This window comes from Pogona vitticeps, chromosome 3 (genome assembly GCF_051106095.1).
Source record: "Pogona vitticeps strain Pit_001003342236 chromosome 3, PviZW2.1, whole genome shotgun sequence".
Classification (NCBI taxonomy): Eukaryota; Metazoa; Chordata; class Lepidosauria; order Squamata; family Agamidae; genus Pogona; species Pogona vitticeps.
In genome coordinates, this window is record NC_135785.1 from 116,229,605 (window position 1) to 116,517,962 (window position 288,358).

The following is a 288,358-nucleotide window of genomic DNA, read 5'->3' on the forward strand; positions in this document are numbered from 1 at the left end:
CTTAATACAGAATAGAGGTGCTGTGAAAGTTATGATAAGGTAAAGGTAAAGGTTCCCCTTGACAATTTTTGTCCAGTCGTGTCCGACTCTAGGGGGCGGTGCTCATCCCTGTTTCCAAGCCATAGAGCCAGCGTTTTGTCCGAAGACAATCTTCCATGGTCACATGGCCAGTGCGACTTAGACACAGAACGCAGTTACCTTCCCACCGAGGTGGTCCCTATTTATCTACTTGCATTTGCATGCTTTCGAACCGCTAGGTTGGCGGGAGCTGGGACAAGCGACGGGAGCTCACTCCGTCATGTGGATTCGATCTTACGACTGCTTGGTCTTCTGACCCTGCAGCACAGGCTTCTGCGGTTTAGCCCACAGCGCCACCACATCCCTTGAAAGTTATGATAGTGGTTGCAAATATTAAACTTAGAATCATTGCCATAGATAAAAAGATAATATGTGGTTCTCTTGAACACTCTGAGTATGGCATAAGAGACAAATGACATTGAAGTTATGAATTTTCAAAGGTTTTGGAAAAAGGAAAGCCAAGATTGTAAATAATGTAAGACCCTGAATGATATCAATTTCTTTGGGAATAAACCTAAACCAGTTGACGAATCCCTCACAATGGATGTTCTTCTCTCCAGTAGTATCCAACATAAAACAGGCTCTTCATAGTCTGGTCCAGACACTGCCAGAGCTGGTGTCAACACCCCCCACACACTGCTGAGTACCTGCTTTTCAAATTATGTCCAGATCCAACTTGTGAGAATAAGCATAAAGTTATATCTTTGTCAGAAGAAAGATACTTGCGCCGACTAGGCAATTCATTCTGATCTTTTTGCAATTTCATCTTTATTTAGTCAATTGTGCTTTTTGATACGTGCAAGTTGGTAGAAAAGGAACATGCATCTATCAAAGTATGTGCACGAAGGTACTATAATACACATTAACCTACCCTGAGCTTCAAACAAGTATTGACTTCCAATCAAACCTGTGTTATACTATGGAAGAAGAGCCATCTTGTAGCTTAAAGGGTCCCATATCTCACCTTGACTCATAATAATGGATGGCCTGATGCATCTTCAATGGTTTATTAGAAATAAATTGCTTTATATCCTGCCTTTCCCACTGAACTTAAGATGATATTTATGGCTTCACTTCAACACTTCCAAGAGCCATGATGGGAGCTCCAGTCCAACATCATCTGACATTTCCCACTCCTAGTGTACAGGCTGAAAAGTGTCTGTCAAATGTTGAGACACGAAGCAAGTGCTGTGGATACAGCAGTATTAGAAGCAGCTTGAGAGCTGTGGGAATTGAAGCAGTTGCTTTATGTGGGTAAGTTTCACTCTCATTTGTGAATCTAGAGTTTTCAAAATGTTCAGTGTGGGAAACCTGTGTCCTCAGATGTTGGACTGCAAATCACATCCGCCTTTAATGCCTGCTAGGGATTCCCAGTGTGGTGTAATAGATAAAGTGATGGACTAATACTATGGAGAACAGAGCTTGAATCTTCACTTGGGCCGTGGAAACTCACTGGAGTGGGACTGGTAAAACCACTTCTTAATTATACCACTTGTCTTGAAAGCCCCATTAGGGTTGCTATAAGTTACTTCCGACTTGAAAGCACAGAACAGACATAAACATGCCTACTAGAGCCAAAGGGACTTCTCAAGTCCAACAACATCTAGAAGGACAGATGTTGGCCACCCTTGCCTCAAAGATACACCACATATTCTACTAGATATTATTATCTTCCTGAACATGCTACCTTTTGTAATCTCCAGCAATGTGAGCTGGGGGCTGATAGGAGTTGCAGAATTTGTTTAGAATTGCTTAGGTTTGTATGTAAACAGGTTTGAATGTCTTTAATGTGGATAGTTCTGGGTGGAGTGCTGGCCGTTGAGTAGCTGAATGATGGCAGGGTAGCGTGATTAGAATATGGCGGGAAGTGGTCTGATGACAGGTTGAGAGATGACAGTGTAGAGGGGGAGAGACATCAGAAAAAGTTGGGAGTAGAGGACTGAAAGGGGTTAAAGTCTTTTTCAGAGAGAGTGCTAGTCTGTAGTAGAGTTCGCGGAGAGAAATCTGTCTATAGTGGTTAGAGTGTGCCTAAGAAAGACAGTGAGTCTGTAACTTAATTATTTTGAACTTTAAATACCGAAGAAACATATTTAGATGTTATTTATTTTATTATTTTATTTTAAACCTTACCATCTATATACAAGGACCTACTTTCACCTTCCTATCTATTACCTAGGCTTCCTTATTAAAAATCCTATTTGATTGTTTGAATCAGTCTCTCATTATTTGGTTTAAATGCAACTAAGAATACAGAAGGAAGAGAGGCGACAGTGGGAGGAGCTGCAGCAGGCAAGCTCCAAGCTCCCTTCTATATTTTTACTCTTTTATCTTTTAAGCTTTTAGAAATAAGTTTTTACTGCTTGTAGCTTTTATTATAGAAGGGTCAGCCGCTACCAGGAGTAGCCTCCCCCACTTGTTTATTACTGCTTAGCATTGTTTCATTATGATTTTAAACTTCCTACTCCGAAAAACTAATCACTCAGCATTTCTTTGAATGAGATTTGCTTGCCGTCAACTAAGAATACAGAACCTGGATTGCTGATGAAAATACACCCATGTCACGTGAAACTATACCAATAGGAACACAGAGTTTTATTCAGATTTTGAAAACCTTTCACAGAACATCTGAATAATTTTACATACCAGCTTGGGATGAAGGAGGCTCCGGCTGGGACAGTATAAAAGCAACAACCCCCACATACTTGGAATGGGGCTTTGGGGGTGGTTCTTGCAGTGTAATGTCTTCCCTAGTGGCACTAAGAAGTGGTATCTGAGTTTCAGTGTTAAAAGGTTTAAAAGATGCCTCAGTGTGGGACCCAGCTAGTGTGGAGATAAGTGGAAAGGTCAGTGCCTCCATCAGATTTTGAATAATATTTTTCAGATAGTAAAAGATAAAGATAAATGTGCAAGCCAAATGCTTTCACCTATAGGACTACAAATAGCAAAAGTGATAATGCAACAGGTAGTTCCTGTTAGGGAATTTTGATTAATCCTTTTAGTTAGCACAGTATGAAGTAGAAAAAACAACAACAGAAAAATGCGGGGAGATAAACTCTCTCTCATTAATGCTTCCCCCGACCATTTTCTTTTCCACAGGCATGGGGAAAAACTTTACCAATCAAATTAGTGGTGAAAGACAATCACATTAAGCTGTGCAGTACTCCCTCCCACTGATGCCTAATGCACGCAAGAGTGTGAGATTGCTATTTCCCCAATGGTTCAAAAAAACAGAGATTAGGCTCTGATTACCCAAATGGCACCAACTGGTTTTTTTCCTCTTTATTTAGCCCTTGATGCCACATTGGTTCAGAGAGAAATGACTGAAGAAAAATTTAAATTTTAAATATCAAGAGGATGGGAGCTGGTGTGGTGTAGCACAGTGGTTCCCAACCTTGGGTGACCCAGGTGTGCTTGGACTGCAACTCCAAGAAGCCTACAATACTAGCTGTGCTGCCCATGATTTTTGGGAGCTGAAGTCCAAATACCTGGATTACCCAAGGTTGGGAACTACTGGTGTAGCAGATAGAGTAAGACACAAGGATTCAAAAGACCTAGGCTCAATTCCCTGCTTAGATATGGAAATTCATGGGTAGAGAGGGTTGGAACTGGTAAAACACACACACCCCGGCGAGCTGGCTACTCATTTTACCAACCTCAGAAGGATAGAAGGCTGAGTCAACCTTGAGCCGGCTACCTGGGATTGAACCCGAGGTCATGAGCACAGTTTTGGCTGCAGTACAGCAGTTTAACCACTGCGCCACGAGGCTCATATTTCAAATACAGTGGTGCCCCGCATAACGAGCACTTCGTTTAATGATGAATCTGCATAGCGATGTGTTTTTTGCGATTGCAAAAGCGATCGCATAACGATGTTTTAAATGGGAAAACATCGCTTTGCGATGATCGGTAAGCGTTTCGCTTACCAATTATCACATCACGATGTTTTAAGAACAGCTGGTCGGCAGTTCCAAAATGGCCACCGGGTAAATAAAATGGCCACCTGCAGTGTTTTCGCGCCCTTTCCTCGCTTACCGGGCAGCGAAAATGGCGGCCGCATGGAGGATTTTCGCAGAACGGTGAGTTTTTTGCCCATAGGAACACATTAAATGTGTTTTAATGCGTTTCTATGGGCTTTTTTGCCCCGCATAGCGACGAATCCGTATAGCGATGATTTTTTCGGAATGCATTATCGTCGCTATGCGGGGCACCACTGTACCTTGAAAAACCTTTGGATGCAACTTTATGGCACATATAACAATTACATCCACATGATGTTAATGAAGGATTACTGCTATAGCTACGTGGGAGTGCCACGTTCTTCATTTTCATCATCTGTGAACTCACACAAAAAGGGCTTCTGCACTTGTGCGGAGGACAGCTCAAAACATTCCAGAGCTGAGTGCTTTAGGCATAGAGGGTGAATTTGCATCTGGATGCCCAGTGCTGTGGACAAATGACAAAAGAGAGAAAGCGAACATTTTCATGTTTAGTGATTCCCCTTGAGCCACTATAAAATGAGTTCCTAACAGAGAGTTACTTAGTTGGGATGATACCTGATCTTCAACATGCTGATGGAAGCACCTGTTGTATTACAATAATTAATTAATAAGCTATAAATCAGGAAGTTCTAGTTATCAATGGTCAACTGAGAGAAGGAGAATTCAGTTAAATAAAAGTAATTTGGCACTTGAATTTTAAATGAGGAGTTAATTTACAGGTGTCAAATATTATAGAGTTATTTCAGTAGAATATTGTCGGAATCCGGCTCTGACAACCTGTGTTGAAGGGAGAAATCTCTGAAAGGGTCCGGACGGAGAGATCTCTGAAATAAAGGAGACTGCAGTCAAGTTATCTGGTTCAAAGCGTGCTCAGGGTCATTGGTTGAAGTATAGGAACACACAACTGAACTGAACTGCCTCAGCGACGCCGAACACCTCCTTTTATTGAGTACAGAAGTTACATAATTCGGGGCTTGAACCAATAGGGCGTCGAGTGTAATCTGCCTGGCAACAAACCACACAAGGACATTGACGTGGTACAATGCATGCGCACATGATAACAAGCATGTAAGTTATGGCACATATTCCCACAGAATATGAAGAGTCCCAAAGAGCCATGACAGGGTGAAGGGCATGATTAATACAAAGGATGAGCTTACCTGCTTACCTTACAATTTCCCCTAAACTCTGCTCTTCAAGCAACACATGATACTCCTTCACTTTCTTTTAAAAAGGAGTCTCTATTTTTATCACAAACTAAATTGAGGGTCTTGTCCACAAGTCTTGCATTGATGGGGTAAAAGGAAGGTTCCACCCTTCCAGGAAAAAGAGAGAGAGAAAAAATAAATGTACAGGTTCACTATCACACTTCATACCTAGAGTAATCAGGTTGTCAGTATCTTGTTCGAAACCCAGCTAATTGAGGAATATGGCATCCTAGTATCAGGGACTACTTTCCCTTTTTGGGCAGCCAGGCAGGCAGCAAACAACACTCAGGAGTCAGAGCAGTCACTGCCATTCCTGCTAGGGTTTGCATCCCTTAGGTTTAAGGTCAGCTCACAAACACAAATGAAACTTCTTTTTCCTCCGAGGCGTCTTATCCTGAGTTTGTCTCCTAACCTCCAAATCTCTGAGATTTTGTCCTGATGGTTTCCACTGCATAGGAAAAACCTCAGGGTTTTGTTTGTTTGTACTTAAATATTTTGAATTGTCACTGTTGCTTTTTTCTTTCTTTTCATTTGTAAAGTTGTATGATGTTAGTTTTATTTTAAGATACCTTGTAGTTCAGTGATTATGGAATAGAGAACTATACATTTTAATTGTGTACCATAATTGCCATCTCTTTCTTTAAAGTTAGGTAATATTTCGTACACTATTAACAGTGCTCTAGATCCTGGGAGTTGTATTCCAGGGAAGTCACAGCCAAGTTCCCAATTAGAACATTCCCTTCATGAGAATATTAACAACATTCTAGCTTAAACAGTTGATGGTTAACTTCTTGAGCATCTTTCCTTGAGTGCTGGGTGAACTTCGAGTAAAGGGCAAGCAAAGTGACAAAAATCACAAACAGAACATTTGCCCCCGACACCATGTGTGGCACCAAGCTTTCTTTTTTAGCCCCTGACCAGAAAACAGAGGGATGATTTAGGAAAGAAATGACTGGAAGAGGGAAATTTAAACCTCTCTTATTCACATACATCTGTGTCCTGGCTGAGAATTAACATTTTGTGCCTTCTGAATCTTAGATTGGAGATGGGATCAGACGAACTCATGGGAGGGGTGGAGTTTCAGTGTACGGCTATTACTATAGCTAATTGTATATCATGAGACAGTACATGTGGTGGTAAAGAAATCCTGTGTATCACCCTTGCAGTGCACGTGAAGGTAGAAGGGTTAAGAACCTCTCATTTCTGTACCCCTTTGAAGTCCTCAAATACCTCAAAGTATAACGTAACCTCCATCTCCCTGCTCCACCACAGCCCAGTATACCATCTAAATTTAACCTGCAGCTTAGCGAACAGAGAAATTGTGATGTTTTGTTGTGTCTTTGTTTTCAGGCATGTCAGAACTGTTCATATTACTCTCAAATGTACTTTTCTCCCCTGAAAGTATTTTCTGAGACTGTTCAACAGGTCGCAATGCTAAATCTTGGAGTGAAAGTAATATTTGTTTTGAAACACCCTTTCCAGTCATGCCTTGTTCTTCACTCCACAGCAAAGTTATATTCCCCTCAGAGAATTAACTGGGCTAATATTTAAGAACCGGGGATTAAATGGCTGCTTAGTGGAAGTAGGTGGAGAATCAAGTTATTTTTCTCCTCTGCCTTTGCTAAGCAGCCACTTCCATTTCAGAGAGCAATGGCCAAGAAGAAAGAAGAGCCGGTTAGCTAGCCTCTTCTCTCTCTGCAGGGGCACAGATGTCCCCACTCCCATGTCCTTTTAAAAGGGGTGGTGGGTCATCAGAAGACCCTTCCTTAGGAAAGTTTTCCCTTCAGGCTCTCCCAGCTCCACTGACTTGGGACTAGGCAGATGGCACTCTACAGCCTTCTTTCTTCCACTCAGCAGACAAGACCCCAACCCTTTCTGCCATTCCTCTTGGGGAAGGGGCTGCTATCTCTGGATCATTTCTGCTGTCTTTTGCCTGGGATGACAGTACCAAGCTGAGTGGGTTTGTGCCTCCCTCTCCTTGTCTTCCAATCTGAGATGTCAGCCAGGGTGGTGTTGTCATCCGGAGAATCCTATGAAATACTGTGATTTGCTTAAATGAGAACCAGGACTCAAACTGGAGAACATTTGGGGCTCCTAATTTCAGGAGCCTTTATGGTCTGGATCTACAAGGGCAGGCCCTGTAAAAGAAGGGATGTCTCTTAAGATAAGGGAACAGTGTTATGTCCTTCCTCCACCGCTGGCTTTCACACAGAGTGGGCAGCCCTTCCATCCCCAAGGCAAAGAAGAGTTCTCCACATTCTATTCAATGCCGTCTCCTAGTGGCGGCTCTTCCAAGAAACAAGTCAAAATAAGAAGAACCCGATGTCAATGTGTGAAACCAGGAGGAAAGCCCTGCTCTGCTAAGCTGCGGATTCATCAGGCCCCAGATCCCAGCACTGGGCAGCCAGATCCCTCTGGGACACATACAACAGTTTCATAATGGCAAAAGCAGAGGTGGGATTCAGCAGGTTCGCACCTATTCTATAGAACCGCTTCCTAAATATACTATTAGTTCTTAGAACCGTTTGCTGGCCTGAGATGAATGAAGGAGGAGGGGCCAGGTGACCAGCGACAAGCGGGGGCAGGGGGGTGCAATTAGCTGCCTCCCTTCCTGCACCACACTGAGCCGTCTGAGGTGGGGTGTGGGTGAGAGAGATAAAGCCCTGGAAAGAGCAGAGGCGTCACTGGGGGAAAGAGGGGGGAGGATGAGTCCTTGACGTCACTGGAGGAAAGCCCATGGCCTTGAGGTGGGGGGTGATTGACAAGGCATGAGGGCAGGACACAGAGGGAAAAAGTTTTGGGGTGAGACCACTTCAGTCAAACACCCAACTGTCCTGGTTTTACTATGATTTTTTTCAAGTTAAAGGTACCACATAAGACTGTTGCTCTGACTAGAAACCACCAGCTTCCCATCCCTCGGCCGCCTTTTGTTTCTGAGACACTGTCACCGGACTGGTGTCTCCATGTCCGTCTGTCTCACTCATGGGAAAAGTAATTTCCCCGCGCCCTCTTTCTCTCCCTCTGGGCACGGTACCACCTAATTCAACCAGTTCCTCTGGCTGGGCACCTAAGGCTGCTCTCCTCCCCTCTTTGCCACTTCCTGAGGTGTTTCAGGAGGGGGGGAGCTTCATCCTTGAATTACCCCTTTTATGGCATGCCGGGGGGGGGGAGAGAGATTGGCTTGGAAGCAGGGAATAGTGGGGTGCAGGGGGGGGACAGGCATCCGAAACAGGAAGGGCAGCAGGGGGAGGAGCAGGGCGCGTGTGTGAGAGAAGGCTCGGCAGCCCCTTCCATGCTCAGGCACAGCTGCAAGTGCCCGCTGCACAGCCTGCACTCTGGGCATTGTGTGTGTGTATGTGGGGGGGGGGGGAGAGGGAGTTCTGACCTGCCCCCTCTGGACAGCCGGAGCTCAGTGACACCGAAGGTCACTGTAGGTGCCACAGTCAAAAGCACCTACCCGCCATGGTGGGTACTGTATGGGATGTACCATGGTTGGATGGGATGTACCATGAGTCTGGTGTGCTGTGAGGACAACTCGCCAGCCATGCCACCTGTGCCACGGTGGCATGAAGGGAAAGAGGGAACTGAAAGGAAAAAGCGGCCGCCTAGGGTGAGTGGGGGAGGTGGAGCCTGCCAGGGCTCTGAGGGAAGCCATCATCACAACCAGTGCCGCCACCAACACCAGCGCCCCTCAAAGCAACTGGCGAGGAGAAGCGGTGGGCACAGGATGGAGGGGAAAGACGGAGGAGGAGGAGACCTCAGAGGAGTCAGTAACTGAAGGACCAATTGAGGTGGTGGGGTTGAGGTGGAGTGGCGACAGATTGAAAAGAGACCATACATTCCAAGCGAGAAGGAAGTGGGGGGGGGAGAAGAACTCCACAACAGGTGCGCAAAGGCGGCTGGCCTCCAGGTAATAACAAGCAGGGCTATCAGTCATTTCAGGAGCAGGAAAGGGGATGGAAGCAATTTTTACTGGTGAGCTATAGGGTGAAATAGGAGGTAAAGGGAAGGAGATGTGTCAGTTCTCTGTCAAACTTGGTCATAAGCACCCACTGTGAGGTATGTGTTTGTTTGTGTGTGTTTGGCACATGCCCACGGTGAGGGTAACAACAGCAGTATGCCCAAACAGATACACTTATCTAGATGTCTTAATCATGTGAGATGATAGGCAGTAGGGAGACCACTGTGGAAGAAACCCTCATCGGATCCCACTGTCCTGGGCATTTATTTATTTATTTATTTATTTATTTATTTATTTATTTATTTATTTATTTATTTATTTGTCAGTAGGACATAGAACCTGTTGTTAATTTATTTGAATCCCACCACTGGGCAAAAGCCACATTTTCTTCTGTTTTTAAAGAGCCTGCTTCTGAGTGATCTGACCTCCAGTTCAATTGCTGTAAGAGAGGAGACACACTGGTTGGATTCACATTACACGATGAGACAAGGATCCCCGGGAACTATCCTGGCCTGTCACGTTGAGCAGCATGCAAGCATCCTCTATCCAGTCACTTCCCTGGCGGCAGGCAGCTTTATTTCAGCGGTTGGTTCCCCCTCCTCCCAAGAAGCAAGATCAAGAATTCAGGGTTTCTTCTTAACTCTTTTGTCTAAACCCACCACACAGCTAAAACAAGGGAGTAAACAACACACTAAGCCAATGTAGGAGCTCTGTTTAACTGCTTCTGCTGAAAACAGGAGGGATCAGCTGTGAGCACCAACACCCTCTTGTAAACAGCAAGCTACAACTCCTGGCTTCTTGTGGCCTGTAAGTTTGCTTATAGAACCTTCCTGCCATTCAGAGGTGAGGTCCACCCTCTGGCCTTCTTTCCTCTGAACTTAACCAACCTGGGCCATTTGGACCCTTCCTCTTTGGGTGCAATCCCTCGATTTCCCACTTGTCCTTCAGCTGGGAACAGCTTACCTGGGTGATAGTTCCTATGCTTCAGCATGGAGGCTGCAAACCTTGGCATTATTTCCGGCAAGGTTCATGATAAAGTCCATATGGAAACCACATGGAATCCAAATCAGGCATTCATTCATTCATTTCAAAGCAAAGCTGTCTCCACCCAAGAACCATCCCTGTGTCAACTCTATACTCTTTATACAATGTGGGTTGTGATTGTTATGGGATTTTAAGCTGAGTAAGGATGATGATGATGATGATGATGATGATGATGATGATGATGATGATGATGATGATGATGATGATTGAGATGGTTCCTGTTATGGAAATGGGATCTGGCAATCCACTTGACTCAGTCTTCTCTGGTGAACACAATCCTGGCAGGGGCAACAGGAGAAATGCATGGGCAAGGAGGAAAAGGCAGAGAGAGGCCTGCTAAAGGTCTTCTACATTAGTATATATGACTGGCTTACTTGGGTGAAAGCTCCCACACTTCTGACCCTCCTGTACAGCAGGAGGGGAAATGGTGCTGGGCTAAGAGTATCCGGAAGAAAAGCACTTGGCAATGGGTGGGTGAAATCCTTCTTCCTCTTTGGTACTTACCAGAATCCATTGGCCTTTTCCATGTCCTGCTTTGACATGGAGAAAGGGCTGTAGCCCAGATACCATTTCTTACAGGCCTGAATGACTGTATCTTTTCTTATAGGAGAAAGACATGCCTAATTTACACAAAGGCTTGAATCTTCTTCTGTCTTCATGTCGGTGTGATTAGGAGGTGCCACCAGGAGAAATAACTAACACAACAGATTAGAACAGTGATCCCCAACCTTGGGCCTCCAGATGTTCTTGGAGTACAACTCCCAGAAGTCTTCACCACCACCTCTGCTGGCCAGGATTTCTGGGAGTTGAAGTCCAAGAACATCTGGAGGCCCCAAGGTTGGGGACCCCTGGCTTTGAACATGAAATCTTAAGATAACTTCTGCTAGACTGGATCATCCCACCAGGCCAGCTTGGCCCCTTTGGGAAGGTTCCAAATGAGATTTTTCCCTATCCTCATTCCAAAGGTAGACTATCTCTGAATACAGGAGCTCCCTTTCCTTATTATATCCATGAACTGGGTGTGACACCTGCCATGCTAGCAATGATGAGCTTGGCCAAGTGTCAGCTATCTTTCCAGTAATGGACCCTTGAAAGCTGGTCAGAAATAATCAGGCACTTGCCAGAGAATCCCAGCCATTGCCCTAGCTCTGATGTGGAGAGGAAGTCTGGGGCTGTATATGGACCAAACCAGGGAACCCCCTTCCTATCCCTCAGCTGATTTGCCTTTCTGAAGCAGATGGCAGGTCTGAAATCAAGTCCTCAGGGCTGCTCCATCTACTGTCTGGGGCTTCCACATCCATCAAATCCTGTAAATTGGAGAGAACACTCACCCTGAAGCCCATCTGCTTCTTTAGTCCAGAAGGTGTCCCTTGCTATGATTTTTCTCTGGATAAAGTTGGCTCTCCCATTAAAACAAGGGAGGCCTCTTCAGACAAGAGACATTCAGAAAATTCACTGGGAAGATCCTGTACATCGTATACATTACTGCTTGGAGTGAATGTAAAGATGATGAGGGCAAATGGAAGGAGAAACAAGGGAAAGATGCTGTCATCTTCCCCTGAGAGCCCTGTTTCCCAGTGCAAGGCCGCCCATCATTAAGTTTATCTCCCCTCCCCCATGCATGTTTTGTACTTGAAACAAGCTTTAGAATCCTGCAGTTTGATGGACGCAATGTTTAGAGGGAGAAGCCATGGGTAGCTAGCATCTATCTGCAGTAACATCCCAGTTCCCAATGCTTCCTTGCAGTCTAGGAGCAGGAATTCTTGCCTGTTTGCATATACAATGCGTAATTGAACCCTGAAAGTAAGCCCATCTCACTAACTACAATGTTGGCTATCCCGCAGCAAGCTGTGGAATGAGAGGCAGAGGGTAGAGAAAACATCCTTTCATCCTTACCCAAGATGCTGCAGACTAGTCTCACAGGACTGGCTCCTCCTTTTTGCGTTCCTGTTGTTGCTTCTCAGCGACACTGAGATCAGAAGACACATCAGAAACTGAAAGCATAAGAGCCCCATGGGATGAAAAGAGGGCTCCAGCAACAAGTCCTGTTTGCTCCATGAATGCTTCAAGCAGACCATGCAGATAACCATTACTTCCCATCCTTTGCTCTCCAGCAACTCATAAGCACTGGGCTCCAGGAATCAACTGTTAGAAACGATCACTACATATCTACAGCTCGTAAAAATAACTTTTTCGGATAATGATTCCTAGTATTCCTGAGCCAAATTGGGAGTTTGGGTTGGAGAAATTGTCACCCAAAAAGTAGCTTTCACAATCTCTGTATGTAGGACAAGATCACATTTAGGAATAGAGGAGGGATTTCCTGAATCTTCCATAGATATGCCTTTGAGGATATTTGGACAGCTCCCCAATATGAGCTGTACACAAATTCTGTACTTTACACAAGGCCATAGCTGTGCAGGATTTTTCTCTGCTGCTTAGAGGAAGGGCACTTGCTTGGTAATGAATTCCTAGGATCTGTGAGAGATCTGGATATGAAAGGATAGGGGTCTAATCCTTGGGATCTTCAGTTCTGGAAGACTCTGGAGGGGACATTCGGGAGAGCTGCTGCCAATCTGTAGGAGGCAATCCAACTAAAGTCTCCCCGTCGATGATTCAGTGAAAAACAAATGTTCACAGGCCCTCTTAAGTTCCTCATGTCAGCTGGCAATCTGAGAGCATCTCAAGAAAGCACTGGGGATCCTGGATAAATTATCTGCCCTAAACCTCTTGTTTCCTGAGAGGCAGGGACTGGGGTTTTGTTTGGCTACGGGAAATGTCTGTGATAACAATGCATCGGCTGTTTGGGGTCCTAATTGTCAGGTAAAGGAGCAGGGTCTTCCTCTGTTAGAGTGCCTGCACAGCAGGAACACAGGCACCAGCCCGTGTCTCTGCAGAGCTGACGAGAGGAAACCCCCACAACCGAATCAGCCCAGGAGCACAGACACCACCTCCTCACACACTGGAAGAGAGAAAGAAGAGCAAAAAACTAACATTGTGAGAGGTAGAGCTGTTTGGGTAGGTTAAGCACCCATCTGGTCCACTGCCAACAAGTAATCTCTTTCCAAACTCCCATGTCTGTCCATGGCTGAGTGAAGAAGTGGTTTGGTCCTGGAGTGTAGGGGGTGGTGGTTGTAAGTTGAACTTTATCCTTCTCCTCTCTCTCCCTTGGATGCTTGTATAGGGCATGGGGAACATGACACTTCATTTTCCCTGCCATCTTATTTGGCTGCCCTAGAGGTCTCAAAGAGGTTCCACTGTGTTGCCCTGGAATATCTCAAAACACTCCCCACTCAGTCAGGCACAAACAGTGGGAGAAGAGGGTCAACTCCCCCCCAAATGTTATTGGCATTATTTGGGTCTCCTACACCTGTCTAAACTCAGACTCTTTTTAAGGAAGTGGATGAGTACAGCCAATTCCCACTGAAAGCGGTGGTTTTTGATGAAGGCATCCCTGCCCATTGACAGACGTGGGAAAGTGGTGGCCATTTTGTTCCTCCTGCTTGAGGAGGACATTTTGTAAGAAGTAAGGAGACACCCAACAATTCACACCCTCCTCCGTCCTGCCCTAACAAGCAGAAGTATAATTATTTTTTTCCAGGTAAACCATGAGTGGACTGGTTGTTGCGGGGTTTTTTGGGCTGTTCGGCCGTGTTTTGGAGGTTTTTCTTCCTAATGTTTCTCCAGTCTCTGTGGCAGGCATCTTCAGAGGACAGGAGCTAGAATTCCACCTGTGATTAAAGCAAACAAACAAAAAATCTTAATGCAATCAGCCCTGTGGCCAGTAGTCCCGCAGCAACATCCTGGCAGGGGTGCTTTGAGCAGTTAAACTGAGCTGTCCAGACCTCATCGCTGTTTTTATTCAGAGTGCTCTCTCTCTCTCTCTCTCTCTCTCTCTCTCTCTCTGTGTGTGTGTGTGTGTGCGCGCGTGTGCGTGCATGGGTAGGTGGGTGGCCTTTCTACTTTGTTTTACTGAATTCTCTAGAGGCTTGGTCTGTCTTTGCCCCCTTTAAAGTGCATATATAAATTGACAATGTACATACAGTGTACACACAGAAACACACACTTTAAAATGCATCAGTGTCTTCATTTGGGTTTTGGGGGGGCTTTCTATGGAGGGGGATTCCCTCCTTTTCCTCATTGCTTTTTTTTTCTTTCATTTTTATTTTTATCTGAAATCTGTAGGGGGTACTGTCTTTCCCCCCTTTATGGGGCAGTGGAGGGCGGAGAAACCCTGCCTCATGGAGAGGCACTATCCTCCCTCCAACCTTTAAGAAAAAGAGACACATGCCTGCTTGGCCTTTTTTTAAAAAAACTTTGAAAATGCTTGGTTATCTTCTTAAGTTTTTTTTTTTTTAATTGTGGCTACATTTGTTTTGTAAGTAGTAGGAATTTCCTCCCAAAACTTTTAGAAAAAGGATGGATGCCTGCTTGACCCAGCTGTACATTTTTTTTAAATTTTAAAAAAATTTGGGTGTCTTTTACATTTTTTTTAAAAAAATTAAGTCTATGGCTCTATTTGCTGTCCAGAGATTCCCCTCCTTAAAAACTTGTGTTATCCTGGTCACTTGGAAAATGACTGACTTATTTTCCAGCCCTCTGTTAAAAAAATTAATAAAAATTAAATAAAAATTGAATTGACATCGCTATTCTTCCCACATTTATAAAAATGGGTTTCCCCCTCTAAGTAATTATTAACAAAAACTTAATGTAATCAGTTTGGCTTGTAGTCAAATTTTCCATTTTTATTTATATTTTTAAAAGAAAACTGCTTATGTATGTTGCGTATTATTTCCTATCCCCCCATCCTCAACAAAATCCTTCCTTGTAATTCTTTGCATTGGTATTGGTACCCTCCCTCCCTTTTTCCTGGGAAATCCCTCCTTTTGTTCTTTCTTGGACTGGCATGTGGATTTTCACCTCTTTGATTGAGGTTGACTCTGGATGGTGGCTGGGAAACTCAGAATGAATTTCGGATGGTCAAAAAAAGAATTAATTACAAATTTAGCAGTTATAGCAAGACTTAATTAGAGCAAAAAAAGAGTTGAATATAACTTTCAATTAAGTGAATGGTAAAAAGAATTATGAAATTTAGCCATTAACAATAAATTGACATGCGAGATTAACAACACAAGAAACATAACAATTTTAGGAGGGAGAAGGGGCTTTGTAATGAGGAATAGGGAATGATGATGATGATGATGATGATGATGATGATGATGATGATGATGATGATGATGAAACTACTACTACTACTACTACTAATAATAAAAAACAGATACTTAGGCTTTTGGTTAAAACTTGTATCTGTTATATAATCGGTTATGGAATAATCTGCCTCCAGAGATTCGTATGGCCCCTTCACTGGGTATTTTTAAAAGCCAATAAAAAACTTGGCTATTCAGGCAGGCCTTCCCTCCGGGCACTTTTTGATCTATCTTCTTTATTTTTTTTCCATCTTGAATTACTTCTCAATCTTGATAATGATGCTATTTTAATTGCTTATTTTGTACAGAATAGTCAAACGACTAGATGGGCGGGATATCAATATAATAAATAAATAAATAAATAATACCAGTCAATATTTTTATAATTTTGAATGTGTCTGGAGTTTTTAATGATGATGATGATGATGATGATGATGATGATGATGATGATAATAATAATAATAATAATAATAATAATAATAATAATAATAATAATAATAATAATAATAATAATAATAATAATAATAATAATAATAATAATAATAATAATAGAGGTATCTCAAAAGGTCCTGGTGGTGTGGAATCACTAAATGTTATTAATAAGGATAATTGTGGATTAAGGGGTATTACCGTGCTTTGTATTCATGATCATATTTTTCTTAATTTTCTTTTTTTGTGGATTATGTTTGTATCATAGGTTTATTTTCCAATTACTGTATAAATAAATTTACAAAAAAAAATTTAAATGAATTTTGGTCTTGCATTGTCAGCTGAATTTATTAACTGAAGACCCATCACTGGGACGGTCGTGTTATGAGAGGTTTATTTGGACACTGATAAGTAACTTTTCTTTTTGCAAAATGCTTCTGATTCATCTTGAGATTTTGGTTTCTTTCCATTTTTTAATTATATACAGAATTCTGTCCAAGGTTTACCAATCCAGAGGTCCTTCTTCCTCTTTCCCTGCCTTAACCCTTGCTCTCAGAATTTCCCCTCACTCTCTGCACAACCTTAGAGCTTTGTTGGGCTTGTTTTAAAATCCCTGTTTAATTTTATTTTAAACCCTCTGCATTTCATTCAGAAGCCCCAAGACTGGATATTTATTTAAAATATATTTACACCACCTTTCTCTTTAAAAAGAATCTAGGTTGGCTTATATCATTAAAAGACAAAGCTAACAACAGTAAGTATACAAATAGTTAAAAGGATCAAATAAACGGCACACTAAAAAAATGGTAAACAAGAGCAACACCATAAAAAAAAAGATTCAAAGCAGTAAGGCACGCCCATCCATTGAAAAACCCCACTCTGGCAGCCAGTAACTCAGGGAAAGCTTGCTGAAGTTAAGTAACCAAGTTGTTGCTTTGGTACCTAGCAAAGGATGACCCCCCCCCCCCAATTCCGGTCACCTCTTTCCTAGATCAGAAAAAGTGCCCTTAAACCAGATGGGCAAAATGCACCCCAGGACATTGATCAACTTTTTTGGGTGGGGAGGGAGGTTTGAAAAAGTGGGTTTTCCACTTCTAAAGGACTCCAGTAGCAATGGTTTTTTATGTTATGTAGGTTGGGGACCAGATCCCCCAAGGTTCCGAAAATGTAACAAATCAACACTGCTACTCGTAGGAATTTCCCCTCTCCTCCTATTTTAAGTGTACTCTCTGCTGGCTGGGTGCTGGGAGCTAAAAGACGCCCTCCACTCTGCCCTACAGCCCCTCCTGGTCACTCACTCTGAAAGCTCCGGATATCCTTCTCGGTTCCCCACTATGCGCTGATGCCGGAGAGCCTGGTTGAAGGGAACCTCTTGCCCAACCAAGAGCCACCAGCAGGAGAGCCCTGAAGCTCCTTCTGTCGGCGACCTGGTCCAGAGCACGAATGACCAGTAGCCCTGGGCTGGCTTGGAACAGCGTTGCTGCGGCAACCACGTAAACAGACCCAGGCTCTGGAACCCAGCAGAGCAACCACCAACTTTTGAATGAAAACTAGTCTCAGCTTTGACAGGGCTCAGTGGTGGTTAGGTAGGCTGGGCTGCCAACTGCTTTCCTGGCCTGGCTCCTGCGCCTAGAACTCGTCTTTTTCACTTTCACTACTAGGCCATCAGGAAAGTTAATCCCCAACATTTCTCAGAATGAAAGTTCCTGAAACAGCAGGGATTGGCCCTGGATATCTGGGCCGGGCTGAGAAGGACTCCCCTTCTTTTTCCCACCAAGGGAAAAAGTGTGCCAAGGACCAGAGATGGTCTCTTGGGTAGCCAGCCTCCAGGAACCCACAGGTCTCTTGTCTCTGTTTGAAGGGTGGAGATTTCACCCCTCCTTCTACATCCCAGATCTGGATCTATCCCACATCACATTGCATGCATTAGGGGATACGATTATTGGAGGGAATGTAACATGGTTTTTAAAAGAATCGTCCTAATTTCTGTGACCAATGTTGAACAGCCTTGATTAGGCCTGTCCCTTAGCGATACTGTATACTGCAGTCTTGAAAAAAAGAAGCAGCTGCCTTTCCAATCAGCCTTTGGACATGGGGTGGGAGGGAACACCATCTTGTTCATTGTAACACTCTTTAGATGAGCCCGAGATGTGCAGCAGAAAAGAATTGTCATAAAGCAGATGATGAGGTGTTTCATGGCAATACCCAGTGTCAGTGCAAAGGGGCAGGATCATGTTTGGGGCAGATCTCACATCAGAATGTTAATCTATGAGGATCCATGGTTGGATCCAAAGCTGTGCACTAGACCCATAAAGCTTTGTTTTATGGTCTGTAGGTGCAAATGGGACCTATGACTGGAGAGTGGTTTGCGGATGACCTTACATAGAAAATCATGTGGATCTATGCCTGGATCCATGTTTTGGACCGCTGTAAATACATGTGCCAAAGGATCTGTAATTTTTTTTGTGGTGTAGTTTTGGGGTATAAATAAGATCTATGATTTCACAGTGATTTGGCAAGGATCCCACATAAAACCGTATGAAATAATGACTATCCCTTCTTGATGTCATGGATGCGCCCTTCACTTTCTTCCTCAGCTCAGACATCTCCGAACTTTTTACATCTTGCCAGCCGTCGCAAAGCCTCCCGCGGGTCTCCCTCTCGCGTCTTCGCCTGGGAACCCCGGCAGCGCCAAGGGGAGGAAGGCGTCCGGGCCTCCGGAGCCGCGTCTCGCTTCTGGCCGCCGTGGCAGGTGAGCGCCGCCGCGGCCGGCCTGGCCGAAGACGCGCCGCTCCCGCCTTCCGCCGCCGCCGGCCCTTCCCCGAGCAGGGGCGGGCAGAAGGTCGGGGCCAGCCCCAGGGCGGGGTCACGTCGTCCCAAGCCGGCCAGCTCCTCCCTTCGGGGGGCAGGCGGGAGCGAGCGGGCGTTTTTGGCCGCGGCGGGCGGGCTCCCTTTCGGAGCCGAGTGGAGTTGCTCGGCATCTTGTGGCGCCACATCGCGCTCCCGTCCGCTGAGGCGGTGGAAGAAGCGGAAGGCGCCGGAGGGGCTCCGTGGGGCGGGGGCGAGACGCCCCCAGCTAAGCCCCCACCCCCTCCCCGTGGCGCCCTCGGATGGTGCCTGGGCGGGCCAGTCCCCCCCCCCCATCGCGGGCGCGCCCCGGGGCCCAAGATGCCAGCCTGGGTGATCCTACCCATCGCCTTGCCCGCCTTCAGCATCACCGGCATGTGGATCGTGTGAGTAGCGCGCCTCCTTCTCCCCGGCCGGCTGCGGCGCTCTTCCTCACCAGGCGACCCAAACTTTCCTCCCCCGCTGCCTTCCTTCCCCGCCCCCCCCCCCCGCCCCCGTGGCTCTGGCGAAGCCGGAGACGGTCCCGGCCCGCTCCTCGTCCTCTCTGCCGCCGCTTTTTCTCCACGCCCTGCCCGGCCTCCCTCCCCGCGGCTCTGCGCCAGCGAGTCGCTCCCCCGGAGGCTCAGCCCCGCCGGGCTGCGCTCGCTCGCCCTTCTCCTCCCGGCTGGCTCCCTTCCCTCCCCTTCCGCGCGCCGCCCTTGCAGCCGCCGAGCCGGAGAGCCCCTGGGCCGGCGGTGAGTCAGGGGGAAAAGTTTCCGTCGGGGCTGCTCTCGGGCGGCGAGGCGGCTTCCCTCCCGCGCGGATCTGTTCCTCGGCCAAAGAAGGCCGCCTCGCTACCTGCCTGCCAGGGGCCGCCACGCAGGCGCCTCGGGCCGTTTTGCCCCGGGAACCCGTCCTTGGGCGTCGGAGAAGGGCGCGGGCACCGGCTTGCCGAGCTGCGAAGCTTACTTGGAAGCAAGTCCGCTTGAAGGAGTGGGAACGTCCTGCCAAGTCAAGCCTGCCGTGCCCTCGGGCTCCGCTTGGCTTTCCCGTTTGCGCGGGAGGAAGCGAGGCGCCCGGGCTGACTCCGGCCGGGATCAGGGGGCGCCTGCTTGGCGAGCGTGTGCTTCCGAGGGGATGCCCGGCGAACGTTTTTGCAAGCGCTTCAGCCTTTTCGGGCGAGGCACGAGAGGCAGGGCCGGTCCGGAACATGTTGCCTTGGGCAGGCGATCCGGAATGCAAGGCTCAAGTAACGTAATGATGGGCTGTTAACTGGCTTTTCCTGCTATTATGCCATCATGTGCGCTGCTGAAGGCAGCCTGTTCCACCCACCCTGCTGGAGGGGGTGCCCTGTGGCATACGTGGAGAGATTGTGAGGTGCCTTTGAACTGTAAGGCAAGGGGGTTGTCAGGTGAAGGGGGAACAAGATCTGTTAATCAAGCAGATGTTTGGATGGCCTTAGGAGGATGCTGATGATCTGGTTGCAAAGCTGGCCTTCCCCTTTGGAGAAAGTGGTGGTGTCCACAGTTTCAGGTCAGGGCTTGGATATTAGTTCCATAATACTCTGGTGAAAGGAGGACTCCCTCAATTGAAATCCAAACAGGGGAAGAATTACTAGTTTACCAATCCTTAGGTCCCCCCCCCTACAAGGTAGGCTACAAGAAGAACTAGAGACCAAATTGCTAATATGCGCTGGGTTACGGAGAAAGCCAGAGAGTTCCAGAAAAAACATCTTCTGCTTCATTGACTACGCAAAAGCCTTTGACTGTGTGGACCACAGCAAACTATGACAAGTCCTTAAAGAGATGGGAGTCCCTGACCACCTTATGTATCTCCTGAGAAGTCTGTATGTGGGACAGGAAGCAACGGTTAGAACTGGATATGGAACAACTGATTGGTTCAAAATTTGGAAAGGAGTATGACAAGGCTGTATATTGTCTCCCTGCTTATTTAACTTGTATGCAGAATACATCATGCAAAAGGCAGGACTGGATGAATCCTAAACCGGAGTTAAGATTGCCGGAAGAAATATCAACAACCTCAGATATGCAGATGTTACCACTCTGATGGCAGAAAGTGAGGCGGACTTAAAAAACCTCTTACTGAAGGTGAAAGAGGAGAGCGCAAAAAAATGGTCTGAAGCTCAACATCAAAAAAACTAAGATCATGGCCACTGGCCCCATCACCTCCTGGCAAATAGAAGGGGAAAATATGGAGGCAGTGACAGAAATCTCCCTGGAAAAGACCCTGATGTTGGGAAAGTGTGAAGGCGAGAGGAGAAGGGGATAGTAGAGGACGAGATGGTTGGACAGTGTCATCGAAGCTACCAACATGAATTTGACCCAACTCCGTGAGGCAGTGGAAGACAGGAGGGCCTGGTGTGCTCTGGTCCATGGGGTCACGAAGAGTCGGACACGACTAAACGACTAAACAACAAGACTCCCCCTTCCTCACTCCCCCACCTGTGGTGCTGTTGCCATTCTGAATGGGCAGGTAAGGATGAAAGGAAAGGAAAGAGAGAGTGGCTCCCCTGGGCAAAGGGATTCAGCTTTGGCAAGCAAATAACACAAAGCACATCCTAATTTTTGTGAGATGTAGCTTGGTTTAGTTTTGAGGCAAAGCTGAGGCAAGCCATGGGAGACTTGTCCCTCACTAGACCTCGCATGTTGCATTCTTGCACATGTTTAGAGTACCATTGTGCTTTCCTTTGGACTGGACTAGCTGATAAAGGGGATCTGCAGAGATGGCTCGTGCCTTTTGAATTGGATCAGATGACACACTGCATCTTTGCTAGCTGTCACTCTTCCTGAGGACTCTGCTTCAAGTGTCCCCGTTTTTTTTTTTTAAAAAGCAAGCTTAAACAAAGGTGACACTTTGTTGACAGATCCTTGTGGGTGCAAGCTCCGTTTACAGAGGTAGTCTGCATTGCCCCTTCTCCCCCTTGCATGTTTCCTTAAGACAAGGCTCCTGCTCACCCACCCCAGAGTTCACTTCTGTTGATCATTAGCTGTTGTTTATTGTCTGCTAGTCCATGTGACAGCACTTGTATCTAAGCCAGCATGCATTAATTTGGAAGACTGTGTTTCACAAGCTGCTGCCTCCACACTCATAGGCGATCAAGAGGAGTTAAAACACTACTAGAATCCCACTTGCCGGCAGTAGAATTTGCCTGGATTCACTTAGCCATGTCTCTTTTGTTTCTTGGCTAAGGTTCCATTCCCACCTTAACCTTCTAGTCTTCAAAATGAGAATAGTAGGAGGCTCCCAAGGAGGCTGTTAAGAACACATGAGAAATGGAAGTTCATGGTGGTCTCATTTAAGCAGCTGTCATCCAGAGCAGTCTCCCAGGAATGGCGTACGGTTGAAATGCTGTTCTGACCTACTCTGTAACTTATGGGCTTCAGTGTAGTTCAGATGCCTCTAACGAAGGCAGATCGGCTCCTGAATTAGAATGTGAGATTTCCCATCATGTCTATTATCAGGTTGGTCTACTGCTGCTGTGCTGTCTTAACTGTCCAGAAATATAACCTTTTCCTGAAGTAAATGGATAAATAGTATGTCGATAGATCAATTAATAAAGAAAATATATATGACGGAAACAGAGAAATATTCTGGCATTTCGTGCTTACCCTCTCATTATTCTCTGGCTCACCATTTGTCTTACACCTTTTCCCAAGGTTTTGGGAGAAGTGAAGCTGCAAAGGTCATTCCCTATCCTGAGACAAAGCCAGATGCCAGGTGATGCTGCAACAGACTTAGAAGGCGCAGATTAGAGTATTAACTGGTTTTGGTTCCAGAATTCGCAGCTGCAGTATCTGTATGTCTCACAAATCTTCTGTCTAAATGTTAGATAGAGTGACTGGTTTTAACCTTCTTCAGAAATTTTTGTCAGGGCTGATCTCAGTGATTTCTAAGATTTGTTTCTACCTCATGATAGGTTGGATGGGGGTGGAGGATAAGCCTATGCGGGTGTAAGGACAGAAGTTGAAATAGGGTGATCTTGTTGGTATGTCTTTACAAGCTGACTTCCCTTAAAAGGTAAAAGAGAAAAAGGAGATCTGTTTATCCTTGAATAAGTTTTCCTCAGATCTGCATTAGGGATCGGACTTTGATGTTTAAATGAAAGTAGAAAAACATGAAAGAGGTTCTTTTATGTTTTTGTGTGCTTTTAGTGATTCTTGAAAGAAATCCTTTAAAACATATCATTCATATTAATGAAAGAGGGGAAGACAAAAGTTCTGTGTTCTTTTGCGATGCCCTTTTTCATTTAACCTTTCTGTCACCCTTTGTCAAATGACCCAGGAAATGTTTTATCCCACAACGTCTTAAGAGCTGCAGCCAGCAGCCAACCAGAATGTCCAGGGGAATGGGAAATTTGAAGTAATAAAAGGGTCAGGATTGGTTCGACTGCAGTGGGAGTGCTCTTCTTTTGTTTTGCTCATTCCTTGTAGATGTACAGGGTCCTAGTGCCCCCATCTTGTGCTGCCTGTGTCCCTCTGTCTTGCTCCTTCATTTTCCCTTGATTTTTATAGAGGGTTCCTGCCATTTCTTAGGATTTTTAAATTTTTTATTTTCTTTTATTTTTTACTGCTGCCATTAGCATCCTATGTGTGCAATTATATCTCCACAGGGTTGTGTGTTTTTAAACCACCCCCCACCCCACCCCGTTTCTTTGAGGCGTCCCTCTTCTTTGGTCCTTTCATTTCCTAGATTATTTTTGCTGCATTTCTGTTGCTACACTGGAAGAGAAGAGATTCAAGAGGAGATATGGTATGGTGAAAGGAGAGAAATCTCCCTATATTCTAGCCATTTTGGCATGGGGGTTTAATTGTATTTTTTGCCTTTATTTGCTTTCATGCTTTTTTGGATGAAGTAGCTGTGTCCACTTTATTTTGCTATTTGCATACTTTTGGAGCAGATTGATTCTCTGTTGCCTCTGCTTTTTGGGGGTGGTTTTTATAGGTTCTCTATGGGTTTTTTGGACTAGCACCAGAAAACACAAATGATGAATGAAACAAAATGATCTGAGAGAAGGGGTCCCTTTTTTTTAAAAAAAATGAAAGGACTAGTATACAACCCCCCCCCCCCAAAAAAAAAACAAAAGAGGCACCCCTGAAGAAAACTGGAATTAAAAAAAATAAATGTTTTCTTTGTGGACATTGTCTGCATTTTTCAAATTAGCTTGCTTTTGTTTTATGATTAGTCACTGGGAGGTAAATAGAGGCTTCATTTGCAAGTCTGATTGCACAGGCAGTGAATACTTAAGCTGCTGCATGTCTGGGGGGAAATGTAATAGCAGGAAGTATGCATTTCCCTTAATGTGTGATTTGATCCAGAGATAAATATAGTGAGTGATGAAATGTATGATATGTAGTGGTTAAAATATTGGGCTAGAGCTAGTATTTATTTTACTATGAAACATGTTGGATGACTTTGGTCCCGTTAGTATCTGTCAGCCTAAACACACTGTGCAGGGTTTTTGTGAAATTAAAAGGGGGAGAGGAAAAATAATGTATTTTATGCTACTTTTAGTGTGTTGTAAGAAAGACAAGGTATAAATGAAAATCAGAAATGTAGTAATGTTTATATCAATCCATGACAATGTTGGGATTTAAACTTAAATTCTCAGCTAGCACTATTTTGACTCCAGTGTGTTAGACTGCAGTCCAGTTTTTATTTCCTGGTAAGTGCTGATATAAATGTGGAATGAAGGAGGACTCCTGGCCTGAAGGTTGGTGCTGTTCCAGCATAACCTAATTAGGAAGGGAAATCCAAGGAAGTACTGTATTGGGAGGAGATAGATCTCACAGCTCTTTCTCTTTTATTAAAAGGGAATTCATACCAATTAATTTATTGGTTAGAGATTGCCTCCAAGTGCAAAGGGGAAAAGCGCCAGTAGCTATATAAGCTACTGGACTGTCAGGAAACAGGCTGCATGTGCCATTTTTACCTAGTGAGGTAAATTTTGACAGGGTAAAATCTCAAGAAGCTAGATCTTAAAGATTTCCACCACCCCCTCCATTCCTTCACCCAGATTATAAAAGTTTGTTGTTGCAGTGGCACTCCCTCAATAAACAGCCGCAACAGGGGTCACTCCATCCAAATACCTCTTCTCCTTTAACCTCTTGTGTGTTAATCAACTCTGGAGCAGCTCAGGATATCTTCCCCACTTGACTGGCTGTGGGAGTCTGTTTGGTCTCAGCAGTTACAACAAAGGTGGCTTTTATTCCTTTTCTCTTTCCTTTTTATTATAGTACAGCAAATAGACGTGGATGGGGAACAGAAACAGAAATAAAACCACACAAGCTGGTTATTTTGCTAAAAAAAGAAATTGTGCATTACTTCACATGTTTCTGTTAAAACTAAACAGAAAGCAAGTAGAAAGCCTTATGAATAAGCGCAAGTGTTAGTTTGCAACTAAATAAAGTCTTTATATTATCTGGGAGTATAATATAAATGTGTTGGTCACACCTTTTGGAATGCAGAATTTGCATGTACTTTGGAAGGGAGGATAATTTATGTTGTTGATAGATTTCTGTTTATTCCTTTTAGTACGTGTTGAAAAACATAGAACAAGGTTGTTGTCTTAAAGACTAAGGGCTAAATCTAGTTGACAGTCCCCAACTATAGCTGGATAAAACCAAAGCAAAATAAACAACACAGGAACATCATGGCAAATGAAAGACTGAGTTTTATATATTCCAGTGTAAGCTTTCATGGATTATTCCACTTCATCCAGTATATCAGAGTGGAGTGAAACAACGGTACATGTGTATTTAGGAAGGCACAGGGAGGTGACAATGGCATTACTGACACAAATAATGGATTGGAAGAATGTTGGTTGCATGCCCTGGATAGTTTCACACTTGCTATGAAGTGTGAAGGCTGCAGAAGGTTCCATCTGTGGTCAACTCTTCTGCCAGCGGTTGATTATTTTAATGGTCTAATAAAGATAATCACTTACCCTCGCCTTCAGGTGGCCTGGTGAAGAGGCTGGTCCATGCAAAATATTGGAGGGAAAACTGTATATTAATGTACGCATGATGACACAAGAACCCTCATTGATATCTAATCCCTTTAAGACACTTTGTATTGCTTTTGTATATAAGTCTTATTGGTTCATTAGATTTACTCCTGTTACAGCTATGGTGCTGGTTAGGCTTTTTCAGAATACTCTTCTTCCATCTACCCATCTGGCGAAGTGCTTTTGAAACTGAGGGGAATTTTCAAAGCAGTTTGTTGAGTGAAAAAGGCCAAAATATTCTGCTTCAAACTCTTAGTTTCACTCTTTGGAATACAAACAGAAGGAAACTTTAGTTGTTATTGAGTGGCGTTGCACTTTCCCGTTAAATGGAAAAACATGGTGTTTGTTGACAGACATAAACATAATTTGTCATAAAAATAAATACATATGAACTATTATGGCATTTATAATACTTCAAAATGAATACACTTGACTAAAAAAAAACAGTTCATAATTAGTTGAGTTAGCAACAGGATAATGGATTCAGTTTTAAGAGATTATGTGTTGGCTTTAAAATGGCCATATTTAAACTAAAATTCCATTACTATGGAAGGAGTTAGACAGAGCAAACCTGTGGCTCCACGGCACTAGAGAGTTCCTGCACCAGATTTTATGTACATGGTTAGAAATGAATGGGCTCTCAGCCATGAGTGAAGAGGCTAATGTGGAAGTAGGAGATGCTCATTGTGACATTTCCCATAGCTCACCTGCCACCCCACAAGAGAGTCCAAAATGCAAGCAGCTGAATCAGGCCATATCAACAAACAAGGACAAATCACCCATTTTATGCAGCCCACTTCCAAGTACTTTGTATTACAGCTGGGATGTTTGCAACAATATGTTGTTTCTGGGAAATTTTCTGTTCCATTTCTCTCAGCTGCTATGAGGACTGCAGCTCAAGGAAAATGGGAAGCCTGGATAGTGGTGGCAGATGATGTCACATTCACGATCAGAAAACCTGGGGGCTTCAGCCCTTCAGGCCGTGGATTCACTACATTGCAGGTCCTAGCTGCAAAATAGGCAGCAAAATGCTATCATTTTAGAGAAAGGATTAACACAATAACTGCCTTGGCATCACTGCTCCAACCATTACACACTCTCACTCATACACTGCTTTACAACTGGTGCTTTAGAAAGCCTGGTTGCAGCAGAGAGGAGGGAAACCAAGGGACAAAGTTGAGGAAGAGGCTGAATGCTGGTGTACTAAAGAAAACTGTAACTTGTGTGACTCCCCTGCTCCCTTTGATACACAGAGTAGCTGAAATTGTACAGTGCATACTGAATAGCCCCACTGATTGTGTGAGTGTTGAAAGCAGTAAGGCATTCTGTGTTATTGCTTTACCATGGTGGATACAGCTTCCCCAGTTATATATTTGTCTCCCAAGCAGCTTCCAAAGATAGAGGAGAGTCCTGCTAGAATAAAAAGGTGGCAATCCCAAGGGGAATAGCTGTTGGGACATTTCTACTACTGGTTGGGTTGCAGATCTCTGTTCGAACTCTGTTCGTATTCATGCGCTGAATTGTAGAACTGAGATGCAACCTGTCACCTTCTCAGTTAGCCGCGATTAGTTATGGCAAGTTACTTGAACCATACATGAATTCTCACAGGATTCTGGCCTTTGTGAAGCATCACCGTTATCTGTACCACATTAGTGTACCCAAATAAAAGTGTACCTTAAGTTTATAAGGTTGCACGTGGCTGAGTATAATGCATACTCGTTTGTGACGCTGATGAGCTGAAACTGCCCCCTTAGAAAAGCTGCCATTTGCTTAAAAACATCAGTAGCAATATTGAGCTTTCCTTTGTCTAGAATGCCAGCTATCAGAGCTACAGCACAATTATGATGTCTGCTTGCCTTTGCCAGAGGGTGATGGATGTGACAGTAGACATTTTAGTTATGGGATGAACCACTGGTTTTAGGACTAGAAGCAACTTAGAATTAAAGGTGGCCTAGCTGTTGATTCTTAAGACCTTTCGTCGCTTGCAAAGCATATGGAAGCTATTGTCAGAACCATGAGACAGATAGGGATCACAGTTTTTAATTTATTTGCATGTTAAATAAAATATTTTTGTCCCACCCTTCAGTCAAGGCCCCTGGTGGCTTTTAGAAACCAAGACTGTGATATGCATGATATACTGTGAAAACATGCATACTACTCTGGGTCTGTTAGGCCAAACCGTATTGCTTTATTTTTCATGGAGCTGGAAGGTGGTCCAATTCAAGGATTCCCTTTAGCAGCAGTTCATTTCTTTTGTCCAGCTCAATTCCATGTGCCACAGGAAGTGGGGCAGAGATTATCGGTGGATTGCAGCTCCCATTAGTGGCAGCAGAAGCTCTGAGAAGCTTCTGTCTAACGAATGGGTACTTCCCGTTGTGTGTGTGTGTGAGTGTGTGCCCTCCTTGATCTTCTATTCTAATTGCATTACCTCAGGTGTAGTTCATAGCATGGGGCAGGGTATATTTGATTTAAATCCAAAACAATTTTTTAAAATTAAAATTATGTTTTAAATTGTGATTTAAATCAATTTGATTTTTTTTTTAAAAACCACACATTGATTTTTATCTACCCTGCTACAAGTCGTGTTGTAAAACAGAAATAGGATGAATACTATTGCTTTGGAATCTAGCACACTAAATCTAATGTACTAAATTTTGTTCTCGTTCCATATAGAGTTGATTCTTTGAAATGAATGAAAAATTGTTATTCAACACTTTACATAGGTCCCATTGATTTCGATGGGTCTACTGTATTTGGGACTAAAATTGGATCAGTTCAAGGACTCTGCCAGCCTCTTGTTTTCCCAGAGGATTAAAATCTACATTCTTAGAATCATGGAACTGAAAGAGACCCCAGCAATCATAAGAGTCCAACCCCAGGATGAAGCCAGAAAACCACAGCTAAAGCATTCCTGACAGGTGGTAATCCAATCACTGTTTAAAAACTCCCAGTGAAGGAGTCCAGCAGCTTCTGAAGTATTCAATTTTTGAACCGCTCTTACTGTCAAAAAGTTCTTCCTAGTGTTTAGTTGAAATGTCCTTGTAAGTTGAATCCATTGCTTTGGGTCCTACTCTGTGGAGTTGCAGAAAACAGATTTCTTCCATCTTCAGATATTTAAAGATGCCGGTCATATCTCCTTTGTGCTTTCTCAAAGCTAAACATGTCCCACTCTTTCAACTGTTCTTTATAAGACTTGATTACCAGATCTTTTGCCTCTTTAATCATTTTCCTTTGGACATGTTCCAGCATGGTTGATATCCTCTTCTTCTCAACCCGTGATGCTCAAAACAGATCTCACCTCAAAACAATATTTGAGGTGAGATCTGACCAAAGCAGATTAGAATGGTACTACTATTTTCTTTGATCTGGACACTACCGTTGATGCAGCCTACTATTTTTCTGCATCCTATTGTTGATAACATGTTTAGCTTGTGGTCTACTAAAACCTGTAGATCCTTTCCTCAAGCCATATGTTAACCTATATTTGTGTCTGATTTTTCCTCCCTTCAGTATCTCACCTTTAAGAAAGTCTAACCCTTCTTGTACTTCCTATCCTTTATTATTATATCTGGCTGTGTGATCTCATTTCTTTTAAGTATGATTAAAATCACTTTTTAAAAAGTCCAGAGTATGTGCTTTACTATACCCAGCTTTCCTTTTCTTCAGTACTATAACAAATCTCAAGATGGTATGGTGACTTTTCCGTGAAGTTCCCACTGTTTCCATTTGTTGGCCAGTTACTTTCTGTTGGTAAAGACCAGATACAGGACAGCTTCTCCTCTTGTTGCTTCTTTCATCTTCTGAAAGATGAAGTTTTCAGCTAGGCAAGTGTAGAATTTGTTGGACTTTGCAACCTTGGTAGAACAGATGTCAGGGTGGTTGATGTCTCCCATTACTGCTGTGTCTTTCCACTTTGAATGTTTGGTAATCTGATCTAGGAGGGCATCATCTAGATCTTCAGGCTGGCTAGGACATCTATAGCAGACCTCCCCCCCCCCTCTTGTTTCTCTCCCTCTGATATTTTCCAAGGGCTTTCCAACAGCACTCCTTGACCCAGCTCCAGCACATCCTTTACATACAATGCTACTCCTCCACCCTTCCTGTTTAGGATATTTTTTAAAAATAATTCCTGCCATTCGTGGATCTCATCCTATTAGGTTTCATTAATGCTATTATACATTTGTCTTCCTGTGTCAAGAGTTCAAACTCATCTTGTGTGTTTCCCATGTTCTGTACATTGGTATAGGGAGATTTGAAGCTGTAGGTCATTCCTTCCAACTGTTTCCTTTTTCTCTTTCCCCATCTATTAATGGATTCTTGTTCCACTGTCCAGGTTTCTGGTACATTCCTGCCCCCAGTATTTTTGTCTCCCTGTCCTCTGAATATGATTCAGTTTAAATCCTTTCGGTTCAGTTTGCAGGACTCCCAGCAAAGACACTCATCCCAACCCATGTGTGGATGCGCCTGAAGCCACTACGATATCTTCTCTTTTAGCAAGACAACAGACTTTTACTTACAGCAGGTAGAGGTTTCTGCATCCTCAGGCAGAAAAAATAAAAATAAACAAGCTACAGATGTTACAGGTCACTGAAAAAACTCCTCTGACTTCCAAAGCTTCTGTTTTGTGCAGATGCTGGGAGAACATTCCTTGGCTCCCTTCAGATACTCATGCAGAATGCCCTGTCCCTGTTTATTCACCCTCCTCGTGAACTGTTGTTCACAGAGACTCTAAGGATAGTTATAGACTTGGCAGCTGCCAGCTCTGTCCTCTTTTGTAGATTAGATTTTTGATTAAAACAAGAAATGTATACTAAAAATCTGGTGTTTGCCCATGTACAGGTAGTTTGACATGTGTTGCATTTCTCCCCAGAATTCAAACCTGGGTTTGCTCCACTTCTGCCAGATATTCTTTCCGGCACACTGAGTAAGCAGTCAGGAGGAAGTTTTGACCTTCTCTTTATTGTGAATGACCGAAAAAGCTGTTTGCTTTTTAAAGATACTAATTTAAACAGTCTGGGTGCAACCACCCACCCATCCACAACACCTGTTCAATTTGCCCTCATTCTTTAAACCAGAAACCAGAAGAATCCATTTTTAATATTCTGGGAAGAACTGCTTTGGGGAGGAAGTGGCTTAGTGATGTCACCTAGCCAAGGGGACACCTGTACCATCTGGATTGCTCTCCATTCGATCTAAATAAAACTTAGGGAGTGTGTTTCTGTGGCAGGCTCATGGCTCAAATTATGTAAGCCAAAATATGTCCCTAAGCAGTGCTGGTAAATGGTGTATACATTAACAAATACTTATTGTATGCAATGGGTTTGGGTTTAAATGAGCATTGAAGACTTGGCTCTTTCTTCCTGGAGCATTAGGATCTCGGCCTCCCTTTTACCATCCTTTTTGTCATCCTCTCCATCACCCTTTTTGCCACTTTTATTGCCATCTGTTTTAATTTACCCTATTTGGCTTGTATTAATTAATTTATTTTTATCGTGGGTTAATATTGTTGTTTATACTGTTGTTAGCCGCCCAGAATGGCCTGGTTGCCAGATCGTGCGGGATACAAATTCAGTGAATGAATGAATGAATGAATGAATGAATAAATAAATAAATAAATAAATAAATGAACAAACAAACAAATAAATAAATGTGATTGCTAATAAGGTTGGAATTTTTCAGGCCTGTGAGCAGATGGGTGTACATTTCTTCATTGCTGTGAGGTTTGTCATGGCAATTTGTGTTACTCAGTTGGGTGGAAATTGTTGCAATTTGCTTGGCTTTGCAGTGGTGATCGATCCGTGGATTATCTTTCTATCCTTGATCCTAGTTATGCAAATGAGTTCTGTGTAGCAAAGAAACAAAAATAATTCACCATTATTGAGGAAGGGGATGTGTGTGGGACTTCAACACTAGATAAATATTGTCAAATGGAGCATAATTTGCTCTTGGGGTTGAGGATGGGAGCTGATTTCGGATGCCATTAGATTGGCCTGGATTTGTTGCTTTGCCTTTGTGAAAATATGTTTAAGTATTGTACCTCTGACTTCTAAGTCCCAATCTAAACAGTAAAATTAGCACATCATTAAAGGCTGGAGCTCCCTGAAATGATATGACATCTGATTTAGCCGAACCTGCCTTGCCCTACATTTTGCAGATTAGCTTGGTGGTGTTTTGAGAGTGGTCACTGGGAAGTAAACAAATGGATTTTATTTGTAAGTCTGATTGTGCTTTGAAGGAATTGCATGGTTGGGAGGGAGCATGATAGGAACACAGTAAGGACATATTTCTCTCAGCTAGTAGTTTGACCATGACTTAGCTTAGCTCTGCTTTGTGTATGTGAAGAGCTGTGTGCTTGTTGCTTGAAGCACAAACACGTGGAGGCAACTTTGTGCAGTACTGTAGACTGTTTACATGAAACTGTTGTCTAAAATGGTGGAGTCACTGAAAGTCCCATGGGAAAACTGGGAGATGTGGAGTACATTAGTAAAGTGGAACCACCCAGCCCTCCACAGGGAATCCTTTAAAGTGGCTTTATCTTTACCACAGTGTCAAGCATGTGGTGGTATCATTCTGCTCTCTCTCTCTCTCTCTCTCTCTCTGGTCTACTTACTGTACCTGCTTGCTTTGTTTCTCTTTCCAGTAATTTTGTGTGGCTAATTGTTAGCATTCATACCATCAAAAGGAATTTTAAATAACCTTTAGTTCCAGCATCCTGTGTCACTGGAGACAGGGACACGTGTGTGTGTGTGTTCTATGATGCATGGAACTGGAATACAAGTCTTGGTTTTTTGAGGAGACCAAATGTAACCACTTTTATCTTTTCATTCCTTGCAGGTATGCCATGGCACTCTCTAACAATCACATCTGTCCGGTCCACAACTGGTAAGAGTTTTTCCATGTGTAGTAAGTAGCCTTTGCAGGTCACGGTGAATGGGTGTGTTACCTTTTCTGGTCTGTGAATATACTGTTTTCTGCAGTTCGTCTTCGCTCCATTGCCTGTATTCCCCTTTTAGCCAGTAAATGAGGAGACGGCCTGGATCTGGTCTTAAAACACAGAACAGGGATGTTTCTGCTGTGACACTAGTCCTGTGTCATCTTTTTCAACCCAACATTGACTGCCCAGGAGAGACATGTTGCAGCTGAGCCAGAAAAGCTCTGACTTTGAAAGTCGGAAACAGTTTGCAGTCATCTCTGCTGCAGCCTAATTCCTGTAACTCTATAGTGCATCATTAAAAATGTGTTATTTTAGAATGACAGTTTGCCCATATTTTCGTCAGGGCTTGGAAAAATAATCTTTTGAATGAGAGCTCCTAGAATGCTGAGTTTCTGGGAACGGTCATCCAAAAAAGCAACGTTGCAAAGTTTCTTTTGTTGTTGTTATTCTGGTCTTTTTGCTTGTGGAGAAAAATGGTAGAGTGTATGGACCGTTTACCTTAATTGAGGAGTGGACAAAATGTGCCTTGAATGCCATGTGTGCCCCCTGCCTATCCCCACCCAAGCCTCCCTCTTGCTGTTACAAGTGCCAGAAATCTGTATATTCAGCTTCCTTCATTGGATCCTCCACAGCTAGTGGTTTTGCCCTTAACCTGCCATTCCCCCAAGTCGGCATCTAATGACTTCCTCTTTCATAATGCTTCCTCTACATGTGTTTTGTTGCTATTGGTTTTTTTTTTGGGGGGGGGATTGGTACATTTTTGAGGTTATGTGGTCTTTGGTGGGTTTCAGGGGCAATAAATTGGTTCTTGGATTGCAAAGGGAAGGGGGTTCTTAACTTAGTGAATAAATAATAAAGATTCAGGGGTTACTTCCAGACAAAGCCTTGTTGTGGAATAGGCATGGCTTGTTCATTTATACTTTATAGGACTTCCACAAGATGTTTCTATCCCATTGTAATCCTCCTGCATTTTTCCCAGTGCTGGTTTCCAGCTTTTTTTTTTTAACCAGGAAAAATCCCCAATTTTTTGAAAGAGCAAAAACATTTCCACAGGTATTGATGTTCTGAGGACTGTTTTCCATCTCTAAGAAAAGTTTTCTAGCCACCTGAAAACCACACCCCTTTAAAAAAAAGTGTTTCTCATATAACTAGAGCATTTTCAGGCAGATTAACCAGTCATACTTAAGCACTCAGTCACAATAAATGTTGCAGTAGGCACAGTATTTTCATTCATTTTTAGTAATTATTTTAACTAGCACCTATAAACTTTTTGAAAAATATTAGAACTGAAGGGGAAAATGTTTACATGGGGGACTTCTGTAAAGCTATTAATAAATTAATGTTCTCTTGTTTCAGACATGAATGTGGGTGTGCATTGATGGAAGGTTGCGTGTGGGGAGGGGGCCAGCACAGACATGATTAACACATAGTCACCTGTGAATTTGTGTGTCAGTCATCTGTGAGGAATGTTTTCCCCAAGGTTATTTTTTAACCAAAGCAGCAGGAGAAATCTGCAGTCTAAATCAGAAGTTCATGTGGAGGAGAAGGTGCAGCTATCGCTCTCCCTCTGGCTGTTTTTTTAGAGCGCTCACTACTTCTGGGCTGCTTTTTGCCCACAGAAAACGTTGCTGTATATCTGTCCTCCAAGTAAAATTCTCTCCAGCCTAAAGGGTCTCTATGTGCAGAATCCAGCTGCAATAGGCAGTCACCTTTGTGGAGTTCCCTGGGCAGAATCCCATGTTCTGTGAACACGGATGGTTTTGTTTATCCGGGAGGTCCTTGACATGATACACAGTGACTTTGTAGCAGGGGAAACTACCTAGCCATGAGGAGAGCTGGGTCTGGAAAGCAGAGCAGGCAAATGTGTAATGGATACAGAGATCACACAGAAAGGAGGAGGTGCTGAGGGAGAAGAAGGACATGTGCCAATTGGCATCAAGTAGGAATGATTTCAATTGATACAGCCCCACCTTTCAGCCGATAACGCCTCACTCCTTTTTTTTCCCTTTGGCAAATGGTCATATCTTCCATGTTCCGTCTGTCTTCCCACATCCTGTGTAACATATGCTGTATGCCAACAGGGGAACTGTGTGGGTGGCCTTTTCAGCTTTCTGTCATCATAAAGAGTGCAAGTTCTGTTTTATCGTCTTATCAGTAGAGAAATTGGCAAGGGAAATCTGCTTCATTAGGAATGTAATCTGACCAAAAGTTGCAAAATTATCACACAGATGATTAAGTTGTACCCACTTCAAAACACTGAATGGGAAGGCAGGCATCCTTCCTGAGTCTGCAACCAGTTTTGTGTCCAACCAAGCTGTAATGTCTTCTTTCAGCACTTTAAACTGTATTTTGAAAAATTAGAGATACTACAGGATTCTGCCTTCACATTGGCTGGCAAAAATCTGTTATGTATTTATTCCTGAGAGTAAAAGTGAGAGGGGATATGGAAAGGGGTAATTTCTCCTTACCTGAAGTCCATGGATTGACTGATTTCCTTCAGAAATCAGTCTACTTCTCTTTTAATAACTCGCCTGTATTTGTTTGACTTGCAACTTGTGACAACACTGAAAGATGTTGTAAGGCACCATCTTAGCGTTTGCTCCTCTCTCCCCAGCCCCAACTAAACAAAGTATGCATATTACTTTTGGGGAAAACTGGAAAGAAAATCAAAACAGTATAACGATAAATTTGTTCACACTTTTAATTAAAGCCTCCCTGAATTAAAGATTAGTGTGGTAATACGGATGAAGACCTTTTAGTGGTTGGTATCTTTTGCATAGCTCTGCCTGCATAATGGGAGATTACGTTAATTAAAGAGGCCTTTCTATATTTTGGTTGTGTGAAACTTGTGCACAGTGATACAAACTGAAAGAAATCTTTAATTATCGTTAATCTGGCAGGACTGGACATATTATTCCTATTGCACAGGTGGAAGGAGATGTGTAATGTGATACTAGCTAGTATTTTGGAGTATTGTATACATAAAATGTTTTGTGTAAGTACAGTGAGGTTAAATTCCTCTCTTTCTTAAGGGCTCATGTAATTTTTAGAATATTTTCTTCATAAATACTAAGAAAATTCTAGGATACTGAAAACAAAACAACAACAACAAAACACAACCCTCTTTGACTCAAGAAATTAAATGAAACATTTACTAATGGTCTTCCACAATAGAAAGCATGGATATTTTACATTGTCTTGCCTTAGTTTCCACCCCATCCAAGCAGTAAACATTTGTTATAATATCATATAATCCAGTTTTAATTGTGAAGTATTTTTGATCTCTGAATGTACAGATGCACAAAATGCACACAAAAAAGGAGCATGTAATGGTTGTACCCCCACAACTCTGCATTATAGTTGCGTTTGTACAAGGATTTTACCCCAACATTATGGGCTGGAAGTTTATGGCTTGAAGTGTTTTCCTTCTTTGCTGTTTGGCTGCTGTGGTTTTTGAGATGTCAAAAGCCTTAGTAGGGAATACTAGCAAAACAACTTCTGCTCCGGTTTATAACTCTATTTATATGCTAATTTTAGGTATAGGCTGTATTCCATATGATTTTTAATGATTCAATGGCATTTCAGAGAGATTATTGTGCATCCCAGAAAGATGCCATTAATCATTTAAAACATGTATTTATTAGAGTAATTAACAAAACAGAAATATTACAGTGATAGAGCATGGCATTTTGGCATCCAGTCGGGTCTGATATGCATTAAGGCATGCTGTAACGAAAATGGCAGCTGTAGAACGGATAGAATGCTGCAAATGGTGGTCTTTGCCATGGATGAATTATGCCATCTTCCAGATGAATGTCACGTGACCGGTGTTATCTTCTAGGCTGAGATCATGTGTTGTCAGATGTTGATTTGTCAGTTATAGGAACAGGCAGTATTCATTTGTTAGATCTAGGAACATTTGATCCAGAATGTTGGAAATGAGAGAGGACTTCTAGAGATACACAGTCAGCAGCTTAAAATCACAGTGTCTCACCCTTGATGATGACCCTTCGAATCACTCATGCACTGCAAATGCCAGTGTAGGGAATACGCAATCCCTTCTATTCTGTAACTGCCACCTTGACTATAGGATACTTTAATTAATGCCAGAGCAACAGAAGTGGAAGCCAACATTTCTCTCTCTCTCATTTTTTCTTGCATTGTCTCTCTCTTCTCAAATAAAGAGCTCTCTGCGATCTGGCTCTCCCTTGGCAGTAATAAGATTATTGTTGACCATCCTTTTGCATCTGTTACATTTGGACATCAGGTGCTGCTCTCTTTTAAAAGGCTTGTAGGTCAGATGTGACAGGCACTGGCTTTTTTCTAATCATGTAGAAAAGCCTTTAAATGTGAATTTATGAGACAGCAAGGATTTCTCTAGTAAAGGTTTAGATTGGCTTCCCTTGAGCTGAATTTCTGAGGGCGATCTGGCCCCAGTTTTCACAAAGCTCAGCACAAGTCTCCTTCCAGTTTTTTAAGGGTAGTCCAGGACAACATTATTCCAGATGAACTATAGGGCATGCAAGGAGACGAGGTTGAGAATTGGCAGCATTTAATTCTTGGAAGCTGCTCTTAGGAACATTTCAGCCAAGAAAAGCAATTATTTCATTTGGCTTCTGCTCGTCCATCTGGGAAATATTGGATTCAAAGTGGGAATTGAGATAAAAATACATGCCTTTTTCTTTCTTAATGCCTAATTCTTTCTGAAGAAGAAAGAACTCACCAAGTTTCCTTGTAGCATAAACAGAAAAATGATAGGACTGAATTGGGCCAAGAACTCTGTGGGGAGGAGAGAGAGGGAAGGAAGTTGCCTGTGTTTGTTTTTTTTCCCTTTAAATAATTCCAGTGTGTAAACAAAATTGAGCTTAGGGAGGAATTGGAAAGATGTTAACTGTCTCGCATTTGTGGTTTTTTTTTTTTTTTTTTGAAAGATTGGAGGGAGAAGTTGGGTACTTGCCATTTTTAAACCTTGCATTTCTGAGCTGGTGCAAATGAATATATTTCCAGATTGCTATGGGCCCTTTTCTCTTCTTTTAGTTCTTCTGCTTTTAATTTACTATTAGCCAAGCATTTTAAAACCCCAGTTCATTAAAGGTCTTACTTACCTAAACACTCTCATTGCCTACTTCCAGTACTGGTTTGCGGTATTGCCAGTACTGCAAACTATTCTGCTGCAGTTGTTGAAGTGTACAAGTATGAGCACACATAAAGGGGTGAACATCCAGATTTTGTCAAAGAATCCTAAATTCTATGACTGCAATAGATCATAGTAGGAGCAAATATATTATGAACAATTTACCTGACATAGTTTTGGCTTACAGAAACATTGGACTGTTTGCCCGTCTTACCACCACAGGGATATCAGAAGGGACAGTGAGAAGGCCATAGATTTAAAGCTTTCAGGATGCCAGATCCAACTGATTTTGTAGTAAGCCCATGTGGCCAGTGTGATGTAGGGGGAGGATTTCTGTGACATATCAATTTTTTTTTCTGCAACTTGTGTTTGAGTTTATGTTAATGAGTAATCTGGTGAGAAGGGGCAGATTATTCACAAACATGTTTGAACTTGCTTATGAGTTCAAATGTATATTGCAGAGAAAATGAGAAATGTCATAGAAATTCTCCCCCTAGTGATTACTGTCAAACTGAGGTTTTTGGAAATGTATCCTTAGGCCCTCACTGAGCGATGAATTGGTGACCTTTGGCTGGCCGTATTCTCTCAACCTCCCAAGAGAACTACATAAAGTTGCCTTTGGTCAGTGGAGGAAAGGCAAGCTATAAATGTAACTAATAAAGAAAGATACAAAAATGTGGATTTATAGAATAGATTGTTTTGGTTGTAACATTTCCATGTGAAAACCAGGAGCATCCAAACTAGGGCTGGAGACTAGGAAGGTGAGGTTCAGAACAGGTAGGTACTAGGAGAGAATGTGAACGCATTTCTAGAAACTTCCTTCCTACTTGAATTTGGTAGGCGTCCAGGAAGAGGGCACCAACAGGCTTCTTGCTTGCATTAGGCAAGGGGAGGCTCCAGGGTAGAGGTGCTTTGGTGGATAATGCTCCACTCTGGGCAGGACATGTCCCCAAGATTACTGAGAGATACCACTGTCAGCCCATCAAGTGTGTGCTGTCATGGTGCCCCTTTCCATTCTTGTGTGATCTGGCCATGCCTGCCCTTTCCAGACGGCTACACTATCTCCACCAACATCCAAGTCCTGGAGGGGAGTTCAGAAATAGCCAGTTTTCAGGGGTAAGACTTCCTTAAGAAAACCCTTCCTGAAAGGCCAGCAATTCAAGGTCCTGCCAGGATGAGTTGCTCAGGGATCCCAGTCCATGTCGCATAGTCCTCCTTCAGTGAATGAAGGGAACCATCTCCCAGAAAGTGAGGGGGTAATTGCTAAGCTTTGTGAAGGAGGAACAATCCATCTGCTCTGATTCTTGGCCTGGGATCCAGTAGTAACAATAAGAAAAACAGAGGAGAAGCCTCCCCCCCCCCTTTCGCTCTGGGAAAACTTCACGTGAAAAGATTAAATGGGGGCACAAATAACCAACCCATCTAGCTTCTCTTCACTCAGTTACTCCAGGAGTTCCTTGTTCTCATGGGACAGTCGGAAGTGCATCTGCTAGGCCCAGTCTTCTGGAGCCAGTCTTCCAATCATAGATAGGTCAAGGGGTACCTGTCAAATTCCTGAGAGGAGAAGAGCTATCAGAGGAGGAACTGAAACACTTTTCCAGTGATCGGGAATGGCATTCTCCTCAGAAGTATTGGTTCCCACCCCCCCCCCAAGCTTTCTGAGATACAGGAAGTGTTTCTCTATGTACCCACATTCTGAATAAGGATCGTGTCTGTCTGTCTGTATCTGGCCTGTATATCTCTGCTTTTGTCTCTCTTCAGGAGTTGTTTTTATTCTTCTACTGCTTTGCCTTTGTTTTAAAATGCACATGTGCTCATTGAATATGTTGCACTGTCTTGAGAACATTTAGACAAGGCATAGGTATGTACTGCCTTTGGTGTTCATGTGCTATTACAGTCTGTTACAAGTCATCTTTACATATGCCATAAAAGCAGCATGTAACTTTATGTTTAAAATCTGTAGACAACATGAAAGGCTTTTTATTTAACTAGGTTTTCTTATGTTCTGTGGAAGCTTCCATAGATTTTGGCTTGCAATTAATGTTACTGATCTGCTTCTATATTCACTTATTATAGCCACTGCAGATTTGCAATTAACCTTGGTTCACAGCCATTCGGCTGTTATTCATTGCTCTAGGAATGTGTTTGTTCATTTTCAAACTAAGAGTTGAGATCCACAGAAGAAGCCCATACTTTCACAAGAGTTGTGTGGTATTGTACAATGCTCTTAGTATATTACGTAGCCAGTTGGTGGGTCTTTATGGTCTGTTTACAGTTGAAGATCTAAGCGATTCTCTATTTATGTAGGTTACCATTCATGTCTCTTATGCTATCTATGTTCCTCCTCCCTTGATCCTGAGAATGCCAAATGTAGCCTCAAGTCTCCATAAATTTGGGTGACATTCTTTTACCTCCACATGTTGTCAGCTTTCTGAATTGACCCTTGCTTACTAATCTGTTAGTCCTCCTCTGAGGAACAGCTTTTAAAATGTTTTGCTTTGTTTAGAGGTCAGAGGCTTCATGTAACACAATCCTTTTTCCTTCACTACAGGATTTATAATCTGTCTTGTGAGCTAGATGGCCCTCTTTCCTGCTGCACACTTGATCACATTCCTCTTGTCAGGTGAGGAAATATCAGTTTTTTTGCATCCTAGGGGAAGAGGGTAGATGGTGGGTGGAATTTAGAAGGATCCTGGAGGCCTTCATTGCTGCCTGGCTCCCCTCATGTATCTGTTGGCATTTCTACAGTACTATGTTTTCCTTGTTGATACTGACTTCTTCTAATGATGTAAGCTGCCTTAGGTCTTCTTTGAGGAGAATGGTGAGGTAAAAAATATAACAAAGAAACAAACAAATACCATATGTTAAAGGTAAATACTAAACCAACCAACCAACCAATGAACCAAACAACCAAACAACAATATTTCCATGTGTTAAGAATAGAGACAGCACTGATCTCAGGAAACAAAAATCAAAATACCAAGGGGTATCCAGGAATCAACCCTGAGTGCTCATTGGAAGGACAGATCCTGAAGCTGAGGCTCCAATACTTTGGCCATCTCATGAGAAGAGAAGACTCCCTGGAAAAGCCCCTGATGTTGGGAAAGTGTGAAGGCAAGAGAAGAAGGGGATGACAGAGGACGAGATGGCCGGACAGTGTCATTGAAGCTACCAACATGAATTTGACCCAACTCTGGGAGGCAGTGGAAGAGAAGAGGGCCTGGCGTGCTTTGGTCCATGGGGTCATGAAGAGTCGGATACAACTTTAACGACTAACCAACAACAAATTGACAGATATAAACTTATGTGAAGCATACGTGGGCATAATTCAGAATGCTGCTTATGGCGTACAGAGTCCTATACAACCTGAGTCCAGGCTATCTGAAGGGCCATGTTTCCCCATATGAATCTGCAGCTTTAAAGATCTCCAGGATAGGCTCTTTTGCTCCTACTGTAGGCATGGTAGGCCCATTTGCTGAGGATATGAAAAAGACCATTCTTGGTAAGTGCTCCAAGGTGGTTGAACTCCCTTCCAGGGGAGGTTAGGTGGTTCTGTGCCTCCCTGTTCTTCAACTAACAAGCAAAGAGTGGTGCCCCCCCCCGTAAGTTTTTGGCAACACAATGGTTGCTGAACAAGCAGTTCTTAATGACTGTTGCATTTCCCCCCTTTTCCCTCTGAAGTGTTTTACAATTGTTTTTGATGTTGTTTTAATGTTGTTGTAATACAGTGATCTGTTTAATTGTTTTTTAATATTATAACTTGCTGTGTTTTTCATTTTCTCTTTTTAAAAAATGATGCTAATCGTGTTACTGTTTAATAATGTTTTGAGCTTCCTTGGGTTCCAGTGGTTGGAGAAAAGGATGTAATAAATAATGTTAATCAAAGAAGAAAGTGGGTTTAGGATAAAAAGAACAGTATCAGTGGGATGTTGTGAGTGATGAAAAATGTGTGCAAGGTTTTCATTTTGCTAGACTGACAGGCAAAGCCAGTATCCAGACCATAGAAAGAGAGCACAGACTCCTGGTTGGTTCAGTATAGAGGTTTGCCTAAGCTGTTTTTGCAGACAAAAGCCTGATCGTGACTGTTTTCTATTGCCCAGAAGTGGGAAGTTAGTAGCAAAAGAATGTCTTAACAAAACCCCTTTAAAGGTTGGAGCACCATTGTACTTATCCCTTAAAATCACTGCAGCCCCTTAAACCTGTGTCTTCCTAACTCCCAAACCCCCAAATGTGGGTGGATTGTAGCTCCTGTGATCCTTGGCTGTTTGTTTTGAGGCTTATGGGAATTGTAATCCAGCAGCATTTGGAAAACTCCCAAGCTTCCAGTCTCTCCCTTACATTAAAGCCCTTTCTCTCTTCATACCCTTCATCATCACTGCCAATTTGCCACACGTCTTTTTGGTAACTGGAATGGAGGGTGGCTCTGCAGCTACCCAAACTGCCACAAGTTAACGTCCAATCGCTTTCTTGAGTTGTGTGACTGTGAGAACAGCTGCTCAAGGTACAAGCAAGCTCCTCTCAGGTCTTTGACTGGCTTCTAACTCTTTCCTCCTTAGGAAATGGTAGAGGTTCTTATCCCAATAGGAGATTGGTTCAGAGTACATACAGTATATTAGAATAGAATGCATCAGCAGAGTTTATTCTGGAAATTCAAAGAAGATAAAAAAAAGAAAGAAAGAAAGAAAAGAAAAGAAAAGAAAAGAAAAGAAAAGAAAAGAAAAAAGCCCCAAACCAATTCCAGGGGCTCTCAACAGAGGGAGAGGGAAGACAATGCTGCACATTCTTCAAAACCAGCTGCTCTTTGTCTCCTGTTCTGTCAGAGCTATTTCCCTTATGGTCTTTACCTGAAAGATTTGTGTTCCCTCTCCCTACAATTTTCTTTTAACTGCCACCACCACCACCACTATGAACAGCCCTCTGTAGCTTTTGGAATTGTAGCCCTGTTAGTCTTTGCAGTCATTTCAGCAAGAAACATAAAACAAAGCAAAAAGCAGAATAAGACATTGTGGCACTTTAAAGACTAGCTCCTATACTGTATTTTAATGTAATCTTTTGTGGAACATTGTCTACTTTTTAAAACATATGAGTTAGAACATTTTGTCACGTAGTCCAGTTAGTCTCTTAGGGTGCCCCAACATCTTTTTTTCCCTTTGCTTTTGCCTTATTAGCTTGTCTGGTTGTTGACAAGGTCTGTAGTATTTTCTAATATCTGTACGACAATAAAAAAAAATTGTAGACTCTTTCTAAATAATAAATAGCAATGCTTCTAGAGAGGAGTGTTACACCTCTCACTATACCACTTTTTGAAAAGGTGAGGTCTCTCTCTGTTATGCCTTTAGCATATACTTGTCAAGATGGAGAGACTAAAACTTAGTGTAAACATTTTTTTTAATTGGCGGGAAGTCCCACAACTCTTCACTCCCTCAAAAGGTTAATGCAAAAAATATTTATTTACATTCCAAGTTGTGAACACCCGCTAGCAGGCTGATCTGGGCAATTGTTTAATTCCTTCTTTCTATAGTTGATGCCAGCAGAACAGAAATGACATAATGCACAGCAGATAATTGCCACTAATAACTGGGATGGCATATTTCACACATAGAGCAAGACAACCCCACACATCACTTTTAACGATCTGAAGAATCCATAATTGCCACTAGATAATGACTTCCTGTTTGTATTCTTGTTCATGTGCCAAGCTTGCCATGCAGTGAGGAAGCCGTGGGGACATGTTAATTAGTGGTAATTAGCAGCTGCAAGTGACACAGTTTCCTTTCTGCCTCCATAACTATGGAACAGGATTTAGCCTATTGCCTGATTTCTTCCATAACTTGATTAACTGAAGAAAGGTGCCTAGTGTTGGGAAGACAAGTTTTACTTATCTATTCGACCTTGCGGAGAGTTCCTGGGAGTCATGGGAAGGGATAGGGTGTCCTACCATCTCCTGAGCAATTGATGCAGGCAGGCTAAATTGTGTTTGAATACCCCTAAAGACCTTCAGCAATTCAGACCTTTAATGAACTACCATATGTTGCAAGCACATACAGTAGCTTTTTCCAGTAAGAGAGGATTAACAACATCATTAAAAAAAAAAACACAACTACTGGGACTGCTGGTTTCTCCTATAGTAATGAATGATGTATGACTCATTGCCCCTAAACCGTTGCCCTTTGAGATCATTTTGGGGAACTGTTGTTCATTTCTGGATTTCCAAGGGTATTTTCCAAAAAATAATCGAAAGCTAACACATTTAGTAATTTTGTTATCATGTTGATCTTCCAGTTAGAATAAACAGTAGTGGAAATAGGCCACTGTGTACAAATAATGAAATGCGCTTTAAAAAAACAATTTGAAGGTCTTCCTTTCCCCTTCTCTCTCTCATTTCTATCTTTTGCGTTTTTGAAATGTACTGATTCACCAGTCACTGAAGGTTAGAGGAATCTAATTCATATGTATGTGTTTTTTTGTGGATTTTGAGTTATTTGTGCTAAGAACTAACCATCTCTGATTCAGAGGAAATCTAATAATCAGCCAAGCCAGACATTTCTTGCAGAAACTATTACATTTAGGACCTAAGCTTTTAAAGATAGGCAAATTCTCTAATTGCATATATCTGTTATAACCTGAGCGTCTTTTGAAACTTGTTAATAGTTTTTATTACAGATTTTGTGGAAATTCAGAATAGCTTAAAATAACAAAGTTTATTACATGAAGACCCATAGCTATTCTCAAGGTAGCTTGTGAGGGGAATGGGATGACATGGTGAGGGCTCATCAGGGCGAATTTGATTTAAATCAAACTGATTTTTTTAAAAAATCATTAAATTTTATCCACCCTAGGTCCCACCAAAAAGGATTTTTATACTAACCACCTTGGCTTGTACTGTAGCATGTATAGCCATTTTTTTTAAATCACAGAGCTTAATTGTTCTTTGACATTCTCCTGAGATAATTTACTCCTCCAATTGAGTATAAATGTTTCTTAATCTTGTACAAAGGCTTGAAAGACTGTTAAATTTCCTATGTAGAATGATAAGTGGTTGTATTGGATCTAGGGCTTGCAGGGTTGAAGATCCAAGACTTTCTCAGTAGTAGGGTCTGTGACATCATCCCCGGATTGGCTTCCCTGTTCCCAATGAGCAATCCCCTCAGTGGTTGAAAGAGAAATGGAATCAGAAGAACAGTGTATTGTTGCAAGCTTTCTCTGCTGTAATGCAAAACACTGTTAAGTTTGCTCAGTCCTGAATAGGCAATTTAGAGCCATTACAGTCACTAAAGACCTTCTCTTCAGCTATTCATAGGTTCCAATGCAGCTGCCTGATGTTTGGACTCCCCTTATAAAGGAAAATGTTTATAGTGATAGTGAGTATCTGCACTTTCAGATTTATCACTATACCACTGCAAATGATAATAATGCAGTGGGCTGAATCTAACATCAGTCCTACCTAGGGCAGATTTACTGAAATAAAGGGGACTTGCTAATCATAACTTAGGCCCATTTGTTTCAGTGGATTTCAAGTAACAATTTTATATACAAAAATCAAGTCCTCTAAAGTCATTCTTTTATAAGTGACAGGATTGAGAATTTTTTGTTTTTAGCTTGGAATATTTTATCTATAATTACCAAGTTAATTACTGAGATCTAAGTCCTGTTGTTTGTTCCAATTAAAGCAGATCTACTGAGTGGCTAGTATTTTGCTAAACGAACATACTGTATATGTAAATCCTGTTGATTCAGTAGGATCTGTAAATGAGACTAACAACTTGATTTAGCCCTAAGTTTGCATTTTAAATGTGTCTGCATTTTCTCTGTCATAAAATTCTTACAGAAAATAAAACAAGGTTTCTTCAGTATTTCTTGAGTGGCACTTTCTACAGAGGCCCCCCATCTCCAAACTCAGTTCTATAACATGAGATAAAATGAGAGTACAATGCTATCCTTCTCTACTTTTTAAATCTATACATATCTATGTGGTATAAAATGAATTATTTTAAACAGCTTTATAGCTTCATTGATTGATTGATCTGTGGTAACAAGGATAATCAGAGGAATGGGAGCTGAAAAGGGGTAACAGAATCTTCAGCTGTATCTCTGTGGTACAAGAGAACAGGATCTTGAGAGTTTCCCTGACCCCACATAGGCCCATTAAGAAGGGACACCTGATTGCCAGTTTTTATTTCTGCTTTGTGGATAGATAACACTTCCATAAATGTGAAGTAAATGGCATGTTCATGAGGACTTTTGTATACCCTGCTCCAGTAATACATCATGTTGGAGCAGATGCCTATCATTAGATTTTTAGGTATCCTTCAGTCTTGAGAGACTATGGTAACGTGCAATGTATGAAGGACTTGGAACAGCATCTAGTGTAGCTGTGAAGGCCAATTCAAGAGTGATAATTCCTTCCACATTGAAGGCAAATACAATCTGTCCCCTGTCCACCTCCCTGATTTTGCTGGTTTTGGGACTGCCTCTTTACTTCGGCCTGCTGGACAAGTGTCTCTTCAAAATGGGAGAGGCCATGATGCACCGCCTGCCTCCAGGCTGAACGCTCAGATGTCAAGGGTTTTCCATCTGTTGAGATCCATTCCTAAGGCCTTCAGATCCCGCTTGCAGATATCCTTGTATTGCAGCTGTGGTCTCCCTCTGGGGTGATTTCCCTGCACTAATTCTCCATACAGGAGATCTTTTGGAATCCGACCATCAGCCATTCTCATGACATGCCCAAGCCAACATAGACGTCGCTGCTTCAGAAATGTATACATGTTAAAAATTCCAGCTCATTCTAGTACTACTCTATTTGGAACTTTGTCCTGCCAAGCGATACTAAAAATGCGTTGGAGACAACGCATGTGGAACGTGTTCAGCTTCCTCCTGCCGTGCACAAAAGGTCCAGGACTCACTGCAATACAGGAGTGTACTCAGGACACAGGCTATATAGACCTGGATCTTGGTATATGCCATAAGCTTCTTATTCAGCCATAATCTCTTTGTGAGTCTAGTGAACATGGTACAGTAGCTGCTTTGCCAATGCATTTATCCAGTTCGACATCTATGGAGAGGGTGTCGGAGATCATTGAGCCAAGGTACACAAAGTAATGAACAACCTCCAATTCTTAGAGGAGATGGTAATAGAGGGAGGCAGATTGTTAATCCAAAGTCTTGGCAGGCCTTTCTAAAACGATCCATGAGTTTTTGGAGGTCTTCAGCAGAGTGGTCAACAATGGCTGCATCATCGGCAAAGAGGAAGTCCCGCATGCATTTCAGCTGGACTTTGGTCTTCGCTCTAAATCTAGAGAGATTAAAGAGCTTTCCATCTGATCTAGTCCAGAGATAGACACTTTCTGTTGCCAGTTCCAAAGGTGTGCTTCAGCATGACAGCAAAAAAGATCCCAAACAGGGTCGGCGCGAGGACACAGCCCTGTTTCACTCCGCTTCAGATGTCAAAGGGATCTGATGTTGAGCCATCAAAAACGTTTGTGCCCTTAATTTCCTCATGAAAGGAGCTGATGTGTGAAGGAGTTAAGGTGGACATCCAATCTTGGGAAGGATTTTAGAAAGGCCATCCCTGCTAACCAAATCAAAGGGCTTTGTGAGATCTATGAAGGCCACAAGGAGTGGCTGTAGTTGTTCCATACATTTCTCCTGCAGCTGTTGGAGGGAGAATACCATGTCAGTGGTGGATCTATTAGCTCAAAATCCACACTGTGATTCTGAACAGACTCTGTCTGCAAGCACCTGGAGTCTCTTCAGCACAATATGGGCAAGCAGCTTCCCTACAAAGCTGAGAAGACAGATGCCACGGTAGTTATTGCAGTTGCCACTGTCTCCTTTGTTCTTATGCAATGTGACAGTGTTTGCATCTTTCATGTACTGTGGCGCTCCACCTTCCCTCCAGCAAAGACAAAAGATTTCATACAGCTCAGTAGTGATGATCTCCTTACAACAGCAGGGATATTATCCTTTCCAGGTGCCTTGCCAGAGGCAAGGGAATCCAAGGCTGCCTTTATTTCTGCTCAAGTTGGTTCGCTGTCCAACTCTTCCAAGATAGGCAGGCACTCGATGTTGTTTAGTGCCTCTTCGGTTACTATATTCTCTCTGGAAGTAGAGTAGCTCAGAGTAGTGCTACACCCGGCGTTCCATCTGCTGTGCTCAGTCCTGGATGATCACGCCTCTAGCAGACTTCAAGGGACCAGATATCTTCTGTATTGGACCTAAAGCCTGCTTGATACCACCATACATTCACTTGATGTTACCTGTGTCCGCTGCTATCTGTATCTGAGAGCAGAGCTGAAGTCAATAATGGTTGGAACATCTCCTGGCAGCCTGTTGGCCTTGGCTACGAGCAAGTCGAAGAGCCTGCAAGTTTTACTCACTAGGACAAGCTTTGTATGCTGCTAGAGCTCTCTTATCCTTGATGGCTGGCATCAACTCCTCCGAATGGGTTTCGAACCAGTCTGCCGTCTTTTTGGTCTTCTTGCCAAATGTGGACAGGATGGTTTGTTTCCAATTTTGCTCTACTACACACAGGGAGTGATCAGTATCACAATCAGCACTCTGGTAACTGCGTGTGATCATAATACTAGGAAGGCTAGAATGCCTAGTGAGGATCAAATCTAGCTGATGCCACTGCTTCTATCTTGGATGTCTCCAGGAAACTCTGTGTTAAAGCTTTGTATTAAAAACGTGTTGCTGACACAGAGACCATAATAATAGTAAAACCCCAGCAAGCACTGGGCATTTCATACTATACTTGAATAACCTCCACCACTCACCTGTGGAGACTGTCCATTGTAGGAGATGTGTTACCAACTACTTACTAAGTGCTCTGAAACCCATTTTGGGAGGAAATACTCTCAGATGACCATTGTTCTGACATTTCATCTTTATCCTTCTCTACAGCAAATGTGGTACCTTACCACCAGAGAGCTGCTTCTTCAGTCTGATCTGCAGCCTGGGTTCATTCATGGGTAAGTCACTGCTTCTGAGAAAAAGGTTGGGTTTCTTTTTGTTTTGTTCATTAAAATGAGAAGTCTCAGAGGACTAACAAGGGTGGTGGTGGAGGTGGTCAGTGTGTTTGGGTAAAAAAAATAAGACAGGAGCTTTTGAAGGAGGAACACCTGGTATTATTCTGTTCTCTGAAGGATGGAGCTCTTAGTGGCTGTTTGCATTTTTTAAAATTTTAATATTGAAGAGCTGGGTATTTCTTTCAGGTTTTGAAACAGGAAGTTGGAAGTGTGAAAACGGCTGCTATTGCTTTTGTGCAGTTTTACCAACCGCAGCCCTGGTAGTTATCTCCTCCAAGGCCTTTGTGGTTTCTCACTTGGCATGAGAACCAGCACCCATACAGGGATCTCTCCTTGTTTCTTGGAGGGGACGGGGGTGGGGGGAAAGACAGGTAGTGTTTACAAGGCAGGTGAAGACCAGGGTCTGAGGTTGACTGTTGTTTCTTCTTCCTAGTGATGCTGGTTGGCCTGCTGAGATATGCTCATGTCATTGAGCACTATGGCTCTTCCCTTCTCAACACTTTGGGGCTGGGTGCAGGCTGGATCTGTGCAGCTGGCCTCATTATGGTTGGCAACTTCCAGGTAAAAAAACATTCTTCCATGCACTTAAGTGGCAATTCCAATCAAATTGAAAGAAAGAAGCCATCTTATTTCCTTAGAGTGTTCTGGAGATTAAAACTTATCAGGTGTTATTTGGTATGGGCTTTCGTGAACTTTTACTTCCCTGGAGGAAAAGATCCCTACGAGTCTCTTCTTTTCAGTTCCATGTAACAACAGGGCTTGATTATTCAGGTGATTTATGCTCACATGTTGTTTTTATTGTTACATGTCATCAACTTGCTTCTGGTGGCCCCAATATGGTTTCTGAGGTATGTGAGATGTTCAAGGAATGGCTTGCCATTGTCACCACCTGCTGAGTTTCCATAGCCAAAGTAGGATTTCAACCCAATCTCCTAAGTACTCGCCTGATACTCTATCCACTAGACCACACTGTATCTCATACAGTGGGGTCTTGACTTGAGAACTTAATCCGTATTGGAAGGCGGTTCTCAAGTCAAAAAGTTCTCAGGTCAAATCTGCATTTCCCATAGGAATGCATTGAAAACCATTTGATCCGTATCTGCTCTTTTCTGTCCATAGAAACTAATGGGAAGCTGCTATTCTGCCTTCGACCACTAGAGGGGGATATTTTGTTTCTTTTTTTCTTAGGTCAAGAAAGGTTCAGGGAAGGCAGGGAAAATACAGTCCAGGCAGTACAGTACCAGGCAGTCCGAAGACTGTCTCCCAATCCACTCTCTAAACGTTGGGAGGAGTCAGGAAGCAGACAGGCACCCTTTTCACTGGCCAACAGTTAACTGAAAGTTCAAATTTTGCACTTTCCCTGCCTCCCACGTGGTTTTTTTCAGTTCTTAACTCAAATCTAAGTATGTAAGTCAAGTCAATATTTTCCTATGAGAGTGGTTCTTAAGTCAAAATGTTCTTAACTCAAGCCGTTCTTAAGTCAAGACCCCACTGTATTTAAACGGGGAGCATCTTATTTATTCACTTTATTAGTTATGTGTATATGCCTGTTTTTCCCCAATCTCTCAAAGACTTTCTTCTCCACATTATCCTCCAAATAGTCCTGTACGGCTGAGGGAGGCTGATTGGCCCATGATCAGTGAAAGAACATAAGGAATTGGTCAGTGGGGACTAGAATCTGGATCCCCTAAATCCCAGTCCAATATTCCAACTGCTTATTACATGACAGTACATAGTACACGAGAGAGAGAGAGCGCTAGTGTGTGGTGTAATGGGTAGGGTGTCAGGTTATGACTCAGAAGATCTGAGTTCAAATCCCCATGTGTCCATAGAAGCTTACTTGGAGATGGCTATGTTAAACCACTCCTTGAATGTCTCACATACTTCAAAATCCCTATTAGGTTCACCGTAAGTCATAAATTATTTGATTGCTCTGTGAGTGTATGGGGGGGGCAGGTGCTGTGCTTTATTGACAGAAAGTGGGCAGGAATGGAAGGTTTGAGTGCTGAGGACTATGGAGTAGGGAGCCAAGGCAGAGCAGGGATACTGGGTCGGGGCTCAGATGGTGGCAGGGTTGCTCTGTCTTTAACTTTTGTGCAGAAGAGAGATTTCCTCATTGCAGCACTGTGACCTGGCCCTCCTAAGGGTGCAGCAGGTGTCATGGAGTCTTGAGGAAAGCTGAGGTTCATCTTTATTTGAACTAACCCATCAATTATTTGGCTTCAGGCATCATTTAAATTTATTTAGAGGCAAGGCTGTGTTTGCTACTGTATTTTAAGCTCCTTTTCTATTAATTCCTAACACTGCTTTTGTTATTCACTGAGCCTTCCTGCCAAGCTCTTCTTCATAGCTGACCACAGCCGGATCCTAGCCCATCAGGCTGGGGCCACACAATCTAAATAAAATTACTGTGAGTCAAAGCAAATAAGAAGGAGCTCCATGTTTAGATCTCCCAGCATCTTCTTCTTTCTGAAAAAGCTACTCCCTCAACTCTCTCTCTCTCTCATTCTCTCTCTGTTAGAGAGACACCCAGAGTTTTGAAAAAGTTACTTTTTTGGACTACTGCACCCAGATCTCTCCAGCCAGGATGGGCGTAGCCATGTTGTTTAGGTGATTTTGGGAGCCATCGTCTAAAAATAACAAGATTTCCAAATACTGGATATACCCTTTGGCCCTGCGCTGTTGCTCTCTGAAGTGGAGAAGGGTACGTGTGGGCTTTCAGGATGTATGCCTCGACATTTTCTGCTCTACATCTAAGGGCAGATTTATAGGTGGGTTCAGATCTTTTCCAGGAAGAAAAAGATGTCGAGTCTAGGAGCTCCCGCTCCATGTCTAGTTTGATCTTGTGACTGATACCACTGATGATCTTTTAAATGCTTGGTTACTTCGTGTTATTGATAGGTCTCTATCAGGGGCTTGTAAATTGGTAGGGTGGGAACTTGAAGCACATATTCACACCTGGAAAGATTTTATTCAGAACAAGAACCTGTGTGGTTGCTGTGCCAGTCAAAGCCTATGTATGTATTTCGTTGATGTTGCCCTCTCCGTGTTGTGTTTGGGAACTCACTGGGAAACTGATTCAAAGGTTAGTAATGTCAAAATCCTTTTTGGCTCATTTGTTTAACTGACTGTGAAGCTTAAATATTACCTTCCATATTTCAAGTTCCCTAAAGATGCTTCAATAAAAATACTAAAAAACAAAAAAAAAATTTTATCATAATAATACAAATGAAAAATCTTAGGAAATAAAACTGAGCAGTTAAGAGTTTAACATTGTCAAGAGTTGGTACAGTGGACCCTTGACTTACAGACGGCTTGACTTACAGACTTTTTGAGTTACAGACTTCTCTGGCTGCAAAATTTAGGTTTGATTTGCAGACTGAGATTTGACTTACAGACCAGAAAAAAACCAAAATGGAACAAAAACGGCCTGTTACGGGATTAATCGGTTTTCAATGCACTGTAGGTCAATGGAGACTTGACTTACAGACTTTTTGACTTGAGAACCGCCTTCCAATACGGATTAAGTTCTCAAGTCAAGACCCCACTGTATACTGAAAACCACCCCCCGCCCCCGGTAAGAACCAGGAGCACAACACCTTAAATTAAGTTTTGTGATACTGTGGTTCATTTATTGATAAAAGGAAGAGCGTTCTCAGTTAAGCAGTACCTGTACTACTTCAGTAAAAAGTTACACATAAGGCAAGCTTTTGAACTCTTTATCAGGCAGAGATGGTATTAAACTTCGGGTTTAAGGGGAAAGCAAAATTTTGATACTTTTGGTGCAGTGGGGTCTCGACTTACGAATGGCTCCACTTACGTACTTTTCAACGTATGTACTTCTCTGGTCACAAAGTTTCACTTTAACTTGCGGCCAGAGAATCGCCCTATAGACCAGAAGGGGGAGGCGGGGAAAGCGCCCAATTCAAATCGCGGTGGGGAAGGCCTCCGGAGGTCCCCCCCGCTGACGCAGGCTTTCCCAGGGTGGACCGGGCCTACCAGGGGAGGGCTTTCCCCAGTAGGCCTGGTCTACTGCCCGGGAAAGCCTGGGGAGTAGACTGGGCCTATTGGGGGAAGCCCTCCCCTGGTAGGCCCGGTCCACCCTGGGAAAGCCTGCATCGGCGGGGGGGGAACCTCCAAGAGGCCTCCGGTAGCAGCACCGAAGCGCTCAGAGGCCTCGGGCAGCGGCGATGACGGTGAACATTTGTCTGCTGTCAGTACCATAATAGTTGTTGTATTTGTGCATTAAAAAACAACAACAGAGGTGAACACCCCAAATTTAGTTTGGGGCAACTTCAGTTCATACATTTATAGTTCCATTGCTGTGAGAAACCTCTGATAAACCTTTGCTGCTGCCTAGATTGGCCATGAAATGGAGGATAATCTGGATATATGTAGGCAGGTGATTGAGTTTCATTTAGAACAAAGTTCTGTAATGTTTTGAAAACGGTGTCTGGGGGTGGGCTGTGGGTCTTCTGGTGATTGTGCTAATCCTTGCCCATGATTTGGCCTCCATCGGAAGCTGTGCCAGGCGGCTTCCCGGAGACAGTTGCTAAGAGCCTGGTCACTGATGGGAGGGGGACACGGTTTCTGCTACAGAGCTGAACGCTGCTGGGCAAGTAGACTAGGAGACGGCTGCTATCGGAGGGGCCATGCTAGTGAATGATGGCCGTGTTTGCTTTGCATTTATTGGCAGCCATGCTTTGGATGTTTGCTGTGTCTGAAGGAAGAGATGCCAGAGGAGAAATGCTTTGTAAAAAAAATATGTTTGGGCAGCTGCTATGCTTTCTCATAGTGTCTGGTTTTCTCTTTCTGCCTCTGGCTAGTCTTAATGGAGATGAAGAGATATTTGTTTAATTGAGGAATTGGATCAGCCCCTATAAACTCCTCTTGGCAACAAGCTGTCCTTAGCCTTGTGACTCCCTGTGAGCTATGCCAGACCTTGGCTACTAATCACCAGGCCCTCGGCAGAAGCCAACAGGCAGCTGCTGCGTCACCCCTCTCTTGGGCTTCCAGATTCCCAGTAGGACAGAGAGGGTTCTGCATGCCGTATGGGGAGGATACTTCCCCTTCAATCAAGATATTTCTCAAATGTTCTCAAGTGCCTCTACAGCCTCTAAACTGACTGGGAAAATCAAGACTAGTCTGCATGAATCATGGAAACAATACAAGTGCAGGAACAAGTAATACCTTTAATCGACCATTAAGAATATAAATCACTGCCCCCCCCAAATAACAGTGAGCTTTGATGATAAATTGTCTTCAAGGCTGTGCATCAAGGTCCTGTGCACAATTCCAAACTTGCGGGCTGTTTTTAATGTCCCAAATTCACATGGCTGATGGTGTAGAGGTTTCAAGCTTTTCTTCAGCTAGCAGTTTGGAATTTATGGCCCATCTCTTAAAACAGAGGGACAGTTGGCCATCTGCCCCCCTCCCTCTCCCCCCTTTCTGCCTTTTGAAAACTCAAAGGATTTATCTTTGGCTAGAAGAGGGAAGAGTGCTCAGGAGCATGGGCTGCCTGTAACAGATCACTGGGTTAAAGTGACAGGGTTAACATTGAGGGACATGTCTGTTCCGCATGTTTAATCTGTTTTCCTCCTACAGCAGGATTTTCACAGAGATGCCCGCCTCAGCAATAAGATATGCAACGTAGGAATGCCATGGTTTTCTTCCAGTGACCAATCACAAAACAAAGCACCTAAATACAAGATACTGGGTAGAGAAAAATCATACGCTATGATCCATATATATCTTTCACTACCTGAAAGATTACTTCTTCAGACCAACAAATAGCTTCAACTTGATTAAGTTAGACTCTCAGACACACAGGACACTCTATAAACTAACTCCACTTTTCAAGCTCCAGGTACTTCCTCTACAATGGAAAACACGACAGTATTCCATGAGTAGTTAATATTGAACAAGTTCATATTTTATTTTCAGTGTTAACGTAAGATATATTTAGGCAATACATACTTGAACAGACTTTAGATTACAGTGTCTAAATGGATAGAGAAACAGACACAGACCCACAGTATTTGTGTATACATGCACACAAAGTTTGTTTGTTTGTTTGTTTATTTATTTATTTATTAGATTTTTATCCTGCCCTTCTAGACATATGCCTACTCAGTATATGTCTTTTCTGTTGTACAGCTCCTTTAAGAGGCTGCCTTTCAAAGATTTGCTTCCTCCTCATATGTCAGGCTGATATGTGCATAATAAACACATAAGCGTATGCACTATTGCAGTTTCTTAAAGGGATCCCATAGTACTGTGTACTGCTTGCCCACTTAAATTAAAAATGGCTTTGGAAGGGGACAGCTGCCTCCAGGTTTTGCCACCCCACTCTGCTGCATGCTTGTGTATTCCAGGCCTGAGACTGGGCAACCTGGCTGGTTGTTTTGGACTCATAAATACATGTTGCTTCTCTCTCCCTCAGGTGGACCATGCAAAAGTGCTACATTACGTCGGGGCCGGGGTGGCATTCCCAACCAGCATGCTCTTCTTATTCCTTCAGTCAATTCTGACTTACCGCATGGCAAAATCAAGAAGTCATTACTGGACTGGCCACCTACGCAGCATCCTTGCAGCCCTGGCATTCATCACTCTCATCTTTAGTATCCTTCCGGCAGCAGTATGGGTTGGGTAAAATAAATAGGAATAAAGGCAAAAGGGAGCAATGGATAAAATGTAATTAAATTTATTTTTTCTAGGGAATCTGGGGCAAGTAATTGAGGAGATGTCTGCCTGGGGCTCTTGCCAAAAGTAAATGTCATTGAATTTGTGAGATTGGTTTTTGAGAAATCATATATGCTATAGAGTGGATAATAGAAAAATAACATTGTTGCAGTATATAAAAGATTGTCGGGAAAGGACGAGGAGCAATGGATGGAATATACAGAATGTGAGAGATTTCACCTAAATATTATAGTGAATTTCATAATGAAGGTTACAGTTTGCCTTTCTCAGATATTTGAATGAACAAAGACTGAATAGGGTTTAAGGTAGGGTGGGCAAAGCATGACCTTCCAGGTGTTATTGAGCTGCAGTTCCTAACATTCTCACTACTTGCTCTCCTGGCTAGACTAATTGGAAATGGAGTCCCACAACAACTGGAGAGCTGCACTTTACCCAGCCCTTCTTTTAGGCAGAGGGCATCTTATCCGAGGCAGAGATGCTTTTTTCCATTAGAAGATCTGCTAGAAGTTGTCTTTGCAAGCCTTGTTGCCTCTGAAATGACATGTAAGCAGCATTCTTTCCTTCTTTCTGGGGATCATTTTTGTTTTTATAAACTGCTGATGTTGGGGCTACAGTCTGACAAGGAGAGCTAAGAGGGTGGGTGGGGGCTCTTCACATTGGCCTCTGGATCTGTTTCCTCTTTGAAACCTCCAGCTGCTTTTACCCTGCTCCCCAGGAGAGTTATTCCTACCTCAGTGTTTATTGGGGGGGGAGCAAGGAGTCCTTCGTAAAAATATGTGACCGGGAGACGTTCCCATAGGAGCACATGCTCCGCCGTCCCAATGTCCCCCCCAGTTCCTTTTTACAGCCACGTTGGTGGGACGTATAAGAATAATAGAGTGAAATACAGAGTATTCTTGAATAGAATTGTTTATATTTTCTAATTGATAATTGTAAATTTAGATTCTAATTACTATTTTTGACGTCCCCTTATGATTACCCTGTATTTTTTCTCTCTATTTGACAGTTTACCATTTTCCTGCTTTTTTCACTCCCCCCCTCCCCACAACCGCCAGTTTCTCCTTTTTCCTAGATTTATGGCCCCTCCAGGACCATTTAAGTGGTGCGTTATCTGCACAAATAAAATACCACTGACTGAGGGGCATGATAAATGCTTATTTTGCTTAGGGGAGTAACATCAAACCCAATCGTGCCCTGAATGCAAAAAAACTTATAAAACCAGCACTTAAATTAAGGTTACAATGCTTGAGATCTTTGGGAGCAATCCCTCAATCCAAGCATGGAAGTGATAGCCTCACCAATGGCCAAGGAATCACTTCAAGCAGACCCAGCTCGCTCCATATCGAGCCCGACAGCATGCTCGATGTCGAGCCCAATGCCTGTTCCGTGTAGACAGAAGAAAACGTTGAAACCTTCAAAGTCAAGCTTGACTTCCATCTCTAGAGCTCAGAATCATTCCGATGATCCTTCAAAAAAGAAAAGGGATAAAATCAAATCAAAGAAACCAAAGAAAACATAAAAATCTACTGGTATTGAACTAGTAGGTCACGATTCCCTCTCTGATCTTAGAGGAATCACAAGAAGCCCCTGTCTCAACATCTGACAGGGATGAACAGATTCTGATATTGGCGCAGACTGCAGCATCCACATCTAGCCTATCGACTAGCACAGGCCATTCACTGGCTGATGCTCAACCCAGCCCGGCCTTGGCCCATTCAAGCCCTCGTTCATCAGGGCTTTCATTGGGATCGGAGTCTTCTCGATACTCCCCATGCATACACCAAGAAAAAAGACTGCATATTTCTCTGTCTTGGCATGTTCCTCGACACGGAGAAAGATATTACTATGCAGAACTGCATCAATATTTTGCCAGACCTGATTACAGGCACAGGCAATGCTATTATGACCCATATTATTCGGAAATGTATGGTGACCAAATTTATTATGATGAAGCTAGACAAATTCTGTATGCCTCTCCATCATGGCACTCACCATCCATGTCACCATCTCCACCAAGACATTGACAACAATTAGTTCACACACATATCCAGCACCGACCGATCAACCGACAAGGTCTGCGCTTAAAAGATCCACTCCAATACCAGAGACTCCGATACCAACAAAGAGAACTAAACAATCAAAACAACATACCTCTATGTATCCACGACCTTAAGCAGATCCTTTTCCACCCACTGACACCGAAATATGGTCGATACCAGCTCTTTCATCACACGATCCAATACCGTTGACATCAACCTCCAGATCACACTGCTCGCCTTCTATATCATCAACATCATCTCAGGACTTGATCTCCACAATATATCGAGAATCACCATCGAACCTTCCTACCCTTCCATCCGATGTTGGAGAAAACCACCCTCCATCACTGTCAGAGGACTTTACTTCCTACTCCCAACTAATCCTCAGGGTGGCTAAATCTTTACAATTGGACATTCAAGAACCACCTGCTCAGAAAAACGATCTAGTTCTTGATTATCTAACTCAAGACAAGACTCCGCCACTTAGCTTAAGCTTCATACCAGCTATATTCAAACTTATTAAGGAGTCATGGGACAAGCCCCCTTCATCTCTTCAAATTCCATGCCGTGTCGAAAATCATTATAAAACACATGGATCAGATATTGCATTTCTCCTTAAATACCCGATCCGTTGCAGCAACCAATAGAGAAGGTTGTAAACTTCATATCCTCGGTAGAAGGCTGTATTCACTCACTGAGGGTAGCTAACTACCAGGCAGCCATGGGCACCTACCATCGACAACTATGGGATAAAATCTTGCCTGCTCTTCAAGCGGCACCAGAGGCCACTAGAAATGAAATACTCAGCATGTATACTGAAGCGTCTACACTGGCAAAGCAACAAAGAATAGCTGCAAGACATACAGCAGATGCAGCGTCTAAGGCAATGACTACTTCCATTACCTATAGATGACATGCATGGTTGCGCTCCTCAAACATCTTAGATGACACCAACACATGAATAGAGGACCTCCCATTTGATGACCAATGAGCTAATGGAAAATATCTTTAAAATCAGAAAAACAGCACATTCATACACACCTCAACAACCTTACCGTTACCAAAGGACACAGTATCACAAACAGTCTTATTACCAACAACAATACTTATCATCTCAACAATCATATCGATAATTTCAGCCGCAACCTCAGGAAAGATTTTATCCAGCAGCATCGACACCTACAACTCAGCCCTTTTGACCCCAGTAATCACCATGCTGATGACAACTCTTTCGAAGAGAATAGAGGAAGAGTAAGCAGTACCCATAGCTCTTTACCATCTGTATTCCAAACAAGGCTTTACCCTTTCATCTCGGCATGAAAAAAGATTACTAATGACAACTGGGTCTTATCCATCATTCAAAATGGTTACTTTATTGAATTCTTCCATACCCCACCCTCAGGCATCTTCATGAAGAGGTATCCTCATTCTTACAAAAACAAGCCATATTCGTAGTTCCTTCACCTTCATCGAATGAAAGATTCTACTCCTGATACTTTACGGTTCCTAAAAAGGACAGAGGACTTCACCCCATCCTCAATCTCAGAAACCTCAACAAATTTACGAGATCTCGACGGTTTTGAATGCTAACTCTCAACACTGTTATTCCCCTCCTTTCACAGGGAGACTGGCTCGTTGTTATCGATGTACAAGATGCCTACTTCCATATTTCCATTCACCCTCTCCATCACAAATTTCTTTGATTCAGATTCGACAAAGTATCATACCAATTTTGTTCCCTCCCTTTCGGACTCTCCATGGCACAGAGGATATTCACCAAATGCATGGCACCAATAACAGCCTATCTTTGATTCCAGGGCATCACTATTTTCCCGTATATCGACGACTAGCTTATAGTCATACTTCGTACCACGGTGCAGTCAGAGCTATGGAATTAACCCTTGACATCTTGCAAAGCTTGGGCCTCAAGGTGAACACTGCAAAATCTCATCTGAAACCCACACAGACTACTCAATACTTACCTTCATCCAAGACGTTTCCATATGGTCACCCTAGAATCTGTCATTCCACTTCTCTCTTGGGGTGATTGGTTCGTGGTTATAGATGTTTAGGATGCTTATTTTCATATTTCCATTCACCAGCGTCATCGCAAATATATCAGTTTCTTCTTCATGGGGTCAGCTTACCGGTTCTGCACCCTACCATTCGGGCTTGACACTGCCCCAAGAGCCTTTACAAAGTGTTTGGCCCCTGTAGCAGCCTATCTTCGTCTTCACAACATCACGGTTTTTCTGTATATAGACGATTGGTTGATCATCCTGGTTCTTACAGCAAAGCGCTAGAAGATACCAGCTTTGCCATCCGGACTCTGGCAGATCTAGGCCTACAGATCAACTTTGCATAGTCTCATCTCCAACAGTCTCAGATCATGGACTATATTGGTGTGTGCCTAGATTCAGTCAAGGCCAGAGTCTTCCTTCCTCCTGAACAAATTCAGAAACTGCGCTGAGTGATCCACCCTTTTTGTCCTTATGCCAAAGTTCTGCCCATCATACACAGCATCTTCTAGGTCTCATGGCCTCAACTTCATCTGCTCTCCCACATGTGCGGCTGAAAATGGACTCTCTACAGGCATGGTACCTGTCTCAATTCGATCCTTTAATGGACAGACCTACCAAGTGTCTGCGTGTAACTCCAGAGCTCATGAGTCAGTTAACATGGTGGACGTTCGTGCCTCACCTTCTAGTGGGTAAGCCCTTCTGGTCCATTCAGCTGATAGTCCAGGTTACAACGGACGCCAGTCCAACAGGTTGGGGTGCACACCGTGGCCCTCACAAAATCCATGCCCTGTGGTCCAAGTCAGAAAAACTACTTCATATCAACCATTTAGAGATGCTGGCAGTTATTAAGGCGTTTCGCGCCTTTTATCCTCTAATAGTAGGCTGAGGGGTCCAGGTGGCCACGGACAACACCACGACCATGTATTATATCAACAAACAAGGAGGCACCCACTCGTTGTCACCCCTATATTTGGCATCTTTGGGAATGGTGTTACGACCACCATATTTTTCCAATCGCCATTCGTGTATCAGCAGAAGACAACAATATCGCCGACTGTTTGAGTCGCCTGTCCATTCAAACTCACAAATGGGAGCTCAACTACTCCATTTTTTCCTCAGATCTGCAATCGATGGGGAATTCCAACCATCAACATGTTCGCAACCCAGGACAACTCCAAATGCACCAAGTTTTGTTCTTGAGCAGGAAGAGGTAGGAATTCCCTTGGTGATGCCTTCATGGTGAATTGGGAAGATGGTCTCTGTGGCGATCCCCCTTTGTGCCCTATTCACCTCTGGGCTCCACAAAGGTAAATACGCCCTTTTCACTGCCACCAGGTATTATACTAATACCAAATCAAATCCCACACACTCAGGAGCTGTCACCCCAAAGGGTCATACAATTTCAGGAATCAAGGGTTTTGAATAAATATTCTTTTATTATTGAACAAATCATAAGGAGAATCTAATATAACTGTTTCATATGTTTATGTATAATAAATCAGGTGTTAACGTATATCAGATCATGTCAATATTTCTCTTGTTATACTTAGACATTCATTCCTGCTTGTTCAATATATTTTACTCTTTCAATTTCCTTTCATAACCCCTGTTAACTATTCCTAAACCCTAGCACTCTCTCAATAACTTCTGGTCCCTAACTCTCTCTAAACCTATCTCTCTCTCTGATTCCAACCCTTAACTGTCTCACCCAGCTGTTCCAACTGTCATTCTGACTCCGCCCCTCCTGCTCCATCCCCTGATTGACATGCAGGAATGACGTCATACTTTGGGTTCCGTTACAGTCTCCTTTATCTGTTCCCTCCCATCCCACTGATTCAGTGAACATTAGTCAGGAATGCCAATGCCATTCTAATGGCCCCATGGTGGCCTCGACAACCTTGGTTTACCATCCTCAAGACCATGGCTTCGAAATTCCTGAGGATGCCTCCCAAACCATTTCTTCTGACCCAGGATGCCAGCAGGGTCTGCCATCCCGACCTGGAGTCACTCCACCTCACAGCTTGGAGGATTCCCCTGGTATAGCAGAGGTTTTGGACAAAGCCAGAAAACCCTCCACCAAGCTGTTGTATTCTTACAAATGAAATGTTTTTTCTAAGTTCTCTGCCTCTAGAGGTCTATTGCCTGTTCCAGTTTCGTTGGATACTCTTCTTGTCTTTCTATGCTACCTATTTGACCAAGGACTGTCCCATTCTACACTAAATTATATTTCTGCTATCGTCTCTTACCAGCCTATGGGTTCAGAAGCCTCCCACTTGTTCGCACACCCGACCTTGAAGATGTTTTTAAGGGGTTTACGTAATATTCGCCTACCTGTCTGACCTCCGTTGCCTCAATGGTACCTTCAAGTCGTGTTACGAACTCTTACTGTCCCCTTGTTTGAGCTAATGGCTTCTTCGGATCTTCAGTTCCTCTCTTTCAAGACGCTATTTCTTGTGGCAATAACTTCTGTACAACGAGTGAGTGAATTAGCTGCCCTTTGGGCTGATGCCCCTTATATGCAATTCCACCCAGACAAGGTTGTCTTATGTCCTGATGTCTCCTTTCTTCCCAAAGTTGTATCAAGCTTTCATGTTAATCAACCTTTGATTCTTCCAATGTTATTCCCTGATCCTTCTTCGGATGTTGAACGCATGCTCCATTCCTTGGATGTTCGTTGTGCCTTAGCATTTTACACTTCAATGATTAAAGACTTCCGCAGTTCCCCTAGACTATTTGTCTGCTTCCATGGCTCACATAAAGGCTCTCCTGCCTCCTCACAGACGATTTCTAGGTGGATCGTGTCTACTATCACCTTGGCCTATGAACTGGCTGGCAAAGCTCGACCAGATGCATTAAAGGTGCATTCTATGAGAGCTATGGCTACTTCGACTGCATTATTGTGTGGTGTTGATGTTTCTGACATTTGTCGAGGAGCCACTTGGTCCACACCATCGACCTTTGTGACACACTACTGTCCGGACCTCAGGGCCAAGAAGGAAGCAAATTTCGGAAGGGCTCTGCTGAAGTCATTGTTGGTGTGACAGCCCTCCTTCTGGTAAGTGAGCTTGCTAGTCACCCATTTGTGTGCATTCACAGAGGCCACAAAGAAGAAAGGGAGGTTATTTACCTTTAACCATGGTTCTTCGAGTGGTCCTCTGTGAATCCACACACACCACCCATCCTTCCCACTGTCCATCACTTTGGTTCTTGAGCTTGGTTACAATTAGAGCCTTGACAGTGGCAGACATTTCAGAACGGAGGTATTATGGGCGGGCGGAGCATTCACGCCACAGGGAAATGTCCCACTTATCACGTTTTGAAGCTCTAGAATATTCCAAGGAGTCCTGTGCAAGCGCAGTCTAAAACCATTTGTATGGATTCACAGAGGACCACTCAAAGAACCATGGTTACAGGTAAGTAACCTCCCTTTTACCAACCTCATAAGGATGGAAGGCTTAGTCAACCTTGAGCCAGCTACCTGAGCCCATTGGGACTGAACTTGGGTTGTAAAGAGAGTGTTGGCTGCAGTACTGCAGTTTAACCACTGCTCCAAGAGGCTGTAGCAAGTTTTGGGTTTTCCGAAAATCTAGGAAGTTAGACAAATACGAGAACAGGATCTGCTTTGCATTCATGTCCTCAAAATAGAATGCACGTCTAAACTACTGTAACCCACACATCCCAATTTTATTTTCCTATATTTATTACTATTTAAGTGATGTTACATGATATTCAGAAATAATAGGATTGGAATCTACCTACCCAGCTCGTAATGCCCAATTGTTTTTTCAAGTACCACTTACAATTCAGACTGGGTTTACAGTGTAGAACAGGATAGTTTTGCATTATCAAACAATGTGCTCAAAAGATGTTGCAAATCTAGTTAGATTACCATGTGCTTGTGGTGCTTTCCCTCCCTGTTATTGCTTCTTCATGAGAACCAGCCTTCCCATCTTGTTTGCCTTGACTTTGGCACCCTCAGGTGGTGTCTTTTTTGTCCAGCAGAGCTTCATCCTTCAACACGTGGCTGCTCTTTGTGAATGGATGTTTATAATAAATGTCCTGGTCTTCTACGGCACCTTCACGGCTGAATTTGGAGCTATCTCCACAGACACTTTCTTGGTTCTTCTGAAAGCCAGGCGGACTCCTAAAAGCTACAAAGTGGAGAGCAACTCACCGAGCATGTCCCATGTGCACAGCCATTTGGAGAACCTGGCCATGATGTAGGGTGACTGCTGGGAGACTCCTTTCGTGGGTGCATAAGGGCTTCTGCGGGAGGCAGGACAAGCTGGGACTTTCAACAATGCCCCACCCCCTAGAAGATGAAAGGGGATTACCATGAACATGCCTTAGAGAGTGATCAACGCCCATATTTATTTGAGGTGTGTACAGCCCCGATAGCAGCATGGGCATTCTGTACTTCACACACACTCACACCATGTCCCTCCAGGGGCCCTTACTTCAGAAGATTTTCTTCAACATGTGGAGCTAGGGGTAGAAAATATAGTATATTGCCATTTGATGAGACATGGTACTAGGGAGGTGGCAGGTACAAGCTGTGATTCCCGGCATCTCCAGTTAAGCATCTGGGATAGTTAAAAAGCCTTACCACAGGAGTTGATTTTGAGCCCCGCTGTAGCCATGGGCTCATTGCATCTCCAGGAAAAAGGGGCCTGTATTTTCTTCAGACCTTTGAGTGCTTGGCATCAGGCGTTGGCTACAAAAGAGGGGTGGGTGGGGAATGTCTTTTCCTCCCAGGGGGAGTCTCTTTTTACAGTGGCCTTAATTTCTTTGGGACCAAAAGTACTTAAATGTCTTAATCCTTTGCCAGCCTAGTTTGTTTTCTCAAGTGTTGCATCCTTTCCTCAGTGAAGGAGCTGAGAGCAATAACTATACTGTTTTTAATTATGTATTGCTGCTTGAAAGTGCCCTGTCTTAAGTTGGTATCAGGTCACTTGTCAAAGAAGCCTCATTTATCATCCAAACACCTTCATGTTTTCAGATGCAGCACTTTAATTCTGGGGCTCATTAGTGGAAGAATCCTCTGTGGTGCTGACTCTTGATAGAAGGAGTCTTGGGATGCCTGTATTTCCTGTCTACCTGTTTCTTAACCTTGCCACCCAAGCTCTATCCAAAGTTCTACCAACTATTGGTGCTTCGAGTTCAGCAGACATGATCTTCCTAGTTTTATTTGCATTTGCTACCGTCTCAGACCCCACCCTCAAGCGCAAACACTTCTAAAACTGCAAGGAATTAAAGACACTGTTCCTAGGATAAAGGGAGAAAGGCTGAAGGCCTAAGACATCAAAATAGTGGTTTCCGAACAATCAAGAAAGCAGATCAGATTCTGAACCCTGGTCTTAATGGAACACTATGAGGTTGCGCTTTACTCTGTATTGAAGTGCCTTTAACATTTTGTTCAGGAATTCACTGTTTCTGTTTCTTTAATCCTGAGGTGGCTATTTCTGTGCCTTACATGTTTAACTCAAGCAGGGTTTCTCAGGTCTGCTTCTTATGTTACTTTTCCTTGCATATTTTCTAAAAATACACCTGGTGTCTCATGTTCAGAGAAGTAGGGGGTACTTAGCACATGTCTGCATGTGAGACATTCTCCCTTGGATAGTGGAGTCAGCCTTGGTACACATGGAAAGTACAGAGAAATATCCAAAGATGAATGGTTTTTTATTCTTTTAAGAATGCTTACCTGTATAGTATTCATTACTTCGTAGAAGCTGGTTTACATACTGTGTCTTTCAGATACATCACTAAAGGCCAAGTTCATGTGCTGTCGAACTGTGTGGCTGCTGCACAAACTGCCATATGTAACCTCATCTCCTCCTTAACATGCATCAAAAGCAGCTATATGGGAGGGGTAAAGCCAGAGTTTGGGTAATGAAAGATTTTTAGTTGCTGATTTTTTTTAGTACAGTAGGATCCCCATATCCATGGGATTCGAATCTGCAGTTTCACTTACCTGCAGTCTGAAAATATTAAAAACCCCAGAAATATGTATTTCTAACACTGTAGTTCCAATAACTGGCCACTAGAGGGAGCCAGAGACCATGCTATGTATAGCCTTCTCTATTATAACAGTGTTCACAGGTGTTTTTGGTTTTCAGCATCCACAGAACAGGGGCTTGGAATTGATGCCCTGCAGATATGTGGGACCTACTGTATTTTGATACATTTTTGCACTCATCTTTAGAATGAGTAGGGGGAAATAAGGGACATAGAAGCTTCACTTTCTTACAGTATCGTGATTCATTACTCAAGTATTAAGACCAAAGTGTATGGATCCTACCAAACCTTTTTTTGAATTATTCTAGGGGTTCTTCTAGTTTTAGTTTTTACTTGTTTATGCCAGCTTCAGTCTTTGCCAGCAATGCAGCTTTGTTCCAGCCTAAAAGCGGGGACTTAGGTTGGGCTATTGATAGTATGTATTAAGTACAAAGGAAAGAAAAGGAAACAGAAAATTGTATGCCAAAGAACAGGGCTTTGCTATGACAAGATGAGGCATGAGTTTTACAAACAGTATATAAAGTGCTGCATTAGTGAGCCTGTGATTAAATGTTATAATGGGGATTGTGTGGCATCTGAAAGATTGGGAAGGGAGAAAACATTATAATAAATTTACAGAATTCCACACTCATGAATAAAACTTTGTCACTGTCTCAGGCACATGAGCACTATTTAAATGCTCATACAGCCCTGTTCCACTTTCCAAGTGCCCTTGTATTGCTCTCTTGCAAGTGTGGGGAGAGCAAAACTGTATTTGTCTGGTAGTGTCAAAAGAAGTATTGGGGAAGTCAGTATCTCTGTAGCATGGCACTCTGAAAAAATACACTTGAAATCCTCTGCATTAACTGAGCTGCAGTTTGCATAATGATTCAAGCATAGAAAGAAAGAAATCCTCCATCATCTGGAAAGGCCCTGCACTCAGTGACCCTTGTTTTTTTTTTTAAACGAAGACATTGAGGAACACCTAGAATTCACACATTCCTTCTCAGCCTGTTGCTTTGTATTTAGTGACCCAGATTTTGCTCAATTTCTGAATTAAATTGACTTGTACAAGCTTTAGAGAAGACAATTCTAAATATTTTATACATGTAATATAAAATGTGCAATAATTCAAAACATTTTGTTAGTGTATTCATTATGTGTCTTACTTTTATCCACAACCACCCCCTCTAAGAGGCCTACTCTACTTCCATATCATTGGCCTGGAATGGGATGGATTCATTCCTTTGAAGAGACATATGTAGTCAACTGCACCTTTGGGATGGGGACTTTGATCAAGAGAACTGACTTTCACAGTAGCCTTGTAGGTACTCCTAGTTACTATAAAAAAGATGAAGAAATAGTATGAAGTGTATTCGCGAAGGCTTTCACAGCCAGGATGTAATGGTTGTTGTGGGTTTTCTGGGCTCTTTGGCCATGTTCTGAAGGTTGTTCTTCCTAACATTTTGCCAGTCTCTGTGGTGATTATGGTGATCAGTTTTTTGTGTGTGTGGGTGTATTGTTGTGATAAGGAGGAGAGATTATCTCTCACTGTGAATGATGGATGTCATTAGCTGGTCTTTTGTGTGTAGTGATCACCGGTCCTTATGGCTGGGTAGAGTTTGTTGACCTTTTGCACACTGTATTTTTCAGTGCTGGGAGCCAAGTTTTGTTGAGTTTCAAACTTTCTTCCTTTTTGTTGAAGTTCTGCTGGTGTTTGTGGATTTTAATGGCTTCCCTGTGCTGTATTCAAGCCCACCACAACAATACAACAAATGTTACTGTCAGCAAAGGACAGAAGAGACCCCCTCACCACTGCAGGAGTATACCAGATACCTTGCAGTTGTGGCCAGGTATATATTGGAACCACAAAATGAAGCATTCACACCAGAATCAAAGAACATGAGAGACACTGCAGACTAAAACAACCAGAAAAATCGGCAGTAGCTGAAAATGCCCTAAAACAAGCTGGACATGAAATTTTATTTCAAAATACTGAAATTCTGGACAACACCAGCAATCATTATGACAGACTGCACAAGAAAGCCATTGAAATCCACAAACACCAGCAGAACTTCCACAAATACACTGAAAAATACAACGTGCAAAAGGTCAACAAACTCTACCCAGCCACAAGGACCGGTGACCACTACACACAAAAGACCAGCTAACAACACTCATCAATCACAGTGACACATAATCTCTCTTCCTTATCACAACAATACACCCACAATAAAAACACACTGATCACCATAATCACCCGTCTCCTGAAAAAGGACAAAAGCTGATCTCACAGCCATAAATACTGAAACTCCCAAACAAACTGCTATCCTATCCTCTGAAGATGCTAGCCACAGTGACTGGCGAAACGTTAGGAAGAACAACCTACAGAACACGAAGTTTAATGCATTCCAGTTGGGTTTTTAGTTCCGTTTAGCGATGTTTCTGGATAGCAACGATTAGTCCAGAACGGATTAATGTCGCTATGCGGTGCACCACTGTATTTTGAATCAGAAGTACACAGAAATGGCCATATCCCTACTGTTTATTCAACGAAATTACCAGTTCGGTGTGAATACTTTCCTCCATTTCTCAGAGTTGAACCAAAAGAGGAAACGTCCTCCCCATCCCCTGCACACAATGGTAAAGCCTTCACCATGCTGGAGTTATGAAGTCTACATTTTCCTGAAAAACCACCCTTTTACATTGCTTAGCTTTGGGTTCAAACACTTTTATTTTGAAGTTCATTTTACAGGGTTGTTACACTTTTTGGTAATGCAGTACATGAAAGGCAGAGAGCAAAGACCCTCCCTCCCTCCACATTACGCAGATTTTGTGAGTGCCACATCCTCTCCATGCCTGTCCAGTGTATTCACCCATCTACTAAACACGTCTATGTTGGCTTGGGCATGTTGTGAGAATGGTTGATGGTCAGATTCTAAAAGATCTCCTGTATGGAGAATTAGTGCAGGGAAATCGCCCGAGAGGGAGACCACAGCTGCGATACAAGGACATCTGCAAGCGGGATCTGAAGGCCTTAGGAATGGACCTCAACAGATGGGAAACCCTGACAATTTGAAGAGACCCTTGTCCAGCAGGCCAAGGCAAAGAGGCAGTCCCGGAAGTAGCAAAATCAGGGAGCTAGACAGGAAACAGATTGGATTTGTCTTCAGTGTGGAAGGGATTGTCTCTCTTGAATTGGCCTTTTCAGACACACTAGACGCTGTTCCAATTCCTCCATACGTTGCACGTTACCATAGTCTTGAGACTGAAGGATGCTGTGATCGGGTTCTTCAAAAACTGGTGGCGGCTCCCTCAATTTGGCGGGAATGAGAGACAGATGATTTTAAAAACTGAACAGGTTCCTTTTTATTTTCAGTAATTCCAACATCAACTAATTCGAACGCGTCAAAACAACTTAACTCTGGTAAAGTCTTATAACTCTGTCTTCCGTTCCGGAGTGAACAGGTCACTATTTACATCAGGGCCGGACCAAAAAGCTCCCAATCGGTCATCGCCCGCAAAGGTGTACTCCTGACTGCGCAGACTGTTCCGCAGCAAGGATCTCGCCCAGTCCCCTTTGGGTGGTGGACTGCTGAAATAGGGACTGGGGCAAAATCACCTTTCTCCCCCCATCCTGGTTGCAGAGGTAAACCACCATGGTCCATTCCAGGGGTGTGATCTTTTTTCCTTCTATCTTTGGGATGTTGGGATCTGGGAGTAATCCCCCACCCATCTTTAGATTAGGGAACTCCTGTCAGATCTCTAACCTTATCAAGGGCGTCTCTTTCATCTTCTGTTTCCACCGCGCAATCCCTGGTGTATCTGACAGTCTCCTCCGTTACCACCCTGAATTCCCGCGCCTCTTCCCCTTCTTTTATAACCTCCTCCCTCTTGTCCTCTGCTAGACATACATACTACTTCCAAAGCTTTCTTCTCCTCCCCTTCGTCCTTCTCTATCTACTAACAACGCCTTCTGCGCACCCGTGAGTCTCCTCCTGTATATTCTCTCCTTGAGGACGGCACACTCGCCTCTTGTCCTTCACAGATGCCTAATGTCTGTAACTAAACACTGAAGGGATGGCGAACTGTCCTATGTAGCAGGATCATAAACAGGTACCCACCGCCAGGAGGCTGTTCGCGAGATCTGTCGAGGGAGCTCCTGAATCTTTCGCATCTGATCACAACTGACCCTGAACTTAAGCTTCGGAAACAGCCTAAATGGGGGTTTGGCAGCCTCTTGCGGCTTTTTACCAAGGCTTCTGTTCAATCCTATACCCTCTCCGTCGGCAGATCCTCGTAGAGGGCGCTGAAACGGATGCCTTGCTTAGCCAAGAGTTTTCACGGAGGTGGATGGGGGGGGGGAAATAAATTGGCAAGCACAGATGAAAAGAGGGTCACTTTTGTTCAGGACCAAACAGACACCCACCCACCCCCAAATGATCTCTCCCTGACCGCCTTCCAGTCCCGGTAGCCCCCAGTTTCTACCTAAAAGTAAACAGCTGGCAATTACCGGGTGCCGCGGCATTTTTTGCTCCTCGGATCTTTCTGGCTGGAAACTGGAAAGACGGCGCCATTTCCCCCCCCCCCCCCATCGACTTCTTCCCTTGGCCTTTGCCCGCTTCCACACCCACTTCGGCGAGCGAGGCCCGGTAAGTACTTCCCATCCTCGTGGAGAAACCCAAGCCTGGAGCTCCCGAGTGGGAGCCGCCCCTTCCGCTGCCTCTTCTTCCTTGTTTACCTCCCGGCCCTTCTTCGGCCTTGGTCCTCAGGGCCCGGCTAACCGAGGGGGCGGGGCCTCCGTTGCCCGGACAACCAGGCCCCCCAGCCACGAGGCCCCACCTCTTCGGCGGGTCAGCTGACTCCTGAGAACCCCGGCGGCGGTGGTGGCGGTGGCGGGCGTGGCTTAGCGGTCCCCGCGGACCGGCGGGTCAGCTGACTCCTGAGAACCCTGGTGGTGGGCGTGGCTTAGCGGTCCCCGCGGAGCCCCGTCGGAACCCCGGCAGGCGCCTGCAGGTCAGCCGAGAGGTGGGCCTCTGGCTTGGGCGGGAGGGTCATGTCGGTTGGTTCCCTCCGGAGGGATTTTTTCCCCCAATACTTTCCCCTTCGCGGGTCGAAATAGGGTCGCCTCCTTCCTTTTGCAACTTGTTGCGCCCGGTGGGGGCTTCCGGCCACGCGGAGAGTTCCCGGTTGGCAGGGAAGTGGCTGCTCCTGAGGGGGCGCCTTCTTGGCCCCGCGTGGACACGACGGCCCGGGCACGCCTGTCCCCCCGCCGCCGCCTCCCCGTTCGCCCCTTTCCTTCCTCAGCCCGGCCCGTCCCCCCTCATCTCCCCTCGAGAGGGCCGGTTGGCTTGGCGGGCCAGGCTCTCTCTCTCCCTCTTCTGGGCGCCGCTTTGACCGGACGGGGGGGGGGAGCGAGGGCTCCGCCGCCTGAGGGACACCAACCTTGCCCGCCCTTCGCCTCCCTCGGTCGGCCCGTCCGGGGCGGATACAAGCCTGGCCTTTCTCCCCACTCGGTGGAGGGACCCTGTGGGTGAGCTGAGAGTTGAGCGGTCAGCCGAGGGGGGGACGGGACCGAAAAGGTCTCGAGGGAGGGAGAAGCCGAGGAGAGCGCCTCCCTCCTTCACTCCCTCCCTCCTTCTTCGGCTGGGCTTCTAGGGACTTTCCGACGGCGTTTCCTTGCCCGCCCAGTTTCCTCCCGTGGCTCTTTCGGAAACAGAGACGGCTTCTTTTTTTTTTCTTTTTTGCCTTTCCAGCTCCCGATTGCCGGTCCCGAGGTTGCTACTTCGAGCGGCCATGGATTGCGACAGTTACCCGGCGGTAAGTCTTGTCCAGGGGCCACCCCACCCCCCGCCCTACTCCGAGGATTGCCGGTTTATTGGAGGATGCCAACCCCCCCCCCCAACCGGTTGATGTTGAGGTTTATGAGGAAAATCAGGCTAGCTTGCTGGGGCAAAGGGCAGCTGTTCTTCCCGCTTCTTATCCCAGATTTTCTCATTTGTATTTTTATACCTTGCGTTCTTGATGAAATAAGCCTGAGAGGCTTGAAACAAGGGCTTCACCAGTTGGAGTTTCTAGTTTTGTGGGTTGTATAGAGTCTACTTTGGCATAGCAATTTAAAAGCCATGTGGGGCTTTTGAACTGCAAGAAATAAGGAAGCAGTCATGTGCTCTTGTTTGCCTCACAAACCTGTTCAGAGAAGAGATGGCACTATTTGTGTCTACACAAGATGGTCATGAAGCAGGAGATTAGGCTGTTGCTTTTATGTTTTCCCCTTGTAGCAAATATGACTGCCTGTTGTCTGTCTTAAGTGAGTACTGTAATTGCTCTTGCATGCTAGGAGTAATTTTCATGCAACAGCTTGTTGGGTGGATGTTTCTTGCAAACTCTAAAGCAGTCCTAAATTTGGAAGTGCAAGTGGTCATCATGGCAGCTGGTGCAGCCAACCTGGGTGCTATAAGGAAAGTCCAAAAAATGCAGATTGCTGGAGGGCTCCATGTCAAGGTATTTTGTAGTCAATGACTCTTGCTTTCTCATTCAAAATCCAGATGCCCTCAAATACTTTGCATTAGAATAGGGAGGACTGGCCTGCAACATTGTGCTGTACCTGGGGAAATCCATTTCTCTGTCATCTGCTGGAGGATTGCTGAGTACAGAAGGAACAGGGAAGTGGGTGCAGGATGTGAAAGGAAGTGGGGAGATGATGAGGTATCTATAATTTATTTTACAGGCCCTGGTTCCACAACACAGCCACTCTAGAAGTGTAATCACTGTGTTTGTGTATTGTCTTTATTTTGTAGGTGTATTAACTATTTTGTAAGGGAGGTGTTCTTCACTAACAAATGGGGAAAAAGAATTCCCAGCCTTCTCACCCCCCCCCCACGTTTTCATTTAAAAAGTGTTCTTTGGTATGTTAGTAGAGGCTTCACTGAACTGCTGTTCCTGATTTGTTCCTACCAAGGTTGTGTTCAGAAGTTGTTTACATTATATGTTGGTTTAGGGGTTATGTATTCTATAGATTATGCATTGGTTTTCCCCCACCCCTTTGATTCTATTCTATATGCAGTGCTTGGATGGGATAGATTATGACGACTTCCAGTTTGGCTCCCATTTGATTGAACCAAAGGAGCAGATTATGGAGACAGGTAAAAAAAAAACACCATTCATTGATTGGTTTATTTGTTTGTTTAAAATATTTTTACCCCATGTTTGCCAAAAAAAGGACCCAAAGTGGCTTACATCATTAAGAATACAATATTAACAGCTAAAAACAGTAAATTATTCAAGTAGTAAAGAAGAATTAATAACATTAAAATACAAATGATAGGTAAAAACATTACAAGAAACAAATTTAGAAGCAAAAAAAATAACATATCCTGTTTATTGTCTTCTGTACAGCCTAGGAAAAGCTTGTCTGAAGAGAAAGGTTTTCAGCTGTTTGTAGAAGGAGAGCAAAGATGGGGCCAGCCTGGCCTCCTGTAGGAGGAGTTCCAGAGTCTGGGAGCAGCAACAGTGAAGGCTCTCTCCTGTATCCCCCATGAAGCACCACCTGTGAGATTAGTGGGACTGAGAGAAAGGCCTCCTTTAATTATCTTAACACCCAAGAAGGCTCATAAAGGAGATGTGGTCCTTGAGATAGCTTTGATCCAGGCTGCTTATGGTTTTATAGGTTAGAACTGGAATGGATCCAATGCCTTGGATCCATTGCAGTCGGGCTTCAGGCCGTGCCACAGCACAGAAACGGCACTGGTCACACTGTTGGATGACCTGTTGAGGGAGGTTGACAGGGGCAAAATGTCCTTGTTGGTCCTCGTCAATATCTCAGCTGCCTTCGATACCATCGACCACGGTATCCTCCTGGGGAGGCTCTCCGAGTTGGGAATCAGTGGCCTGGCACTTGCCTATCTCCGATCCTGCTTGGAGGAGCGTCCTCAGAGAGTTCAGCTTGGGGAGAGTGTTTCGGCCCTGTGGAGTCTCAATTGTGGGGTTCCGCAGGGCTCAATCATCTCTCCAATGCTGTTTAATATCTATATGAGGTCACTGGGTGGGGTCATCGGGGTGTGGGGTTTCGTGCCATCAGTATGCTGATGACATGCAGCTCTACATCTCCTGTTTACCTTCTTCAATGGATGCCATTCTGTCCTTTCAGTGTTGCCTGGAGGCCGTACTGCAATGGACGCGGGGGAATGGATTGAGGCTGAACCCAGACAAGACGGAGGTCCTGAGGGTGGGGGGCCCCTCCATTAGCGGCTTGGGAAACTTCCTCACTTTTGGGGGGGTGACTCTTGCCGCGAAGAATGAGGTTCGCAGCTTGGGAGTACATCTAGACGCGGTGCTCACCATGGAAACCCAGGTGGCGTCAGTGGTTTGCTCCGCCAATTACCATCTGTGGCAGATTGCCCACCTGCATCCCTATCTTGATGGTGGGGCTCTCACCAATCTGGTCCATGCGCTTGTAATTTCGAGATTAGACCACTGTAATGCACTCTGTGTGGGGCTACCTTTGAGATTGATGCGGAAGCTTCAAATGGTGCAGAATGCGGCAGCCAGATTACTTAGTGGAGTGAGAAAATTCCAGCATATCTCTCCTATTCTGGCAGCTCTGCGTTGGCTGCCCATCCGTTTCCGCAGTGACTTCAAAGTGTTAATGATTACTTATAAAGCCCTAAATGCTTAAAGACCTGGATACCTGGCAGTACGCCTTCTCCTACCTAGATCTACTCAAGTCACTCACCAGAGCCAGGAAAGATGGCTGAAGGGCCTGATGTTGAGAGAGGCCAGAAAAGAAAGAACAAGAAACCAGGCATTCTCGGTGGTGGCCCCTCGACTTTGGAACAGCTTGCCGCCAGAGATCTGCCTGGCACCCTTACTGGGTGTTTTTAAGAGTCAATTAAAAACTTGGCTCTTTAGGCAGGCCGTCCCTCCTGGCAATTCTTGATTGTACTTTCTTGCTTTTGTTGTTTATCCTCCCATCTTGATCATATTATTATTATTATTGTAAATTTTAATTGTTGTTTTTATTTGTTTGTCCACAATATATTTTGAGCCGCCCTGAGTAGACTCCAGTCTAGAAAGGTGGGATATAAATCCAATAATAAATAAATAAATAGAACCAGCACTTTAAATTCTGCCTCAGATTGGCAGTGGAATTGCTAACCAGCCCCAGTTAACAATCTGGCTGCAGTGTTGGGGACCCACTGAAGTTTCCAAAGGGAGCCATGTGTAGAGTGAGCTACAGATATGGCTAAGGAAGGAAAATTGTAGGTGGTACTGCAAGGTTGTGGGTGAGAGTGCATTTTCAATTCCGCATGTGCATTTTGGATTGTACAGATAGTCTCCTTTAAGTCAGTTATATGTGGTCATGTGCAATATTAATTCTTCTAAGATATTTTCTTTTCTTTAATTCTCAGCTGAAGGTCCTTTTCTCACCATAATTGAACAGCCAAAGCAGGTGAGGGTGCTAGGTTCCCCCAACTATATCCTGTGGAAAAATTTTCCTGACAGCCATCCTGTTTTGATTGCCCCTCTGATGTGATATTTTTGTTTTTGATGTTCATCTTTGGCAGCGAGGTTTTAGGTTTCGATATGGTTGTGAAGGCCCTTCACATGGTGGGCTGCCTGGAGCATCGAGTGAGAAGGGACACAAAACTTACCCCACTGTCAAGGTAAGTGTCACATTGCTTGGAAATATTTAAGAAAATATTTTTTTATTTGGGCTGGGTTTAATTTTGCTTCATTTGAACATTTTAAAATAAGTTTAAACCTGATAGCTGAGTATGGCAGAGTACTCTGTCTAACTCAGGATTTTTTGTTTTGTTTTGATGGGTAGATAAATATTTTGTGCTTTTCCCAAGTACAGTAGGATCCCCATATCTGCAAGAGTTTGGTTCCACAATCTACCATGGATGCCTGAATTTTATAATCAAATAATTAAATCAAATAAATTTATTGTCATTGTAAGTATATACATAGTATACACATACAGTGAAATTCAGACAAGACACCCAGAGACCAGACCCACATGCACACACATAAAAAATCACCAAACTCTCCCCACCCACTAAAAATCCCCCACTAAGAACACAAACATCTGCACCACAGGTTAAATAACACTGTCCAACTGTTCACTGCTGGTGGTCTTTAAGTTCATTATTAAGTGCAGTTATAGCTCTGGGTTAAAAACTATTCAGAAAACGTGTGGTCTGAGTCTTAATTGTTCTATACCTGCTGCCAGACGGCAACAGTTTAAAAAAAGTTGTAAGCAGGATGGGAAGAGTCTCTCAGGATGTTGTGTGACTTCCTCAGTCAGCGGAATGTGAAGATGTCATCCAGGGTTGGTAGCTGGAGCCCAGTGGGCAATTTTAATGATTCTCTGTAGAGCTTTTTGTCTGCTACAGAGCTGCTCCCAAACCATACAAGAATGCTATAGGCTAGGACACTCTCAGTGGTGCCATGACGATAGTAGGACAGAAGTAGATGCTGAGATAAATGTAACGTCCAGAGCATTCTCAGGAAATACAGCCTCTTCTGTGCCTTCTTCACTAGCATGTTGGTATTTATAGTCCATGAGAGGTCCTCTGAAATGTAAGTGCCCAGAAATGTAAAATTGCCAACCCTAAACAACATACAAAGCCTCCTAGAGTGGTTGCAATGACCAGATAGATAGATAGGTAGGTAGGTAGGTAGGGTAGGTAGGTAGGTAGGTAGGTAGGTAGGTAGGTAGGTAGGTAGGTAGATAGATAGGTAGATAGATAGATAGATAGATAGATAGATAGATAGATAGATAGATAGATAGATAGATAGATAGATAGATAGATAGATAGATAGGACAAAGGCCACAAGGCTATCCCCCTTGTTATGTTGCATATTGGGTTACAGCAGTCCACAGAAAACTGAAACTGCGAAGACTGGTCCTGGAGATAGAGGGAGTTCTATTGTAGTATAAGGTGTCAGTGATGCACCCTCTTTAGCTACTTCTGGCTTTTCTGGATAACTTCTGGTAAATATATTGCTCTTGCAAAAATGGCATCTCAGTTTTCACTGAGCTGATGTGATGTCTTGGAACAAAAGCTTTGCTCCAGGAACAAAACCTGTTTGGCTGTGTGAAGTCCTCACATGGGGCAGCCTGAGTGCTGAGAAGCGACCAAGAAAGAAAGCTCGAAGGAAAAGGAGGGATTAGAACAGAATAGAGGAGGCAGTAGACCGAGGGTACAATCAAACGGATGCAAAGGCATGTACCTGATAGCACCGGAAAGGGTTGGTTTCACGGAAATGATCTCCCATCATAACTTCCCATCCCTTCTGTCTGCTTAGGGAATCTCTCCATCCTGGCCGTCAAAAGTAGAAGCCCTCCAGCTGGACCAAAAAATGTGGTGCTTGGGCATGGAGTAGGGCCGGGCAGAGCACATTTCCCTATGTGTCCTGTGATCACTGACAAATAAATAGCACCGAACCACTCTGCAAGCAGACAGTGTGTAGTCTGTTTTCCTTTGTGACCACACCCAGAGAGGGAATAATCTGAAAGAAGGGCAAGTGGTGTACAAGGCATGTGGAAGAGGTAGAGGAAGGAGGGAGGGAGGAGGCAAGAATAGAGTACCTAGAATCCCCCAGAACTTCCCAGTGCTTAAAATCAGAATGGATTTGGGGGGGGGGGCTGTATAGGAAAGGAGTAGTAGAGAGGCAGGTTTAGAAACTGCTTAGTTTCCAAACTTGGGAAAGACAGGAAGCAAGAGTTGGCGGGGAGCCAGCACTGGAGAAAGTAGAACAAGATAAGGCTGCATATAGTTGTGTACATTGCCATGGACAAACTTGGTGGGGCTTGTAGAAAGGCTTTCCCTCCAGCACTCTTTCCAGCCCAGAAATGGTCCTAAATGGCCAAAGTTTCGAAGAAACCTCTGAATGCGAAGTGACTGGTTGGAGGGGGGGAGGTTAAAGATACTGATCCTTCCCACTGTAAAAACTGTCATGCCAGGTTGCAGAAATAGAAGCTGCACTTTTTTTGGCGCAAAATAAAAAGTTTAGAAAGTATATTTTTCTGGGTGAGGAGTTACAATGGTCTCTGGGGAGTGTCCAAAACAGCTTTGGGTACTGTAGGCAGCCCACAGGCCACCTTTCCTCCACCCTTGGCCTACATAGGTGAGAGTCTGTGCATTAGTGTTGAGGAGGCACTGGGCAGGCAGAGGAGTTTTGAAGGGCTCTTTATTGGGCTAGGCAGTGTAGCCTCACAGGGCTTAGTCTAGATTAGTCCTGTTCCCGGCATTCCTCTAAACATGTCCTTGTGGGCAGTTCCTCTTTAGACCTTTATGTCTGTTGCATGGGCCTTTGGAGGGGATACGTTTGACTGGGCATGCTTGAAAGCTCTGGTATGACTGGGAGATTCCCCACTTGCACACACACTTTTTAAAGTGTTTTCTGTGGAAAACATGTAGAAAAGCTTTTTAGATGTTTATTTTGGCTGTGCAGAAGCCTAAAAAGGAGATCCTGTGTACATAGATGCTGAGGGAGAAAGACTTCTATGCCTGCCCCTTCCCCATGTTTAGGAAAACACAGGAACAGAACTCTAGGGAGAGAAGATTCCTTTCAACTGTAGTACTATCATATTTGTAAGGGGTGGCAGTGCCTAAAAGTAGTGTGTAAGAACAGGACTTGTGGGACTGCATTTGAAGATAATTGTCTAGTTCTTCAGCAGCAAGCTTCTATTTTGCTGCATGTTGGTGATGGCTGTCTTTGCTTCAGAGGTTAAACAACTAATTTAGGTTGTTAATTATCTTCCTTTTTCCCCCTTCTAGTCATTCTCAGAACTTTTTGCAAAGCTGAACAGCAGATGGGAAAATGTTCATTTTGCTTCCGCTGGTTTTTGTTTAACAAACTAATCTCGGTTATGTTATTAATCTTTTCTTATTTCAAATTTTTATCATTTTAAATAAATAAATAGGGAGCTTTGGAGCCTGGGGAGTTAGGAAGGTTTCAGATTGTTTAAATTTTTTTTCAGGTATCAGATTCTGTTTATGCCAGTGTAAATTTATCTAATAGGATTTTGTCTGATGCCAAAGTGTGTTTTATCTCAATAACTGTTGGTGGAAATAAGCCAGACTTGCAAACCATGCTTTGAAACTGTCTTTGTTTTCTTCTAGCCATCATGAAGAGCAGGAGATGAGGACCTAATGGCATGCTTGCTTAGTCTTGCCTGTGAACAGTCCTCTCCTGACCTGTGAAAGGTCATGGGAATACCCCCCAGGGCCCTTACCCCTGGGAAATTCCACCCCATCTCACTTGCTCTTCCAACAGGGAACAGAGTAGGGGGAGATACCCGGGTAGATCTGTGACTGGAGATACCAGAGGGGATTCCCCTGGGCTACTCAACAGCACAAGGGGGATTCCCTGCTGCTATCTCTGATCCCAAATCAGAGATAATTAGAGGGACCTTTAGTGTGCTGTCCTGATAGGGGAAAGTGAAGAGCAGGCAACATTTTCTGGCACCTACTGGTAGTTGTAGAAAGGTCCTTGCACCTTCCTGCTTTGATTTGCAAGCGGCAAAATCAGATCTTCACGGATAGCATTGGGATGGGTTGGTGCTGTAACTACAGAGGCTCTGAAATCAGCATGGAATTGGAAGAGGTAAATCTCTTTCATGTTTCTAGATGAGTTCCCCACCCTGGGTTAAGAGTAGGCACAGTTGGTCTAGATTCAGATGACATGTTAATGTGCATTAATAAAGAAGATGCAAGAGATCCCAAACAGGTCGGGGGTGGGGTGGGGTCATGTGTCCTGGGACAGTTAAGCGTGTTCTCATAGTCTTTAGTCAGGGATGAGCAACACCTGCCATGCAGGTACTCCCCTCCCATTTTTGCCCTCTCCTCAGGCTACAAGGAGCACAGCACTGTGGTGGTGGTGGTGGTGGTGGGGAGGAGATGCCCACTCTCACATATCTTGTTCCCAGGGAAATTTGTTGAAAATCTGTCAGTGAAAACATCTGCAGCGGCAGGTCATTGTAGCAGTGATGGAACAATGTGTGTGGGAGGGGGGCATGTGATCACTCCAACCAGGGAAGTTGTCCATCTTTCTGCTAAAACTGAGGCTCCGTGTTCTGCCTGAATTGGGCCAGTATAGCCTGTTCCTGGGAATGCTGCTGAGGAAAGCATTCTGAGGATTTAAAAGGCTACAAACCCAACCCCACCCCCAGCCTTGTAAGATGCCATGATACTTCTGGCTCTCATCCTCTTCCTCTTATTTGGCAGATCTCTAATTATGCTGGAATGGCCCGGATAGAAGTGGACCTAGTGACTCATACAGACCCTCCCCAGGTGCATGCCCACAGCCTGGTCGGGAAGCAGTGCAACGACGATGGCAACTGCATTGTGACGGTGGGCCCAAAGGACATGACTGCCCAGTATGTATGAACCTGGCAGGAGTGGTGGCAGCAGAGATGGTGGTGCAGAGGGCAAGGCTTCTTTTGTGACATCAGGTCAATTTCTCTGAGTTGGGTTGAGCAAAATGGACTTGCTGGCATCTTCAGTGCTTACTCACCATTTTGTGCCTTGGGCTTGGCTTTTAGTGGTGGCTGCACCGCTCAACTCCACAACATTTTGAAGTGCAAGAATGTGGCTGCCTTGACCTCCCCAGCATCTCCTAGATCAACAAGTCATGTTTCTGGTATTCCCAACTGAAGTTATATAGATCTGGCAGGGGATTCTTTGGAACAATTGCAAAAAATCCCCTTAGGTTATTGGCGGCGGGGGGGGGGGATGCAGTTGTCTGGTGGGGAGAGATTTATAGAGAAGGATCAAAGACATATCCCCTCATAGAATTTGATGAAGTGTGTGTGCATGCATAAAACCTTGCTGGGATGTGGGGTGTACCACTTTTTTGGCCCTTTGTATGGTTTCTTTTTGTTAGTACAGTACGTGATGTCTATTAAATTGCAAAACATTTTCAGCTCCAGTAGTGGTACTTGGGACCTTGTGCTTGTGTTCTTGGGGAATTTGATGGCTACTGTCGTAATTTTGTCACTCCTACTGACATGAGATGGTGTTGTGTCCTTTTTCAGGTTTAATAATCTGGGAGTGCTCCATGTGACTAAGAAGAACATGATGGAGATTATCAGAGCTAAAGTGCAGAAGCAAAGGATGCGAAACAGACTGCAGCCTTTGACAGGTGATTTTGAACAGGAAGGGAAGCCATGCATATGTATGTGTCAGGCATCTAGAAGATGGAGGTTGTCTGCTTTCATGGTTGATCTTGGGGCACTGTGTGGGCCTTCTTGCCCCTTTTCAGACTTCTTTTAGATGGAATAGGATAGTTATGCAGGAACAGATCAACTGATGCTGCCTGTGTGTTTGCTACTGCTTAACAGCTCTATGATATGTATCTGTTCTCCTTCCCCTATGTGAACAGCAACTGAACATATATACTAGGTCATTTACTCTCCCTGTAGGACACCTGTGTTGGGCTGGGTAGCTCTGGAGTGTCCAGGGACCATTTTGTACCAGACTGTCTGGAGAATCTCCTCCTTAAGCAAACATGGTAGTCTTAAAGGTGCTTCAGGATAGTCTGGTTTAGCAGCAGCAGAGTAACATGGCGAACCTTTTAAATGAAAAGATCTCAGCCAATGAGCAGCTGAGTGACAGAGTTTCTTGCAGTTTCCAAAAAAGATCTTAGCAAAAATAGGGATGGCAGAGGGAGGGGATGAAAAATATTGTAGCACTTTACAGATTAACAGATTTATTTCAGAGAAAGCTTTCATGGATCAGAAGGCAAAACCCACCTCTTCAGATGCATGAATATAAAACAGAAGATGTATTCTTGAAGGCTTTCACGGCTGGAGTCTGTGTTCACAGACAGAGTTCTAACTCCTGTCCTCTGAAGATGCCAGTCACAGAGACTGGTGAAATGTTAGGAAGGAAAAACCTCCAGAACATGGCCAAAAAAAGCCTGAAAAACCTACAACCACCATAAAATAGAAGATTTTCTCTACACACATTTCATCTAGGAAGCTGCAGAAAGAGTTGTAGACCTTATGCAGTTAACAGTTACAAATATGTTTAGGTTTAAACCTTGTTTCTACCATGAGCACAGGAGAGTGGCTTTTGGTAATTCATCACATCTTTGTTTCAGTCTCCCACTGGTAGAGTTGACTCATCCCATAACTTACTGAAATGTGGTAAGGATTATGAACACTTTGAAAGTTTTTTTAAAAAATAATTGTATAAGATGGGAAGGCAACATGTGGTCCTCCTCTCCCATGAACCCTAGCTATTATAATCAATGCATGAGAGTTGCAGGTCAACAGCCCCTAGTCAGCCATCATTCCTTCTCTCTGATGTAAAAGAAAAGGCAAGAGACCTTCAGCTCTCTAAGGACCCGAACAACAAACCAAGAGCTGGGATCTGTTTGGGACCCCAACTTCTAACAATGTGTTTTCAAAAGTCCAGGCATCTTGCAAAGACGAAACAGTGTTAGAGAGGAGGACCCCCAAGGATGAGGGAAAAGAGAATATGTAAACCATTAGTGGAGGAGTCTAGTATCATATAGAATACAAACTCTACACTTCCAGCAGGACTGTGGGAATGGTATGCACCTTGATGTTCAGAAGTCAAATCTGCTCCCAAGGGATCTTTGCTACAGAGACCTAATGAATCCACATGAACCTATCATTGTTCCTGCTGGCATTGAATGTGACACTCAGAGCACAAGTTTGTATGATGTGTGAAGTTACTTCAGGTCGACTTCTGTTATTTCCAGATCCATCTTTTGTAAGGATCTATATAGTCTGTTTGGGAGGGTGATATGTAACTTGGGCTTCATGGCTCCCATTTTAGTCTCTTGGTCTGATCTCTCAGGCCTTTAAAATGGAGGATTTCTGTTTTGACAGAATCTGAGCAAGAAGCAATTGAGCAAGAGGCAAAGGAGCTGAAAAAGACAATGGATCTCAGCATTGTTCGGTTGCGCTTCAGTGCCTACCTTCGCGACAGCAGCGGAAACTTCACTCTGGCATTGAAGCCAGTTATTTCAGACCCAATTCATGATAGCAGTGAGTCTGTCTTTCTTGTCTTAGGGCATAACTGCTAGAGATGAGCATGAATGACTGGTTCGGTGGTTTGTGCTTGTTTATTTTTCAGCCAAACAGGTGTTTGGAGCTTCTCAGCTCTGCCTCCTCTGGTGAGCACCTACTCAGAGACTGGCATGAACTGGAGTTTGTGCCAGTCTCCTACAGCTGAGGCTTCCAGTCCTGTTCAGAGAAGTGGCGGCGGTCGCTATGCCAGCTTATTGGAATGGGTTTATTTGCTCCCCTGTCTCTGCTTTTCCAAAGTGGTCTGTGTCTGAAACTCTGGCTATCTACACCTAAACTCCTAAGTAATTATGCAGGTTGTGTGAACATATAAATCTTTTCTTGGGTGCATGTTTATTACAGTATATTCTGTCTAGTTGTAAGCAAATGCTGATCGGGAAGTTAGATTTCAGTGTATGTCCCATTTATGATATTATGATGTCTGCATCCGCATTAAGGATCCAGAGTAAAACATCTCTTTGTGATTGTAGCCTTTCCTGCTTTTCCAAAGGGGTCTGGTGAGCTGGGGTAGGTATTTTGGGCCTTGTTCACATTATAGAGTACTAATAATCTGTGCTCCACCCACTATCTGTGTAAGAGATTTAACACATTGGAAAAAGAGGTCTACATCAGGTAGCCAGCATCAGCCCTAAATCCACTCAGGCCAGGCATGACAGGAGGCCTCTCCAAAAGGAACTCACATGAAGGGTGAAGGATTCAGGCTGTTTTTGCACCTGATGGCACGAATGGGAGCCGAGCTCCTTCCCTGAACTATATATGCTTGCACCAGAGGATTGACAAGGGAAGAGCTAATGATGGTGGTTGCTAGAGCTAGTCCTCACTTGCAAAACCCTGGCTTACAAATTAGAACCATTATTGTGACCCATGCTGCTTCTCTTGCATTAAGTACAGTGATATGCAAACATACACTATTTATGCCATTTGTGTCTTGTTTGTGCAACTTTCTTTTTCTTTTTAGAGTCTCCTGGAGCTTCCAACCTAAAGATCTCACGGATGGATAAGACAGCTGGCTCTGTGCGAGGTGGGGATGAAGTTTACCTGCTGTGTGATAAAGTCCAGAAAGGTAAGCGCTCTCCCTTGCTGCTTTTTCTTCGTTTAGCATCCTTCCATTTCATTTGTGTGTGTTTTTGGGATCAGCAGCTGAGACCCTGCATATAGTGCATCTTAATGTTCATTCTGCCTAGAATGAACCTAGTACCTTGTGCTCTTCAGAGATCTGGATGGAGCAAAACATTGAACTAGGCGTGCCAGTGATTTGACTGTTTCTCTTTTTCACAGTATTATGTCTTCTTTCATTGTGGTGCGATCTTCCAAATGGCAGCATGTGTCTTGTACTTTTGCTGTGTTAGTGACCCAGGCTTGCCCTAGAAGATGTAGGTATGGGCAGTGTTGGCAGAGGTTCACTTTCAAATGGGGCCTGAAAATCCCATGACCCACTTCCACTGGAAATAATGCAGTGGAAATAATGAAGAAAGAGCATTTGCTGTTGCTGTGGAGAAAGGAGGTGAAGGCTGAAGACAGCTAAGGGAAACTAAGGGTGTGGGTAGGAGGAAGCGTTCAAGAACACCTGTATCGTTCTGAATTTAAATGTGAGATGTTTTCTTCTCACAGTCCCTTATTCCTGACATTGGTTTATTCTGATGGAGAGAAGGCAGTCCTCTATTTTTGTAATGAGATAATCTGCCCCAGGTAAATCAAATGGTCTGGAAGACAGGTTCTGTGCTGTGATTTCTCAGAGAATATTGGTCTGGATGGCAGTGGTGATAATGGGGAAAAGTCCCAGTGGCTGATTTAGAGTGTTTTTGGAAACCAGAGTCCACTATACTTCATGGCTAAAGTGTAAGGATGATGGTGGTGGTTTAGATGGGCAGTGCTTGTGCAGTACAGAGTGAGTGTGTTGCTTGCAATGAGAAGGTATGACCACACCAGCAGACTGAGAGGTGACGATGGGTATCTTTTTAAAAAGTGGCTCTGTTCTAGTTTTGATGTCACCAGTCTTTGCTAGTTAGGGCAGCTATAGATCACCTCCAGTACCAGAGGCAGTTGTGCTTCTGTGTACAGTGCTAGGGAGTGTGAGATAGGGGTGTGCAGGTGGCATTTGTCTCCTGCTGGTGGGTTCTCAGTAGACATCTGGTTGGCCACTGTGTGAACAGAATGTTGGGCTGGATAGGTCTTTACTCTGGTCCAGGGTGATGGTTCTTCTGCTCCTAAATTTGCGAGATGGTGACGGTGGGCGGGCGGCACAAGTGCAAATACTGTACTGGTGAGCCTTTTTCTTCCTTCTCTAGATGATATTGAGGTACGGTTTTATGAAGATGATGAGAATGGCTGGCAGGCCTTTGGGGATTTTTCCCCCACTGATGTGCACAAACAGGTATGTTTTTTTATTATGAGAGTCAGCATTAAGACTTGGACTTAGGATTAATTCAAGGATTTGTTTTATGTGGCTATGTGCAAATCACTTGTTGGACTTGATGATTTGCTATTGCATGGAGATTTGCCCCCCCCTTCATCTTTTGCCCCACCAGTTGCCAGAAGTAGTAGTGATGACAAGTTAGCAATCCCTGTTTGGAACATGCAATCAAAAACTGGAACGCCTAAGAAGTGTTACAAGAATATGGAAAAGAGGCTTGCTTGGCTGAGTGCATGCTCTGTGAGCGGGTGCTCGAGTGTGACTTTGGTCACTTCTCCAATAGAAGCATACTCAGCCACCTGAAGGTTCAGCACAGGGCACTGCTGCTGGCAAATGCAGTGGTTATTATGGGGACAAGCAGCTTCCTTATTGTGAAGGTTAAGAGTCCTCAGAGGTTGAGCCATCAGCCCAGGGAAGCAGAGAGGCAGATGGGCAAATACTGTAGCAAGAGGTGGGAGGCAACAAATGCCAGACCAGGTCTCAAGAGTGAATTCAGGCTACTGTGGAGAAGCTTGGAGGGGTGCAGGAAAAGAACTTTGCAAATGTACAAATTCCAGGATTACTCATAGCCTAGGAGTGATGACGGCTCCAGATGACTAACCATTGTCGTTGGTGGAGAACACTGGTTTCCATAGGTTTGTGGCAGAACTGGCACCCCATTACCATCCTGAAAGACCCTTAGCCACAGGGTAGTGCACAGTGTCTGGGTCACTGAGCTGTTGCAGCAGAGTTAAATAAAACTGAGGTTGCTATTGCCCACCTAATCTAGGATGTGGCATCTGAATGGAACTCTGCTTTCTACCTCTTTGAAAGAGTGAGTGCTGGAGCAACAAAAGGGGCACTCCATAAATTGGCACTGGAGACTTCTTTGGTGAGGCTTCTTCTCTGGCCAGAGAAGAGTGGGACATTATGGGTCAAGCAGACCTCATTAGGTCCTCTGAAGGTTTGAGAGTGCAGCCCACTAAGGGAGAAAACCTTCTTTGGCCAGGAGATCCCAATGTTCCAGGGCTTGGTTGTCCTGATGGAAGGCATAATGAAGGGACAATCTAAGTCAATGGAGAATTCCATAGAGGGAGAACTGCATTTTTACAGCCTTAAGTGGTGGCCCTGGAGAGCAAGCTAAAGGACCTGCTGCACTATAGATTTGCCTCCTTGTGGAAGGACGAGGAGTATATTCTAGCAACCCTCTTGGACCCTTTATTAAACAGTGGGCAGTGAATTTTAAGCAGGCCAACAGTAGTGTTTGGTACTGCCAAAACAGTGCTGTATCGTGGCAACATCCAACTTGTGGTTATCAAGGTGTTTTTTATGTAGGACTGTCTTGACATTATTTGTAACCTTCAGCTGGTACGAAATATAGTAGTGGAGAACTTATCCATCTCATGCTTTGGGAATGAATAGCTAAAACCTCGGATGCAGTTTATGTAGAGAAGAGCTTAATTTCTGTGTAGAGTTTCTGACCGTTAGCATTTAGCAAGGAGGCCCCAACTGGCTCCAGGTTTCTCCATTTCCAGCATGAAAATAATGGGGGCAGTGGATACATTCTTTTGGGATTGGTGCCCTTCCTGTAGAGTTTCTGACCCAGGAGTCTCATCAGGCTGCAGCCTTGTTTATTTTTTACCAGCATGATAAAAACACTTTTAAAAAATGATTTTTAACAGAATTGAGGGTTCCAGTTTGAACTGTCTTGCCCTTAATCAAACATACTACTTTTTTCTTCTAGAGGCTTACCTTTTTTTCAGTCTGCCAATTTGAGTATTTTAATAATTAGAAATGTGACTGGAACATATCTCTTTCTGCCCACTTGATTAAAATGGGAATATGGCACATTTTAGGGTTGGGTGTGAGGATGGATAAAGGACCTGACAAAGTGCTGTATTGACAGGAGTGTAACTGGACTGAAGGGATGATCTGGCCATGTGGCATGATGTCTCTCCCTGCCCCCTCCCATGCTTTATGTCCCTGCAGTACGCTATTGTATTCCGCACACCGCCCTACCACAAGACCAAGATCGACCGCCCGGTCACTGTGTTCCTCCAGTTGAAGCGCAAGCGAGGGGGTGACGTGAGTGACTCCAAGCAGTTTACCTACTACCCGGTGGTGGAAGGTACAAAGCACTCCAGGTGATGTGCTCCTTCTGTTGCTTAATTACTGGGCAAGACCTGTCCTTGACCATAGCTTTGTATTTTTGGCTGCAGATAAGGAAGAAGTGGAAAGGAAGCGGAAAAAGACTTTGCCTCAATTCCCTCAACACTTTGGTGGAGGTGCACCTATGGGAGGTTCTGGTGGTGGAGCTGGTGGATTTGGTTCCGGTGGAGGTAAAAGCTCTCTTCCTTTATGGGGGCTTTGTGGGGTTGAACCTGTTCTCGTGCAGTCTGTTAATTTGCAATGAAACCTTTTTCACTGTTAACCTGCAACAGTATATGGGTTCTGGTAGTTCCTTCAAATTTATGGAAGTTTTAGCTTTTGGGGGAAAAAACTCAGAAAATGAGAGTCCTCCATTTCTGGTCTTGATGGTTGCAGAAAGAAGGCATACCATGATTGGAAGTTCTGTGAAGGGTTCAGAGGAGACTTTAAGTGGGATTTCCACTGGTGAATGGGCAGGAACCCAGTTTAGTCCAGTGCTCAAATCTTCACAGGCTGCCTGTGACTTTAGATTTCATTCCTCCCCCCGCATCTCCCCCATCCACTGGAGGTTTTAAGTGATCGGTCTGTGCTTTCTGTTTTTAAGGGTCAATTGTAGTTGTTTTTAATTCTTTTATCTTTATTTTTGTGTGTAATATTTGTTGTAACTGCCCAGAGTAGAGCCTTGGCACTAATAGGAGTGGAAAGTCAGTCAGTCAGTCAGTCTTCCATCTTTTGAGAGAGAGACTGATTTTAGGGATCTTACAACAATAATAATGATAGCAATAATCATGTGCTGTCAAGTCCATTCTGACTTACGGTGACCCTGATCAGGGTTTTCCAGCTAGAGAATAGACAGAAGTGATGTACCATGAACTTCTTCTGGGGGCATCCTGGGACTGTGCAGTTTGGCAGAAGCCACATAGGCTGACTCTACTTGCAGAAGGCACAGTGGGGAATCAGACTCTTCAACTTGTGGCAGGCAGATACTTAAACCAATGAACTGTTCAGCCAGCTAGTAGTGTTATATATTGCCTTAATAATAGTTCGGCGAATAAGCAAATTCACTTATTTTTTTAAACTTTTGGTAGCCAGCCATCTCTCTCCCCACCCCACATACATTCTGTTTCCAGCTGTTTTCGTGCTCTGAATTCCTTGATTCTTTTTCTCTGCTTTCCAGTGGCCCCTTCTTGATTACCTTTCTACAGGAGCAATTGGAGGGTGGATGTTTTCACTTTTTATCCAGCTTGTGAGAATTGGTGGGTTGTTAGAGGGTCCAGAGGTAATCAATCTCTGTTAAATGGAGTGAAGAGTGTTCTCAGAGCTGTTAGCTGAGAGATTATTCTGTAAATGGGTGTGATCAAAGTGAGAAGATTGGTAAGAACTGTGGTAAGTGGGTTTGGATATATGTGAGTGCCAGCTCTTGAGGAATGTTGGCTGATGAAGCAATCTAGTCTTGATTTTAAATAGATAATAGAATAATAAGATACACTCAATTTAAGGATTCCTCATCAGTTGGCTGTAACTTAAGGTTTGTTCCTTTGAGTGTGTGTGTGTGCATGAGTGGCAGAGCGAGGGAATTCTGCTATTTATTTTTTCCTTGGGGAGAGGGTGCCCAGCCATTGTTAGAACTCTTGAATGAATGCTCTCCCATCTCCCACCTTTGCAAATTGTTGATTCTCTCTCCCCCCCCCTCCAAATTTGCAGTTGCTTCTCAGTCCTGTATATACCTGGAAACAAATCCTCCTACAGATAAGAGGCTTGTTCCCACATAATGGTGTATAGGATTGCAGCTTTTGACCTTTTCTTGCCTTCTGTGGTATGGCTCACGTGCATCCCCCAAAGTAGCAGTTCCTTGGTGGGTCTGTCCCCAGCACCCGCCTCTGCAGTGAAGGAAGATGCAAAAGATTCCTTCAGCTGTTCTAGGCTCCGGTCATCTACCAGCCACCTGTGCTGAATCTTTAGGTGGCTTTTCTAACATAAACAGCTATGTAGTGATATACTTCAGTTATTTCTTTCCTTGGCTGTTTTGTTAGCCTACATGTGCTTCACTGGAGATAGTTCTGTTTGTTTCCCTCATTGTGGCAGTCTTCTGTTTCATAATGGTAGTAATCCTATCTTTTATCACTCCTTTAATTCTCTGTCATCAAATGGCTACCTTTGGCACTTAGTGGGTTCTTTCCTACATGATGGGCATCTGTATACATTAGCGTAAGGGGGAAGGTTGGAAATAATCTTCAGAAGAACCCTGATGTAGTTGTAGAAGGACTCTGCTTAGAGTTTGGTGGAGAGATGCTGCTGCAGTCAGTGCCTGAAAAATATAATGCATGTGGCATACATATTTTTTACTTCTCTAACACGGTAAAACTTCTTTCTTCTTCGTGGCCTCTGTGAATCACACCGTGGGTGATCCGCGCCTGCACGGAGCCTCATTGCAAAGTTCTAGAGCTTCTGTGGTAGCAAAAAAACATATTAGAATAAGACCCCTCCCCCCTCATCTAAGTACCTTGGCGCCAAGGCTCCCCTTTCAGTTTCTTTCAACTGCTGCGTTGAGAGCCTCATAGTTCTGCTTCTGTGAGTAAAAAAGAGAGTTTATTCTTGATTCCTTCCTGTTCTCAGTCTTTTTTCCTTTAAACTTTTAGATACAAATTCATTATCACCAGAGATTTTTTCCCTTGTCCTTCGCTCAGCCTCTGGCCGCAGCACACCCCCCCCATCGCTTTTTCTCCTCAAATTATATTCTCCTATTCATGGCCCCTTTGGGCCCATTTAAACACTGTGTGTTCTGTGATAACAAAATACCACTCTCCGACGGCCATGCCAAGTGTCTTTTTTGTTTGGGGGAGGTGCACCAGATGTCCTCCTGCCAGCATTGTAAGAACTTCAAGTGCGGAGTCCTCCGTTCTCACTTACCCATATTAAAACTCCATTTTTGGGAACAATCCCTTCAACCAAAATGGCCCAATCTCCTTGTAAGGCCACCTCACGAACCAAAGCAATGGAGAAGGCTCTTCCTAAAGCCTCAAAACAACGTCCATCAACCATACCATCCCACTCAGACGCTCCGTCTAAAACTTCAAAAACCCATAAATCGAAGTGCTTGATACCGAAATCATCGATATCGAAGCCCCCCCCCACTAAATGTCAAATGCCCACCGAAGCCTCTTTGGTTCCTTCTCTGCCTAAAAAGCCTAAACAGCATAAATCTAAAGCTGCAGTCATCTCTCAGCAGCCTCAACAAACCGCCAAATCAGTCTCTCTTGGTTCGCCTTCTGACGATGACAGAATCCCCTCTCATCAACCCTGCTCCCAATCACCAGAATGGGATGACAAAGTTGATTGATTAACACCTTCTCTTCCCAGTCTTCAACACTGTTCTTTTGAGCAACCCTTCCATAGTTGCTTCATCTGCGTTCAGCACTCTCATTGGGTTGCCATTTGCGCTGACCAGTGCTCAACCAGACAAACTGCAACCGCCAATCAGCCAGTTGTTGTATCCAGCTCGGCCATACCTTCTCATGGTGGGCCTTGATCTCGACAGCCATCGCTGTCAAAACGGCCATATCACTGTGACCTCGCATGGATTCCAATCTGCTCCCTACCTGGTAACTTAAAGATCCAGGGTGGTTGAGCAATTCTCTTCTACATGCGAGGCTTTTACAGCTCCAGCCTCCCGATATTTCCCCCCTAATCCAGATGAGGGAAATCATTCCTTGTAGCTCATTCCCGTCACAAGGCTCAACGAGACACTCACTTCACCCTTATCCACCTTCACGATCTCAGTCTCGCTGTCAACAAACAAAAATCAAATTTGAAACCTACAAAGATTATTCATTATATAGGCACATGCATAGATTCCACACAAGCTCGCACCTTTCTTCCTCCAGACAAGAGAGAAAATCTCATCGCATTACTTCAGATTTTCACCTCTCATGCTATGTTACCTGCCTTGACTATACAACGTGTACTAAGCACCATGGTGTAGTCCAGCACATACGTCTCAAGATGAGATCTCTTCAGTTGTGGTTTCTCGCCCTCTTTGGCCCGCTCACAGACCCTCTGTGATTCACACATCCTCCCCATCCTCCCAACTCTCACCCCATTCTGCTTAATGTAGTGGCTCTAGAATTTTCCAATGAGGCTCTGTGTAGGCCTGGATCACCCATGGTGTGAATCATAGAGGTCCACTCGAAGAACTGCAATTACAGGTGGTTAACCTGTCATTCTCTGGCTTTAAGCAGAACAAATGGCTGCTAATGGCAGCCTTAAGATATGGATAATGTGTGAAACAGAATCACTAAAAGCACTTTCAGGGTGTTTGTATACTTAATTAGCTGGTAGCTTGTGATGGGCAAAATGTAGCCCTCCAGACATTTTTGGATTCAAATTCTCGTTAGCCCCAACCACCATATCTAGTGGTGGTGAATGCTGTCAATGGCAGGCCAGTCTGCCCCATTTGAAGGTTAGCAAGAACCTAACAATGTTGTTCTTTAAATAACCTTTGTTGCTTTTGAAGTTATTTTGGCTTCTGCAGCACAGATAAGCTGGTTTGGGTTCACTTCATACTCCCCCCACCCCCACCCCGGTGACACAGGAGATGTGTTCTTTCCAAAGGCCAAAGTACTTGAGCACAGGCTGTACCAGGAATGAATCATTGTCTTAATTTTCTGAGCAGTCTTAATTGTCAAAAAGGGTAGGAATAGCAACCCTCTTTGCAAATCAAAGCCTCTTGATTTGGTCACTGAAGTATTGAGTAACCCTAGTGAAATGAGCATGTCAAGTAGATTTGTTTTAATATTTCAAGGGGAATGTGCTCTAGCACATAATTTGTAACATAGTCTTCTGAGGGCAAACTAGCCACTGTTAGACATTTGGTGACCTGTTGGTAACTATTCTAGAAGGTTCTGGGCTGACAGAAGGTTCAAGTAGGGCTCCTAAAATTAATAAGTCAGAAAGCAAAGAAAAAAAGGCACCCTTTCCACATGTTGCCCTCTACTGTCACAGTGCTCTTCTAAGCAGGTGCCTATTTTGCAAGCATGAAAAGGCACTGTTCTTCTGGAAGAGCTGGTTTGGGGGAATTTACCACCTATCAAGACTAGAGATGTCTCCTCTTAATGCATGGCCTTTTGTTGTGACTCCTCCAGCCGGGAATCCCTGGCATTCTTCAGGATACAGTCCATACAACAGCAGTATCTACCTGTCCGGCACCCACCCAATGGGAAGTTACCAAGGAGGGAGAGGCATCCAGATGCCTAGGACGGCCATACTGGAAGAGGGCGAGCATCAAGTCTCAGAAGACAAGCGCCAAAGCCTTGTGGAGGAGAAGAAATACCTAGAACTGCTACAGCATGGTATGGCTGGGGGAGACTAGTGCCTGCTAATTGTTCTGGGTCTAATAGGCACTTGGGAGTCAGCTGCAGATTTGGCAGTGGCACTGGCTGTAGCCATTATGTGCATAGTGCACATAGAGTGCACAGACATGCATATATCAGTCGGTAGCCCAGTCTCCTCCTTACCCTGGCAACTGCCAGACCCATGACACTGTGATTGCAAACAAGCACACACATATACACATACGGGCTTCTTCAATACTTTCATGCTCCAGTGGTTTTTATTTGCATGTTTATAGAAGAGCAGCCAAAATAATTATACACTGGATAGCTTCTCTATCTTCCAGTGTCAGGGGGGAAAAAAATCAGAATAGCAAATAACGGTGTGCCATTGCACCATGTTCAATTTCAGGTAAGTTCTTACAGTGTTGGGGAGACGTAAGGATGAGACCAAAGCAACCAGCCTTTATGGTGTAAAGCTATTACTGCTGGCAAAGAAGAAAGCCTTAGGAAGAGGCAATTAGGATGTACCTCCCTCCCCCTCACCAAAAAAACAACAACAAAAAAACCCTTCTACAGAAGCTGAGAAACCACCAAATGGTGGTCTCACGGAGAAGGGAGCACCCCAGAAAGCCAGACTGGGATCACAAGTGGGCTGCTTTTACCTGGAAGCACCAGGGATTGCATTAGAATCCTTTTGCCCCCAAGGCATGTGCTCTTGTCTCGGAGCCCAGCTCCCTTCCTCTGCTGGAACAAGGCATCATCCAGGGGTGTCATGGAGATTGAACTGGAGAGGAAATGCTAGAAGAGGCATTCTACACTGGCAAGGACTGCACCAACACTTTTCTTTTCACCCTGCCTTCCTCTAGCTGAGGAGTGCAGCTCGTGGATGTGGATGCTGGCCCGCCGTAGTGCCCAGGCTCTCCTGGACTATGCAGTCACTGCTGATCCTCGCATGCTTTTAGCTGTGCAGAGACACCTTGCAGCTTCTCAGGATGAAAATGGAGACACGTGAGTATGTTTGGGCAACAGTAGATTTTCTGAGGATTGTTGTTAGGAGGTGGGTGCCTTACCTGGGCATGTAACCTTTCTCTGATATTTCCTGTTATAGGGAAAGAAGTGTTCTCTGACATGCTCTTCACTTTAGGGGGATAATTGTTAGCTTGCCACCACCACCACCCCTGAGATGGGAAAGAATTTTGCAGCAGATATTCGCAGAGAGTTTGGAGCTGCTCTCAAACCCTCTTTTTAAAATTGTCTATGAATTCTACTCCTCCTTGTGCATCTTGGAAAGCATATCCTGAGATTGACCCTAAATCCTTTTCTGTGCAAAGTCTAAGGGACACTTTCTTTGTTCCATTTTTGGATATCTCTGTCTATCCTTTTGGTGAAAGTTGATTCTTTCCTCCTGTCTTTGGTTTGTGTCAATCAAGCATGCTCATTTCCTTTAATATTTTCCTCTTATATTAAGTAAACTTTGTATTTTGGTCATTCCCTCCAACGTAAAAAGAATTTCCACAAACTGGTGCACCACACACCAACCCAGAGCTGTAGCAGAGGGTTTTTCTGTCTCTGTCCTTAGGATAGTTTTCTCTCAGCCCAAAGGAGCACCTGTTACTGCTTTTTTGTTTGTTTGTTTTTATCTATACTTCCACTGATCTGTAGTTTACATCCTTTTAAAAAATTCCTAGTCTTCTCTCTGCACAAGGGACATAATTGCCAGTTAGCATAGAAATGCCCCTGCTTTCTCCCATTAGTGGATGCTATGCCCTGAACCTTAATCATGCTTAGAGTCTCAGTTCTGCTTGGGGTGGGACTCCCTTGTGTTTTCTGCCTCTAGTCCCAGCAGCTGTGGGTTGTATCTCCTTGGTCTGAAGTCCATGGCCTTGTCTTTTTCCTCAGGCCTTTGCACCTGGCTGTTATCCATGAACAGACAGCTGTGATTTCGCAGCTAGTCCAGGTGGCTGTCAGCATCCCCAATCAACGGATCATCAACATTACCAATCATCTGCAGCAGGTATAGTAATGGTGTCACTGGGCAGCCGCCAGTCCTACCTATATTCCTGTATGTGAGGGTGTATCACCATTTTCACCTGCTCATTCTGTCTGAGCCTCTTCTACTTGCTCTAAGAGCTTTAATTAGAGATGGGGGTGAAGCACCAAAATTACCCCCCAGTGGCCCGATGAACCGTGAATCAATTCATTGGGTCATCGGATCACCTTTTTTTTTTTTGGACAGACCGTGGGGCTATCTTAAAAAAATAAAATAAAAGCCTGAGCCCCCACCGCTTTCCTACGCCATGCATCATAGGAAGAGAAGGGAAGGGATGAAAGCGATCCGCCAGCCCTGCTGCCTTTGCAAATGCGTGGGGGTGGGGGATCACTTCTGGCAGGCATCCACTCCTCTTCCTCTTCCTATCCCCACCGGGGCATAGGACGAGGAACAAAGGGGGACCCAAGCGATCCCCCACCCCTGCTGTCTTTGCAAAGGCAGTGGGGCTGGGAGATAGTTTTGATCCCATTTTGATCCCTTCCCTCCTCTTCCTATGTGGTGGAGGCATAGGAAGAGGAGGAAAAGTGTGACCCAAGCCATCCCCCAGCCCTGGGGGTGGGATTCCTTTTGGGCAGGCTTTAGAAAGCTGCCGGAAGGGGAAATCCCTCTCTGCTTAGGCGTCCAAGGAACAGCTGATCCGTGGGGGCATAAGCAGAGAGGGAACGAAGGGACAAATATAAAAGGGTTATATTCGTTGCTTTGTATTTCTCGGGGTCTCTGGACCCCAAGAACACGAAGCAATGAATATCTGACGAATCAGGGATATTCGCAGAATATCCTGATTCATTTTTATATTTGTCCCCATGTCCATTTCTAATGTGATAGCAGTTCTTTCAGTTGGCTTGCCTTATAAGTCTGTTGTGCTGTCCCCATGGTATCGGAGGATAGTCTCATGGTGAATCAGAGCACAAGCTAGTTCCCTATCCCTATTGAAACATAAAGTCTGGTCTGGTGAACATCTCTGTAGCTGCCGTGAGCCCTGGGGTACTGAAAGGTGACAGCAAGAAGCAGGTCTGATTTCCTTGAATCAAGCACAACTGATCGAGTCCCCAGGCAGTCCCCAGGTCTGATTTTGGCTCATGCAGAAGCAGCATGTTGAGCCTTGCCACTTTGTAATTTGTTATTCAGGTGGGGTTTGGGCAGTCAGTAATCCTAGAGGGAGTTCTGGAGTGGTTATGAGATCACTTTGGTTGAGCTAGTCCTCTCTTTCTCTCCTCAGACACCTTTGCACCTGGCTGTGATCACCCGTCAGCCCAGAGTGGCAGGATTCTTGCTACAAGCTGGTGCTGATCCCACCCTGCTGGATCGCTATGGCAATTCAATCTTGCATCTTGCCCTGCAGCTGGATGATGAGGAGATGCTAAAGATCCTGCTCTGTCATCTCGGACCCCATACCCTCCATCTTCTTGAGACGCCAAACTACCTTGGTGAGTGACGTTAGAATTGCTTGGAAGCCCTGCTTTTTGGGGTCTTATCCCCGTCCAGGTGGGATCAGATTGAGTACCATAAGAATGCCCAGCTCCGCACAGTTTAAAACAAGAGGCATGTTGAGTGTATGTGTGCTAAATCTGAGGTACGCTGGATTGTGCCTGGGCTTTAAAACTTTCTCCACTTGCAAATGCTCTGCCTGGACAGGCCTTCCCAGCCTTCCTCCCAGTGCCGCAGTCCCATCCTGCAAGATGGAGGGGGTCAGTTGCCAACATTTTCTTTCTGCAGGCCTGTTCCCAGTGCACCTGGCTGTGAAGCACAAGAAGCCAGCCTCTCTGGAGCTGTTGGTTGAGAAGGGAGCTGATGTGAATGCAGCCGAACGGCAGAGTGGCCAAACACCTTTGCATCTTGCTGTACAGATGGAGAACTTGCACCTGGCCACTTGCCTGATGAAGAAGGTGTGTTGGGGTGAGGTTGGGGTAGGGGGATCAATCACAGGGCAGGAGGATTCTTGCCTCTGATGTCTACAGCTGCAGTAAGACAGGCCCTGGGAGTTCACATTGCAGCCTGGCACCTTTCCTGAGAAGTTAGTGGGATGCATGAGTTGAGTTTGCCCAGGGTTCCCAGATGCCTTCGGTCAAGCCACTCTCACCTGGCCAGGTATGGTTTGCACGTTTGGAAACAAGCAGGCCATAAAAGCCTTGCATGTCAAACTGCTTCACTTCTGCCTTTGTGCTTTACTGTGTGGACCTTAAGAAACTGCCTGTATGTGGAGCCAGGCGTTGGGTCTGCCAAGCTGTTTATTAACAACTCTGGAAGTTCTCAATCAAAGAGACATCTCTTTGTGACTGCTATCTGAGCAGTCCTTTGAAATCCAAGAGAGGCCCAGGGTTTAGGTTTCACATACAAGAGACCTCTGATGTTATATAGTTCACAGCTATGGGCAATGTAGATTTGGATCTGCCAAAACCATATTTGCATAAAATTATGCTGGTCAGAGTCTATGATCTCATAATCTGGTTTATGTACAATTTAATTCAAATTATTTGAAAACCTCCTGTTGTCCTCTTTTGGGGTCTGAGGCTCCCTGTGGTCCCTTTTGCCTTGGGAGGCCTTGGGATGGGGGGTGGGGGGGGCAGGGGAGCCTTTAGTAATCAAAAACCATGGCTGGATTACCTCCAGTTGTCCTGATACCTGTGTTGGTGAACCAGCAGCAATTTTTTAGTATTAAACACCCCCCCCCCCAGTCCTGGCTTCCTAGAACAAAAGGGGAACCTTAGAAAATCTCAGAACCTGCATTGGGAGCAGAAGAGGCTTTCCATGAATTTGAATTACATTTTATGGGCACCAGATAATGTCATTTATTTCTGCCAACATAACTTTACACAAGAAGATTTTGTCCTTTGATTCCTTGTTAAAGCTCTTATTTCAGCAGCCACCTAGAAACTCCCAACTATTTTTCCAAAGTCAGTGCTTCCTGCACCTGTGTGTCAGAAGTAGTAACCGTGTGTCTTCTGTACCAAGCTTGAAATGGTGGTCCAACTTCTAAGGACTGTTAATTACAGAGATAAAACAGAAGGATGTTGCAGCAGAGTCATGAAACTTTAAGAGAAAAGATGAAGGCACTTTTAAGTGGAAGAAAGCCAAGAACTAATTACCCTGCCTTGAGGCATAGAGTAAAAAAAATAGTACTTTTCCTGACTCTTTGTCTCCATCAGGAGGTGTTCTCAAATTAAAACTGTACATGCGTGCATACATGCAGAGTGACCTGTGGTCTAAGGGGGAGGTTATCCTGTCCCCCCACTCCCCATTTGAACTAGGATGTTCTACTGTGTATGTTTTAAGTAGGAGGTAGCTGCATCCATGCCATTCCCCCCCCCCCCTTTTCCACCAATTTTACACCCCTAAGCTTCTCTTTATATTCAGGTGAAGTTTGGCTTTTTAAGGTTCTGCACACAGTCACGTGGAGTTGAGGGTTCCCATCTTCTGCACTGAGATGGAAAGGGACGGAGAGGGTGAGCTATTGATGAGTCACTTGCCTCCCTGCCATTAATCCACTTTCCTTTCTCTGTCAAGCTGGGAGCTGATGTGAATGCCAAGACATCTGCTGGAAATACACCGCTTCACTTGGCTGCAGGAATGGGTTCCCCAATCCTCACGAAGATGCTAATCAAAGCAGGTAATACAGAAGGCCAGGAGAAGACTCAAGGGGACCTGGCGTCCAGTTCCTGGTCAGCCATGCAAGCTCACCAATGGGGAGGAGTGGAGCCATGACAAAAACACTCCTTAAACATCTCACATACCTTGAAAACCCTGTTAGTGTTACTGTGGCTTAGAAGCAATTTGATAGCACATAACAACAATGCAGTTCTGTAGTGTTTCCTGTGTGTGGTTTGGCCCAGGCAACACTCAAGGAAAAGGTGGCTTGGCTTGCAAAGAAATGAAGAAAAGGTGTAACTGGTCACATGCTCATGTTCTGATCTGTGCCTCTCTGGTGATTCTGAGCTTATTATGGGCCTCTGGAATGGACTTTACACTCAGACCTTTGGTCATATTGGCTGCCTTCCCTTGTTTGGATGTTGGGATGACCACTGTGGCAGGACCTGTAGCTTCTCCTCTTCCTTGTCTGCTGATGCAATATGTTTCAGCAGACTTCCTCCTAGCTTCAACAGACTTCCTCCTAGCTGCCATTCATTTCCAAATCAACTTGATAATGTGATTTTCCTCAAATTTACAATATACTTAATGTAGCTTAGGGTCTGGGCAGAGCTTAGTAGATGCAAAGTGCCCTATACAACCCCCATCACACAGAAACAATGTGGTTCAGTTGCGCAGGGTCTCTATGACTTGCTTTTGACGGCCTCTGCTGGGTACCTAGATCAAGTTTCTGTGCTTATGAATTTTTGTATTAGCAACTGTACTGAAGCCAAACATAAAAGTGTCCTAAAGTTTTTCGTTGGGTTGAAAAACGAACTGTAGAGTCAGTTTACAATGAAGATAAGAACTGAGCAAGTATTGCTAATTATGAAACAGAATAAAAGGAGGGTGCTAGACCACTGTTGGCAAATACCCGTCTGACTTGAGAAATTCCAGCTCCGGGTATATAAATCACGGATCAATCTTGTGCTTGGACCCTTTGGTCTATTGCTCCTAGCAGCAGGGGTCCAGTCAGACTTGGAGCTGCTGATGGTTGCCCTGCAAGCCAATCCCCTGGTTTCTTTCCTCTACTCAAAGAAAGAGTCCTGCTGATTTCTCTGTACCTGCCTTTCCAGGAGCTGATACTCTGTGTGAGAATGATGAACCTGTCTTGGCCTCCTCCTCCTCCTCTAACCCCAACAGTGACACAGAGGGGGAGCAGGAAGAGGATTGGGGCATGGAGCTGGGAGAGACGTGTTCCTGTGAACTAACTGCTCAGCAAAATGCAGACCATGTGGCTGAGCTGGAGAGCAGGCTTCCTAACGCCTGTGATCAGAAGCAGTACAGGGGTCACACCCCACTTGACATGGCTTCTAGCAAGAAGGTAGGTAACATTTAGCGGAGGTTGGGAGCCAGCTGATTTCTTACAATAGTGGCATAATTATGAGGCCATGCAGTAGCACAGAACCATGGTTTGTGGTTCTGTGCTGCTGCATGGCTTCATAAATGTGCAGGTATGGTTCCTTTTGTCTACCCCACCGTTCTGTCAGAATGCTGCCTGACTTAAAGAGCTCCATAGTCTGCCCCTTACAGGGTTCCCACAGACATCTGATTAGCAGAACAGTGGGCTACCTAGGCCTTTCATCCGATTCTGTGTAGCTCTAGAGTTGTAGTCATCAGCCACTTCTGTAGTAGCTGCTGGCATGCCCGTCTGGGTGCGTGTGTGGAGATTACATGGATTTGCGCCATGGTAAAGTGATACTGCAGGAGAGGCTCCTTGTAGCATAGGCCTTTGTGGAACAGAGCACTTCACAGAGCCTCCTTCATTTCTTCCAGGTTCGGGAGATCTTGCTACGTGCTTCACATCAGGGCCCTGAAAGGGAGAAACCAGCTGCTGCTGCTGCTGTTCCCGCTGCTTCTGAGCAAAGTAGGTGAACTTTTCTGTCTGAGGAAGTGGACTTGTCTACGAAAGCTCACAATAAAAATGTAACGGTTAGTCTTTAAGGTGCCACAATGTTTTTTGCCTTTTTATTCTTTCTATTTCTTTTGTTCTTTCCTGTTCCCTGGTTCATGAATTGGGCCAGATGTGTACGCCAGGTTAGCTGGGGCACCTGCTGCTAGTTTCTGGCCATGGAGAAGGAAGGTTGCCAAATTGGATGCATCTGTTCTGGACTGAAGTTGTGTAGGGCTGAGAAATGGATATTGTTCCTCATTCACACATAGGTGCTACCTCTCCCCTTGCCTGAACCTTTCCCCCCCTTCTCCATATCTTAGGGAACATCCTGTCTCTGAATATGGACACCTTCCAAAGTCTGGAGCAGCTTCTGAATCGGGACTGCCATGGAGCAGACTGGGCTGAATTGGCCAAGAGGTTGGGCCTCTGTAGCCTTGTGGAGACCTATAAAGACACTCAGTCCCCCAGCAAGAAGCTCCTGCTTGGCTATGAGGTCAGTTGATACTCCCCTCTTGGCTCTCGGCTGTCATCCCCTTTACCGGAGTGCTCTTCTGATCTACAGGATTATTTCTCTCCTCAGCTTGCTGGTGGTAGCCTGAAGGGCCTGCTGGAGGCCCTTGACTCCATGGGACTGACGGAGGGGGTGAGGTTACTGCAGAGCGCAGAGACCTTTGTCAAGCTGCAAAGTGCAGGTAAAGATACAGACGGGGAAGGGAGGCTTCAGGTGCCTGGGAAGGGCGATCTGGCAGGCCTTACTGATCACGTTTTTCTGACTCAGAGGTGAAGGAGGACAGTGCTTATGGAAGTCAATCAGCAGAGGAGGAGTCGGCAGCCACATTGGGGAAGCTGCAGCCAGCGCCTTTTCTGGAGCCACCTTCTGTCTCCCCTCACAGCCAGCAGGAGCAAGTGCACTGATCTTTACAGAAAAGGAAGAGCCGGACTAACTAGAGAGGGAAGTGGTGCTTCCTTCACGTGCTTCGGCTCCAGTGTTCCAGGATTGTTGGTAGCTGGGAATACCATGCAGAGCCTGGATCAGCTGAGTTTTAATGACTGGTTTGTAAAAGGTGGGACTCTGTTGTCTTTATTCAGCCTGTCTGCTGTCTCTACCCCCAGGCCTGGCCCAGACATGGGAGATGTGCTCAGCACTCGCACTAGTTCTAGTGCCTTTTGTCAGGCTGAACCCCCAATATCCTGATCCTGGATGATCTCCTTTGCGTTCTCCCCTGTACCAGCCACTTTATCTGCCGAAGTGTGGAGTCTGTTGGGCAACAGAACTTGCTTTCTTATAAGTGGATGGCATAGAATCCCTTGCCAGGCCTCCAGTATTCCTTGGATTTTTTGTGCCTCCTCCTCCATGGGAGTTCAAGGAACTGAGCATTTTGTCTTCACAGAAACCCCCAGGCGGGTTTGGAGGATGGTGCCAAAAGAGAGAGGCCTTTGGGCACTTTGGATCCCTTAGTCCAGTCATGTGAAGAGGGACCAACAGCTTGTCTTCCAAAGCTTTCTGGCCAGGCCCATCGCTTAGTCATAGAAAGGTGATTTTTGCATTTCAGAGTTCCTGGTGGATTTGAACATGTGATGGATGTTTTCTCCATTCCCTTACAGGGCAGTTTTAACATCTGATGACTGGTCAATTGCTTGTCACTTAGGAGTAGACAAAAGGTACCTTCCCAAGAATGCTGCTTATGCCAGTGTTCTGCTTCTGTAGGCAAAGAGACTGCCAAGTGTCCTGGTTCTGGGTGGCTGCTTGCAGTCCCATTCCCTGTGCAGAAATGTCTCTTGCTGAAGGAGGTGTGAAGGGCACATGGGCCCTTTTAACTTGCTGTTCACATACTCGTACCAGCAATGGTAAGCCCTACAACTAGCAATAAAGCTAACAAAACACATATCTCAAGTTCAGAGGTAATAATCATTTTCAGTTCCTGAATCCATACTGCTGTATTAAGATCTTTTAAACTATAAAACTATGTTCCAAAAGTGCCCAATTCTGTGACTGGAATAAATGGTGCAAATTTATTTGTTGGCAGTGATAAAAGGTTTCCATACCCAGCCCTCATGAGACGACGAAAGGTCATAAATGCAACATGTCAAGAAATAAGAACAAGTCTTTTGTGCTTGCCCATTCCAGACCAAGTCATGTGCACATATTTTGCATTACAACAGAGATAGTTTTCAACTATATATTTTCCTGGGTAAACTAAATTTCTCTTCTTGTTCTTGCAAATACAGTGGTGCCTCGCACAACGAGGTTAATCCGTTCCGGATTAACCCTCGCTGTGTGAAAACATCGCTGTACGGATCAAAAAAAGCCATTGCAGCTTTACTCACCGTACAGCGATGTTTCTCCGATGGCCGGCAGCCATTTTCGCGCCCTCCCCTCGCTTAACGAGGGCGCAAAAACGCTGTGCGTGGCCATTTTGTGGCTTCCGGCGGCCATTTTGAAGGCGCCTAACAGCTGATCGGCGGGTTGCAAAGCGAAGGTAGGTAAGTGAACCGCTTACCGACCTTCGCTCTGCGATTTTCGCCCTATGCGGGCACCGTTTTGCGATCGCATTTGCGATCGCAAAACCGGCCTCGTAGAGCGAATTCATCGCTCTACGAGGTGCCCGTTGTGCGAGGCACCACTGTATTAGAACTTCAGGGGAATAGGGAAGCCCAGTTTGGGTGATGCCGGTGGCAGATACCACAGACTCTGTTACTCAGAAAATTCCACAGTATCCACCCTGTGAACTTCCCTTGACTATGCCACTGATTACATTGTTTGGTATCTATTTAACAGACCTTTTAAAAAACTACTAGAAAGGAGATCAACACACAAAGAACACAAAATCTTGATCATTACTGAATGCTTTCAGAGCATCACCCCAATGTCTTTCTTTATAAGATGCTTCTATAAATGTGAACAGTATTTTGTGTTAATTATTATGAAAACTATCCCCCCTAGTTGCTTCTGCTTTAGTTTACTCCACATATTCCATACTGTAATTTTATTTTCTAGCTTGGGGTCAGAACTGTGAAGCTTGTGAGACCGATACAGTCTGCCAAAGCCTGTTGTTTGTGGCCCAAAGGTCTCCTCCTCCAACTGGGAGGGAAAAAGAATTATATGTACTCTTGAGGTCAGAGGTCCCCAACCCTTGGTCTGCGACCCAGCAGCTGTCCGTGGCCTATCCAGGAGGGCCACAGACACAGCTCTCCTACCTCCCCTGCAAGCACTGTCATGCACATGTGCATGAGCATGTTCTCCTGTGCTTGTGATGTGCACATGCACGGATGGTGCCCCTGCAGGTGCCGCACGCATGCCTGTGAGCGTGCTTGTGCACGTGTGTGAGCACCCTCCTGAGCGCCATGTGCACGTGCGTGCGAGTGCCCCCTGAGCGCCATGTGCACGTGCGTGTGAGCGCCCCCTGAGCGCCATGTGCACATGCATGTGCATGAGCTTTTGACCCCTGCACCCTTCCACTGGTCTGCAGTTGGGAAAAGGTTGGGGACCCTTGTTTTAGGTTTCCAAATGCACCTTTTGCAGTATCTCAAGCCTTCCAGGCCTTCTCTGAATGATAAGTACCCTCATTATTTAGTTTGTACTACCTTAGTAAGATACCTAGTGTGGTGTAGTGGATAGAGTAATGAACAGGGACTCAGAAGGCCTGTGTTGGAATCTGCACTCATCCATGGAAACTTGTGGGATGTGTGGCACTCCGGTCCTTAAATGTCTCACCTTAAAAGCTCTGTTAGGGTTAGGATTCCAACCTGACAGCCCCCTTAGTTAACCTTCCTTCATGATCTTCATGGTTTCATTTCCCTTCAACTTGCCTGTTTTGTTTGATGTATTTCCTTTTTCCTATGCAGCCTATCGTTGCCACCATTCAGGGTTTCTCCTTCATGTCCTCTGTGAATACACACTAATGGGTTAATCTGTGCCTGAGCAGAGCAGTCTTCGGTAACTTCCACAACTTTAAGCGCTTAGTGCTGAGACCTCCCCTACACCTGGCTGTATAACTCTGCCTCCAGCCCAGTGCTTCAGTTCTTTTTCTGACCGTTGCTGTTATAGCAGCAGCTTCGTTTGGAACTTCACAAGTAGAAACAAATCTTTCTTTTTCTTGCCTTTTCCTTTCTTTCCCTTGACCTTCCCTTGTTCTTTACTTGTAACAAGGTGTTTCTTTTGCCTGGGCGATACAATATTAACTGGCATTAGCTTTTCTTTGTTGAGGTTTTACAAAGCCCGCATTTCAGCCCTCAGGGCTTTTCTCTTAAAGAAATAATATCTCATTTACCTTCTTTATAAAGCTACTCCCCAGGCTGGAGAGCAACACCTTTTTGTCTGTTTGCAATTTCCTCTCTTAACAGGATAGAAGAGGACAGCTTCTCAGCTTGCCCCTGGCAGAACCGGCTGCCTTCCTCGCCTGTCGTTGATTCTCCTGGCTGAGCTACAACCTCTCCGGAGTTTGGCATAGAACAGCCCTCTTGTTTCAAGGGGTTCGTTCTTACAGCTGTGTCGCAGTGAGCAGGACCTCTGCAGCCTTAGGACTGCCCTGGAAGAAGAAGGGCCTCTGTAGCTCCTGCTCTCCACTCCAGTGGGGTACAGCCTCTTCGGAGGCTGGCGCAGAACAGCCCTCTTGTTTCAAGGGGCTTGTTCATACAGCTGTTTTGACCCTGCAGGAGTTAGGGCTCTGTCGCCCTGTCCCTAGGAGAAGGGCCTCCTGTAGCGCCGGTCACCGTCCCTGACTCAGTGATTCTTCCTGACATGGGAAGTGCCTCTGTGAGTGCCACACACCAACCCGCCTTCGTGCGCCTGCTCATGTAGCTGAGACTTCCAGAGGGAGCTGCACGCCGAGGCTGTAGATGTGCCAGCGACATATGGTAAGGCTTGAGTTTTCCTTTGGGGATACAATGGGTCCCTTCAGCTCCTGCGGCTAGCCCTGTGTGTCAGTGCTTTGCCTATCTGGGGTAACGCGCTTGGGTGTTTGGTGTAATGGCCCTCATTTATCAAAAAGCTTGTTCACGTGGCTGCTATTTCTAAAACCAGTTAGGTGCCGAGGCAAAAGCTTTCTGGCAGCATTTGACAGCCCTAGTTTTGCCTTTGAAAAGGGGGGGGCTGCAACTCCCACCACTAGCCCTGCTAGTCGGTGATATTTCTGCCTGGGGTAGCACCTGCTGGTGGCTGTTAATTTGGAACAAAACAGCCCTCTTTATCAGTGGGCTGGCTCACAAAGTAGCCTGTGGCCTCGTCTTAGTTGCCGGTGCCCGCATAGGCTCATAGGGAACGGACTCACAAGAGTCCATCTGAGAACCCTGCCGCTATTAGCTTCAACCGAACCTGCTGTTAACCCATTCATTCTACAACTGTTGAGCCTGTGCTTGGTCTACAACTGTTGAGCCTGTGCTTGGTCAGGCTCATTCAGGTTTGAGACTCATGAGTCGCAGGGGGCCGGAAGAGTTTCCAACCAATCTTCCTACACCCCTCTCAATTCTCACAGATGGTCACACTCCTTTGCTGTTGACAAATAAAGAGTTCTTTGGTTGGCGTTATTTACTTTTGGCTGCCGTGTAGCCACTTACTCCTCTGCCATGGGGGCTTCTCACCACTTACGGAATTTGGTGCTGCCCACCCTGCAGGTAGCTCCTGTGTACACTTACAGTTCAGGCCTTCCACATCACTAGGAGGCACTGTTGCAGGTGCATCATGAGCGCACTGCTGCTCGATATGCCTTAAAGCCAGCATCTAAGCAACTGACGGGTTAGGACCTGCCGTTTGTTGGTGTACGGCTTTTAGTCAGAAAATTGTTGTTATTCTTGATAATCTACTCGGGTTCTAGAAGGTGACAGTCTTTTGTGCCGTAACAACTACAAGAGCCTGAAGATGTTCTCATCAGCCTACAGCATTCCAGGAACGTTAAAAGCCTCAACCCCAGTTACCAGCCACCTTCCCCTCTAGACATGCGGGCAGGCAGTGCCTTGACCAGCAGTTGGGTGGTCCAGGTCACATCGGTTTAGATTGCTGCAGTTTGTTATATGAACATGCAGGGTGGCACTCTCTAGTTATGCCTTCGGAATGGTGTTGTGCTCGCCACATTTATCCAGTGGCTGTATACGAGCGGGCCCTCGACTGTTCCATCTTTCTTTGCCTCTGTTGTTGATGGGGTTCTCCAGACAGGAATGCTTTTGCATCTTGATCGAACTAGTAGTGTGCCATGTTCGGCTCCTGAGCTGGTGTCGGCCGCACCTCCTTAGAGGGTGCCTTCCTGACCAAGGGGTATGGGGCCTCCTACACAGATTTCAACCTTTCCCCCTCTTCAGGGCCGGTCATTCGAGCCCACCATGGGTGCGCAACCATCATGCTTGGTTGCGTCGCTAGTTTGGTTCTTGATCCTGCTCCCGGGACCTGCAGGATACATCACACTGAACATGGTCCCTCACCTATTGTCTCAGGACATGGGTGGATGGTTCATCTTGGTGTTGGGTTCCCCTACCTGTTGGCTGGGAGTCTTCCCCGACAGTAATGGACGTGCGCCGTCATCCTTGCATACCTTCTACCACCTTGACGTACTCCTGTTATGGGCAGGCGTGCTGTCCCTTTGCATCAAGACAACATTGGCCTACTAGGCCACAGTCTCTGGACGCACTCCTTCGGTTTCTCCTTCACTTGTTTTGCCTGAGTCTGGCCCGTTCTACCCGCAAGCTATTCACGGCCCGGAGAATATACGCCCTGCCTATGGACCGTCTCTCCAGTTAATTCTTTGGCAACCCTCAAGGCTGCCTTTCTCCTGGCAGTACCCTTAGCTTGCAGGGCTGGAGGACTGGCCGCACTAGCAGCTGGTCCTGCTTTCTGCAAAGTACCCCTATGGCCAGGCCTTACCTTGCCTACGGTATTTTACTGTCTTCCATTTGAACCAGCCAGCTGTCCTTCCTGGTTTCTTCCCCACACCATCTTCACTGCTGGAGAGAGCTCTGCATGCTCTAGACGTGCAGCGTGCTTTGCCATATTATGTGCATCACATGACCACTTTTCGGGCCTCACAACGTTTCTCTGTCACCTTTGCTGGATCTCCTTCGGAGCACCGGCTTTCTCTTAGACCATGTCTAACTGGATAGACCAGACCATCTACTTTCCCTATGGTTTGGCACGAACTCTTCTTCCAAGATCAGTGAGAGCTCACTCAACTAGAGTAGTAGCATCCTCAATGGCCTTTCTCTGTCACGTGGACGCCGCGGATGTCTGCCGCGCTGCCACTCCGTCTCCCTTGCCCTACCACCTGGTTGCCCAGCTTAAGGTTCAGGCTGCAGTAAGGTGAGCTGTCCTGGCTTCTGCACTTTCGTGACGTCCCTCCTCTTGGTTAGTCAGCTTGCTAGTCACCCATTAATGTGTATTCACAGAGGACATGAAGGAGAAAAGAGGTTACCTACCTGTAACTCTGGTTCTTCAAGTAGTCCTCTGTGAATTCACACGACCCGCCCTCCTCCCCACTGTCCGTCATGTGTGCCATGGCATATTGGGCAGCGGTGGTCAGTTCTTTAAGAACTGAAGCACTGGCTGGAGGCGGAGATATAGCCAGATATAGGGGAGGTCCCAGCACTAAGTGCTTAAAGCTGTGGAAGTTACGGAAGACTGCTCTGCTCAGGCGCAGATTAACCCATTAGTATGAATTAACAGAGGGCTGCTTGAAGAACCAGAGTTACAGGTAGGTAATCTCCTTTCTCTTTGTCTTGTTTTGAGTGGATGTGTACACATTTCGGATCAAAAGCCTCTGAGTACACACCATATTTCTTTGTTTGGTCAGTGCAGAGTGCCAAATAACCACCTGTACCAAGGTGATTAGTCTTGTTCTCTGGGCCTGCTTCACCCTCTTTGGATAATGCGGAAGCATGTAGAACAGGAATGTCTTCCTCTGTAGCTACATCACCATTTCGTAGTGAGATGGCCCTGTGGCCAGGTGTGTATGTATCTGAAAAGCAGGTGCTGAACATATTTTCTGAAGCCATGGAAAAGCAGCTTCTCCCCTTCTGGCTGTGCAGGGAGGATCTGAGGGAGAATCAGGTCACTGTAGGTGCTTGAGTAAGTTTTACTTCACTAAATGAAGGAACTGTACAGAGCTCTTTAGGGTTTGTTTGGTTTTACAGTCAACTCCAGAGTAGAATAAAAAACAAGAAAAACAACACATTCAGAGAGTCAGTGCTGGAAACAGCCAGCTCCATGCCCTTGGGAGAGGCGCACTCCTCCCATCTACTATGTAAAACTACCCCAAGCATATAGGTAACCCTCTTAGGCTTCCTCTCTGTGCAGCCTCAGCTTGCTTACATCAACTTCTCTGCCCCGCCAGCTCGGGTACCCTTCTTCCACTGCAGAGATGCAGTTGTAATCAAGTATACTGGAGCCAGAGCCTTAAAGCCCTTGGAAATTTTGAAGTTAAGGGAGCAAGCTGTCCATACAGGGAGTGTGATAGCACTGGCGTTTTTCTTGCCTTTTCCATGCCCCCTCCCCACCCCATGTCAGAGATTTGGGGAGTAGAAGTGTTCCTGGGAGCTTTGGAACCCTTCCCTCTCCCCCCCCCCCACCCAGCTCATCCCAAGATGCACCCTAGTCAGCCCAAAGATAGAAAATGCTCCTAGTTTCTCTTTCTGCTGGGTTTTGAGGAGAGCAATGCAGATTGGTCACTCTGGCTGCTGATTCTCAAGTTCCACATGAAGGCCAGGGTCCAATCAGGCCAGCAAGCCTACCTTCCACGGTGACCTACATAGAGATGAGGGACTCTGTGGGTTTGGGTGTGTGCTCATGGGTCCCTCTTACTATGGCTTTGTCAGGCTGCCACCTGGGAGGCATTTGCTATCCCTGGTTTTACCCTGTGAGTGCTGGCCATGGTGAGAATCCCGGCCAGTTCTATTAAGTGCTGAACAAGGATCAGGGCAAGTCAATGGTCCAGCACATGCTGGTGGAAACGAGAACTGAGCCAGTCCAGGACAGCTGCTGGTGGTAAAGGAATTGGGCATCCGTGCAGGAGTTGCTAGTGCTCCTGTAGGCAGCCAGTGCAAGTGTAAGGTCTGCAGGAGGGATAAAGGCCCTCTTCCTCAAACTAGGCAGAACTGTCCACTATATATAGTAATTGTCATTTGTCTTTTTTTTTTTTTTGGTAGCATCAGAATTACCCCTTCTCTAATTCAATGTTGTTCAATTTTGTAAGGTACTTAAAAAAATGAAAAATGTATCGCTAGAACTGTAAGAAATGGGTGAGGAAGGGGGTGCAGTGTAGCCAGTGCACCCTCCAAAACTTTTGCAAGAAACGGCAAAAAGTTCTTTCACTGTGGAATTCCAGTGTGATCTAAAAAGCAGCCTTGTTGCTTTGCTTCCCTCATGCAGGAACCAGAGAGTCACACAAGACTGGAAAGGCTGCGTGCACAGGGACTGTGGTCAGAATAGGATAATGCCCCTCCTCCTGACTGGTGAAACTGGCACAGGAGCTAGTCCATAGCAACAGGTCCTCTGGCTTCCTCTGGGGATACTGCCCAGCCAAGAAGAATAAAATCATGCAGGGTTTTTTTTTTCTTTCTCTTCCAGACAGGCAGGATGCTTTCCTAGCAGATGCTAGCCCATCTAGGACTTTTGCAGAGTGCTGCCTGTGCACTGTCGGCTGTTGCGCTTGATTCTGGGGCCCGGGCCTGCTAGCTCCTGGTTTAAGGAAGGGCTGGACTGGGACTTCTTCAGGCTGTCCTCGGTGCTGCCTGCAGTCTCAAACAGGGCAGCCTCCAGTGCTGCCAGGTCCTCAGAGCCAGTCTTCAGCTTGGCACGCATCAGTGTAGCGTAGACCCCATAGCGTGACTTCTGCAGAGACAGAAAAAGCAGCTGACTGGGAGGACCCTCATGCCTTCACCACTTCTTCCTTTGTGCCCCATCAAGTTCCCACTGAAGCTTTGAAAGGAGCCATGGACAAGGAGAACAGTCCATAGGAAAGGAATCTCAAAGGATGTCTCGGAGCTGGAAAGAGCAGCCACCTGCCCTTCAAAACTGTCTAGATGGGATGCCCATGTGGCAAAAAAAAATTAACACACACACAGTCTCCAACACTTGAAAACTTTTGCCACATTAAATATGTTAAGTCTTTGAAGTGCCACAAGACTTTAACACTCAGAGTAGCTATGCAGTTAGATCCAGACTTGGTCACATTTTACTTTCATTGCACTTGATGGGATAAATTACCAACTCAAGTTCCACTAATTTTCAGCAGGCATTAAAACAAAGGTGGGAAAATATGTGGCGCTCCAGATGCTAACAATGAATGCAATCACCTTTTAATAACACTGGACTAAGGTTCATGAGAACTGAGAACCAAAGCAATATGGTCCCAATTCCTGGCCAAAACAGAGCTGATCTGGATCTAGCCCTTTGTGTGATTACATTTATTTATTTCATTTATTTATTCTAATTATATCCCACCTATCTGGTCAATTACGACCACTCTAGGCTGAAATGCTGGGTATGGTACCTACTGTCTCAATGACAGGGAAAATGTAGAGCTGGAAAATATGCCCATCAAGGCATTTCCTTTATAAACTTAGCCACATAGGGGTAGGAGGAGTGATATAAATGGGTGAAGTCTGAAATGCAGGGTTGGTAGTTACATGTATTTTCACATAAATTAACTTAAGGAATTCACTGCCATAGAATGTGCCAATGGGTGGCTTCAAAACAGGATTGAATAACTTCATGGCGATATTAATTGCACTGCCCTCTGTTTACAGTGTCAGTTAAATCAGTGGTTCTTAACCTTTGTTACTCGGATGCTTTTGAACTGCAGCTCCCAGAAACCCCAGTCAGGACAGCTCGTGGTGAAGGCTTCTAGGAGTTGCATTCCAAAACTCCTGAGTAACCCAAGGTTAAGAACCAGTGAGTTAAATGACACCTTCAGTTACCGAGGGAGGCTGCCCCCCCCCCCCGCAAGCTTGGCCAGAGCCGTTGTCGTCCTGCTTCCCTGGTAGACTTGCTGAAAGTATCTGCTTGGCTACTTCAGCCATGGGTCTTGGCTCAATCCATGAGGGGCCTGCAAAGCATAAGCCTTCCCTCCTTGGGTGGTGCCAATGCCTACAATGGAGGACTCTTGGAGCTGAAGGTGACCTTTCCTGTACTCCCTTCTGGTGAGGAGCCTTTTACCGTGGCTTGGTCAATTTTGCAAATGGCTGTGGCACCCCTTACACAATCCCCCCACGCACACATTGCACAGACCTCAAAGATTAGATACTCCTCTTTCTGCTTCAACTCTTCATACTCCTTGCCTTTCACCTTCTTCTCTGGCAGGGAAGCACGGTGTTCCAGCAGCTCAGCTGCCATGGCTTTGAATTTGGCCTCATGGCTCTTCATTTGCTCCTCCTGGGGAACAAGAAAGGGAAAGACGCCCCACCGTTTGGGTAAAAAACTACTATAATTTACCAGCACCAAGCTATATTGCCTCAGTTGCCTGCCCTATAGCTGCTTTCTTCCCTTTCAAAGTGATTGGGGAGATCCTGACGTGCTGTTTCTCATCATTTACATCTTCTCCACCCCACAAGCCCAACATGACTTAATTTCTTCAGCCTTTTTGTGCTCCCTTTCAAGGCTTTCTTAATGCATTTCTCTTCAGGTAACATGGACAGTGCCTCCTCCTCCTCCAAATTCCTCTCTTTTCCCTTTCCCTTTGCAGTCCTAATGCAGATGTTACTATTGCATTTCTTTCCAATACCTCATAAGACTCCAGGGGCCTGCCAGAAGGCATCAGGCCCCGGGTCCTTGACGTACCTGAGACAGTCGCGTCGTGGAGCTGGGCAGCAGTGGCCGGCTGAATTTCTTTTGGGACCCAATGGCAGCAGGAAATGGGGGGGCAGAGAACATGGCTGCCACCACATTGATGCGTGTGATCCAAGAATGCATTTGTTCCACGTTCCTAGAGGAAGAAGCTGAAGTAAAGAGATGCCCTTCTCTGTCCATACCTATGAATACTGGAGCTTTCTCTGATTCCAGGTTTTATATTAGCATATGAAGCCTGAAAAGGGAAAGGTCTTCCTGGGCCATGAGCTGAAGCCCCAATAAAGGACAGCATTCTGGCGACATGGAAGCATTTTATTTCTGGGCAGTAGTTGCTGCTAGCAAGACAGCGCTCTTAACACATGAGGTGACGAGTGTAGCCCATGGCTTCCCTAAGGCTCAGAGGGCTCCCACAGTTTTTTTCCACAGTTTAGTACTCCCAAAATCGCTTCTTTGGGTTGACCGTGGGGGGTGGGAAAACATGCCCCCACCCTGAAAGAACACATTTGAGAATAGTGATGGATATTGCTGGCAGTTCTTCAACAGCAAAAAGCAACCTGAAAGCATGGCAAAGAAACAGTTTTTAAAAAAGAAGGCAGACGGGTGGCTAGAGCAGGGTATAGTGAGAAGTGAGACAAATGGGGAGTCCTTTCTGGGGAGGCTGTGACAGCAGTTGAAGGCTCTGAAAGAGGAGAGAGAAAACATTTCCTCCCCCAGCTTGTGCGGCAAGTGCCCCATTTCCTCTCCCAGCTGACAGACCGCATGGGCGCTAAACCCAGCTACTCACTGAGCCTGGAAGAGGAAGACTCTCCAGTCAGCCGTCCTGAGGTAGAAGACATTGGGTCTCTTGTTGTAGTCAGATGCTTGAGTGGCCAAGGAGTGATGGATGCTAATGGCGTTCTTCAAGTCGTCCTCTGCCAGGGCCTTGCCAGGCTTGTACTCCTCCTAAAATGTAAGCAAACGGGGTGTGTGCAAGACTGAAGTCTGTCTTATCATGTTAGCTGTATTTTGAGGCTGCTGTGCCAAAGAACTTTTAGGAATGGAGAATGGAAACTATACTTTTACTCTAGTATATCCTAAATGCCAGGACCTGATGATGATGATGATCATCATCACCACCATCAGCTTAGAACTGCATGGCTAGAAATGACACTATGGATAAGCGAGTCCAGCCCCTGTCAAAGAGGCACAGTGGGGAATCAAACTCTCACTCCGCGGCCAGATGCCTAAACCACTGAGCTATCCACATAGGCATACAGTTTCAGCAGATACAATCAGCATCCCCTTGCATGTTTTAGCAGAATTGTGTTATCTTCTTTTAGCATTTGCTTCAAAATCTTTAGGATTTAATTTATTTTGACAGTCATTTCATATTCAGATGATGAAAACAACGAGATAAGTATATGGACATTTCTTCACACCTGGGAGACCTGGTTTGTTTGAAATGTGCTGGAAGAGTTTTGCGGATGCGCCTAGACACTCAGAAACATAAACTAGATCAAATCAAGCCTGAACTATCTCTGGAGGCAAAAATGTTGAAATGGAGGTCCTACTTTGGGCACATCACAACAAGGCAAGATTCTCTTGAACAGAGAATACTGCTGGGAAAGGTTGAAGACAATAGGAAAAGAGGAAGATCAACTATGAGATGGATTGACTGCCTAATGGAATCACAGGCTTATGTTTGCAAGAGCTGAGCAGGACTGTTGAAGACAGGACATCTTGGAGAGTTCTTATTCATGGGGTTGCCATAAGTTGAGGGCATATAACAATAAAGGACACCTGAAGAGCTATGAGTGGAAGGGAAATAAAATTTTCACTCATGGCTGGTAATTTCTATCCTTCAAGCATTTAAAATCAGAGATCATCCTACTGGTTAAGTCATGTGCCTGGGTACATCCAGTTCATTCCAATTAAATCTGTATTGCAGGCATCCTCTCCCCCACTCCCACTTTATGCCAAAGGACAGATCCATCAAAAAGCTGGAAAGAATTCTACTCAGTGTTCAGGAAAGGATGAGTAATAACTTCTTTTTCAGTTCCTGCCAAGGAGAGCTCTTTAAAGGTTGCCAGATATCTTGCATTTTTATAGGATTGCTCATTAGAAGGGTGGGCCTGTGTTTGTCCCTGGTTCGCTTCCAGCTCTATGAATTCTGCCGTGAGAGAAATATATTGACGCAAGTGTGATTCCTCCAGGGTGGTTGCTTTGTCAGCCCACCCTCAGATCATGATGCGTTCCTTTCCACCACACCATGCCAGGGGCTTTGCCATTGTTTGCACTTTCGTTTTTATTTTGCTCAGATAGCCTGTTTGGGACCAGCATCAGTCTCCTGCATCACAACTTGAAACTGAGACAAGCCCCCCTCCCCCAATTACAGTGGTGCCCCGCATAGCGATGATAATCCGTTCCGAAAAAAAAGCCGCTATGTGGATTTGTTGCTATGCGGGGCAAAAAAGCCCATAGGAACTCATTAAAACACGTTTAATGCGTTCCTATGGGCAAAAAACTCACCGTTCTGTGGAAATCCTCCATGCGGCCGTCATTTTCGCTGCCCGGCAAGTGAGGAAAGGGCGTGAAAACACAGCGGGCGGCCATTTTCTTCACCCGGCGGCCATTTTGGAACTGCCGATCAGCTGTTCTTAAAACATTGTTATGCAACAATCGGTAAGCGAAACGCTTACCGATCATCGCAAAGTAATGTTTTACCATCTAAAACATCGCAATGCAATCACAAAAAACACATTGCTATGCGGATTCGTCATTAAACAAATCGCTCGTTATGCAGGGCACCACTGTACTTCACACAGGCACAGCCAAGCAATACAGTGGTAAACTGGGTTTCTACATGCTGCTTAGCCCTATTTAGGTGGTCTCTCGGTGTCTCTGATTTTCTTCATACCACTGTGAACTATCCACTTTGCACTTAGTGGCAGCTGATCTACTGGCAAGCCTTGTACAGTGATTAAACTGCAGTACTGCAGTGAAGACTCTGTTCTCGACCCGAGTTTGATCCTGGGCTTAGGAAGCCGGCTTGAGGTTGACTCAACCTTACATCCTTTGGAGGTTGGTAAACTGAGTATCCAGCTTGCTGTGGGGGTGGGAATGTGTAGCCTGCTTAATTGGAAACTGCCCAGAGAGTGCTTTAAGTGCTATGGCTCAATATATAAGCGGCACATGTTGCTTTGCTTCACCGGGAAGCTCCTTTTCTGAATGCCCGCATTAACCCCCTCAAGATTCAGTTCAGGCAGACCATATGTGGAGAGGGCCTGAACCTTGAAAAGAAGAAAGTGAGAAAATAGGGCACAGTGAAGCAAACAAACATATTTGCTGCACTGTGAAACGAATGTATTAGTAAAAGTTAAGACTTTAAGCTTCATGGTGCATGAGAAAGATGATTTGCATTACGATTTCTAGAGTGGCCGTTTAGGCCAGATGGGCGGGGCATAAATAAAATTAAATAAATAAATAAATAAAAGAAACAAAGCTCTTGAAGCATTTTCCAACTAGTTTTAAACATGGAAAGGATGCAGACCAGTTGTTACAACTGGATCAGGATGTGTGGCTAGAGTGACTGAAGCCAGCCATCATTATAGCTCAGAAAATGCTTTGCAGTTTAATATATGTGTTACTTCCTGGAACAAAGCCTGAGAATATGGGAACAACCCCATACATTTTTCATAGCAGGGGCAGGAATATGTTGTGCAGTTGAGTGTCCTGACTTTCAACACTTGGCCTCTGGCAACTCTCCTTATCCCACAACCCATGTGTATGCCTCCCAAATGCGGGAACTCAGCCATCTGCTAAAGTAATGCATGTGAAAATGTTACACATCAGGTATACAGGGGAGAAGATCTTTGCCCAGATACTTCAAGAAGCCTTGTTGTGCCGGAACTGAATCAGAGCCACTTGAGGACCAACCATTTGTAGTCCTGGATGAGTTGTGTATAGAAATCTAGATTACCGTATTTTTTGCTCCATAAGACGCCCTTTTTTCCCTACAAAATGTGGGGAGGAATGTCCGTGCATCTTATGGACCGAAGGCAGCAATTTCGTCGCCGCTGGCCCCGTGGGGGGGAGTGTCGCAAGGGTCCGGGTGAGCCAGGACCCTTGCGAGGCTCCCCCACCCCCCCACGGGGCCAGCGCTGGCGAAATCGCCAGCTTCCAGGTGGGGGGAACGTCGCAAGGGTCCTGGAAGCTTCCCAAATCTCAAAACACTCCCAGAAGCTGGCGATTTTACCCCCCCCCGGCCCCATGTGGGGGTGGGGAGAGCGTCGCAAGGGTCCGAGGGAGACTTCCAGGACCCTTGCCATGCTCCTCCACCCCCGCATGGGCCAGCACCGGCAAAATCGCCAGTTTCTGGGAGTGTTTTGAGGTTTCCCAAGCCTCAAAACACTCCCAGAAGCTGGTGATTTTACCCCCCCTGGCCCCGTGGGGGGGGAGGGTGGCAAGGGTCCAAGAGAGCCTCCCAGGACCCTTGCCATGCTCCCCCCCCCCGCACACGGCCAGCACCAGCAAAATCTAGTTTCTGGGAGTGTTTTGAGGCTTCCCAAGCCTCAAAACACTCCCAGAAGCTGGCGATTTTACCCCCCCTGGCCCCATGGGGGGGTGGGGGGATCATGGCAAGGGTCCAAGGGAGCCTCCCAGGACCCTTGCCACGCTCCCCCCACCCCCCCACGGGGCCAGCCCTGGCGAAATCGCCAGCTTCTGGGAGTGTTTGGAAGCTTGATAAGCCTCCAAACACTCTCAGAAGCTGGTGATTCTACCCCCCCGGCCCTGGGGGAGTGGGTGGGGGGAGCGTGGCAAGGGTCTGAGGGAGTCTCCCAGGACCCTTGCCACGCTCCCCCCTCCCCGCACAGGGCCATCACCGGCAAAATCGCCAGTTTCTGGGAGTCTTTTGAGGCTTGGGAAGCCTCTGAAGAGTCTCAGAAGGTGGCGATTTTGCCCCCTCTGACCCCCGAGGGGGCAGGGTGAGTCTCTAAAGCGTCCTGGAACACACCCTAGGACCCTTTGGAGGCTCACCCTGCCCCCCCCCGCTGGGCCAGAGGGGGGGAAATCGGCAGCTTCTGGGACTCTTCTGAAGCTTCCCAAGCCTCAAGTCCCAGAAGCTGCCGATTTCGCCCCCTCTGACCCCCGGGGGGGCAGGGTGAGCCTCCAAAGGGTCCTACGATGTGTTCCATAAGATGGACCTCTCCATAAGGCTCACCAATTTTTAGGAGAAGAAAATAAATTATTTTTTCCTGTTTTCTTCTCCTAAAAATTTGGTGCGTCTTGTGGAAAGGTGCGTCTTATGGAGCGAAAAATACGGTACATCAACTGAAGGGATACTCCAAGAAATCTGTTCAGTGCAGAAGGCGAGTCTAAAAACAGATGGAGGGCACAGTATCATCCCTTCGGTTGTGTAAACTCATGCTACAGACTCTGTCTAGGAAGTCTGTTTACCACCCTTGAACTTTTACGGAGAGTATATATGGAGGCAGCAATTTGACCATCATTAGAGGGGGGTGGGCAACACGCAGAGAAAGATGACAATGGCTTCTAGCTTTTCCCACGATCCCTTCCATTGTCCTCTGTCCAACTCACCTTAATGCCTTTGTTGTCCTTTCTGCCTCATGTCCCATTTTTCCTTGTCATGTTTTCAGTTACATAAAAAGGAGTTGGATTCTAACTTCACCATATTTCGACCCAATCACCTTTCTAGGCGTTTCTCATAACTAAATTTAGGTCCCATTGATTTTGATGGGTCTACTTTAACAGTGACTAGGTATGACTCCATCTCCCAGTTATCAGACCTAAGAGCCTATTTCCAGGCATTGTTTTGCAGAATATACAGTATGCGCTCAGGGGATTCTAGCCCTACCCTTGACAGTGGAAGAAAAGAGTTGCGGGGTGGGCAGCTCCGGTACCTTCTGTAGATAGAGGATCATTCCTTTCAGGATCCCATGGAAAGTCTTCCATCCTCGCTTCCCTCTTGGGGCTGTGAAAACAACAACAATAGTCAGAGCAGAAAGGAAAGCCTTGTCAGGGCAACACACTTATTTGTGTAGCATGCAGGGGAGTTGCCTGAGCTTGAGGGCTGACAATGTGCAGAGCACAGCTACAACCTGGTCGCGGCTGGGCTCTGAATGTGGCATCAGGCAGGTGCCGAGGTTGGTGGAAGTAGGTCCAGCCAATGGCTCCTGTCAGGTAAATCTGTAAATCTGCATAACAGATATGAAACATACCGACAGTATATCTAATCGGATCAGGAAGGCATTAACGGCCTGGGATTAGGCTAGATTTTACAGGGAAAGTGGAGTGCATGCTACGGGAAGAATATCAGAGCCAGCCAGGTGACAGGATCCCGGGCCCATCTTTAATTATGCTGTCAAGAGTTCAATACCAGCCATATCTGGGGTGAAGCTGATTTCGTGGGAACAGAAGACTCACTTAGCAAGACCTCTGGTTTGTTCCAGTACGTTTCATCTTCTGTCCTTGTATCTCACTTAACTCCCTGGGCTTTGTTTCTAAATGGACTTACATGCAGACTTTCATAGTTATAACAAAAATAAAAACAAAGTGCTATAACCCATTTAACATAGAATCATAGAACAATGAAGTTGGAAGAGGCCTATAAGGCCTTCGTGTCCAACCCCCTGCTTAACGCAGGAATACAAATCAAACAATATCTGCCAGGTGGTTGTCTGAATTTCTCTTGAACGTCTCTAGTGTTTGGGCACATACCACCTCTCGATATAAGTGGTTCCACTGCTGTACTGCTCTTAACAGTTAGGAAGTTTTTCCTGATATTTAACCAAAATCTGGCTTCCTGTAACTTGAACCCATTGTTGCGTGCCCTGCACTCAGGGATGATTGAGAAGAGGAGATCCTGCCCCTCCTCTGTATGACAGCCTTTCAAATATTTGAAAAGCTATCATATCACCCCTCAGTCTTCTTTTCTCAAGGCTAAACATGCCCAATTCTTTCAGTCTTTCCTCACAGGCCTTTGTGTCCAGCTCCCTGGTCATCCTTGTTGCCCTCTTCTGAACTTGTTCCAATTTATCAGCATCCTCCTTGAAGCGTGGTGTCCAGAACTGGACACAGAACTCAAGATGAGGCCTAACCAGTGCCAAATAGAGTACCTTATGGGATTTAGAGACTTTACTTGGACAAATTTATTTCAATGTGAGCTTTCATAGGTAACACCCGCTTCTGTAGACAGATGGAGCCAACAATCCATGGAAGTTGTGATCCATGAAAGCTCATACTGAAATAAATCTGTTAGCTTTTAAGATGCCCCCATACTTTTGTTATACATGGTCAAACATTAACACCAGCTCTCTCTCTCTCTCTGAAAACTGATAGATGTGCTATGTAGCCTTACTGTGAAAGAGAATGTGGGCAGAAACATTAAATGTAGTTTAATCTTCCAGACCAAATTTCATCATGATGAATTTGAACTGACTTGTGTTCCATTTATCCTTAAACTGATACAAAGGGCTCCGTACTGAAGTTCAATACTTCTTCAGCCTTCATTACACAATGTGTGCACCTGCTTTATCACAGAAAGGCAGAAAGCTCTTTGCTACACCTATATGTTATGCTGGCTGTATGTTCTGCTAAATGGATGCATCATTTAGAGAGCTATCATATATGAAAAGTAAATGTAAGCAACAAGAAAGCTGTAAGAATGGGGTGGAAAATATCTAGTCAACCAAGTCTCCATTCCTTGCCTCTTCTCACGAAGCAGGTTTGGAAAAAGCTTTTGTCTGGAGCCAACCAGAGACTTATCCTAAGTTGAATTGTGTGACTGTGTCTCCTATGTGAGAATTGTCTAGGCACATGTATGTAATGTGTGAGAATACATACAGACGAATACATACAGAGGGAGGTGAGCGGTCCTGGCATCCTCCCCACGTCAGCAGGGGGCTACCTGTCACTGGACACACTGCCAGTGTTTCTTTGGTCCCCACAAAGTAATCCTACATTTTGGCAATACTTTGTGAAAAAAACAACAACTCAACGCTAACATGGTTATAGCCTGGTCAAAACCCAAATTAGATGAACACAAAGAAATATAATAGTTCTCCTTTTCTTTCTCTCCTCTCTCATTCTTTCCCCCTCCATTTTTACTTTGCTTCCTCTCATCTTGCAGCATTGTCTGCCTTGGACTCAGTCTACAGAGAGGAAAACAGATCTTCTCTTCAATGCCACAGAATAGTGACAGGCGAGAGGATACAGCCCGGCAAAAGTATGGCTCGGACAAGGGAGGCCTGTTTGGCAGCAACGGCTTGTCAACAGAGCTGCTCCTAAATCCAAAATAGTAAAAGTACTGTACAGGAAATCATCTCAAGGTGGTTTGGGGATGGGGTGAAGTGGAAGCAAAATCACGCTAAGGAGACCACACCTGCTGCAGACCAGGGCAAGTGAAAATCTGTAACACATGGCAAATTTTGTGACATGATGTGTTTGTTTTTGCCTGACACGCCTGCACAAGCTAAAATGGTGGCTACCTGTTTGAAAACGACAATATTTTGAACTGTTTGGAAAGAAAAGTGGAGAATACCCATGTTAAAATAAATGTGGGTCTAAAAAGAACACCCTGCAAAGAACAAATTACAGGTTGAAGATGTGGCTGCAAAGGAGTTTATAAATGTGGGGAGAAGTGTTTGGGGGTGTGAAGGATGCAAGTTGAAGATAGCCGGGGGTGGGGTGGGGGAGCCTTCTCAATATGAGCCAGGCTGCTCAGGAAAATGCCTGCAGGGCCCAGCAGCTGTTTCTGAAACTGCAGCACCATTTTTTTTTTAAAAAAGTCTTCATCCTGATTCTTTACTGAAATCTCACCAGACACTTGTGGACATAGGAAAAGGTAAGCGGGGAAGGGGTTTATATATGAGCTCCTCAGTGCAAGGCTTAAAAAAAAATTCCTGAGAGTATGTTTATTTCTGTGCTCTTTATTATTACCATCATTTTCAGCTTTTGGTCTCTCTCTCTCTCTGTCTCTGTCTGGCTTGACAAAGCCTAGTTATTTCAGAGGATGTTTCCATGTCCCAGAAATTCTGCTCTGACACAGTTGCAGTTCTAAAAGGTTAGCTTCTTCCGAGAGGTAGCTAATTTGGGCGATGCCAGCGCTGCTCCCCTCCAAGCCTCTCTGCTCACTACAGGGCAAACAACACAAATAAGCACCTCCCCGCTTAATTCTGGCCGGCAAAGGACAACCACCCACATCCCACTGGACACCTGGGCAAAGGTGAGCCCCAAATCACACTCCCCGTCCCCACACTGTGCACACCACACATCCTGTCTGCCACACGTACTCTTTTTGCAATCTGGCTCAGCGTGGCTCTTGCGCACCAGGATGCCATACTTGTATGTGGCAATGCTGGGATCCTGTGAGAAGTCCAGGAAAGGGTTACTGCAGCTGCTGATCCGTTTGATGGACTTTGGGTTTGGGTCTGCCAGTTCGGAGAGGGACTTGCGCAGCTCTTCTTCATCTCTAGGCAGCAAACAAAGCACAAGGATTGACATCTTCAAGCCCATCCATTTCCACCAGAAATTGTAGCAGAGACTCTGAAGCCCTTGTGCCTGGAGGTTGCACCTGACTTTGCCCAAAGGACAAAGTGGCTAATGAGAGCAGTGTTGCTGCTTTAGAGTTCTCAGCCCCACAGCTTGGAAATAATACATTTAAATTTAATTTGTTTCATCAATTCCACCCCCCAGTTTCAACATTTGATATTTTAAGAGTTGAGCACACGGAAATAAATTTTTGATGACTTTTCATGTTAATTTGTTACTTTTGAGGCATGTTTTGGTGGGACTAGCCTTCTCAGTCACTTTTTAGTCTTTAATTGATGTTTTTAAAATGTGTAGTCTGTTAATAAAATGTTAATATAAAAAAGGACAGGTTACTTACCCATAAATATAGTTCTTTGAGCAGTCCTATGTGAATCCACATATACAGTGGTGCCTCGCTAGACGATGATAATCTGTTCCACTGAAATCGCTGTTTAGCGAAATCATTGTCTAGCGAAAAGCATTTCCCTATTGGAATGCACTGAAACCTGTTTAATGTGTTCCAATGGGGAAGAATCGTCGTTGTCTAGCGAAGATCAGCTATAGGAAAGCCACTTTGCGAACTGCCGATCAGCTGTTTAAATTGCTGTCTTGCGAATCTTAGGTCCCGAAAACACCTGTTTTGTGAGTGCGGAGGGAGCTGTCAAAATCATCGTCTAGCGAAAATCGGTTTGCAAAGCAGGGACCAAACATTGTCCAACGAAATTCCCCCATAGGAATCACTGTTTTGTGAATCGCTATAGCGATCACAAAAAATCAATGTCTAGCGAAAAAACTGTCATGCGGGGTAACTGTCTAGTGAGGCACCACTGTATGGCTATTTCTACTGCTGCACAAAACCTATTGGAACATTCTAAATCTTGAAGAGCAAACCCTTAGAAGGCCTTCCCCCTCGTGTGCATGTCCCTGGACTTACTGACAATCTCTCAGTTCCTCTAGTCTGCCACTCAACATGAAGCAATTTAGTAGCATGGCAGACTGAGGGGAGAACGGGCGGGTCGTACGAATGTATAGATGACCACTCAAAGAACTACAGTTATGGGGAAGTAACCTGTCCTCTCCCTTTGTGGTCTGTGTGAGTCACACATACGGTTGACTGAGCTTGCCAGTCACCCATACGTGTGACTCACAGAGACCACAAAGATGTTCAGTTACCAGCTAGTGGGATGTCATCATCAATGTAGAAGACATCACTGCTCTACTGAACTCGGCATCTTGCACAGCCCTGGCATCCAATCTGTAATGTTTGATGAATGTCAAGAATTGAGACCATGTTGCAGGCTTGCGTAGGCTGTCTTTTAGTTGCATCTCTTTAAGAAAGGCTGTTGAAATAGAAAGAAGCTCTAGTTAAGTGACCTTTCAGAGGTCCAGGGAATGAACCTCTTTGCAAACTGGCAACACAGTGATGGTATTGACAAGACACTTGGATAGGAACTAGAGGGTTGTTTGAGCCCCCATCCTTGAGGTCTGCTAGCTAAAAAAATCTGTTAGGCTTTTCAACGTGCTTAGTCCTTGCAATAGAGAATGCTAGGGCTTGATGGCTATCCAGAGTGTGAAGTACCTTCTCTAGGTGTGTAGAAGGGGATGGGAAGACTGTTGGAAGAACAAGGGGCTGGTTGAGCTTGAAGGCAGAAACCATCTTAAGCAAAAAGAGAGGTCAGGAGAAATTGTGACTTTATTCTTGTAGAATTGCGAGAAATGTGGGTCATCCCAGAGAGCACACAATTCACTTGCTTGCCATGCTGATATGATTGCTAGCAAGAACATAATTTTGTAAGCAAGCGATCTCAGATCTGTTGTAGCCAGTGGCTGGAATCCTGTAGACCATGAAGGAACTTCTTTAAAGTTGGGTTCCTGAAATATTGGGATGCCCTGAAACTGGGAAGTTTGCTTTGCAACTATTGCAGACAGATGAACCTTAATGGGACAAACCTGTTTCCTAAAGGAAGCTTAGTACCATATGTAACGAAAGAGGAATGTCAGGTTTTCCTACTGAATAGGTAAAAGAAGAGAATCTTTGCCACTTGCATTCATAACATTGTCTGAGGGAAAGTATTTTGGACTCAGCTATACTGATGCTCTACCGTACAATTGCACTCATTTCACACACCAGCAAGGATATGCTGAAAATCCTACAAGGTAGGCTTCAGCAGTATGTTGATCGAGAACTCCCAGAAGTACAAGCTGGATTTTGAAGGGGCAGATGAACTAGAGACCAAATTGCTAACATGCGCTGGATTATGGAGAAAGCCAGAGAGTTCCAGAAAAACACCTAGTTCTGCTTCATTGACTATGCAAATGCCTTTCTGTGGAGCACAACAAACTATGGCATGTTCTTAAAGAAATGGGAGTGCCTGACCACCTTATCTATCTCCTGAGAAACCTATATGTGGGACAGGAAGCAACATTTAGAACTGGATATGGAACAACTGATTGGTTCAGAATTGTGAAAGGATTACTACAAGGCTGTATATCGTCTCCCTGGTTATTTAACTTATATGCAGAATACATCATGTGAAAGGCAGGACTGGATGAATCCCAAACTGGAATTAAGAATGCTGGACAAATATCGACAACCTCAGATATGCAGATGATACCACTCTGATGGCAGAAAGTGAGGAAGAATTAAAGAACCTTTTAATGAGGGTGAAAGAAGAGAGTGCAAAAAATGGTCTGAAGCTCAACATAAAAAAATTAAGATCATGGCCACTGGTCCCATCACCTCCCAACAAACACAAGGGGAAGATATGGAGGCAGTGACAGATTTTACTTTCTTGGTCTCAATGATCACTGAAGATGGGGACAGCAGCCACGAAATTAAAACACCTGCTTCTTGGAAGGAAAGCGATGACAAACCTAGATAGCATCTTAAAAAGCAGAGACATCACCTCGCTGACAAAAGTCTGCATAGCCATAGTTAGGTGGACAGATGAGAAGTAGAAACCCCTTTCCCCACGTTTCTTGCTCTGTATGTTTACAGACTTCCAAAATGTCCTATCATTAAAAGCTCAGATAGTTTTTCAGGTAGGTGAAAGAACATCTGCACCAGGAGGAGCATTTCTAATGGGTCTGTTTCCAAGCTGTAGAATGTTCTGACAAGTTCTTGTGCAGGCACAGAAACATCCACAAGTGTGATTCACAGAGATCACAGAGAAGTAAATGTTTAAAAATCAAATCTGGTACATGAAAACTACAAAAAAAAATTAAAGCAATTTAAAATGAAATATTTGTCCCAGCTGAAATGCATTCAAAGTTCTGCTTTTTCTTCCTCCCAGAGACATGGCCCAGAATTGTGTAAGCACCTGCATAAAGATCATCATAGCAGTGCTCCCCACGAACAGGCTCCTGATCATATATGCAAACCAATCTAAGGGAGGGAATGTCCAGAGAATGTCAACAGAATTTTGGCCATGGATCTAGCCACGGCTCGGAGGGGATCCAAGATCACAGCACATATCTGATTTTCACAGCACAGTAGGAGATTGCCACAAGTTTGAAACGAAAGGAATGGGCAGAATATGTACTTTCTATGTTCAAGATAGCCAACAGGGCAGAGCAGTCACCTGATATCTTACCCAGGCTTGGTGCCACACTGTGTACAAATAGCTAAAAATAATTTCCCTTTGCTGTTTCTGTGTTGCTAGCCTGAGTACTGTCATGTAACAGAAGGAGGAAGGAGAAAAGAAGTCCCAATGCAGTGCAAAAAATTGTCCTGTATCCTAGTTGGAACTATTTCTACTTTCAGTGGGGACATGAGAGAGGGCCTTCTTTGTAACTGCTCCCAGACTTTGGAACTCCGTCCCACAGGACAGGCTGGCCCCATCTTTGCTGTCCTGCCATGAGGAGACAAAGACCCTCTTCTTTAGGCAAGCTTTCCCTTAGTGACTGCCTGCCTTACTGCTTTGAATGTGGTATTGGTGTTGCTTTTGTTTACTGTTTTTTTAGTGTGGTATTTGATTGGTCCTTTTTAATATTTGTATACTTACTGTTTTTCGCTTTAAAAACTGTATTTTGATAATGTAAGCCTCTTTCGGCCATTTTTAAGGTAAGGTAAAAATATTTTAAATAAACAAGTAAACAATACCATATCTTGCAAAGCAAGTGTGCAACTGATAATAACAAATTTAAGAAACTTCCTAAGTAACTTAGAGATAATTGGTCCCCAACCTTCGCTGAACCGCGGACCAGTTGGGGTGGGGTGGGGTCTGTGCATGGGGTAGCAGGGCACCCCTGCTCACTGGTGGGTGTGGTGCGCATGGGTGGGGGTGCTTGTGAGGTGGCCATGATGCGCTCGCAGGTGGGTGTGGCATGCATGCGCGGGTGAGCATGGCGCACTCACAGGTGGGTGTAGTGTGTGGGGGTGAGGGACACACTTGTGCATGCATGGGTGAATGTGGCATGCTCGCAGTTGAGCATGGTGCGCTTGCATGCATGCGTGTGGTACGCTCGCAGGGCGTGCTTGCATGCACATGTGGGTGGGCCATGCGTGCATGTGGGCATGCGTGTGGGGAGTTTGTGCGGGGGGTGAGGAGATCTGTCTCTGCGGCCCAGTCCTGTGAAGGGTTGGGGACCCTTGCCTTAGATAACCTCTTCAAGTACAGTGGTGCCTCGCATAACGAGCGCACCATTTAATGACGAATCCGCATAGCAATGCGTTTTTTGCAACCGCTTTTGCGATCGCATTGCAATGTTTAAATAGGCAAAACATCACGTTGCGATGATCGGTAAGCGAAACGCTTACCGATCTTCGCATTGTGATGTTTTACAAACAGCTGATCGATGCAGCGTTTTCGCGCCGATTCCTTGCTTACCGAGGCGGTGAAAATAACAGCCCTATGGAGGATTCCCGCTTAGCGGTGAGTTTATCCCCCATAGGAACGCATTAAACTCTATGGGGTTTTTATTTCTGTATAGCAACGTTTCCGGATAGCGACGATTTATCCGGAACGGATTATCATCGCTTTGTGGGGCACCGCTGTAGAAGAAAATAATATCCATGTTTGAAAAGGGAAAACATATTATTTAAAAAGAACTAGTCTGAAATAATGAGACATTGCTGCGTACAAGGGGATGTGTTGTTATGTGTTGTCAAGTTGCATCCTTATGGTCTCTCTATGGAGATCTCCAAAATGTCCTCAGCAGACCTGTTCAGATCTTGTAAACTCAAGCCTGTGGCTTCCTTTTGGGAGTCAATCTATTTCATATTTGGTCTCCCTCTTTTTCTGCTGCCTTCAACCTCTCCCAGCATTATTGTCTTTTCCAGGGACTCTTGCCTTTTCATTACATGCCCAAAGTATAGTACCACAGGATCGCCTTGTACTATTTCCTCAATAAATGAGTATGCACACATATTTCGTTTAGTGAAGAAAAAAAAGAACAGCAAGAAAAACTTTTAAAACTGATCTGAACTCTGGGCTGTTTGCATATTACTCACAATGAGTCACTTGAGTCAATTTGTTTTATTTTTAACAGGCTGAATGATTAGTAATGGGCATGCAATTATCCTGTATATTACTACTACAACAGAAACCCACCACGTATGGTGGGGAAAAAAAAACAGGAAACCGATTCAAATGTGGAAGGGATTGTGCATTCATCATTGAAACTATCTATGGGGAAAAGTGGAACAAAAGAAAAGGAGTATGTTAAGGACAGCCTCTTGAAGAGAGAGCAGAACACACAGGCAGATTGATCAGTCTGTGATATTATAATATTAGAGTTAGGCATCCTTCAGTCTCGAAAGACTATGGTGACGTGCTCTGTATGGAGGACTTGGCACAGCGTCTAGTGTGGCTGAGGAGGCCAATTCGAGAGTGACAATCTCTTCCACACTGAAGACAAAATTATAATATAGACACAGCCTTTCTAAATGGCTGTAAATCACAAGGATTCAGGAAAAATCAGGATAAGGCTGTATGGTCATGGAAACAATAAAGAATATAAAACAGACAAACAAAAAAAATAGATGGTTTATCATCAATAACTTGCTATTTGTTTTTATATCCTTAATAGCCAGTTAAAGGTATCACTTCCTCCTGCATTTATAAGGTTGAATTCAGTAGTCCAGTCATCCTTCCTATTACCTCCCAGTTTTGCTGAAATGGTCTGTTGTCATAAAGACAGCAAAGGTAGGTGCAAGCAAAGGCTACTAAATGAACAATGGGAACTCTTTTACTTCTTCTCCAGCACTCTTAGCAGAATTGTCCAATTCTGCAACCTTGAAGAATTCCTGCTCCTAGTTCCTAGATGGAAGGTCAGATCCTTAGGGCTCAACCACATGTGAGAAAAGAACCCTAGTTATACTGATTCTTTTCATCCATATTTTTTCCAGTCGTCATGTGGTATATACTAGTTTTACGGCAGGAATTTTTTCCCCCTTTTCCTTATTTCCATGTAGCCTCTCTCTCTCTCTCTCTCTCTCTCTCAGTTCTTGGGTTTCTTTTTTCTTCTCCCTTTTGAACAGCATTGGGAGGAAGAAATAGGTTTTCAAAGGCTTGTAAAGTATTGTGAAGACCAGCATTAAAAAAGAGAATGAGAGAAAGGAGCCAATAATGCACGGCCCCTTTCTTTACAATTCAAAACAGAAAATGTCCCTTTTACTCTGCTCAAGCCCTCTTTCATGCACAAGGGAGGAGAAGGCTGTCTCCTTCTGAGCAATGTATTCATGTTGATTTTGTTGATATCCCTTTTTGTTGTTGTTAAGGGTGTAAGCACAGTGGCCATGAAGTGGCCATAGCATTCCAAAATCCGAGCCCTTTGCAAAGGAAATAATCAACAGCAATGTTCACACGTGCTGAAATGATAAGGAATGAAGCGATACATGATTTGGTATATTTTAAAACAACTCTCCTGGCGAGGAGGAAGTAAACCAATTACTGAGGCCAATGAACCCATGTTAGCTGTGCATCATGTGAACAGAAAATTTTGAAACGATCCAAGTAACAGCTAAAATGGTATGACTGGGGTTCTTTGGGCAACTACAGTTGCAGAACTCCTGCCCTTCCCCAGCCCCAATAGGAACTCTAAAGAACAAGACAGAGGCTAGAACATAATGAGAAGACACGAGGAAAGTTCCCTGAACGAGGATGGCCTAAGAGATTTTGTTGTCTGAGACACAAAAACAAATGGCACACCTCTTCCATAATTTAAGATGTGCATCACCCAAAAACAATCCGTTAATTTGATGGGGGGGGGGAAGAAAATTCAACAGGGCCCTGTCTTAGCAGTAAATATACAATAATAACAGCCCAAATAGCCAAGAATTTACTGCCCTTGTGAGATAACCAAAAACTGATGCCATCTCACTCTGCCTCATGGTAGGTCCTCTCTCTGGAAAAAAGATCCAGATGGTGGAAACTACTGTTCTGGTCTTACAGAGACACACAGCAAAAAAACTCTGAAGGCAGGCCTGGGCATGTGCTGGCACATCACTTGAAGGATAGAGACAGATGGTTGGCCTCTCATGCTCCTTCTTTCATGTGAATCATGACTTTGTACTGCTCCACACCATGCCAGAGTGGAGGAGCTGGTGTTCTATGTCTCTCTCACAAACATGAAGCTCACTTAAAACACACCAGCCTAAGCCAAGCTGTCTCCATGACTACAGCCTTGGCGACTCTGTCTCCATGCCACGGTTACAAACTAAGATGATTAATCCCAGGAAATCCATGAACAAGCTTGTGGTAATGGAAGCCAGGAAGGAGAAGGACAAAGTAGAACAGCCAACCCTTATCATCTAGGGTGTGGAATGGCCTTCTCCTTCTCATGAAAGCAAATGCTGGAGTTACGGGTACCCTTACACCGCAGTAGATCCTGTTCAGCCAATGATTTTGTTTTCGCAAGGGTCAAAAATAGGCCATATGGCCCAAATGACAAGATTTGACAATTCCCCTGATTCCTCAAATAGTAATAATATTAATATTCATAGCATATATTCTTTCTGTAAAACATATAACACAAAATGTAACGTAGAAGTTAAAAAGCGACAACTGGTTCCCACAACATAAAGGGCAAAATACACATGATGCTAAATGAATAATAAAGGATAACATCCGTTCAAATAAGCAACAATAATAGCAAGCTTCCCCCACTTTTCATTGAGACTGCAAGGCACAGCAGAGGGAGATTTAACAGCTTCTCCTTCCTTGGTCATAAGCCCGACAAAAATAAGGTCCCTACACTTGCGATTGTCTCCAGGGGATAACTTATTTTCTGTGCTTTTCCACAAGAGGCGCTGAGTGAATGAAGACCATGGGAGGGGAAAGAAAGGTCAGCTCTCATCTCTCTGGGCCCTAAAGTTCTTGACCATAAATATGAATGGCATCTTGTGTAGTTTGTCCTTTGTAGAGAGTTGGCATACATGTGGGAAAAGAAACAAAAGGAAGAGGTTTCTGAAGAACTGAACTGTAAAAAGGCTCACAATGGAATAGATTTGTTTGTTTTAAACTTACCACAATACATCTGATTTTGTAAGGAAGGAAACTAGAGGCCAAGAAATATCAATTCGGGCAAATAATTTTAAACGGATGAAATCTGATCCTCTTTAAAAATGGGAAAAGGTGGCTATCCCTACACTCTTTTTCTTTCTTTCTTTCTTTAAAAACACATTATCACTTTGGCACATAGCACAAAAGTGAAAAATTACAATAGAATTTTAAAAGCATTGCAGCAAAAATGGGAAGGTTTGAGAAAGGTAGACAGGTAAAATAAGGAATGAAGGGAAGAAAGAGTGAAGTAGGTGGGGGAGAGGATGGAGGGGCAAGCCAAAGGGGGACAGCCGTGTGTGCCGAGAGCGAGACCTCAGGGACCACTTCTGGAGGTGTGTGGAAAGGTGAGACCAGGAGGACTGGATGTATCTCAGCACATCCAGCAACAAATACTCTCCCCAGGTGTGGACATAAATATTGGGATGATGCATTCAAAGCTGCGACAAAAATTACCAGAACAACCTAGAACACCTCCCACGATGACTTGGGACAACACCACAGGCTGGACAAGCCCAGAGAAACAGAACACTGGAAAGCCAGAAGTATTAACTGGCTGAAAACAGGTTGGCCGCTCATTTTTCTCACCAGTCTCTCCTTTTTTCAAACTTCAAGTGCCCTGGGAACTGCCACCTTGCTAAGCATCCTGCGCCCGTGACAGCCCATGTTCCATCTGCCCAGGGAAGCTTATTGCCTAGGAGGCCACTTGTCTTTCATTGGCCTTCTGTATCTCATGAAGACCTTGCTTTTTTGAAAAGCATTTGACCTGGCAAACTGTTAATTGTTTTAATCTCCCTGACTTTTTAAAATCTGCTTTCTCTTACTTTTAAAAGCTTGCTTATTAATGCTGTTTCGGGAGTTTTATCTGAATTGCAAATCACCTCACATTTTTAATGAAAAAACAGGGGGGGGGGGACAAGATTTAGCAGATGTTGTGGGTTTTTTAAAGATTGAATTGAAAATTAAAACATCCTTCAGATCATGAACTTGAGGGGAAACATAAGAAAGAAAACAGCATTAAGGGAAAGGGGGAAGGAAAGGAGAAAGAAATCAATGACAGCGGACAGAATAAGACTTCCGTTTTATGGATTTGTTTTGACATTTAATATCCTGCATGTTCAGTCCCAAGAGACCGATACTTCCCAGACGACAGCTTCTGCCACTGCTGCCACCTCTCTAACGACAGCCCAAAGAATGACTAGACTTTACCGGCTGGGCGGTGTTTAAGAGGAGCAGGCCACAAAAATTGCTGCTCTCTGTTTTTTCCCTGTTCCAGCCAGCCATGAAAGAGCAACTGAAACAGCATGACCACCGAAGAATTGGTGCTTTTGAATTGTGGTGCTGGAGGAGACTCTTGTGAGTCCCCTGGACTGCAAAGAGAACAAACCTATCCATTTTGAAGGAAATCAACACTGAGTGCCCCCTGGGAGATCCTGAAGCTGAGGCTCCAATACTTTGGCCATCTCATGAGAAGAGAAGACTCCTTGGAAAAGACCCTGATGTTGGGAAAGTGTGAAGGCAAGAGGAGAAGGGGATGACAGAGGACGAGATGGTTGGACAGTGTCTGCGAAGCTACCAGCATGAATTTGACCCAACTCCGGGAGGCAGTGGAAGACAGGAGGGCCCAGCGTGCTCTGGTCACAAAGAGTCGGACACGACTAAACAACTTAACAACAACCCCTCAGGCCAGCACAGAGAAAAGAGGAAAAAAGGGAACAGGAAAGGAGTGAGAACGTGGAGGTGGTGGTGGTGTGGCTGGGGGACTTGGAGGAACACTTGCCGCGCTTCTTTAAGCTGGCTCATTAATAACATATATTGAAATGAGAACTTTATCTACAAGGCAGAAAAGAGTAAATAGAATAACTTAAAATCTTGATATGGCAATAGGTATAGATTGGATATCAGTATGTTATTGTCTCCCCTCTTCCTCATCAATTCCAATTCCCTTTTCCTTTTTGTCACCCCCATGTTAAAAAAAATTGAAAAAAAAGACTATCATAATAACTCTGATGATATCTAAACTTCCAAATATTTCATGATTTTGTACCTTTGGAAGATCTCATTTGTGATGGATTCCCTGCACAAGTGCTATTTTGAAGCACAGTTAATCCCATTTATGGTAAGAAGTAATATAACTGGTAGCACAAAGTTAGCTTTTAGTCAACTAGTATCACCTAGTTACTTGGGTGTGGAAAGTAACATCTAGGTGTTTTCAAAAGTTACTTTAATGCTGTTTTTTTTTTAAAAAGGCATTTTGATAGGAGTTTGGGGACAGGTATACGGTTCTCTTATCAGTTGTATGTAGTAAAAAGATTCCTGTTTCCTCCTTTTTTATTTATATAGACACTTCCAAGGTGCAATCTCAGAGCAGTGACTCAACAGTGATCAATTCTAGTATAAGAATGTCAGAATGGGCCACGAGAGCAGTGACAGGCAGGCAATTTTCAGAGACCGGAGAGTCACACTGGCACACCCCTGGACCTGACCCTGAAGGTCTCCATGCGCCCCAAGGTCCCATTCCACCACCCCCCTGAAAGTGTTTTTAAAGGCTTTCTCAACGAAAAAGCCCGTCACCTTTCAAAGGACATGCTTTTAAAAAAAGGGTCAGGGAGGAGAGGGGCAAGGTGGACAAGGCTGGGGATAACATTACACAATTGCCATCCACTGCCTTCCAAGCCTAAGAAGACCTAAATTTGTGGGGCTTGGGGAGGCTGTGGGTCCAGGGAGAGGCTACACCTTGCCCATCTGTCAACCAGAAGGAAGCTGGGAATAGTTCCCTGGATTCTTCCTAGCCTGTTGGAAAGAGCAACACAATAACACTCAGTGCAAGAGAATACTTGAGTGACTGCAATGGGATGATAAGGGTGACCTGTTTGCGAAGAAGTAACAAGTAACATATTCCTCCTAACATACACATTTCTAAGTTCTCCATCAAACCCATTAGATAGCCTTGTTCCTTGTAATTTATGAATATTTTCATCAGGAGTTAATAGAATGTGATGGGGAAAGGGAGTTATTGCTCTGTTCGGCTCTCAGAGATTTATGCACATCTGCACAAAACCCCTGGTATCGTCATTTCTACTACAACAAGAGAACTCACCCAGCTGACCACAAATTGCTTAAGTTCTTCTCCAACTTCCAGCCAGAAAAGGCTGAGAATGTGGACACCCTCATAACACACTAGTCAAGAGGACCATTACACATCCTTCCCCGTCCGCAGAATTATGGTTGGAAAAGTTGAAGGCAGATGGAAAAGAGGAAAACCAAATGTACAGTATCCACAAGGGATCTATTCCATGCTCTACCATGAGTGCCTGAATTTGCAGATAGCAGTAAACTCTATCTACAACATACAAGGAGACAGGACAAATGCCACAAGGGGGGTGAACAAAGACCACAAGGCTTGCCCCTTTGTATAGAGGGCTGAGGTAAACCAGGAATAACTAAAATCACAGATACCAATCCCATGGACACAGGGGTCTAACTGCATGAGATGGGTTGAATTTGCTAAAAATCCACAACCGTGAGCTTAGAAGCCTTGGCAGGGCTGTTAACAATAAGACAACTTGGAGCAACAACAGCAGCAACAACCCAGCATTATTGGAAAGCTGTTATATTAAGGCCAATGTTTAAAGAATTATAGTGCTCCTCATTTCATCTCAGTAATTTTACAAGACAAAAACCTTTATTGGCATAAAGAGAATAAAACATAACCAAACTGGTTCATTAAGTGCCCCACACATACAAAATCCAGGAGGTAAGAAAGCAGGAGACCAAACCCTTCAAAGATATTTAACTGAAAGCGAGGTTTCGGTTTCTCACAATTGAGCTGATGAAATCTGCAATTCTTTCCAGAATGTCAGGCACCTCCACAGATAACATAAAACGGACTTTGTCCACATCAGATTTCCCCTCCAATTTTAACAGGACCGGTGCCACAAATTTGGAGCGATCACTCTGGTGGAGTGGACAGTGCAGAAACATGTGGGCAACAGTTTCCAATGCACCCTGCTTCCATGAGCAATGTCTTTCAAGATTCAGGATTCCTTTGAACCTACCATATAGTAAGGCTGCAAGCATGACATTGCATCTGGCTAGGGAGAATGTCCTGCGTTTTCGTGGACACTTGAGCAGAGAAAGGAAGGCAGCTGGTTTTCCAATCTTAAAGGGAATATGGGAAAACAGTGGTGAGCAGGCCTTACTGGCTGTGCTCCATAGTTCCTGGAATTCCATGTCCAAAATTCTTCTTTTGATCATTTGGAAGCTTTGCCCTTGATTTAGTGAGCCCAAGTAGTCACTATCTAAGCCAATCCAGTTTTTATTAAAAGGCTGTAGACCCAAAGGGAGGTTTAGAGTCCAGTAATAGTTGATATAATAAACTATCTGGGTAAGAGTTGTAGAAAAGTTTTTGCCAGAATTGAAATGATATTAGCTAAGCCATCGTTTCCAAACAGGAAAATCTGGTCTCTAGACAAAACACCAAGTAGGGAACACAACTTAGTAGCCCTAGCACTTTACGTAAGAATTGAGATTGTATCCGTTCAATTGACCTATCCATGGCATATAAACTATCAATGCCATATAAAATTTGTGGGATAATTTTGGATTTAAAAACCTGTAAAGCCACCAGAACATAAAAAAAGTATAATAGAACCAAAGTATTGCCTGACTAGTGAACCTAGGTACATTTATAACCATTTTACGATGGAGAGATCAGGAATGTTTATAATGGAACAGGATGCCTAGATATTTATACTCTTTAACCTGTTCGATTTTGTGTCCATTCAGATTCCATTGAAGTTGCTTCCACGACTTTGAGAAAACCAAAATTTTGGATTTATTATAATTCAGTTGCATTTTGTATTTGTCCAGGTATTCACAGTTCTGTTAATTCTGTTCAGGTATTCCACTGTTCTGTCTACTAAAGGTGCAGCAAAGTGGGAGGGAGACATCACTCTCGACTTCAAGGGCTTTCAAAAATATCTGGTCATGCCTCCCCACTCTGGCATTAAGATCACCCGCGATGATAAATGCAGCCAGGGGGAACCTGATCTCAAGATCCTCTATACATTTTTCCAAGGAGCCCCAGTGCTGGAGCCGCTGTGGACTGTTGAGGCCTGGGGGAATATATATATGTTTGTCATTGTCGTTTAGTCATGTCCGACTCTTCGTGACCCCATGGACCAGAGCATGCCAGGCCCTCCTATCTTCCACTGCCTCCCGGAGCTGGGTCAATTTCATGTTGGCTGCTTCGCAGACACTGTCCAGCCATCTCATCCTCTGTCATCCCCTTCTCCAATCAAAACCTTGTCAGGGGTAACAACTTTAGTGGCCAACATATGGTATATGTGTGGGGGGTCAGAGGTGGGATGTATACTTCCATGTTGCCTCACTCTGTCCAAACTGGTGATGATCTTCATCTGTTTCTTCCTGGGCAGCAGTAATTCAGGAGAGGTATAACTAACAGCCATGTCAGTTAGAAAACCAGAGTTGCTCTTGACATCAGTAGATTTCCTTGATCAAGGTAAATAGAACCTGGGTACAATTTTATGCTTTGTTTTCAAATGGACAAACAAGTATGAGACGAACTGAGAGGCACTATCATTGCCTCCTGAAAGAATTCAAACCAAATGCTATCTAAGTTCATATGTAGAGCCTTCACTAGACAGTAAAAGAGAAAAGGAATGAATTCAACTCTGATTAACATCAAAATCATCTCCAGGATGTCCTACCCAAGGTCTGAGTTTACAACCAAATACCTTCAGGAGGCACATGCCAGCACTCTCCACCACATTTCTAGACCTATACTCTGTCTAAAATCACACCCTGACACCAGGAGATTCCTGATAGTCTTTTCCTCCTTAAACCATAGGAGTCACAAATGTCCTATGCTGGTCTCTAGAAAGTATGAAGAAAACTCAACAAATCACATATTTTGAGTCCAGAAGCACAGCAACAGGTCTTGTTCTTATCATGGAAAGTGTTATCCATGGTAGTTATAACATCTGCATGTAGGATATCTGAAATGAATGATCTTTCCATCAGGAAGGAAGAAGCACTACATTTTCCATCAGAATGCAGAAGTCCTTGAAACTGGCCTAAATTTCATCCAAAGTCAAACACTATGCCTATTGCTTTGCATAACATAACTAGAGTAGGCCCATTTGAGTCACTGAGACTGGAGTAGTAGTTGGTTCACCAAATTCCCAGTGAGTCAATGGGCCTACTCTGGTTGTAACTTACTAGACTATGCAACAGGATTGCAGCCTGTGTTTCACAGGACTCAAAAATTAATTCTATTCTCCTGTCTTGAACCTGCCTAATTACAAGAGAAGATACAGCATGCCACAGGTGTAAGCTGGGTAGTCAAGCTATATATCAAGTACATCAGAGAGTCCCATCAAACAATCTACTTGTGTCCTTCTTATGCCACATGGGGCGGGGGGTTACTAAAGGCAAAAAAGGCCATATGGATAAAAGCCTGCATCACTAAATGTTAGGAAGCACCTACTTCTGCTGCTTCTGTACAGTGTCCCATTTCACCAAAACCATGGCCACCTCAGCCGAATGCACATCTATAAAGAGATCTTTGAACAGTGCCAGCCATGTGTCTAGGTCTCACCAAATCACAGTTATTTTTCAAGGTTTTCTCCTCAGTTACGTAACAATCAAAATATGCACAACTGCACTAAAAAAGGTTTTAACAGGAAATCCATTACCTCTGAAACATTAAGCAGCCTAATACAGACTGCAGAAATAAAACAAACAACCAGATGAATAAAGCATAGTTCCGTAAACTAGGCTTTGCTGAAAGTGGGGAAAATTAATTCAAAGCAGCATATTCACCACAAAAGTGGAGGTTGTGGCTTTTCCAAGACACAGATTAGGGGTGGAGCGCCTGTGCCAGCTGTCCAAGAGGGCTGGATTCAGCTTCCAAGATGCAGGGGGTGACGACCTAGCCATTTGTCCTGCTGTGGGGATGGGCGGGTTTGGTGGTGATCAGATCATGTAAGTGCCAGTGTGAACCAGCCTTCCCCTACCCACACCCTTCTGGCTCCTTGTCATGGGATATTCTTTTCTAGGTGCAGGTAGATTGCTCAGTTTTGGGTAATTCCCACCAAGTACAATCACTGCAACCAAGTCAAAATGAAGCTTGCTGCTTTCAATTTCCTAGTATCATTAAGTGGCTTAAGATAGCTTAGTCACTTCACTAGATCTGGAAATAAACACTTTCTCTGCTCCTCTGTGGCGGGGCAAGGGAAAGGAAGCAAAGTTATTTTTTAAGGGCAGCATTGTACCTTTTAGAGGAAACAAATGAAAACTTCCTCCAAGAAAGAGGAGCAGTAAGGAGGGGCAGGGAAGGACATTTTTTCTTGTTTTCTTTTCTTTAGGGAGGTGGGCCCAATAGGGTTGCTTGAGGTATGAATGCCATGTGGATGCAAGGATCGCATCAAATGGTATACCAGACCTTCTTCCTGACCTTAAGAGACTCTTAATTTTGAGGTTCTAAATCTGCTGGGGCAGAAAGGGAAAAAAGTCTTTGGAGAGGGTTTCAAAGACTGTGAAAACAAAATGATTCTGGGGGAAAACTGCCCTAAATATGTGGACGTCTGACCACAAAATGGTTTTCAAAGTAAGGACAAATATTTACCTATAACTATGTTTCTTCAAGAGTTTGCAATGTGAACTCATACCTTTCAAGTTATTCCTTCTGTCACAGCAATGTTCTAGAACTTTCTAGAGCCGAGGATTGAGTTTTGGTGGGAACTCCATCCCTCCTCAGTGCATGTACTCCAGCACTTCCTTCCAATTTCCCTCAGTTTCACGTCCACCAGATAAATAAGGAGGCAGACAAACATCCCAGAGTTCACAAAGGACCAGTCAAAGAAACACAGTTACAGATAAACAATTTCTCCTTCTTCTTCATGGTCTCTAAAACTATTGGGGAGCAGAAAGCTTACTAAAGAAAGGAGTGACATCTGAAGGTAGCTGGAAAGTTGGAACTTGCAGTGGTGAAGAAGCTGATACTGCCTTAGTGGTAGAGATGGTGAAAATTAAAAGAGTGGATAGTGAAGTGGAGAAGCGTGTTGAAATAATGTGCAAAACAATATGATTAATGTGTATGTGGTTGCTGCCAACAGTGTCTGAGATAGTCCTTCCTAGGTGTGGTGTTGGTGGAGTCAAAGAACAGCCTGGTGTTGGTATGGAAGCGGCCAGTTTAGGACATTACAGAGTTGTGTTCAATACCACAAACTGTGATCCTGTCAAAACCATAGGTTATTGACTTTCTGTCGGGCCATAGTTGACTTCATGAGAAGTGGTTTTAGCATGGTAATGACTCTTACTAAGTAAGCCTCTATACGCCACATTGCAGTTGATGTGGTGTTAAGCAGCATGAAGCTGGGGACCACTATCAGTAGTAGTACCTCTCCCAGTCATGATAATCCCAGGTACAACACCATCCGTTATCTCTTCCACATTAATATGAATGGAAGGACAGAAATGGCGAATCTCTTGACCAGTGCCCCCAACCATTTAATGGGGAGTGGTATTTGGACTGATGGTAGAGTGGGCGGCATATAAATTAAATAAATAAATAAATAAATAATACTATACTATACTTGATCTTAGCCAAAAGGCCAAGAAGCAATCTGGTTCACAATCAGAACTTGGGGAACAGAATCAACAACCAGCTATAGAAGATTCCAGAACATTACTGCAGAGGGACAGTAATCCCTCAGGTGTGGGGCTCACGCATATGGGTGACTTACTAACTGATTTACGGGCTGGTGGGCTGTTGCACTAAAACTTGTACAGCATGCTCAAAAGATATATCTGCTCATGCTCTTAAGTCCAATCTAAACTGGTTCACAAATGTCAATGGTTGGGACCATGTTGCTGCCTTGCAAATTTCTGGTAGCTGGATTTCTCTAAGGAATACTGTTAGCGTTCCCATAGAATGGATAGACTGGCTGGCAACTTTCTAAGGAAGAGGCTGCTTTGCCAATCTGTAGGACAGCTTAATGGCAGACAAGACTCTCTTCACAAATCTCTGAGATGAGACAAGTTGATCCTTATGAGATCCTTGGTAACAGATAAATAGGCTTTTTGTTTTGCTAAGTTGTTTAAAAAGATAAGACTATTCTAACATCAAGCATGTACAATGCCTCTTCTAGAACATTGCCTGAAGATGGCTATAAAGCTGGTAATAGAATCAGCTGACTTGTGTAAAAATCAGAGAAAACTTGGGGTAGCAAAGATATAATCTGTGCATAATATGGCCTTTTATGAAACTGCAGGAAAGGTGGATCATGGCGAAGTGGGCACAACTCACTTGCCTTTCTCACAGAACTGATGGCTACCAATAAAACCATTTTGAAGGAAAACAGACAGAGATCTGTTCTTGCCATGGGTTTAAACAGAGAAAAAGAGGGGAAGAATCTTCAAAGCAAAGCAAAGCATGCTGCTTAAAGTATCTAAGGGGTGAGGGCATCAGGGTACAGATGGTTGTACCACTACTGACGATGTAGAAAGCACAAATGTACTCTTATCTTTTTTTTTCAATGCTTCTTTGCTTTCACTTGTTCAACAGATGCTGCTGTCTTTGTTCTTTTAACGGATGATGGAGCTGTAGTTGGAACCAAAGCTGTTGATGATCCCGATACTGAAGCAGGCGTTTTGAGTGAGTTGTCAATACCGAAGGCGCCTTAATAGCTGGTGCTGAAGCTGGTGAGTCAGACTGACTGGATGTGGTGTTTTGAGCTTTTTGAATATGATTTTGATGACTTGGCCGATGTCAAGACAGCGCAAGGTGAAATCTGATCTGAAGCTTGAAGGGATTCATGTCAGAGATAGATGGAGTTCAAGGAACAACTGTCTATTCCTTAAGGGTGCTTTAGTGAAACCTTTGCAGATGATGCAGTCCTTAGAAAGATGTTTTTCTCCAAGGCAGAACAGACACTTTAGAGGTCTATCTGTTCCGGGAATTTTACCCCCACAAGCCTTATATTTCATGAACAACGCCAAGGAGGCCATAAAATGAAGATGCACTAATAGGATATATATTTTTAACTAATGAAGACTACAATAGAAAGCACAAATAGAAAAACAATGAAAAATAAAGATCATTTTAGATACAAGTTTTGAGGTGAAACTGCTCTGAGAATACCCCCATTGTTATAGCAGAAAAGAGGGAATTGAGGAACAAACATTACCATGTGTCTGAACATTTTTTTTTGGGGGGGGGAGGGAGAACTCTTAAAGCTACAGAGCTCTGGAACATTCCAAATTATGTTCCGTGCAAATACAAACTCACATGTGTGAATCACAGAGACCGCGAAGAAGAAAATTAGACTTACCTCAACAGGTTCATTTGCTACCACGGACAGAAGGTACTGAACTTTCCATACTGAGCAGTCTTGCTGCTAGGGGGGAAAGGTTCAGGATTCTGTGATTCTTAATACTTCTTCTCCTTCCTACCTCATCTATTACTTTCCTAACCTAAAAAAAACTTATTTCAAAACAACAAGAACTGAGCAACTGGACATATTGAAAATAAGAATAACTCTTTGCCATGGGTAGTTTATCTGCAGCACAGATTAGCACAGCCTTGTTTATCAGAACAAGAGGCAACACATGGAAAATATCTTTTACCCACTGTAGAAACTTCAAACTTGCCACTGAGTTTATTGTGGCAAGTTTGAAGTTGTAATTCATGAGAGCGTCTAAAGAGCTCTGATCTGGCACGGCTGGCACTCCTTTAAAAGCCCTGGTCACTTAAGAAAATATAGAGATTACCTGGGCTCTTTACACTATTACTCACAAGTAACATTTCCTTGATAGTATAATCAAAGTTATGTTTTTTCCAGTAGTGATGTATGGAAGTGAGAGCTGGAGAATAAAGAAGGCCGATCGCTGAAGAATTGATGCCTTTGAATTGTGCTGGAGGAGACTCTTAAGAGTCCCCTGGACTGCAAGGAGAACAAACCTATCCATTCTGAAGGAAATCAACCCTGAGTGCTCACTGGAAGGACAGATCCTGACGCTGAGCCTCCAATACTTTGGCCATCTCATGAGAGGAGAAGACTCCCTGGGAAAGACCCTGATGTTGGAAAAGTGTGAAGGCAAGAGGAGAAGGGGACGACAGAGGATGAGATGGATGAACAGTGTCACTGAAGCTACCAACATGAATTTGACCCAACTCCGGGAGGCAGTGGAAGACAGGAGGGCCTGGCGTGCTCTGGTCCATGGGGTCACGAAGAGTCAGATATGATTTAACGACTAAACAACAAAATCGTTTCCTTCTCAACAGAGCTCATTTGGTTCGCTAGTAAGCCTCGGACTATGAAACAGACCAGAGAAATAAGCAGAAAGCAAAAGGCAGAAAAGTTCATTGTAGGCAATACTAATGGGAATGAATCGGTACTTCTGTACCACTTTGTCCTCAGTGGGGTTCTTCTGAACACTATGGGGCCTTTTATGTGTTCTCCTACAACAGAAGGAAGCCTTGGAAACACGCTGTGACTGTTTGCTAGATATTTTGAGGACAAAGTAACTGACATGGATATAACAGTTTCTCTTGTAAAGCCATGAGCGGTGTCCAGAGCACCGCCTGCTCATGTTTTATTAATTGATTCTCATTGTCTGCAGCCTGAAGAACATGACAAGGAGCTTGGAGAGTGTTGCCCTTCCGTTGTTTGCTTGGTACATGTCCTTCACTGCTAGTAGCACCCAGCATGAGAGGACTGTTTGGCTTAGTCAAGGGAATGTTACATTTGATGGTTGTTCTTTTTTAAAGAGAGTCCTGGTTTTTATGAAAGAGGTCCTTTTGAGGGAACATCTGGCAAAAACATCTCTGGACTCTGAGGAGAGGAGGAGGAGCATCTTTTGTTTCCAAGCACTGTGTGTTCCCCCCTGCCCCCCCCCCCGGTGATCAAGATAAGCCACCTACACCTCTCAAAGATGCAGCAAAATTAGCAAGACATTTCCTCAAGAAACTATACTACTGGTTTATCTAACTGAATGATAGTCATATTTTATGTTTCTTTATCTGTCATCCTGCCATCTTTTAACCACTGGAGCACATTACACAATTTTTAATACAGAACTTCAAATCAGCCAATCTTTCTTGCACTTGTACTTTGAATTTTCCCAGTTCCCTCTATTAGGACATTAATTCAGTAAATCGAAGAAGAATCACAGCCAGTCAATGCATGAACAAAGGTGGCTGATCACTTATTTCTTGGCTCAGTTGGCTTTTTATATTCCATATATTTCACATTTTGGATGTATTTTTCTTCTGCTTAGGAGCAGAACAAAAAATTTATGTGGATCTATCTGAGGAATAGTAGATACTCAAGAGATCCACTACAAGGACTGTTGTGAGACCACACCGAATTCCACAGCATCACCGCAGAATCAGCAGGCGCTTGAATGACAGCAAATCACCTTACAAAAGCAATGTGTTCAAAAGCCATGCTCTACTGCTTTCTCAAAAGATAAAAATTCTTCCCTCTCATTTCATCACAACAGACCTTCCCTTCCAATCAATATGTTTTCATCTGTATGATGCTTCTGAAGGAACAGTTTCACAGCCAAAACAATGGTTGCCCTGGGTGTATTTTCAGTCTACACATCATATAACAATCAATGATGGCATAATACTCCCCATTTTCCAACCATCTGATTTTTCGGGAAGAGTCATAGCTCTGTAGCAGAGGGTATGCTTTGCACACAAAAGACTCAGGGTTCAGCCCTGGCATTCCAGAAAGAGCTGACAAAGACTTCTGTCTGAAACCCTAGACAGCTGCTGCCAGCCAGCACTGACAATATTGAACTGGATGGGCCAGTGGTCTGACTTCCCATAAGGGAGCCATATGTATTTACCATTGTTTTTAAGATGGCTATTAATGTTCTAAGTTAATAAACTGTATTGGGTCCTATCTGTATTTTCTTGCCAGAGATTTTTTTAAATGAACTGAGCACTATATAAATTTGTTTAAATAAACAGATACAGATAAGGAAGCACAACAGACTACCCTAGTGGTTTGCCTTACTAGAAGACAGATAGGTGGAGGGTTTCAGGGACACGTCAACCTCTTCAGACATAAGAGTAGATAATCCCACTTTCATGTCTGAAGAAGTGGACTTGTCCATGAAAGTTCATATTAAAATTTAGCAGTTAGTCTTTAAGGTGCTGCAATGTTCTTGCCTTCTTTATTTTTCTTTTGTTTTTGCCTGATGTGCTAGCACAGACTAACACAGCCACCTCTTCTTTAAAAATAAAAATGGTTTTCTACAACTAACAGCCGCACAATTATATTTTCACTCTCTACATACAATTCTTTTAAAATATAAACTTGACACTTCCCTGCTTGGCTCAGTCAACGGAAAATGTGGGACACTGCTGGATCTAAATTATGGATATGCCGTTGTGTATTTCACTTTTGATTGTAAGTTACTCTGAATATTGATTAGGAAGTAGGCTATGAATGTTGACAAAAGAAAAAAAATAGAATAGGATTACGATAAGGCAAGATAGATTTGACAAGATAAAATAAAATGGTTCAATGGGGTCTTCAAAGAAGGGGAATCGGTGCTATACTGCAATAAGCAGAGGTACTCACATGGCCCACTGCAGCTTTTCATTCTTGATGGAGCTATACAGGGCCTGCAGAGATAAAAGAATTAACAGAAGGTTTAGGCTAACTGTATCACTACAAAGAGACAATGTTTCAAAAATCATTATTCACTTCATAATCATGAATCTGACTTGAGGGAAAGGGGGAAGCAACTCTGCATTTAATCCTAAACAGTGGGTGCTAGTCAGTATGAGGTGGCAATGTTTGCAAACGACACACTCAGAACTCTAAGAGCCAGAACTTGGGACCGGGCAATCTGAAAGAGTGTTTTCCTCTTCAGACTGCTAAGATCTTTGGAGCTGGTCACTGAGCGGCAATGCAGAAATGGCACCTGCCTTCGGGAATATTCTGCCCTTCTCCCCCCCCCCCCAATATACAGGAGGTTCTGAGCTGACAGTTGTCTGCTTTTATTTGTTTATAAGACACTTGTACATCTTGGAGAGGAAAGGGTTTATAATATTTGAAATAAACAAACATGTATGTGAGTGATGATTGCCCAGCCCCTCCCCGGCAACATCATGATTAAAAGGATTCACATAAAAGGAAAGTGAAGGGCAAAGCAAGAAGGTTCAGCTTCCTTCAGGTGGGTTACCGATTTTTTTTTTTAAAAAAAATCACATACACAAAACATACTCTGGATTAGGGAATTTATGGAAATCTGAACAATTTGTTTTCTTCTATGTTTTATACTGGAAAACCATATTTCCCTTTTTTTCTTCTCGGCTGGTGGATAGCTCCGTGAGTTGGAATACTTGTCCACAGAGCCAAGTGTTGGGATTTGATTCCTCACTGTTCTTCCTGAGAGAAGAGACAGCCTGTGTAGCTTTGGGCAAGCTGTGCAGTCTTAGGGGCAAACCCATAGGAAGGGAATGGCAAACCACTTCTGAGTACTTCATATTAGGTACTAGGAAATCCTGGCAAGAGTAGCAAGAAATCAACACTGACTTGATTGTACATAAGGATATTCTTGTTTGGTTCTGACAATCTAATAGCCTTCAGTACCTACATAGAGCCTAATTGGGGTGCATTCCCTAGTGACAAGATATTATATGCAAATAACACAGCAGATTCTGCAAAATGCCAGTAATAACTTCAGTAAAGTCTTACTCAATAAAATCTTAGCTCTCTGCAATCAGAATAGACATGGAATTTTCAATGACACATTTAGTACAGTCCTGTTGTTTTTGTTTTTAAAAGGAAATGTATGTCTGTGCATACACACACACACAGAGTTCCTAGTGATATCACTGCAAATGGCCTGAAAAAAAACCCAGAAGAACAAATCTGACCTGTTTTGTAGGCACTGACGTCAGAGCACCTATTTTCAAATAATCAACTTTAGGACTAAAGCCAAAAGCACACACAGAGGGTGCAGGTTATATCAAGACAGTTCTTTCTCATGCCAGCTCTCACAGGGGGTTTAATTGCATATAAAGCTCTCAGTCCAATCCACATGTAACTTCTGAACTGAGTCAAGTCACATTTTTTAAAGTCAATAGAGCTCTGGGTTAATAATGTTTATCTCAGAGCTAAGGACTGTTCCTTTTTTAAACCATAAAACTCCAGCTTGGGGAATTTGGGGAGTTGCAATCTAAAATGAAGAAGAAGAAAAAGAGGTAAAACACTCAACCTCTTCCTTTTTTTAATTATATGTTATCAAGCCTGCTTTAGAAGTATGCAACTTTTATACACTGCACAAAAATCTGAAAGGTTTTTTCATCAGCTAGTTCATACTTGGTTTTAGATATTGACGGGAATGGGAAAAATCAACAAAATTTAGCTAGTGTGGTTTGCATGCCCTATTTAGCCAGTTTCACAACTTTAGTTGGAAGTTATTTTTATTGAAATATTTGTCATATATTCAAAGTTCTTACAAGTCAACAGCATATACTTCTCTTCTGTTATTTAGACTTTAAAGCAGGCAGATGAAATAGTTGGAGAGAATAGTAGGTTTTTCTGTAAATGTAAATCTTCAAGTACCATCTGGCCATCCACAAACAACACAGAGCTTCTTTCTGAACATGCTACAGTGAAATTTTTTTCAGTTGCCCTAAGGCAAGTTGACCACTCAAAGGGCTAGATAAGAGCAGGGGAGGGGGAACACTCTAGAAAAGTCTGGAAGAGCAGCATCCGGTTATGTGACCCCCCAACCCAAACTTAATAATCTGAAAAGGCCCCCTCCCTGTGTTCTCTTAGTCAGTGGTCCCCAACCTTGGGCCTCCAGATGTTCTTGGACTTGAACTCCCAGAAATCCTGGCCAGCAGAGATGATGGTGAAGACTTCTGGGAGTTGTAGTCCAAGAACATCTGGAGGCCCAAGGTTGGGGACCACTGCTCTTAGTGACCTTCTCTCCCCCCCCCCATTTTGTGTCAAAATAGTTGATCAATGTGTGACTTTCTTCAGGAGCAACATCATTCCTATTGTCATCTGATTTTGCTAAATAACAGTCTGGCACTTATTCTATGTGGGTGATGACATGTTGCTATGGGGTTGCCTATTTTGTTTTCACTGCCACATAAGGATATAAATCTTGCTGTTTCTATTAAGCTTCCCCTGTTCCACTGGCAACAGAGCCTCACTGCCCTCCTATGATCACTGGAAAATTAGCAATTTTGGACACTTAACTCTTTAAAATATGGGGGAATTGGGGGTGGAAAGGCAACCACGCACAAAAAGGGAACAAGATAATTTCTGAGAAAACCCTCATGTCCCTGTTGCCATGCACACAGCACAATTACAAAGCATTTATTCAAGTTGCAAAAATGAGAAACGAAAATACAACCTTGCAACATTTTGAAACATTAGCCCCTCTCTCAATATAAGGTGCCATAGTGAAAAACTAAATTTATTTATTCTGAATAATAGTCAAGACAGTAACAGCTGATATCCCAGTGCTATTATAAGACATTATTTTGATTACAGAACTGTAGCAGCTTCCGACTGATTCCCAATTCCCTTAGGGAACTGGAAGAATGAAGCAAGAAGAAGGAAACAGGAGAAAGGCTGTTGTTTTGAAACAAAACAGGTGGGAGTGAGCTAAGCTGCAGAGGGATGAGGGAGTGACCAGTGGAAATACATCCACAAGTAAATATCATCTTACGTACACGCACAAACAGCACAGAACAGGATGAATCAGCGTGCTACTAGGGTCTACATCAGGCGATCATTCACTGGGTGAACCTGAGCAATGTGAAACAATTTTTAAAAATGCATTGCAGTCTGGTAGTGGTGTAAAATAACTTGGAAAGTAAGACTATTTGTCCTGTTTTGCCACTATTGATATCCGTTTCAGTCTCGAGTCAACAGCGAAAGTACTGGTATCATGGGTGCAAAGAACAGATGTGTTCAGTGTGGACAAGCTCTGCAATGGACATCTGCGCCGTTCTATCCCCATCTACTGGATATCAGAGGAAGCTGATAGATAGGAATCCAAATAAAGAAACTGAGACCTGGTAGAGCAAAGAGCAAAACTGGAAGTGGAGGCATACCTTCAAATAAGAATACAGCTCTATATAGGCTTTATAGCCTTTCAGATGAGAACTTGCAAGACCATAACTTGCTAAGAAAAAGTCTGTGTTATGAAAACCACCACCTCCTTAACCAACACTTCACTGATTGTAAACGTTCATAGTCAATTTTATAGTCTTCTATGCCGGACAGAAAACCAAACTTGGAGAATTTATTTTGGTCTGACCCAACAGGGCTCTTTTATTCTGAAAGGTAGAAAACCATGACTATGTCACACATCACCTTGCTGAGAGACCTATCAATTATAAGCCAAAAAAGGACTTTCCAAGTCATTCCTTTCCCAAATTTGGGGGGAGTACTGGGGAACCATGAGAGCTGGAGGGTGCAGAAAGTGCCCTGAGGGGGTGCATGTGGCTGATGAACTGCATGTGGCTTACCCCTGCACTGGGAGATGTGCGGGTGATTGCTACGAAGAAATTCCTCTTTCCCAACTATATGCTTCTTAGCTAAAGCTGGAGTGAGCCTAGCCAGGGAACCATACTTTATTTTTAAGTGGTGGCACTGCCAGGAACAAGAACACTTGGTCCCCACATAATTCCTCCACCCAGTAAGCAGCCTCAGCTGCAATGACTTCTTAGCACAGGGAGGGAATGGGAAAGAAAAGGGCGAGGGTGGCTAGCAACTCAGTATTTACAGCTGGTCTGGCCCGCTAAACAATTTTGCTCCGTGCCCGGTTTAAACACTTTGCTAGGATTCTGTTCTAAAGCCTAACTGGCATCCTTCAACAATTCAAACATTACCCACCCACGATCCAGGGCTACGCATGATTTGAAAGAAATGCTTCATTATATTCCGCATTTCACTATTGCAATCTGTTTCAGCAAATTACATTATAAAGGGGAAATAGATACACTGAACTTTTATCTTATACCTGCACTGATGGGAACTGATTCCGGAAGCCATTAATTATCCATGACAGGACAGCCGCTTTCCTTCCCTCACTCTGTCCTAGGCTCCCAGAAAGGGCAGAAGTACTGTCTACCCGTCATTCTCACTGCACCATCTCATATTCTATAGGATAAATTTTTGTTTGGCCTCCCTTCCTATTCTCTCTCTTTCTTTTCTCTTCACACATAACCAACTGTATACAAGAAGAGCCAATGTTTGTAACAGCTGCTTTTCGATGGGGTGGATGAAACAGAGGCAACAGAAGTGTAGGTAGGGCTCTCTGCTACCACAATTGTAAATTTACCTATGGCATACCAATGACACTGTATTTCTCAATAAGCATATGTTGTCAACAGATACTTAAAATATCCCTCTCATCAGAATTACTTAGCAACACAAACATTGCTTTCCTCAGGATATTGAAGCAAAAATGTACTTATCTCTGAAAAGCTCAATTAACTTGTAAATTTAATTAAATATAAGGTCCCTGTGTTTTTTCACTTATCCCTTTCCTTGCTACATTGATTTGGTAGGCAAAAACATATTTTGTCAAACAACCCAAGCCCTACCTCATGTCCAAGCATCACTGGGTTTAGTTTTACAAGTGCTGGTTTCCATCAAGCATGGGCTGCTGCTCAGTTAGAGCACAAGATGATCTGTCCTATTGTGGTGCACACTCATGTTTATATGGTCAGCGGGGAGCGAGGGGGGGAGAAGAAAGGGTCAAGGAATGAACACACATCTTGAATGAGACACAAACTTGAAAAGAAGGCAAATTAGCAGATGATGTTCTCCTTTTCTCTTTGTGGAGGAAAGTGATGAAGTAACAACCCAATTCCAGATCATATGAAGTACAGTGGGGTCTTGACTTGAGAACTTAATCCGTATTGGAAGGCGGTTCTCAAGTCAAAAAGTTCTCAAGTCAAATCTGCATTTCCCATAGGAATGCATTGAAAACCATTTGATCCGTATCTGCTCTTTTCCGTCCATAGAAACTAATGGGAAGCTGCTATTCTGCCTTCGACCACTAGAGGGAGATATTTTGTTTCTTTTTTTCTTAGGTCAAGAAAGGTTCAGGGAAGGCAGGGAAAATACAATCCAGGCAGTACAGGACCAGGCAGTCTGAAGACTGTCTCCCAATCCACTCTCTAAACACTGGGAGGAGTGAGGAAGCAGACAGACACCCTTTTCACTGGCCAACAGTTAACAGAAAGTTCAAATTTTGCACTTTCCCTGCCTCCCACGTGGTTTTTTTTCAGTTCTTAACTCAAATCTAAGTACTTAAGTCAAGTCAATATTTTCCTATGAGAGTGGTTCTTAAGTCAAAATGTTCTTAACTCAAGCCGTTCTTAAGTCAAGACCCCACTGTAGATAGTATCTTGTTCCTCCACTGGGCCCTAAACCTACCAAAAACTGAGGAAAAATAACATAAAGTGTGTCAAATACTTCACAATAATCCAAGATTACCCCAACATTTTTGGGTTAAGATCCCACCTGCTTCGACCACATGCTACCTATACCTAACAACTCTTGGAAACAATCTGTTTCCTTTCTGGCAAAACTGAGAGTAATATTTTACCATGGTTCAATTAAAATTTGGAAGGGACAGATTTGGTCTGGAGGAAATGGATTTGGGGAACTTGGCTCAATCTACAACTGCCTGTTGGCTCCTGCACCTTATTTGGTCTCCTATCTAGGCTTGGAACCTAATATTTCTGCCTCACAATTATTCCATAATATCCTGTATTAGATACTTTAGAAGAGCTCAGAGACTGCATCTTTATCCAGATAACTAGTTATCCTCTCAAAGGGAGTATTAACAGGCATGATTGATTGGCGTATCTCCAGTTTGCTGTTTATCCTTTCCATAAACATTTGTCCTTTACAAACTGCCCACTGAAGACCAGCTAACCTATTCAGATTGCTTAATCTCCCTGCTTTTTTAGTACAGATATATCTACCAGCTCTTGAAGAGAAAAAAATGAATAGTTTTTTTTTTTTAAAGATTGCTAACAGTCCACCTCTTTCCATACTCTTGGACGATGATCACTGGCTTTCATTCATGCATGCAGATCCTGCAAGCCCATCTCCTTGGATATTCAATGTTATGTGAAAGTGTTTCTTAATATTAATAAGGTTCTGTGTTCCTATTGGTAAAGTGTGACTTCACACTGATGATGGTGTATTTTTGTTCATTTTCATCTGGGTCGCTTACTCTTAGATTTTCATTTAGAGACTGTAGTTAATAGGTATGATGGGATACGTCAGTTCTTGGATATGAATGATACCGATAAAAACAACAGTAAGATCTCTATATATTTCTTCAGTATTTTAAAGTTGAAAATAATGACATTAGAGTCTCTCAATTTTTCTCTCACACATATTACAACCACTACAGAGAGACTTCTCTTCATAGACTCTACCAGAGACTACCACAAACTTTCAGACAAACTCTGTTGAGCTCTGTTCTCTAATCTTTTCTACATTATCCGAGAGAAATAAGAACCACACTCCTCTTGTGTTAAGTTACATGCAGTCACTCCAAAGAATGGAAGCAGAAAACATGCTGGAGGGGCTCTAAAGAAACCGTTCCCAGGGAATCTAATCTATGCTTTTATGGGTTCTGGTGGTACAGATTCGAGGTCCCTGTCCTAATTCAGGCACTGGACAAGGGTTGGAATAGAAATTTTATCCGTGGAGAGGGAAAACAATTATTTGACTCTGACAATATCTATTCTCAGATGGGTGATCTGCTATGCCAATTGTCAAGTTGATTAAGACCCATGCCCTCCCAAGCAAACTAAGAGCAACTAATTATCTTCACCAGAAGACCAGAAGAAACTGCTCTGACGCAGTAATTACCCACACCAAGACTGACATGGAGTTTTGCTAAGGAGACAGACAACCACTGGAGTCATTTCCAAATATGCCGGGTACCAAAGCTAAAAGGAAATTTTTGAAATGGAAAGGTTTGCAAACCAAGGATAGAGAGAGGTTACATGTCCCATCATTCTGAACTACTGACCATGCAGAAAGGGGCTGGTGTGAATTCAGTAGCATTTGAAGAGGGCCAGGGTGCCCCTCCCCTTACTGTAGGCAAACCGGAGATAACCGTAGTGTCCTGGTAGGACTGGAGTATGTATTTAACATATTTTTTGCCCCACCTTTCTCCTTAAAAAGGGCCCAAGGCAGCTTACATCATTATAAGACAACATTTAAAAGATAATAAGAGTAAGTATCCAAATATTTTTTAAAAAAGATTCATACACTAAAACTGTCAAGATGTTTGAAGTCTGAGGTAGCTTTTTCTTTGCGGGAACCTTACAAAATATTAATAAATCTGGTATTTACATTAATAAATTGGGATTGGTTCTGTTTCCTCAGTGGAGAGATGATGATGTTTTGAAGATATTCTGATTCGGTCAACATGAGGAATTTGCCAGGAAAGCAAATTCATTCCAAGGTAGAGGGTTTCAAGGGAAGGTGATTTGTAGTCAGCCACCACGAGTACCATAAACTCAAAAGAAGGACTCCCTCCCCTACTCTATGGGTGTGTTGGAACTTTCCTGTGGAGCCTTAAAACAAATCTAGGCCTGTAACCTTGTATACATGCTGGCTCAGGCCAGGATGAAAATGTCTAAGTTCCCGACCTAATGTACAGTCTTAACAGTAAAAAGAACTAAAATTATTTTCCCATCACTTTCCCTCCCTCTCTGCTGTAGAAGGAATGGGTCTTCTATTTGTTTGTTTTGCCACGACTTATCTACAGTATTTTTGAGGTAAGTACTGTTCCTCTTCTAGGGAGAAAATTAAGTTAGATCCAGGGTACCTTGGTAGCATGAGAGTGATTCAACTACAGGTTACATTGTAGTGCTATGGTTGTGGATGAGATTTTCATGACATGTGAGCTCATTAGCACGCTTAAAATCAGCAACTTCTGTCTACTTATCCTTTTCTTGACATGTTTGAAATCCTGAAGACTATGAAACAACATCTCCTTTGTTCAGACATGCTGGAAAAAAAATAACTGCAGGTGCCTTATTAATCATTCTTATGGAAACTGGTTTCACATTCTTCTTACTTGTGTAGGTTAACAGCTTATCTCTACCGCTGCCGAAGATGACCTGGAAACTAAAGCACCTACTGCTGTACTGACACATCTGCAGCACAGAAAGGGGTCATGGGCTCTCCTTGGAAATAACATCTGGCTTGCTAGTGCACTAAAGGTTCCCTTTCATAAACTTGGTCCTGCCATTGAAACCTTCTCTTGGAACGGAATCATTTATTGGGAGAGCCTCAGTCTGGAGAAAAATCCCACTGAGTCACCAGAACCCTGTGGAGGTAAAAATAAGTTTCTAAATACTAAATACCAAGGCAAAACGGGAAAATGTTCAGCAGAAAGGGGAGGGGGAAGATCCAAAAGAAACCTCTTCTCACCAGACAATTCACCCTCTCAGACTCTACGTTAGAAAGTTCGGCTAAGTCTATGGAATTAAAATTAATTATAGACTCATCCCGTAAGGGAGAGTACTGTCAAGTACAGATCTTAAGGCAAAGGATTTTCTCTGCTGCTCCTGGTGGTGGCCAGTGGAGAGCAAACACTCTGGTGGAGTGCGAGGATGCTACGCTTTGCACCATATGGTTTCCTGACAACTGTCAGTGAGTGGTGGGTGCCAAGTGCTGCTGCATACTGGCAAACAGACTGGGAACGTGCAACTTTAGCTTCTGTCTAGCTAGAGTAGATGCCAGATGCTTCCGAGCTTCTGCCGATACTCCAACTGTTGCTCAACTACATTATTGCGTATGGTATTTCTCACACAAGCTTGGTGAACTCTTTCTTCCTCTTCTTAACCGGAACCCTCAGACTCTCCCAGCCAAGAGGGGCCAAAATGCTAGCCGGAGAAGTCTGCGGATCAAAATTCAAGCTCTGCTTTTCACTAGGCTTGGTGCCAAAAAATCTCCTCCCTGGTATAAATGACAATGACGGCAACAGCAGCAGAAGAGCACTGGAAGAACCCTAGATCCCTAACTAACTAAACCAGGAACAAACCCAGAAACCCAGAAATACAAATGAAAAAATAAATAAATTTATGTTGTCCCATGTATGTGTATGTGTTGTATGTGTTTTCAGTCTCTGGCCCAGGAACTCTGGGCACTGTTGCTAAGAGTGATGGAGTCTGGCCATTCTCAAAGGAAAGCATAAGAAACCACCACCCACACCCACCCTCTCCCTTTCTGAGCAGAGCAGGGCAGAGCAGAGGGTTAGTCATGGCAGAAGCAACCACCTCACCCTCCCACCTGATCCCCAGAGTTCCCCTTCACGGTGATGGCTCAGCTGTAGAGATTCAGGCCAGCTGGCCAAATCCTCCTTGTCCTGCAGCCCAGAAGCGGACGGACTGATGCTGCCTCCAAAGAACTGCCCAGGCCCTCCCTCTGGATGTTTAGAGCTGGGCAGATGATACTGGCACCCTCTCGGAGGGAAGTCCCTGCTGGCTGGGGAGCTCTTTCCCCTTTGGGGCAGCACTTACACCTCTGTCTGTGGCGGCTCACCTTCTCACTTGGCCTGGGTGGCATGGCAGAAGTGGAGGCCTGTCCCTCCGGCTCCGCACCTGCACACACCGAGAAGAGCACAGGGGACCAAGTGAGAGAGAGTGAGAGAGAGAGAGAGAGGAGGCAGCAACGTCTCCTTTGGTGACCAAACTTCTTTCTCATTTGCAGGAGAAAGAGAGGTGACTGGGAGTGGGGAATGCTCTTCATGGAAACCCCCAGAGACTCAGTCTTCTCCACTGCAGTACTGAGAGAGGATAAGCCAAAGAAACTCCACCTTTCTACAGATGGTGATGTGCTCTGCCCCCCCTCCCCACAAATTTACAGATTATCTCTAACTCTACAGTAAATTGTATTTCCAGTCCACCCTTGTCACTGCCCATACCTGGGCCCAGAAAGCAACACAGATATCCATTAATCCCAAGGGCTGCCTTTGTAGCTTAGGCATTCAGAATTTGTTTCAAAAAAAAAAAAAAAAACCCAACAAAAAACAAACTAGGTGACTGAATGTTTTGGAAAATGCTCCCAGGTGGCAAAACTGCATTATTTTCCAACTAACGTTTTAAACACTTGTAACAGCCACTTACATTGCAAGAAAACCTTGTTCAGAAAAAGGCCAAATTACAAAACGGGATGGTTTTGTTCTGCAAAGCGAATTCGCTCTCTGGGTGATTCAAATTTATGGGGAAGGCGGTTCGGAGGAAGCAATCCAAGTCACCGGGAAGCACGCCTCCGCCTGTCCTGGTGGGAGGACTAGCAGGGCCTTGAACCGCGCTGAGCGAATCCCGCTCCACGAGGGCGCGCAGGTGTGGGCGTTGATGGGAACTGCAAGGTCTGCGGGTGGGTAGCGAGGCGACACGCACCCTGCAAGGCTGGGTGAGAGGGAAAGGTCTGCAATGCTATGCAGCCGTGGAGCCCCTGGGTAGAACCCGTACAGGATCGGGCCAGGCACACTCCACGCAGTGGCAGCAGCCGCGGTCCCGCACCTCGGCCCTCGTCCTTCCCGCCTGGAGCGCCTCTGACGCTCACGTCTGCCGGAACAGACAACGCCAGGTGTGACGCGGCCCACAAAGCCCCAGTATCTCCCCCACTCAAGAGCGCGGCCTGCGGGGGGGGGGGGAAGAGAGAAAGCAGCCCAAGCCGTCGGGGCGTTGTTGGGATGAAGCGCGGGGAGCCGCGCAGGGCTGCGGAGCACACGCACGCTTGGCGGCTCCCCGCGGCCCTCCTCCTCCTCTTCCTCCCCCCCTGAGCACCCCTCCCTTTTTTCTCCACTCGAGGAAGGCAGATCGAGGGGCCACGCCGCAATCCGATCTGCGGCGGGGCGGGCGGGCGGGCGCCCCCACCCTCCTTCCCTCCCGTGGCTCTTACCGGCTTCTTCTTCCTGCGGTTCTGCAGGCGGCTGACCACCAGGTCGGTGTAGAGGACGGGCTTGAGGGTGCGCGACCGCTGCGGCCAGCCGTAGCAGAAGGTCTCCATGCCGCGACAGTTGCGCCCGTAGCGCACCGAACACATGGAGCGCGACCGGAGGCGCCCGGCGCTCCCGCTGCTGTTGATGCTGTTGACGCCGATCATCTTGGCAGGGGCGGCGGCGGCGGCGGCGGCGCCCGGCTGCCTGTTGCAAAAAACGCGCCTCCCCGGAGCACCAGCCCAGCCGGCCCGGCGAAGCGAAGCCGGCTCCGAAGCGCGGCGCTCCCGGTGGAGCTCCCCTCGGCGTGAGCGAGGAGGCGAATTGGGGGCGCCTTGCGGGGCCCCCTGCCCCTGCCTGCCTGCCTGCCTGCCGCGGCGGCGGGGCTGGGAAGCTACCTTGCGTCCTCTCCTGCCGCTCCCTCCGCAGCAGCAGCAACAGCAGCAGCCAGGGGCGGGTGGGAAGCCGCGCCAGCCAGCCGAGCACCGCGGAGCGTGCCGGAACGCGGAGAAAAAAAAAAAAAGGGGAGGCGAGGAAGGGGAGGCGAGCGAGGAGGGCGGATCGGCGGAGGGGAGGGGACTTGGGCTGGGAAAGGGGGAGGGAGGGAGGAGCCGGGGGGGGGCTCGGCGACAGCGACGACTGAGCGGCACGTGCGACAGTCAGAGTCGGGCTAGTAAGATGGAGGAGCGAGGACAGGAGGGGACCAGCAAAAGCGGAGCCCCGGGGAAGAGGCAAGGGCCCTCCCAGGCAGGCAGGCAGGCAGGCAGGCAGGCAGGCAGGCAGGCGCACACACCCCTCCCGCCGGACGGCCATCCCGCATCTATGGCCCATGCTCCCTCTGGCCCAGCCTCAAACCATCCCCTTCAGGGAAGGCCACCACTCGCCCAGATCATCTCTTTCATAGGTTCCAGAGAGCCCCCGCATCTATCTGGCCGATTAGCTCCGAGAGTTGGGTACCAGGCGCTTGGTTTCCCCATGGTGCCTGCCTGGAGAACAGCCAATCCCGCCTTGGTGGCTTTGGCCAAGCTGAAGAGCCCCAGGTTGCACCCCACACAAGGAGGGCCTGGTAAACCACTTCAAAATACTTCATCCCTACAAAATCTTGAAAATGACCTACTATTATTAGAAAGTCCGCCTACCAGGTATGATTGCTACATGTAGGCCACTGAAAGGAAATTCTTTACAAAGCATGGACGCAAATGGTAATTAGAGGGGGTGAGAAATTAATTCAATTCAGACTAGTATCTTAGCCCTATAGCAGTTGGGGAAAGAAACCAGTTGAAGGCTGCCCACGGACAACTACCAGATAGTAAATAGCTCATTCTTCACTTTTTCCCCTGTAAAAAGATGATGCACATCCCAGTGTGGGACAAACCAAGTAGAATAAAAACTGTAGAAAATGGCAGCAGCTTCAAGAGGTGTATTCTGAATGTCTTGTCAGCTCACCACCATTTTAATGAGGCCCTCAGTGGGGTAAAGCAAGAAGCATGGAACAGACAAGTAAAACACAACTGAAACGTGTGAAAAGTTTCCATAATCATTGCCTGTTACTCCCGATGTCACAAACAATGGCCAATAGCTACTTGTGACATTGGTGCAGCAATGGAGGAGATGCACCAGATGGAAGGGGTGGGGAATAACTTTTTCTGTAACAAAATTATGCTCACATGCAAAGAGAACGTTGCTCGTTGAAAGCATCACATACAGGGTGATGCATCTGACTAAAGCCATGAACTCAAATGGAAAGGAACTCTCACTTTAGCTGTTCATGCCATATGATGACTTGAGACACTGTTAAGACACTTGTCAACATTTGCCATCCCAGATGGCAACTGAATTTTAAAAGCAGGGAGCCTTTTGCTGTAGCTGTGAGCTGCCTACATCCCTTTGAACCTTCAGCTCTTCTCCACGGCAAAGTGACATTTAAATTTTTTAGTAGCTGCCACACCAGAGTCCAGAATCCAGCTGTTATAAAGAGACATCAAGACTAATAAAACTTCCCGGTGTTTCTCTGTGTCCTTAAAAGCTAACCGGTTTTACCTGACATGCGTTTTTTTTTTGGACTGAAGCCCATTAGTGGATTGCTTTCCACAAAAACATGTACCAAATAAAACTGAAAATACAACAAGACTGTAATGTTAATCAGATAAGTAAAATCAACAGAAGATATACATACTTAGTTGAGAACAAGTACCACTGAATTTCAGTAATTAAATAATACTCACATGCCATCAGATCAATTCTGAATTTTGGCGACCCTTTCCAGGGTCTTCCAGGTAGAAAAAAATGAGGTTTTTTTTCTGAGTAAGCGGCTTACCCTTCCCTTCTTTTGGGGGCTCCCTGGGACTGTGCAGCTGGCCCAAGGCCACACAGGCTGACTCTTCTTGTGGAAGGCGCAGTGTGAAATCCACCTCCTCATTGTGGCTCCACAGACAGATACCTAATTCATTGAGCTATTTAGCCAGAACTTAGTAAACTGAGCTTGCCTATTTACTCTTTTCTGAGGGAAATGGGAGAGCAGGCTTCATGTGTTATCAGTGTGACCTTGTATTTCAGAAGTGTTGCTACACACTATTATGGATATCAAGCCATGCATTTTCCCCCCACAGAGTCTGTGCTGTGACATTTGAATCACGCTACTGAAGACTCAGCAAGATGGTTGTCTTGGGTGCAGTTACACTGCCAATAAGAACTGCTTTTGAATTGGGTTTTGTATACAGTAGGAATCCCATGACCACAGAGGATTGGTTCTAAGACCGCTCCCCCCCCCTTGGATGCTGAAAACTGCAGATAAAAGCGGACACTATACATAACATGGCAAAACAGTGTTTCACAAAGTGTGCACTGCCTAACCTACCAATGGGCACTGCGGGAAAGGGAAGGGAATATAGAGCAAGGTCTCTGCTCCCCAGCTGGAGCAGTGCCTGGCAGTCCCAATCTCGGGCACTTCCTTGGGCTGTGTTGCTCTTGCCTGCCCAGGCCTGCCCTGGCTATTGCTGCTGACGCTGCTCTGGCTGCTCGCTTGCAGGCTGGGCTTTCTCCTGGGCTGCCCACTGCCTCGCCTGGCTGTCCCCAGAGCTGTCTGTCCCTGCCCCCCCTATTGTCATCACCCTCATGAGAGGTGGCTTAGGCCAGCTCCACATGCCTCCACTTACCTCCCACCTGGCTGCCTGGACTGAAGGCACAGGTGAGCCGGGCAGGAAGCGAACTGGAAAAGGATGATGAGCTGCCCCTGCCTTTGGACAGTCACACACAAGGGAAGGGTCCCACATGTCCAGAATCATGGTAGAAAGGGCAGAGCAGGACTGAAGGCTCACACCTACTCCAAGTAGCCACTCCACCCCAGGTTGCCACTGCTCCTGGGAACCCACCAGACAAAGAGGCAGCCCGTTAGACAAGGAGGCAACTGGGCAGCCACATGGGCTGCGTGCCAGGGGAAACCGCCATACAAATTTCATAAGAGCAGAGGCCTTGAACAGCCAGAAACTGTGCTATGTATTCTTCATAGCATGGCTCCCTCTAATGGCCAGTTCAGGTGATACATGTGAAAATCTTTTTTTCCTGGATTTTTTTTAAAAAATTTTTTAATATTTTCAGACCGCAGTTATATGAATCAGTGGGTTCTGATCCTGTGGATAAGGGTCCTACTGTAATTAAAATTGATTTGAAAAATCCCAACTACATGATGCCTGGCAACACCTGCTCCTTTTTTGGCCGCAAAGCAAACTTTCTTGGAAGAGGTCAGCAGGGGTTTTTAAATTTAACATACTTGTGAAAATGATTCTTTATGAATCACTTCAGGCAATGTAAACATTCTTGTCATATTAAATACTGCCTTTGTGGGCAGTTGCGGGTTTCAGACATCAGAGACACTGCCATCTGTGTATCTGAAGTAATGCCACTATGTCAGTTAATTTTTTTAAAAGAGAGAAATGCACACATTCCAAATGATGCCTGAAAATCAAAGAAAGACTATGCAACATTGAAAACAAATAGGAAATAGAAGGTGGTAATCACTGGCAATGCATCAGGATCAGCGGCAATGGAAACCGTGTGTTCTGCAAATATGCTGTTTAATGGAGCCATTTAAAACTCAAGAGTAGTTTCCCAAAGCCGTTTTAAGCCCTACTTTATAACAGAGTAATACTTTTCAAAGTGAATGCACAAAGTGATATAAAAATCACATGATTGAAAATCAATTTAAAATACATCGGATCTGAAACCAGTACAGATCACCAGTGTAACTGTGCCTTTGAATTCTGCCACAGCAGTTTTAAGAAAACTTTAGCTGAGATTTTTGTTTTGACTTGTGCTAAAATCTGTATGGTGAGAAAAGACATTTTTTTTCTAACTAAAATGCAAATGGAAAGAATTTCCCTGCTTTATATTATATTCTGGCTATTGGATTTACACAGTTGTACAAAAGCCCCCAAAGCTAGTTTTTATGGCATACAGAAATATAAAATTCAGGGTGTAATTCACTCTGACTCTAGAAACAACAACAGAAACCTATATTATTATTCCTGAGCAAGTCTCTCAACTCAAATGAGCTCAACGCTGGGCAACTGAAATGTATGTACAGTTCCTTTTTGTCTGTAACTTGGGAGTAAGAGAAACTGGGTAGAGGAAGACAAGAAGAGAAATTTGGGCTTTGGAAATCTGCTTATTACTGAGAGCCTTGTTAAACAAGTCTCTGATTCTGTGTTTAGAAGCAGTGCACCCTTAAGAGTTCAAGACTTTTTAGTAACAGTCAATCTGCGTTTGGCAAATTAAATTGGGCCCTTTTGGGGAAAAAGGTGGGATAGAGATATTTTAAACAAACAAAAAAACTTGTTTTGTTATTTGACCATTTAGAATATAACATGGCTTTGTTTTCACACCTGATGTATCAGTTACAGGGAATTAAGAGTTGTATGATACGCTTTTGCCTTCATATGTCACATGACCATATCAGAAACTGTATGAGAGGTTCTGATAAAGTTTTAGTTCAGGCTGATGAGAATGAAAAAAAAATCAGGAATGATACAGGTACAGTAGTGCCCGGCAAAACGATGCTAATCCGTTCCATTGAAATCGCTGTTTAGCAAACAAATCGTCTTGCGAAAAGCGTTTCCCCATTGGAATGCACTGAAATCCGTCCTTGTTGTGCGAAGATCGCCCATAGGGAAGCCATTTTAAATTGCTGTCTTGCGAAGCATTGGTCCCGAAAACCCCGTTTTGCGAAGATCGCGTGTAGGGAAGCTATTTTTGAAGCTGCCAATCAGCTGTTAAAATTATCATCTTGCGAAGCATCGGTCCCGGAAAAAAAAGTCTTGAGAAGCACAGACCAAAACATCGTATAGCGAAAATCGTCCATAGGAAACACTGTTTTGCGAAGCGCAATGGCGATCGCAAAACCTTGTTGTCATGCAGATTCGTTGTTTTGCACGGTAATCGTCTTGTGAGGTACCAGTGTACTTGCTTCCTGTGTTTGGGAACTTCCTGGCTGCTGGGCTAGCTCTGAGACTATAGCTTCATAAAGCCCTAAAAAGCAGCCTTTTGAGTTTACACATATTTCTTTCAGACATTCAGAATATGGGTTAAATTTCAGTGGGGAGTGAAAAGCAAATACAGTGGACCCTCTACTTAAGGAATTAATCCGTATTGGAATGGTGGCTGCAAGTCGAAAAGTCTGTAAGTTGAATCTCCATTGACCTACAATGCACTGAAAACCGATTAATCCCATAACCAGTGGTTTTTATTCTATTTTTATTCCATTTCGTTTTTTTTCTGGTCTGTAAGTCGATTCTCTGGCTGCAAGTCGAATCTAAATTTTGCAGCCAGAGAAGTCTGTAACTCGAAAAATCTGTAAGTCGAGGGTCCACTGTACAGAATAGCAATGGCCGGTTTTCCTTTTCATTCGCAAAGGAAGTGAAAGTGAAACCAAAGCAACACCTTCAACTCAGCTCTACTTGGGAGAAGAATGCAAGGAACCTCAGTAATGAATTAATCGTATCAGCATTTTAAGCACATAGAGAACATTCAATGATTATCAGAGACCATCCCTTCGGTATCCCTGTCATTGGCTTACACCAGATGAAAATGAAAATTGAATTACTTTGTACTGCAGTAGTAAAAATTGCTCTTTTTAAGGCATCAGTCTTGAAACACCTAAGATCTAAACAGTGTGTTATGAAGGGATGCATAGGTATTCCCTGGAAATGCTGAAAAGCTGTATTTTGTGATATTGCAATGTTTGGATTTCCCTGTTCTGCTTCACTGACTGCTCCTTGAAAGCATGTGGAAATGCTATTTATGTCATCACACCTCACACTTTTTTCTGATTATACCTTGCAGACAAATGTTAGTGATATCTGTGCATCTTCCTGTAACATATCATTTAGGCCCTTAGTGAAGTTCTGTACTATGAAAGATGTTAAGAGAGAAGGCTTGTAAATGTAGAAACATTAGCAATGGTAATTGTGCTGAATTCAATGTGCGACTATGACCTCTAAAGCCCTTAATAGTTTAGGACCTCAGGACTTCTCAGAGCAACGGTCACAGAAATCAGCTACCTGCTTCACCCACTCTTCTCAGTTCATGTTGCTATTAAGTGGTCACATTAAGGAAGGCCAAGGAGTCGGGCCTTTTTGGTGGTGGCCTCTAGTCTTTGCAATAAGTTATCAAGAAAATATGCCAAATTCCTTCTCTCCTTATGTTCAGGAAATTGGTGAAAAGAGAATTGTTCAAAGCTGTCTTCAACAATTGAATCTCTCAGATACTGTCAATTTTAACGTTAATTTTAATAATTTCCCTCTTTCTGTATGAAATTTAACCCTGTACTATTAGATTGCCATATTGTTGAATGTAATTTGTTAGGTGGGGTTCTGTGGGTTTAAGGTGTAACTTGTAAACCTCCCAGAGTAATACTTGCACTAATAAGGTGGTAACTAACTAACTAACTAACTAACTAACTAACTAACTAACTAACTAACTAACTAACTAACTAACTAACTGATCTAGTTACTTAAAAGGCAATGCCTCTTTAAGAAGTATGAATCAATTAGCACCGAAAGTATGAGGTTGCCAGTGGATTCTGGAGAATGCAAAAGCCTTTGGATGTCATGTTTTTGGCACCTGCAGGAAAAGAACTCAGGATGACTCAGGCAGGAAAGCCAAATAGCATGCTAAGATAATGGATGAAGCCAAGACACAAAACATCACCAGGGTGAAGTTTGACATAGTGTTAAAAGTTATCCAATCCAATTTATGTCATGTTGCATAATCTAGCTTTGAAGAACTGAGATACCAATATTTGTGGGATGGAAAATGGGGTGTGAGATTGTGTCTGTCCAAATGGCATTGGTATCTATCCAAAACATGCCTGTGACAGCAATGATAAAAAGTTGAATGCTCCCCCGCCACCATGCTAGCTTGTGACGGTTTTGTGAAGATACTTAAAATCTTCTTCTAAAGATTCCCATCTCCATGCCACTGAGAGCTTTCACGTAGCCTTTTAAAAATAAAACCAGGCAGCAAACTCCTGCCAGGCTCCACGTTGCCCACAACAAGGCATCATCATCTTTTCTGCAGTGCTTGCTTCTTGACACAGTTGATCATTTTGGGGTGCATTTGAATAGCATTTAGATTTTTGTTTCCATAGCTCAAGTTTAATTCCCAGTTTTTCCTCCTTGACCGGGGCTGGACTCGATGATCTTCTACAGGTTCCCTTCCAGCTCTGCAGTTCTAAAGATGATTCACATGGAAACATTCATTTTATCCCATGTAGTTTTGGGGTAAGAAGCCACACGTACCTCAAATCAGTTCTCACCCTCCTCCTTCATTTGTTACCGCCCCCTTTCCCTTGCAAGGGATATAACAATATATAACAAGAAAGGAAGGGGGAGAGAATATCGATCAAACAAGAGGTGTCTTTCCTTTCAGCCATTTTCCTACCAGCTTCTTTTCCACTGAAAAGTACCACCACTTTCTTGGTCATTTTTTTCAACAGAGCCTGTTGAGTGGGGGGGGGGGAACAGGACAAGGAGCCGTTATGGGGAGAACTAGACTGCAGACTGGAAAGAGTGAGAAGGGGCAAAAGGGTGACCATCCTCAGTTCACTTGCTTTCCAGATCCAGGGAATTCCTAGCCAAGGGGTATCCTGTTTCCAGAGATGGAGCTGCTCTGCTCACATGCAGGTTCACCCAACAGTGGCATGGAAGAAGTGCACATCTCGGTGCTGACCCTGCTCAATCAAGCTGATGGCACACCTCTTCCTGTGAACTAGGACTACATCATAAAGGGGGGGGGGTGTTCAGGAAAGAGAGATGCAGATCTGAGAAGAGTGGGATCTGTGAACAACATATTTATAACATAGGGAGTTAAGTAGATCAGTCTTCTATTCAAACTTCCAAATCATGCACAGGGTGCTCTGTTTTTATTTTTTATTTTTGTTTGCAGAGAAAGATGAGCTCCAATATTGGAAGGTTAACTTTTCACACAATTGGTGCCGGACTGAATGAATTGCAGGAGATACAAGCAGGAGGCCCCGTTGCTGGACTATGATGCTAAACTAATGAGCATTTCTGAGACCCAATACATGGAATACCACATCACTTTGTTTAGTGCTGTACAGCTAGAATGGTACGGGAAGTGGAGCCAAACTAGGACTCATGCATGTATGTGTCTCCATCTTAATTCTACTTCCATTCTCCCTGATAATCACCACAGTGAAAGTTTTGCTGGTGTTTCAAAGTTAACTTGTAAACAGCTGCAAGTATGCAGGACACCCATGGTTTGAATGGATACAGGGATGGGTCATTAGAGGACCAAGTGAGAAACTAAGCCATGGGCAAGACAGGAAATATTTACAAAGAAAAGTGAGCATGCCACCTTAATCTCTCTATCTGCGTCGCTGACAGCAATAAAAGCCATTTCCTCCTGAGCCTGTGAAAGTGCATCACTATCAGGCTGGTGCCACTGCAAAGAGGCACAAGCAGTGCGGAGGAGAGCACTTGGCCCTTTCATGCTCACATGGCTTGTATTGAGTCACTATTTCTGGTCGGGGAGAGGAGAAGTGTGCGGGTGGGGTGGGGTGGGGAAGAGCTGTTGCAATGAAGAATAATGCAGCTGTCTGCAATCGGCCCACTTAATACGAGCTGCTGCTGCAAAAATGGAGCTGTGGGCAATCACTCCTTCCTACCTGTGCCATTCTCTCACAGCAGGGAAAGAGTTCCACCTCTGATTTTAGGACCTCCTTTCTTGTTGGGGGCGATGGCTACAGGGCAGCCCAGGGTGGCTCCATTTCTTGAGATTCAGAAACACAGTAAAAAGACGGGAGACTTGGTTGTTAATCATTTGATTTGGTGATTACACTGGCAATTCTCTTTTTAAAGGACTGACCTTTAAAAGGCTGACTGATTTGTCTGACTGCTCTTTTTTTGTCCAGTAAAACTGAGCCTGAGAGAACTACGTATATGTCCACAAATATCTTCCCTCTGCATTCTTTTGATTTATACATAATTAAAAGTGGGCAACTAAAGAATGCCCCCCCTCGATTTCCCATTGGCAAGTGCAGTTGAAATACAAAAAAAATGTGATCTGATGAATGACGTTTTCATTTGGTGCATGGATTGGCAAATGAAATGAAAAGGTCAAGGCAACCCCTGGCATGCAAAAGAAGACAATTAACTATTTTGTATCTTCCCCACTGTCTCCCCCAAATAAAGCAGCTTGTGGTGGGGTGATATTAAATCAGACCCATGCAGTGACAGTCAGTGGCTACTGGGGCTGATGGAGTGGAGAGTTATCAGAGCCTGTACCACATAAAGGGGAAACTGAGGCACTCATGCTGTAAGACTGTGGATATAGAGCAAGGTAAGAAAGAATCCATGCAGCCACACAAGCACTCCTTTTAACCACCACCCTCATGTACCAGCAACAGTTCCCACTACACAATCACGTTAAAGTATGAAAAACAGTAGGGAAAATCTTCTGCTAGTACTAGTATCTAATCTACTACTACGACAACAATGACGATGACGTACCCAGCTGGAATAATAGATTGGACCCAAAATGACTCAGAATTGAATTAAAAAACACAGAAACTAATGAATATGCATCATGTGCTACATCCAAAAAGTGATGTGGACAAGTTATATTTACCACAAAAAATTGGAGGCTATGGATTATTGCAAATACAGCAAGTACTGGGGGGCGGGGAGCCTAACTGGTTATATCAGTACAAGTAGAGAAAAATTACTTGAGCCAGTGAAAATGGAGAATGTTTTGAAAACAGAAACAAAGACTCAATATAAGAAACAACAACTTGAAAATAAATTAAACAGTTGGAAAAATAAACCACGACATAGACAACAACTGAGAAATATTGATGGAAAGCATGATAATCATTCAACGGGTATGGCTAAAACTGGGGACCATTAAGAAAGAAATGGAAAACTTGATTTTTGCTGCACAACAAGCACTCCAAAACAATGTGATGAAAGCTAAGATCCCAGGAATTAGTGCTAACAACAAATGTCAACTCTGCCAAGAAAAAGATGAAATTTGTTTCACACCTCATCTGCAAATATTGAACACTGCCCAAACAGATTACAAAGCTAGACACAATAGAGTGGCAAAATTAGTTCACTGGTCATTATGCAAAAAATATAACTTGCATATAAAAATATAACTTTGATGTTCCAAAATCCCATGGGAACATCAGGTAGTGAAGATGTCAGAAAATGAGGAAGTCAAGATCTTTTAGGATTTCTGGATCCAAAGCAATAGACGCCTTGAACATAACACACTGGACATAGTAATAGAATGAAGAAATGTCTGGATAACTGACATTGCAATTCCAGAATATGCCAGAGTTGAAAATAAAGAATTGGAAAAAGTAACAAAATACAGAGACCTGGCAATCGAAACATCTCACTTGTGGATGAAACACACTTCAGTGGTCTCCGTAGTCATTGGGGCTTTGGGAATAATATGAAGAAATTTCATACAGTATTATAAGCAGTTGTAGATCTCAGAAATAATACCATCAGAGCTACAAGAATGGCAATATTCGGAACAGCATACACACTGCACCAATATTTAGCAGATAGTTAGGTTTTTGGTTAAATTTATACCTGTTATATAATACCAGTCAATGTTTTTATAATTTTGATGGACTGTGCCTGGTGTTTCTGAATAATAATAGCATTAACAAAGGACCTAGAAAACCATCTTTGTAATCTAGGGGTAAATGAAATCATAATACATCAACTGCAACAGGCTGTCTTACTTAAAGCAGCACATATTGTAAGGAAATACCTATGAATATCCTAGATCCTTGGGAATGAACTGATATTCAAAGAACTAAAGCCAATATTTAGTGAGCAGTGGATGATGATGACAATATCTGAACTGCAGACTGTTACAGAAGGGGCATGGAGAATGCAGAGAGAGCAAAAGTAGGGTTGTGTCTAAATTTATCATTACCATCCTCATTATCTTCAGAGCCACATAGAAACACAGTCTTTTGAAACCACCAACAAGTTATATGTGCATCCACAATGCACCCATGTGTATGTGCACCATATCTCTTAATCTGCCCTTCTCAGAAGAAGTGAGAAGTAGCGTAGTACAAAAATGCAACTTATACACGCTTTCTCTCCAGTAAGAAAGCCAGGAGTTCCCAGGAAGGAGAGAAAGTTCTGAGACCACCTGAACAATCCTAACCTGCAAAACCCACCTTACGGCTAATGTGCACAGTCTAGATTCAATGAGTGGATGAGACTGGTGTCTGGCCTCTCTCGTCCATTCATAACTATAGATCACACACTCAGTTGCCAGCAAATTGCAACAAAGGTGAAGAAAATAAAGAGAGAGGAGGCCAAGGCTTCGTTCTCTCCACCACACTGAAAGAACAAGGAGAGAAGGGGTCAAAGGAAAAGGAGGAGATAAAAATGAAGACAGTTGATGCCCTGGGTGAAGAAAGAAGGTTAGACCATAAGAATGGGACAGACCAGGAAGTGAGAGCAGAAAGCAACTCCGGTAGAGGGCTATGGGGTGTGTGTGCAGGGGAGCCTGACCAAGTTGGGAAGAAGATGGGATGATCACTAGAGCTCCTTGAGGGTTCAGAGTAGGTGCTCTGGGTGGATCCCTGGCCTGGGGAAGATTTACAGTTAATGTTCCCAGCTGCAGAGGCATCACCAACCCCCTTGCAAGGTGTCCTTCTGGAGAGAGGGGGACAGCTGAGAGAGAGGATGAAACCAAAGAGCTAGGAGGCAGGTGGGCAGAGTGAAGTCGACTGTATTGAGACCCCACACACACACCTCTGTCAGAGGCAAGAAAACAACAGGCATCCTAGAGAGGAGCTATCCAACTTGGGGAAGCCAGAGTTGAGAGCTTTGGAGAGAAGTGGGCTCAACACCGATGTCATGGATCTCAGACCCCTCCAGCTATGGAACTGATGGCAGAGGCCCATGGGGGGGGGAATTATCCCTGCTGAGCCCTAATGACTGGGAAATCAAAAAGACTCTTGTTGTTTGCTGACCACCCTGAAGGGTTGGAGTTCGAACCAAACCATTTGGAGTTAAGACACCTGTTGGCCCAAATAAAGAAGTTCTGTTCAAAGATGAGAAGGACACTGATCCTTACTCTGGAACTGGGCTTGGTGGCTGTAGGGAAGGATGAACCCAACCACATAGCCAAACTTTCTTCTTCCTTCAAAAATTAAGTCCAGGGAATCTAATACAGATTGGGGCTTGGCATTATATGCCATCAAGACGTATCCAACTCATGGCAGCCCTATGAATGTATGACCTCAAGAATGTTCTATTGCCAACAGCCCTGCTCAGCTGCTGCAAATTCAAGGTAGTGGCTTCCTTCCTTGAGTCAATCTATTTCTTGTTGCATCGTCTTCTTTTCCTGTTGCCTTCAACTTTCCCTGGCATAAACTGAATCCGTGTGGAACTTAACAAAGTTGTACACCCCATTAAGTAGTTTTAAGTTTCATTTGTTTCAGCAGATCCCACAGTATTTGATAATGTAATCACAGCCTTAGTCTCAAGAAGTATCATTTTTGTAAGCTACTCAATTTTGAATCTCGTAACAGTGGAACCTAGGTTTTGCTTATTTTTTGCCTCATCTTAACTAAAGGGACACAGTAGTTATCGCACTGACCTGTTTTCATTTGCAGGTGGAGCTATGTAGGCTTTCATGCGCTGTGTATCCTGTCTCCCATGTTTTATTATATAACAACCTCCATCACTGAAACACCTTTATCACTCACAAACTATACATAACTACAACAGACTAGCAAAAATGTTTTATGAAAATCAGTTCCAAAGACCTTCTTCTAAAAAGAATGTAAGAACTTAGACTTTCAACCATCTATGTTTGCATTAATTCTGTTAGACTTAACATCTGGTTGTGGAAAAAAAAGTTGGTTATGAATGTACAGGCTATGAATGTACATTGAAATCACCTCAGAGAAGCCTTTGTAAAACAAGGGGAAGCCTCTGCTGAAATGGTGTATATAAATGTCATCTTTCTTTCTTTCTTTGTATCAGAACATTGCACAATTTAAAATTACGGACGTACATGAAATATAGGTAAAATTAAAAACAAATTTAAATAATTAGATGATTTTTTTTACCAGAAGTGGGTTACTTCAATAGTGTTACCTCAGCCATTTGCTAGATCTTCTTTAGTACACACAGTGGGGCATAAATTGCATAAACATAAGTGTTGCGTTGATTGAAATTCTCCTCAGTCAAGGAAAAATTATCCTGTATCCAAGCAGCCTCATTTTATTTGATTACTTTTTGGTCTTCCTACTTCACTTTGAAATCCATTAAGTGACTTCCAGATGGCCCAACTAGAGTCTTGTTCTGATGGGTATATGACTATAATCGCCATGGGTACAAATGCCATATAGCCTATGGCTGTAAATGCCATAGCAGCAAGCACATGGTAATAATTAGAGTAATTATAATTGATAAATGATCAAGAGCTGAACTTTTCATCAGACACAGAGAAATGGCTTGCTTAATCTCTACCACCACCTTCTCCAAGATGGACACAGTTCTAGTGCTAGAACCCACCAGGTTAGTAAAATAGTAAAGCAGAGTGGTGGAAGTAGTAAAATAACTTCTAATTAGTCCCCTGCAAATGTCTTTACTACCTCTTAGGGTTAAAAAGCAAACGAGGTTGGAAGGACAGTCCCCTCGTTATGATACGTTTCAGCCTATGATAGTTCCTGTCACACATTACTTCTGTATATACGTATTAAAAGTCATTAAATGCCCTTAAGCAAGTTACCTATTAATTACTGAAATTTCTTTCTGACTAATCATGCAACCTTGTTACAGGAAGTTTCTGCTTCCTCTCAAACTATAGCAGGTGCTAGCAGGGTGGGTAAGCAGAAGCAAGATCAGCAAGGGAAGACTCAAGGGGAATCCTAATGGGCCATTTGTTCTAGATAATTTTTATCGCCTTCTGTCACTTGGTGCAGAAGAGTGCAGGGTTGACTGGGATTTGCATCCAAATTACTTGTTTAAAATGGTTTCAAATCCACTTCTGTTCTCTTTATAAAACCTCATGAAAATCTCCAGGATCTTTCAGAATGTTAAAGAAATCCTGAAGGTTTTCCTAGAGTCATGAAACCATTCTGATAACATGTATTCTTGGGCTTTCATGGCCAGGATCTGATGGTTGTTGTTGGTTTTTCGGGCTCTTTGGCTGTGTTCTGAATGTTGTTCTTCCTAACGTTTCGCCAGTCTCTGTGGCCGGCATCTTCAGAGGACAGGAGTCAAAACTCTGTCTGTGCTCTGGTGCAGTTTGTTTGGATAGTTGAGAATTTATAGCTGTGGGGCCAGCTTTTGTCCTTTTCAGGAGATGGGTGATTGTGGTGATCAGCATGTGTTTTTTTGTTGTGGGTGTATTGTTGTGATAAGGGGGAGAGATTATCTGTCACTGCAACTGATGGGTGTCGTTAGCTGATCTTTTGTGTGCAGTGATCACTGGTCCTTGTGGCTGGGTAGAGTTCATTGACCTTTTGCAGGCTGTATTTTTCAGTGCTGGGAGCCAGGCTTTGTTGAGTATTAAACTTTCTTCTTTTTTGTTGAAGCTCTGCTGGTGTTTGTGGATTTCAATGGCTTCCTTGTGCAGTCTAACATAATGATTGCTGGTGTTGTCCAGTGGCCAGGTATATATTGGAACCACAAAATGCAGCATCCACACCAGAATCAAAGAACATAAGAGACACTGCAGACTAAAACAACCCGAAAAATTGGCAGTAGCTGAACATGCCCTAAAACAAGCTGAACGTGGAATTCTATTTCAAAACACAGAAGTACTGATCTTACTGGAACTCCTCCCCTACTCCTCAAAAACCCTATCAGACATGTTAGCCTCAGGGAAGTGTTCTAGTACAAGCGAGCAACAAACCCCACAAGTTCTCCTTGCTGTGCACTGGCTGACCAACAACAGCTGTAATGGGATTTACCTTGAGCAGTTCCCGGGGGAAATCACTCCCTTCATTTAGTCCCTCAAGGTTCAGAATAAAATCCGAGCAGGACATTCGCTTTCCAATGTTCTACAAGAAGAAATGAGGGAAAGAGCAAGAACAACACAGTCAAGAGAACGACCGGATTAATCAGATGAGGTTTATCAGATCTGAATCACTTGTCAAAAATACAGTAATGGGCTCTGACTGATGCTAGACTATTTCTTTAAAGGCTTAGACAACTTAATGGAGGACAGAGGTCTATCCATGGTTATTAGCCATGACAGCTTAATGGAACCTTTCCCAGAGGCAGTAAGTAAACTTGACTTTTGAATAACAGATACCGGGACCTATTGTTCATCATCACAGTCTGCCTGTGAGCCTTTCAAAGACTTCTGGCTGGCTCCTGTTGCAGGTCACTAACCTATACTATACTAGAGGTTGATACAGATGAACATACATAGTTTTAAAGAGGAATTTACCACAGAAGTACATTGGATGTTTTGAGGACACATACCTTATTTTCTTTCAGACCAGTTTCAAAGAAACTTGTAAATTCTCATTCTCAGCAGAAAATGACCTCCTGAACTATTGATTACCTGGGCCTTGGGCCATTCGTGAAGCTACTCGCTTTCTCTTTGGAAAAGTTTAACTTTTTAAAAATAGACAAATGCTGCAGATGTTTATTTTTGTATTTGCAAGTTTTTTTCTTCACCATCCGTTTCTCTCTTTACTATCCTTTAGTTCTGACGCATTTTACCACACTTTCTTCCCAGTCACTTGCTTTTTTCTATCACCATTTATTTTCATTTGGTCTCCTTTCCTCCATCTTTAATGACCGCCCCCTCTATTTAATTTCCCTTTAATCTTATGACATATGATATGGGGAAATGTACCATATACTGTACTGCATTCTGGAATGCTCTACAGAGTTAAATCTCTCTTTTCATTTGTAGTATCAACGCATAACACTAATATAGAAAGAATAACCTGTCTTTCCCTTTCCAAATTCAGAATCAGGATGTATTTCAGCAAATTTAATAATTCTACTTCCCAGCAAGACCAACCATGGGCTTGTTAAAATTGGCATCATTCCTCTGATTTACCAGGGGGGACTTGCCACTGTTTCTGGCCAGCAGGGAATTTTAAAGGAGGCTTGTGGCAGAAGAATAGTCATATTTTGCACACAGGAAGAAAAGGTGGGACACTGCATTATGTTGTGCACCAGGTAAAGTGCAGAGTTTCCTGGCTTAGATTTTCTGCCTAGCTCTCTTGACTTATTGTCAGTAATAGGCTTGAAGAGAGCCTAGCTAAGAAGGAGGAGGATCAGGCACTTACATGTCCATGAAGATCTGTGTTTAAGAGCATCAAGGCACAGGTTAGAGTGTGGGCTCCATCTGCAGCACAAGTACCAAAGAGAAACTATTAGACTCCAGCCTAGCTACCCTTCATTTATCGATCACTGGACAGACACTTCCATCATGTGGACCACATCTCAGAGAAAAGTGTCATCTAATCAGCTTTTTAAAAAAACATTGTGATCATTTTCACAGCCATTTAAATTGATATTTAGAAGATACGTTGCATGAACTTTTATACATCACAGTTTATTCTCAAGAGTCTTATATGTAGACATTACCCATTGAGATTTGCAACAACAATGGAAGAACTGAATCCTTCCTTGAATTTTCATCAGTATGAATGATCAAATTAGCAACTGCCTTCTAGAAATTTGCAGAACTCCCCAAAGAAGGTGCCTATTTAAAGATACTTAGTATAATATTAATCATGTGCCGTCAAGTCAATTCTGATTTATGGTGACCCTTTTCAGGGTTTTCTAGGCAGAGAGTACTCAGAAGTGGTTTATCATTCCCTTCCTCTGGGGGTACCTAAAACTGTGCAGCTTGCCAAAAGCCACACAGGTCATCTCTACTCACAGAAGGCACAGTGGGGAATCAAACTCCCAACCTCTGGCTCCACAGCCAGATATCTAAACCATTGGGCTATCCAGCCATCTTTAAGGTATTTGTGTATCTTGATATTTATGATAATTAACTCACAATAGTTATCATTTTTGTCATTTTTAAAAACATTTCAAAGCTGTAATTCTGGCTATTTTCATAGCAGTTTTACTTCATGCAAATTAAACTTGGTATTAGTTTGTCAATGAATCACTGCTTTTGCTTTGCATTGTGCAGTGTATGTATGCACATGTGTGTAAGAGAACATACTTGTGAGGAACAGTTGGCCCCACAGACATTTACATATTGAGAACAGAACCAACAGAATCTCATCCTTCTCACCCCAAATATCACCCAACCTTTGCCTCTTGCTTTTACAGTATCTCACCCTCAGAAGAGATGGCTTTGGGATTGCACTCATAATAGCGCTGTGAAAAATGTGCCAAGACTCTCTCCCGCTCCTGAGTCTCACCCATGAGGGCCAGCTCTTTCAAAAAGGACCTGGACAGATAAGGAAGAAATGGTTATTCTTCAACCGAAAATGCACTGTCCCATTTTATGCTGCTCTTGAGAAGAGCATCGTATCCTGAGAAGAACATTTCTTTTCTTGGGTATAAAATTTGTTGCTCAGTCCCCTCTATATATTAATGAACCCCCTGCATTGCTGAACTGTGTAGGGATGTTAGATTGTCCTGGGACAAGAAGGCACCTCTGCATTACCACTAGCAACAGAATCCTATCAGTCCCCCAAGCATTTGGTGGGCCAAGAAATTCTGCAGATCAGTCCAGCTGACTGTGCTGGGCCTAGTGGGTGTCAAGTGGTCTCGGCCAGAAGTTGCAGGCCCATTCTGCCTCATTCCTCACATAGTTGAGATCACTATTTAGCAAGCACAGAAAAGAGAAAGAATGTAAAGAAGCACAGGAGGAAAAGGGTAGCCATTCAATAATAATAGAGCAGTTTCTAGGTTATGTCATCAAAGGGCTAAAATCTGAATGCTCACTTCAAAATGTGGTGACAGCAGCAGCAATAAATAATTAATGTTGTTTCAGAAATTGTTGCCTTGTTTGTGAGGACAGGAATCACCACAATATATTCACTTCACTATCATTGCAAGATTGGGTCCCTTCCAGTTCTAAAATGTATTATTATTATTCAAAAACAATAGGCACAGTCAATCAAAATTATAAAAACATTGACTGGTATTATATAACAGATACATGTTTTAACCAAAAACCTAAGTATTATTATTACTCATTATTCTTTTGAATTGTTTTTAACTGTTTTTAACTGTTTTAGTTTACAACGTTTAATGGAACCCGCCCAGAGTAGACTTTGTCTAAAAGGGCAGGATAGAACTCAAATAAATAAGTAAGTAAGTAAGTAAGTAAGTAAGTAAGTAAGTAAGTAAGTAAGTAAGTAAGTAAGTAAGTAAGTAAGTAAGTAAGTAAGTAAGTAAGTAAGTAAGTAAGTAAGTAAGTAAGTAAGTAAGTAAGTAAGTAAGTAAGTAAGTAAGTATCTGTTAAATATCAGTCCACTATGTATGCTGTTCCTAATATTGCTGTTTTCTGTAGCTCCAATTGTGTTATTTTTGAGATTTGCAATTGTTTATAGTACTGTGTGAAATTTCTTGATATTGTTCCCAAAGCCCCAATGACTACAGGGACCAGTAAAGTGTGTTTCATCCACAAGCGAGTTGTTTTGATTGCCAGGTCACTGTATTTTGTTAGTTTTTCCAATTCTTTATTTTCAACCCTGGCATCCCCTGGAATTGCAATGCCAGTGATCCAGACATTTCTTCATTTGTCCATGTCGTGGTTTATTATTCCAACTGTTTAATTTATTTTCAAATTGTTGTTTCTTATATTGAGCCTTTGTTTCTGTTGTTTTCTTCTTCTTCTTCTTCTTCTACTACTACTACTACTACTACTACTACTACTACTACTACTACTACTACTACGCACAGTCAATCAAAATTACAACAACACCTGAGAAATATTGATGGAAAGCATGATAATCATTCAACATGGGAATGGCTAAAACTGGGGACCACTAAGAAAGAAACCAAAGAGTTGATGTTTGCTGAACAAGAACAAGCATTCCAACATGATGAAAGCTAAGATCCAAGGAATTAGTACTAACATCAAAAGTTGACTCTGTCAAGAAAAAGATGAAACCGTGTCACACCTCATTTACAAATGTCCAAAGACTGCACAAACAGATTACAAAATTGGACAAGATTGAGTGGCAAAATTAGTACACTGGTCGTTATGCAAAATATAACTTGCCAGCTTCAAAAATCCCATGGGAACATCAGGTAGTGAAGGTGTCAGAAAATGAAGAAGTCAAGATCTTGTGGGATTTCCAGATCCAAACTGACAGACACCTTGAACATAACACACTGGACATAGTAATAGAATGAAGAAATGTCTGGATCATTGACATTGCAATTGCAGGGGATGCCAGGGTTGAAAATAAAGAATTGGAAAAACTAACAAAATACGGAGACCTGGCAATCAAAACAACTCGCTTGTGGATGAAACACACTGTAGTGGTCCATGTAGTCATTGGGACTATGGGAACAATATCAAGAAATTTCACACAGTACTATAAACAATTGCAGATCTCAGAAATAACACAATTGGAGCTACAGAATACAGCAATATTAGGAACTGATATTTATTTATTTATTTATTTGATTAGATTAGATGTCTATAAAAGCATTGACTGGTATTATATAAGAGATACAAGTTTTAACCAAAAACCCAAGTATCCGATAAATATCAATGTAATACAGTGGTGCCTCGCATAGCGATGTTAATTGGTGTGACAGAAATCGCCGCTAACCGAAAACATCGCTATGCGATTTAAAAAACCCCGTTGAAACGCATTGAAACCCCTTCAATGCGTTCTAATGGGGTAAAAACTTACCTTTAAGCGAAAATCCTCCATACGGCAGCCATTTTCGCTGCCCCGTAAACGAGGAATCCATCCCAAAAAAGAGCGGGTAGCCATTTTTTTCCTGCGGCCATTTTGGAACTGCTGATCAGCTGTTGGAAAAAATCGCTATGCGAAAATCGGTAAGCGAAACAGCTTACCGACCCTCACAAAGCGATTTTTCCCATTCAAAACATCGTTATGCGATTGCTTTTGCAATCACAAAAACCTAATCGCTATGTGATTTTGTCGTTAAATGGGGCGCTCATTAAGTGAGGCACCACTGTATACAGTATATGCTATTCCTAATAATCCTGTTTTTGTAGTTCTGATTATATTATTTCTGAAATCTGCAACTGCTTATAATAAATACTGAGTGAAATTTCTTGATTCCACCCCCCCCCCAAGCCCCAATAACTACAGGGACCACTAAAGTGTGTTTAATCCACCAGTGAGATGTTTCGATTGCCACGTCTCTGTATTTTGTTAGTTTTTCCAATTCTTTATTTTCAGCTCTGGCATATTCTGGAATTGCAATGTCAATTATCCAGAAATTTCTTCATTCTATTACTACTATGTCTGGTGTGTTATGTTCAAGGTGTCTATCAGTTTGGATCAAAAATCCCAAAATGACTTCATCATTTTCTGAACCTTTTCCACCTAATGTTCCCATGGGTTTTTGGAGGCTGGCAAGTTATATTTTTTTGTATAATGACTAGTGAACTAATTTTGCCACTCTATCGTGTCTCATTTTGTAACCTGTTATTATCATTATTTTCCTGCACTGAATTATGAACTTCTGAAGTCAGCAGGCTCTCACTTGCTCTCACTGCATTGTTCTACTTACAAAAAAAAATGTTCTGTTAAAACATTTTAATGGCTACCTGACCTTTTTTGCTTTTCAGTTCTGGATTTTGCTGTTTTTAATATGTTACATTATTCAGTAATTGAATAATGTACCACTTCAGTAATTGTTAAAATTCTTTTATTGTTAGTAGGTTTGAACTTAGTTTGAGAAAACGGGGATTATAACAGTTTTAATGAAATATGCTGTACCTATTTCTTCACACCAAAGAAATTAGCTTGGTTTCATGATAGATTTGTTATGCTTCAGTCCCATTGTAAAAAATAAATGAGGTAAGTTAGCCATTATTTCCCATTAATTTCAAATGAGGCTCAAGTGTTAATAACATAATCTGGATCTCGCCCAACTTTCACATAGTGTTTAGAGATTAGACTGCAGCAGAAAGAGAGAAAGAAAGCACAGCCATGCTTACTTTCCCTAAATTGGTTTAGTCTCAGGTATAACTACACTGGAAAAATGTGGAAAATAACATGGCATTGGCATGGTCTGATTTGCAATTTTTCCCCATTGATCACACGATGCAAATGAAAACGCGAATCATCCCAGAGTCCCCACCCCCAATCTGAAGTGTTTTCCCCTTTGCTACTAGGGCTTCTCCTTTAAAAAAAAGAGACTGGTTCAGGTATGTGATCACCTGAATAGATGCAGGGAAGCTGCTGTGCTAGCAGACACTTTGGAGCGGTGAGCAAAGCCCATTGGAAACTCTCTCTCTCTCAGCTAAGGGCAAAGCAAAGCCTGGCTTGGAAAGTCCTGGCAAGATTCCCCCTGCCCTTTTATTCTCCTGGGAGATGATGTGAAGATCACAGTAAAGTAATTTAAGTGAATAAGTCCCATGTTGAAATAGTGATGTGAATAAATTAGCAAAACAGGAACAATTTCCCAAAGCCCCGAAAGAAAGTTTCATTTCTAGACAAGAAGCTCTACATGGATGTTTCTGGGCTATCTGGCTGAAGAGTCCTAATGGCATCCTAAAGGACTAGTATTTTAATCTTGCACTCCGTGGATATGCACAGGAAATTATAGAGATTTGTTATGGAACATCCCCCACCCATATTCTCCAGTTCAGCTGTTTTATTGTGTCGGGCAAGAAAAGATATTGGCTCGCCAGACCTTTCCCCATCCTTTTCCCACGATGAATAAATCTGCTCTACATTTCACCATGTTCATGTTTTTTAAAGCACACATTTGTTCCATTCCATTTTTATATTATTTGCAGTTTTTAAAAAGTCCATTACTAAAATGTGCATCCTTGTCACCCACTTGCATAAATAAAAATCATAAGCAATTAACCTTCATGGAATGTTTTTGCAAGTGCCTTCCCATGATATATTTGATTTTTTTTAATGTTACTTTCTCTAGCCTACAAATATTGGTATATATTTCAGCATACATTTTTTTTTGCTCTGAGAACTGTATTACAAAATTCAGAGAAGTCCAGACCTGATGCATAACTGCATTCCAGTTTGTGTTTTAGTTCAAGGTACATGGATGGTTCATATTAAAATGTGAACCAAACAAATTGTGCCCCAATCCCTTCTCCTCTCCTACTCCCAATTATACAGTATGCAGAATTCTAATTCTATCTGACAGGAGGCAGAAGAAAACCATGGGCAAAGGCAGCAAGGGAATGAGGATGTGAGAGACTGTATTCCTTCTCAGGATGCATCAAAGGTACTCTGCAGCAATTCCATCATTCTCCCCTCAACGGGTTGTCTCTTGCGAGAAGGGGGAAAACAGAGAAGTGATAGGTTAACACAGGAAGGTTGCGTAATCAGGTTTTCTCCCCTAAAATGGTGTAGGTCAATACTGGCTGGTGGGTGGAATGGTTCCCAACCCTCTTACCATGCACCATTTTACCAGACTGAAAACACCTGCAACCATCACTCCTTGTTTGGACGTTAGAAAAAGCATGATAAAAGCATCTTTGTTTCTCTCCAGGAAGGGTAGTGTTAAGTTGGAGTGGGTTTGATTTTGACTAGGAAATAGTGTGCAGAGGAAAGAAGGATTAAACACTCTCTCCAATACTCTTTCTCTTTGTTCTGAGCCAATTTGTATCCTATGCCACACGTCTACTGATGTGGTTAGGGTCTAGCCTTCTTTATCCTGAATCAGGTATACAATTTATCCTCTAAAAACACCTCACAATTAAAAAGCACACCTCCACAAACTGTTGCCAACTCTTTTTGAAAGAGTTTTTAAAACTGGAAGTAAAGAAGAAGAGAGGAAATAAATTTTGTGCTATCAATGATGTCATGAGCATTACCTGGTAGTTGCCTATGACAGTCTGACCATCATCGGAATCTGAAGTGCATTGAGTGGTATAATTGCTTTTAAATAAAACACAAACACACAACTCTGATTAACTGTTTAAGTACCAGGTGGCTTGTTACGAGGTGTAAACATACCTTTCAACGTATGAGTAACTTATGGTGACTCTGTTACTTCTAAAAAGAAGCAAAAAGAGTCTTAAGTCTAAGAAAGGAGTGGGCAGCTTTGGTAGGGCCAGTTTTAGCTTCCTGAATCCAGAGGCTAAAGAAGAACACCAAAAATGTGAAAACCGATAAGCATATATGAGGGAATTAAACATTGTACCCTTCTGGAGGCTTCACCTTTTTTGGACTAGGGGGCTGGGGCTGCAAAAAGGAAGCTGGGGGCATGTGTGTGCCCCTAGGGCTGACCTTGCCCATCCTGATGTAAAACTTTCACAACTTGTCTCTCTAACCCCTCTCACAAGCTGAAAGGGAGCTCATCATTCATGTTTTGTGGTCTACCAATTTCTAGATCCTTTCATCCCATTTTGGCAGTTCTGAACAATGCTAGTGTGCTACAGGTAAAGTTAATGAAAAACACACAAGTTGTAATACCCCCAAAGTGTAAATGCTAGTCGTCTTGGAAACAATTGCCTAGCGGACATAATTTCCCACAAAAATCCTGTTAAATACAGTTTCTCATTCTGTCTTCAACATTTCTAGAGAATGTCCATGTCCATGTCCCTCCCAGGACACTCACCTAAGTGCTTGATCCAGACTCATTCCAGTGAATTCAAAGAACTTGAGGTACTCCCCTGCTACCATCTTACTAAAGTCATTACTAGAAAGGAGAAAAACATATTTTAAAAATTGTATTACATGACAGCGGAATAAACAACTGAAGATAAACAACTGTAAGTAAATACCACAGCAAGGAAGAGAAAGATAAGACTTAAAGCAGAATACATGTAAGGACAGTATGAGCAGCTACAATCTTTGATGAAGGACTTTACCACACACTCCTTTCCAGGCTTGAATCTCTAGTGAGAGAGTTTTATTCCCCAGTGGCAATATGCACTAGGAGTGAAGGCACACGTGCTTAGTATGAATGTTCCTGTCATCCTACAGCATAGACCATCCCCTGGGCATAAGGTATGTGGGCCACATCGAAGACACTGCCACCCGAAGAGTGTCTGATAAAGGCAAGCTAGCTGTACTCATTATTCCTGCCTGAAGTCTTGTGTCTTATCAGTTCTCTCATCCTCCATAAAACCTTCTCCTCAGCATAGTTCTATATGAGTGTAGCAGGCTGCTGCATTCCCTAAGGGAGCCCTGGGTGAATAATCTTTTCTCCTAATACCCACACGTACTTCTTCCCCAGGTGGCGGGCCACATCTGCCTTTTTGAAACCATCCAGGTTGTAGAGCCTCTTTGCCAGGCGTTTAGCAGCCTCCAGATCAGCTTTGTGGCCATTGGAGAGAGTGTCCGTGCTGCCCAGGGCCAGCTGCTCGGTGCTGTCCATCTCGGAATCTGAGTCAGAGACCAGCTGACTAAGAGGATGTTCACTAAAAACAAAAACACAAAAACCATCACTTGAACCTTGCAAATCAAGGGCCACTGGTTCTCTTGCCTTTTCTGAAGGTACTTTTTAATGAAGTGAGGGCATAAATGCCAGACTGGTCGATCAGAAACTTTGGCAGTTATTGTACTATGCCCTATTCATCCATATGGCAAAGCAGAGACTAACTGGACCTCCACATACAGTAGGAGAAAGCAGACAGTGGGGAGGGTTATTATGCTCTGGCCATGCAAAGTGCTTTGCTTTATTTTACTTTATATTAGGAAAACACTCAGTGTATCCCTATGTTTTACAATTAACTGCTTTGAACTGCAGGGTTTTCATGCTGCCTTTTAACCAACAGGAAGCCAATACATGATGCTAGCAATTTTTCCTAAACCAGTAAAAGGTGTCCTTAGTAACTGTGACTACTTGCACTACCACATATAGCACTGAGAAAGTGGAACTCAGAGTACAAAAGTAGGGCAGGCGATAGCTTTATTAGATTTCTTAAACATAATAATAATAAAATAGAATAAAACAAAGGTATCACCTGGCCTTGCTTTACTATTGTGTAAGGACCACATAACATTGTTTCCTTGTTTGTTTTTTGGAAGCTCCAAGTTATATACTTGGTCCTTTGGGGAAGAGCAGTCCTATCCAGCATTGCTGTCATACTACCATCCACAACAGACTTCCCACTCCCAGTGCTTCCATTTTGTCTAAATTAAGTACTTCCACTGTATTTCCATTTTGTCTACTTGTTTCCCTTCATTCATTCCCAAACTGCCTCCAGAAACATGTTCAGGGTTCTTGCAGCCTCGTGTAAAGAAATGAAATAGAAATGTGGAACAAGTGTAAACCTACGAGTTACTTCACATGCATGCTGTTAAAAAAGCATAGAGGAAAAGGAAATCTGAAGCATTAGAAAGGCAACTGTCATGGTTAGTGGGACAGGCATTCATCACCTTCTGACTGAATCCCTCCAAAAAAGACTGAAGTCATAATAATGGTGTGCGTTGTGTTCCTATCCTAATTTGACAACACAGAAGGATGCCATAGTCAGTTTTAAATTTCTAGTTTTAAGAAGTATGGAATCTCAGTATGGTCAACAAATCCTTTTTGAAACTGAGTTTTGCAGGTGCAGTGATTTTTCACCTTCTCAGAAAGGGGCACTCTTGGGAAAGCCCTTCCATGGGACTTTAATTATTTTGCCAAATGTATGAATATGGCAACTGACAGAAACTTCATCTTTAGGGGGAAAATGACATACTGCTCATGCTTGTCCATCTGTTTGGGTTTTGTGACAAATCCAGATGATTTGTTTCAAGATGGGCAACTAATTCTGATAATTTAGAATTAGTTGCCCCTCTTGAACCAATGGAAGCAATTGCAATGCAAAAGAACATGTCTGTCTAGGAGGATCTCTCAACTGCTTGTGGCAATACAAATAGCATTGTGGTATGAACTGGAGCACCGTTTCAGAGATCTTCCAAACTTTCTCCCATGTGATTATTTAAACGTGTGTGTGTGTGTGTGTGTGTGTGTGTGTGTGTGTGTGTGTGTGTGTGTGTGTGTGCGTATGTGTCTGGGGTGAGGTGGGGTGGGGTGGGGTGGGGTCTGTGTTCAAAATACCCTGTTTTGAAAGAATAGACAAACTAGTGATACCTCCAGAAATGGAATGTCTTTTGGCACACAGTAGTAAAGCTACTACTCAAACTGTGACCGTTTAGATACTGGCAATTATGAAATATGGATCTTTGATTTTTGCACGGAGTAGTTCTCTCCTCACCTCTCCAAGACTGAGAATGCTTGTCACGATCCCACATGGCCCCTTGATTGTTTCACCAAACTAAGAGCTCAAGAGCATTCAGCTGCCAACAGCTGATTACATCAAGATTTTTTAATATTAATAATAGAGGTCCAGGCAAGGTGTCATTTGTAAAAGAACCAAATAAAAATTGTTTATTGTTACAGATGATGATAGCTCAAGCAATGTTAACTCTTAACAAACATCCTCCTTCATCCACTTTCAACCACCACTCTCCCACCCAAACTCCCAAAACTCCCTGACTCTCTCTAACTAAAACTCCCCCTCCTACTACTGAGTCTCTTATATCTTGTGACTCCACCCTTCCAGCACTCCCATTGGTCTATGCAGATATATTAATATTCATGACCTGGGCGGACGCCACAATGCTTCTTCTAAGGCAGTGGTGTCGAACTGTGGCCCTCCAGATGTTCTTGGCCTTCAACTCCCAGAAATCCTGGCCAGCAGAGGTGGTGGTGAAGGCTTCTGGGAGTTGAAGTCCAAGAACATCTGGAGGGCCACAGTTCGATACCACTGTTCTAAGGGCTTACTTACTGGCACTAACAACTGTACAGTAACATAGGTACATACTTATATAATTTTGGTCCCATCCTTACCCCATCACTGGAATGTGGCTTTTTGGAAATGGAAGGTAACCCACAGGATGAAATAGGCTGCCCATTTTAGAACCCTGTGTGCTCTAAATATTTTTAGAGAAGTTGTTCACAGGCTAACATTACAGTTCGCTTTCAGGTTATTTAAGTCTTAACTGCAACCCACACTGATTGTTTATGATACCTTTATTATTGACCCCAACAGAACCAATGAAATGTCATAGCCTATTGGTTGGAGAATAAAGATATGAAAATTCATGATGTAGAGAAAAGTCATAGGCTAGCCACTGCTTCCAAGTTACAAAACAGGAAAACATTGGCTCTACCTCTTTCTTATTGAGAAATATACTGATAGCTTCCTTAGGAGAAGGAGAATTATCACTTTATTAAAATTTAGACATTAAGAATAGTGGAAATGAAAGGGGAAGGTGCTTTCTATGCTTTCATGTTGCTTTGAATGTTGTCCTTTATGCCATTCCCATCCTTCGTTCACAGGAGAGGTTGGGGTGGGAGGCCAGAAGACATGTGAGACTACGAAGGAACCTGTGATTTATAATTTGTAAGCAAACAAAGCCTTCCTCTTTGGTAACAATAGCATATTTAGATCAGAAACAGGGGAAGTAGATTTCCCCTGTCCAGGGTTTCGGGACTGCCTTTTTTTTAATGTCCACATAAAAAAGTTGATGGCATAGTTCTTGTCATGCAAAGACTCATGAAGAGACTATATCAGGTCATCTTTGGGAGGGTATAAAATATTATAATTAATATGAGGATTCTAATGTTATTTTCTTTTACAGGTCATAGTGTTTTCACATGAAATCACAGGTATTACATAGACTGGCAGATAAAGATATTGCCTTCTAGGTCCTAGTGGCAGAAGAATTAAAACCTCCTAAAGAAATTAGGAGAAATCCCCTTCACGGATTGCCCCTTCACGGATTGCTGCCTTGTTGTGGCGAAGGGGCTTGAGTAATTCAGAGAAGCTATGGGCCATGCTGTGCAGGGAAACCCAAGACGGACAGGTCACAGTGGAGAGTTCTGACTAAATGAGATCCACCTGGAGCAGGAACTGGCAAAACCACTCCAGTATCTTTGCCAAGAAAACCCCATGAACAGAAACAAAAGACTAAAAGATATGACACTGGAAGATGAGCTCCTCAGGTTGGAAGGTGTCCAACATGCTACTGAGGAAGCGCGGAGGACAAGAACAAGTAGCTCCAGAGCTAATTAAGTGGTTGGGCCAAAGCCGAAAGGACGCTCAGCTGTGGACGTGCCCGGAAGTGAAAGGAAAGTCCGATGCTGCAAAGATAAATACTGCATAGGAACCTGGAATGTAAGATCTATGAACCTTAGTAAGCTGGATGTAATCAAACGAGATGGTGAGAATCAACATTGACATCCTGGCGTCAGTGAACTAAAATGGATGGGAATGGGCAAATTTAATTCAGACGATTATCATATCTACTATTGTGGGCAAGAATCCCGTAGAAAAAGTGGAGTAGCCCTCATAGTCAACAAAAGAGTGGGAAAAGCTGTACTGGGATACAATCTCAAAAATGATAGAATGATTTCAATACAAATCCAAGGCAGACCTTTCAGCATCACAATAATCCAAGTTTATGCACCAACCACCAATGCTGAAGAGGCTGAAACGGACCAATTCTATGAAGACTTACAACACCTTCTAGAACTGACACCAAAGAAAGATGTTCTTGTCATTATAGGGGACTGGAATGCAAAAGTAGGGAGTCAAGAGATAAAAGGAACAACAGATAAGTTTGGCCTTTGAGTTCAAAATGAACCAGGGCAAAGGCTAATAGAGTTTTGTCAAGAGAACAAGCTGATCATCACAAACACTCTTTTCCAACAACACAAGAGGTGACTCTACACATCGACATCACCTGATGGGCAATACCGAAATCAGATTGATTATGTTCTCTGCAGCCAAAGATGGAGAAGCTCTATACAGTCAGCAAAAACAAGACCTGGAGCTGATTGTGTCTCAGATCATCAGCTTCTTATAGAAACATTCAAGTTTAAATTGAAGAAAGTAGGAAAAACCACTGGGCTAGTCAGGTAAAATCTAAATCAAATCCCTTATGAATACACAGTGGAAGTGAAGAACAGATCTAAGGAACTCGATTTGGTGGACAGAGTGCCTGAAGAACTATGGCTCAAGGCTCGTAACATTGTACAGTAGGCAGCAACAAAAACCATCCCAAAGAAAAGGAAATGCAAGAAAGAAAAGTGGCTGTCCAACGAGGCCTTACAAATAGCAGAGAAGAGAAGGGAAACAAAATGCAAGGGAGATAGGGAAAGTTACAGAAAATGGAATGCAGACTTCCAGAGAACAGCAAGGAGAGACAAGAGGGCCTTTTTAAATGAACAGTGCAAAGAAATAGAGGAAAATAATAGAAAGGGAAAAACCAGAGATCTGTTCAAGAAAATTGGAGATATTAAAGGAACATTTTGTGCAAAGATGGACATGATATAGAACAAAAATGGCAGGGACCTCACAGAAGCAGAAGACATCAAGAAGAGGTGGCAAGAATACACAGAGGAGTTATACCAGAAAGATGTGGATCTCCCGGACAGCCCAGATAGTGTGGTTGCTGACCTTGAGCCAGACATCCTGGAGAGTGAAGTCAGGATAGCCTTAGAAAGCATGGCTAACAACAAGGCCAGTGAGGGTGATGGCATTCCAGTTGAACTATTTAAAATCTTAAAAGATGAGGCTGTTAAGGTGCTACACTCAATATGCCAGCAAGTGTGGAAAACTCAGCAGTGGCCAGAGAATTGGAAAAGATCAGTCTACATCCCAATCCCAAAGAAGGGCAGCGCCAAAGAATGCTCCAACTACCTTACAATTCCACTCATTTCAGACGCTAGCAAAGTTATGCTCAAAATCCTACAAGGTAGGCTTCAGCAATATGTGGACCGAGAACTGCCAGAAGTACAGGCTGGATTTCTAAGGGGCAGAGCTACTACAAGAGACAAAATTGCTAACATGCGCTGGATTATGGAGAAAGCCAGAGAGTTCCAGAAGAACATCTACTTTTGCTTCATTGACTATGCAAAAGCCTTTGACTGTGTGGACCACAGCAAACTATGGCAAGTCCTTTAAGAAAATGGGAGTGCCTGACCACCTTACCTGAGAAATCTATACATGGGACAGGAAGCAACAGCTAGAACTGGATATGGAACAACTGATTGGTTCAAAATTGGGAAAGGAGTACAGTGTTGCCCCACATGACGATGATAATCCATTCCATAAAAATCGCTGTTTAGCGAAAACATTGTCTTGCAAAAATCGTTTCCCCATTGGAATGCATTGAAACCCGTTTAATGCGTTCCAATGGAGAAAAATCATTGTCGTTTTGCGAAGATTGCCCATAGGGAAGCCATTTTGCGAAGCACCAATCAGCTATTAAAATGGCTGCCCTGCGAAGCATCGGTCCCAAAAACACTCATTTTGTGAAGCGTCGATCAGTGTTAAAATTGTCGTTTTGCGAGAAATGGTTTGTGAAGAAGGGACCCAAACATCGTCCAGCGAAAATTGCCCATTGGAATCACTGTTTTGCAAATCGCTATAGCGATTGCAAAACTTCATTGTCATGCGGATTCGTCGTTTTGCGAGGTCGTCGTCTAGCAAGGTACCACTGTACAACAAGGCTGTATATTGTCCCCCGGCTTATTTAACTTATATGTAGAATACATCATGCAAAAGGCTGGAGTGGAGGAATCCCAAACTGGAATTAAAATTGCCAGATATGCAGATGATACCACTCTGATGGCAGCAAGTGAGGAGGAATTAAAGAACCTCTTAATGAGGGTGAAAGAGGAGAGTGCAAAAAATGGTCTGAAGCTCAACATCAAATAAACTAAGATCATGGCCACTGGTCCCATCATCTCCTGGCAAATAGAAGGGGAAGAGATGGAGGCAGTGACAGATTTTACTTTCTTGGGCTCCACGATCACTGAAGATGGTGACAGCAGCCATGAAATTAAAAGACACCTGCTTCTTGGGAGGAAATCAATGTCAAACCTAAACAGCATCTTAAAAAGCAGAGACATCACCTTGCCAACAAAGGTCTGCATAGTCAAAGCTATGGTTTTTCCAATAGCAATGTACGGAAGTGAGAGCTGGACCATAAAGAAGGCTGACCGCCAAAGAATTGATGCTTTTGAATTGTGGTGCTGGAGGAGGTTCTTGAGTGTCCCCTGGACTGCAAGGAGATTAAACCTATCCGTTCTAAAGGAAATCAACCCTGAGTGCTCACTGGAAGGACAGATCCTGAGGCTGAGGCTCCAACACTTTGGCCATCTCATGAGAAGAGAAGACTCCCTGGAAAAGACCTTGATGTTCGGAAAGTAGGAAGGCAAGAGGAGAAGGGGACGACAGAGGATGAGATGGTTGGACAATGTCATCGAAGCTACCAACATGAATTTGACCCAACTCCGAGAGGCAGTGGAGGACAGGAGGGCCTGGCATGCTCTGGTCCACGGGGTCACAAAGAGTCAGATACAACTTAACAACTAAACAACAACAATGAAATTAGAATTGAGTGTTTTAATAAGTATAATCAGTATTCAAAATTCTAAAAATGCTATCTTGCAAATCAGCCTAGAAGAGGTCTTCTGGCATCTAAAAATAACTGAAATCCCTCTATGGCTCTCAGAGCTTCTCACAAAACAAAACAAAACAAAATGGTGGCTCTGATTTATAGAAGTATGAGAAGGATTAACTTTCCTCGCTCTAGATGCTGTAGCACTCTCAAGTATTCTTCATGGGTTATATTTTTGCCACTGGGGCACAAGGAAGCTACATACAGAATACATATTATTAAACTGGAAAATCATGTAAGGGGTTGTTTTGTTATTACTACATACATTTGGAAACCTCAGGGATTCAGAGTTGCCTGGAGACCTCATCTATGCTACATCTCCTGCACAGGCTCTCAGGGGATTTAGTTCCCCTTAGGCAACAGGGACTGATCGGTTGAAACTGCCCATTTTAGTTAAATTCTCCTGCTACATTTTATTCACCTAAAATGAAAATGTTCTTGCTGAGTCCAGAGCTTTCCACTGGGTTTCCACTGATTTTTCCAGTTTCAAAATGTACTTCTGGTATAGAAATAAGGGGCTCTGTCTAGGTTAAAACTTTTAAATTCACTTAAAATTTAGGATGTATCTACACAACAGAGCTCCAGCAATCTGATACCACTTTAACTGCCAGGTCTCCGTTCTATGGGATTTATAGTTTGGTGTGGCATTTACCTTTCACTGTTATAACTCAGAGCAGTGTACACAAGTATATCTCTCTAACAGAGAGCTCCAAGTATCTAACCAAATTACAAATCCTATAGGATATCTCCATGTTAGTTACAATAGTGCAAATCTGTTATGACTGTGGATAGCTGTCATGTTCGCATGATGTTACAGAAGGAATCTGGCTCTCCCTGACTCAAGTAACCCAGCCCAGCAATTCATCTTATTCTTATCACAACACAGTGACCGACTCCCTGCAGTTGAAACGATCTACCCCACTTCCTTTTCGCTCTGTACTCACCCACAGAAAAAGTGGTTTGGAGAGATACAAGTTACATTATAAGCAAAGGGAAAGGCTAATTCCGTTATTTCCATCTCAAAGCCCTCCAGGGTCCCCTCCCCACCCCACCACTCCTTTCACATTTTTCTCCCACTCCTCTATCAGTTGCTCTCATTCAGCCGCTGTCTCTCCCAACGGGACTTAGAAATCAGCTGTCAGACCCTCCTTGTTGCTAGGCACCCCATCCTTCCTGCTCCTTGTTGCCATAGCATCCACTGTTAAGGCAAGCAGAAGCAGAGGAGAGCAGCTAGCACACAAGTTCTGGCTACTAATCCATGTTTATTAATTAACGGGCAAGATGCCCATCAGTATGATGAACTGTGTTTATTTTCTGCGGGAGGAATTAACAAGAGCCACCAAGAACCACGTGAAGACATACCGTGGCTACAATTAGGAACACAGTGAGGTAGAAGCAAATATGCCCCCCTCAGCCCACAAATTAGCAAGACCAGCATCAAGAGTGGGAACTGGTTTTGTCTCCATACCATAAATTATCCAGACTGCACCTTAGATTACTCTGCCTCATGTCAGTCATGCTGAATCAATGATACGTGGGGGAGAAATGAATGGGTCACAGCAAAGGCAAAACCTGTCTTCCACCTCAGCAGCCTCTGGGAGTGGGAGCAGTGATTTACTTCCTGCTGTACAAGTGAATAGCTGCTATTCACCTCTCTGGCAGAAAATAAAGCAACCCATGTATATGACTCTACAAGGCAGGAAGGCACAGCCATGACTAGTGGCAATGGGAACAAGAAAACAAAAGCCTCAGATGTTGCTGAGGAAGGTGGGCGGGTGGTTTAGGAGGCAAAGCTCTTTCAGCCCCCATTTTGTGGCTCCTTCCTCATCCCCTCTCATGTTCCACTCCCCCATGGTCCTGTTTTCCCTCCTCCCCCCACCCCCAAGACATGAATTATTGCCCAACATATTGTGTAAGTGGTTTATGAATTCAGTTCATGTCAAATCAGTCAAGCTCTCCCCCGACTTTCTCCCTGCACTTGCACAAAGATGGCACAAGCAACGTTCACAGGATTCGATCTGGTAATGCAAGAAAAACACATTGGCTAGGGTATCCCTGGTGATAGTAAGATCATTGTCACATGGGGAAAGCCACCAAAATGTTCCTTTGTGCTCTCAGTCTGCCACAGTACTAGTGCAAGACAAGGCAACGGAAGACATCAGGTAGTGTATCTGCATATTATGTTTGCATGCTAATGTTGCCATAACCCAGCTTCTCAAATTTGGGTGGCTCCATAAAAAACTGTTTTTAAAATTTTGCACATCAGGCTCATTTGCTTGTGTACTTTCTGTTGGTTGGGGTATTGGTTTTTTTCACCCAGTCTTAGGGCCAAAATCTGGGAACCACCATACATGTCAATTTGCTCATTGTCAAGACTGGTCTCCCTCTTGTTCCTGTTTGCCTGCAACTTCTTTCTGACTTAAAAGCATGCTTTGGAGAAATCCTCTGCTTCTGCTTCTCCAACAGTACGTGGCTCTGTATTTCTTCTTAATGTGAGACCAGAGGTTTTGCAAATGATGGGGAACTCCTTGTTTTCCTTCCAGATGTTGAGCATCCATCAATTTTGTACTAGTAAGATCCTCCTTTTACCATGATAAAACTTAATTTTGGACCAAATCAACTATCAGTACCATTAACTGCATTCTAGATAGCATCCTAGAGACTTATTATTTTGCTTTTGTTGCAAAAAAAGCAGCTGAAGGATCAAGATTTTTAGGGCATGTTTTTTTCTATCGGAAAAGTGTGAGAAGGAGGACATACGTACTATAGTTCCAACCTGTTTTGAGCCCTTGTGAGTTTGAGAAGAGCTTTATATATGGTACTCATTGTTTTTAGCTTTAAATATTGTCTTTTAATGATGTAAGCTGCCTTGGGGGTTTTAAGAAGAAAGGCATGATAAAAAAATATTGATTATATAAATAAATAAACAATAAATAAACAATTTACAAATTCTATTATGTGGTTTTCAAAGGGATAGCCATATGAGTCTATTTCAGTGTGTATTAGAAGAGCCTCATGGTTAAACTACTGTACTACAGCTAAAACTGTGCTCACGACCTGGGGTTCAATCCCAGGTAGCTGGCTCAAGGTTGACTCAGCCTTCTGTCCTTCCCTGGGGGGGGGGGGAATGTGTAGCCCGCATAATTCACTTGTAAACCACCCAGAGAGTGCTTGAAGTGCTATGAGGCAGTATATAAGCAGCACGCTTTGCTTTGCTTTACAAAAATGAAACAAAAACCGTAATCTAAGAATTGTGACATCTTAAAGTATAATTTCAGTGTGCACTTTTGTCAATAACAACCCATCTCCTCAGACACATGGAATGTAATAGGCTACAAGTTTATATAGTACTGTATACACAAAATCAATGGTGGTAGGGTAGAAATCAGGTGCGACAGAAAAAGAGTATGACAATTAGATTGATAATGAACTTTTAAAGTGACAATATTAATACAGTATAGGCGATGACCATTCAAAGTTCTGGTTACACAGACATCCTGTTAATAGTTTGAACAATCAGCTTTGTCTATCAGCTGATACCAACAGTAAATTGCTGTCTTTGAGGTGTAGCTGGAGCTGTTTTCAGCCAGCTGTGTTGAGGTTAGAGTTAAGTTAAGAAAAAGAACTATTTGGCTATAGTTATAGACAAAGACTGTAGATGAAACCTGTATATTAATATATATACTGTAGCATGCTAAAAATCCCAGGTCTTTATTTAAACTTTTTGATGTGCACTGAAATATTTGATCATTTATTTATTAATAATAAATAATATAGCCCAATTCAGTTCTCTCTCTCTCTCTCTCTCTCTCTCTCTCTCCAATCTTACTTTGTAATTCTTTTTTTCTGCAACAACTAATTTGAGATCTGCAAAATTCCTGTGATGTTGAAATGTTCTGAAACTTGTTTTTGTCTATTGCTATTTCTGATGTCAGATTTGTGTCTCACCCCACTACCATGTGCCTGCATAGATAAACCTGTAGCCTAACTATGATGCTTCATGTATCTGAGGAAGTGAACTGTTATCCACAAAAGCTCAGAATGAAATAAATATGTTAGTCTTTAAAGTATCACAATACTTATATTATTGCTTTTGTTTTTGAGCAAACTCTTAAATTGTTAATAGATGAGAATCAAAAGGTGATAGAAACATAATCAGAATCTTAAATGTAACTTTTCGGTGACATGCACATAGTGGCAAAGAGGAACATTAGCATGATCATTACAAAGAAACAGGACAGCAAAAAAAAGGGGAAACAAAGGATCTCTTTCACATGATCTAAGAAATCAAAGGGAAATTTAAATCTAGATTAGAGATGCTAAAAACAATAATAATCTTAGAATAATTTTAGAATTCCAGAGCTAGAACAGACTATGGATCATAAAGTCCAGAACCTATCAAGGAGGCACAATGGACACCATCTACTCAGAGTAAAATAAAAACATTATGGCAACAATATGTTGAAAAATTGCACAGAAGAGATGTGAAGATGACAGATTTCTTCAAAGAAGAATCCTTTGATGAAGAATGTGCAGTTTTAGAAAGTGAAGTACAAGCAGTTCTCAGAGCAATTGGAAGAAATAAACCATTAGACTAAAGGGAACACAGATATTGTTTCAAGCTATCTGCTCAATCTATATGCAGAAGATTTCATGTCGAAAGCCAGACTGAATTCAGATGGAGAAAGAGTGAAAATTGGTGGAAGAAACACTGATGATTTACAATACGCAAATGACACAGTATTATTGGTAAGAGACATTAGTGACTTGAAACTAGGTGAAGGCTAAAAAAGAAAATGCAAAGTTACAGTTACCACTGAATATTGATAAAATAAAAATAATGATTGCAGAACATTTACATAACTGCGATACTGACAATGGAAAAATAAAAAAATGTTGAAGATTTTCTATACCTTGATTCAATCACTTATCAAAATGGAGACAGCAGCTATGTTCATAAGATAGAGGCTTGTAAGGGCAGCTATGAAGGAAATAAAAAAGATCCCTAAGGGTAAGGATGTGTTGATGGAGACCATCTCATCTATACTATGGTACTTCTGACTGCTATGTATGAATGTGAAAGCTTGGTGATGAACAAACTTAAAAAGGGGGAAAATCAATTTCTTTGAACTGAGTTGTTGGAAGATAGCTTTCTGGATACCATGGACTGTTAGAAAGACAAATAAATGGGTTCTAGATCAAAGAAATTTTAGCTAGAAGCAAAAATGACTAAACTGAGGCTACTATACTTTAGATATATGAGAAGACGAGACACTGGAAAAGATAATACATGTTGAATGCAGTAAGTAAAGATAAACACATTGATGGAGACAATAAAGTTACAGTATTTCATTTGCAAGACCTCAGTTAATGACAGGAGCTTTTGGAGGTCATCCCTTTATAGGGTTGCCGTAAACTAGAATAAATGTGATGGCATGTAACAAGAATATAATTGCCTTTAATAGACCCGTCACAGGAGTGGCCCAAACCTCACGGAATTCCCATCCAGTTCACTGTTGCTCTGCAGTACAGGTATCTAAAAAGGCCTTAGAAACCTATTTGTTTGAGACCATATTTTTTCAATAGTATTGCTGGCTTAATGTGTTTTATGTAAAACATTAAGATATGATTTAGGCCAAGTTATTCTGTGTGCTAACAAACTGTTTATAGAAAATTGTGTGTTATGGTCTGATCTGATGATCTTAATGTACCTTTTAAGTACTGTATAATGCCTTGTAAGAGCTGTGCCTTAAAAGACAGCCTAGAAGTACCTAAATAAAATACCTAAGTAAATAAATTGTATAAGGGAAGCCTTACAGTTCTTATTTAGCCAAGCTTTTAATTAAAGCCAGGAGAGGAATGCAATTCTTCCCTCTCACCCACCTGCTGGCCTTGGTACTCTGTACAGTTCAGTCCCCCTCTCCAAATTGCACATGACTTCGCGGTCTGAATTAGTGAGGAGTGAACATGCTTCCACCACAGACCTTGAGGAAGTACAGTACACCAAAAAACAAACAAACAAACAAACAAACAAACAAACAAACAAACAAACAAACAAAAACACACTTCACCCTCATCATTACTTGTCTTTTTGACCTCAAGAGGAAATTCAATAAATGGCCTATGCCACCTACTGGAGAAAATAAGCAATTGCATGATGATTGGGAAAACCTGTGGGAAAGCAGGTCAAGTGCACTTGCACTTCCAATTGATTTTTTTTTTCATATTTGCACCCCCAAGCATATAAACTGATACATCCTGGCTCTTATTCATGTTTCAGACCTGTGCATTCTAAATGTTCTCATATATAGGTTTACCTGCCATTCCACACAGCCCCCTGCCCCGCCCTATTATAATCCATCCCATGCGAGATCTTTCAGCAGGAAAATTCCTACAGGTGGATGTCCCGGTGAGATGGCGTCTTCCTTGACTTTAATGTACCAGAAGAAACAATGTCTCTTCTGATTTTCTGTGGACCCTTCTCACTCCTATTATAATCCCACTGCTGTCTCATATTCCTCCAGTTCTCTTCTTCTTTCATTGGGCTAGTTTCATATACATAATTTGGAAAAGGGAAATGGAAAGGCAGCAAGTGCAAGGGGGGAAAAGGCTGTCAATTAGGATAACTGATTTAAGCCCTAAAGCCTGGACAGAAGGCAGACCACAATGCGCTGGGCAAGCCAGCACCCCCTCTCCCTGAACCATTTGGAGTTGTGTTGTCACAAAGGATTCAAGTTGATTGCCTCACAAGTAGATGCGTACAGCCAGCCAACCATCTAGTTTAAGGTTCTTCCCTCCCGATGTGGCCTCATAACCACCAGGGGTAGCTGCTGCCCATTGTGGCTGGTGGTACAGAAGGCACAGCATTCAAAAGGTGGATGTGGGGAGGGGGCAGCCTCCTAGTGCTTCCCTCTCCTTCCCAAAGCGTGACACAGGTGGAAGGGAACACAGATGGGGCTCTGTTTGCCTCTGGTAAAGAGAAAGGTGGGAATAAGGCTGGGGATAACCTAAGGGTGAGGTGGGGCAGTAGGCCCCATTTGCCCTCTGTGACATAATTAATTACGTGCCATCAAGCTGGAACTGACATACTCTATAATGACCCTAACAGAGTTTTCAAAGTAAGGGAGATATTTAAGGAGTGGTGAGCCTCCATGGCTGAGTGGGGATTCGAACTCTGGTCCCAAAATTTCTAGTCCATCACTCCATCCATTACCCCACACTGGGTACTTAGGACCAGCTGCAACTGATATATTTTATTTCCACCTTCTTAGCCTGTGCACACTGAGCATTTGCTCAACTTTCTTTTGCACCTATGATACCAGTACTGCACCTCAGTGTCCACACAATGCAGGGCTGAAACTAGTATCAGCATAAGCAGGACAACACTCCTTGCTCTCCAGGATTTTTTAATATGCCACTCCTGTCTAATGGTGTGTTCTTGTTCTGATTTGCTCTGATTTGCTCCAATGCAAGATCTCGTGTGGACCTTTACACTGTTTTGCTCTGTGCTGGTGCACACACTTTTCAGATGTGTGTCATTTGACAGTGTTTCCTTATGGGCTTTTTTCTGGTGGTGAATCTCCATCCCTCCATGCTTCTTGGACAGGTAAAACAAGAAGGGAAGGGAGAGAGAGATGTAGGCAGACAGAGGGTGGAGAAGAGAGAGAGATGTAGGCAGACAGAGGGTGGAGAAGAGAGGCAAAAAGGTGAGGGGAATCTCTGTTGGGAGTGAGATGTCATGGAGCAATTCCAAATGTGTGTTGGCGAGAGATACCAGGATGAATCAGCGCTTCCCAGGGGGATCAAAGAAAAAATACCATTGCCATGTGTGGATGCTAATACTGAATATGAATATTGCAGTTCCTGTTTTCTGCCCACTTTAAATGACAACTTATTTCCTTCTTGTTCATTCGTATCGGAAGCAATCCAGGGGTGCTTCTGGAGTGAAAGGAGCAGCCAACAGGTCTTGTCGCTGCTGGCGGGGTTACCCTAATGTGTCCACAATCCTCATATTCTTCAGGGAGACTCTTTCTGTGTCCCCCATTGTGAGTGATGAGGTGGACAGAAGGAGAGTGTTTTGGAGCACAACCCATTGGCTCAAAGCATTCAGATTATTTTTAAAAATTTACTTTTGGGAAATGGGGAAGAAAAGTTACTTTTAAAAAATCGGACTATAATGGTAACTAACTATTATTTGAGGCTTTGAAACTGTAACTGTAATTAATTACTTCAAAAGTAACGTTCAAGATTTACTACTACCCTGCATCTCCTGGTCCAATATGCCCGGGAATAGTTATACATGCTCCTACTTTCCCCTCTCCCTTTTGGCCAGTACATAATTCAGGATTACACAAAGCACGTTAATGGGGCTACCTTATATCCACAGAGTTAAATTGACTGGGATGCAAATGTGTACTAAAAAAATGCACATTACAGTGTGAGCTGGGCAAAGCACATACTAGATCGCTCCCTGACCTAATACAACAAACTGAAAACACTTTTGTTCCACAACATTTAGCAGCTCGCAGGAACTAGAGTTTTTGCTAGTACCCCTACTGAAAAGGTTAAAAGTCCTTCCCCTGACTGCAGCAACCCATGCCTGCTATAAGTTTTTTTTTAAAAAAGTCAACTCTGAGGGATGTTTGTTCCATGTGCAGTTTGTCCCTAAATCATCAGAAACAAAAGCTCAAATCACAATAACTTAGATAACTTGATAACAGCTTAATAACTCATGATAGCGCATGATGCAAACCTGCAAGGCATAGCATGAACTGACATTTAAACTGTGTGATATTCTTTTTCTACTATATAGTTTCTACTATATAGTTAGGGCATACTCCTGTAACTAAAATTCTAACTAGATATTACAGTTATACTGCAAAAAGAGAACTTAATAACATAACAAAAAAAAAAGTGGATCCATGAATACAGCATTGGACAACCGACAAAACCTCAAGCTCAACATTTTCTATCATGTTACAGAAAGTCCTAGACATTTCTTATCCCTAATTTTATTTCTGTGTCACAACATTTTTGCACCAACTATTCTTTCAACCGAGTAACACCTATTCAGTCTTGGTAAACCTTTTATGCCCGTCATATATGTTTGGACTCAGCATTTATCAGAGTCTTCAGTCTCGTGCTCTAAAAGCTATTTCATGTAGTTGTCAAAACATTCTAAGAAAAGGAGGGCAATCCCCTCCGTGTGTGAAAGACAGAAAAACCAGAGAATAATTTCTGGGGCTTTTGAGTTTTTCTGTATTTTTGCCTCAATCTACATTTTAAACACCTCCTAGGCTTTCTTTGCCTATGGATTATTTTACAAGATGACGGCACATATGAGGAACTTTATATCAAATTCATCGGTGGCATTGGCTAAGAACTTCAATCTTAAATGGGCCAAATATCACCTTTTCTACTTCTTGTCTTAGTAACTTCAGGGTGTGTGTGTAAGACTGATGGTGAGAGCAAGATTCCTCTCACGGGAGCGCCTCCCGTCCCTCCTGCCCTCTGCTGACAAGGAAGTACAAACACCACCTGTTACTCCTCCCAGGAAGATAAGACTACCAGAAACAGACCCGGGATCGTAGAAGAGAAGTTGAAAGAAATGACTGTTAAAGAAAGTGGGAATGTTTTGGTGGGAATGGAAGGACAGCTTCGAGTAGAGATGGAGGCGGGGCTTGTTGATATAAAGAGGGGGGATGGGAACCTGCCTTGTTGTTGGGAGTGGATTTGGTTGGAAGATCCATGGACGGGGAAGGTAGAAAAACGTAAGAGTCGCAAAGGAGGAGGTGGACTTTAGAAGGAGAAGTGAGAGCACCCCTAAACCATCTTATTGGGGGGAACGAGAGACCAAAGAGTGGAGAAGGAAGCTAAGGGAAGAGAAGGAAAAGGTGGAGAGGGAGAGGAGAGAAAGATTGGAATGGAGGGTGATGGAGCTACAGTGGAGGACCGGAATATTATGGCTGGAGGATTCCCCCTAAAGAGGCCAGGCTTGGATAGATAACCTGGATGAAGATACAGTCCCCTTACTGGAAGGGGAGACAAGACAATTACTGAATACAGACTTTACACTGGACTGGCCGGGTCCCTGGAATGTTCAGGGGTGTAACCCCTTTAAAGTTGAAGACTGGAAGCCCCCATCTAACCAGTTGTTAGAGGGAGGAAATGGTTGGAATACCTTCGTTGACACAGGTTACTTGTTAAACAATCCAATAAATGTTACACTGATTTCTAAACCGAGGAAATCTGTCAAGAATATTGTAAATAAAAATAAATAAATAAATTTATTTGAAGACAAACTGGAGCCAGACTCCGAATCCTCACAGGGTAGGAGCACCAAAGGTAGAGTAATCAGCTGTGCAATTCATTCCAAATTATAAATGTAAATTTTATTTCCACAGGAGCTGGATTTCTTTTATAGTGAAGATAAAACTGCGGGGAGGGAGATTTCAGAATATATTTATGTTTCTTTTAAAAGTCCTCTTCATTTTTGCTACTATGTATTTTGACATTCAAAAGCATGGATTTATTTTCGCAGAGAGGATTTATAGAATTAAAAATGAAATTCAGACATAGTAAAAGACTTTTAACAATATTGGCATGCATATATATAGTGACAATTTTAAAAAGTAAAGGAATAGGTTTTCCAGTTCTATGAACTGAAACAAGGCAACATCAAACCAGGCAAACTGTGGCTACAAACAAACCTGAAATTTATGAAATAGTGAACTTTAAAGGTTTTGTTCTTCCTCTGAAAACCTTTTCATGCCATTTGAAATGACTATTTTCATAGCAAACACTGAAGAGCCTTGAATAGAACTAATTACTGTGGCACAAAGCATACACTCTCCCCTTTAAAAGAGCACCTTGCAAATTTCTGTTTGTGAAGTTAGTGATATCAAGGAGTACAAAATAGAAGTCTACGTGAATATTTCCCTTTACACTACCCATCTTTCTTACTGTCATTATAGAAATATCCAACAATTTCTGTCCTACAGTGCTAGGGTAAGGAGATAATAAATTCACTTAGAATTCTGAACAATCAAACCACAGTATTCCAGGGATGCCCCGTTTAGAATTAGCTTTATTTGCTCACCTTGTAATAGAGGCCAGAGGAATTCCCAAGCTGTCCTCAGAATGGTAGGGGCTCTGTAAACCACTTTTCCTTCCACATCTTGGTTCCTCTTCCTGCTCAGTCCAGGGAACATCAGTGGCAGAACTGGTTCCAGAATCTGCCTCTAGATGGGCCAGGGGGGCAAAGTTCTGCTCAATGAGTTTGGCACTGTTTCGAATTTGCTCCTGCATTGCTGGGGTAAGTGTAGGGAGATCGAAGGTGAAGTAAGTTCCACTGTGTGTCTGAGAGGGGGAGGATAGGATATCAATGGAATCCAGGCTGGTGTAAGAGGTCCCTTTGGCTCGGTGAGACTCCATGATGCTCTCAAAATGCTTGCTGAATGAATCCATGCCATCTTTGGACAGACTGCGTCCTAGCAGAAATGGCACTGGGGACTTCAGCAACCCTTCTGCATCTCTGTTGATGATCCTGGACATTTATGGAAGAGAGTGAAAAGAAAACATCACACTGTTGTAGCGCCTATCACTTCTCTTCAGCACACAACCAGGCTCCAATTCCTACACCATCAACTAATGAATTTCCCTGCTACCCTTTGCAAAGGAGCTGATTAGGTCTTCCTCTGAAAAAACAGTAAATGCATATGCTGAGAAGTACATTAGGGGTTGAGGGAAGGGACTAAGGGGTTTCTCCAGTTGGCAGATAATTAGTGTTGTGTTAGACTCTCTTTGTGATCAGCCACACCTCCAATGCTGTGAGGCCTGCTCAACAGAAGACCTGGTGCTTTGGTATATTTCTGTACCAGAAATATCTAGGACTCTTTCCCCATGAATACTGCTAAGCCATATGCATCAATGCTTAAATTATTCAATTTATGGCTCACACTGTCCTAAGGATTTATGTTAATGATACTACCTAGTATACTGGAGTTCTATAGCAGAATAGGAGAAAAATCCTCAAAATGTTTCCAGCTCCCTTCCCTTCCCTGAGGACATCTGCAATAGCTACCTCCTTTTGCATTATGCGCTGGTGCCCACTCCTGTAGGCAAGAAATCTCACTTCTTTATCTTGCACTAGTGGGGTTCAGAGAACAGTCTTCTGCCTTCTCCCAAATTTGCTCTGAGGTTAGAAATCTACATCACTGGTTCTTAACCTTGGGTTACTCAGGAGTTTTGGACTGCAACTCCCAGAAGCCTTCACCACCAACTGTGCTGGCTGGGGTTTCTGGGAGTTGCAGTTCAAAAACATCCGAGTAACAAAGGTTAAGAACCTAGGATCTACATAATTGGGCTGCAAGCAAACTGGGAAAACAACATTTGCCCAACACTTCAATATTCTAGCGAAGAGTTCTTGTGACCTGCATGACTACCCATTCTTCCTCTAATACATTTGTCTCTATAACTTTTTCCCCAGTCTAACTCTCTTGCCATCACTCTCTTACTACAAGTTCTGTAGGCTGAAAAGCTGTGCAGAATAGAATGGGTACAGTGGGCTGGGTCCCCCCTCCCGGCCTCCCGAAATACATAATTCAGCTGTATAGAGGTCATAATGTTCATTTAGTCCACAACATCTACTCTAAAGATGCAATCAGATGGTGATTTAGCTGGCTATTTGGAGAGCCTATGGCATGGTCTGGTTCGATCTATATTCCAGCAACCAGATGGTATACAGGACATCGCAAACTTGTCTGACCTTGCTCTGTGCACAGTCCAGATTTGGTCCAGGGACAGTGCTGCTCTTTCTTTTGGGACTGAGCTGGAGTAATTCAGACCAGATTGCATGTGGTCAGAAGAGTTGATTTAAAGATTGCACCCAGCAAAGGCGGCCCTTTCTGGTGCAATCCAAGGCAATCTTATATCACTCTCTGATTGCAAGCCAACTGGCCCCAAATCTCGACAGCTCAGGGCCTTCCCAGAAAGTGAGTTCTGGGTTCCCTGGAATCCAGCAGCGAGATAAAGTCCCTCCATATTTTCCATCTTTCCAAATGGTCTTTTCCATTGTCTTCACTATTGACCAGGATCTGAGAGTCTATTTCGATGTTCCTTTATCAGTTATCTAGATTACAGTTGCACAAAGTTAAGTTTTGTATGAGTAGCAACTGGAGTTTAGCTCACAGTGAATGAAAAAAGAACTCACCCTGATTTTACGTAATGTCCAGCCTGAACTCAAAAGGGCATGCATGCTTTGAAACTGCTAAAATGCTAGTAACTAGCTTTTTATTGACATAATTCAAAAATATAGTATAATATTTTTAAACACAACTCCGAACTTTAAATGCATGCACAACTTAACAACCACAATCCTATCAGTGTTTGGATAATGGTTTGCACAGCTTGTCACAGGTAATTGCAGCTAATTGATGAGGTACTAGGGCACATCTCAGTTAAACAATGGGTAATTGTTTGACTCACTGTAGCAATGCATGGGGGTATTCATATTCATATACAAATATGAATACCCCCATCTCTAATAAGTGCACAACTAAGACAGACCCCAGCACCCTGACAATTAGCCACAATTAGCTGTAACAAGTTGTGCAAATCTTATGTGAACATCAACAGGATTCTGATCAATATTTTGTAAAATTGAAACCTTTGATTTCAATTTTACTTTAAGTCCCAGTACTAATTAGCCTGAATCTTCTTATGCCTTAAGGATAACATTTTCTTATGTATCTCTCCCTCTCTCTTTTGAGGTCTATGGATGTGTTTCCTCATTTATAGAGGAGAGACTGAATAGTAGGGCACGTTTTTTCCTGCTATGGTCTCTATACTTCGGAATTCCCTTATCCATGAGGACCAGCAAGGCAAGAGGCCTCTGCAGCTTCTCATAACAGATAAAGGTCTTGTTTTGGAAATCCTTCCCTGACCACAGAATTAGCCATGTATCCTAATATACAGAGGACAGTCTTTGGTGTGAAGGGCTATCTAGTACAACTCCTACTCAGAGTTAAAGAAGCATAAGAAGAGTGGCGTTCAGGGCCCATGAATCACACTTTTCCCCACTACAGTGAAATATACCGGGTCAAATCTCATTACAGGCTGAAATCCTGTTGCTTAGTGTAATAGGTTGCACTAGAATAGGCCCACTGAATCAGTGGAGATTTGGTGAGTCAACTCCCCCATATATTCCATTGAATCAAATGGGCCTACTCTAGTTGTGACTTGTTTGAGCATAATAAGTCTTAACTAGAGGAGGCCAATTTTAATCAACTGAACCTATGAAGATGATTCACCAAATTCCACCAATTCAGTGGGCCAATTCTACTGTAATTTATTATGCTAAGCGATAGGACTTCAGCCACAGTCTCAACTAGACCTACTGAACTGAACTGAACTGAACCAGCATTAGTGTTGACTAGCAAGTCTCATTCATTTCAATGCATCTATCTTACCTAAGACCAGAACTGGATTTTGTCTATGGCATTTCTATCTAACTTACATGGGCCTAAATCTTACTGCTAGTCCCAGTAAAGTAGTCCCATTGAATCAACTGCATGTAAATCCCAATGATTCAATGAGTTTGTTCCAGTTGTGAGTAGCAATTACATTTATGCCAGAAATTATTCTTCTGAAGTAGGAAATGTGATTTTGTTGTCAATCTATGTGCCTTCTTTTGCAGTGATGTATTTCCTTTGTTGTTAGTGGAATTGCTTGTAATATATAATTATTGGTTGTGATTAACATTGCCAAACATGGGGTGAAGTAGAGAGAGCAATTTAAGGATTTTACCATTGTGGATAAGGTTCATAATATACAATGTTTCTGAGACTGCAAAGGTGATTGTAGGTCAAAACAATTTACAACAAACTTTTGCAGTGCGTGATGAGCAACAAACTGTTACCATTTTAAAAAGCACATTTACCTATTACTCCTTCTTCCATCCATCCACATCTAAAGATCATGAGCACAAGAGAACGTGAGCTTCTTGCTCACACCCTAAAGAGGTCATTAGGTTTCTAATACATCCTAGCACTAGCCACAGGAAACAGAATGGTTATCACCATTGCAAGTAGAATAAATTTCCTGTTGGTACACAAGCAACATTTTGATGAGAATTTTTCTCTGATAGCTACAGGAAGCAGAGAGGAGGGAAATGCAACACTCCATGCAAAGCAATGGAGGGAGATTTAATACCCATAAATTGAAGAGCTGGGTGCAAGATGTGTTGGTATGTGCATGTGTGAGATAATTTTTAAAAAGTTTTTTTGTCTAGTTGTAGGAATCAGAAGGAAGCTGTATACAAGTTCAAAGACTTTAGTAAGCTAAAGGCCAAACTAGACATTCAGGGAAATATGTATTCTCTGAGATTATTCTCTCCATTTTGAATCCAAGAATGCAATTTCCTCAGAGTTATGAGCCTGAGGACTATGTTTACCTTTCAAGGGTCAGTCACAAAACAAGGCACATTAGAATGCAAGATATGGAGATAAGGCAAAGCATGTGCAAGGATAATCTGACATTTGCCACCAAATGAAGGAACACGTCTTCTAAAAAACATGTAAAGTATACCATCTAAGAAGTCATAAGTATTAGGATACACTGCATAACCTGATTATCCTGAAGTCAATAATGTCCCTGCTTCTGTTTGTATCTGGATATCTGGAAAACAAGCACAAGACAGGCAACACAACTTGCTCAGGTAACATGCTAACTACTCACTAGGTGAGAGAGAAAAACTTACCTCTCTTGTTGATGCTGTGTACCCTCAAATACTTCATCATCTTCATTGTCCTGTATTTTACTTTTCAAGTACTCGCAACCTTTCTCCTGGGTGTGCTGAACAATGAGATCCCCTGGAACAGTGTTCCCTTTCCCAAAGGTTCCGCTAAAACTTGGATTGCTCTCACTATCCTTCTGGCTCTCAATGGCTGAATCCACTTCCTCCTTCTCAGCCAAAATGTCATCAATGTTGGTCTCATGGTAGCACCTCAAGGGGACAGAGTCGAGGTCAGTTTCCGAATATTTCACTGTTCTGCGGATAATTCCAGTTTCACAGTTCCCAGGCTTTGTACAGTCTGGTGGTGCCATCTCAATTTCTACCTCTACATGACACAAGTTGTGCTTTGGCCCCTTCCAATCTGATTTTGGTTGCAATGGCTGGCTGGATTTCTTGTGGATCTGAGGTGGTGGATCAGGTACGTTCTGAGGAGATATCCCTGGAACACAGAGATCCCAAATTACAAAAAATAAAAACAAAGCAAAAGGATGGTTGTTGTGGGTTTTTCGGGCTCTTTGGCCATGTTCTGAAAGTTGTTCCTCCTGACGTTTTGCCAGTCTCTGTGGCCGGCATCTTCAGAGGACTGGAGTAGGAACTCTGTCCAAGCAAAAGGATCCTTAACAATTTCGTAAAAGGTAGTACTTTTCTTCTCTTAATGTAAATGACACTTAGCCATAAACAGCACACTATACACAAACCTTTAATTATTCTTCACAAATCTTGCCTCTAATATGACTAACAGAAAAGCAGGAAAGACGAAGAAAGCAGAGCTCAAGGAAGATGGGGGAAGCAGTGGCTTTCCCACACTGAAAAGTTTAATGATAGCTAATTAGAATCACCATCATCATTTTTAATAGGGCCTGAAAACAAAGTGCTATAAAAAATTAAATAAACAAACCAACAGACACTCTGCTGGCATTCCTCTGAAATGCTATACTTAACCCCCTCAAAACCTACAGTACTTCTTGTACCAATCATCGGATACACAATGGAATAGTGCAGAGGTTTTTGCACATGGTCTCATTTACATAGCCTACTGCTTCATGCATGAGGATCTGAAGAGTATGTAAAAATCCCAAGACTCCTAGGTCTGTAAGAAGAAAGCATCTTTTTTTTAAAAAAAAACACAACTTGTCTTGAAAAGCAATGTACAGTACAATGTGAAATATGTTGAAACATCAAATAATTTTTCAGTAATTCAATAAGTACTAAATTACCACAATTAGTAAATGACAATAAATGAATATAAAGGCTTCAGTGCATCACAATTTCAATGCACTAAATTCAATATTCATTCTATTTTTACCCCAATAATGGAAAATTCTATTAGCCATGTCCAAGTTTGCAAACACGCTTCTCTGCTTTCTCTATGGTGAAAAACATAGGTCGATGTCAAGCGACTAATAATATCTGAATATTTACTCCCTCTCCAAGCCCTGCCTAACCTCTGTGGAGGTTTCTGTAGTGGCTTCCTCTTAATATTGGAAAGTTTTGACTCTCTAAAGAAGAGAAAAGAAGGAATGTGTTGGAAGTGGGCAGGGAAGGAAAAGACTGTCTGTAGATCCCTTGTTAGCCTCTTGCCATGCTCCCAACAGAGAGGGCAAATGCAGACATGCCACAAAATTTGTCTAATGAATTCCCGTGACTGCTTGCATTGGGATGGTCAGGGGGCAGGTTTTTTTTTTAAAGGACAGACCAACAAAGGGAGGAAACAGTGAAAAATAAGCTCTGCCAGCAAGAACCCATCAGGGTGCTGGATGAAATGGAACATCCAGGATTAGAGTGGTTCTTCTCTGTCCTAAGACACAGCTATGCCTGCTTCCAACCTTGGGATACAGTTGTCAGGTAGTATATCCTAAATTTGTACCAGTACTAAAAAAATAAGAATATTACCTGTCCCAGAAGGGTCCAGTGAGCCATAGAAGAATTCCCACTTGGCCTTGGCTATGCGCTGGGCATGGGCAGAACTCTCTCGGGAATATGCCCACAGGTTTCCCTGTTGGAAACAGAGAGAGCTTTATTGGAAGCACCCCTAGTTTGATGGGAATGTGAGAAATGACCAGAGGAGACACCACTCCTAGCAACAAAGCCATTGGCTCAATTATGAAGTACCTGGTATTGTGGTTCCCCACTCTGTGGGCCTCTCCGAAGTAGCGAGATGTCGTTAGAAGGGTTGCTCATCCCATTGCTGAGGGAGCTGGAAAGGCAGTTGGCACTGAGTGGGTGTGGGCTTCCGTTGCCCGGGCTTAGTGAGGACTGCATGCCTGACAGGAAGCGGTTTCCCGCCAGGAGAGGGTCTGAAGCAGATGTTTCCATCTTCAGTATCTGACCAAGATGCTCCTGCCCTTTACTGCTTAGGGTCAGTGGAGTCTGTTCACTTGCAGAGCCAGTGCTGGACAAACTGTACTCATTTGTCTTCTCTCTGAAGCTCTGTCTTGCCTCTGCAGGACGGGATTCTGAAGAGACTTCCACCTTGTGCTGTGAAGAATGCTGGTTCTGAACAGTGGGGCAACAGCTTCCTTGCCTGCTGGAGCCAAAGTGCTGGGCCTCCCCACCCTCCAGACTCCTGCTGAGACCACTCTCCCTTGTGGACTCTACCAGAGGGAGGCCATTTAAAGTTTTCACGCTGGCTTTCTCAATAAAGCGGAAGGTCACCACTGAGCTTTGACCATCAGCGACGGGGGCAACCAAGGGCGCACGGCTGCCTGGTGAGCAGAGGGAGGGTGGGGGCCTACTTCTCAGTGGGGTACATGGAGCTGTCACTCTCCCTGAGCTGGGACAGCTGCCATTGCCAAGGTAACCCATCTCTGTGACTTTCCGGATCAGGGATCCAGTGCTATTATACATGCCCAGCTGGGACCGCCTGGCCTCTGGGGTCAGTCCTTTGCGGAGAAGGTGAATCCTGCCAGCATTGAGATTGGGTGTGAGGCAGCGCTGTGGGTTAAAGGCAGCAAGTTCAACATTCTTGGAAGGTGACAGCCATGGCCTCTTCTCCAGTTCTTGAGCAAAGTGTTGAGGTGACATGGCATAGTTTCCATCAGGGGGGAAGCACATGACTGCTCCACCCTGCAACATCCTGGAGGAAGGAGGAGGGCCAAAAGTAGACCTTGAAAGAGAGAAACAAGGAGTGGAGAATGTTTCCCAAGCACCAATGAGATGAGATGTCCAGTAAAAGCAGCAGTAACATTACATGGCTCTGAAACAGAAAGCAGAGTATTAAAGGTCAGAATCTCAGCGAGACCTCGGATGCAGAGGCATAGCAAACCTGAACGAGGAGATGAACACATCCTACGCAGTGCATTAGTTCACACACAGAGCTGCAGAATGTGCTTCCTGATTAATTTAATGAGGATTTCACATAGGGTTTTATGGTGAAACAAAGGCATATTCATTTCTTAAAGGTACTTCACTGCCTCAACTCACATTCCATCGAAGTTGTAGGTCAGCAATAGAAATAAAAATTTCCTGCTAGGTAAACTACAGTATAATGGCCCTGGAAAAATAGGATCCACCTATGCAACAATCATAATGGTCATACATGTAGTAGCACAATGGTCACAGATCACCGAATGGCAGTTGTCTGATGTGAATAGCAGTGAACAATACCTTAACAGAGATCCACACATATTGGCCTAAGTTGCTAGCCAGTTCTTGTCCTGTCATTAGCCCCATCAGCCATGCCCTCTGGCATAGGGTACAGAGAATCAGCAGGGATTTGTAATTGGCACTACAGTATGCTGAAGGTGTACATAAACATAAGAGATGCTGGTGGTTTTTTACTTTCTCCAGAACTCACACATCCAGGAGTTTGTGGAGGAAATATGTACTGCTGGACATCATTCTCCACTGAGGGGCTCTCGCTCCTGCAAGCAAAGTAGTGGCTGCCTAGAAGTAAGGTGTGTCCTCTGGAGAAATACTACCGCACTCGTTGCCCGATGAGCAAGGGCTTTTGCAAAGGACTCATCTAGGCTTTTTAAGGCACAGGCTCTGCCATGATCCTTTACATCTCCTCCCTCCATCACTGACCTCTCTTCCATTAATCCTGGCAAGCAACAATGGCACGTCCATACAGAGCTCCGGGGGTGACTATGATGGTTCAAATTCCATGTTGCTTTAATTGTGTGGTCAAAAACCAAGCCTGGGATTAAAAAGCAAACAGCTTAAGTGAGGGGAGGGCAATTTTCATCCAGACTGCAACACACGGGGAACAGAAATGAACGCCTTTCCTTCCCAATCCTGATGAAAACACCCCTTGCCCTATATGGCAGTTGGTATTAAGGGGGCTGGGGGGGGGAAATGCTTCCATGGGCACCAATAGGAGCTTTATTCTCTAAAGCCAATTGTTTCTTTGGGCAGATAAACCTTCCCTCCCTGTACAGTACAGTCTGGATTAGCCTCCTTGCCATGTCTAATATAGATTCAAAACAAACATTCTTGCTAACCATAGAAGAACAGTGACATCTCGCTTGGCCAGTCTCTCAAATCCCCCTATGTCGACGGACAGCTCATGCTTGATCCCTATTAAAGCAGTTAGACCACACATGTTTCAAACCCAAGAGGAGGAAGCTGTAGCTACAGAGGAAGCTCCCTTATGCAGTCAGACCACTGGCACATGTAGCAAAATATGGATCACTCAGACTGCGTGTAGGCCTCAAGGGTTTAAGGCAGAATTGTTTCCTTGGCCTACTTTGAAATCGCTGGCAGGACGTGGTGTTCTCCCATCCAGGTACTGATCAGATCCAACCCTGCTGGCCTCTGAAATCAGGTAATCCGTATTTTCATGGTGGTTGTGGTTTAGGTATTTGGTTGCAGGTTGGGAGTTCAATTCCTTACTGTGCCTCCTTACAAGTAGAACCTGACTGTGTAGCCCTGGACAAGCTACACAGTCCCAGGGAGCCCCCAGAAGAAGGGAAGGGTAAACCACTTCTGTGTATTCCGACTTACAGCGACCCTGAAAAGAGTGGCTATAAATCAGAACTGTCTTGACAGTTCATCAACATCATCAGTGTAGATTACAAAGGAGTGAGACTATATGAGGAAAACAGGAGAATCACAGGCAGAAGAACCTTGGTTTTGCCCATATTTCTTTCCTCTCTTTTATTTTCTACGAGGATGGCCTGTGGTCCTCACTCCTATGCTCTTGGGAGTCCATTACTCTTTCCTGACTAGATAGTTTTGATTTACTTTCTGAAATGTACTATGTGTGAATGTACTAGAGCAGGGGCGGCCCAATATCCAACTTGCACACAGGCCCACACCTCCTCCTCCAACTGCATCCCAATGCTAGGCAACTGCAACAGATTTCTTTCCTGTCTTCAGTCACATGGGCAAACTGGAACAGCGGTGAGCACATCATAGCTAGTATCCACATTAAACTACAAGTATGGGCCCATGCATGCTCGATTCAGGGTGGTAACAGATTTATTTTTACACCAATCTGTAAAGGTATGTGTATTTCCAACATTGTGCAATACAAGTTTAGCCAAAATAAATTCTAATATGTTGTTTATAGGAAGGTTCATGTCCAGGAGGATAAGGGAGGACAGATCATATATTTACAGTCTCTTTCCAATAATACTATGATGGATTCACACAAACTTTATTCTTTTTTCATGCCAGAAGAACCACAATACAATTAATAAATATATCAGATAGTTTTCACCCATAATGGGCAACTTCGGCCAGCTAATATCAAGTCTTCCTTTGTAAATGTTGAGTACTCGAACATAGGTGTGAAGCTGCCTGTTCTTCTCTGCAAAAGACTGTGTTGGTGCAAACGCAGGTCTCCATGTGGCTGAAGGCTAGACTTTCCTGGGGTTTAATCCATTTTAAGAAGTGGGTAGTTATTTCTTTGCACATTATAATCCTACCACTTTCTGCCTTTCCTTCAGGATTCACAGATACTCTGAACCCTCCCCCCTTCTTTGATTTTAATCTGGGAGAGAACCATACATGCCTATAAATATACATATGGTTCAAACCATCCTGCCCAGGAGGCTACAGCCAACAGTGACCAGCCTGATGCTACTGGGGAAGCTAAAGCTGAGAGGATTTGCAGCCCAATATTATTTGATCCCATTTGGATACAGTAACCAATAGCTATTGTAACAGAGCTGTCCTTTACGCATTTGCTCTATTCTTTCTTTTTGAAAAACCCAACAACTTTTATTTTAAGTGGTATAAAAAGTTTAGGGAGGAACTGAATTTTTAAGAGTTGCATGTTGCATAGAAATCTGCCCTCTAAGGATGCAGAGGTGAGACGGTGATTACATGGTCAAATACTGTTGGGTTTGCTCTCATTATAAAAACGTGTGAATTTGAAGTTCTTTTTACTGACTACATGGTGCAAAGGCTGATTCAAATTGATCCAGCCTTTTTTTGCTTGCAAAGCAGCTTTTTCTCTCTTCTGCTAGGAAGTTTCTACTTTTCCAAGCTGGAACAAGTCAAACGGGTTTCTTTCCTGTGTGGTTAGTTGTGATAAGTTCTTGTAAAGATGGGTGTTCTTGTGAGTTTGTAGGTGGTGTTTTCGTGCTACAGGGAGTTGGGGGCATGACATTTAGGACCAGGGACTCAGCTCACCACACATGTTATTTCCTTTCCCTGATTGTCCTCTGAGTTCTCTTATTTTTTAGAAAAAATGCTTACATATATGGGATTAGTGCTAAATCACCCAATCACCTAATTTCTGGGTCATGCTTATTATTATTTCATGTATCTATGCCCTCATCCAATACTTTGGCCATCTCATGAGAAGAGAAGACTCCCTGGAAAAGACCCTGATGTTGGGAAAATGTGAAGGGAAGAGGAGAAGGGGACGACCGAGGAGGAGATGGTTGAACAGTGTCACCGAAGCAACCAACATGAATTTGACCAAACTCCAGGAGGCAGTAGAAGACAGGAGGGCCTGACGTGCTTTGGTCCATGGGGTCAAAAAGAGTCCAACACGACTTAACAACTAAACAACAAAAATGCCCTCATCGGTTCTCCATCAGATAGAAAGAGATGGGACCGGGGGAATCATGGTAAAGGGCGGCGGCTTTGGGCTGGAATGTGATTCACATCACATACAGTTTGAACCTTAAACTCATGAATCAATCTGCAGTCCCTGTGCGAGCACAGATTACAATTTCAAATTTAATACAGGTAGCAAATCAAATCCATATGGCAGTCAACCACGATGAGTTTCACCCTACAAGAAGCTGCTGTATACATGCCATGCAGTCTCCCAGGGGTAGGGACTCGAGTAGCGAAACTCATTGTCAAGTCGGACTTAAGGTGCACCGGTGACTCAACTTGGACTTGGTTTTTTTTAATGACTTGGACTCGACTTGTGATTTGAAACCCACTCACCCCTCCCTTTTTCTGGTGAAAAAGAGCTTATTTTCAATAGGGACAGACATGGGACTTAGGACCCGGGATTTGGTACCAAAGACTCAGACTCGGACTTGGTATGTAGTACTGAAGACCTGGACTTAGGATTCAGACCCAAAGACTTGTCAACATCCCTGCAGTCTCCAGGAAAGTCTGAAAGAGCTGATGAAAGATCTCTAATCACTCCTTGGCCTCACGGATCCCCAGCCCCTACAAAGCTGTCATATTCAGGGAAGTTCTTTTGTGGGTCAAAAAGCTAGTCCTTTGGAGCAAGTTTTCCCTGTTTGGGATGTCATTTTGCGGCACTGAAAATAATTCACTTTCCCCGGCACATCTTGCTTGTCAACCTGATACTTTGATATAAATGTGCATTTGCTTTTTAAGTACTTTATACAATGGATGAGAAACCTTAGCCAGCCTAATGCTGATGAACTGCAACTTTATCATCCTTCATTACTGGTTATGGTTGATGAGGCTGATAGATTTGTAGTCCAGTATTATTTAAATAGTCACACAGTCCTCAGTCCTGAGCCAAAGTAATTTCTTCTTTTTCCCCCCAAAAGGAAAAAAAGAAGCCAAACATCTAGTGCTTTTTCAAGAGAAAGCTCAAAAGAATTTTGTGTCACAATATACACAAAAACACGAAGCAGGTGAGTTACACCAGCTTTCTAATCTTGCTATGTCATTCATCATAACATGTCACCTATGGGAGTAGATTACTATGTGTCTTTTGCACAGACATCACTCTCTCAACATCAGATTTGTGTCTTCTGCTATACAAACACACCATTTTAGGGAGGAAGATTCTGCTGCTGTTTAAAAGATCCAAATAAATATTTTATATTATACTGTAATTCCAGTTCAGGAAGAATCTATAAAATAAAATGCAGAGATTATTTTGATATGGTGAAGGTAGATAGACAAATGTAGTGCTGAATAAGAAGGGAAGATCAAAGTGTGTCAGAGAATGACATAGAAAATGTCACTTTTTAAAAACTGACAACAAGGCCGTCTGCAATATTTATTTCACTTTCATTCAGTACCAATATATGGGGTGGGTGGGTGGAGATGCAACTATGTGCTATGCCAAGACCTTCATAGGCAGTTTGTGACCAAGCAGTGGGCAGCTCCTAGGAGTAAACCTCTCACTTAATTCATGAGCCACTCACTCTCTCTGGATAGATAGATAGATAGATAGATAGATAGATAGATAGATAGATAGATAGATAGATAGATAGATAGATAGATAGATAGATAGATAGATAGATAGATAGATAGATAGATAGATAGATAGATAGATAGATAGATAGATAGATAGATAGATAGCTAGATAGCTAGATAGCTAGATAGCTAGATAGCTAGCTAGCTAGCAACAGGAATAAAGTATGGCAAAACATTTATTTTGCTCCAAGTAGCTAGATTGGGAAGTCAATATGAAAACAGCATTTTTGTTAGAAAGATTTATGATAAATGATTGCATAGACCATCTGGAAGTCAATGCTTTAGAAACTAAAAGGAGAGAGGGAGGAAGAGAATTTATTGTTGCTTTTAGAAATCCAGTTACAGATAGTGCAAGGTGGAAGAAAGGTTCAAAACCTATTTCCAGAAGCATTTACAGGTGACTTCCATGTTTGCAGAATCTGCTGGTGGGCATTATGGAGAGTAATAGACAATTGTCTTTCTTCAACTAGGAAAAGAACAAAGAAGAACTAACCCCAGTAAAAGGAGAATGAAAGTAGAAAACTTGCAGATTTAGAAAAGGGAAGAGCAGGGGAACACATCGGGACCCCATCTGATTATCTATCCTCCCATTGATCCCTCCACCAGGTTCTGAGTACTTGTTCATGTGATAGTGCTCTGTTTCTAACATCTTCTACTTCAGAATGTTTGTAGCCTAAATATCCTGAAGTCAGTGGGAAAGCTTAACATATTTTGGCAACAAATAAAGAAAATTATGCCTTTCCTATCTATTAAAAGAAGGCACTGTCCCCTGGTTTGCACAGCTCATATTCATTTCAATGGGAAAAGATTAGCCCCAGTTCATTCTGGCATACAGGGGCAATCTGTCTTTCGCCCCCCCCCACAAAAAAAAACCCTGCAGTCTCTGGAAGGGCTGCCTCTGTTACCCCACACCTACAACACTTGCTACAAAACTGCCACGGAGAGAAGGAGCCATAAAATGCTGCCTGAACACAAAGAGGCTTTGCTAAAAGTGAGGACAAGGACCAATTACTCTCATCATTCAGCAAAGAAAAAGCAAGAGATTATGGGATAGCAGTAATGGGCTTTGGCAGCATCTGGCAAAATGAGGTGGCTAAGAACATGTTCATCAGTGGGAGGCCTCCCCAGCAAGTGACAGCAGGGATTAATCAAGATCTGCGGTTACTTGTGGCACAGAAATCCCATCAGTGGGGCAAACATAGGTGCCAGGAGCATCCTCCTCCTCCTCTTCTCCAGTGGAACACAGGGGCAGGGATGAAGAAAGAGTGACTGCCTCACTTGCCAACAGGAGTGTCAGGACCTGCCCTAACCATGAGGCTGGGTGAGGCAGCCACCTCTGTACACAGGCATTGTTTGTCATGTAGGAGCATAAATTTGCTGGCCATTTAATTTGTTGCTACTGCATTTTTACTGAAAATGATAGGCAGAGATGCTTTTGGGATTGTCTGCCTCAGGGGCCACAGCAGAATTGGGTGCTGTGCTTCTAGACTCAGACAGCAGAGGGGTGCCATTTGCTGGTCCACATCAGGAAAACGTAAATGTATGATTCCACCTGCAGTATTTTTGTGGCTTTGCCTCGCCCCTCTACCAGATTTGCCACTGTGCTATTAGTTATTGGCAGTGTGGCAACAGGAAAAGAAAATACTTCTGCATGTTTGCTTTCAGAAACATGCATGAGGCATGCACATCTTATTGGGAATTTCAGTTGTGCGTCTGGAAGTACAATTCAGATTCAAGACATGGCATGCTCCTCCTGTGTGTCTTATTTCAAAGCAAAAATGTGTGTGGTTGTGGGTCAGTTTGCAATCCTGCATGATTTTGGGGGCAGAGAGATGCCAATTAAGCCCCATAACCTCCAGAAGCTTTCCACCCCTTTCAAAGATTATAGCTGATAGCCCAGTATATGGAAATGCATATAGATCATGTTAGTTCACTCACAATGAATGAAATCCAATAGAAAGTTACAATTAGAGTAGGCCCATTGAATCAATGAAACTTACATAGGTGTTGACTCATCAAATTTCCATTAATTTAATTGTCTCACTCTAGTTGCAATTTACTACTGAATTTCAGCCAATATTTAATTTATGTGAAGGAAAAGTGGGAATAAGCTTGCCTTGATTTCTTTAATTTCTATAAATAGATAATATCAGAAATGTGCACTTTGAAGAAGAACAATTATTTTCAGGTTCTAAAGCTTTTATCTACTTATAGTTAAGGCTTACTTTAAATAAATAATGAAGTTCCTGATATTACCCCACTTCAACACCTTGCTATATGTGCAGGCACACATTTCATGAACATTTTGAAAGATTCAGTAAGATGAGGACACTCATTGTGCTCTTGGAAAATTCAACTAGGTGTAGGCTGAATCTTGGGTGGGCAGAGAATTATTAGAATCTGGAGCATGAACCCTTCTGGGAAATAGCAAACACTAAAGACTGTAGAAGCTGGTTTTAAAATGCTTCCTTAGCTGCCCGGGTATTTATGTGCATACATATATGTCTCCATATATTGATACCAACGTTTGCCCTTAGTACGAGTTGCCATTCCTGGCTCTGTCCACCTCATCTGCCCCTCCTGCCTCACCAACCGCAGTGGACACCACCCGCCACCAACACTAAATTAGGGCAAAAACACTGGTTTAGGGGAGGCACTACAACTAGTGCTTCCACCCTGGCTACAGCCTAGGAGTTGACTCAGGCTCATTAAGAGCAACCTGCTGGGGAGTCTCAAATTTATCCTGTCCAAGTGGTCTGCACAGCATAGAGACAAAGATCAGTTCAGAAGTAAGGAGAGATATGTGACCACCCCTCTTTCCCTCCAAGAGGGGGGCCCAAAGCATTGTGTGCATTCCAAGCAATCAGTCCTCAAAGATACTGGAGAAAAATCCAGAAGCCATTAGCACCTTCCTTTTTCCCAACCTACGAAGCCTACCTTTGGGTAATGAAAGGGAAAGCCAGAGGGAGCAGTAGCTACTGGGGTTCACAGAGGAATATATTGTGCCTGCTATGGACTGCTTAGCGAATGGAGTTGTCAATGTCAGTGACTATGCATACGTATATGTATGTGTGGGGGAGGGGGAATGCTTCTTGGTTGAATGTCACACACAACACAATTTTCCTCCCAGGAATCTTGGGACGTTTAATCCCAAGCCTCTGTGGAAAAGAAACAAATCCTGGTTCAGCCCACTTTCACCTTCACATACCTGTTCAAGACTTCAACAGTCTCTCAGAAATTTATCATGGACTTAGAGAACCTGTAGCTCACTGCATCTGCCTGCCATCTCACCTACCCTCAAATATGTTTATTTTCCTACAAAAAGGCAGGGGCTCATAGGAAGAAGGCTAACCCAGTGTGAGCAGGGCTGTCTTCGCTCTGATCTTGATCACTTCCTAAAATTGAATGCAATGAAGGCTCAAGGTGTTTGCAAAATCAGGGCCTGGCATGGAAAAGCTTATTTATTTAAAATATGAACCATATATAAACATATAAATCCCAAAACAATACAAAATCTCTATAATCTCAAAACTGTACTATTCAAGGTTTAAGCCTCTTTCTTTCTGAACACAACACAAGATGCCAAACTAATTTCATATAGTAACTAATTTCATATTGCACAATAATGAGGGAATCACTGAAAATGCACTGTCCACAGACACTTATCTTAATAGCCAGGCAGGTTCATGTGGGTGCATTTGTGTTATGTGTCATCAAGTAACTTCCAGCTTATGGTGATCCCAATAGGGTTTCTGAGGTAGGTGAAACGTTCAAGGGGTGAGATACCATTGTCACCTCCCAGAATTTTTTCATGACTTCAGCAGGCATTTGAACCCAGGTCTCATGTCCCCTAAACTACATTGGTTTTCACACATGAGTGTAGAATTCCTTGTTTCCATTTATATTATCTATTAATAACTAGGCTTTGTACTTTTAAAAATGGTGCTCAAGGTGGCTAACAGAAATTACATTAGGGTGGGCAAAGGACATTTACATCAGGGTGGGCAAAGGACATCTACATCAGGGTGGGCAAAGGACATCTGCATGCACAAGTGAACACAATGATTTACTTCTGAGTAAGCATTCCTGTGTTGCTAGATTCATATTACTGCACTGAAAGTGTGATTTCCAAACCACCCCATTATTTTGTTGCACAAACCCTTTGAGATATTTATACTATACAAAATGAAACATTTTTAACATATAAAGTTTCGTTTACATTGTCAACTCAATGTGCTAAATAAGATTCAAATACTGTATGTGTAAGGCACTGGAGTTTAAGAAACCCCACATCACTAAGTAGAGTATATTTCAGGGGCCTGAGAGACATTAGGCCAATAGTAGAAAAACAGTAGCCTCTGAAAAAATGTTGTAGATGTTCTTTGAAACTAGGCCGAAGTGAGTGGTAGTCCTCAAAGACAGCAGCACAGAGGAGGCAGTAACAGCCCAGCCCTGTTCTCTTCTACCGTGAAGAGGAGGGAGGCAGAAAGGCATGGACTGTGCAGTGCTCTCTAAGACACCTCGTCACTTTGGCCTCGCTGTCTCCTGCTTCTGGCTACACATCCAGTCAGAATCACATTTTCAGTCCTTCCAATCCCTCCTTCTCTCCCACCTTCCCTCTGGCCTACTAGGACACAATCAGCTGATCCTCACCCTAGATCAGCTCAGTTCTCTTGGCTCAGCAAGGATCAGCTCTGAATAGATGTGACATCCATCTGGATCAGGAAGGGATGCATTCCTAGAGAATCCAGTGCTCAGTGACAGTAAACAAGGCCTGAGCCACTTTAACCCTTGGAGAACATGTCAGGTGAGTGGAGGCAGGAGCTCTAGAGAGCCACAGCTTGGCGGTTTCTTTGTCAATTGATGCTTGTTAGTTACTGTGTCTTGCTAGGTGTGTTTCTGATTATATCATCAGAAATACTGATGGATATAATCTGAAACACACCTAGTAACCATTAGGTGGACAGATGGGGTGATTTTAACACCTATATTTTTATCCCTATATCATATACACAGTATATCTTTACTCATAATCTAAAATATTCATTAAAGCACAACACACCAAGGATGGCATTGGAAATGCTATTCCTTGAAGAAGGCCATAGCCCAACACCATTTTTGAACTAATGGAGACATGCATGTGGGACAGACTCATTTTCCTGTTACAAGGAGAGGTTTCTTTGTGTCTCTTGGAGTTTTTGCATCCCAGTTTACAGAAGCCATTCCCTTTCACTGTTCAGAATACTGATGTCAGATGAACTGATCAGCAAACTGAATGCTATTCATTTGCATCCCATTTTGAGGGAAGTTTATATATATATATTTGCTGCCCACTAGGCCTTTCAACTGCTGTGCAATTCCATGGAATCCAATAAAGTCACAACAAAATGAAAACAAAACATGATTTAAAAACAAGAACAATTTTAAAAGCCAAAGGCCTAGCAGAACCATAGCGTTGTTTGACTGTCTAAAGCCTAATAGGGATGGAAACATCCTAACTAGCTTTCAGGAGAGTTCCGCATCTGGGGTGCTGCTAAAAAAAAGTCCCTTCTTGTACTTGTCAATCTAACCTCTTTTGGTGGCAGGACACACAAACAGGACCTCAAACAAAAAACACCAAATTACAGGCAGGCTTGTATGGAGGAGGCTTTCAGAAATCATGTCCCAAACTAATTAGGGGTGTCGATATTTTAAAAAAGCACCTTAGATTGTCCCAGTACTCTTTATAGTTGGAAGTGGTTTAACGGACTATTACATTCTGCATTTGATGCAGTGGAGAAGAGCCCTCTGAAACCCTCCGCAGTGCATCTGCAAAATACTTTTTTGATAAAGCAGTTTACAGGATTATCCACTTAGGATTCTGCTCCAGCTCAAACAATACTTCGAGTGTAGTTTATTGTGAAGTCATTGAAGCAACCCCTTAGCATCTGTGCTACCTGAGAATATGGACAATTAGGCTGGAGAAGCAAGGCCAACTATTTGTTCATTAGACCCTTGCCATGTCCATACCAGCTGATAAGAACAATCAGAGGCGGAATAGTCATTTGGGAGTTGGTTATTGTAAACACATATTCGAAAGCATGTTACATTCCAAGTCCTTCAAAAGAAGCAACTTGGAGACCTTTGTTAAATAACCTGTCACTGGATCCTACCAGCCTAAATAATTAGAGTATACAGTACTTTCTAATCTTCTCTTTAAAAGTAAGGTCTTTTATTGGTGGTGAAGCTAATTAATTAAATTCACTCTACACCAGGTTGAATAGCTCTTGTACAGTTGTCTATCTAATGGCTGAAACAAGACTGATCACTGTAATACTTGAGGATGTCTTTAAAGAGGAATTTCAAGGAGCGTCAACTATATTCAACAGAAAGCAGCCACTTAGTTGTTGCCCAAGTGTATGTACTAGCAGACTGGAGCATATAACATGTAGTGTCCACATTGGCTGTGTAATTCAGGAGCTAATTCATCTTTTACCATTACCTTTAATGACCTAATGGCATTCTTAGTAGCCTCTATAGGGTTCTAGAATTTCTTGCCTTGCTAGCTAAACATTTTTTCAGAAAATACAGCTAGTCCAAAGTTGTTAACCAGCATTTCCTTTAGCCACGAAATATCACTGACCTTGAGTCAGCTGCAATTACTAATTCAACAGAGGTAGAAAAGAACTTCTTTGATAACCTCAGCTCCACTGAGTAAACCCTGCAAATACCTTCTAACCAGTGTTTAATTGTCTTTGTCCCAAATTTTTCCTCTACTGCCACTCTAAGTCATCTGCCATATGTTTCATTGTCCTAAAGGGATGAAAAAAAAAAATCAAGCAGCCCATGGCCTGTACGAAAACAGAAAGAGCAGAGGAGCAACCAAATGAAATGCATGGGTAACCTCACTATTCCACAGACCAAGCAGGACATCAAGAGTCTTTCCACTTTGAACAACAGGAAAACCTCCCAGCACACTGAATAACACTTCCAGATCCATTTTTTTTCTGATAGTAGATTATTTAATAGGCTGCTATACCTGTAGGAGCTATCAGTCTTCTAGCAGGAGAACTGATGCCACCTCTCCTCCATCTTTATTTTTGGTCCATCCAAACGTAAACCACTGTATGCATATTGACTGAACGAAGCATATGCTCACTAACACACACACACACCCAATATCAGAATGAAAAAGAATGGAAAATACTGCTTCAGGGAAATAGAAGGAGATAAAGGTAGCTGTGTAACATTTGTCTTTCCAAGCTGTCAGAGCTGTGCACTGCTGACTTTTTAAAATAACATGAAGAACTGTATCTTCCTAAACTTAACCAGGAAGAAAAAAATATATACTTTTGCACACACTGGGGAGAATCCTATTGCTGTTCTAATGAGGTTTATGTGACTTATTGCAGATAATTGACAAAGTGCTGAGATGTGTCTTGTTTGTGTGCCAGGTCAGGTGGCCACTTGCGCAAATAAGTTGCAGTCCCCACCTTGTCAACTGGCAACAGCAAGTTACACAAGCCTTACGCAACCACCAGTGGGATTCTGGCCACCATGAAGAGTGTTCTTTCATAGCACAGTGTCCCTGCATATTACATAAATATATATATACATCCACAGCTTTAGAGCATCAGAAAAGCTCCACTGGATTAGACCAAAGACCCATCTAGTGCAGCATTCTGATCCCACAGTAGCCCATAAGAAGCTCCATGAGGATATCTGAACAAATTCACCCTACTGTTCATGGTCCAACAACTGATAAACAAAGGCATGCCGTATCTGTTCCCGAAGGTATAATATGGCCCTCATGACTGGTAAGCCGTTCACAGCCACAAATCAATCAACTACTGTAACAATCTCTGTGTGGGGTTTCTCTTGCAGCTGATCCAGAACCTGCAGCAGGTGCAGAATGTGGCTGCCAGATTGGTGCCAAGCGTGAACAAGTTCGATCTGATCTCCTCAGTCCTAGCTCGCCTGCATTGGCTGTCAGTTTTTCATTCCAGAACAGGTTCAACATTTTGGTTCTTACTTATAAAGCCCTCAACAGTTTGAGACCTTGCTACTTATTAGTGTCTTTCCCTAAGAATATCAGCCCATACCACCTGATCCTTACACGCAACACTCTTATAGGATGCCACACTCAGAGAGGTCAGGAAGACACTTAGAAGAAACTGGGCCTTCTCGATTGTGGCACCTTCTCTATGGAATGGGCTCCTGGTCAGGCTGTGCCAGGGCCTCTCACTCCCAGCTCTTAAGAGGACCTGTGATCCCCTAGAAAACACTCTGCAACACCCTTGGAGGTTGCAACTCCCAGGTTGGGAAACACCACTTTAATGTTCTGTTATACACCATTTATGCCATCATCTGGTTTGCTTAGTTTTATGCTTAGATATATTGATCTTTTTTCCTGATTAATCTATTTGTGATTACATCATTTTGTTTGCATTCCTTTGCTCAGAGTAGCGCCCAGCACTAATTAGGCAGTATACAAGCCTATGAAATAAATAAATAATCCATTTTCAAAGCTATCCAAGTTTATGGTCAGCACTGCCTCTTGCAGTGGCCAGTCCAATCATCTCAACTATATAATGTATGACAAAAAATTCCTTGTTTCTATTTCTTCTTCTTCTTCTTCCATTCTATTCATTTTTTTCCAGTTTCTTCTGAGGATGATGTTTGGATCATGAGAGATGTGGGAGTAGGGGAGAGAGACTCACCCTGACAATTTTTTACATACCTCTATCTTGTCGCTCCTTGCTATGTGCCATCCAGGCATTTCCAACTTATGGTCATCCTTATCAGGTTTTCAAGGTTTGTGAAAATGTTTAAGAAGTGGTTTTACCGTTGCCATCCTGCAGTAAGTTTCCATGGCTAAGCAAAGATACGAGCCAGGTTTCCTAACTTCTAGTATGACACTCTGTCCACAAAACCACAGTGGTTGTCACAGCACTCTAATTTCCTCTCTCTCTCTCTCTCTCTCTCTCTTTTGCCAAAAGCCTCCAGGCCTTGTAAACTTTCCTCTAGAGGAGTCCCTTTCTTTGTACCTATGGGTCCTCTCACCAGATGCTGTAGTAATTTCATTTTGCATTTCAGTTTAGGAAGCTACTTGGGATTCCAGAAACACATCTCCAGCTTCAGTAAGTTTTTTTACAACTCTCATATCAGTCAACGAACTTTTCCTTACCATTTAAAAGGCTTTTCATGTTGGACTGATGGTTGAGTACAGAGAAAGGTTGATGCCTCTTGAGGCCATTCTTTAAGCTCAATGTGACAAGACTTTTGACTGAACAGACAACTCCTTGCTTGTTCACATGAGCAATCCACACGGACTATGAAACAGCCTTATGACTTCTTAGGGGCTAAAACGTGTATTATGGCCACGGTTTTAGCAGCCTAGTGCACAAAATGCACCACCCAAATAGTCAGAGGGTTTCCAAGCCCACCTGGAAACAGCCAGGAAGAGAAGCCCAGCTAGGGGAACAGAAGGTAGGTAACGTTCAAAAATGGTCCTCTTTCTCACTTGACGTACACTCCGCCCCACCTCACCCGGGTGGATGCTGCTCTCAGTCAGCCCCACCATCCATCCTCTTGGCTGCCTCCTCCCCTGGATGGACCACGCAGCAGCCGCCTCTGGACCCAGGGCATCTTTTACCAGGCACCGTCTCTGCTGGAGACGCTCGGGTGCCCCCTCTCTCGCGGTATTTCCCGGCGCTTCTACTAAGGCGCGCCTCTTCCCGGCCTGGGTCTCTTGAGGTGGCTTCCACGCAGAGCTCTGAATTCTGATGTCTCCCCGAGGATGCGCTCTGTTCGCCCCCCCCCGCCCGTTCCCTCCCGCGCTCTTGCCAGGGAGCAGCCCGGCGCAAAGTACTTCTTCTTCCTCCAACCATACCCTTTCGGCCGCCGCCCGAAATACCCTCGCGACTTGCCGCTCCCACACAGCCCATGCACGGTTATGGCAGCGGGAGCAGACCCTTCCCCGCGCAGGGGGAGACCGCCAGAGCCTCACCAGCGCTCACAAAGGATGGGTGGGGAGCCGCCGCCAGTCACCCCCCCGCTCCGCTCCGCCCCGCCCCACCCGCACCCACCCTCCCCGTTGCCCATTCAAAGGACCCCTCGGGGGGCCAGAGGGTCTCTCCTGTCAGCCTGGGGAGAGCTGGCGGGTGCCCTGCTCCGCGCCGTCGCCTCCTCCCTCCCTCCCTGCCCGCCCGCCCGCCTCCCCTCCTTCCCTCCTCCATCTGTTCCTCGCCTTCTCAGCAAGCGCCTGCTGAGGCTAATTCCTTGCTATTCTTGAAAGGCAAAGCCGCGTGCGCTCGGCTCTCGCCTGGGCACGGCGCCGGGGGCCGGGGCTGGGATTCCCGGGGCTGCCAGACAATACCCGGGGCGGAGAGTGGGGGGGGGGGGGCTGGCGGGCTGGCTGGCTACGGCAACCCGCAGCCGCAGGGACAGCTTTGACAGCCAGCCGCCAGCGGAGGAGGCGACGCGCCTTTGTCTTCCCCTTTCGCCTTGACAGGTCGCCAAGCCGGCGGGCTGGACTCACCTCCGGACGCCGCTGACTCCCCCCTCCTCCTGCAGCCGCCGCGCTGCCTTCTACTCACTCCATCCTCGGCGGGCGAAGGGCCGGGCTGCCCCGCCGCCGCCGCCGCCGCCGCCGCCGCCAGGAGGGACGAGGCGCTGCCGCAGCTGCCGCTCCTCCTCCCGGCTCCGCGCGCCCAGCAGCAGGTAGCGAGCGGCGGGCTCTGGATTGCAGCAGCCCCCTTAGGCTGCGCCCCGCCTGCCGGGGGCCCCGGCGCCAATCAGCGGCCTCCCTCCGCAGCGGCCGCCTGGGCCCGCCCCCCTCGCCTACCCCCCCCCCCCCCGCCACGACTGGCGGAGAAGCCCCGGCGCGGGCTGAGCCCCAGGTCGGCTCGAGCGGCAAGGCAAGGCAAGGCAAGGTCAGCGCTCTTCGGCAATACCCAGAGCCGCGCAGGGGGCTTTCTGGGCGCCCTGTTGGCCGAGGAGCTCCCTGGAGGGATGCGCTGGCACCTGTCCACCTGACGGGGGCGCCGGGAGGCAGTCGCCTCCCCCCGCTCGTGGCCCGCCGAAAAAGCAGCCTTGAGTGCTGGGGTGGTGGTGCTGATTGGACGCCGACACGCGCGCTCGTGTGTGGCGCGTCTCCACCTCGGGTCAGAGCGAGACACGCGCAAGGCAATGGGCAGCCCCGCGCGCAGGGGTGTGTGTGTGTGTGTGTGTGTGTGTGTGTGTGGCAGCGGTGGTCCGTGCTTTGCAGTGCGCTTTCTTGCACCACCGAGAAAGCGGGTTGCCCCCTCACACGCCGCGGGAGGGCGAGAAAACACACCTCTGTCAAGCTGACCCGGGAACGGAGTCCTTACTTGCTTGTGGCATTCCCTCGCAACCCCCTTGAAGGACAGCGGCCTGCCCCGCACCCCACCCCCAACCCCCGTCGAGCAACGTACAGGCTGCTTCTAATGCTGCACTTGCCTAAGAAGGTATTTTCCAGCCGTTTGCAGATCTCCGAAGCACCTCCACTACGAACCGGGTACCATCCCTGCCAAGTGGCCGACCTGCCCAGAAGCGCCGCCCCCTGCTCAAGAGAGTAATGGGCATCGCGTGGTTGCCACAATTATCCTCCTTAGCTGGGATGCAACGCGGACAGTTCCTCGTTGTGGCCTCTCTAAGATGATTAATGGAGTGCCATAATCCGGCCTTTAGGAGTGAGACGACTCACACACATACACACACACCCCGCGCATCACCTTTCTGTGCCTGAAGAACAAGGTGGCCTCTGCCAGCTTGCGGACTCGCATTTCTCCCTCCCGGGAATTAATGGAGGCCTGAGGGAAGTCCCACCTGGAAGTCCCACTCCCCCAAGAAGCAATCAAAGCACAGCACCAAATTCCACTCCCTGATCTAAATTTCAGCCACAAAGGAAAAAAAAATCTTTTATTTTATTCACATTGGCTCGCTGCTTTCATTAGGATGGGTTTAACTGATTTAGAAGGAATTTCTCGAGGTTTCAAAGTGGGATACAAATCTTGGAAATAAATAAATAATTTCGAAGGAGGTCGACCCTAGAAAACAAAGTGAGAACAGAAGGGAATAATAGCTTCTATTTTTGTAGAAGCCTTATGTGGAGTTGTTATGGTAACTGCACATAAGGCAGCAGAAAGAATGCTGCCCATCTTCCTTCTTTACTTCCTTTTACCTAAAGAAGGGTTACGGGTATATTGTTTCTAATGGAGATGTGATATATACAGTTCTGTGCCTTGATGTAATGACTATAGGATAGCTGCATTGTTTATCTGCATCCTCTGTATGGCTAGAAAACAATAAGTTGACAAGTTCAGATTGTTAGCATAATCATCCTTTCCTTCTTTTGGTATGTGTATATGCTCATTTGTATACACATATATAATGCTAGAATCCTGTTGATGCTTGCATAACTCAGTGCTATGCTAGAGGCAATGCTTATCATGCCAGAAATGAAACACGGAGGCAGGTAGCTTAGTTTCCCTTACTGGGAAGCTAAGTTCCACAACCTGGAAGTGGTTGCTGACAAAGCCATATTTTCTGTTCTCCCCAAATATATTTTACAAGGTGGTAAAACTGTGCCTTTCTAGGAAACATCTCTTCTTTCCAACAAACCATTTACTTCTAAGCCTTTATTTACAGGTCAGAACATTAATTATTTTTTCACCACAGAGGCAGCACCAACAATGGCTCATCCATGTGAATTTTTCCTGTCCTCACAAACTTGCCTTCATAAATCAGAACTTTTATTACCTGTGAGAAGGGTGTTAATTCTGATTTGTTTGTTGTTGTTTAGTCGTTTAGTCGTGTCCGACTCTTCATGACCCCATGGACCAGAGCACGCCAGGCTCTCTTGTCTTCCACTGCCTCCCGGAGTTATGTCAAATTCATGTTGGTTGCTTTGATGACACTGTCCAGCCATCTCGTCCTCCGTCGTCCCCTTCTCCTCTTCCCTTCACATTTTGCTAACATCAGGGTCTTTTCCAGGGAGTCTTCTCTTCTCATGAGATGGCCAAAATATTGGAGCCTCAGCTTCAGGATCTGTCCTTCCAATGAGCACTCAGGGTTGATTTCTTTTAGAATGGATTCTGATTTAGTTCCCCCTATAAGACAAGAATGTTTCTCTTTACCATTTTTTTCTGTTGTTGTTTTTGCTTTAGATTTTGCACATTTCTCAGACTTTTTTGTCCATTTCAGTAATATGTGTGTTATAATGTGAAAATGTTGTCTTCTTGTATAGACCAATGAATGTAGTAGAGTTGCTTAGAATGTTTGTGTCTTTTGCTTTTGTGCTTTTGTACTAGCTGTGTATGTCTGTATGTATGTACACAAAGAGAAAATACCCAACATCTGAACAGAGCAGTTTTGTACATTTAGTGGAAAACGTGACAGGGGAAAAAAGTTGGTTCTCAGTATTGTTCTGAGGGTGAGATATCTTAAGAAGCTAGGAGCATCTTCTACAGGCTGTTTCAAGATAACAAAAATCTCACTGACTGCAAGTTTTTTTTCACACCCTGGTGACAATTCTTTCCAGTCTTGTCCGCAACATGCACAGGTTCTTAACATATAGACACTGACACACATATTAAGAAGGAGATTCTGCTGTTTGACATTCCTGGACATCATGCGGGCACCTAGACCTGAGTGGGGCATTTGTCAGATGTATGCTTAAGTTCTTATATGAAGTGGCAAATCTAACCACAAATTCTGATCTGGGGATCTTATGTGGTGCTGAAGGGACAGCTCCAGCATACTCACAGGAGGACAGTACTAGCTGCGGTTGCTGAGCAATAGCATTTCTTGGCAATTAAGAATTTGCAACACTTTCCAGATCATTGTGGGTATTTTAGATATCCCTCCATATGGAAATGCTTTTATAGCAACAAAATGATAGTTTCTTGCATTTAACATATTAGGTGCTGTTTGGAAAATGCAATTCCCCTCTGCTTCTTCCCTTTCCACCCTTGCTGAGTGCCATGTGCAATGTGAATGCACACTTGACGCAGATAATTATTATATGGTTCCTCTTGTTCTGGTATAAAAAATGGAACCATACATTTCTTATCTGCTCATGATAGATTTTTACCACTTTAAAGCCTTAAGAGCTGCTATCTTTCTCAAAGGTTCTTCCATATCCACAAGTATATCCACAACATGCTTGATATTATTGAATTTATGCACTATAGATTTTAAGGTTCCTGATGCTGATTTTGAATAATTCTTCTCCTATCCATGTGTTTATGTAAAATGGGGGTAGGTGCATGCCTTGCATGTAATTACTGAATGGCAGAAAGAGATGAAGTGACAGCATGGGTAACTGGTATGTCTGCTACCTTGTATGAACAATGAGGAATAAATAAAGAAATAATGTGCAAATCAGCACCCATCCTCCATGTTGTTCACACTGAACATATCCCATGATCTGAGACTTAAAATGTGATAAACAGGAACATAATGTTGCTTAAATAAATAAATTATGAATCCATACAAGTTATTGAACACTGTAGTAAATTAGGTCTGCCATTGCTGTAAATATGTACATTTGACATTTTATTTTTTGTTATTTCTCATCCCCAAATGATATAGAATCAGTAGAATTTAATGGTTTTTCTTTTAAAAACCATTAAAAAGAACCAAGTGTCTTTTTAAAATAATTGTTGAAGCTTTGGATTTTAAAAAAGTATTAACTTTATAATTAGCATAAAATGGAATTGCATTAATGAATTTTTCAGTTGCCTAGAAAAATTATTCAGGATTGTCCACTTTAGCCATTGTTTTATACTTTTTTTAAAAAAAGAACCACTTGATAACTTCAGTTTGGTGAGACCAAATGCAACCCTCAGATTGGAAAAGGGGGGCTAGCTGTCCTTATATGATGTTTTTTAAAAAAACTTTAGAAATGCACTTGATTAAGCTGAAAATCTGCTTTTTACCTATGAATTCAGACAGATGGTGGGTAATAAAGAAACTAACAATAAAGTCATAAAAATAATTAATGAACACTAACTATTAAAACCATCAACGCTGCTTTAAAAACAGATAATTAAAAGAATACAGACTAAAGTTTTAAATTAAGGTTAGTTAGCTAGTTAGGCATCCTTCAGTCTCGAAAGACTATGGTAATGTGCTCCATATGGAGGACTTGGAACAGCATCTAGTGTGGCTGAGAAGGCCAGTTACAGAGTGACAATCCCTTCCACACTGAAGACAAATGAAATCTGTCCCCTGTCCGGCTCCCAGATTTTGTTGCTTTCGTGACTGCCTCTTTGTCTCGGCCTTCTATCCTGCAGTCTTATGCACATTTACCTTGGTAAAAATCCTACAATGAATTCCATGGGGTTATCTCCAGGTTGATATGTCAAGTGCTTGCTCAAAGCATATTTCTTAAGATAAATTGTTCCATAATCTAGACACCACCGCTAAAAATACTCCATTTTGTTTTCATACTTCACCATACTTCCTGAAAAATAAGGAAATTTCCCAAACAGGTTTATATGGAGGATCCCTGAAAATCCATTGATACAGCTACTGAATGTTATGCTTTCTCTTTCCCTCACCTACTTCACATTCTTTGACAGTAAGATCAGTGGTTCTTAACCTTTGTTACTTGGATGCTTTTGAACTGCAACTCCCAGAAACCCCAGTCAGGACAGCTGGTGGTGATGGCTTCTGGGAGTTGCAGTCCAAAACTCCTGAGTAACCCAAGGTTAAGAACCAGTGTATTAGATCACTTGGGTATTATAGGAACTCTTGATAAGCATTACAGGCTACATAATACTTTAATGGGGGCAATATGTAGGCTTCATAATTAACTTGTAAACCACCCAGAGAGTGCTTGAAACTCTATGGGATGGTATATATGTGGCATGCTTTGCTTTAATAAAGCGAGTATATTTAAAATGTAGAAATTTTTCCCAGCTAAAAGCACAGGCCCTTGTTCCAGAATGTGTATTCTCAGGTTTGTGTTTTTAGGTGTATATGTGATGTTTTTGTTTTATATTGTTTTGTAGAGAGATGTCAATAGGCTGTTACCGAGCTTGACTTATATTTCTTATGCAGTTTTCATTTTCAAATCCAAAAATATTCTTAAATCAGGAAAGAAAATTTATCAAAATGCAGCATTATGTGTAGCCTGACAGTCAAATTTAAAACAACATTTTGAACTTCAGAAGAACCCAATATTACATTAATACTGTTAGATTTCACATTGATGTGTCTCCACTATTTGGAACTGAACAATTTTGATAGTATTGTTTGTTTGCATTTTATTATTTCTGTTTCTTCTTTTGTTAAATTGTATTTTAAGCCTGTTGGTTATACATGTTGTAAACTGCCCAGAGTGGCCTTTGGCCAGATAGGTTGTATAAAATTAATTAATTATTGCATTTAAATGTAATTGCAATTTAATGTAATTTAAATACCTACCTACCTACCTACCTACCTACCTACCTACCTACCTACCTACCTACCTACCTACCTACCTACCTACCTACCTACCTACCTACCTACCTACCTACCTACCTCCATCCATCCATCCATCCATCCATCCATCCATCCATCCATCCATCCATCCATCCATCCATCCATCCATCCATCCATCCATCCATCCATACATACATACATACATACATACATACATACATACATACATACATACATACATACATACATACAGTGTTGCCTCACAAGATGAGCACCCCGTTTAACACCAAAACCACATTACGACGAACTTTTTGCGATCGCAAAAGCGATCGCTTTACGATGGTTTCAATGGGGGAGTTCCGCTTTACGATGATCGGTTCCCTGCTTTGGGAACCGATTCTTGCAAAATGATGATTTTCGGCCAGCTGATTGGCGGTTTCAAAATGGCCGTCGGGTAAAACAAATGGCTCCCCGCTCTTTTCTGGGATGGATTCCTCGCTGCACGGGCAGCAAAAATGGCTGCGCTATGGAGGATCTTCGCTGGACGGTGAGTTTCAAGCCCCTAGAAACGCATTAATCGGGTTTTAATGCGTTTCTATGGTCTTTTTTATTTCGCGTTACGACATTTTCATTCTACAGCGATTTCACTGGAACGAATTAACGTCGTAATGCGAGGCACCACTGTACTTTCATTCCATGTTTTAACTTCACAAACCTGCCATCAAATCAGAGCCATTCTAATATGATATCACTGCTGATTTGATTCAGGGCAGCAAAAATTACAGGACACAGAAGTTTGTTGCTGGAAGGGAAGTCACAAACCTGCTCATTGATATTTGCTAGTGGAAGGGTGTGAAGTTGCTTACTCCAAACATGTATACAGTACTGCCCACACTGCTTCTTCCTGGATAGCTGGAGAACAAAAAAAGCCATGTTTAGCATGGAACCAATCTTCCTATCAAACATGCAGCCCCATGTGTGCCCCTCAGTTATCCCATCCTCTCCCTGTATATACTAATCTCATATGACTGAAGCTGAACCAATAGGACAGTGTGGTGGAACTGGGAGCCATCTGTAGGCAAGCAAAGCAATTACATTTAAATGCAGTGATGATCTATTATATTTTGCCTTTGAGGTGGCTCCTTTAAGGTGATTCTGAAACATATTTTTTGCTGGAAGAATGGGCTGGCTGGTGGTAGCCTCAGGTAAGGCAGTGCCTCACTTGCTCAGAATGACTGGGCTCCAATAGGCTGCATGCCTAAGCAAGGTTGGTTTACATTCTCTAGGGCTGAAAGGAGAAGTGGCTAGACCCCACCACACTTCTGTACAGTATTTAAAAAAGAAATATGATCATTGTGGTTGTGCCGCAGACAATTGGTCAAGGCAGGCAATAATATGCTTTCTTGAGGATAAGTGCTGGAATACCATTCTTACTGACTAGATCTTGAATCCTTCCTCCGCCCTTTTTTTTTTTTTTTTTTTTTTTTGGCCACTGACCTATCACTAAATTGGATTCCTTTTTTCCCTGGGACCTCTGAAACTTTCAAGAGACAGCAAAGAACCATCTATAAATTTAGTCAATTGATGCAGCTAATTACTCTGCTCAGCATTCAGCCTGGTTCAGCTCTGAAAATCTTGCTTAAGATCTGGGCTGAACTGCTTCCACATGATTTGTCACTCTGTTCACATGTTATAAAACTGGAAACCCATATTCTCAAAATAGGCAAGGAAATGTATAACTGGCAAAATGCTGGTGGCAAGGGGTGAATGTGTGCCAATTTGTATTTGCAGCAGGCTGTAGAGCAGGGGTGACCAACTTGTGGTTCTCCCAGAAGCTTAATCCAGCAAATCAGTGTTGAGGAATGATGGAAACTGAAGCCCGGTAACATTTGGAGGAACAGACATTCCTCACCCCTGTTCTAGAATGATGATGAGAAGCATTCCCCTCATTTTGATAGCTTTAATGATGCTGCTAGGTGACTACAATTGGACAAGTGTGGGACTGAGTTAAACACACTGAGTGCAGGGACGATAAGCCTAGAGAAGTTATATAACAGGACTCTCCCTACATTTTAACTCTGTCTGGTTGTAGAGCTTCTCTAAGATGATCAGATAGGCTTATGAATAGCCTTAGGTTTTGCTACAAAGAACTCATCCACACACTTTATTCACTCCTGTAAGAGGGGGTTCAGTTACTAATTGATTCAGATTAATTTAACAGATCTAAATAACCTGCAAGTGGCTGAAATCAAATCCTCCATCCATTCCATGGTTATTTTGCCTAGCTTGAGAACTTTGTGTTTTTTGTGTTCCTGTTTTCTTTTTGCAGTCCAGGTCCTTCCAGATCTGTAATCCTTGTCCGTTCCTTTGTCTCAAACAAGGCTGGTTCCTGTGGAGATGTATACAATTAGATCACTCCTGACATCAGCTGTAATGCAATTTGTGGACATATTCTCCTAAACATAAAGCAGAGCTGTCTGTTGCTGCCCCTAAATGAGTGTGTGTGTGTTTGCTCTCCCCAGCACTGCTGCCTCTCACCCACTGCTTCATACCTGGCAGGATCAATATAGTAAGTACACTGTTTTACCTTGCAAGAAAGAAAGAGTGAATGTCTCTGAACTCTCCATCAAACTGTGCAGACTTTTCTCCATGTTAGAAAGAAACCAACAGCCACTTCTTCACAAAAAATGAACAGACTACCACATCAGGAACACCAAAAGAAGGAAAGAGACAAGAGGAGAAGACAGGGTGGAGAATGGGGAGGATATGAGAGGGAAGGCATGGGGGAGTTTGGAAGAGGAAGGGAGGAGGCATAATAAAACAGGTATCAAAGCTTGGAGTGAGTGGTTCCAGATGTATAAGGAAAAGCGACCACAGTTCCACCCAATATCAATCTGAGCTGGATGGACCCCAAATGCTAGTTGCCCCAAATGCTATTGGCTAGCCCAGCTGCTATACAGTACAGTTCTTGGAAGTCTGAAAAATAAACACTGTGCATATCTTGCTTTGAAATGCTGTTTTGTTGAGATCTTGTTTTGCTTTTACACATAACACACAGTTTTCAATTTCCAAACAAAATTTTGGAACTTCTACAGTTCTGGTTAAATTTTTAAAGCCCAATGCATCAAATTCTCTTTTGGTGAACAGTAGATGATTAAAGTAGTAATTTTTTTCTTTCACCCTCAATCCCACTGCTCTACATTATGGACATGATATTTCACAGCCCATTCAGAATACTGGGAAGGTAATTCCCCCCCCCCTCTTGTTTTCTATCCTCTATTGCAGCAGAGGAAGCAATGGCTAGGCAATTCTTAAATTCAAAGTTCCCATTTTTCTTCATACTAGAAATGTGAGTTGGAAAAGTGTACGTATGACTTCCTGTGTTTGATTGTACTACTGCTCTTAACAGGTGGGTGGGTAGGTGTGAGAGTGAGAAAGAGATAAGAGAACAATCTGTCAGATAAATTACTGTCTGCTATGAGCAGCTTTAAAAATAACCAAAAACATTTCAAATCTTCATACAGAAAGGCTAATGGGCAGAAACTATCTCTATGCATGCCCCACAACCCACCATGGTCTGTATCCTACTTCCACCAAATTTACTATGGTGCAGAAAATAGTGTTCTCCCCCCTTGAAAACAAGACAGGAAAAATGAGGCAAATGGGATAAGTCCACCCCTGCTCTAACCGGTTTAAAAAAGATTGTATGACTCCCATTTCCTTTCTTCCCTTATATTTCCCTTACCTTTTATTTCCCTTATCTTTCTGGGGATTTCTTAAATTGATAAACTCAGGCTTCTATACAGACAGAAAAGGATCTTGTTTGAACCTCAGTTAGAAACCTAATTGCATTGCCAGAAGGTAGGACTTGGCAATTTCTTTAAATCTGTTTAATTTCAGAGAGATAGCCATGTTACTCTGGTTCGGCAAAAACAAACGTAAAGAGAAAAACAAAAGTATTATGGCAGCTCTAAGACTTACACTTTTATTTGAGTGTGATCTTTCATAGATTGCTTTGTGTAAAGGAGTGGATCTATGAATGCTTATATTGGAATAAAAGTGTGATTTAAAGATGCCACAATAGTTTTGGTTTTGTTTAAAACCCTTTAGTATACATTTGACTAGGCAGCCATGGGTGCACTCAGAAAGGAAGTTAGTAGCAAGTATAGAAGTTCATGCGTAACAAAAACAAAAGAAAAACAAACACTACTTCAAGACTAACAGATTTGTTTCTGTATGGGCTTTTATGAATTACAGATACATAGAAAAGTGGAAATTCTATGATCTTTTAAACCTAGGTTCTTAAAACCATAGTTTTGAAATGAATGTCTTTGACTCATAATTTCAAAATAGCGCCTCATTTTGTGTGGAAAATGTGATTACTTATTGTTATTTTTACATGGCATTGACAATGCAAAGCAGCACAACAGGCCATCGGTATTATCCTTATATTGTGTGTTGGAAAGGTGATTATGACAGACTGCTTTATAATAACCCTGCCTCATCCTGTATTATTTATTTGTGAGGGGGTCCCAGAGGAGCCTGGTGTCAAGATGGAACACTTGCCTTCCATCTCAATAATCTCCTGCATGATTTTCCTAGACTACACTAACTCTGGAAGGTGGCCACACTGTCCCCAGCAAAGCTGCCAGAATTACCAAATGAATTTGGGAAAGGAAGAGATGGCAGAAAGGGTCTGCAGTTAGTTTGCAGTTATTTCATGGGTCTGCCATTAGAGTTAAGATTAAGAAAGAAAAACAACTGTAGCTCTTACATCTGGTGCCTCCCTCTCCATGGAGGACTTGGGGGTAGGCACACTAGTCTCCTGGCTTTTTAGCATAAAGAAATGTGCTGGGAGGGGATGACCACTCCTCTCATCCAAGGTCATTTAAAAAAAAATAAAAATCCTTCTCCCTGCTTTTCTACCAAGAGGAGCACTTCTACTGAGACAGTTTTGGCCATGCTGCTAGGTGATGATCTCCCCACTGCTGTTTAACTTCAATATGAGGCTGCTTTGGATGGTAATATAGAGATTTGGAGTATGTTGTCATCAATATGCTGATGACACATAACTCTGTCTCGCCATCTCATTCTCAGCATTGGAAGCTGTGCAGACCCTAGAGCACTGTTTGGCCCTGGTTATACACTGGATGAGAGCTAACAGGCTAAAATTAAATCCTGAGAACATGGAGATACCATTTTTGGGAGGGAACCCTTATCAATGAGGAGGCTGGCTACATGGTCTAGATGGAGGTTACACTCCCACTGAAGGACCAGGTTCACAGTTTGGATATGCTCCTGGACCTGGTTTGCTCAATGGGGAATCAGATTTGGGCCGTAGCCAAGTCTGCTTTTTTCCATCTTAGGCAGATTGCACACTGGGCCCTATCTCAATGGAAAGTCCCATGGGTAAATTTTAAGGAAAGACTATCACAATGCTTTCTATGTGGGGCTGCCCTTGAAGGTGGGCAAGTATAAAATGCTGCAGTCTGGCTGATGCCAGGAGTATCAATATGTGACCACAGCTTGCCTGTCTTGGTGTGTTTGCACTCGCTGCTGATATTCAAAACCCCAAATGGTTTAGGATCTTGCGACTTGTCTGAGCGCCTCTTCCTCAGAAGGACCTCCTATCCCACCTGTACCTCCCAATCTGGAACGTTACAGGTGGTCACTCTGAGGGAGGCCCAGAAATCAACAAACCAGAACTAGGTCTTCTCTGTGGTGACTGTCTGATTGTAGAATTCTCTCCCGACAGAGGTGTGATTGGTCCTTCCCTCCGTGGCGTCAGAAAACAAGTGGCTATTTACACAGGCCTTTCATAACCTCACTTTGGATTAATTTATTTTAATTATTTTGGATTACTGCATCTCTCATCTGCCATCATAATTTGGTATCTTGTATCTATTGTTAGCATGGGGTTGATTTTTCTTTTGTTCACAGTTTTAATTTGATTGTTTATTAACAATTCTTATTATTGAATTTTATTTATGTGTATGGTGTCATGTTGTAAGCTGCCCAGAGTATTTGCCTGGCTACTAGATGGAACACACACACACACACACACACACACACACACACACACACACACACACACACACACACACACACACACACACACTTCTCTCCATGCCTTGGAAAGGAGCCATGAGTGTGATGCTTAGAAGAATATAGCTTACAGGGAAAAAGCAAGGCTGAGCCTTTCATGTTTTAATGAAAGATCAAAAACACTAAAGAGGCTTTCTTTCATGAATTCATGTTCTTCTGTTGATTGCTAAAAGCCAGCCTCTAAGCATGAATGGAGTCCATGAACATTTCATGTTTCTTTTGTGTTTTCTCTTTCATATAAGTTTTCGGTGCCCTCTGTTTCACCTTTTGTCTGTCAAAATGTTTTTTTCATCTTACAAGGGCAGTCAGCAGCCAATCAGAATGTCCAGGGGAGAATGAGGATGTCGAATGTGCAAAACAGCCTGGAATTCAGCGAGTAGTCTTCCTTCAGTCATTCATTCTTTATGTGCTGAGCTCCTGGTGCCCTCCATCTTAGAGTGCTGCCTGTCTGCTGTGCCTTCATCTTTAATTATTTCCTTTTAAAACCCTTTTTGTTTACTTTTTGGGATTTTTCCATTTTCTTTGGACTATTCTTGTGGCTGTCGGGCAGTCTGCCTGTGCCAGCAGGCCTCCTTAGAATGATTCCCCAATCCCCCAATTTCTATATTGTTTATTTCTGTTGGGTGTGTGGAGCCGGGGGTGGATTTTCTGACTGTTCCAATGTGCCACTAGGTTGAGTGGGTGGTGGTGGTGGTGGTTGGATGGGCAAAACACGGGGCATTTCTCTCTTGTAGTTCTTGATGTTGTATTGTTGGTGGTTGCTTTGGTGAGTGGGTGTCTCTGTGTGCCTGGCAGCCATTGCCTGCCTGCCTGTTTCCTTGCTCTTTTCTGTTATGCTCCTCAGACCCAGAGGGTCTCTTGTGCTTGATTGGTGCCACTGAACTCATACTGTTTTCTATTTTTAAATTTTGGGGTGCTTTCTCACTTTTTTGAATTGGTGGGGGTTTTGTTTGTTTGTTTGTTTGTTCTCTGTGTAGGACTGGTTGGGATGAAGCATCTTGGCTGTCTTGGATGGCATAATATAAACTAGTGCCTATATAGGGCTAAAAATTACAGTATTTTTCTTTCCCATGTACTGCTGACTGGCTTTGGAGTAGATTGATTGTTGCCTTGCCTCTGCCTTTTTGGAGTACAGTAGTTTTAAAGGGTTCTTTAGGGCTTTTCAAGTGCTAAAAACCATGAATGGGGAAACACAGAATAAATGACCTAAAAGAGGCTTTCTTGTTTGTGTAAAATGAAAGAACTGGTGCATGAAAAATATGAAAATAATAAAGGCATCCCCTCCACATCATAGGCATCCTTCAGTCTCGAGAGACTATGGTAACGTGCTCTGTATGGAGGACTTGGAACAGCGTTTAGTGTTTTGACACTGTATGCGAAGCTGGAGTATCCTCTCCAGGGCACGAAGCCTGAGTAAAATAATATGAAGGATAGGCTGTTACCCAAGCAGCATATTCCCCTTCTCCACATCACTGAAATAGTCCAATGGAAAGGCAAGAGCCAATACAACTGGTTTCAGTGACATTGCAGGAGTTGACAGAATGACACGAACTGCCTCCGGGACTCCGGCTCTGGATTTTGCCGCGAGGTTAACTCCTGAAGCCTTTTCCATCTGTGGATATAGCCACAAGGCAGTGGAGGTTTGAAATCGGAGCTTTCCTTCTCCTAGATGGGCTGCCTTCCAGGGCTGTTGAGTTCCACCTACCTGGCCTGCTCGGTCACAGCATGGAGGCTGATGGTGGCTCCTCAGTGGTGGTTTGAAGTCAAAGTTTTCCTTTGCTAAGCACAAGCCGCTGACAAAGTGCTGGATGAAGCTGCCTTTCATCTTCCATTTCTGATGATGGTGTCATGCCTCCAATTTCATATCTTCTTCAGAGTCATTGTAACTTGTGGTCACTGGTGATCCTTCCCCACCACCTATTTCAGTCCCTAAATTGTTAGAATACTTCACCTGATGTTTTGTTGGAGGAAAGCACTTCTGCTTTTTGCACTTTTTGGTTTTCAGAAATTACCACTTCATTGCAGAAGTTTTTGGTACTTCTGCAATGAAATCTGGCTGTTAAAGCAGCCCTTTAGGATCCAAAAAACAAAGGTATCTTTTAGGATGCCCAATAGGATGTTTCGGGAAACCTACAAGCAGATTTTTAAAAGGAGTACCTGGAAGGAAACTTTCCCCACCCACCTCTATGTCGGAAGCATCCTGCTCAGTCCAGTGAAATAGATTTGACTTCCTCACCCCAGTTGCTATGTTGGAAGAAAGATCTTCTGTCTTTTCCACTTTTTGGTTTTCAGGAGTTGTTGCCAAGCTGCTTTCCTCTGTTGAGGACATGATGACTCTACCTAAAGTCTCTGCTGGAGACTTTATAAAGGTGATGAAAAGTGACATCAAAAAGTGTGGTCAAGGTATTGTTACCCGGTGTGGGGATGCCATTCCCAAGGTTGCTAAGCCACATGGGTGTTGTAGAGTACCTGCGCAAATATCAGTTCCATTCATGGAAGGCAACAGGGCTGCAGCTTTAATGATAAACTGGGGAACATGGGTAGTTTTAAAATGAAATGTTAAAAATGTGGGTAGTTTTAAGGGGATATTACTGAACATAGAAGAATAAAAACATACACAATGATGGCAATAGGGATAAGCAAAGATTACAGCAAAGCTGCCTAAATACTGAGCAATAAATAAGTGAACAAAGCAAGTGACTAGTGAATGGGAGTGAGTCCGAGGTGGTATCCTGTGCAGACCATCTTAACTGCTGCCATTGGTGCTGACAACATTCAGGCGGACCTTTCTTATGTAAATCTTGGTACACTTTTTCCTGCTAGCAGCAAGCACATGATATTTTGTAGCAACATTGGGCCATTTCCTGGCATTTTGAATTGCGGATACAGAAACACAATATCCCACAATCATAAACTGGAGGTTTTCTGAAAAACTGATCATCTACTAAAGACCCTTATGCAATGTTACCTTCTACTACTACTACTGCTGCTGCTGCTATTGGTTATGTTGCCTGGTTATGTTGCCACACTTGACACCACTAGAATTATGAATTCTCTTCTGTGCATGCTGCTATTTGTTCTTGTATCAAATTGATAAATTTTAGTCTGGCATGTCAGTTTAAATCAATTTGCTGCACTACTAGGGTAATAAATTAGGGGTCCAGCCTCTTGATGGTACTATTCTCAATGTTGGTGACACAGTCAGTTTCAAACCCTCTCACCATGTGAAGGTGTTCATGTGGGGGAATATTGGGAGGGGGGGAAATTTATCTCACGCTGTCTGAGGTGAAACCAAGCTAATGCAATAACCTTCCAGTCTCTGTCTTGGACATTAATTTAATCCAGATTCACAGACTACAGCATCTGTCCAGGATGTCTTTTGGACTGTTCTGCTTCTCTTCCACCTTCAAGCTCCATAATAATGAGACTAATGAAGAGTTCTGTTGGATTTAAAAGCTTGCTGTTTTTCCTGCTCTGGTGGTCAAATAAAGTATTACCTTTATTTTGAGCTTCTGAGGATAGTGCTCTCAGCTTCCCTGAAATACAGCCCCCTCACCAAATAAAGGTGCACTACACATCTAAGAGGCAAATTTTCTATATAGGAGCCACATTTTTAAAAAATGAAGCCACTTGATTGGCTTAAACAGAACCTACTTTTTATAACTCCAGGAGGAGGTGACAACTGTCTAAAAAGGCAATGAATGGAGAAATCCAGATTTTTAATTGACCTGTGATTGGGTAGGAGCTAGTTTCCTACCTCATACATATGGGGGAAGTAGTGCTTTTTCCTCTTTTTAGCCGGGACTATCATGTGAGGAAGACTTTATTTGCTCCAGTACTCGAATATTTTAAGGTCTGAAGGGAGAAACTAAACGTTTGCTGTAGACCAGGTGGTCTTGGGTGGGTACTGTAATTGTGACTGCATATAGAAAACGCTATAACCAAACCTCTGCTTTTCTAGAGCTGCAACATAATGCACTAACACAGCGTTCTTCTGATATCCTCCCTCCGCCCGACCTGTAACAGAATTTTCAGTTCTTTTTAAAAAAATCTCTGTAAAATCTCAGCCTCACACCAACATTGCGAAGTGAATCACGGGCTCTCATTGTAACGCAATGAAATTAGACCCTCTATACTTTTCTCTTTTTTAAACTTTTTTTATTTTATCATACATGTAAACATACAAAATTAACAAAAAAAACCCACACAAGACAAGCAAAAAAAAAAAAAACCCACCACCACCACCCTACATATGGGCAGGGTGGAGGCATTTCCACACAACATTATCCATTATATAAATCAGATTTATATAATGGAGACCCTCTACACTTTCCTAACTCTATGAGCTTCTACTACGCGTGACAAAATGGCGGCGGTGAGAACGTAGGCATGAAGCGCCGTCCCTCCTTTCCTGACGTCATTTCTCCGACGAGCTGACTGAGTTCGCTTTTGCCGGCTGCAGGGAGGAGGATGGAGCCGGTGGCCGGAGATGGGGAAGGCGAAGCGGGGGCAACTGGGACTAGGTGAGGAGGGGTAAAGGCAAGAAGGAGGGCGGGGCTGGTTGGTTCGAGCTGAGGGGAAAGCCGTTTCTAAAGAATGTGGGTGAGTGAGTGAGGTGGGTGGACGCTGCCCTTCCGTTTCTATGGCATGGATCGGAGAGGTTGCCTTTCAGAGAGACCCGAGCGGGCGCGATTGGGCATGAGCCTGTCATATTGTCCTCGTCGCTGAAATGAAATTCCTCCAGAGTGGAGAAGCTGATAGTTTTAAGCATTGCATTCTTGCATTCCTTTGATCTGCCGAGAACTTGAGCATGAAAGATTGCTCTTCTCCCGCTCTCACCCCAAACAAATAGCAAATGTTGAACTTCAAAAGCAAGTCGTTTGCAACTGCGGAGGAGGATGGAGGGTTTCCAAGGTATGTGAGATATTTAAGGAGCGGTTTTGCCGTTAACCTCCCCCTCCCCGCCCCCTCGAGTTCCTATGGCTGAGTAGGGATTTGAACCTGGTAGTCTGACACTCTGCCCGGGACAGTAGCTACATGATGCTGGCTTTCTTAACAATCCCAAGTATTGATTTTGAAAATTGCCTGTATTGAAGGCTGGGCTAAAATGTCAAAGACTTGCCTAATTAATTATTTCCTTTCTTTTTTCTAGTTGAAATTCCTGGACAATATGGTGGATTATAGTATTTTAACAAAATCTTTCTTTTTCCCCCCTCCCTCCCTTTTTTGGGGTGGGGATGATTTTAAATGTAGGCTTCCTGAAGATAGGGGACTATAAGGGTTTGGGGTCAGAGAACTTGAACCATTTCATCTTTTTGTTCTGGCAAGGTAAACATTTAGGTAGACTTGGATACCACAGTCTAAACTGGGAACAGGGCTAGCCCCTTAGTTGTCTGAAGGGTTTCATCAGATGAGCCCACCTAAGATCTCATAAGAGCACCTGTTGATAGGGTGGCCAGATGGAAAAAGTCCTGTACCTTTAATATTAGTACAGAGAGAAGAAATTGCAGCAAGTGTAGCTTGCCTCAAAAGCTGCACTTGTTGAAATGTCCTCTTCTGAGCATCTATTGAAGGTACTGGAATCCTGTCCTCTTTTTCATTTAGTCACCATGACTTATGGATGTAGGGCCTGTCCAAGAGGTGAAGTGGGGACAGGAAAGGCTAGAGGGAAATGATTCCGAGGTCGGTAAAATGAGTACCCAGCTTGCTGGGGGGGCAATGTGTAGCCTTTATAATTAAAATTGTAAACCGCCCGGAGAGTGCTTGTAGCGCTATGGGGCGGTATATAAATCCAATAAATAAATAAATAAAATAAATAAATCCCTATAATATGTTAACAGAAATTTGTGTGACATATGTCAGAATGGCATGTGGCGGTGGGGTTACCCTTTAGAGCAGAGGACTTTTCATGGCTGTTAACTTTTTGAAGGTAGAGTTGTCAGATTTACTTAACTGCTTTTCCACAAAACTTAACTGACTTTGTTTTCTCCCACAGAAAGCATTTCTTGGACTTGCCCTGGGAAGATGTCCTCTTCCCACACATTCTCTCATATCTCCCGCTGAAGCAGCTCTTGATCCTTCAAAGGGTCAGCAAGGCATTCCAGTCTTTAATTCAGCTTTACCTTACCAACATGCGATGTTTTGATTCTAGCCAGGTAATTGCAATGGGTTGGGTGTGTTTGTAAATAATGTTTTAATTTAGTCACATGCAAAGAACAAGAGTTGTTGGATTGTAGCAGATGTGCCTCTGGGAATGTCCTGCTTATTTTAAGGTACCTGGTATGTAGGTTTGCTGCTTCCAGACAGTGATGAAGGTGTAGCAGGGTGAATGAGGCCAACAAATGAACGAAAGCTGGGAACAAGATATTGTACTACATTTTTTTGTGCAGCTGTAAAGTCCATGGGTCAAAGCAAATGGTTTTCAAATTAATACTGAAAATTGGTAATATCAGTTAAGAAGATTTACTTGCCAAATGAACAGCTCTGGTCGGCCCAATAACCTTTTGAGCTTCAGTAATAGATTCCTTCGATAATAAGTTCTGTACAACAGAGATCTTCCTGTTTAACCATGTAAAAGCAAACAAGGTATGCAGAAGGAGATTTGTCTGAAAAAGGCAATAGAGTTGGTCTGAGGTTCCTGCCAAAGCTCCACCCTCAAATATTCCTCTGACATCTACAGTCTCATTTTAACATACAGTGGATTTTACACCTGAAAATAACTTTATTGGAAAGATGAGCAATTTAGGTGTCAGGATTTTTGGGTGGATGTACAAGCTCAATGTTGTCAAAGCTCAAAATGTGCTTCCTAACCACATAGGTCTGTTGCTTCATTAAAACAAAGAACATTCTTCAAATCATAGCAAAAGTGCCTCTGGCATTGTTCTACTTATTTTAAGGTACCTACTGTGTAGGTTTGCTACTTGTGGACATGGATGAATGCATAGCTATAACTTAAATGCTTATGATGAGGCAGTGAGCAGGAGAACTAAAAGTTTTATATGTAACAAAACAAATTGCATATTATTAATTTTATCTTCATCTGTAACCAGGAGATGTTCCTAAAGCAGCTTACAAAAAAGAGTAATAAGACAATCCCTGCCTTCAAATGTCTCTTAGAAGACAGGTGTGCAAGTATACATCGCTTGACATGATTTTTACTGTTTTCCCCTTCTTCATTTTCTCTCTGCTGAGTAGCAGGATTTGTCTGCTGCAGCCAAACAAAGAGACCCCTGGCACCATAAAGACTAACAAGTTTTGCTTGGCATAAGACATGTGGGCAGAGGTCCACATGGACCTCTTTCCCAGCCCTCCTCCAGCTGCATTCCTTCCCAGCAAAAACAAAACATGAATTGCAGATTCTGGAAACCTCTGTGAGTTGTTTTTTCTCTTTTTAAATAGGTAACATGGCTCCTCCTGCATGAGTTAACCCATATGGACACCAGTTTTTTAAAAAAACTTGAAGTGGATCTTTAGCTACTTTGAGCAGCATTTTTGGCAGCCTTTGTGGCCCTAAAGGTTTCCAGATTCAAAAGAAGTCTCCCTTCTAGCATAAACTTTTGTAGGCTGCCTACTTGCATCTGATAAGTATACAGCAGTCCATGAAAGCTTATGTGCAATAATACCTGTTGGTCTGTAAGGTGCACATGACTCTTCGTCCTTATTCTTTCTGTCCATGAGCCCATGCTTAAACTGATTCTTCTCTCATCCCCTCTGGTGCTCACCCACCTTCTCTACCTGTCACCAAAATGAAAATCGCACCTAATCCCCTGCACTATATGTGGTGTTGCCATTTGTAATTGGAAGTTCTTTAGATGAGTGGTTTCAACCTTGGGTAACCCAGATGTTCTTAGACTGCATCTGCCAGCACACCTAGTGATGAAAGTAGAGCCTTGTAGTGCAGTGATTAAACTGCAATATTGCAGTTAAAATTCTGCTCATGACCTGAGTTTGTGACCGGTTCAGCTAGCTGGTTAGAGTCTGAGTCAGCCTTCCATCTTTCTGAAGTCAGTAAAATTGAGTGCCCAATTTGCTGGGGAGACAATTTGTATCCTGCATAATTAAATTGTAAACCACCTAGAATGCTTTAAGTGCTATGGGCGGTTTTTAAGTAGCACACTTTGCTTTACCCAAGTTTAGGAACCACTGCCTTATATGGATTCCTATTTTAACAGACATTCCAAAGAGAATATAGAATCGGTACATTATCACAGCCAGATATTTCCTCATAGGCATTCTGGGGGAGAATAGCAATGTGGGAAGGGCCAGCACTGCAAGTTCTTAGTGGTGGTTCACTAAGGTGTTTGAGATTCTCCCATACCCTAATGGCAAGATAGTTACACATGCTTCTATTTCAGTGGTATGACTGCTTTTGCTTGTGCTCCTTGCATACACTGTAATAGTATCTGATACCATGGCTGACCAGTTGCACCTAGAGGTGTTGAAAACTTATTTCCACCACACACATGTGGGGAAAATGGGTTTTCTATGCATGTTCAAAGATTCCTCCCTCTGCTGCCCCAACTAGAAACATTAAAAATTAACAAGTATTTTATTTTGAGATAAAGAATAAAATATTTTTAAAAAGGATTTCTATGTCACTACTACCTGACATTTATTTCCATGGAATTGTGACTAAATCTGATTTAATCCTTAATGGGACAGGGAGGTACAAGCCATACAGTGGTAGAACATTTCTGTAATGCTTGTTAAATTACTATTGTTAGCGTTGCCTAAATGAGACATAATTATAGAGGAAAGGACAGCAGTCATAGCAGTGTGATGACACTGGAAAGGAGATGGGATTTTAGACTGAATAACTGGCATAACTAGTACTTCAGTGTAAATGAGTTTTCCCTCGAAAGCAAGCGACCTTCCGCTCAAACCTCTGCTCAGCATACTAATCCAAGGAAACTCAGCTTGTGCTTATTTTGAAATAATACAGCACAGGTTAACGTCTGTATTTGTGTCCAGTTTGTATCATTTAGGAAGTCTGCTATTGGATTTTTACAATGTGATGTCATATTGGTTAAAGGAGTGTGCATTCTGTTTCTTCTACTAGTCCCATTTCTGATCCCGTAGTTTTTTCTTTTACTGACAAAGGATGGATGAAGTCATCCTGTAAGCTGTCTTGAGTCCCTGTATCAGGGGGAAAGGTAGACTAGACATAAAATATATGTGTACATTATCTGTTTTATTATCTTCTGAAAACTCTTCCCCACCTTTCAGTGCCTATTGGCACTGATTACTTTTTCCCCCTTTTAATTAAAAAAAAAGAGTTCAGGGAGAGGGAGAGAAGGAGGAGAGCTGCTGGCAGGGACTTGGAAGGCTGCAGTATTGAACTTTCTGTCCTTGTCTATGGCAGGTTGGACCCCATATTCCAAAAGCGGCATTCAGCGCTCTCCTGAAAGACAATGAGGTACTGCAACGACTTTTCCTACAGAACTGCTCTGATTGGTTATCTGACAAGGAGCTCCTTCCTGTTATTGGCCAAAACCACCAGCTGCTGCAAATAGACCTGAATGGCTGCGTACAATTGAGTCGGCATGCTCTGGTGGCCATTTCCCTGAGCTGCCCCAATTTACACCAGCTCTCCCTTGCCCACTGTGAGTGGGTGGATAGTCTTTCTCTGCGGAGCCTGGCAGACCACTGCAAGGAACTTGAATCCCTGGACCTTACTGCTTGCCGGCAGCTGAAAGATGAAGCTATCTGCTACCTTGCACAGAGGTGCCACAGACTGAAATCCCTCTCATTGGCTGTCAATGCAAATGTTGGTGACACCGCTGTAGAGGAGGTTGCCAAAGCCTGTCCTGAACTGGAGCATCTGGACCTCACAGGCTGCCTACGGGTCAAGAACAACTCCATTAGGTAATGCGTGCACATAGAAAGCAAAGAAATTGCATTGAGGTCTTTATCACATTTATATTCCATCCAGTTCCTTGATGGGAGGGGAGGGGAAATAACAGTTACAACAGCTTTATGAAGTAGGTTAGTTTGAGAGGTGGTGACTGACCTGAAGTTATTCAGTGGCTCTTCATTGGCGAATGAGGATTTGATTGCCTAGTCCTACACTGTTACTCTGTTGCCTGCACCTGACTAGGATCTCACTAGGCTGGCTTTAATTACTGTGGGTGGGGTGGCTGTGGCTGTCCAAAGATGGTCTGCATCTCTCATGAGATCTAGCCATCCTGGTCAGTGATGCAGGTTGTTGGTCGCAGTTCAACAGTATCTGGGTGGTCTCTCATTCCACTTCCCAGTACAAGTAGCCCTACATTTTCCCATTGCTTCATATATGTCGACTTCCAAATGCAACAAATGAGCTCCTACACCAAGATGAAACTGGCCAATTAACCTGCTGTGATTGTGTTTGTGTACTTTTTGTGAAAATTAAAATTTGAGGAAGGATTAGTGTGGAAGAACAGATTTGATATGACTTGAACTTGCCAATTTTTAAAATGTTATAATCCTTAAATATTGGGCAAAATCCTGTTGATTCAGTTCTGCACCTGTTTCAACTCCCAAGGCTCCCTAGGATTCCCTTTTTGCCCTGGGAAAGCCTTTGAGATGTTGAGGGGAGACCTTTTAATAATAAAAATCACTGGGTCCAGACTACTGGTGGCAGTCTGGTGCTGTTTAAGATACTTGTAGCCTCTCATGACACAACCATAACAAAGTATCTTCCACCATATAGATTTACAATATAAAGCAAAGGCAGATTTTAAAATGACAGAATATGCATATGATATGAATTGAGAAACAGCTGCAGTGGTGTCTCGCTTGACGAGGATAATTCGTTCCGTTGAAATCACTGTTAAGCGAAACCCTCGTCAAGCGAAACGAAAAAGCCCATTGAAATGCATTGAAAACTGGTTCAATGCGTTCCAATGGGCTAAATACCTCAGCATCCAGCGAAGATCCTCCATAGGGACTGCCATTTTCAGTGCCTGTAAAGCGAGGAATCCGTCCTAAAGCACAGCGGGGAGCCATTTTGCACAGCGGGCGGCCATTTCAGAGCTGCCGATCAACTGTTTTAAAATCATCGTCTAGCGAAAAATCGGCTCCCGAAGCAGGGAACCGATCATCGCCAAGTGAAGTTTCCCTATCTAAACATCGTTTTGCGATCGCTAGTACGATCACAAAAAACTCATCGTAAAGCAGATTCGTCATTTAATGAGGTAATCATTAAGTGAGGAACCACTGTATAATATTACATATAAATGGTGCTCAGCCTGGGAAACTATGCACCATATGCAAAGCAACACAAGAAAACTCTTGTTCAGGAGGAGATGAAAAGTGGGTTCATGGAGTTTGTTCAGATGTGTGCAGTGATTGTACATCCAAGCTAGATGTGCTGCTCTGTACCTGATGGGCTAATGATGATTCCTCAGGCTCTTTCCTACTGTCTGTTCTAGGCACAGTCACTTTGATTTTGCATTCTAAAATACAATGTTTCACATTTCTGCTTCAGTAGAAAAATCAAAATCAAAATGTATTCGTAGAAATGAATTTATCTGGAATTTGGAATATTTAGGCTCTCAACAGTGGAAGATCAGGATTTGTGAAATATGTGAGCCAAATCCAGATGGTAGTCTCAAGTAGGACAGAGCCATTTAATGAATGTGATTTGTTAAATTAAGACTTACGATTCAGTGAGTATGCCTGATTTTATCCGGTAAATATAAATTTGTTAGTATATCTATAAAATGTTTTTTAAAAAGCATCTTAAAGCCTAAATTCACCATCTGCTATGCATGATGATAAATCTATAGTCAAAACACATATTTGATTAGAATGCTAATTCTGATTGTGTTAAAAGTACATTGTTCCAACTTCACCGGCCAGAGAATGGAGCAAAGGATTCATGGGATATTGTCCAACTATTGGCTAAGAAGTGCCGTCATGAAAAAGAATATTCAGTGCCCTTTCCCTGGTTAGTGGAAACTTCACCCAGCCTCTCCAATCGTATTTACAGCCACTTTCTGTGTTTGACATAGAATAAACTTTTGCAACCCTAGGCCAATTCAAATGGCAGTGGATTGACTTAGAAGATCAAGTTGTATCATGAATTTTCTTAGGCAAAGAGTTGCAACACAAAATGCCCACATGGAAATAATATGCTGAGTTCCTTTTTCCAAAGAAGTAGCTGTGCTTGTGTTTCTCAGCATATTGTCGAAATTAAAGGGGAAAGCATGCCACATTAAAGACTAATACATTTGTTGTTGTGGCCAAAATTCTGTTGTTTCATGTAGTAAATTGCGCAATAGGGCCATTGAATCATGGGGTTTAGTGAGTCAACTTCTCCATAAGTTCCACTGATTCAAATGGATCTACTCAAACCGTGACCTGCTATGTTAAATTAAGTTGCAATTAGTTATAGGCCCATTTTAATCAATAAAATTTAGAGAGGAGTTTACACATTAAATTTTCATTGATTCAGTAGGCCTGCTCTTGGATAATTTGCTACTCTAAGCAACTGGATTATGGACAATGTAATCTTTTATGGCTCAAAATCCACTTCTTCAGATGTATGGATTTTGATCCATGAAAGCTCACAATGAAATATGTTTGTCTTCAAAATGTTACTATACAGTATTTTGCTTGCAGTTTATTTCTGTTTTTGTTTCTTTTTCTCCTTTTACTTTTGCTAGTGTATGCTTTCCTCTGTAAGTGTGGGAAAATCAGCCCTTGGGATACTTTCTGTTCATGATGACACAGTAACAGATCAACCCTTTGCTGAATCTCAGCAACTCTCCAGTCCTTTGAACATTGTTGCTTTCCCCGCCTCTCTAGGTCTCTGAACTCCTTCCACCACTGTACTAGCTGAGATCCTGTAACAGTTAATGCCAGGAATGTATGTTCTGTTTATAATCTCTGCCTCAACTATTTAAAAATAAGTCCCCTGCTTGCAGTTATCTTGATTGTTTTTTTTAAAAAAATTCTTTTGGCAGAACCGTGGCAGAGTACTGTCCTAAGCTGCGCACTTTGAAGGTGAAGCACTGTCATGATGTGGTGGAATCCAGCCTAAGCATCTTGCGCAATCGTGGTGTGGAACTCGATGTGGAACCTCCGCTGCTGCGTGCCCTGGTCTTGTTGCAGGATGTTGTAGGCTTTGCTCCATTTATCAATCTCCAGATCTGAAGAAAGGAGGACACTTCAGTACTTCCTGAAGACTGCCTGTGGCTACTGCTACTAGATACTGCTACTGAGAAGTTCAAAAGACAAAGGGATTTCAGTTCCATCACTGCAAGTTGGGTCTCATCTGATCTATGTATAGCCCTTTTGGAAAACTGTGTGTATTGGAAAACCAGCCTATTTGCATTAAGATGGACAGTATATTACTCAAAGCTGCACACCATCCTGGTTGACTGGTACACAGTATGCATGATTAAGGGTATTTGAGAAGTGATGTGGCCACAAACAATTGCATTGGTGCTGAGGTTCTTTTACTCACTTGCATGTCATAAAGATTTCCACAGATAAGGGAAAATCACTTGGGGAAAACTAGGGGAATCTAATCAGAGGCACAGCCCAGTGGAGGGCAGAGGTGATATGTGGCCATTTTTGCACGGCTTGTTATCTCCTTTGATTTGAGTAATGGAGTTGCCCTCCTGAATGCTCCTGGAGAGCAGAGCAATCCTGTCTATAGGTTTGTAGTTGCCTATTTTGCCTTTAAAGGCAGTAGGATGCCAGAGCATTGAGCAAAGTTGCACCTCAAGTGTTCTGTTTCTAAAGGTAATGATTGCACCCTTTTGTGTCAGTTTGTTGGCTCGTGTGACATATGCCCTTTCCCACAATTACAGGTGTGGATGGAGTACGTGGATGATGTGTATAGGGCCATCCCCATTCAAAGTGTAATATGTAAATTGAAAAATAATATTTTAAAAGAAAGCACAGTTTTTTTCTGAATTGTACAAAAAGGTTTTCTGCCAAGTTAACCTGAATACATTATAGCCATATTTTAAAAGATTCGTCATAAAACAGGACAAACAACTAGTATCTTTAACCTCAGTAAGAAAAAAGGACAGAGAGTCCCAAGGAATAAGAGGAATAGCAGCATCTCCTGTAGTTGCTGTATGTCCTCCTACAGTTCTGAAGAAGGTATGCACAGTCTTCTGCCTTGCAGATGAGCAGGCAGGAACTGTATTAGCACCTGGCCCCTGATTAGGGAAACAAATGCTAGATTGAATTCCCTGGAAGAAGGTGTGAGATGGCCTTGAGTAAGGCCATCTTACACTTGTTGGCTGGAAACTGTTGAGTGATCTCTCGATCTGTTTACCCTATTTTTGTTTTCATATCCATTCCCCATTTTGTATTCCCTGTGCAGTTATTAATGTGCTGTTTCAACTTTTTGGTAGCCTTGGGTGAAAACACACTAAGAAAAAGCTAAGATTCTTTTCAATCTGAATGGACTGAATTTCTCTTACAGCCCTTTGTTGATTGCATAGTTAAAAATGTTCATTGCAGTAGTTCCCATGATTGCTGCAAGAAATCAGCACCCAGAGCATCCTTTCACACTAATGGATGGTTATATTTCTGCATAATTCACTGGAAGCCACAAAGACTGAGGACTTGGCCTCTGCCTAGATCTAAGTAACTGTGCTGCAGTGGCTGTGGCTAAATCATTTAATTACTTGCAAGGTGGTATGGCAGATAGTCACTGCTCTTCCTTTACCTCATTAGGAGCATATTCAGGATGGTATATAAAGTGAACCATTGTCTCCTGTTCTAATGTGTGGGTGGGTGTAGGGTATGTACATTGGTGATGAAACATTTGGCAAATATCAGACTGCATCTGCAAGTCTCATTCCAAAAACATTGCTGTAGCTCAGTGTCTGGAGAAAGAAACACCTTCTCTGGTTTCTTTCTGCTGTTTGGTAGTGACTACAACAACTTAATGGCCAAAATCATTGCTTAGCATAGTAAATTGCACTAGAGTAGGCCCACTGAATCAGTGGGGATGTAGTGAGTTAATGCCATAACTTCCATTGATTCAAATGAGTCTTCTCTAACTGAAATATGCTCACAGTTAGAATAGGCCAATTTGAATTGATGGAACTTACATAAAAGTTAATTTACCAAATCCCCATTGATTCAACTCAACCCTTCCTCCATCTTTTGAAAGTGGTTGTGTCTGAAAGTTGCATTGTTAGAGTTGTATCATGGAATCATTAGAAAGCAACGTGGTTGTTACTATGAGTATATGAGCCACCAGGGATTCTCCTGTGAAATTTGCATGTCTGGAGAGTTTTAACATGTCACTGATGAACCTTGACACTTTTAAGGTACTCTCACTGAGATCTATAGACAACCTTTGTAAACTCCTGTAAGAAGAATAAACTATTCTGATGGAACTGGTACCGGTGGCTTTTGTGGAAATGAGCTAAATCTCAGTGGCTTTTGCCTGTGAGTAGTAGGCTTGGTTCTAGGGTAGTAAGCCAGGGTTTTCAGGTAATTTTTATGCTGTTTCCGACCACTCCTTCCACCCAAATTTCCCCTAGATTTGGTAAATCTGTTCTAGTTTGATCTGTCCACTTCTGGCTGCACACACACAGCTTCTATGTTTTCAAGACCTGAGGTTATTTTACATAGTCTGGGGAGGCTGAGTCCAGATTATCAGCTTTTGTCTTCTACAGCAGGCTCCCCAACCTTTTTAATACCATGGGGAAGGCACGTGTACATGCGCGAAGGTGTGCGCTCATGCGGGTGTTTGCGCACATGTGTGAAGGAGTGGGGGGCATCGTGTGCACATGCACACTTGTACACATACGCGAACGGCAGTGAGACAGATGGCGGCACTCGCACACACTTGTATGCATGTGTGAAGGGTGGGGGGCGTTTGTACTCACACGTATGCATGAAGGGGCTGTGCGGGGGGAAATCCGTGTGGGGTGGGTGGGAGATCTGTTTCTGCAGCCTGGTCCGGCCCAGGCCATGGACCAGCACTGGGCTGTGGACTGGGAGTTGGGGCCCCTTGTTCTATAGAACCTGTTTGCATAAATGCTAGCTGCTTATCTCATTCAGGGGTACTGACTTCTGTGTTATATGTTTTGCTATCCAGTATGAGACACAAACAAAGAAACAAAAAATAAGCAGAGCATAACAAGAATGTTCCCATAACTACTTGGGAAAAGTTCCTCCTGAGTTTAGCCTTACTGGTAGGAAACTCCTTCTCGTGCTATTATCCCCAGTATTTCATTAGGACATAATATCAACGTACAGTTCCTGGAAAGGGGTGGGAGGACACTAGCATAACTCTAAACCAGGGGTCTCCAAACTTTTCAGAGTGAGGGCCACAACATATAGTCTAGATTTTCAAGGGCCGAACATGCCCATGCACACTCCTGCACACCTGCACTCCCTACCCGCCTGGATAAAAAGGCAAGGCAGGTCAGATGTGGCCTGCAGGCCATAGTTTGGAGACCCCTGCTTTAAACCAATGTTAATACCCACAAGTGATAGGATGCTTTAAGGAGTTGTGCATCACTGAGTGCTAAGTGTCAACAGATAGCATTCTAGCTTTAAGATCATCCATTGCTTAAAAGTTATTCCCTCTTCTATTTTTGGTCAGATCACCTTTTTTACAAGATTGAAGTGTTGCTGCCTTTCTGTTAACTTTAGTAAAAAAATATATATCCAGATTTCTATTTATTTTTGACAGTATCCATGAATGCATATATGTGAAGGCACAATAAGGTGTTGGTTACTGTAGTTCTGGAAAATGCAGGGGACCCATTTGTTCCTTTGCACTACTGGGCTTCAGTAGCTCTTTATGTCTACTAAAACAGTTTTTCCTCCTGAAAGGAAGAAAAGGTTGTTCAATTGTCTTGGTGCTGAAAAAGATATCAATTGTAAATTTGTGTTGAGCTTTTAAAAAACGGAGACCAGCGACTAGCTGCTCTGAAGTCTTTGATTCTCTGTTAAGAAATGCAAAAATCAAATAGTGCAAACCTAAATTTAAATTCTGTTCATCATGGTAACTTTTATCATGCCTACAGGGCTCCTGAAGGTCCTGTGTGAAAGGGACACATGGAACCCAGAACAACTTGGATGCTTTGGTTTTATATCTAATATACAGTACTGTATTGCTTTCAGAAGATGCATCTGAATGAGAGTGAAGTCTCTTCAAGGAAGCAACTTAGCTCTTCCTCTCTCTGTGTGTTGTGATCTATTTGGCAAGAGCTTTCAGAAAGATCATGTGCTTTATTGGGAGAACTGAGATGTCTCACATACAGTGAATAAACACACTTCTTGTCTTGGGGCAGCATTGGAACCACAATCAGTAGCGTCAATCAGGAATCCGAGGAATTCCACCTGTGGGACTCCAAACTGACACTTCTCCTAATTAACCTTCAAACCTGCTGCCTGAAGTTTACTTAACACCATACGGAGTCGCTTGGCTAACTCAGCTTCAACCTGTAGCTACCAAACATCATCAAAATATGGGATGACACCTGAGAACCCTTGCAAGAGGCCTTCCATAATGTCTTGAAATATCCCGGGGGCTACACTGATACCAAACTGTAATCGCTTTACCTTAAAAGCTCCCCCCATGTGTTACAATTGTTTGTGCCTCTGCAGTGGCATCATCTACTGGTAATTGTTGATAAGCCTGGGCCAGATCAAGCTTTGCAAAGATCTTTCCACCATTCAGGGTTGCCAGAAGATGGCTTACTACTGGCACCAGGTATGCATGCTTATGTAATGCCTGATTAACAGTACATTTGTAATCCACACAAATCCACACAGTCCCATTTGCCTTAAGAGGAGTAACAATAGGTGTCTCCCATTGAGCATGGGGCACTGCCTCTAGGATCCCCTGAGCTATCAACTGATCCAGTTCTTCATCAGTTTTAGGCTTAAGGGCAAATTGAACCCAACGTGCCTTTAAACAGATGGGGGCCACTCTTGGATTCAAATTAAATGAAATAGGCGGCCCAGTGTAACTCCCCAAAGAGCCATCAAACACTGCTGCAAACTCCTTACACACAGCTGTAACATCGGCATGCTTGATTTGCTGAATACCACAAATATAGATGCCAAATGGTTGAAACCATTCCAATCCCAGTAGGCTTGGTAATTGCCGTTTTGCCACTACCACCAGTACTGGCCCTCTGAAGTCCTTATAGGCTATTTGAAAGGTGCCCATTCCCCAGCACAGGAACCTGCTTGCTCTGGAAATCCTTAACAAGTACATCACATGGCTCCAATTTGTGCCTCCATCCCTTAGGACAAATCTGCTGAAGTGTCTGGTCCGCAATGATAGACAATGCAGAACCCGTGTCCACCTCCATTTCACAGGGCACATCCTGAATTCTTACAGTCACTCTGATCTTTGATCGAACTGCTGGCTGTAAAGTCATAACAAAGCTGTCTCCTTTAATCTCTGGCAGTTCAACAGAATGCAAGGAAAGGGTGTGACACTCGCCTTGCTGATTGTAGCCCTTTCTGGATGCCCAAGCCGCTTGATGATTCCCCCTTTTCAGCTGCTCTCGAGTAAGATGCAGCATGACAGTCACGAGCAATATGCCCCACTTTGCCACACCTTTAGCATTGTATATTCCGGAATTGACATGCCTTCCTCAGGTGGGGCCCTCCACAATCAGCACACAGATTTTCTGGTGGTACTTTTACTCCTTGACTTCTCTGATTGATAACTCGCATTACAGCTTCTCCCTCCTCCTCCTTAGAAGAGGAGCCCTCCCACTGCCCTTGATGGACATTCTCTGACTTTCTAAACAGTGGGGGAGTCTTTTCCTGTCAAATTTCTTCTGTGCAGCTTCTACAGCTAAAATCTCTCCATAAGCTGTTTTGAAATCCAGACTTTTCCTTGCAAACAATCAATGTTGCATTTTTTCATCCCTTTTGCCAAAAACCAACCAGTCTCTCAATGCCTCCTCGAGGTCTGTGAAATTACAATGTCTTGCCACTTGTCGAAGGGCCATAACATAATTGGCTGCTGACTTGCCAGGCTCCTGGTCACACTTGTAAAAAGCATGCCAACAAGCAATCTCTGACAGTTGCGGTGATAGTTTTGCAGCTTGTCTTTGATGACTGAAAAGGTGATGTTTTTTAAAGGGGTAGGAGCGCACAACGCTCTCACTATCTCAAAAACAGGCAGTCCACAAGTGTTAAGAAAGGTAGCTCTAACAGTCTCTGCTTCGATTATTTTTTTGGCAGCAAAGTAAAACTCAAACCTTGATATGTAAGTTTCCCAGTCTGCAACAGCTGGGTCAAAAGGCTCCAAATATCCCTGGGTAGCCATCTCCACAACTCGACCTTCACTTCTTCAACAGTTAGCCCACAGACAGGTAATTAATTCAGTCCAACATACACTCTGCAGGCAAGCAAAATCCCATCCTCGTCACCAGTATAATGTTGCGAGTCCAGACACGACAACTGCTTCCACATACGGTCCTTTATTCCAAAGACAACATGACGTACACAAAACCCACATTCAATAAATACCCATAACTCCAGCCCCCCCAATCAAACCCTCTAGGCATCACCTCACTGCAAGGTCCACCTGTCTCTACAGCTGTCAGAACCCTCCTTTAAAGTGCCCAATGCACTACAGTAAATCTATTACATGGAGGCAAAAAGAGGGGTGAACAGGGTGAAGAACAGCTCAAAAGCTATGGAAACGAAGACGATTTATTCTAAAGAAGGAAATCTAGTGGAAAGAGTTGCGTTGTTGGAGTGCTGCTATGGAGAAGGCCCTGTCCTCTGTTCTAGCTAACTTATAATAAAAACTTACATTGAGGTTGTCATTGATGTAGCCTTCTGGTGGAGAGAAGTTAGTTTGCCGTTGCAGTAAATTACCAGATTAGAAATTAAATTTACCGAGCTACACAAATTGACGGTAGACAAATCAAGAATGTGTTAATTGGACTCTCAATTTCATTGCAATACAAAAGCTCTGCAAGTAGTCCTTTCAGGCAGGCACCTTGAAGACTGAGGGCCTGCTGAGGCAATATGGGCCATAAGGACCCGTACAAGTAGCACACCACATGACCTCTGGCTTGCTTCATTCAGAAGAGGGGGCACTGCTCCATCTACAACTGCTGGGCTTCTGCCTATCCAAAGGGATAATGAATACTTCCTTGTGCAAATGCCTAGGGAAAAAAAATACAGCATTGGGTGCAGTGTAGTGCGGCCTGCATAGTCAAAACAGAATATTTTCGTAACAAATTTATTCTAGCATGGGTTCCTGTGGACCATCTCTCAGTCCATTAATGCTATAAAGAGTCTCTTATGTCTCTGATATAACCCGAGGAAACTCATGCTACAATAATTGTGTTAGTTTTCAATGTACCAGTATGCCAACAGGACTAGGTGTTGTTGTTTTGTTTTGCCTACAATAGATAAACATAGCTGTTTCTTTGGAAATGGTCACAAAAGAACTCCATAAACCTCCCAGTAGCTTCAGGGTAATATTAGCTAATCCATAAGAGACATATTTTTTTTTCCAAACCAGATTATTGCACAAATTAAAATTTAAAATAGAATAGAATGTGTTTGATCAAGCTGGAAACAGATAATAAAGACATAATTAGTTATCTGCCGATACTATGGCAAAAATTAGAACTGACCAATATGTGCATGTCTCTAAATCAGCAGTAAGCAGTCTCTAGAGATCCCAAGCTACATCTGTCTACCCCTGGACTTTGGCAACCCCCCCCAATTTTTTTCTTTTAAAAAGGGTTTGGGTGTTTTTTGTTTAAATGAAAAAAGACCCTCATACTCAACAACAACAACAACAACAACAACAACAACAACAACGACGATGATGATGATGATGATGATGATGATGATGATGATGATGATGATAATGTGCCATCAAGTCAATTCTAATTAATGACCTTTTCAGGATTTTCCAGGTGAAGAATACAAAAGCACTGAAAATCCTGCAGGGCAAGCCCGTCTGAGAAACCAGAGATTAAAGGGATAGAACCAGATGATGAAAATCTCAATACATCTGAAATAAGCCAAGTGTTTGAGGTTGCACTTGAAAGAAACTTGCCTGTGAATTTTGAGGTGACCTGGGAAAGTGGCCCCCTGCATATGGAGAGGTCTGCGACAAAAATACTTGTGGGCAAGTTTATTGGTGAAGGTGAAGGCAAGAGGAATAAGATTTCAAGGAAGAATGCAGCCATAGCTGTTTTGGAGGAGTGGAAGAAACTGCCTACCCTTTCCCCAGTTGAGAAAATGTGAAGCCAATAGTCAAACAGAAAACAGGCCTCACTCAAAAGAAGCGAGCTGAGGACATCCAACGGACATCAGAGTGCCAAGTATCCTTTGATCATTTGAAACAGGCGTGGACTTTGGGACCTCTCCTTGTTGCACTGGACTTTGACCGTGAGATCATCACCTGCATGGATGAGTTGAACGTGGGACTGAGAGCCATGTTGTGCCAAGAGTACAACAGCAGGAGTTCCACCCCCAGTGACTTTTATCAGCAGGAGACTCCAACCTGGTGAGGGGTACAGTGGGGTCTCTACTTAAGAACTTAATCCGTATTCGAAGGTGGTTATCAAGTTGAAAAGTTCTTATGTTGAATCTGCATTTCCCATAGGAATGCACTGAAAACCATTTAATCCGTATCTGCTCTTTTCCGTCCATAGAAACTACAGTGGAACCTCTACTTAAGAACTTAATCCGTTTTGGAATGGTGTTCTTAAGTTGAAACGTTCTTAAGTTGAAGCAAGATTTCCCATAGGAATGGACTGAAAACCAATTAATCCGTTCTGGCTGTTTTTTTTGTTATGTAGAGGTGTGTTCGTACATTGAAGCATTAGTTCCCATCGGAACTAATGCAAAGCTGGTTAATACGTACTCTACCACTAGGGGGAGAATTTTTTTTTAAACCTAAGATGACCTAAGGTTAAAAAAAGAGCAGGAAAGGTTTTTTTTCCTGTTCTTATCTTGGATTTCTGTTCTCAAATAGAAGCAAAATTTAGCAAATGGAGCTGTTCTTAAGTTGGATTGTTCTTAAGTAGAGACGTTCTTAAGTAGAGACCCCACTGTATTTGTCTGCCATTGAGAGGGTGTGCTTAGCTATTGTATGGATGCCGCAAAAGCTGAAGCCCTACATTTGGGGAAGGAAATTCATCTTCTGCACTGACCATTCCCCTTCGGTGTGGCTATGAACTATGAAATCCAATAGTAGCAAACTTGCAAGATGGATGCTGATTCTGCAAGACTTTGACTTTGAAATCCGGAGCATAAAAGGGACCCAGAATGTGAGTGTAATGTATCTTTAGTGATGTAAATAATGTAAGAGGTTAGTGTTTATATTCTCCCATAAACCTTTGTTTGTTTATGAGGGCAAATTTTAAGTTTCCCCTCCTAAAACAAACTTATTAAGGGGGGAGGAATGTGGTGTCTGCCCAGGTCGTAAATATTCATAGGCTATTTGCATAGACCAATGGGAGTGTTGGAGGGGCAGAGTCATGAGATATAAGAGACTCAGCAGCAGCAGGAGAAGTTTAGATAGAGTTTTGAGATAGAGAGATTGAGAGAGAGTTTAAGAGTTTGGGTGGGAGAGTGGTGGTTGAGAGTGGATAAAGGAGAATGTTTGTTTAAGAGTTAATAATATTGTTTGTTCTGTCAACACCAATATCAATAAACAATTTCTGTTTCATTCTTTTAGAATGAAAAATGGCCTGGACTTCAATTATTAATAATAGGTATTGTTGATAAAATCAACTGGTGGCAGCTGAGGGGCACATAGTGTGAGCTCCTAGTTTGGTGAAACAAGCAGGGGCCATGTGGAATCATGACACACTGGACATATTTATTTAATGTTGTCTTGAGATGGAAGATAGTAAAACACCCATAGGAGAAACCTGACGCTTATAGATATACATGGTATGTTTACATGACTGACAAAGGCAGAGATATCTGGCATGTTGTTAACCAGCTAGAATATGTTTAAGTTGTTAAGTTGCTTCTGCTTGTAATAGGAACAGCGAAGTAAGCAATTAAATTGATATGTTTCAGTTGCAAGTTCAGAATGAAAACATAAAAATTGTACACCAAAATTATAACATGTTTGTGATACCATACAGTCTTAAGTTTTTGCCATCTGACAGAAAAACATCAAATGGACAAAATGCCTGTTCGCGTCCTTTATTGTGGATAGCCCTCAAACAAGTGCCATAGTTTTATATGAATCCTGCCAGATCATAAAGACAACAAAATTCCTGATGGCTCTGGGGAACAGTAGACATTCAAGCCATACACGTTGTTGAGTTTAATCCAATTTCCAGGTACAGCAGGTTGTTAGACATGCTGTACATTCAGGAACCCTAAGAATTGTTTTATGGAAAAGTAATTGAAAATTTTCAATCCTGTTATTTATACTTAGTAACCCAAATATCTACTCCATATAACATCTGTCTTATATCGTTTGCATGGAACACGAGTAAAACTATTTGTACTAATTGACTGTCAACTGAGAAATAACATGTTTGAAGAGCTGCTAAACTGTTAACATCCAGAATGAGTATAGGAGATCTTTGGAGACTCCATTTTGAAAGTATGGTGAAAAATAATGCCAAAGAGAGTAGGAAAAAGAGAGTAGGAAAAACCACTGGGCCACTCAGGTATAATCTAAACCAAATCCCTTACGAATACACAGTAGAAGTGAAGAACAGATTTAAGGAACTAGATTTGGTAGACAGAGTGCCTGAAGAACTTTGGATAGAGGCTCGTAACATTGTACAGGAGGCAGCAACAAAAACCATCCCAAAGAAAAGGAAATGCAAGAAAGCAAAGTGGCTGTCCAACAAGGCCTTACAAATAGCAGAAAAGAGAAGGGAAACAAGATGCAGGGGAGATAGGGAAAGTTACAGAAAATTGAATACGTATCCAAGGCAGACCTTTCAACATCACAATAATCCAAGTTTATGCACCAACCTCCATTGCTGAGGAGACTGAAATTGAACAATTTTATGAAGATTTACAACACCTTCTAGAACTGACACCGAAGAAGGATGTTCTTCTCATTCTGGGGGACTGGAATGCTAAGGTAGGGAGTCAAGAGATAAAAGGAACAACAGGGAAGTTTGGCCTTGGAGTTCAAAACGAAGCAGGGCAAAGGCTAATAGAGTTTTGTCAAGAGAACAAGCTGGTCATCACAAACACCCTTTTCCAACAACACAAGAGGCGACTCTACACATGGAAATCACCAGATGGGCAACATCGAAATCAGATTGACTATATTCTCTGCAGCCAAAGATGGAGAAGCTCTATACAGTCAGCAAAAACAAGACCTGGAGCTGATTGTGGCTCTGATCATCAGCTTCTCATAGCAAAATTCAATCTTAAACTGAAGAGAGTAGGAAAAACCACTGGGCCACTCAGGTATAATCTAAACCAAATCCCTTACGAATACACAGTAGAAGTGAAGAACAGATTTAAGGAACTAGATTTGGTGGACAGAGTGCCTGAAGAACTTTGGATAGAGGCTTGTAACATTGTACAGGAGGCAGCAACAAAAACCATCCCAAAGAAAAGGAAATGCAAGAAAGCAAAGTGGCTGTCCAACAAGGCCTTACAAATAGCAGAAAAGAGAAGGGAAACAAAATGCAGGGGAGATAGGGAAAGTTACAGAAAATTGAATGCAGACTTCCAAAGAATAGCAAGGACAGACAAGAGGGCCTTCTTAAATGACCAATGCAAAGAAATAGAGGAAAATAACAGAAAAGGAAAAACCAGAGATCTGTTCAGGAAAATTGGAGATATTAGAGGAAAATTTTGTGCAAAGATGGACATGATAAAAGACAAAAATGGAAGGGACCTCACAGAAGCAGAAGACATCAAGAAGAGGTGGCAATACACAGAGGAATTATATCAGAAAGTTTTGGATATCCCGGACAACCCAGACAATATAGTTGCTGACCTAGAGCCAGACATCCTGGAGAGTGAGGTCAAGTGGGCCTTAGAATGCCTGGCTAACAACAAGGCCAGTGGAGGTGATGGCATTCCAGTTGAACTATTTAAAATCTTAAAGGATGATGCTGTTAAGGTGCTACATTCAATATGCCAACAAGTTTGGAAAACTCAACAGTGGCCAGAGGACTGGAAAAGATCAGTCTACATCCCAATACCAAAGAAGGGCAGTGCCAAAGAATGCTCCAACTACCGGACAATTGCACTCATCTCACACGCCAGCAAGGTTATGCTCAAAATCATACAAGGTAGGCTTCAGCAGTATGTGGACCGAGAACTCCCAGAAGTACAAGCGGGATTCCGAAGGGGCAGAGGAACTCGAGACCAAATTGCCAACATGCGCTGGATTATGGAGAAAGCCAGAGAGTTCCAGAAAAACATCTACTTCTGCTTCATTGACTATGCAAAAGCCTTTGACTGTGTGGACCACAGCAAACTATGGCAAGTCCTAAAAGAAATGGGTGTGCCTGACCACCTTATCTATCTCCTGAGAAACCTATATGTGGGACAGGAAGCAACAGTTAGAACTGGATATGGAACAACGGATTGGTTCAAAATTGGGAAAGGAGTACGACAAGGCTGTATATTGTCACCCTGCTTATTTAACTTATATGCAGAATACATCATGCGGAAGGCTGGACTGGAGGAATCCCAAGCTGGAATTAAGATTGCAGGAAGAAATATCAACAACCTCCCATATGCAGATGATACCACTCTGATGGCGGAAAGTGAGGAGGAACTAAAGAACCTTGTAATGAGGGTGAAAGACGAGAGTGCAAAAAATGGTCTGAAACTCAGCATCAAAAAAACTAAGATCATGGCCACTGGTTCCATCACCTCCTGGGAAACAGAAGGGGAAGATATGGAGGCAGTGACAGATTTTACTTTCTTGGGCTCCATGATCACTGCAGATGGAGACAGCAGCCCCGAAATTAAAAGACGCCTGCTTCTTGGGAGGAAAGCAATGACAAACTTTGACAGCATCTTAAAAAGCAGAGACATCACCTTGCCAACAAAAGTCCGAATAGTCAAAGCTATGGTTTTTCCTGTAGTGTTGTATAGAAGTGAGAGCTGGACCATAAAGAAAGCAGACCGCCGAAGAATTGATGCCTTTGAATTGTGGTGCTGGAGGAGACTCTTGAGATTTCCCTGGACTGCAAAGAGAACAAACCTATCAATTCTAAAGGAAATCAACCCCGAGTGCTCATTGGAAGGACAGATCCTGAAGCTGAGGCTCCAGTACCTTGGCCATCTCATGAGAAGAGAAGACTCCTTGGAAAAGACTTTGATGTTGGGAAAGTGTGAAGGCAAGAGGAGAAGGGGACGACCAAGGATGAGATGGTTGGACAGTGTTATCGAAGCAACCAACATGAATTTGACACAACTCCGGGAGGCGGTGGAAGATAGGAGGGCCTGGTGTGCTCTGGTCCATGGGGTCACGAAGGGTCGGACACGACTAAACGACTGAACACACACACATTTTTCTGATAAGATATTTGCTCTTTTGTATTCATAAAGCAACCATCAGACAAACTTAAAACTACTAAAAGGTGAGTCAGCGTTGCCTATGTGTTGAACATTTGACTGTTCACTGTTGTTATCATGAGATCATCTCGAACACCTCATGTGAAGAAAGACAGAGGAAAGTGAAAGAGGTGGTATGTGACTGAATTAGTTTGTTCACACATATCAGCCTAAAGTTTGTGACTTTGGGGAAAGGATGTCAGCAGCCACTGTGTATATTTTACTATGTATTTTCACATGAATTTGGATCAGGATCATGGGGAGGAGGGCAAAACACTTTCTCCAGCCGTATTTTCCTGATAAAAACCTTTCCTTTTCACCTTATTTTTTGTTATGGGAGGTGAGATTACTTTTGACCTTCTATGGTGAATATCAGGGTATGGGGGTTGAGGGAGGGAGAAGGATAGTAGTACCATGAAGAAAATTTGAGATCTCTCCCCTAACATGTCCCCTAACATCTGTGACAAGTGGGTACTGATTTTTGTGGGTGTGAAGTATCTTCAGCTGGACTAAGGTTGATGGGCCAATATGTGGTTCTGCATATTGATGCTTGCTGATGCGTTCTGTGAGAAGCAGAGACACAGACAAAATGTCCTTCAGCGCTTGTCTCCACTAGCAGCTTTGTTCTGCCTTCCCCAGAAAAAATTCAGCTGAAATTTCTTGAACATAGCTCAGTACATGTGTCTAAAACCCTTTTGGCAGCCTTAAGTCAGGAAGCTTCAATACTTTCCCACAGCCTGGGGAGAACGCAGCTCTGAAGATATTGATAACTAAATTTAGGAGGGTGAGGAGGAGATGGGATGCTTTTGCTAGCAGCTTCCCCACTCAGAATAAAATTTATCCTGAATGGTGTCATGATAGCTAAACTAATACCACTTTGTTAGTATTATAGGTTTCTGCTTCACCAAACATTTAGTGTAGTGTTTGGCTCCCTCAGAACAATTTGTATTTTTACAACAATATGCATTTTGAGACAACTTGGGGAGATGATAAACTAATCACATCTGCAATAAGAAATGAGCAGGGTTGCTGGGATAATATGACCCCCTTCCCCATAGCTTAATGTGTGGACATCAGCATGGTTAAGCTTCTTACAGCAGGAAAAGCCACAGTGTCACCTGCTGATGCTGGCACATCTATGTGCTGTTAAAGGTGCATTTCTATGGTTGGTTGAAATGTTAGGAATCCTACTTTCAGAATACATATAGGGGAAGGTAACACTGGAAACCATCCTCTGACTGCATCGAATGGACACTTTTGAATACTTTGGACAAGACTGCCTAGGATATTGAGCGTCCCTGCTTCAAAGTTATTAAGGCTTTGTATAATCATATGAATCCATCTATGTTTCGGTACCAAAAATTAGCAGTCACTAGACTTTTAACTGAACAAAGAAGTGATGATTGCTATTAAGAGACACTGGATGGTTCTGAATGGTGCACCTGATTAGTTTGAAATCTAATTATCTGTTTGTTGGGCACTATAATTAAGATGTGATAGATTTATCTAAGGAATTGTTCTAATGAGTGATGGAATAACCTGGAAAGACTAAATTAACATTGGGACAACTAAGCCTGTGAATGGATTTTAAATGACAAGTGTTAACAATACTTGGTATGGTGGTACGAGGTGGGGGGGGGCTAACACAAAGATAAGAAAATACTGTTCTGAGCATGCTTCCCTTCTAACTAGCACTTAGTTTAGAGGGTTCCAGCATTGTTTCCTTAGGAGGAAATAACTGGAAACTTAAAACAGTGTTTCTGTATTGTAAGTTTTATGTACTCATATGTACAAGCTGAGCATAAGTATAGCATTCACAACATCCTACGTATTTGTGTTCTTCGTCATATTTTTGAGGGAAGCTATAGTGCCCACAGGACATGGTGGCGCTGTGGGCTAAACTGCAGGAGCCTGTGCTGCAGGTTCAGAAGACCAGCAGTTGTAAGATCAAATCCGCATAACGGAGTGAGCTCCCGTCGCTTTGTCCCAGCTCCTCGCCAATCTAGCAGTTCAAAAGCATGTAAATGTGAGTAGATAAATAGGTACCACCTCAGTGGGAAGGTAAAACGGCGCTCCCTAGTCACGCTGGCCACGTGACAATGGAAACTGTCTTCGGACAAGTGCTGGCTCTATGGCTTGAAAACGGGATGAGCAACACCCGCTAGAGTCGGACATGACTGGACTAAAAATGTCAAGGGGAACCTTTACCTTTACCTATAGTGCCTTAGACTTTCTAGCAGAGAGCCATGTCAGTTCTTTCCCCAAGTTAGGATGATGATAGTATGCCCAGAGGAAGTGATGAAGAGGAGGAAAATAGACATGCTCCCTTCTCATCTCATTAAAGAGATGTTGGCTGTTTCTTTCACTATTATTATAGCCCCTTTCTCTGTTAAAAGACCATTTTCCAATATCTTATCTAACAAAGCCAGAGTTGGCTATGTAAGCATAGGCATCCTTACAGCCATTTGTGGCAACACATAGCTGCTGAAACTTGGTGGTAGAAGGTACCAGAAGAACTACTTTCACCACCTAGACATTGCTAAATACTGTAAAGCTTTCACTTTGGTCAGCTTCAATACACTCAGAACTCTGAGAAGGGAAATACTTGTATGTCCCACAAAGGCTACATTTCTGCTCCTGCCCATCTGGCATGGTGCAAACTGTTGACAGTGTTCTTCTATACTGCTTATATTATAAGGACATGTGTAGCTGGTTTGCCACACAAATATAAAAAAAATTCCCAGGTGGATTCTGCAAATTTTATACCTCCTTGCTCCCTTCTGAATTCCTGAAGTGGAACTACAATCAACATGGCAAAATTCTGTGTACATGCATAATAAGGAAGTTAAATCACTCCATCAACCAGATTAGGAAACATCATGCAGCCCCAAGGAAAATGTGAGTCTGTTCCAGTAGCTGATTGTAGATAATATTTCTTTTCTGGAACTGCTTTGTTGCATTTGAGTTATTCCTGTTTTAAAAAAGGTTGACCTGTGGCCATAATGAAGTAGGTAAGATCAGAAATTCAATTCCAGTAGCAGAAAAACTGGAATTTCTGTATGTAACGGAGTAGAACTCTATCCATCTCATGAAGAAAAATGGAGCAATATAGTGTTCTGTTTTTTGCTCAAACAAAGAGCTGTGAACCTTGCCTTAAAATGCTTCCAGGGGTGCAATTCTCCATTTTCCAGTATTTCCTTGTGGAGCCCCCACAAAAACTGGCAAGGATGGATATGATCTCTGGTTTGCATATTTCCCATCTTTGACTTAAACAGTCCTGTTATTGTCAAGCCCTCCACCGTAACACTGTTGTGTCACTGAGATGGAAGGGATCCTTCAAGGTCATCTGGATCAACCATCTTGGCTTATAACAATAGAGCAAAGTCCAAAAACCAGCCCAGATGTTATAACTGTGATGTCTGAAGTTGGACTCAGTCCTAGACTAGAGAACAAACATTATGGGCAATATTTGCTTTACTGGACCTTTGGGAAGATGATGTGTGTAGAATTGTCATCTCCTTCAAATACTAATATTCCAGATATTTTGGCCCCTAGTCAGCCAAAGGTGTTGGGGTGTCTGGTTTTAAGTATATTATACAGAGGGGTGTAAGTACCTGGCAAGTGCATTGTCATGAATGGATTTTGTTTGCACAGATGTAGTGAGTGATGCATGTGTGGAAATGGGTTTCTGTGGAAATACTGAAGTCACGGGGGTTCATGGGAAAGGCAACCTTAGACTCTTATTGTGAGGATGATATTTCTGATCGTGGGATAGGCGTGACATAGATGCAGTGAATGAAACAGACGGTGCAGTATGGGCAGTTAGCCCATGAAGGCTATAATGGGAATTATAAAAGGGAATAACAAAATGATTCCTCCAAATAAAAGTTAATTATATAATTCTAAAGAAACACTGACAATACACAAAATGCATTGCACATCTGAATGAGCGTGCCATCCATCTGCACGAATGGATTAGGAAAAAGCAGTGTGAGCTTGGTTGCTTTCTCTCCTTCCTCTGTTTCTTTGTGAATGGTTTTACACCCTTTCTCATTGAGAGGCACGGAAAAAGGGCTGATAAAAAAGGCAGTGCTGCATTTGAACACTGGATGTCACTCCAAGGCCACACTGTGAGCTACAAGGTACTGCCATGGGATCTGGTCAAGCACCAACCTACTGTCTCTAATGAGATGTCTCCCCTCGGGGAGGGGGGGAACAGGTGATGAAGGAGTTGGTTCTGCTTTCAGTTCATCAGCATTTTAAACTTTCTTACCTATTTTTTTCCCCAGACATCCCAGTGGAAAAAACCTAAAACAATCCCATTGTGCACATATTCTGTCTTATGCTCATCGAGAGATTTTATGTGGAAGGAAAAGAAGCAGCAGTGGGGAAAAGTAAGAGGGTTGCAAGTGAAAGACAATGCCCCTCACCAATAAAATTCCAAAAAGTGTGACGGGGTGTTTGTGCATTAAATGCCTGGTAGCTCCCTAAAATTCAAAAATAGTTTAGTGAATAGTTTGTTGCCCAGCTGCTTTGGAGTAGTTTTAAAACACATTAGTGGCAAACCCTTATTGTCAATTATTATAGAAAGAAATACTGAATTTCAAGGGGAGGAGGAGGGCAATGTGATATGTTCATATATTAACCCACATCCCTCCCCGCCCCCACCAAATTTAGTCAGTTGTGTCCATCTACTGAGAGAACAGACTGAATTTCAGTCTTTATGTATGCTTCCTGCATCGAGTCATATAGCAGGAACAGGAAACACAACTTTAGCTCATTTCAGATACTGTTAATTTTTAATCTCTCCCCACAGTAATAATATTATATGCATCAGTGGTGCAGCCATACTTAACAGACTTGGTACCCCATCTCCATAAATGGGTATCATGGAGCTGTAAAAGTGAAAGAAGGCCAAATGATCACAGCCCTTCTAGGGGAAAAAGGATGGGCCCTTTTTCATTTAGAGAAAGTGGATAATAGAAGCTTCCTTAGGAATGGTTGAAGAGGCATAAGGGACACACAGTTAACCTGATCAGTAGCATATTCAGGATGATTTATGGAGAAGGAAGGAGAGGTCCTAGCTGGCCTCTCTCCCAAAATGTCTTCAACAAAGAGTTACGCAGGCTCATTGACAGTCAATGGATAGCAATCACGATGACGATTAAGCTCTGTCAAGTAGTTTCTAACTTATGGTGACCCTTCCAAGGGTTTTCTAGGTATAAACTATTCCAAAGTGATTTACCAATCTCTCTTTGTGGTGGTGTTCTGAGACTGTGCACCTTATCCAAGGCCACGTCACCCCAATCAGACGCATAGACATACCAGGTGATTTCAGCTGGCCTCTTTCCCAAGAGCACACTGGGGATTGGAACTCCTGGCCCAGGCATTCCAACCTACAGATCTATCCATCACACTATTTATAGTTTAAAAATAGTTTGGTTCTCCAGATCAGTGGTCCCCAACCTTGGGCCTCCAGATGTTCTTGGACTTCAACTCCCAGAAATCCTGGCTAGCAGAGGTAGTGGTGAAGGCTTCTGGGAGTTGTAGTCCAAGAACATCTGGAGGCCCAAGGTTGGGGACCACTGCTCCAGATGTTTTGGGCTGTGATGCTCTAATTCCTTATCATGGGCCACACTGTAATGTGTGTGTTTGCATCCTCCCTCAGCAGGGGCCAATGCTCTAGATTAATGTCAGGAAAGTGTCTCATATTGACATGTATTACTAGACATTCTGGGAGGGAATATCAGAAATCCCCTCTTCATTGGGAATTTAGCCATGTGTTTACTGGCCATGTACACAGGAGCCAAAATGTTTGTGCAAGGGGGAGAGGATTCTGGTGCAGCTCTGCCACTTGGGGAGTGAAGCCTCTATGACATATCTTGTGGGGGTAACAATCCCTACATACATTGTAGGTGCACACAAAACTGCTACCAGCCAGCTACCATGCTGCATTAGAGAGGGAGACATCTGCACCTCTGCCATAAGGGAAGCACTGCAAGGGGTAAAAGAGGCCATAACAGTGGTAAGTGATGCTGCAGAAGCTTCTTCTCATTACTGCTGGCTATTTTGTTTTCCCCAATGCCTGGCCCTGGGGGCTGTGGTACAGATAATTTTCCAGTGCACCTCCCCAAAGTGCCTTGGTCTTGAGAGCTTCTTGGAATCAGGCATTCCAGTAAAAGCAAGGTTTGAAGCACAAGTCTCTTTAATGCAGAGGTCATCAACCCCCCGGTCCCCGGTCCATTGTCAGTCTGTGGCTTGAATCTGACCGGGCCGTGAAGACAGACCTCCCCCCCGCACGCACTCCACTCCCCACACACGCACTGCAAGCGTGACATGCCCCTGTGTGAGAATGACACGTCCACCACATGCCCACTATGCATGTGTGAAGGTAGGCGGAGATCTGTATCTGCGGCCCAGTTCTGTCAAGCCCACAGATCGGCACTGGGCCACGGACCGGGGGTTGACGACCCGTTTTAAGGAACACTGAGTCCTTTCCTCACCATCCTCCAAACACCCTCTTGGGCTTCTCCTGATGGAATCACTACTTTGAAATGGAAGACTACTGCCTCTTTCTTGGGTTCAGGATTTAAACTCAGAGGAAGGCAACTAAGGGTGCATTCAGTGCTGAGCCTGCACTGAAGTTGTATCCATTACATAGGAGATGAGCATACTGTCTTCTGAGATCATGTTCTGGGGAAGTGTGCTCTTCCTGTATGGTTCAGGTGTGAATAAAGTAATCAGTGGTTGCCTGGACCATCCAACAATTATGCCTCGTCTCATCTTATTCAATTTAGAGCAGTTTTTGAAGCACCAGGACCTAGTTTTTAAAAGTACTGGAGACAGACATTGAAAAATGCAAAGTGTGCCTGCAAATGGAAGTCACCTGAAGTGCACAAGAAAGTCTGAAGGGAGAGAGGAAGTCAGCAGTTGATTCAGAGCAGGCAAATATTTCCTTTAAGCTGTGAAATTGGGGAGTATGAGTTTTAAACCTCCCCTGGTCTAGACTGCCCGAGCAGTCTCTGTTGGAGATTTCCTGGCTGGAGTTTGATGGCCTGTCTCTCAGGAATGTTTTAGTTGGGGATTTTTGTATTCACAATGGGTTGTGCTAGATCCCCCTTGCCATCTCTTCCGATAGTACAGTTCTCTGATTTCTATGAACAGAACTTAGTTCGAAGCATAAAACAATGTCAGCAACACAGAGACCCCTGTTTTATCCTCACAGACTCTTAGATTTGCGTTTGGCTTTGGCTGGGTAGCTCAGTGGTTTAGGTATCGGGTTGTGGATCCAGAGGTTGGGAATTCAAATCCCCGCTGTGCCTCCGGAAAGAAGAACTGGCTTGTGTAGCCCTGGGCCAGCTGAGCAGTCCCAGAAAACCCCTCAGAAGAAGGAAATGGTGAACCACTTCTGAATATTCTTTACCTCGTAACCCCTGAAAAAGGGTCAGAATAAGTCAGAATTGATTTGACAGTACATTGTGATGATGATGATGATGATGATGTAGTTCTGACTAACTGAAAATCCCCTCAACAAGAAATCTGGTGTTAGATTTGTTTGTAAATGTGAACTATAGATGTCTGAGGGCACTGAAAAATGGGAGCTTGTTCAGGCTGCTGCATCTGCCAGTTGTGCCAATCCTAACACGGCCAGTGGTCCTGCAGGAAATGCTGTTTAGCCAGAGTTGTGGGGTATCACAGAGGATGTTCTACCTCCATGTGTACAGGGCAGGGGCTGTCCCCCAGTGATGTTTTCACAATTAAATTCTGTATCAATTTGCCCGGAAGGCACTCAGTGGGATTTACTCTTGAGGAAATATATACAGGATTATATTGTCAGTAAAGCAAAAGTGCTGTCCTCTGAAGATGCCAGCCACAGAGACTGGCGAAACGTTAGGAAGAACAACTTTCAGAACATGGCCAAAGAGCCCAAAAAACCCACAACAACCAAAAGTCTTTAATTCAGCTATAGACAATTATGAAAATAAATATTTAGTTTATGGTGTTGTTTCGGGTGGTTAGTTTAGTGAGTTTTGTTTGAAGAAATCTGCTTAGTGATGATTCCAAGTCTCTTCAGGGGCTGCAAAAGAGAGAGGGGTCATAAGGGCCCCAAGACCAGCATTAAAGAGGCCCAAGTAAGTTTTTGTTTTTAGTGGTATGAACATTTCACTATCAGAAAGCGCAGGAGGCAGGTCAATGCGACTTGTCAAATTGCCCTCCCCCCCCATGCCATTATCATTGCTTCTTGACCAAGATTAAACAAATTATATCATTACATCCATTCATCTTTGGTGGATAACTTAATTAATTAGTCACACAACTAGTCATTCAATAATATATGTCATGTTCGGCTTCATCTTAAGCTAAATGCTTACATAACAACCTTGAATTTCTGTCCGTTTCTATGAAGCTAAAGATGCGGTTGTTGTTGTTTTAAAATATGTTGTCAAATCAATTACAATTTATAGTGACCCTTTCCAGGGTTTTCTAGCTATAGAGTACTCAGAAATGGTTTATCACTGCCTTCTTCTGAAGTCACATGATATGTATATACCTGGACGAATGTCCCTATGTGCTTTAACATTACCGATTAATTTTCTTCCATTTGAATTGTTATGGCCAGCTACACTGTGCTACCGATTTATTTTCCCTCTTGTTTTATGGGGCCCTGCAGCCCCATAATTCTAATTAAAAATATTTTAAACAGTACATCGATATGCTGGGTTGTGTTTCCTGATGGTTAGAATTTCCTCTGTTGTGACGGGGCCTCAGGATGTAATGAACTGCACTCAGTGGATGGAAACCTACCAGTTGCCTTCAAAGCTGTTGACATACGTTGACCAACTATTGACTCTCTGGCTCTCTGGCTCTCTAGAAGGGCAGCCACACAGCAGTAAGGCCGGCCCCCTTCCCTGGTGAATTTGCTTTGAAAAAGTATCGATAGGATTGTACACACATGCCATCCCACTAAGGAATATATTGAAATGCCAAAGGAACAAAAAGACAGAAGCCTTCTGATGAGTGGGAACTGAGCTGCAGTGACACTGCTGGCTGGTAAAATGGATCTTTACTGGGCGTGCATCGTGTGACCTCAAATTTATGCTACAATTTAGCTTGGACATAAGTAGGGAACAATTCCGTCGCGTGATCACGTCCTTCATATTGGAGAAGCGGTGACTCAAGGAAATTGATTTGTTTGAGAAATCAGACTTCAGAGGAATTCTATGCAAACATGAAACAAAGCAGGCTAATGTGAAAATTATATGAGCTTAGAAAAACTCTGGCTGTGCATGGAGCTTTTTTTTTCTCCCAAAGGAATTCCCCCTTCCACTTACAGACTATCCACAAGATCTCTTTCTGCCCCTTAGTTTCTTTTCAATACATACGAACTGTTCAACAGGGATCCACTGAGGTAGGCATTGAGAATTAAGCATCTTAAAGAGCCAGACTTCCCTCTCCCTGCCTTGCATTTGTGAGAAAACCTGCACTTTTTTTTAACATTCTCTATTCTATGTCACTATTCTATTCTATTCAGGGTCACTCAAGGTACAGGAAGCCTCTCTCGTTAAAAGTTGGCAGCAAGTTCAGGTTCATCACTTATTGGGCACCTGACGATTCAGGATATTTCAATAGTACCAGAGGCACCATTTTTGAACACATGTTTGTTTTCAGTGAGTCATCACAACAAATTCCCATAGGATATTTTGGGCCATTTGGTACACACTTAAAAGGTTCTTATCTTCAGTGTGGTGTATTTTATCTTTCAGTTTAGCAATCTTTCTGTTCACACTGGAGATTATTTATGAGAAGGGTCCCTACAAGTCTTTGGATTGCTGATTTACTGCTGAGCAAGGAGGCAGCTGCCACTATACTGGTGTGAGGGGGAAATTTTGGGGTAAAGGTTGGGTCTGATCATGTCAATACACCAATCATGTACTGATCTATATGCCAGGCCCATAGATTTGGGATTTGGGGAGGAAAGCTCTGCTTGAGGCTAAAACCCAGTCTTAAATCCAAAATGTATGAAATGATTTCTGTAGTTCAGCAAGTTTAACTCTTATTATTCTGAAATAATTTAAATCAGAGACTGCTTCCTAATTTAGTTTGCAACTCTTCAAACAAGGGTGTTTCATGAGTAAAACCAGCAGGACTTCAGGCTTAAGAAGGAACAGCTCAGTTTTTATGGCATAAGCTTTTATGGGCTGGAGTCTATCAAATTCTGCTCCATGAAAGCTTATGCCATAATAAATTTCGTAGCCTCTAAGGTGCCACGTGACTCTTTGTTGCTTTTGTGGCTGTGGAAGTAACATTGCCTTGTGGAAGCACAAAAGAAGAATAGCAAGTATATAATGGAAGTTGGTGAACCCAACTATAAAACAGTTAGGCAGAATTCAAAAGAAACAGAAAGCAGATCCCTCTGGGTCCAAACCAAAAACCACAAACCACTAATCTTTCAAGTGAATACTGGCAGCTCAAATTTTCCAGGGGTAACTGTGTTAATCTGTTGCAGCTACAAAGAGGAATAGATTCTGATGACCCCTTGATGTCTATAAGGTTCCTGTTGATGTACGTAGATCACATCTGAAGTGAACTGCAATACCTTAAAGTTTAAGCCAAATAAAATGGGAAAGCAGTGGAAGACTCTTCTCTCATTTGTGATCTAACAATTTAGGATCACTCTTCATGTATGCAGTACAGGGTACTTTATCTTGCAAAAACATAAGCCAGAATACATGTGTTAATTTTTAAGGTGGGGTGGACAAATTGCAGCCCTTTAGGCTCATCCTGCAATACCCTCAATCCTGGAGGAACCCCACCCAGTTTTTCCTCAATCTTGGCTGATCAGAAGGATGTGGGGGATGGAAATGCTTTTCACAAGCTTCATTGGAAAGCTCATCTCTGGTCTTCCACCAATTACTATAAGAGGAAAACAGACCCATCTCCCATGATACTTAGGCCACAATGTGTGGCGAAGGGAAATCTAAGCCTTCCACTCTCTGCACATTGAAATACATGTACATATGTGTAAAACTGTGTATGCCTACAGGAAGACTTATATGTGCCATCCTCACTTCCCACCCCCATCGACATCAGATGCAGTCATTGAGGTCAGAAAGATTGGCCATCTTGGCTTTAATGCAGTGATCCCCAACCTTTTTCCGAGCTGTGGACCGGTTAGGGGGGTGGGGTCCGTGAGCGGGGGGACACCCTCTTGCGCTCAGGGGTGGGCAGGGTGTGCTTGCAGATGGGTGGGGTGTGCTCATGGATGGGCAGGGCACCTGTGCCTGCAGGTGGGCGGACCATGCATGTGTGCCAGGGGTGGGTGGGAGATCTGTCTCTGTGGCCCAGTCCTGCGAAGGCCATGGACTGGCACCCGGCCATGGACCTTGGGTTGGGGACACCTGCTTTAAAGGGCTATGTAACTTGCTGCCATTTTTCAAAACCTCAAGATTTTTGATTCACTAAACCACCCAAACCTTGAACTTGGGATTATGACGGTTTGGGTCTTCCCAATTTTCCCCAACCCACAAGAGCCTTCCTTTTGCAAGCATTAGCATTTTTGTCTTCTAGTTCCTTTTTTTTTTTTGGTCAGCATCCAGCTTCAAAGGAAATAGGGAAGATGACTGCATGGTTGTATACCTGGTTGCAACTTCAGCTCTAGAGACTGAGTTTTGTTTTGCTTTTTTTTCTTTTGAAACATGGTCATTTGAACTTATTTTGTCTTCCTGTCAATAGCAAGGCTCTTGATCAAATCGTGAGTCGATACCATCTGATCTTTTTATGTGAAGCTCCATAGAATTGCCTCTCTTATTGGAGATGTTGTTTTCCTCCAGGCAGTGGGGCATGGGTATCTGCAGGAAAGAGGAGCAAGGGAAGATGCTTGCCCTTCTCTATTCTAGATTTGGTCCTTCTTTAAATGCACACACAGAGAAACTACAGTCAGGTCAACAATCTGTACGTATGATTAAAATACTCTTTTTCTCTCCCTCCCCCCGGGTCATTATTTCTGTAGATCACTTTGGTGAGGGTGGAGTAGGCTGCATAGTGGGCTTCACTTGTGTATGTAGTCACATGACACTGCTAGTAAGGAAAGAGCTTAGTGCCAATAGCATTTCTAATTCATTAAGGTATAAAGAATACAAGGTGTGTAGTGGAGTTAGCCATTTTAAAAAAAACTCATAACACATCAGGACATACACAGAAATAGTAGTTTTGATGTTATGTTCTGCACGCAGAACAGGCAGAAGATATCAGCATATAATCCGTGTTGGTTTAAACCTCACTTTGCAAGCCAATAATACCAACGTTTGCTAAATATAAGTTTAGTACACATGTAATGGATTTGATTACTAGAGCACCTGATTTTAAGTGAAATTTTGGGTCCTAGCCTCCTGTTGGTGTTACCTTCTTGGGACCTAGAAAAAGTGACCGATGGCTAGACCTGAAGAACTACAGTTGTTCTGGAATGATCAGCCACCCAACATTCAATAGAGATAGAGGTTTATTTATTTTTTTATTTATTATTCAATTTCTACCCCATCCCTCTAGACAGAGTCTACTTGGGGCGGCTTACAAGCAATTATAAAACATCATAAAAAATAGTCATCAAAACAATCACATCATTAAATCAACAAAGTTCGAGATGGAAAAAAAAAGGAAAACTAAATAGAAAAAATCAAGTGCTGGCTGGAGGGAAGGCCTGCCTAAAGAGCCAAGTCTTTAACTGACTCTTAAAAACACCCAGTGAGGGTCCTCCAAGAAGAATCAGAGCCATTTAAGCCCAGACCACCGATTCCCAACTCGGAGAGCCTCCCCAGGAGGATACCGTGGTCGACGGTATCAAAGGCGGCTGAGATATCGAGGAGGACCAACAAGGACATATTGCCCCCGTCAGCCTCCCTCAACAGGTCATCCGACAGTGCAACCAGTGCCGTTTCCGTACTGTGGCGCAGCCTGAAGCCCGACTGAAATGGGTCCAGGGCATTGGTTTCATCCAATAGAGCCTGAAACTGATCGGCCACCACCCTCTCCACCACTTTGCTAAGGAAGGAAACATTGGCGACAGGCCTGTAGTTGCCAATGTCATCCGTCACCAAATTTGGTTTCTTCCTAATGGGCCTAATGAGTGTCTCCTTGGGGGCAGGAGGCTGGAGAGTTTTGTGGGGGGGGGATGGAGGCAGCCTTAGAAAGAAGGACTGTAGCGTAGAGCCAGGAACACAGGGTTTGTTAGAGATGAGCTGGACACTCTTCCCTCTTTTTGTTAGCTCAACATTTCCAGTTCTGAGCACCTGCTGAGAAGCTTTTAGCTCCAAACACAAAGCTAATTATTAGTGATTGTGGAGGAAAACAGTCGAAATAAAAAGTGTGAAACTATCAGAATGCAGAATTTGGTTTTGAAATGTAATCACAAAGATTTAGGCAATCTCTGGACTAAATGCTTAAGACCATGTTTCCTGGTGGACTCCTTTTTGTAAATGGGCAGTATATATTTGATCTAGCCAGATGTCCTTGGCTGTTGGACCTGTGCATCATCCCTTCACATTTAATTGTGTCTAATGCTGAAGGCATGTACAGTATATTGGAAATACAACCTGGGAATGCAGAGCATAACTCAGACTGCAAATGTCCAGGAGAGGTGTCTGTTCTTATTTCCACTGGATCACGCTGTATTGCAAAAAGATATGCAATGCCATTCTAATTGTAAAAATTAAGGAAATATTTTTTGCTGCTGTGGGAGCTGCTTTGAGAGCACATTACATTTATGTAATACAACATCTGCCAATTTAAGGAATAACTTTCTTTCACTTCATATTTGTTGCATCCAGAAAATTTCTTGACTCAACTTACTTAGTGACACAAGGGTTAGTTACTCGTCTCATGCCAAACTTGGAAGGTACTTTTGTAAGTAAAGCCTCCCAGCCTTTATATTCCATTACAATCAGTGCAACTATATTTTCCATCACTACTCTTTGCATTACGCCACATACTTTAAAAAATGATCCTTAAGTCTGATAAAATGACATAGCAGGTGAGAGATTATGACCCCATAAAGTAGATAGACTCCCGCCAACTTAGCGGTTCGAAAGCATGCAAATGCAAGTAGATACATAGGGACCACCCCGGTGGGAAGGTAACAGCGTTCCGTGTCTAAGTCGCACTGGCCATGTGACCACGGAAGATTGTCTTCGGACAAACACTGGCTCTATGGCTTGGAAACAGGGATGAGCACCGCCCCCTAGAGTCAGATACGACTGGACAAAAATTGTCAAGGGGAACTTTTACCTTTATCTAAAGTACTGTAGATAGAAAATGTTAGTCATTTCATAAAACGTGAGTGAAAAAAAAAATTAATCATCACACAAAACCCGAGTGATGTTAGCCAAATTCCAAGGGTTAGTCCCAATCAGAGTAGATAATTGAATCAGTGGGGTTTACATAAATGTTGACCTACCATTCAGTTATGAATTCAGTGAGACCACTCTAGTGAGGACTAGCTCCAACTTGTTCAGCTACTTTTGAAATATAACTTCATTATGTCCTCAGGCTCTCCATCCCTCCCAACAAAATCCACTCCAGAAAAGATAGGTAAATTAAATACTGTATGTTACTTCTAGGTTATTACTTTCAAACGCTAGTTTTGCTTCATTTTCTCACTGAATGTGTGCTTTCTCATGTCAGTCTCTAGTATGAGGTTAGGAGTCTTTCCCAGATTTACATATTTTACAATTATCATGTATCCTGCCAATGTGATAGTTCTGGGCATCCTTTTAACGGTCTATCAATATCACCTGATTGCATGAAGCATGCCTCATTGTGAAACAGTTGTTATGGAATATCTAAAAGTTTTAACGGTTGCTATATTTTTCCAATGAAGCACAATATTTTGTCATTGACCAGTTTTGCCCCCTGACTCATATTTTTTTATTACTGTTTGCTGTGCCACTTGGAACACTGTCTTGTGACAACAACACTGCATTATTTTTAACTAAATCACTGTGAGTCACGACAATCCCCTATCAGTTGTGTACTATTTTGGTGAACTTCATGGCTTAATATTTTAAAAGCATTGTTCTGTTTCAGACAAGTAAATGGAAGCTTTTGAATTAATTAGCTTGTTAGATCTAACTAGCCTGTTTAATTAGCCTGTTTGGTGGAACAATGAGAGACTGGATTAAAATTTAATGTACTTATGCAGGACAAAAGTCTAAATTTCAAATTAAATATTTGCTCAACTGTGTTTCTTTTCTGGGAGGCTATGAAAGCCATAAAACTCACCGTAACATTTCATGGAGGCTGAGGCATTGAGCTGAAAGTTGGCGTGCATGTTCCAAACACTATTCCGTGCCTGAAGTCGATGTCTAACTTTCCAAGCAAAATATATCCTGAAAATAGGTCAAAATCAAATTTACTGTGAATACACATTTTATACAATTCTCCTTTAAAAATTAAAAACCCATGTTGCCCTCTGGAAGCTTTGGGGCTAGGGCTGGAGATGCAGATCATGTAAAACACACTTCAATGCAACATCTTCTTGGATCACAGGAATACTAAAATGAACATTAGTATGTATATAGTGTTGTTTTCCAACAGAAGTTCAAACATCTGCCCAATGCCACAAATATTTTCAGAGGGAAGGAGTAAAACACAGATGATTCAAGATACAAATTCATTTTGAATGTAGACTGTACTTAGTAGGTCATTTGTGTATTTTTTTAACAGGATAGGGAATCTAACCAATAGCATACTTTTTCCATCCACCATTTTATCTGCCCTCCCATTCTACATTGTATATTTCTCTTTTCTTGTTCAGTTAAACACTTAAATCTGCTCCTCAAATAAGAAAAGAAAAAAAAACCCTGGTAAACCAGGTTATCTCCAGAAACAGGATAAGCTGTGATCAAACCTGACCTTTCCACTTCTCTTGGACTAGGGCTAATTTGGAACAGCCAATTTTTTCATTCTCTGGGAAAGTCCTTATTTCAGATATCCTTAATCTGATTTATTTTTCTACCATGCATGTCTTTGGAGCAAAATCAAAGTTGTTGTGAAGAATATGTTTGGGGCAGTAGTGCATCATTGAAAGGATGATGACAGAGTATTTTTAGACTAAGGGCTCCCCAAACAAGCAATTAGAGGAAAGTTTGCAGCTATTCTGCCTTTTTTGCCCTAACAGAGGGCTTGATCACATGAGCCAAAAGAACCCTAGTTATATCCCAGTTAGATCATTTCATAACTTTCTGGTCACATGACATGGGCATGAATGACACATTTTCCCTGTCAATGGTTTATATGTGGTTTATTTCCCCTTCACCAGGAGGTTTGTGTTATTTTGTACTGAAAATGTTTTTATTCATTCTGGACTGGTATTGCATGTATGCATACTCCTATCAATTTATTTCCTTTGCAAAGGGCTTGGGTTTCTGGGCACTGTAGGGAAGGGGAGCCAGATTGGTTTAAGAGGTTCAATGTGTGTGAACCTCAGTATGATTGTCATGGATGTCAGGTGCTGTCTCACCTCTCTCTGAATGCCCTCCTCGCTCCTTTGCTGGATGGGATGCGGCAGATGAGACACAACCACCAGCAGTTGGAAGGCAGAGGGATCTCATTCAGGCTCTTCCCAAGGGCACAAATCGGAGAGGCAAAAGTCATGATCCAAAGCTCTTTCCAACTTCCAATCCACCCTCGCCCCAGATCTCTCCTCACAACTTCCAGTTTTTTGTCTGCAATCTGTTTTCTCACCAGGCTTGTCTGGGGTGTGCAGGGGGGTGGGGAGGATTGCTTCTCATCTGTATTTTTTTAACCCTCTGCTCTTGTGAAGTATTGTGCTCCTTTGCAAAGGGCTAAGGTTTCTGGGCGCTGTGGCCACTTGATGGCCATTGTGCTTGTACACTTCCCCCCCCTCTGACAGGTATATCAACAAATTGGCAACATCTGTCTCCTGGACAATGTACTCATGTTGTTTTTCTTAGCACCTCAAAAGAGAGAGTCTTCCTCCACTCCCATTAAATGGAGGCTTGAGCATGGACATTTCCTGCTTTGAACTGTAAAGAGAGGAGGGTTGATTCTCCTCTGTCTTTTAAAAAAACCCTTGCTCTTGCAAAGTAATGTGCTCCTTTGCAAAGTGAAAAGGGTAGAGGAGAGAAGTCTGGGACCTCTCTATTGTACCACAGATCTCCCTCTCTCTCTTAAATTAAAGTAGGGGGCAGCACTGCTCCAGGTAACATCAGAAGAAATAAACTGATTCCACAGTGTAGCCAGCCATAACATTTTAAATAGGAAGAAATGAATCAGTAATATTAAAACAAATGGGAATGTTCATACTTGTATATATACCACATGACCATGATTAAGTACAACGGAGTTATGAAAAGAATTGATAGAACCGGGGTTCATTTGGTTTGTGTGATCAGGCCCTGAGAAATGAAAAATCCAGTAGCAATGGCAAAACAAAGAAGAAGTATGATTGGAGGATTTGGTGGTCTGAAGGACACAGAAAATTGACTGAATTTGATTCAGTGTGATAAAAGATTTTTTTTTTGAAACCACGCCTCCACTCATATTCTGTTTTTTTCTCTTTCCAGATGTTCTGGTCTGTCTCTTTTTTTCTTTTTTACAAAAACATTTTTTTAAAAATTGAGCAAAATGTAAAAGAACTGTTTTCAAGCAGTGTAGGATCTCAACTATGTTTTGCAAAGCATAATGACCAGTATTTAATTCCACTCCATCACTGAGAAAGATGTGCTCACTACAGAGATGGCAAAGAATGAACTGCAATATGTTGTTATTTCATCTAAGTATACAATGCCTTTACCACAAGGGCAGGAAGCAAAGACGCATGCAGCTTGTGGGCCACATATGCCTCAAAAGTCACTTTGTCTCCTCCCAAAGGGCTCCTGAAAGCCACACCACTAAATATGAGTGGTGGCAAGTTAAAACAATCTTTGGAAGTAACGATTTTACTTGATTTAAATGCTCTTTGCACAGCTGCCACTCAAACTTGCCGATGCCATTTGTCATTGAATTTCAGGGGCAACAGAGGATGCAGCCCACACAGCAAGTTCTGGCAGGACAAAAATAACTTGTAGCAGAATGTTAAAAATCTCTTGAAAAATAGCTTATGCATTTTAGAAACAACTGCAGATATGATGGCCACAATATCCAATCCAATCTTGAAACGGCTCATCACTTAGGAAGGTTTCTGGAGAACTTTCATAGTTTCATTGACCTTATGGAATATTTGTGAGCTCCAGGGCATCTCATTACGGTACATTTCATTTATTGTTGTTGTTGTTCAGTCGTTAAGTCGTGTCCAACTCTTTGTGACCCCATGGACCAGAGCACGCCAAGCCCTCCTGTCTTCTGCTGCCTCCTGGAACATTTCACTTATATATATTGGTTGGTCCTAATAATTACCTAACTGTGGATACTGTTTTACTTCATGGACCAGCATAGCTATCTTCAGGGGATTCTTTTTAATGCGAATATTGAACATTTTATATCAAATGTAAACACAATCTCTAAAAGGTAAAGATCAAAGGTATATTATGCAACAGCAAAGGTTACACAGGTCAAATGGTAAACTTGTTAAATACCGTGGTTTTAAAATAGTTGTGTGACAATGAATGTCAGATGCCAGATTCACTGTGAATCTTTTATCTCAGAATCAGCAGTGAATCGTTTCTAGGAGGATTTATGGCTGCAAAATTATTTGTAGCCAGAGAAGGCACGTGCACGGTATTGCCACATCCCTCTATCATTGTATTCTTACCTCTATCCTCTGCTGTCTTATTCAAACCACGGTCAATTTAGGAGGCACTTGACATGATGAACCACTTGCAGGCTCCAGGACATCTTGTCCCAAGAACACTCGATGCAGACAAACAGTCCTTTGTCTCCCCTGAGCATCTAAGAGCCCTTTCCTGGAAAGATCAGGGGGCAGAACCTCTTGTGTCAGACAAGGGCTCTCACTAGATGCAACTAAAGCCATGATTCCTTCCCATTTCCTTAGTGTAAAAGAAACACAGGTCATACAACACAGCAAAGCTTCCTTTTTTTCAGCTTCTCTGCCTTTTTACCAGTTTTACTTTTATTTCTTTTTGTAGCCTTCATTTGTCAATGAGAAACTATCATTGATTTATTGACTCTTTTTATATCTCACCTTTCCTCCTAGGATCACAAAGTTGTACAAATCCTCCCCATAATTAATCTATGAGCAAGGTTAAGCTGAGGAACTAGAAATCCCATAAACTCCGCCTAACATGGCCAGCAATTGGAGGGTCTGGGAGCTGCAATCCTAAACCTCTGCAATGTGTCAGATGGCCTGCTTTCATTTCTGACCCGTGATGGGGAAAGACACTTTTGTCAGTTGTAGCTGGAAAATGAAAAGTAAATAAAAGAACGCAAACAGAAAAACGGATTGTGCCATTTTCTTCATTTACTGATTATATCCATAGTGTTTCAGGTTTTGACTTCTCATTCTTTCAGTCATCATCATCATCATCATCATCATCATCATCATCATCATCATCATCATCATCATAATCAACTGTTGAGCTTGGAAGGGACCCTGTGGATCATTGAGTCCAATCCCTCTCGAGGAGGCACAGTGGGGGAATCGAACCCCAAGCCTCTGGCTCCGCAGCCAGAGACCGAAACCCCAGTGGCAGTCTCTTCAGTATCTTTTGCTTACTTATAGATTAGTGTTGGGGACATCTTTCATGCCCAACATGCCCATCTTTCAACCCCCCTCCCATGTCTGTTTAGAATGATTTTTATGAATGGATAGATAGCCACTATTCTGCTCCTTCCATTTTTTTGAGAAGACCAATGGGTACAGCAGATATATATGGTGATTTCCTTTGAATGGAGGTCACTGGGGTTGTATGGCCTTTTGTAATATTTAAGATAATAATATGTATTTACAAACAGATGTGATGCTTACACACGGAGATGAATCCACACGCACATCAGGTCTCTGGAAAGAAGCACCCTGGCCTCCTTTTGTGCTATTAACTCACAGAGCCCTGTTAATGTTCCTCTTTCTCAAAATACCTGTTTTCTCTCTTCTTTGCTACTTTTCACTCCTAGATTGCATCATCCTCATCTATTAAGAGAAAGGTATGTCTTCTGCCAGAGTTAGGAAGCAGCTGGTTGCAAATTACTAGTTACTTGTAATTATTTTTCCCCAACACCAAATATATAAATACATTAAATTACAATAGCATTTTTAAAAATACTAACTCCTTTTATTACACAATTGTAATTTTAAAATTTTTCTTATGTAATTATGGGATGGATGCCTCACTAAATGGTGAAGAAAGAGTATTGTGTGGTTCACATACTGGCCCTTGCTGTGGTGTCATGCGTTGTTGTGAGCGCTGAAGCAAATGGCAAGGTATATGGAAAGTACTTGTTTAGTATAGCATATCAGTATTGAGCAGGATTCAGATTTTTTTAAAATGTAGTGGAAAAGTCTTATTTTAGCCATTTTAGAGAAGTGTGTAATCAAATTTTATCTTATACTAATTCTGAATATAAGTGAAACTACTTTGTGTGGAGACTTTAGAACAATGAAGGTAACTAATTACTTTCCAAACTAATTTTCTACTTGCTTTGCTCCCTTCCCCTTTCTCTAATTAGTTTTTCCACATCCTGGAATGGTTTTGTATTAGAATCAATCTTCTAAATATTCGTTGCCCTTGAGATCCAGCACCTGCATATCCTGCGGTTGATAACAGTTCTTTGTAAATGCCAAGAACTTGCCCAGATGCTGCCTTGAGGCAATCTCAAGGTAGCTGTCCTGTCCACAGAAATACAGCATTATATAAACTTTTGTAAATGGCGAGCCCTTTGCACACTTTACCAACTGTATTCTCAACACATGCTTTAAGAAGGAGAAGTGTGCATGGCTACTCCTTCCCGTCTGGCAATGCCCTGACATTTTAATCATATTTTGGGATTAATTGCTCTTTAAGAAAAAAAACACCTTTCTTCTTTCCTTCTGACTGGGACACACAGTAAATTCAGTTCTTTGATGTCAGCTCTGAACGCCCTGCTCTCTACAAGAAGAGAGCTGGCCTCATCCACTTTTGAGGTGAGGTTAGCCACCAAGTTCATTTGGGCAGCCGAGATGAATCTGAGGTGAAATCCGAGGGAAAAACTGGTCTTGTGTGGGGGCCTGGGATTCTTGCATCTCCTTAGTCATGTTAGGGGTGGAGAATAAGTGGCTCTCTAGATATTGCTGGCCTGCAACCCCTACAAACCTTAGCTAGTGTTACCAATGGGAAGGGACGTAAACCACCCAGAGGGCGCCTGTGGTGCGATATATAAGCAGTGCTATGGGGTGATATATAAGCAGCACATTTTCCTTTTCTCATTTTAAGCAGGAGCGGAAAGAGATTCTCCTCTGAAAGTTTACTTCCCCTCACTTTTTGTGGTGCGGTGGGGAATAAAGATTTCCCAAAATTCCTGAGCCTTCGTATGGATGTTGGTTGTTCCAGGAGCCCTGAGACATTTTGCTTATAGGGCTTCTAACATCCCTAGAGAAAAACCAGGTGCTTTTGGGAAAAAAATATGCCTTTCCTAGAATCTTGGTAAACCTAGGACAAAATCTCGGTAGCATTTCAGCCAGAGTCAGAGAGGGAAGGAGTTTTTAATGAGATCTTCTAGTTGTTGCTGAGGGTGTTGGTAGCACGGATGATAGAGAAGTAATGCTGGGGGCAAACTGAATTTGTCCTGCAAAGGTGAAAGCATCTCAAAGGAGATCAAGCTCAAATGCTGCACCCCATTCTGCCATCCCATTTCCACAAATGACCAAATGTGGAGGAACACATTGGCTAGTTTAGAGGGTTCCTGAGAGGCGGGACCCTCTCAGAAACCCTCTGGTAAGAACTGGCAGCTGTCACTCTCCTCATAAAATTTATGTTATGCTGCCATGCCAGTTTCTCTGTTGAATATCTGGGGAGAGAAAAACTAAGGCCACTGAGATGCTTCAAGGAGAGTCTGGTGGATTTTTGTCCCTCCTAATTTCACCTCCTCCCCTAATATTTACAGGACGAATTGGCTTCCTGGCTCCCCAGAAATCTGAGCTGGATGTTCCTGTCCAAGAACTTTCAATTCACCACTAGCCTGGACTGTTTTCCAGTGCGTTTTGTCAGTTGTCTCTCAATGTCTGTCTTTTGATACCTAAAGGCATCAGCCGTCATTCCTCTTGTTCTCCTCCATAGATCCAATCAGTTTGCAAACCATGGAGTCTCCATAATTCTTATTTTGGAGAAGCCTCGCTCTCTTCCTTCTTTCTCCTCCCCCCTGCAGTTCTTGGGCCTTGTTGAGATGGTGTCATAACAGCAGGAAAGTGGAAACCCCTAACCTAAAGTCTCATTGGTTATCCCAACTGTTGGCCTCTGGAGTCACGGAGGGGGGCAGGATACTCCTAATTAACCACCAAACAAAGGAGCAAGGAGCTGGGTCCCAGAAATCCTGGGGTTTGGCCACTGCTGGTCATGCATGCACGTTGCTTTTTAGCTTCTTGGTCAGCCTGTTCCATGCAGACACCTCCTTCCCTCACAGTCCCCCCTTGCAGCCCTCCTACCTCTCTGGCATGTGGACTTTATGAATGAAACTTTCTGACAGTTACGGGTTTGGCAGGATCCTATTCATTCAGCCAGGGAATGTGTGACCGTCAGCCTTCATTAGAGACTTCTTCTAGTCAGCTGAGAGCTCATTAACTTAAAGTGGCCTCTTGTTTTAAAACCTCTGAGACAGAGGTTGGGGGCACACAGAAGGGGGAGGTGGGCCGGTGGCTGAGGGTCCATTGTTCCACATGCCACCGCTCCTGTGAGATTAGGTGCCCTTAGAGGCGTGTGAGAGAGGCTAAAACAACTTTAATTAGTTATTTTCAAAGATTTTTCTCTCCCTCCCCCCTTTTGTGTATATCAGAGGGGGGTGTCCTTCTGTGGTGGTTTTCTGCATGAAGGCACTTCTTGTTATTATGCTTAAATCCAGGTCCTTAGCCTTTGTCTCCCTTCCAACAATAGAAGGAGTTGGTTAAAAGCTTCTTCCTAAATTCCCGGAGATCTGCTGAAAAGGAAGGGCATGAAGATGGGGTTTCCTTTGGTACTGATGCCTTTTCAAAGGCTGTTGGGGGTGGAGTGGGGTGCCAAAATATTTTTTTTCTGAGTTAAAAGCAAGGAGGGACCAGCAGGCTGGTTTGAACATTGGCCAATATGGTACCTTACAGAGACAAGAAAAGATTGTACCCAAACAGGGAGGTAGATCATGTATATTTGGGGCCAATGGCTGAGAAATGGAGGTTGTTTTCCCACCATGATGCTGCTGCCTTGGGAATCAAGATAGTCGCTGGTGCAAAGTTTCCTATGCATTTCTTACCAGGATAGCTGGTTAAGGACACAGAAGGAGCCAACCTGGGGCTGTACCCAACTGGTCAGACCTTCAGGCCCTCAACATGGGTGGGAAATGGCACTCCCGAGAAGCCACTTCTTCCACAGACCTTAGCAGCAGATCTGCACCATAGGTCCCATTGTATGGCAAGCAAGCAAACACAGAGTCTGCCTCATACAACAAAGTCAAAACAAACCAAAATGGGTGGGGAGGGGGAGAGACAGAAATCTCAATAGCTTCAGGAGGGAGTAAAAAAAAAACCCCTCACAAAGTCAAGGATTTTGTTATTGTTTGAACCATGGCAGTGCTTATATCATTTGAATGCCAGGAAAGATATTAACATCATTAATGATGATGACAATAAACACTCCATCTGGAGGAATCCTAAACAGAAGGAGGAGTGGAGTACTTTTGTCTGATATAAAAGTGCATGGGAACAGTAACAAGGAACAGTGTCCATGTGTGAATTTTGCAAAGTACTGCTCCTTATGCTATGGTTCTGCAAGACTGCCCACCGTCTGCAAACAGTGTAACTGTCCTTGAACATGCTGTTTCTTCCATGGTATGAGTGGCTTCAGGAGACTACTGGAGATAATAGCTTTGGCAAATGCAGGTTTTATATAGGGGTGCAGGGTATGCCAAACATTTCTCCAGTGTTTGTCACTCACCTTAATGCACATGCAGATTCTGGGGGAAGTCTAGTCCATTCTGTCACTGGGAAACACAATTAGAGACTAGTGAAAATGTTGATGTGTATGTTCATGTTCCTTCCTTTCTGTTGTTGTTGTCTTCTTCTAGTTAAAGGGGATGTAATCTAAGTATTTATTTTTATATATCACTTTTATTTATGCCACTTATTATTTGCAGCTTTTTCATTGTGCATATAAAGTATTTTTTCTGTAGTGGTTTGTGTAACATCTTGCAGGAGGTGGGTGAGAGGGATGACAGCCTAACCTAGGAATTGCGTAAATCTTCAAAGGCTGCGGTGGCAATATTTTCAGATGGGGCATGCACTTCCTCATCCACCTTCCAAAGAAAGGCCATGGGAATCTTGTTTTGCCTTTTTTCAGAAACTACACACACACACATACACACACACACACATACACACAAATAAATAAACACACAAATAAATAAACACATGTGGATATCTCCATGTGACAGTGTGATATCTTCTCGACTTCTCATCTCCTGTTCTGTTTAAAATGGTGGAAAGAATCTCCCCGAGAATGAATTATATTGTGTGATGACAAAAGGTGTATTACCTCTAAATAACAGGGAGAGGTGTCTCCTATGCCCATGGGAGATACTTATTCCCAAATTCAAATAACCTTTTTGTTGGTAAAAATCAAGAAGTTCACTCCAATCATTGTCACTGTTGGCTAAATACTCAATATCCATTTGATCTTATTGTCTCACAGCTCAACTACCTTAGGAGAGGAAGGGACATATCTTATAATTTTCATTTTGTCCTTCTTATGTCTCCTGGAGGGCATTCCAAGAACACTCTCTCCCATGAAAGGACCAACACATGTCAACACTCTGATCCTTTGCTAAGAGACTGGACAAGCTAGAAAATGGTTTATTCTACAGCAGGGGTCTCAAACGTGCGGCCCGGGGGCCATTTGCGGCCTGCTGTATGATAGTTTGTGGCCCCTGCCTTGCCTGCCCCTTGAAGCACCCACGCGTCCTCTGTTGTCAAGAGTCAAAAAAAGGCTTGCCTCGTCTTGCTCGATGGCTCTCCCCCAAGACAGGGCCTCTTGCACCCCCCATCCGGAACTGCAGCCTGCCAGCCAGCCCGCCTGTCTGCCAGCTGGCAGGCTGCAGTTCTGGATGGAGGGTCAAGAGGCGCTGTCTTGGGGGAGAACCGGTGAGCAAGGCGCACTGCTGGCCTTTTTCCCCGAGCGTCCAAGCCACCGCTGAGTGATGCCTGAGAGCGGAGCTCGCTCCCATTCTCGAAGAAGAGCGCTTCGAAGCCACCAACAGCAGCTGTCGCCACTGCCAACTCTTCCATAGAAGCGGCTCTCTGGCTCTCTTTCTCTCTCGGCACCCCCAGCACCAGCCCGGCCAATGGCTGCCTCAGTGCCCGGCAGGGCTTCCTCCTGCTCCTCCTCCTCCTCCTCCTCCTCCTCCTTCAGCCACCTCAGCTCTGGAAGATGCCTGGGCTCACCTCACAAAGTCTGCTCCTCAGTCATGGTGGGGGTAGCTGCTGCTGAGTGTGCCTTTTTTTGAGGGGGGGCCCTCAGAGTAAGGTTGCCGGACCTGTGTGTGTGTGTGTGTGTGTGTGTGTGTGTGTGCGCACGGGGGCGTGTGCGTGTGCGCACCTGTGGGGAGGCCCACCTCATTCTGTTTAATTTCGTGGGTACCGGTGGGGGCTTTTCTCCTTTGGCAAGGCGATTCTGTGACTTTTTTTTTCATTTTATGTCGTGTCCTCCTCCCCCCCCCCCAGCTAGGCGGTCGCCGGCACTCTCTCCCTTCTCTCCTTCATCCTGCTGCTGCTGCTGGTAGTGAAGAAGGAGCCAGAGTGGATCATGGCTGGCAACGACGGCTCGCACGCCCCTCCTCCTCCTCCTCCTCCTCCTCCTCGGAGCCCCAGCTGGGCTAAGGAAACTCCTGGGTGGCTTCCTTGGGCTCCTGCTCCACTTGGCAGAAAATCTGATGCGGCCCAGCCTGACCAGAGTCTGTCCAAAGCGGCCACCAGGTAAATTGAGTTTGAGACCCCTGCTATAGCGTGACCCAAAAGCCTGCTTCCAGGAGAAAAGCAAAGAAACAGATCCCATATCCTGGGGATCACTCGTTACCTGATGTGTGACATTTTCCCTATCAATCGCTTAATTGAAAATCAAAAATGAATAATTTCAGGAGCATCTTTAAAGAAAATGGGTAGTTGACTATTAGTACAAGGGGGCCTTGAAGCCTTTCAGAATAAAGTTATTTTTAAAGCTCCTGCCCACTCCTCTAGGATCCTCACTGAAGGCCTCCTGAATTCCTGCCTTTCACTCTATCTACTATGACAACATAGCTGTCAAAGGGTCATAAAGCCCACCTTCAACCCTCAACTTGACCTAACAGGAAGATCCATCCTGACTAGTTGAAGGCTCAGCCTGACTGTTAACTGCCTCTCAGTTTGCAGAGATACAGACTAGATTGTGACCTCATTCTGACATCGGAGGATTCTGACCTATAGCTAGACTGGTTAGGAGACTTGTGGGAGCTGCAGTCAAAGAAAGCAACTTTATCAAGCCCTGCTTGGCATGTGATGAGCTTGCCCAAAGGGACACAGGTCAGCTCTTCCTCCCTAAAGGCACAGCGGGAAATCCAACTCCCAACCTCTGGCATCACAACCACTCTTCGCAACAATACCCAAAGAAACCTATAGCGTGACCCGGAAGCCTGCTTTGAGGAGAAAAGCAAAGAAACAGATCCCAAACCCTGGGATCACTCATTACCTGATGTGTGACATCCTAAATCACAGGACATATTTTTCCTATCATTAGCTTAATTGAAAATCAGGAATTAATAATTTCAGGAGCATCTTTAAAGAAAATGGGTAGTTATCTATTAGTAAAAGGGGGTCTTGAAGCTTTTCAGAACAAAGTTATTTTTTAAGGTTCTCCTAACTCCTTTGGGTTCCTCGCTCAGGGCCTCCTGAATTCCTGCCCGACACTTTATCCACTATGACACCATAGTTGTAAATAGGTCATAAAGCCCACCTTCAACCCTCAACGTGACCTAACAGGAAGATCCATCCTGACCAGACGAAGGCTCAGCCTGACTGTTAACTGCCTCTCAGTTTGCAGAGATACAGACTAGATTGTGACCTCATTCTGACATCGGAGGATTCTGACCTATGGCTAGGCTGGTTAGGAGAATTGTGGGATCTACAGTCAAAGAAAGCAACTTTATCAAGCCCTGCTTGGCATGTGATGAGCTTGCCCAAACTGGCACAGGTCAGCTCTTCCTCCCTAAAGGTACAGTGGGAAACCCAATTCCCAACCTCTGGCTCCACTCCATTCTTCACAACAATACCCAAAGAAACCTATAGTGCAAGGGTTTCAAACAAGCAGCTCGGGGGCCATTTGCATCCTGCTGGATGATAGTTTGTGGCCCCCACCTTGCCTCCCCCCAAAGCGCCCGCGCGTTCTCTGCTGTCAAGAGTCAAAAAAAGCTTCACCTCGCTTGCAGGCTGCAGTTCCAGATGGAGGGTGCAAGAGGCGCTGTCTTGGGGGAGAGCTGGCAAGCGAGGCATGCTGCCAGCCCTTTTCCCTGAGCGCCCGAGCTGCTGCCGCATGATACCAGTGGGGGCTTTTCTCCTTTGGCAAGGCGAATTCTGTGAGGGTTTTTAAAAAAAATTTTATGTCGTTTCCTCCTCCCCCCCCCAGGCTAGGCTGCTGCCGGCACTCCCTCCCTTCTCTGCTTCTTCGTCCTGGTGGTGGTGGTGGTAGTGAAGAAGGACCTGGAGGAAGTCGTGGCCGGCGACGAGGGTTCACATGCCCCTCTTCCTTCTCAGAGCCCCAGCTGGGCTAAGGAAACT

General features: G+C 43.4%; 4 protein-coding genes and 1 pseudogene across 15 annotated transcripts; 3 read left to right on the forward strand and 2 right to left on the reverse strand.

The window, feature by feature from the left end:
* Positions 1 to 18,769: 18,769 nt before the first annotated feature.
* LOC110077785 (transmembrane protein 150A) lies at positions 18,770 to 66,763 on the forward strand. Of its 3 annotated transcripts, none has more exons than XM_072994939.2 (7): positions 18,770 to 19,158; positions 32,610 to 32,657; positions 40,395 to 40,466; positions 48,746 to 48,813; positions 49,304 to 49,431; positions 55,313 to 55,490; positions 63,612 to 66,763. In XM_072994939.2, the coding sequence occupies exons 1-7, from the start codon at positions 19,094 to 19,096 to the stop codon at positions 63,854 to 63,856; spliced, it is 804 nt and encodes a 267-aa protein (XP_072851040.1). In that variant the 5' UTR covers positions 18,770 to 19,093; the 3' UTR covers positions 63,857 to 66,763. The 3 variants fall into 3 exon arrangements, with proteins under 3 accessions (XP_072851040.1, XP_078247275.1, XP_072851039.2); XM_078391149.1 differs by lacking the exon at positions 18,770 to 19,158 and adding an exon at positions 20,991 to 21,244; XM_072994938.2 differs by lacking the exon at positions 18,770 to 19,158 and adding an exon at positions 23,119 to 23,521.
* Positions 66,764 to 70,505: 3,742 nt separating this feature from the next.
* On the forward strand, positions 70,506 to 102,148 carry NFKB2 (nuclear factor kappa B subunit 2). Of its 4 annotated transcripts, none has more exons than XM_020791188.3 (23): positions 70,506 to 70,642; positions 71,383 to 71,446; positions 72,693 to 72,771; positions 75,037 to 75,077; positions 75,193 to 75,291; positions 79,864 to 80,015; positions 80,673 to 80,779; positions 82,497 to 82,655; positions 83,653 to 83,757; positions 84,983 to 85,068; positions 87,076 to 87,214; positions 87,306 to 87,425; positions 92,376 to 92,582; positions 93,431 to 93,572; positions 94,464 to 94,578; positions 95,834 to 96,041; positions 96,331 to 96,500; positions 98,119 to 98,221; positions 99,315 to 99,562; positions 100,015 to 100,105; positions 100,453 to 100,625; positions 100,713 to 100,824; positions 100,911 to 102,148. In XM_020791188.3, exons 2-23 carry the CDS (start codon positions 71,423 to 71,425, stop codon positions 101,045 to 101,047), a joined length of 2,817 nt encoding a protein of 938 aa, XP_020646847.3. In that variant the 5' UTR covers positions 70,506 to 70,642; positions 71,383 to 71,422; the 3' UTR covers positions 101,048 to 102,148. The 4 variants fall into 4 exon arrangements, with proteins under 4 accessions (XP_020646847.3, XP_078247274.1, XP_020646848.3 ...); XM_078391148.1 differs by having other exon boundaries at positions 70,543 to 70,654; XM_020791189.3 differs by lacking the exon at positions 70,506 to 70,642 and adding an exon at positions 71,037 to 71,159.
* A 6,027-nt stretch (positions 102,149 to 108,175) lies between these two features.
* On the reverse strand, positions 108,176 to 222,072 carry PSD (pleckstrin and Sec7 domain containing). Of its 3 annotated transcripts, none has more exons than XM_072994934.2 (17): positions 221,939 to 222,072; positions 204,940 to 206,023; positions 204,721 to 204,823; positions 202,792 to 203,266; positions 198,133 to 198,579; positions 179,798 to 179,992; positions 179,188 to 179,268; positions 172,767 to 172,879; positions 171,756 to 171,814; positions 170,418 to 170,507; positions 143,554 to 143,597; positions 121,190 to 121,368; positions 117,800 to 117,870; positions 112,684 to 112,841; positions 111,891 to 112,035; positions 111,342 to 111,485; positions 108,176 to 109,943 (listed from the first exon to the last, which is right to left on the reverse strand). In XM_072994934.2, exons 2-17 carry the CDS (start codon positions 205,900 to 205,902, stop codon positions 109,716 to 109,718), a joined length of 3,495 nt encoding a protein of 1,164 aa, XP_072851035.2. In that variant the 5' UTR covers positions 205,903 to 206,023; positions 221,939 to 222,072; the 3' UTR covers positions 108,176 to 109,715. The 3 variants fall into 3 exon arrangements, with proteins under 3 accessions (XP_072851035.2, XP_078247273.1, XP_072851036.2); XM_078391147.1 differs by having other exon boundaries at positions 179,792 to 179,992; XM_072994935.2 differs by lacking the exons at positions 170,418 to 170,507; positions 171,756 to 171,814; positions 172,767 to 172,879; ... (5 more) ...; positions 204,940 to 206,023; positions 221,939 to 222,072 and adding an exon at positions 154,900 to 155,183.
* Positions 138,492 to 138,579, reverse strand: LOC140706231 (U2 spliceosomal RNA; annotated as a pseudogene).
* A 13,070-nt stretch (positions 222,073 to 235,142) lies between the features above and the next one.
* FBXL15 (F-box and leucine rich repeat protein 15) lies at positions 235,143 to 249,306 on the forward strand. 5 transcript variants are annotated; one of them, XR_013543898.1, is made up of 5 exons: positions 235,143 to 238,869; positions 239,951 to 240,110; positions 243,317 to 243,819; positions 245,483 to 245,881; positions 246,900 to 247,037. XR_013543898.1 is itself a non-coding variant. In XM_078391151.1 (5 exons), the coding sequence occupies exons 2-5, from the start codon at positions 238,811 to 238,813 to the stop codon at positions 247,087 to 247,089; spliced, it is 912 nt and encodes a 303-aa protein (XP_078247277.1). In that variant the 5' UTR covers positions 235,143 to 238,478; positions 238,808 to 238,810; the 3' UTR covers positions 247,090 to 249,306. The 5 variants fall into 5 exon arrangements, 4 of the variants coding, with proteins under 4 accessions (XP_078247277.1, XP_072851033.2, XP_020646871.3 ...); XM_078391151.1 differs by lacking the exon at positions 245,483 to 245,881 and having other exon boundaries at positions 235,143 to 238,478; positions 238,808 to 238,869; positions 246,900 to 249,306; XM_072994932.2 differs by lacking the exon at positions 245,483 to 245,881 and having other exon boundaries at positions 246,900 to 249,306.
* Positions 249,307 to 288,358: the final 39,052 nt, after the last annotated feature.

Excerpts from the sequence above, each read along its gene's own strand:
- LOC110077785 (XM_072994938.2), top strand. The coding sequence starts at position 23,358 with ATGTGTGCAATTATATCTCCACAGGGTTGTGTGTTTTTAAACCACCCC. Across the intron at positions 40,467-48,745 it reads GATCACATTCCTCTTGTCAG|CAAATGTGGTACCTTACCAC; the intron begins GTGAGGAAATAT and ends CCTTCTCTACAG. Across the intron at positions 48,814-49,303 it reads CAGCCTGGGTTCATTCATGG|TGATGCTGGTTGGCCTGCTG; the intron begins GTAAGTCACTGC and ends TCTTCTTCCTAG.
- NFKB2 (XM_020791188.3), top strand. The coding sequence starts at position 71,423 with ATGGATTGCGACAGTTACCCGGCG. Across the intron at positions 80,780-82,496 it reads CAGACTGCAGCCTTTGACAG|AATCTGAGCAAGAAGCAATT; the intron begins GTGATTTTGAAC and ends CTGTTTTGACAG. Across the intron at positions 94,579-95,833 it reads TTACCAATCATCTGCAGCAG|ACACCTTTGCACCTGGCTGT; the intron begins GTATAGTAATGG and ends TTCTCTCCTCAG.
- PSD (XM_078391147.1), bottom strand. The coding sequence starts at position 205,902 with ATGTTGCAGGGTGGAGCAGTCATGTGCTTCCCCCCTGATGGAAACTAT. Across the intron at positions 112,842-117,799 it reads TGATCCTCTATCTACAGAAG|GAGGAGTACAAGCCTGGCAA; the intron begins GTACCGGAGCTG and ends CTTACATTTTAG. Across the intron at positions 109,944-111,341 it reads AGGAGTATCTAATCTTTGAG|AAGTCACGCTATGGGGTCTA; the intron begins GTCTGTGCAATG and ends CTGTCTCTGCAG.
- FBXL15 (XM_072994932.2), top strand. The coding sequence starts at position 238,811 with ATGTTGAACTTCAAAAGCAAGTCGTTTGCAACTGCGGAGGAGGATGGA. Across the intron at positions 238,870-239,950 it reads GAGGATGGAGGGTTTCCAAG|AAAGCATTTCTTGGACTTGC; the intron begins GTATGTGAGATA and ends TTTCTCCCACAG. Across the intron at positions 240,111-243,316 it reads GATGTTTTGATTCTAGCCAG|GTTGGACCCCATATTCCAAA; the intron begins GTAATTGCAATG and ends TGTCTATGGCAG.